Below are 287,417 nucleotides of genomic sequence, written 5' to 3' on the forward strand. Positions count from 1 at the left end.
GAGCATCTTGAGAGAGCGCTGCTGGAGCTAAGGAGGTTCTTCTCTCCACAGCCAAACTTCGGCAGGGGGCATCGGGACTCGAACGCTTCTGCCTGTAGCCTCACAGACGGGCAGGAACCGGCACGAAAGCGGATCGATTCCCGGGAGTTTGGCACAAGACTCCAGCGGCTCACGTTCAGACCCGTCGGGCCTCTTCGCCTTTCAAATGAGTTGCTTCCCCACTCCGCCCCGGACCAGTCCTCCGGACTTCAGCCGGCCTCGGTGTGGAGATTTCCATGATGGTCAATAAAACGTCTCCTGGCAGGAAGGGCTGAGAGGGTCAGTTAGAATTTTATTTCCCAAAGATAGCTCACTGCTGGCTGGTTTAAAGTGACCTCCGAGCCTAGAGAACAAACTGCAGGGTGGCCCAGCTGTGGTTTAGGAGAATCCCAGGAGAGGAGCAGATCCAGCTGTGCAAACATCTACTAGCTAGTCAGTTCACAGAAAATTTTAGGAACCGCAGTCCTCCCCCGTGCAGGGAATTACCTGGCATTTTTGAGCTCTTTGGAGGGTTGGGTTTTTTCTTTTTTTTAATGGTATTTAAGCGCTTACTATGTGCCAGGCACTGTACTAAGCTCTGGGGTAGATACAGGGTAGTCGTGTCGGATACAGTCTACGACCCACATGGAGCTCGCAGTCTTAATCTCCACTTAACGGATGAACCCGGAGAAGTGAAGGGGCTCGCCCACGGTCACGCGGCGGCCAGATGGCAGCGACAGACTTAGAACCCGGGCCCCCTGAGTAAAACCCAAGGTCTTCCAACCCAAGAAACGAATCTAAAAAATCACGAGCACCCGTTCACGCGCTTCGTCTCCCCCCTCGGCCCCCGACGTGGACCCGTTGAGATGTTATTGGTGACGCTGCAGTCGGGTCGCTGGTGGCTCCTGCAGCTGCAACAAAAACACTCAGTCCGTATCGCCCCCCTCCTCAAGAACCTCCGGTGGCTGCACCTATCCACCTCCGCTGCAAACAGAAACTCCTCTCCACTGACTTTAAAACCCCCGATCATCTCAACCCCCCACTCTACCCCCCACCAGTCTCCTACTACAGCCCGGCCTGCTCGCTCGGCTCCTCCAGCACCAGATTACTGTGCCCCATCTCGTCTCTCTCACGCCAACTCCTTTCCCATTTCTTCTCCCCAGCCTAGAGCTCCCTTCCCCTCCACATACACCAGACCACCACTCTCTCCACCTTCAAAGCATCATTAAGGTCACATCTCCCCTAAAGGGCCTCTTTTCCCCGGCTTGCTCTCTCTTCTCTGTCTCCCTTCTCCGCACCTCAATTCCGCGACCTTTGGACACTCGATATTCTCCCCGACCCCAGAGCACTTCTGTACGTATCTTTAAATTACATATTAAAAATTATTTATTCATATTAACGACTCGCCCCCTCTAGACTGTGAGCTCGTGTGGGCAGGGACTGTGTCTGTTATATTGCTGTATTGTACCGTCCCGGGCAGGGAACGTGTCTGCTAATTCTGTTGTACTCTCCCAAGCGCTTAGTACAGTGCTCTGCATATAGTGAGCAGTCAATAAATATGGTCGATTGATTCCGCTGCAGGCAGAGTTTGACTCTTCAGCAAAATGTTCTCCAACCAAACCGCTAACCCCAGGGTCTCATCTAGTTTTTTTCTACCTGCTTCTGACATCTCCATCCACCTTCCCTGCCCCACCGCCCCCCTCCTCACTTTTAGCGAGACAAACCCGTCACTTTTCCTTTCCCCATCACGATACCAGGAGAAGCAGCCTGGCCTCGTGGATAGAGCACGGGCCTGGGAGTCAGAAGGACCTGGATTCTAATCCAGCCCCGCCACTAGTCTGCTGTATGACCTTAGGCGAGTCACTTCACTTCTCTGGGCCTCAGTTACCTCATCTGTCAAACGGGGTTTGAGAGTGGGAGCTCTACGAGAGACAAGGGCCGTCTAACCTGATTAGCTTGTATCTATCTACCCCAGCACTCGGTACAGTGCCTGGCACGTAGTTAAGTGCTCAAAAAATACCATTTAAAAAAAAAATCCCAGCATCCTTACTTTGGGCACGAGGAGGAGGCGAGGAGTACTTTGGGGTCTGGAAGCGGAACAGCCCAAAAACCACTCTCTGTCTTCTTTGGGATTCATTTTGCAAGGATGGTGAAGGCAAGGAGCCTGAAAGCTGCGGCTCTGCACACCACAAACGCTCAAATACGGATTGATTGATGGATTGACTTAACTGTTTGAGCCAGGGTCGCATTTGGTTGCGCGGTGGCCCCGGTCGGGGCTGACTTCTGACAGTAGGCGAGGGGGAGAAGCGGGAGCTCGGATTGGAGTGTCGGCTGTGCGTCTGGTTGGGAAGAAGCGAAGGGCCGTTCGGTTTGGTTTGCGTGAGCTGCAGCTGTTTTTAAAGCAGCCAGTGGGGCTTCGCTGCTTCTGCGATCATTGTGCGAAAGCATCAGAGTCTGAAATCAAACGGAAGAACAAAGCCGGATTTGTTTATTGAGCAAACTGAGCTGGAAGCATCAGATCCAGAGCTGCAAAACAACACGGCACATTCATTAGTGTCCCTGCAGAGAAGGCACAGGCCGGCCTCCCATCTCCTCTCCTTTTCAAGCGAGCGCGTGTCCCCGGAACAGACCGAGAAGCAGCACGGTCTAGCGGATAGACCGTGGGCCTGGGAGTCAGAAGGACCGTGCCGGCTCTGCCATCTGTCTGCTGGGTGACCTTGGGCAAGTCGCTTCACTTCGCTGGGCCTCGGTTCCCTCATCTGTAAAATGGGGATTAAGACCAACCCAATTTGCTTGTATCCACCCCAGCGCTTAGTTCAGTGCCGGGCACAGAGTAAGCGCTTAACAGTACCATAATTGTCATTATTATTTGGGCACGTCATGTGTGAGGTGTCAGGGCAAGGTCTAAGAGACATCTTGAGAAGCAGCGTGGCTCAGTGGAAAGAGCCCGGGCTTGGGAGTCAGAGGTCATGAGTTCGAATCCCGGCTCTGCCACTTGTCTGCTGTGTGACTTTGGGCAAGTCACTTAACTTCTCTGTGCCTCAGTTACCTCATCCGTAAAATGGGGATTAACTGTGAGCCTCACGTGGGACAACCCGATTACCGTGTAGCTCCCCCAGCGCTTAGAACGGTGCTCTGCACACAGTAAGCGTTTAACAAATATCAACATTATTACCTTGGAGGCAAGAGGAAATGTGAGAGACCAGAGAATGAGAAAGTTCGGTATTGGAGAGAGATTTTGGAATCATCACTGTTGAGATGGCAGGTGAATCCGTGGGAGCAAATGAGTTCTCCAGGAGTGAGTGGAGAGGGAAATTAGATGGGGACCCAGATCTGAGCCTTGAGGGATTCCCACAATTAGGGGGTGAGAGGCAGAGAAGGAGCCCAGGAAAGAGACTGGGAATGAGCAGTCAGGAGAGGAAGTGTCAGTGAAGTCAAGGTTGGATAGCGTTTCCAGGAGGAGGAGGTGATCGACAGTGTCCAAGGCAGCCGAGAGGTCAGGGAGGATTAGGATGGAGTAGAGGCTGTTGGATTTGGCAAGAAGGAGATCACCGGTGACCTTAGAGAGAGCGGTTTCTGTGGAGTGAAGGGGGCAGAAGCCAAACTGCAGGGGGACAAGGAGAGAATTGGAGAAACGGAGGCAGCGGGTGTAACGACTCGCTCAGGAGTTTGGAAAGGCATGATAGGAGGGTGGTGGGGCGATAACTGGAGAGTGTCATGGGGCCAGGGGTTGTGTGTTTGGGTAGGGGGTGCTTTGCAAATATGCTCTGTGCGTCTTCAGCACCACGACAGACATAGAGAAGCAGCATGGCTCAGCGGAAAGAGCCCGGGCTTGGGAGTCAGAGGTTGTGGGTTTTAATCCTAGCTGTGCCGTTTATCAACTGTGTGCCTTTGGGCACATCACTTGACTTCTCTGTGCCTCAGTCCCTCATCTGGAAAATGGGGATGAAGACTCTGAGCTCCAAGGGGGACAACTTGATGACCTTGTATCTACCCCAGCACTTAGAACAGGGCTTGGCACAGAGTAAGCGCTTAACAAATACCAGCATGAACTGTGTGACTGTGGGCAAGTCACTTCACTTCTCTGTGCCTCAGTTCCCTCATCTGTAAAACGGGGATTAACTGTGAGCCTCACGTGGGACGACCCGATTCCCCTGTGTCTACCCCAGCGCTTAGAACAGTGCTCGGCACATAGTAAGCGCTTAACAAATACCAACATTATTACTATATTGAGGATCTGGAGCCAGACGAGACTGATGAAAACACCTGTGACTTGATAGCCATGCTTCCGACCTACATTGCCGATTCCATTCCCTCCCTTTTACTCCTCCCGGGGCTTTCCTTGCAGGATCCCCAGAGGGCAGAGCTGGGCGACCACACTTACCACCCCTGTTGGGGAAGGGGAGCCTAGGGCCGGGAACTTCAGGAGGGAGACAGCGGACCGTGAAGCAGCCTGAGGGCACGAAATGAAAATCTGCGGCATCGCGTTGAAAGCTGAGCAAAATGTAGGTCAGCTGAATGTAATTAACTAAACTGGAAGGGAGCCAGAGCCTGAGGATTAAATACCCTCACTGTCGGAGACGAGCCCGGGATCTTAATCAGCACCCAGAGCTGGGGCTTCTGCTCCCATCTCTGAGGGTCGGGAGGGTTATGGGAGTTCATTCATTCAATAGTATTTATCGAGCGCTTAACTATGTGCAGAGCACTGTACTAAGCGCTTGGAATGGACAATTCGGAGTCTCGTGTGACCTGCGCCAATCCCCAGGCCGGGGAATGAAGTGATATGGCCCCTTCCCGCAAGGGGCTTATACTCTAATGAAGACCAGCAAAAAAGACATTGATGGAAGAACTCAAAAATGCGTAATTGGAATAGCCAGATATGCAAGAGTGCTGAGGGAGGGTGGGTATATAAATAATAATAATAACGTTGGTATTTGTTAAGTGCTTACTATGTGCGGGGCACTGTTCTAAGCGCTGGGGTAGATACAGGATAATCAGGTTGTCCCACGTGAGGCTCCCAGTTAATCCCCATTTTCCAGATGAGGTCACTGAGGCACAGACATCTATTTATGTAGAAGCAGCTTGGCTCTGGGGATAGAGCACAGGCCTGAGAGTCAGAGGATCTGGGTTTTAATCCTAGCTCTCACACGTGTGTCCTGTGTGAATTTGGGCACATTGCTTCAATATGCCTCAGTTACCTCATCTGGAAAATGGGGATTGTGACTGTGAGCCCCACGTGGGACAGGGACTTGTCCAACCCGATTTGCTTGTATCCACCCAGCGCTTACTTAGAACGGTGCCCGGCACAGAGTAAGCGCGTAACGAATACCACAATTACGTATCTATTAGTGTTACAGTTGGCTCATGCATGAGCTGAGAAGCAGCACTGTCTAGCGGATAGAGCACGAGCCTGGGAGTTAGAAGGATCTGGGTTCCGATCCAGGCTCTGCCACTCGTCTGCCGGGTGGCCTTGGGCATGTCACTTCTCTGTCTCTCAGTCACCTCATACGTAAAATGGGGATTAGTTCAGTGCCTGTTACAAAGCACTTAACAGATATAATCTTTATTATCTTCTAGACTGTAAGCCCGATGTTGGGCAGGGATGGTCTCGATCTGTTGCCTAATTATACTTTCCAAGCGCTTAGTACAGTGCTCTGCACCCAGTAAGTGCTCAATAAATACGACTGAATGAATCTAGCTTTCCCTGACAACCCACTTTCCAGGATCTACCTACCACAGCTTGTATCTTCCCCGGAGCAAACCTGAGTCCCCCCCGGCGCTCCCCGCACCAGACCCTGACCCTTCCTGAGTGCGGAGGGTGCGGGCCCAGCTTAGCCGATAATAATAATAATAATGTTGGTATTTGTTAAGCGCTTACTATGTGCAGAGCACTGTTCTAAGCGCTGGGGGAGATACAGGGTCATCAGGTTGTCCCACATGAGGCTCACAGACTTAATCCCATTTTACAGATGAGGGAACTGAGGCACAGAGAAGTGAAGTGACTTGCCCACAGTCACACAGCTGACAAGTGGCAGAGCCAGAATTCGAACCCATGACCTCTGACTCTCCAGCCCGGGCTCTTTCCACTGAGCCACGCTGCTTCTCTACCTTCTGGTTTTCAGCCCAAGGCTTGCGGGGTCCTACCCCACCTAACCTGTGGAGCCCCAGGGGAAACAATGCCAATTTGTTTCTAGGCTCGAGAGCATTGAGGAACAATTCGCCTTTTCAAATTGACGTAGGCTTAGCTTTCCTGAGAGCCTGGGAGAGCTGAAAGGAGAAAAAGGCATTTGGTTCACCATCTTATCGAGCGAACGTGAGACGTCAGGGTGTAAAGCAAAAAATACCCTGGGCGGGGCGGGGGGAGGACTCACCCAAATAGAGCTTCCTCCAGAACGTAGTATCGATGCAGTCTCTTGCTGTGAGCCTAGAAAACAACTCTCACAAGGTCTCTTTCAAGCGAGACTGTCAGTATAGAGAAGCACTGTGCACTAGTGGAGGGAGTAGAGGCCTGGGAGTCAGAAGGATCTGGGTTCGAATCCCAGCTCCACCACTTGACAGTCTCAGTCGATGGTATTTATTGAGCATTTACAGTGTGCAGAGCACTGTACTACGTGCTTGGGAGAGTATAAGAGAGACATTGCCTGCCCACGAGATTACAGTCTTAGAGGAAGTAGTCTGCTGTTGTGTGACCTTGGCCAAGTCACTTCACTTCTTTTTGCCTCAGTTACCTCATTTGTAAAATGGGGATTAAGACCGTAAACCCCATGTGGGACATGGACTACAGCCAACCAAGATCATCTCATATTTACCCTAGTGCTTAGTACAGTGCCTGGCACAGAGTGAGCACTTCACAAGTACCGTAAAAAACGTTCAATTCATTCAGGAGTCTATTATTCAGTCTGGGGATTAGTCGTACCTTTCCTTCTTTGTCTTTCCTCTCTCCTTCCTGGGCCCATTTGCCTGCTTGTTAGTGTTTGGGTGGCTGACGGTTATTGGAGTGGGGGTGACAGGCAAGTTGCTGATATAAAGAGGTATTCAAAGTGTAGGTATGGGAGGCAGGAATATGGGGCGGGGCAGTTAGTTACTGGCCATAGCACAGCAATAAATAAAACATACAGAGGATGGGATTACGACACTTAGAGGTATAAAGGAGGACCACGAGAAGAACGGATAATCCTATAATCCCCAAGAAAAGTATTGAAAATGAGGGCACATCTCCAGAACACCCCGGTCCATACAGAGTGATGTCGGAGGTAATGAAGCAAAGGTGGGGAGAGGAGCCTGTGGAGGGGCAAAGGAGGCAAATAATCTGCTCTACAGGTAACATTCAATCGTATTTATTGAGTGTTCACTGTGTGCAGAGCACTGTACTAACAGCCCACTGATCTGGGCATGAGTACGGTGTGAGCCAGTAAACTGTTATCTCTTCTTGGATTGGTAAAATTCAACTAGGCCAAGGAGTGCCTTTTTCCCTTTTTTTTGGGGGGGGTGGGGGAGTCCTCTTACAATGCTTAATACAGTGCTCTGTAAACCATAAGCACTCAGCTTGATGGATTAAAGAAACCAGAGGTGGCTCTCAGCAAAGTTAGCGCCTCCATTAGTGGGTTTTCCCTGGCCAGCAGCACTTTCAAACATCTGGGAGGGCAAGAGGAAAGAAGAGGAGATTGAAAGTAATGGCTAAAATGGGATTGGGGAATTACCTGAGAATTTCATTTCTTTCTCCCCGTCTCTCGGAGGGCCTAGAAAATATATAAGATTGGCTGTAGCAATAATTCACTCACTCTCCCCAGAGAGAGCGATTACCCAAAACAATATCAAAAATGGGAAATGGATGCGTAATAGATGTTAACTGTTCCCTTGGCGGAGGGGAGAAGGGTATCACCAAAGCCAAATGGAACAATTTCCCCCCACTTTCCCCATTCCTGTAAAAGCCACTGAGGCTAAGTCAACCCACATCTTACAGCACTTGGGTCATCTCAAAAAATACATCTCTCGCACACACACACTCCATCTCTCTCTCGCTCTCTCAAACTAACTGCACAGTTACATTTCCTAGATCAACAGTGTTTCAGTTTGGGGGGGATTTTTTTTTGTGGGACAAAGACGACGTGCTCATTTCTTCTAAGGTTCCAAGCTTTCAAATAAACCTGCACGAGGAGTTAGTTTTTTTTGTTTGTTTGTTTATTTAGTGATTTCACTTGGTTACATGGTCGATGTTCACTTTCAAATGGAAGCACTTGGTTCGGTTGAATTCCACCTCCAGAAATGAATGGGCTCACCAGGACTTGTACAATGGCGATGAGTCACATCATTGAAACGCCGTCAAAGTCTAGAGTTAGTGCTCAGCACACACAGACACATGGTTGAAAATAAAAAAAAGTACTCGATATTGTTATGTTAAAATAGAATCTGGCTTACTTTAAACTGATACTTTCAGCATGGGAGGCGAAGATTCAACAAGCGTAAAACCAAAATAACCATTTGGAAAAATACTCAGCATTAACACAACTTTTCCCATTATTGGTGAGTCTGTTTTTTTCTCTATTTACAAATGTTAATGAAAAGCATTACAGATCCCTGGTTGGGGAAGGGAAAGGGGGGACAGTGGTGAGTCTCGCTTTACAACGTTAAAGACTGAGCGAACTTACGTTTCAAGATGAGAACGATTTAAAAACATTCAAGGAAAAATCCCTTCACAGTTATCAATGCCATTCCACTTTCCCCTCCAAAAAAATCCAGGAGAAATTCTGGATTCTACCTCTCAATAGATGGCAACCTCTTTTCGTTTTCAAGCGTTAGAAGACGGGCTATCCCCAAGGTGGCTATCTCTAGGAACTCCAACAGTGGTGGAGAGGAAAGCGATGGGATAAGAAAGGAAGTCACAATGATGTGGCGCCATTAATGACTACCCAGCTTTATCAGGATGCAAATAATTAAACAACGTTTACGGGTTCTCCGAGTAAGACTCTAACACTCCCACCACTGTCTTCGATCCAATATTTCCCAGCTAACACTCCTTCCACCTCGCTGTGTGGGAACCCAGAAACTACCATTTCACAAAGGCCGACAATAATATACTGTCCGCCTAGATTAAAACCTGTAAAAACGAAACATTTTTATTTTTTGTTTGGCCGTAGCTGGCAGAGAGGAAGGAGGAGGGGTGGGGCGGGGGACGCAGAATCTGAGTGAGGGACCAGCAGTGCTTCATCAGATACTTAAAAGAATAAATTACTGCAGCTTAAAAAATATCTTTCTGTATGCCAAAAAACAAAACCCCAAAAAACAAAACACTTCTAGTTGTGTGCGATAAGAAAGTGGCAGCAAACCTTTCTTTACCCTGTTCCGAGACCCTAAAAGCTCATCTACGAAGGCTAGTCTGTGTGATTAGAGGATTGGAAAATGGTCCTGATTTGGAATGAGTCTAAAAAGTGGAACACATAGACGTTAGCAGCAACGACAAGATGAGAATGTTTGGCAGTGGAATGGATAGTGAGGCAACCTCCCCCACCCCCCTCCCCGCCCCTGGGAGAATTTGGTCGTCGCTTGGACGGGCCTGGGAGCGCCAGTCTAGTCTGGCAGTTGGAGATCCTGGTGATGAATGTCAACGTCATTTTGGTCAGCCAGTCTGCCTTCTCCTATCATGAATACATTTTCTCTCTCTCTCATTTTTTTTCCATCTCAACCCCAGTATGAACAACTCTAGAAATGAATTTCTCTTGCCTCGGTGGCCTTGTTGCACCTCCTGTCTTGTGGTTTTGGGGTTGGGTGGGGGGGCCTGGGGTGAAATGTCAGGTGTTCGAACCTCACCCCCAACTTGGGGGGAACAGGGGAGGCTACGGGAGCGAGTGCACAGAAAGAGGGAGACTATACGGAAGGGAAGAAAACTCTCCTCGTTTAACATGTCCCTTTCTTCCCTAGTCCTGTTGATCACCTCTCACCTGTTGATTTGAATACTTCGATCCCTTCCCCTATAAAATGACCCTATCGACCACTCCTGATTCGGTTCCGAGCCTCCCTTGCCAATAGCCACTCCTTATCTGACGGAGAATAACCTCCAACCTTTTCGATCCTCGAAGAGGGTGAGTGGAAAGAGCCTTCTGATCAGGTTACGGAGAAGGCGTTCTGACTACCTTGGACCCAAGCAAAGCTGGGGCGAATATCATTGTCCTTGAACTTATTCTAACGGGCGAGAGCTCTGAACTGCTCTTCCCCGCTGTTCTCCCCTCCACTCAGTTGGCCCGGGGCCCCCAAAGAGCTACTGGGACCGAAAATGAAATACCTCTGAAGTAGACTGTCTGCTGCTAACCCTCGTATGGTCTGAAGATCCCGAAGAGAAGAACGAGGCTTTAAACACGGGGAGAACTGCACGCGAAAAAGCTATGATGAAGTGATTGTGGACAAAGTTCAGAGAGGCCACAGTGGCTATTTCTGCTCTCCTGGTCACGAGATCAGTAGAGAAACCAGCATGACCACAGAACACTTGTTCCTTTAAAGATGCTGGTGGGGAGCGGATGCTAACTGAAGAGCCCCAGCAAACGCAGAGCACTCGATTTCCTCTGACATGCAACTCAACACCTCAGAACACATCCGAAGCTGTAAGTCAGCAGGCGGCGGAAGCAACGACGGACCGTCAAGTCACTCGACTTTCAGAAAGGTGGGAACAGGCGGGGCGGACATGCGGACCGAATCGAGATTTCAAAATCAGACATCAGGGGCACGGAAAAGCCGGCTTCGGACCGACGAGTGCCCCTGTGGGCGAGGAAGCAAAGCGCGCAGAAATGAGCTGTCAGGCTGGAGAAACCTAGAGAGGCCAGTGTTGGTGAGACATCTGAGTTCCAGCCACAGAAAGGGCAAAAAAAATTCCGATGAACGGGGATGATCTTTTGTCGGGTAGGCAGTACTGACTGTCGATTCCTGTGGAGATAAATAAAAAGAAACCGGAGCGTTCGGTCCAGCCCACGCATGTCCTGGCTCTCCATTTCTAGATTTCTGTAGTCTTCACATGAGACTGACTACAGAATTATCCCGAAAGGCACATTTCGAAGTGAGGTTGGATCAGGGCATTCATGGTAGGTGGGCCAAAGGCCCCGGAAAGGCTAAAAAAGTCAGCTGGCACCTACTCAGGCACCCCTGGTGCTGACTGGTGAGTTGGTGGGGATGGGACGGGGGGACCCTGTGGGAAGAGGGGTGTGGGGAAGGGCGGGACGACACAGCTCACCCGGGCGGAGGCCGGCCTGACAGAACCAAGAGAATGGTCTATGAGTTAGTTTGGGCGACGAATAGCATGCCGTAAGGAAGAGCAAGCAGCTGAATAACGTGGGGGTGACATTTCGGCTTGAGATCAAGTGCTAACTCTAAACCAGACCCAGAAGTCCGTTTTCCTGGGTGGGTTTCAGCGGCCTTTGGAGACAAGCGGGCCGTTTGTGTCTTCCTCCTCCTGTGACCGCTCCACCCCGAGGCTCTGGACCAGCTCGCCTCCGTTAGGAATCTACAACACAGAGAGAGAGAGAGAAACTCCATGTCAGAGAGAGAGCGCGAGGAGGGGAGGGGAAGGGGGGCAGCAGGTCTAAGAAATGGCAGAGGGGATGGAGTCAGACAGACCAGGGGCTTGGGAGGGGGCAGTCTGTTATTTCTGGGATGTCACAAGGAACCATCACTGTTCCCTCCTGTCGGTGCCAGGGCATTTGCAAACCAGGCTTAAAGGGACATCTGACCATAGCCAGAAAAAGCAGTTTTATCTGGACCACTCTTTTTCAAAATCCCACTTCCCTCTTCATAGGCAGGGGAAATATAGAGTGATCAGCAGTTTTTGAACCACCAAAAGGTAAAAAAGAGTTGAAGTTCCTCCCCACTAGATTTCCACTCATCTGTGAAACGTCACCAGAGTACAGCTTCCCTCCCGCCCCCCCCGCCCCTTCTCTGTCAGATGACGTGGGGGGTGTAATGCTCAACTTTATGCAGCAATAAAACAGTGATGGTTCTTCATTCTAAGGGACACAAGAAAGAAGCCATAGAAACAGACTTTCGAATTTCCTAATCACACATCTGTTAAGGGAAAATTAGAAAGTCTTCATTTAAAGAAAAGCAATCAGATTTTAATAAGCCTTTTGACAAAGAATTTCCCAGTGCTGCGGGGGACAGTAATGAGCACTTGAATTAAACAAAACAATTCACTCAGATAGGTGAAAATCACTTAAACACAAGAATGAGAAAATATAATGTTTATTAGAGGCAGATATAGGGGTATAGCTAAGAGATCATACCAGGCAGAGGGAATTGTCTCCTTTTAGAATCAGAGCAGAAAGAATAATCACGTTGGCCATATTCAAACAAAACTTACTCAGAACGAAAGTGTCTATAATAAAGTCATATCTGAAGCAGCCAGCAGGAAACATAGCTACCAATGTAACAGTCCTTGTGGCTTATTTAGTAGTTAAAAAACAAAAAGTCCATTAGGCAGTAAAATAACAGTGCAGTAAACAGATTAAAAAAAGAAAAAACTGAAATTCAAGGAATTTTAAAGTTTTTAAATCGCAGTATATACAAATATTTTATTTCTGTGACAAACTATGGACATATTTAACAAGCATCTGCAAAGTCACAACCCAGTTGATAGTTACTGTATTCTGTATATTTTGGCAAGCATTAAATAATCACATTTTGTTACTAGATAAAAAAAAGTGCTTCAGCATTGTTAAAAACCAACCACCCTCCCCTCGGGTGTGGGCATGGTTAAGAAATACACAGCACCCAAAATGTGGTCAGATTTACGGAGCCGCTAGGAGGGTTTAACAGAGATTTATAAATCAGGTGCAGGCAAAGGAGGTTATACCAAGGGCGGCATCATTAACTTGGAGTGCCACGTTTGTTTCAAGAAATAAATCTTCAGAATCCAGTTCTACATTGGTTCTTTTTACAAATCTCAGCACAGACAATTTCAAATGGAATTTCTAAAAAAAGAGTGTGTTTTGGGTCGAGCTGGAATTACTGTGACTACTGGCTATAAATACTGGCTATACAGACTTTTGACTAAAGGGCCATTCTAAGATACTAGTTTTATCCAGAAGCTTAAGAGGTAAATATACTTAGCAACTTGCACAGACTTAACAGTATTAGTTATACATGACAAATCAGCTGAAAAAATGGATTATTTTCATTTATTTGAGCCACATGAAGTGAAAATGGGATTACTGCCGACAAGCGTATTTCTCTGTGGTGCAAAACCTCAGTGGCATTTGTACATTTTTTCAATTCAGTGGATCATTTATATGGTTCACACAGGGATAGAGGGAATTGAAAGTAACAAAATTTCTTTCACTGAGAAGTCAGTATTAGCTACATTTATATCTTCTTGGTACATTTGGAGATGTGCATTTTCAAATAATCACAACAGCAATTCTGTAGGACAAAAGCATTGCCCTTTGAAAACCTTGATTACTTTCTGAAGTTATTGGCAAAAACCCACAAGCAAGAGAGTCTCGACTTCTTCTGAGATTCTCTCATAATGCTGTCTCCCATTTTAATTGCATACATTTTCCTTGTGCTTTCAACTCTGACCAGTGGATAGAACGCTTATGGGACGGTCAAAAAGTCTTTTCTTAGGTTTTCTCACTGCAAGTGGATTTTACTGATTTGGGCTTAAGGTCGGCGCCTTCCACTCCTAAACAAAATGGGGGAACATTAAGATACTTAAAACAATGAGACTTTTTGTTACACTCATCTGGTTGAAGAGTGAGTTGGTTGCAATTCTAGGAGAAGAACGGAAGCAAATCCTCTATTGCCACTCGGGTCAAAACCAGCCACATCAACTTTAGTTCATTAAAAGTCTATTTTTAAAAAATTCAAGACAAACGCTTAAAAATTCAGGCAATGGTAGCGATACAGGAATATTACTGGGTGACTCCTGGCCTACGATTTTAGACTCCTCATAATCAAAAATCAAACACGTTTTGAAGTCAAGAGCCAGGTAATTAAGTGACGGAATTAGCTCTGTCTTGAAATCTCTGGGGTGAGAGGCCTTACATGAAGCCTAAGCTGTCCCGTGACCAAGGGGCTCCCCGGCTTTCCAAACACAAAGAGAAAAGAAGGGGTGGAGGGGAAAAGTTTCCTCTGCTAGTTATCGCTAAGTGTTTCTTTATGAAATCGGCTCCAGGGAGAGCTGTGACCTGTGACACGAACGGACACGTATGACTCGACCCGATGAGGAACGGGCATTTCTTCCTTGACAGTATGCCAGGCACTGGTGTGTCATTTTAAAGATCAATTAAAAAAAAAACAATTCAAACTACTACAGAGATCCCTCTCAAGGCCCGCTTTAGCAGATGCTGCAGTGCTGCCATCAGATAACAGCGTGTCTTATTGGACACCACTGAAGTCCAGACTGTAGACCTCTCCCCGCCTCAGACCAGCATAAACTTACTACCAATCCTCCTGTCATGGGCCCAGGACACCTGATGCTACCCTTTCTGGTAACCCCCTGTGCAAATGTTCAAAAGGCTTCTTCCCTGGCTAATAATGAAAACAAAAGATTGCTAACAGAGTTAACAGAAACAGAGTTTGTTTCTTCTGTTTTTCTCCCCCACTCCCCCCGCCCACAAAAGACTAGCTGGAGAGCTGGACTTAATTCACCTAAAGCTAAGTGCTGGTTTTCAGGTTGTTAAAAGGGGTTCTCTCGGTTTTATTTATTTACTTTTTAGCATTGCAATGTAGAACTTTTTCAAATGGGCCCCAGAGCAAGAATAAAATGGAGCGTTACAGTAATGGGAAAAGGGCGCACAACTGGAATACCAGCCAGAGTGTGAAAAGAAAAAGAGTTACCAAATGCACCGAAAGACACAATTTTCAGAATATGAGCATTTTCTTGATTGCACTGGATGACAACGCACGTAACAGTTTGCTTTTAACTCCAACTCACTGAAAAGCTACCCAACGTAACTAGGGGGCTGACATTGGCCTCGGGAGAAAAGAGATGATTCAGGGAAGGGGCTTCCATAAAAACTCATCCTGCACCCTCGTTGCTTTGTTTGTGCCTAACTACGTGGAAATGATTAAGAGGAAATATTTTGACAGTCAGAATGTAACACGTTTGCTAGCAGCAAAAGGTACAGAAAGAAAACCATTTTTTCTCCCATCTCAAACCGGGGTCGGGGGGAGTTACGTGGAGGGGATTGACCGGACTTCTTGTGGAGAACCCAACCTCAAGGTAGAGAAACTCACTTTCAGTGAATCTGACCAATCAAAACTCAGTTGTACAATGCAGGAGAACAGAGTCCATTATGTAACAAAATGAGATGGCATACACTGAGGCATTACTCAGTCCTTAGAAAGGTTGTCTCTGCAACAAAAAGTCACAGCTGAGGAAAGAAGCCGTCCAAGTTAAAATTTTAAAAAAAAGCGCGCCAAAATATTAAATATAAGTCATAGCACCTTTGGCATTTTTGTCCAAATAGACTTCGACATAGGAAGTTGGAACATAACCTTCCTCCTCTTCATTTCTTCGAATCCGTGTCCACCCATCACCTTTGTCCTCTTCTATAACGTACAGCGTTTCTCCTTCCGCAACCGAAATTGTTCCTTCATTCTGACCTGAAAAATCAATCCAACAGGATTTTAGGCGTTTACAGGCGTGTGAGGTTGCAGAACAAGCTGAAGACATATGGATCGATACACAAGATGAAATGCCAACACAAAGCACCCCGTCAGAAATGACAGTCATTTTATGAGGGACACGAGGCGTTAAGTTTGTTCAAAAGAAACAGGAAAGATTAAAGAGGCTGGAATGAGAGGACAAAGTATGAAACCAACGAGAAAACGACGAGAAAGGGTTTGACTAGTTCGAAAGGAAGTTCCGATTTCACCCTCAGAAAGGAGATTCTAGTACAGGAGGCACGAGAGTGAGAGCAAATGTCGAGGGGAAGAGCTACCTTCAAACGTATAAAGAGCTTTGCAAGTCCCTATGGTAGGAAGTGGTTCTTCGTCATCAAACTCATCGTCGAAATCCGTTGCCATCACTTTCATTTCATTCTCCTGACTCTGCTCCTCTGTGTAACTGCCATCTGGGCTGCTCAAGAAAGGAAAATATACAGCAACTATAGCAACCAGCCTCGATAAAGACCTAAGTAGAGGAGCGTGGCCTAGTGGAAAGGGCGTGGGACTATGAATCAGAAGTCCTGGGTTCTAATTCCAACTCTGCCACTTGCCTGATCTGTGACCTTGCACGAGTCACTTAACTTTTCTGGGCTTCAGTTCCCCCATCTGTAAAATGAGGGTTCAATACACGTTTTCCCTCCTACTGAAACTGGGAGCCCCCTATTCATTCATTCGTAGTTCCTGACCGTTTACTGTACAAAATCTGATCTGATTATTTGCATCTACCCCAGTGCTTGGCACAAAGCAAGCAATAAACAAACACCACAGGTGTTGATCCACCTGCTTCTCCTATCCCACCTTGAAAACAGCATCAGCCTCCTCGTTGTTCTCCCCTCTTCCTGTCCCCAATCCAGTCTATACTTCCCTCTGCTGCCAGGGTCATTTTTCTACAAAGCCATTCAGTCCACATTTCCCCATGCCTCAAGAGCCTCCGGTGGTTGCCCATCCACCTCTGCATCAACCAGAAACTCCTTACCACTGGCTTTAAAGCATTCAATCACCATGCCCCCTCCTATCTTACCTCACCGATTGCCTACAACCCAGTCTGCTCACTTCACTCCTCTGAAGTCAACCTACTCACGGTACCTCAAACTCATCTATCTCTAACTCCCTCCCCCTTCAACTCCAACAGACCATCCCCTTCCCCATCTTCAAAGTCTTATTAAAATCACATCTCCAAGAGGCCTTCCCCAATTAAGCCCTCATTTCCTCTACCCTATCTCCCTTCTGCTTGGTCCCTGCATTCGGATCTGTACTCTTTAGCCACTTAAAGTCACCCCACCCTCAGCCCCACAGCACTTACATATCCGTAATTTCTTTGAATGTCTGTCTCCCCCTTCTAGTCTGTGAGCTCCTTGTGGGCCGGGAACGTGTCCACCGACTCTGTTCTATTGTACTCTCCGAAACGCTTGGTACAGTGTTCTCCCTACAGTAAGTGCTCAATAAATATGATTGATTGAATAATTATAGCTATCTGCATGACTTTATCAAGAACAGAATAGTCATCTCCTTAAGCTGCTCAGACTATTCCATTTTCAATTCTAAAATTGAATAGGGCAGAAATCATCTCTAGCCCATCTCGACAGAGATTCTAGTTTCCTGACGAGCGTTTCCCATTCTCACTTCACTTTCCCAGGCGTCATACATCACTGCAATACGAAGTGGCTCTTCTGGCCTGGTATCGCAGAGCTCACCGAAGGGGCAACCGGGAAGATGGAAATGAACTGTTCTCTACAGATACTGTACCTCTCCCGGTCTTGTGCGCAGTTATTGACGGTCGATGCGTTCTGGGTTTCATACAATCCACTCTGTCGTCGGACCTGTTCGTTGCGTGCTGGTAGCCTCCCTTCCACTTCGGCCAACCAGGCCTAGAAACATAAAGCAGTCATTGGGGCACTTTACTAAAAACTTCAGTGGGTCAAATCGCAGCAGCTGCCTGTACCATATATATTGAAGCTAGATATAATATCAGGACTGCCAAATGTAGCCTATTAGTGTTTACGTGACATTTGACTGCTCTCTAGCTAGATGTGGCTTAGGAGCTGAAGAGTGGGGAAGAGGGAAGGGCGGTGGGAGATGGGGGGGGGGGGCGGGGGGGGGGGAGTAAAAAAAAAAAAACTTTGAATACTCTCTTCTTACTAAATTGCATATATGTGCCCAGGGACTGTTGTTAAGATCCTATATTTCAAATTCAATCACTCAGTGCATTCAATCAATGAGAAGCAGCATGGCCTAGTAGATAGAACACAGGCCTGGGAGTCAGGAGGACCTGGGTTCTAATCCTGGTGCCTCCACTTGTCTGCTGTGTGACCTTGGGCAGGTCACAACTAAGCCCCACTTTTCCTCATCTCCCACTCCCTTCCGTGTCACCCTGACTTGGTCCCTTTGCTCTTCCCCCACTCCCAGCCCCACAGCACTTAGGTACATGTCTGTAAGTTTATTTATTTGTATTGGTGTCTGTCTCCCCCACGGTAGACTGCATTTCTGCTGTGGGCAGGGAATGTGACTGTTTACTGTAGTATTATACTCTCCCAAGCTCTCAGTACACTTCTCTGTGCACAGTAAGTGCTCAATAAATACGACTGAATGAACTTAACTTCCCTGTGCCTGTAATTACCTCATCTGTTAAAGAGGGATTAATACTGTGAGGTCTTTGTGGGACAGGGACTGTGTTCAACCCAATTATCTTGAATCTATACCAGCGCTCAGTACTGTGCCGGGCACATAGCAAGTACTTAAATACCATTTAAAAAAATCAGTGCTTATATATGAAGAGAGCTGTGTGACTGTGGACAAGTCACTTAACTTCTCGGTGCCTCAGTTTCCTCATCTGTAAAATGGGGATTGACTGTGAGCTTCACGTGGGACAACGTGATTACCCTGAATCTCTCCCAGTGTTTAGAAAAGTGCTCTGCACATAGTAAGCGCTTAACAAATACCAATATTATTATTATTATTAAGAGAAGTGGAAAAATATACATTATTCACCTTCCCCTATCCACCCCCATACAATGCAGGGCTCTATGTGTGCAAAAGACCTGAAGGTAAGGATAGCACACGTGAGCTCCCCCTGCCCGCTCTGAAGCAGCCGTTCAAGAAGACATTTTGAGAGGTTGGTATAACCACGTTTCTGGTTAACAGATCGGTGAGTACTGGAAATCAAAACTGAATGTATTAACTTCAGCAGCATCTGAAATGGAGGGAGCAACAGGGGAGGATCAAGCATATAGCACAAAGAAATGAAGACAGAGAATGTGGTTTTCTCTGGGGAAAGGGAGAGATGAAAGCTCCTTCAGGGGGAAAGGGAGAGATGAAAGCTCCTTCAGGGCTGAGATCACATCTTCTACTGCTGAATGCTCCTCCGGTAACCAGGACGGTACTCTGTGCACAGTAAACGGCACCAAACACTGTCTTAGGGACAGCTAAGACGACCGGGGAAGGGGGGGAAGGAAATAAGTGTGGGCGGCCTTTCTTTGCCTCATCCCATGCTCCCACGCTCTGAGAATTAAGGACGTTATATCAGATCCTTTCTCTGGGCTTGCCCACAAGGGTTCAGCAGAATGCACAGGGTGTGGCATGGGCAGGGCTGAGAATGATTTAAGATCAGATGGCAACTGGGGATCAGTTGTGGTCTCTATCTGTCCCACGGCCCGGCGCTCTGCTTCGCCTAGCTAGCAGGGACAGTGCTCTCCAGGGCATGCTCACCTAGGCACAGAGTGGGGTAGGAGACAATTAGACATTATGTAGACTTTTCACTTTCCCTTCCTCTCCCGGGGCCTCCTTTCCAAGCTCTCAAATGGCAACTTCTGGCCCCTCTCCCCAAGGCAAACTGACCAGCGGGCAGGAGCAAAAGGGACTAAGGAGGAATGGGGAAGGGGAAAGAAAGAGAGGCAGAGAAACAGGGTGCGGGGGGAGAGAAGTGGGAGGCCGGAGGTGGGGCAGGGAGAGGAAAAGGGAAGGAAAGGAAGATGGTTGGGGGAAATGAGGAAGGAAAGCAGCTTGGCCTAGTGGATAGAGCACAGGCCTGGAGTCAGAAGGAACTGGGTTCTAATCCTGACTACAACCATAGGCAAATAACTTCATTTCTCTGGGCCTCAGTTACCTCATCTGGAAAATGGTGATTAAGACTGTCAGCCCTATGTGGGACAAGGACTGTGTCCCACCTGATTATCTTGTATCTACCCCAGTGGCTGGCACATAGTAAGTGCTTTACAAATCCCATGATGAAAAAAAGGGAAAAGTCTAAAGGATCTCCTTTTCTCCTTCCCTCAACTCCTTTCCCTTTCTTCTCTGCACCTTTGCAGCTGGACAGGTGCACGTTTGAAAAACAGGGTGGGGAGGGGGAAACCAAGAGTTCACAAGGTGGGGAGGAGAAGGGGCACCCGACAAATCTGCCAAAAAAATCATTCTTCCCCCCTTCAAAGCCCTACTGAAGATGCACCTCCTCCAAGAGGCCTTCTCATTCATTCGTTCAGTAGTATTAACTGAGTGCTTACTATGTGCAGAGCACTGTACTAAGCGCTTGGAATTTACAATTCAGCAACAGATAGAGACAATCCCTGCCCAATAACGGGTTCACAGTCTAATCGGGGAGACTAAGCTCTGCTTTTCCTCAGCTCCTCCTCCCTCCCACGTCACCACGACTCGGTCCCTTTGCTCTGCCCCCTCTCCCCGCCTCACAGCACTTATTTATAATTATATTTATTTATATTGACGCCTGTCTCCCCACCTCTAGACTGCGAGCCTGCTGCAGGCAGCGATTGTCTCTTTTTATTCCTGCGTTATACTTTTCAAGCACTTAGTACAGTGCTCTGCACACAGTAAGCACTCAATAAATATGATTGTATGAAAGAACGAATGAATGCAAGGATGGGGGAACCTGAGAGCCAGGGCCCAGAGAGGGGGCGGTGGAAGCAGCAGGTGGTTTCCTGTGGTTGCCTCCCTGGGGAGGGCAGGAAGCCCCATCGTTGACGCTCCTGACCGAGAGCCGCTGCCCCCGCTATTTGGCCAGTGAGGGCACAGCCCCCGCCCCAACCCTTCCGGGAAACGGAGCTAAATTTTCTGCCGCCGCCCCGACGATCCCAGCCACTGTCCGTGCCCCTGGCGTGGTGGCTGCCAGGTTTCACTTCAGACAGTGGAATCCTTTCACGGGCTTAACGGATGTGGCCAATTTTAGGCTCTTAAGGATGGTTGGCCACCATAGGCGGGGCCTTGCATGAGTGGCGATTCTACCCTCGGGGGGGCTGCTGCTCTCCCCTGCTCTGACACTGCCTCAGTGCAGCTTAGGTTGATCGGCTGTCCTGGGAAGGCCCGGAGGAACCGAAGGCCGGAACCCCGTTGCCCAGGCAGTCCCCTACTGTTTGACGCGGCATCCCTAAATTCAAACGAAACCTGAGGAAAGGGAGGGTGGGAGGGGACGCCGAAAAGCTGAAATATTAAAAAAAAAAAATGAAAATAATGGAGAACATCTCTAATGTTCTAAAGAGAAACTTAGCCACTCGAACCCTCTGAGAATTTAGTGTTATTCATTTCTACGTGCTGTCTCTTTGGTTACAGACCTATGACTCTCCATTCTCTGCAATCGAACTTCTGTCGAATTAACATTTTAGTACTATGCTGTTTAAAATATGCTTAATCATCCAGGCATTGAAATTCTCTTAAAACATTTATAGATTACATTCGCAACTGCATTCTCTACTGATGTTTCCCCACAACGTATATTTGCTTTAGCCAGCGTTTTTGAAAGATAATAATGAGCTTCCATTGATTTTTTTTTTTCATTCCACTTTTGGAGACCACCAAGACAGGTGCATTTGGAAACTCCTCAGGTTCGGCTACTTGGGCACATCCATTCTCACTACCGTTTGTTCATCATGAAAGGGATTGCCAGAAAGAGGGCAGAGGTAATGTGAAATGCTTTTAAACTACTACTGTTCAAATTCAGGAGCTTCTCAAATAGGAGGCCATCTTAAAAGCGACCGGATTAAAGCCACGGGGTATCAAATAAATACGACTGATTGAGGGTAATACCCAACAACGTATTTCTTTTCCATACCATAACTCATTTTACCCATTAATGGCCACGCCCATTTCTAATCTTATTTGTCATATGCTGCTTGAATCACTTTTGCCATTTCCATGATTAGGCGGACTTCATAACTCAAATCTCCTTTGGGAGCTCAGAGATGTTTCAGCTGTTTATGAATCGGGCTTTTCATACCTCAAATTTCTGGATCTCGAGTCTCAGTTTTTCAATATTGTGTCCTACTTCTGCTAATTTGTGGTCCAAGCTGGTTGGGTCTCCCATCTGTGGATTCTTTAAGTAGACATCTTTCATTTTTGTTATTGCATCTCTGTAAAAAATAAACCAAAACAAAAACCAAAAGAAGGAGAGGAATATTCAGGAAATGTTACTGCAGTTCCTCCTCACTACGAACTCCAACAATTGCAGAAGTCTTGGGATGGAAGTGTGGGTGGGGGAAACTGTTCATATTTTAGAATAATCACATTGATGCACTGGTTTTCGGAATATACGGTTCTCTCTAGTCTTCTTAGGAAAACTTGTTGCTCTGTGATATCTGAATTTTGGGGGATCTGTAAGGTTTTTTCTCCTCACAGGTCACTCGGAAATATATCAATCAGGCCCTCCATTCTGAGATCAATTGCAAAGGAGACAGCAGCCAAAGATGTCAGTGGTTTCATTCCAAAATAAAACACCGCTTCTATAGCCTTTTCTTAATGGTATCTGTTAAACTCTTACTAGGTACTGTACTAAGCGCTGGGATAGGTAATCAGGTTGGACACAGTCCATGTCTCATGTGGGGCTCACAGTCTTAATCCCCATTTTACAGATAAGGTAGCCGAGGCCCACAGAACTGAAGTGATTTGCCCAAGGTCCCACAGCAGACATGTACGGATTAGAACCCAGGTCCTCCGATTCTCAGGGTTGTGCTCTTTCCCCTAGGCCTTGCAGCCTCTCTCTTGGGCCCACGAGGCGGCACAATTGTACTTTCCAAGTGCTTAGTACAGTGCTCTGCACACAGTAAACGCTCAGTAAATACTACGATGAATAACTAAAATTATTTGCTTTGGAAAATTTGTTTTTCATTCCAACTGTAAAGAATGGAACTTTATTCAGGTGGTTTGGGTAGGTGACCGTTGGACAGAAAAAGGACTTGAAGCTATGTGTCCATTTACTTTAGTAACATTTCTTGAAATCTTGTTGTCGAGCAATGCCACAGTAAGTTGGTTGCCAAATCCATGGAGACCTTTGATGGCCTTTTGGGAGGATAGTTCTAAAGACTAAAGGTTTCCCCTTGAGCAATCATCTGTGGGCTGGATGGCTTACTGTTTTCCGCCATAAGATCTTTCCCACCCAGTCAGAACTGCCACCGAGGACAGAGGAAATGAAGCAAATGGTTACTGAGCCGCAAGGGGAAAAGGCCTTTTCAATTAGGCAGGAATTTCATTTGATTTCTTTTATCGCTAGCAGTGACTGTGGCTTTTAATTAAAAGTTGACCTTCATTCTGTAGTCCGAGTTGGAAGTGATTCTCATTTGAGGAACTTCCATATAATTCAGGATGGTGAAAATTTCTCACCTTTCACGTCGCATGAGGATAGATTGAGAAAGGGAAAAGACGGACAGGAGGTGGATCTGTTATGTTCGTGTCACTCTCCTTGGGGTATTATTTCATGTACTAAAGTCGGGATTATTTCCAGTGTGGAACTGATCACACGTGGCTTATCTATTTCACAAAGACATAACTTCAGTCAATCGGTCAATTGTATTTATCGAGCGTTTACTGTGGGCAGAGAGCTGTACTAAGCACTTGGCAGAGTACAATATAACAATAAAACAGTCGGTAGACACGTTCCCCTGCCCACAACAAGCTCACAATCTAGAAGCGACTTCACAAAGACTACAAACTGCAAATTAATCTATATCTATTCTTTTTTTGAAAAGGAGATAAGGGGTAGAAGCATTATGGTGGGCATTAAGGTTTTTTTTAGCATTGCAGTAGGTTAAGGTTGTTGATGTAATCTGTTCCATATGAGACTTCAAATAGACTACAAACTGCAAATAGGGACTTTTATCACACTCTTAGAAGTGAACTTTTTCAAAAATGTCAAATGATTACAACCTGCCCTCATTTCAGTCTGGTAAAACACTGCATTCAGAGTGACCTACTGCTGAATTTAAAATGTTCTGGGGGATAGGAGGAAAAAAAGAAAGGGTATGTCTTTGGCTGTGTGTACAGACCAAGATCACGGGTGAACCCTAACCTCAGCTTTGTTGTACTTCTAAACCATATGCAATCTTAAAACTATATTCTGAAAAATAGAAGAGTTGTTGCTCTATTTGGACAAACTTCCAATAATGTAGTAAATTTAAATTATGAATGGAGAGATGAAACTGCAAACACCAGCAATAAGAACAGGTAGATTTTTTAAAAAGGCAATTATCAGGCTTATCAATTCAAAAGAGTAAATGTCTCCAAATCATGAAAGAGGAAGAACAAGCGGTTTTGATCAATATAGGAAATGAAAGTGGAGACCGAAACTGAAATCCAAATTGCAATTATTTAAAATCTTAGGCACTTTTTTAGGGTAAGTTGTGTGTGTCCTTATCCTCACTATTCAAATCAAAAGAGCAAGTTGTACAGAACTCAAAGCTCCCTAGAAGTGAGTACGGCTGACTTAAGTTTAAACTCGTCCCTCAAAGGTGATGCTAATTTGCTTTCAGCAGGGCTCTCTACACATCTGATGTAATTAAGTGGTTAGCCTAAAGAAGCATGGAGTTATAGATATTAATTTACTTCCTCGCAATGTCACCCCCAACCCTACCCGGCCAGAAAGACCCCGAGAAAACTGATTATCCGATAGAGCACGATAGAGCAGTAAGTGTTCAATAAATATGATGAAAGAAAGGACAACTACAGGTCTTTATATTCCAGTGAAAGGTTGGCGATTCCTGGCCTCGCAAGCAAGCCTCAGAAGACAGTGGTTGGTTCTCTTCCCAGATATTCCTACAAAATATGTAGATCATCCACAAAGCTCTATAGGAGCTGTGGAAGCCTCTCGCCCAATTCCAGATGAAAAATTTTGATGAGAGAATTTTAAAAAAGGAATCTGCCCATCCCTTTTAATTTCTAGTCCAGATGGCAAATGGTGAATCCTCTGTCTTGCCGAAACCTCTTACAGTAAAATCACTCCTTTCAAAACGATGAGGTAAACTAAACTTAAATCTCATTGGCTGGTGGTTTTGGTCTACTGTACCTCTGATCCATTTCCTTTTGAATGTCTTTATTTAATTCGTCAACTTTCTGCTGTAGTTTTTTCCTTCTCTGCTCTGGTGGAAGATTGCTGAAGTCCTCTGGTCCGGCTCCCTACAGGCAGGACAATCCAAATGAGATTCTCAAGAATTTAGATGTAGTCCTTGAAAAAAGTCACCCCACAAAGGGCCCGGAGGAGACAATCCCCCCCGAAACATGTTAACAATAGTGAATACCTTTTAGTCAAAATCAACTTTTCTTCCCTTGTCCCCAGTGAAGGTACTAAACAAAAACATGCAGTCTAGCATTTTGTTTTCCATTTTAAGGCTAACCCACAACTCTGTAAAGACAGCTGTACTGATTTGGAAAAGTACACATTCAGGAAGTTGAAAGAGCAAGAAACACTCCTCACTTTGGTTAATGTCAGATAATCAACTGAAAATAAAATAGACACTTTGAGCCTTTTGACAGCAACCAGCTTATTGAAAAAAAAAAATCAATGCCTGATGGAACAGCAAGATGTGAAACGGGTCTAAGTGTGCTTAATATTAAACAACCCCTCCCGAAATGAATAAACCAAATGCTTCATATCCCCAGCCTAAAATTCAGTTTATTTCCAGATGTCAGAATGGACCTACCTATTTTCTTCTGTTCTGCTGGGGTCAGTTCTACAGCTAGCTTTCCATCTGAGGATGGTAATGGATTCCACCTACTGTCTTGGCTTGGAAGAGTGTTCAGCTCAACAATATACATATTTACCGGTACCAGTCCAGTCATAAAAGTAACTCATTAAGGAGCATCTCAAATCACTCTCCATTTCCCCACGAAGTGTTAGCCGATAGTAATGCTCTTCTGGCTCACGCTGGCTCCTTCCTTTTAAAGCAGGTCATAAAATTTTCACACCCATTTTGTATGGGCTTCAGTGCTGAAGATGAACATCATGCAACTTATGAAATCAGACCTCGCCTGTTTTCATTCTACCTGAAAGTCTGCAATCACGTTCCTGTTTCAAAACAATTCTGGTTCTACCTTTTCTGATAGGAAGAGTGAATGGCCTAGTGGAAAAAAAAAATCCCAGGACTTCACATCCAGTAGAGCCTGTCTTCTGTTCCTGGAACTGCCCAGAGACCCCCATGGAGCTTAGATAAGCGGCATGGCGTAGTAGAAAAAGCCCGGCCCTGGGAGTCGGAGGACCTGGGTTCTAATCCTAGGTCTGCATCTTGTCTGCTGTATGACCTTGGGCAAGTCACTTATTTCTTTGTGTCTCAGTTTTCTCAACTGTAAAATGGAGATTCAGTAGCTGTTTTCCCGCCTACTAAAACTACAAGAGGCAGGTGGGACAGGGATTGTGTCCAAATTGATAATCTTGGATCTGCCTTAGCCCTTAGAACAATGGACACATAGTGAACAGTTAACAAATACCAATTAAACAAAAACAAAAGAAACCCTGAGTTGGAGACCTGGGTTCTGGACCTGGCTCTGCTCCTTGCCTGCTTTGTGACTCTGGGCAAGTCCATTAACCTTTGTGCCTTGGTTTCCCTATCTGTAAAATGGGAATGAAACACCTGTTCTCCCTAAGACCGTATGGCCCATGGTACAGGAACTGTGTTCAATCTGATCATTCTAGACCGGTGCTTAGTTCATAGTAAGCAAACTTAAATATCCTCAAGTTTGGATTTAAAAATAAAAAATCGGGTCCGAAGCTCCATGTGAAGCTGAAGATAGCTGGGTTGTACTCAGACCATTTAATTGTGAAAGTAAAAACATAAGATGGGATAAGGAAGGAGATTTATGCACAAGATTTGGGCTTAAAAGTCTTAGGGCAGGAGAGGGAAGAGGGACTCATGCTTATGTAAATTCATGACAAAGTTCAATGGCTAAGTAGCTTAGACCAGGCTTGTGACTGAAGTGGCGGGACTGATTATGTTAAATTGCTCAGCGCCTTGCTCAGAAGTGTACGGTTCAGCAAATAGTTCGCTCCAGAAGCTCTGCCCGGGTCTTTCCGGTTGAAGACTGGCAGTGTTTTCAAAGATGACAAATTCTTCTCCCTCCCACCTACTATATCAACGCAGCAAAGACTTGGATTGTTTATCAGAGACAGTTATGCCCTAGTCAGGAATTTCTGATCAATTAGCACTCATCCTGCCCCGCCTCCTAAGGAGTGGAAAACAGGCTGGATAAAGTGCCATACTCGTGGGGGAATTCTGGAAGGGAGCAGCTGGGCGGTGGGGTGCCGGGGAGGGATCCAGTTTTGGAGAGACACCGGCCTTTTTTCTTTCCAGAACCCAATGACTGGATTCCTCCCCAGCTGAGCAAAGGCCAGAGAGAGGATGTCTCACCATTCCCCCTTCCCCCATCACCTCCCTAACCCCAAATGCCCATGTCCACTTCCTGAAGTGTCTCTGAGGCCCCATGTGATTTCACTGAGTCTTTGGAATCATTTTCTTTTTAAAGCCTGTTTTCCTGAATGGCTTTCACTTTCTAGACTAGGTGTCTGTGTAGTTTTTTCTGTTTGTGTTTTAACGGTATTTGTTTAGTATGTGTCAAACTGTTTAAAGGACTGGGGTAGAAACAAGTTAATCAGATTGGACACAGTCCTTGTCCTGCATGGGGCTCACAGTCTAAGTGGAAGAAGGGCCAAATCTCAATTTTTCATTCAAACTCATCAACTTTTGAAATATAAAGATAAAAGGAACCTGATGCTATTTTAACTATTTAAAGACAAACAGAATTATAATGCATTTTCTGGAATTCTACACAATTATTACATTGCATTACAAAAATGCAAGACATTGTGAAATGCATTCTAAAAACACAGGAAATGAAACTAATCTTCTTAACAGAAAAATATTAGTCTGAGTTCATTTATATTTTCTTTTCTATTTTTCAGACTCCCTGCAGTCTTGAATAAAAGATAAGCTCCTAATGTTTTATTTCCTCCATCAAAACATTACACTTTGAGCCAAAGGAGAAATATTATCTTTTCAAGTTGACTTCTCTTGAGGAAGATCACCATACTTTCGAGCAAATGATCACTAATAAGGCTGGAGAGGCTAAAATAAGTGCCTGGAACGTGCTATTGTACACGTCATTCTACAGAAGGTGACCGATAGAATGAACTCTATGGATTTTACAACTATCTATGCCAAATTCAAATTCCTCGATGATATCCTATGTGCAAAGCAAAAGGGTGGCTAAAAATATTTAAATGGACCAGAGAATCAAATGTTATTTTCTGAGGCTTCTGCAAGTCCTTTACTTATGCCATGAAAGCACAGTGGAGAAGGTGATGGTCTTTCACTTCAGAATAACAAACTGAACTCTTGGTAAAAGAGCATTATCTCTTGGTGTGCTGCTCTGTTATGCAAATGTTACTATGGCCTAATTGTCAGCACTCACTTTATAACCTTAATTCTTTACAGGACTGGAACCGGGTCTCTTTCAAGAGATCCTTATGCTAAAAACTGTTCTAAGGAACTCTTCTGAGATGCTGCTATCACTTTTAGGAAAGAGCAAGGGGAGTAGTTTGCATCTGTCTAGCTGCACCTTTTAAAAGGTCCTTTTAAAAGGACCGTGAGCACACAACAACCCAAAGAAGTCTTGATTGCTCACAGGTTATTCTATCGCCTCAAACTACAGCCCAGGAAGCCTTATTCAAATCAACGGAGAAGCAGCATGGCTCAGTGGAAAGAGCACGGGCTGGGGAGTCAGAGGTCATGAGTTCAAATCCCGGCTCTGGCACTTGTCAGCTGTGCGACTGTGGGCAAGTCACTTAACTTCTCTGTGCCTCAGTTACCTCATCTGTAAAATGGGGATTAACTGTGAGCCTCACGTGGCACAACCTGATTACCCTGTATCTACTCCAGTGCTTAAAACAGTGCTCGGCACATAGTAAGCGCTTAACAAATACCAATATTATTATTATCACTATTGTGGCACCAGTATAACGATCCACCGTATCAATGGGGGTGAAATGTCATCGTGGTAAAATGATCTGCCAGTTGAAGCAATCGCGTAATAAAGCCATTAGTCAATGACAACCGCTCAGCTGGAGAAAAATCAAATGAACCCCCGGAATTTGAGTGACCCCTCTAATATGGATATGAACAACGAGGCTCAAACTCCTGGTAATTTTCAGTGATGGAAAAAACTTAATAAAGAGAGAAAAGATGCTCGGGAGGAAGAGGTATAATGGCTGGTGATGAGTAATGGTGGGATGAAGGACGTTTTAAGGTCCTATCTAACCAACTGATGGAGAATCCCCAGCTTTAGCCCTCCCAAACTGACACTGCTAATGAGTTAAATTTCCCAAAGCTTGTCCGAACTACCAGATTTGTTTGAAGTCAAGGGGACACCTTAGGCTTCATTGTGATTCTCTTAATTGAACAGGATATTCCTGTTCCTTCAGACATCAGTCAGTTGAGGGAGCTACACTAACATGGGACTAGAAAGTAGTCAAGGGCTACAGAGACTAAATGCATCTTCAAGGCAAATGTTATGCCTCGATTTTATTTTTAGTCTTTCCTTTTTTGACATTTCACTGAAAATATGTCTACCACTGTAGCAGCGTACTTTCCCAAGTGCTTCGTACAATGCTCTGCACACAGTAAGCACTCACCAAATACGTGAAGATTTTTTTTTATTTCAAGATGAGTCCAGCTGATAGGTGCAAAGATTCACACTGCACATTCTTTTAAATGAAGAAAAAAAGGAAGTTATCCTCATTAGTGAAAGATTGATTTTGCTTTAGTACAGGTAGTAATTAGTTGTTGGATAAACTAGTTAGGGCTGTCAAACGAAGGTAAAAAAATGGTGATGAGCACCAGTGATCATGGGAAAGTGTATGCATTTCAGTTGGGCAAAAGGCTCTTGTCTCTTCCCAGATTTCTGCAATCCACTGAAACCAGCCATGCAAAAGGGAGGTAACCGCACACCACAGACAAGCTGCACTGAAGAGAGGGAGGTGGGGAGGGGGGAGAGGAAGAGGGGCTGCCGCAGGAAGGAGGGAGGTCATCCACCATCTTCACGCTTCTCTGTGGCTTGCGCATAGTAGTAAACGCTCAGGAAATACCATCGATTGACTGATCGATTGCATGATCAACGAACTGCATGGTAGCAGCCCCCCTTCTGCACTTCCCTCCCACTGCCAACTTCTGCTTGGACGAGAGCTGGTCGGGCTAGTGACAGAAGCAGTAGGCTGATTCGTTTGTATTTTATTTGTGAGGTTCTCAGAAATTAGTCTTACCTCTTTTGTGTGCAGATATATATGTACATATATATACACACACATATATAAGCATTTGTTTGTGCACCCATATCTATATAATGCATGATCAGTTGATCAGTTTATTGCAATTTTAGAGCCCAGGTGAAAAATTTAACTGAATTAGGAGTTGAGTTAATCTTTTAGTCATTTAAAGAGACGGAATTATGATCACCTCAATTAGACTCCGCACTTGCGTATTCAAATATATCTAATAAAGAAACATTGCACAAAACCACACATAAGAAGCACGTACTGAACAATTAATTTCAGAGATATGTTGCACAGGGCATGACACACATGAAACACACACAGAGAAATTGTGATTAGACACAGGATATACATGCTGTAATGATGCTTACCAGCTTGAGAGAAAGCTTCATGTAAAAATTGAAGGGGGAACAGGGTAAAAAAGAGAAAAAAAAAACAACAACAAATCAGTAGAAGAGGAACTTTCCAGTTCCACGGATATAATACAACAGATACATTCACCTTACTGTCTGCATGGGAAAATGATTTGTAGCAGATCTGTGCAAAAGTTCACAAGATGGGCCAACCCCTACCAAAACGATCCTTTCTATACCTGCCAGGTTGTCAGGCACAGTGAAAAAGAAAATGTTGCTGCGCTTTGCAATCGGGTTGTGATAGTGTTGGTCCAAATGTTTCCCAAGAGCAGTCTAGGATGGTTTACCATCAGTGGTTAGCTATCAGTTGCTAAACCAACAATATCCGTTGGTATTCATCATATTATTCCAAGTGCTTTGCAGACTACTGTGAAATGTTTGCATCGACCACAGCTCAGAAAGGTAGCTACTTTGGAAGATGGCAACTCTTTTACCAGTGATAGGGACAGTCAAGGAAGGAAGTTGTGCCTCCGATGGAGAGGGAAGAAAAAAATAAGTAGAGAGAACACAGAACATTTCTCAAAGACACAAACGCAATACCCTAAAAATCAATGAATGTGCCACAAATTAGCATAGCCCGGGACAGTACTAAATAAAAATATTTTCTGAAGTGAGAAACAATAAATAAAGCATTATTCCGGAACAGAGGGACGGCCTTTTCTGAGAGGAAACCTATACCCCTTTTTATCTCTTGAACTTTTTTTTTTTTTAAACTTAAAGGCTAACCAGATCCAACCCTGACTTCAGAATACCAAATCGCTAGTATGATGATCAGGAAATGTTGTTACTGGTAGGAGACGAATGGCTAATTGCCCTGGCATGTCAAGCAGCTGCTAGAGGAATGTCTGCTGGGTCGCTATAGGTCTTTAGGCCATTCTGACAATTACCTCGCCACAGTGGTAACTACTAGTTACCCAAATATAAACTTTTAAATGCTGTATTATAAATTATTTACAAAAATGTCTGTCTCCCCCTCTAGACAGCAAGCTCGTTGTGGGCAGGGAACATGTCTCTTGTGCTGCATTGTACGCTCCCAGGTGTTTAGTACAGTGTTCTGCATATAGTAAGCATGCTCAATAAATTCTATTGACTGATTCATCCTGGCAGAAGGTCTGCAGGAGTAATGAGAGTCAGGAAGGTCGCAAGCAGTGAGCACTGCCAATTGTTAAAATGAAGCCTGCCTCCCCAAAATGGAGCCCCGAAAGGGCCTTGCCACCCACCTCTCTCCCCCGTTCCCAAATAGGAATACTTCATTCCTGGATAACACAGGCATTCCACGTTCAATGGACTCACGGGGATTGGAAGCTGGCTGTGGAATTACTTGGTAAATATCGATCATCTTAATTAAAATTCCTTTCACAGTAATTTCATAGCAATTCCTTTCACAGTAATATGTAGTGCTATGCGGGGCAACGGGAGAAATAGAAACATCGTGTTCTCCCTGCTTAAGGAGACAGATTCTTAAGTGGGAAATACTTTCTAAAGTCAATTTTTAATGTTGATTGGAGATTTACAGAAGTTTAAGTTTGGGTTCCTTGATATTCTGCTGGAAACCCCTCAGATGATTCACAAGATATCAATAATATACCTTTCCAGTCAGTAGAATGATGAAGATTTTTAAATAATTGATTTACTCAAGCCATCTCTACATTTCATGCCAGACTACATTTTGAATTTTCAGCTTCCACCTGAACATGAGAAAATTCACTACTAAAATATCTGAATATATCTTTCCAATCAATATTTTACAGCCAGGTAGTTTTTTTATTACCGCTTCAGTAATAGATATTAACCTTTACTTTAAAAACTATGTGGGATTATCTTCCCATCTCTGAATAATTGCTTTGAAGATAAAAAAAATCAGGACAAAAAATGATCAGAATACAGTTCTGAATGACACCTAAGAAATCTAAAATTATAGCATGAATACAGTATGAAATATATGAATATTAATGGCTGCCTAAATATTGCCTTAGGAGCGATAACCCCCATTAAAATGAAAATAAGACAATCAAGGAAATTCTCCTTACTCTTAAATCGTTTGGTAAGAAAAACAGGAAAATATTTGAAAGGAATAGCGGTAATCGTGTTGCAAAAGTTCTCATCTAGGCAGCTAAAATTTACAGCTTTAGCATTCCTGTGAACTTTCGCATAGATACTTTCAACACAAGTTGAATTCTTCATACAAATATATACAGACAACACTTATGGTGCAGAACATAAAATTTTTCAAATATTTACCTACAAAGCACTCTGTAATGCACAAATGTATGCTACATGCGCTCCAATCTAATCACTACTAAATCTGTAGGCTAAATTGTCACCAAAGAATCAACATTAAAGACTCCTCGTTTGCTGGAAATTCAGCAAATATTTAGGCATCAGTCACTAGAAATCCTTAAATATATGGCACTAGACAGAATCCTAATACCAAAAAAGGAGTTTAGTTGCATTACCACAATAAAGTACTTCTAAAACAAAGCTGAGGGTCTTCACATACAAACACATCTCCGAAAAATAATCAAATCTGGATTTTAAAGGCAAATTCTAATTTTCTGTTTGGGAATGTGAATTAGTCATTTAATAAAGATTTCATTGGCTTAGGCTAAGTTAAAGTCATTTAAAATGAGCTCTTTGAAGTTGTGAAACTGCTAATTGAATATCTTTTTTTTTCCTTAGAATCACCTAGGAGAACTTAAAAAAAAAATTAGCAGTGGCATTTCTAGAAATTTGAAGAACCACAAAGCTGACCACGACCTAGCCTAGCAGGCAACAATGAAGAGCCTTTGGAGCCACAAGCATCAATAACACATGAAGGAACATGAAGCCAGCAAGTCCATGTGTTATTGGACAGTCACAGACGCTAACCTCATGTACAAAAGATGGGGGAATGGAAATGAACTGATTTTTAAAAAAAATTAAAAGGAAATTTATTTCTGTTGCCCCAATCAAAGCTTTGTTGGATTTTCAGTTTCTTGATGCTTTATGTACAAATCATTGCTTCGGAAAATATCACGATGCAACCGTGGTTAGAGTTATTTTAGGATATGGAGAACAAAGCAGGTTAAAAAAAACAAACACTCAAACAAGAACTCTTCTATTGATATCTGTCTCGTTCTGCTGTAAAACTCTGCAATCAAAGTAATGCAGTACTTAGAGATATGTTCAAGAGTCCTGGAACCATCAGAAAAACTCTCAAGTACTGTAAACTAAGTCAATTGCACTTGTTAGATGGGATTTCACTTAAGAATTTCCCTCAATCACAGGAGGAATAGATTAGTACTGACAATTAAAAATTCTTGGGGACTTTCAAAAAGGGTCCTTGCTTCCTACACGAGGTGGTTAATTCTCTCTGGTTTAAAGGCCACAGGGTTTTAGTGCTCAAGCTCAATTCTGTTTTCAGACAAACTTCATTTGAAAGTCACCTTCCGGAGAACTGCCCAACATGGTGAACACTGGGGACTGTTACTCACTTCATGGCCTTGTTCCCTTTTCCAAGAAAGGTCCCAGGGGAGGGGAAACCCCTTGTATTTGCCCTATTCTTGAGGAACTACGGCCCCTCCCCGCCTCCACTTCCTCAGGCAGGTGAAGCTGGGCTGCAGCTGATGTCTCAAGTTCTCGAGGCTGGAATCCGTGCCTCGTTTCTCCTCGTTTTGCGGCATTAAATTTGGGTTCCCCGGGAGTTGTTTTGTAAATGGGGTTAGTGACTGTGCAAGGACTGTATGGCCTGGTCACCACACGCCAACTTACAAAATATTCCCTAGCCTCAAAGGCACAGGTGGGTTTCCCTATCGTCCTCTTCATGAGTTCTTTGTGAACATAGAAAGACTGAGGCTGCCAATGAATCCGTGAGAAAAAAAAAACACACTTGTTAAAGGGGAACAAGTGAAAAACTAAGAGGATACCTAATGGGGTTAGTTCTATAATAAAAGTAACAGTGGACTTTTAATTCTTGGTGCACATATGGCAGGGATCTTCTCTGTCTAGAGAATTCTACGATGAGGTGAAATAAAATCACATGATGTAGTCAGAGAAGCCACTTCTTCAACCTAGAAAAATAAATTTTAATTTATAACAGGTCAGGGTGCAATTTATAGATGACGATAATGAAAAAAGAGCTTGTGGCTAAAACAGCGGTATTTTTCACTCGATTTGGCACATCACACTGATGAAGGGACTGTATTTGCAACTGTACAAGTGGTTCACTGATGAAAACGGTACATGTGTCACAGGGATGAAGAGGGATGCCCAGGAAAACACAATAGTCTTGCACAATGGAAATTCAACTGCATTATAATCAAGCCCAAAAACATTCACGAGGAAAGAAACCACAAAAATTCCAGTATCCTGTTTACTCAAGTATCTGAGGAGGGAAAATTAGTTGCTGTGCGGTTTTAGAGGAAAATAAGCAATAGGAAAGCCAGGTTTTCTGACATTCTCACCCGAAATTTTCCTATTCTCATAAAGAATTTCTTCCCAACTAATTGGATGGAAACATAATTAGGAAAAGAGTACAGACAAAAACTCCAGCAAAAATATAAGCAAGTATGAAAGTATGAACAAATGTTCTATTTAAAGAACACTGTGTGGTTAGTTCTTTTATTTATTTTTTTCATATAGCTTGGGGCTATTAAAACTTATGTCCCCAACATCAGTGGTCAATGAAACCTTCCCAACTGAGTATACTAGCCTTGTTTCTGCTAGTTCTGCCCTTGTATAGGCTGCTTCCTCTCAATGCTTAAGGTGTCAAAAAAAATCAAATCAAACTTTGCTGTTGGTGTTTGATGCTACTGGGGTATTTACTGTTTATTCATTTCTCTATGGTACATACCCTAGTCCAGCAAATAAAGCCAAATAATGTAAAATTGACATTCATTATTATGCAAATAAAATACAGATTTTCTATACAGGTAATTAAGCTATTTTCCCCCAAGGCAGCACTTTTTTAAGATTTATTATGGATTCTTAAAAAGAATCTTTAGATATAGGGAAAAAATGATGGAAAACATTAAAAAACTAATCCCTTTTAATTACTTAACCAGAGATTTAGCCCCTCCATACTTCATTAAAGACTGATGATTACAAGTCCTCCCGAAGGCCAGCAGAATTTGCAGGCTTGATAGGGAAAGATAAGAGTTGTAAGTAGACAAATGGAATAGAATAGAATATTTTCAAAGTAGCTCAATGGCATTCTAAAAATTGAACGCAGAGAGAGTACAGTTAGCGTGAATATACCAGGCATATGTTCAGTGGGAAGCTTTTGTAAACAGCATTCATTTATTTAAGCACAAGTGCTTACAGACTCATAGTTAGTTGGTGGGTTATCAGCTGTTTGATGACAAACAGACTGAGCTACAGTAGGGTGGAGAAGGTCGGAGAACCATGAAATTTAATCAGCACGGAATAAAATGTCCTTAGGTAGGTGTAACCCAGAGGATTAATCATCTTTTGAAACAGGTATCTACCTCAAGTACTAACACTAGTTCAGTCCCTATTTTGGAGTTCACTGAAACTGGAAAATTTCTAAGTATCAACTTCCTCATCTGAAGTAATGTGTTTCCAAGATTGGTCACAATCTCCCACAGAGTCTCAAATTGCCCAGAAGTGGAACTGTATTTGCTACCAATCGCTTCAAAATTTTCAGGAGCAAAAGACTGTGAATAAATTTGTGGAATTTTCCATTTGTCACTGCCTGGCCTAGTGGATAGATCCAGGGCCTAGGAGTCAGAAGGTCCTGGGTTCTTAATCCCGGCTCCACCATTTGTCTGTGTGACCTTGGGCTAGTCACTTCACTTCTCTGTGCCTCGGTTTCCTCATCTGTGCACTGGTGATTGAGACTCTGAACCTCATGTAGGACAGTTTCTGGATTCCACCTGATTTGTCTGTCTCCACCCCAGCGTTTAGTACAGTGCCTGGCAAATCATCAGCTCTTAATAAATAATAATGTTGGTATTTGTTAAGTGCTCACTGCTCTAAGCGCTGGGGTAGATACAGGGGAATGAGGTTGTCCTACGTGAGGGTCACAGTCTTCATCCCCATTTTACAGATGAGGGAACTGAGGCACAGAGAAGTGAAGTGACTTGCCCAAAGTCACACAGCTGACAAGGGGCAGAGTCAGAACAACATATCAGTACCAACCCAGTTATTTGTAGCTACCTTTTCGATCTTGTCTCTAAGCATGCTATTTCTGGTTGGTGCCTGATGATTCCAGGACAACCCTGGCCAATTGTGACCTGTCCCCATCATAGCTTCCACAAGCAGATCTTTTTGGTTTCTTCTCTCACCAGGAGGAGGAAAAGGATACTTGGCTTTAGCTGGGAAGCACAAGGCCTGATCTGGACAAGGCCCACTCTTGCATAACTCAGGCTCCCATGACTGTGCCGGGCTTGGAAGAATATCTTCTCCGGTGGGGTACCTGCCTACTGAGCAACGGCGCGAGGAGAGAGTCAGAGTCCCCAAACTAATATGAGCCAGCCTTCTACCCCGAGTCAGTTGATCAGAAAATGACTGGCAGGCATGTGACATCCCAAGCCAAGAGATTCCCAGATCGACCCATGAATCACCGCTGTGCGGCCTAATAGCTCACAGGCCATCTTTCAGTGTGAATTGGTGTGCCAGGTTAAGAGGCAGTGCCTGGGAGAACTAGTAGTCGGCCAATATTTCTTCAGTGCCCTCTCCCGGGGAACTATACCGATGATTCATATTTTGCCCGTAGCCCACCAGAACGCCTAGAGGTCAGTCTCCAATCTAGGGGAGATCTCACTTTCAAGAGAAGACTTTCCCAGTTCTCTTAATGAGGTCATGAAAGATACTCAGAAATTATGTGAAGTTGAGACATATCTTGCCGAATATTTCTCCTTGATTCATAGGCCTCCTCACTCCTTGGTGATCTGACTGGTGATTGGAGAAGCAGCGTGGCTTTGTGGCAAGAGTACGGGCTTGGGAGTCAGAGGACATGGTTTCTAATCCCGGCTCCATTTGTCTGTTGTGTGACCTTGGGCAAGCCGCTTAACTTCTCTGTGCCTCAGTTACCTCATCTGTAAAATGGAGATTAAGACTGTGCGCCCCATGTGGGACAACCTGATTACCTTGTATCTACCCCAGCGCTTAGAACAGTGCTTGGCACATCGTAGGCTCTTAACAAATATCGTAATTATTATCTGATAGTATACAGATGACCTTCGTATTCGAAGACCTGACCGAGGGTGACAGTAACCTATGCTTGTATTTGTGACTAAAAAGGGCAACTGTGGGACTTGAAGTCCTGGTTTCACTGTGTACACTAAATGACTATCCATTGTTGTGTTGTGTTTAGGGTTGGCAGCCACCTGGCACTTTCTCTTTCTCCTAGGTAAGGTAGTAGTAGATACAGCACAGGCCCCAGAGTCACAAGCTCAAGGGTTCTAATGCAGGCTTTGCCACTTGTCAGCTGTGTAGCCTTGGGCAAATCACTTCACTTTTCTGTGCCTCAGTTACCTCATGCCTCGGTTACCTCATCGGTAAAATGGGGATTAAGACTGTGAGGCCTGCGTGAGATGGGGACTGTATCCAATCTGATTTGCTTGTATGCACCCCAGTGCTGAGTACAGTGCCTGGCACATAGTAAGCACTTAACTAATACCATAATCATTATTATTATCCTTTAGCAAACATTCTGTTTCAAAAGGCCCACGCCTTTCTTGATAGCAGTACCCCATGCGGGTCTGTCCTCAGCAGCTGTCTCTCAGTTTTGGGCAGGGATAGAGAATTGTCTGAGGCTTTGTTTTACTATGTCCTTATAACACCCCTCGTCCTCCCTACTTTCAGTTTCCCAATCTCAGCTCTCCATACAAGAATGGTCTGGGAACCCTGCTGTTGCACATTCTCCTCAAGTGTCCCACTCAGCGTAGCTGGGTGATCATAGCTTCACCGCTAAGAGACCAGCCACGTTCCAGAACTTTATTGTTCGTGACCTTGTTTGCCATTTGATATTATGACCTGTAAATGATGCCGATGGAACTGCTCAAGGAGGCACGTGTGCCATCTGAGTAGGGCCCAGGCTCATTGCTCTAAAGAAGGTCGGACAACATTACAGCTGTGTAGACCTTGAGTTTGGTCTGCCCCCGCCCTCTTCTTGACAGTTTCCCAAAGGATGGGCTAGCCTCCTTGATTCCTTTTTCCACCTTCTTGTCTATCACTGTGTCATTGATCTGTGTACTGCTTAGGTAACAGAATTCTGTGAGTGCTTCGTTTTGTGCTGCCAGTGCATTTGTTGTTTGCTGTTTGGTTTCCCTGGTGAAGGCGACATCATCTTAGTTTTATTTAGACTTACTGTCGGCCCGAAACGCCCGGCTGATCCGTTGAAAACTGATTACGCTGCACACTGATAGATGGTACTTAATGCTCCAAAATGTGCACCGTTTGAGGTAACTAAGTAAAGTTGACCGGTCTAAATGCCCACAGTAGTACCTCTTGCTCCCCTTTTTTCAGAAAAGTTCTTTCCTAGTCATCAAAAATCTTACCGTTTTTTCATATAAATTCTGAAAGGAATGCAAATTATTCTAATGGTCTTTTACAATTCCTTAAATATCCTATCATCTGAACCCTCTGATTCTAACATATCCATCTTATGTGCTCTAGAAGGCATTTTTCCCCATCTCTTTTATTCTCCCATCCTATCTCTACACACCATGGATTCTAATTATCAGATCGACATTCACCATTTTTGGAGAAAACTGCAATTCAGAAAGCGAAAGGCACGACAATTCCTTCCCAATCATAAAGCAGTTCAAATATGAATGTGATTTTGTGGTTTCCCTGTTCACTGTGGGGTTTTTCACTACAGTACAATTGACTTCATATTCACATTGCTTAAAAAAAAACCAAAAACCCACGGTAAAACATTATGAATTCATTCACAAACAAAACAAGTTGCGCTGAACGGAACGTGCAACAAAAAACGCAAGAGAGACAGGTATCCAGAGCAGAACTTACCCCGCGCTTTAGGCTCCTGAAGCAGTGGATTTTGGGTTTGGAGGTCATGAACTCGTTGAAGCGGTGGGAGAGGGGTTCCTTTTGCTGCTTGGGAGACTGGGGGCCGTTGGGAACAGCAGAGGGTGAGGCAGAGGCAGGGGGAGGAGGAGGGGGCTGATGGGGGGATGTTAAAAGGGACATAAGCTACGTATAAGAGATGGAGCAGTGATAGAATAAAAATCAGAAATAAAAAGATAAAACACAAAACAAAAATAAGGATCAAACGATATTTGAAATCCAAAGCAATTAAAACAAACAATTAAATATTTAGGCCATGACCCAAAAGAAAACATATTTAGATTTTGTGTTAAAAGAAGAAAGTGATGAAAATGGGAGTTTTAGTAAGTACCGCAACAAAAGCATAAGAAATATTTGACCAGAAGCTCATGCAGACTTTCACATGCAAACTACAACCCCCAGAATTATTCCCAGTCCTACAGATAGACCAGATTGGTAATCATTACTCAGGTACCTGAATTTAAATGGATCAATTGGGAGAAGATGTTCCTTGGCATAAAAGGGATTGTTCTATTATTTTAGAGGAGAGCAGACTTTAATTCCTATCTGCTTTTTAAGGTTCTTTTTTTTTTTCTATGTAGACTCCAGCTAGTCTAAATTTAAAGCAGTAACATTACCTTGATCATATTTTATTACCCCAGGTTAATGTTGCCATGCACCTAAAGGTCACTTTACCAAAATAAAAAGAAAGAACGGTCATGGAGATGAAAATTACTATGAGTTCAAAACTGAGTAAGTGGTAAGGCTTCAATTAGATACATTGTCAATGTTCTGAAGAAAATGTGCCCAATCTCTACCCCAACTTAATTTCATAACCAGCAAAGAGAAGTTTAGAAAATTTGGCAGGGTTACAATAGTGAAAGTGGTGTGAAGCTGACCAAAAGTAATCAGTTTGTTAGTAAGCATGCCGTAAGGTGAGCACAATACTTTCATCTGATTTATAAACAAATGACCATGGCAAAAACACAACCACCAAAAGTAAATCAAAAGCAACACAATTTAGAAATGAAGACATTTAAAAATAAACAGAAAAAGTTGAAAACAGCACATCTGCTTTTGCATTCTGAAACTAAAGGTTGGAAAAATCTTAGTTGTCAGGAATACAAAAAGTCAGAAGTTCTGATCTGTACAACTCCACTTCGACTGAATTGGAACCTGAATGTCAGTACCTTATTTTTTTTGATGAATGGCCACAATTTGCCCTTCGCTTTGCCACCGAATTTGAGTTCCGATTTACCATCACCTCTGGAATTTGAAAGGCTGGTCTCGGACACGGTGCGCTTCATTGGCTGTGTGAAATCCTCAAATTCAATGTCTCCAGGAGGCTCAAACCCTGATTTATAGGCTTCTATTACCAACTGCGAATCCTAAAAGGACACAAATAAAAAACAGACTTAAAATGCAAACAGGTGAAGTCAACCATTACACATCGAATGTGGTGCTGGTAAAGCCGAACCTTATTTCCATCGTATTTTCAACAGATTCATACTAATCTGCCAGGAGAAACCATACTCATGCCTGTATTCCACTACTTCCTCACCCAAGTCCTTTAGGACCCTTGGGTGGGTGCTCTCTTGTCCTGTGATTATTTTCAGAAGTTTAGCTAATTGATCCAGTTCCTCCAATCTGTGTCCAACAAATATCGATTTGGGGGTTAGAACTTAATATCTGCCTCAGTAAAGATCGAACTAAAGAATTTATTGCATCTCAGCATTTTCTTTTTACAATTCTCATTTGGCACTATAACAAGTGTCCCTGCTGATTCCTTAGCCAGCTATCATGATTTTGGTAGACTGCAAAGCTCCTTTTGGGCACGGACCGTTTCTACCAAGGCTGTCGGACTGTACTCACCCAAGTGCTTAGTCAGTGCTCTGCACACAGTAAGCGCTCAAAAAATACGACTGATTGAAGAACGCTTTATTATCAGCATCAGCACCCTTTGCAAGTTGCTCTTCAAACTTCAAAAGAGAAGCATCATTGGGAGAGCACTACCAGCTTTGCCACTTGCCCGCTGTGTGACCTTGAAAAAGTCACTTCACTTCCCTGTGCCTCGATACCCTCATCTGGAAAATGGGGATTAAGACTACGTGGGACATGGAATGTGTCCAACCCTATTAGCTTGTATCTACCCTGGTGTTGAGTACAGTGCCTGGCATATAGTAAGCACTTAACAAATACCACAAATACCACAATTACAATACAACAGAGTTAGTACACACCTTTTCTGCTTACAAGAAGCTTGCAGTTTAGAAGGGGAAACAGACATAAATATAAATAAAAAATTTACGGCTATGTACATTAAGTCCTGTGGGTCTGAGGGTGGAGTGAATACCAAATGCCCTGAGGGTGTGGATCCGAGTACACAGAGGACATATGATGGAGAGGGAAACAGGGAAAAGAGTGCATAATCAGGGGAGGCCTCTTGGAGGAAATGTGACCTTAATAAAGTTTGCAAGATGGAGAGAATGGTGGCCTGGCATAGTTGGATGGGGAGGGAGTCCCAGGCCAGAGAGGGGATGTAGGAAAAAGGTAGGTGGCGAGATAGATGAGATTGAAGCACAAGTGTGCAAGCTAGCACTAGAGGAGCAGAGTGTGCAGTGTAGGCTGTAGAGGGAAATCAGAGAGGTAAGGTAGGAAGGGGCAAACTGATTGAGTGCTTTAAAGCCAGTGGCAAGGAGTTTCTGTTGGCCGCAGAGGTGAATGGGCAACCACTGGAGGTTCTCGAGGAGTAGGGAGATGTAGACTGAACTTTTTTTTTTGGAAAAATGAGCAGGCAGCAGAGTGAAGTATGGGCCGGAGTGGGGAGAGACAAGAGGAAGAGAAGTCAGCAAGGAGGCAGATACAGCAGTCGAGGTGGGATGGGATATGTGCTAGGATCAGCAAAACAGCAATTTGGATGGAATGGAAAGGGTGGATTTTCACAGTGTTGCAAAGGTAGAGCTGACAGGATTTGGTGACAGACTGGTGGCCCCTGCAAGAATATGTTTCTTCAAGTAGTGATCCTACTGAGAGTGACTCTCCTCTTATCATGGGTCATGGGTTCGAATCCCAGCTCTACCGCTTGTCAGCTGTGTGACTTTGGACAACTCACTTAACTTCTCTGTGCCTCAGTTACCTCATCTGTAAAATGGGGATTAAGACTGTGAGCCTCATGTGGGACAATCTGATTACCCTGTATACCCCAGCGATTAGAACAGTGCTCTGCACATAGTAAGCGCTTAACAAATACCAACATTATTATTATTATTATCCTCTTATCACGACTAAATAGCATATATTACCTTTCTTTGGGGACTCTAGGACTAGCTGTTCCGAAAACGTTTTATTTTTATTTTTAAATGGTACTTGTTAAGCAGTGTACTAAGTGCTGGGGTAGACAGAATATAATCAGTTTGGACCTGGTCCCTATCACAGTCTCCATAAGAGGGAGTAGGATTTAATCCCCATTTTACAGTTGAGGTTACTGAGGCCCAGAGAAGTGAAATAACTTGCCCAAGGGTCACCTAGCAGACTCTCCCAAGCGCTTAGTACAGCGCTCTGCACATAGTTAGTGCTTAATTAATACAATTGATCGGTTAAGGCGGCAGAGCTGGTATTAGAACCCAGGGCCTCAGATTCCAAAGTTCGTGCTCTTTCCGCTAGGCAACGCTGCTTCCCTAGTTACAAATGACTGTACAAACAGCAGGCTCATACTTATAACCTATTTACCTTTCATGGTAGAGTCCACTTATATCAACAAACATATTCCTCATAGCAATAAACAAAAAAATTGAATTACAGTCTACAAACAGTTCGTTTTCTACTGCATAACCTCAGTATGGAAAATTCTAATGAGTGAACTCACTGTTCTGCACAAGTTTCCTGGGTTCTGATAATAATTGGCAATGAATAGTTAGAACCTAAAAGAGATCGATTTTTATTAATATGAGGTTCAAACCACAGTTGAAACATTTTTCTACTGCTTACCTATTTTTGACATAATTTTATTGCTTTGGGATAAGCATAACAGCAAATGCTAAGGAAAAATAAGGACAGAAATCCTAAATACTTCGCTTTAAAAAAGGGCAGAACCTGTGCTCCACACCGGTAAAAGATAATCACGCGAGGAACTAATATATCTGTAACCAACTGATATCTCCAAACTACAGCGTTTGGGCCCATACACGTTTATTGAAATGTCAATACAGCTCTCGCTGGCAACATAAAACCAAATCAACTAACCCCTCCCTAACTCTCTCAGGCAAAAGTAAAACATTTTCAGTAAATATTGCTTAGGAACTATATTAACAGAGAGCTTATTTTTTCCAAAAGGGAAAACGGTGCAGTTTTAAAGCTGTGGAGGAGGTCGAATTCCTTTCAGGTTTTGGAGAGAGGTTTCCTGGTCATTGTAGCAGGGAGCCTTTCGAACCTTGGCGGAGTTGCATCCTAGAGGCATCTGGGAGCAGGTGCCAAGAGCCATTAATGGCGAATCCCTTTATTCATCTATAAGTACAAAGTCTGGTGTAAATGAGGCTTGATGGAGGACCCCTCCCCCTCTAGACTGTAAGCTTGGAAGGTATCTGTTTATTGTTATAATGTTATAATAATAATAATAATAATGTTGGTATTTGTTAAGCGCTTACTATGTACAGAGCACTGTTCTAAGCGCTGGGGTAGATACAGGGTACTCGGGTTGTCCCACGTGAGGCTAACAGTTAATCCCCATTTTACAGATGAGGTAACTGAGGCACAGAGAAGCAAAGTGACTTGTCCAAAGTCACAGCTGACAAGTAGCAGATCTGGGATTCAAACCCATGACCTCTGACTTCCAAGCCCGGGCTCTTTCCACTAAGCCACGTTGCTTCTCTAGTACTCTCCCAAGTGCTTACTGCAGTGCATAGTAAGCACTCAATAAATACGACTGACTGACTGACAGAGCAAAGATCACTTCTGAATTTCAATAATTGCAATGCCCAACTTTCATTCATTCATTCAATAGTATTTATTGAGCGCTTACTATGTGCAGAGCACTGTACTAAGCGCTTGGGATGAACAAGTCGGCAACAGATAGAGACCGCTGCTCTGGGCTGAGTTCTAGTCTAGTCACACTCTAGACTGTGAGTCTTTGTGGGCAGGAATGTGTTATATGGTACGCTCCCAAGTGCTTAGTACAGTGCTTTGCACACAATAAACATTCAATAAATACGACAATGAATGGTCAACGTGGCCTACTGGATAGAGCACAGGCCCGGGAGTCAAAAGAACCTGGGTTCTAATCCTGGCTCCGCCACTTGTCCACTTCGCCACTTTAGGTAAGTCACAACTTCTCTGTCCCTCGGTGACCTCATCTGCAAAATGGGGACTAAGACTGCGAGCCCCACGTGGGACAACCTGATAACGCTGTATCTAACCCAGCGCTGAGAACAGTCCTTGGCACATAGTAAGCACTTAACAAATACTATCATCATTATTATTATCAGCGGCGAAGATTTCTGACCGAAGAACGACCTCTGGCATCCGGCAGAGATGGCAGGCTTAACGGGAATCCAGAAAGAGAGCTAAGGTGGGCAATAAGAATGACAGAAGCTATCGAGGCAACTGGCTTGCCGGTCACGGTAAGAAGGTACGGTATTGACCCCGGGGGAAGCAGCACGGCATAGTGGATAGAGCCTGGGCCTGGGAGTCAGAAGTTCATGGGTTCTAATCCCGGCTCTGCCACTTTTCTGCTAGGTGACTACGGGCAAGTCACTTCACTTCTCTGTATCTCAGTTCCCTCGTGTGTAAAATGGGGAATAAGACTGTGAACCCCACATGGGACAGGGCTGTGTCCAACCTGATTTGCTTGTATCCACCCCAGCTCTTAGTACAGTGCTGGGGATATAGTAAACTCTTAAATACCACAATTACCAGCACTTTAAATACAGTACCTGGCACACACAGTAAGCAACAAATACCACAATATTATTATCATTATTATTATGCTGTGGTCACGTGTCGTAAATGGGTCCTGAACACACGAACTCATACAAAAAGCATTTTGCACGCACTTTGCATTCTGCTACACCCCCTACCACCACCCGACTCGCTCGTTGCACTCTTCAAACTACTAGCAGTAAATCGATTCCTTCATGCTGAAGTCTCTGGACCAAGGTTCGTACATTGTTCTTGATGGGAGACTCCGTCACTTGGAACTATTTCAAGTCTTGAATTCCTAACCAGGTCATCTCTGCAAATCAATTATTAAGTGGCCCAAAAGTGTTCTAGTAAAAACTTTGTATTTAACTTTTAATGAACCCACATATACCTTCTGAGACCCAGTGCTGCATGACTAGCTCTTTATTGGTTCCAGAAACATGTTTCCTAAATGGGAAGTTGCAAAAATTGATTTAAAAAAACACCAAATATTTTAATGACCTTATTCAAAAATTCTAGTTTTAATATTTTATCCTTATTGGAATACATGCTTGTAGAAAGTATTTCTACACATATATGGGTAAACAATCTAGAGCGAAGGAAAAATCTCATCTTGTTACAGCTATGTGAAAACTAATGTATTTCTACACATTTTTTAGTTTATCAAACAGCACTTTCCAAATTTTATGAGCCACAGTGCAATTCTGTAAGCCAACTCCACATGGGGAAATATATATCCATAGACTGGAATACTATGCTGTAATGTTAATTCAGAAGAGTTGTAATCTTAAATCAATTCTAAAGCAACCATCCTATCCCTTTTTTTAATTATTGGTATTTGTTAGGTGCTTACTATGTGTCAGGCTTTGTACTAGGCATGGGAACAAGATACAAGCTAATCAGGTTGGACACCGTCCATGTCCTACATGGGGCTCAAAGATGAGATAACTGAGGCACAGAGAAATTAAGTGACTTGCCCAAGGTCACACAGGAGACAAGTGGCAGATCCAGGATTAGAACCCAGGTCCCTTCTGGTTCCAAGGCCCGCGCTCTATCTGCTAAGCAACACTGCTTCTCCTACTGATGACTGATGAATTGCAAAGGAAGAGTGAGAAAAGGAAATGAAGAGAGGTGTGGAGAAATAAAAGTCCAAAGGCAAAGAGATCAGACTAATAATCCAGGCATATGGGAAGAAATCGAGGGTGGCAGGAGAGAGGAAGATGAAGAAAAATTCAGGACAAGAAAAGAAAAACTGGCAGAGAAAGGAGAAGATCTAGAACTAGAAAACCAAAGTAGAGCTCTGACATTTCTGCTACTTATTATTATGGGAAATAGGGCATCGAGTTAGCTGGGGAAAAGCATTTACTTGGAATTATGCAATATTCTGCATAAGCAAATACTGGCCTAACACAATTTTACTCTATAAAGAACAATTACTTCAGTCCCAGTAATCTGCTTTTGAGACACTATAAGCAAATGTGAGAAAGAGAGGCCCAGAGAAAGGAGGGAAACCAGGTTTGCTTTAGATGCGGCATTATGTCCTATGCTATTAGTAATATCTGCAAATTTTTATTTGTGGAAAAAGTTCAGATTTTTCCTTTTTTTCTAAAGAGCAAATATAGCAGAAAACAAAAAAATATGGAAATAAATTAGGCATGGATGTTGAAAAGTAGGTTGTGTATTATTTTGAGAAGGGCATTCTTTTCTGGGTCCTTATTTTCCCATGAAAAAAATAATGGTAATTGTAGTGATAATGGTACTTAAATGCTTACTATATGCCAAGCACTACGCGCTTAAGTAGTTCAAGATAAACAGGTCCTTCATGGGGCTAATAACCTCAATAGGAGGCAGAACAGGTATTGATACCCGGTTTTATTTTTTGTAAATGAGGGAACTGAGGCACAGAGAAGTGACTTGCCCAAGGTCACACAGCATTCAGAGATAGAGTCAGGATTAGAACCCAGGTGCTTTGACTACGAGGCACATGCTCTTTCCAGTATGCCACAATGCTTCTCGTGTACACTCTTTATCTATACCCAGTTTTTTTCCTCCCTTCATAAGAAAATAAAGTTGAAGAACAGTTGACTGTGAACTTGGGGACAGTGTTATTAAGATGTCTTAGTATTAGTTCCAGAGTCTGGACCTGGGGGCCTGTAAACAACTGATGACGGCAGAGGAAAAGCAGTGCTTTAAAAAAAAACCCAAAAAAACCTCCCTCCTCTCTACTTATCTTTTCCTAGCCTGTGTGTTCCCTTTCCTGCTTTTTCTCTCATTTCCCATTAACTGAGGCATGAAAGCTCTGGAGTGCAGCTCTTCAAAAGTCTCCAAGCTCGGCTAAAATCCATTTTGTGTGGACTAAGAAAGGGCACGCATCTTTCAGGGGTTCAAAGATATTTAGACATATGCTCAGGATAATGTTAGCTCATATTAGATAATGTGTTTATGCAGCATTGGCTTACTGCATAAAAGAACCAATATTTATGGCACTGTTGGATATGGAAGTTAATTTCATAACTGTGTATTACAGCTTAATAGCTCTTATCAGAATACACCTATCAAAGCATAACAAAAAGTTGAACAGGTTTTTTAAGAAAAAAATTGCAGTCTGTACTTTGTATGCAACAATATAACTAGGTACTTCAGGAGAAAAAAATGGATTCAAAACACATTTATAAAAAACCTTCCATCTAACTTGGAGTCGAGATTCTTGGTGACCTAGGTCCTTCTTACTGTTTCACTCTATAGAAGTACCATTTTTTGGAAATGAGTTTGGAAAGGAACTGAAAGAAAACACTCAACCAGTCCATAGTTAACTTGAGCAAACGGCTCTAAAAGAAAATGAATTTATGAGACGGAGACTATGATGAATGGAATGTTGAGATTACTTAGTTTGGTTAGAACTCGAGTGAATAGTTTTACTTAAGAGAAAGCAGGAGCTTCCTTTTCCCGCAAGTGCAGGTTTAGGAAATGGCTTGGACCATTCATCCTGCAAATCTATTTACATTATCAGCAGTTTTCAAGTTGCTCCAGGTCTGCCCGGCCTGACCTGCACAGAATCATTTCTGACTCTTATTTCAGGACAGATAAAAGCAGGAATGGACTAACAACCGACTGGAGAAGAAGAAGACTGGCAAAATAGTTTTCAATTTCACGGCTCTCAGAGTACATAATAATGATTACTATGTTTATCGTTATATTGTACTCTCTCAAGCGCTTGGTACAGTGCTTTGCACACAGTAAGTGTTCAATAAATATGACTAAATGAACGATAATAATAATGACTGTGCCATTTATTCAGCACTAATTATCGGCCAAGAACTGTACTAACTTCTGGGGAAGCTACAAGATAATTGAGTTGGGGCTCATAGACAAGTAGAATGGAGACTGTAAGCTCCTCCTCCAGTCTAAGTTTGTGTGGGCAGGGAACGTGCCTGCCAACTCTGTTGTTCTGTACTCTCCCAAGCGCTTAGTAGAGTGCTCTGCACATAGTAGCTTTCAATAAATACCACTAATGATAACGATGACTCCCCATTTTACAGATGACGAAACTGAAGGAAAGACAAGCGAAGGGACTTGTCCAAGGTCACCTAACAGGGAAGTGTTGAAGCCAGGATTAGAACCCAGGGCCTCTGACTCCCAGAACTGTGCTCTTTCCATTAGGCTATGCTGCTTGCTTCTCAAAAAAATCAGGAATTTCAAAAGGATGAAGACACTCTTTGACCTTCTTGTACGCCCCTAGGAGGCACGACTATAGACCTCTGGAAAATTGCAATGTTGCAGTTGGATTTGCTTTCCAGAACTAGACAAACTGGCAGCTGCTGATTTGTTGGGGATAGTGGGCCCCACTCTGTGTTTACAAATTAGTATATTTATTTTACAGGAAAAAATGGTCTTGAAGATACACAGATGGTATCTGTGAAGATACACAGAAGCTACCAGGGGAGGCAGAGATTTGAATGCTAATGTGAAACATTAATATTAAATACAGGGTGCTTATTGTAACAACTCACTCCATAAAGTTCACTTCATGGTCTTCGGTTTGGCATCAATTTCTCCTCATGGATCATTTTACACCTAAGAAAAGCAGTGTGGCTTACTGGAAAAGGCATGGACCCGAAAGTCCGAGGATCTGTTTTCTAATATTGGCTCTGCCGCCTGCCAGCTGTTTTACCTTGGGCAAATCACTTAACTTCTCTGTGCCTCAGATCTCTCTTCTGCAAAATGGGAATTCAGAAACTTGTTCTCCCTCCTACTTAGACTGTGAGCCCCAGGTGGGACCTGTTTATCTGGTATGTTCTCCAGTGTTAACTACAGTGCTGGGCACATAGTAAGCACTTTACAAAAATCACCATGGCCAGTGGATAAAGCAGAGGCCTGGGAGTCAGAAGGTCTTAATCCCGGCTCAGTCAGTTATCTGCTGTGTGACCTTAGGCAAGTCACTTCACTTCACTGTGCTTCAGTTACCTTATCTATAAATGGGGATTAAGACTATGAGCCCCATTTGGGGCAGGGACTGGGTCCAACCTGATTAGCTTAGAACAGTGCCTGGCACATAGTAAGCGCTTAACAGATACTATTAAAAAATATTATGTCCTTTTTTAAAAGATGGTATTTGTTAAGTGCTTACTATGTGTCTCACACTGTTCTAAGCACTGAGGTGCATACAAGTAAATTAAGCTGGACACAGCTTCTGTTAAGCTTAGAGCTCTAAGTAGGAGGGAGAAAAGGAGAACTGAGACATGGAGAAGTTAAATGACTGGTCCGAGGTCACCCAGAAAGCATTTGGCAGAGCCGGGACTAGAACCCAGGTCCTCTGACTACCAGACCCGTGATCTTGCGACTAGGCCATGCTGCTTCTTTTGACCGTTTTTCATAATGCCACAAATAACAACACAGGAAAGTCATATAGTAAAACCTCTCTGCCTGAAAGTCATTTGAAGGCAAATAAAGAAGGCAGAAAAGATTGATGGCATATAAACACTACTGACCACCAAGTCATGAGTGTCTCTGAATGATTAACTGGACTGTCTGGCTGAGCAGAAAGTGATGCTCAGCCCTAGCACCCCTTCATTGATGTGGCCTGATCCAGGAGACCTTCCCAGACCAAGCCCTCATTTCCTCTTCTCCCACTCCCTTCTGCTTCGTCCTTGCACTAGCACCTTTATCCAACCCCCACCCCACCCCTAGCCCCATTACATTTATGCATATATCTGTAATTTAATTTACTTATATTAAGGTCTGTTTTCCCCTCTAGACTGTAAACTCCTTGTGGACAGAGAACGTGTCTACCACTTATTTTACATTGTACTCTCCCAGGTGCTTAGTCCAGTGCTCTATACACAACAAGTGCTCAATAAATGAGATTGATTTATCCCTCTGTACCATTCTGGCTGTCTTTGCCCTTTACAGGATGCTTAAATGGAATAATAATAATTGCCATTTTAGTGCTTACTGTGTACGAAGCACTGAACTAATTACTGGGGTACATTTGAGTTAATCAGCTCAGACAGTCTCTGCCCCACGTGGGGCTCACAATCTAAGTAAGAGGAAGAACAGGTACTGGATTCCATTTTACAGATGAGCACACTGAGGCATAGAGAAGCTGAGTGACTTGTCCAAGGTCACCAAGCAGGTAACTGGAGGAGTAGGGATTAAAACCCAGGTCCTCTGATTCCCAGGCTCCTATTCTTTCCACTAGGTCACTCTACTTCCTGCTGCCTTTCCTCTTTGGGAATTGGCCTCTCCACATTGTGAGGAAATATTTACTTGCCCTTGTCAATTTGTAACAGTCAGGCAAAAGGGGTCTTTAATTTCTGTGAGTTTCCCCACTTCTCTCTTAAGTCTAGCCCTCCTCTAGTTATACTACTGCATAGGAACATTGTGCCTAGGAAAATGGAACGCTCTTTTAACCCCAGTGCTTCCACCAAGCCATTCCCGTCATCCACGGAGGACCTCCTAGCATTTTAATTCCTAGCAATATGGATCAGCAGGGTAGAGATCCTGCTGCTTATTGCAAACACTATTTACAAGGTTATCAGAACCCAATAATTAGCACAACAACAAAAAATAACTGGGTTTTAATAAATTACTCATAGACATAAGTCCTTATTATTTGAATTAATCCCTAAAAACACAACTAGAAGCCACTAAGTAATTCAGGTAAAGAAATATGGACCATTTAATGAAGGCACACTTTGACATGGGATGATGAGGATGATAATTATAATAAATAATAATAATACTTGTGCTATTTAAGTGCTTACGATGTGCAGAGCACTTTGTCAAGCACTGAGGTAGATAAAAGATAATCAGACCAGGCAGAGTCCAAGTCTAACCAAGGGGCTCACAGCCCTTATCACAGGCCTGTGCCCTACTAGACCATGCTGCTTCTCCAAAAGAATGTGATATTTGAACTAAAAATAGAAGAAACTGATTCTTATGCACACTAAACACGTACTAAATCCCTCATAAGACAATATTTGTTTATAAGGGTATATATATTGTTTTGCAACCAAAAAATAAATGTCAGTAATGTAATAAGTACTTACATTTTTCTTATCAATTGACTCGGCTGCATTTACTATTCCATCCAGACATTTCCCAATGATAGGTATCACCTGGCGGTCCACCTCTGCATACGTTTTCATTGACTCTCCTATTCTCACTATCCTCCTCTCCTCCATCTCTTGGATTTTCTGAAAGATTGCATTTTGAGTTTGATTAGAATTTGGATTATTTTAGTATTTTAAGGAAGCATTTTCTCCACTGGGGTTAGTCATACTGCTTGTAACTTTTACAGAAGGAAAAACAAAAGGCCACCACAGATAAGCCCGTAGAAACAGAAAGTACATGTTTTACAAAGGTGTTATTAGCTATTCAATGTGTTGTCTAAACATAATTTCCATACCCCTGAAGAGGCGTCTCTCATATTCTCTCTAGATTTAAGGAAGACCCCAAACATCAAACTTCAGGCATCAAACTAAAGGCTTTTCTTGGATTCTTCCCCCCCCCCCCCCCCCGCCCCCCCCGCTTTCCCTGACCTGGATCAGGGAGCTCTGAAAGCTAAATGGAGGGTTTGTGGCAATTAACTGAGTAGGGATAAGTGATTGAGTCCTACTCCACCCGATGAAACACAGCCTATATGATTAGAGGGTCTCATTTAGGGTGGTGGCATTTTTTGTAAGCATACTAAGAAACAGAGTTTGGCTATTTCTGTTGTACCGTATTTGAACACAAGAAACTTCCAAAAAGGGACCAAGTTTGCAGATAAGACTGCTAATTTCCAGGAACATCCCTGCCCAACTTCCAGCAACAAAAAGTTAAACAATTAAAGGAAGGGGCTGGCTGATAAAGCTTTGCTGAAGTCTCATCTTCCAGTTACGGTCACAGACAGCAAGCACCCTAAAAGCTGCAAATCATTGCTAGCAGTTACAAACAGAAATGTTGCTGTAACCCCTAAAATACAGTATTACTAGCCATACAAAAGGGAATATTTACACCCTCAAAGACCAAAAATGGAAACAAGTAAATGGCCAGTCAGTGTCAGGCCTGGGGATTCTGTAAAGTTCTAAAGGAGCATTTAAATGTTGGATATAAAAAAATAAACAGGACAATAGAGCTAAATCATCCTAATCCAAGCCCTCAGATGGATAAGAAACTCTTGAGAGCAAATAGAAAAATCTCTTACCTGAAAGATGTTTGGTATCTGAGTCCGATAATGCTCTTGCTGTTCATGATTAAACTTCTGAAGGGTCAATGAGTAGTCTCCTTTGCTTTCCTCTGCCATTTGATGCCTTAATTGAGCTTGCTGTCGTGCCTTTAAAAAAAAACACCAAAAAGCAAAACTCCATCATTACAAGTATGGACGATACGAAGCAGTGATAATAATGGTATTTATTAATCTTTATTAATCGCTTACTTTGTGAAGAGCGCACGCTAGGTGCTGGGGAAAAAATATCCAACTGAAAATTAGACACAGACCCTGGTCTTTGAAGGGGCTCACAAACTAAGAAAGAAGTTTAAGCTTCATTCATGCATCTAGTTCAGCCTGTTTTAAAGAGTCCAACCTGTTCACTATTTGTTCTGTTGGAGTCTTGTACAAATGGCCACCTCCCTGCTCTAGGTGCTTGACATGTCCTAGCTCGAATACTCTATCCGCCTCAATCGATGCAATTGCACTGAGAGCCTGCCGTGTGCAGAGCACTGACCTAAGTACCTGGAAGTATACAAAAGATTTAGATTTTGCATTACTTTCCCACATTTGCCTTTGCAAGCTCATAGTGAACTTCTGTTTCTAACAATTTTCAGACTTGAGCGTTCCTTTTCCTTTTTTGTAATTTATTTTCTGTCTCCCGGATAGACTGTAAGATCACTGTGGGCAATTGTCATATGTCCTACTTCTATTGTGCTCTCCCATGTGCCCAATAGAGTAGGCACACAGTACTACTACTACTACTAATAATGGCAACATTTCTTAAGTGCTTAATATGTGGGGTAGATACAAGCTAATTAGGTCCCACATGGGGCTCACAGTATAAGAGGGCCAACAGGAATTAAATCCCTGTTTTAGAGAATCAGGCACAGAGAAGTTAAGTGAGTAGCCCAAGGTCACAGAGCAGACAAATGGCAGGGTCGACATTAGACCCTAGGTCCTCTGACTCCCAGGCCCGTGCTCTTTCCACTAGGCCATTATTTTTGATTGAAAGATCATCTCTGTACTCATCTACTATAATTGACTGAAACTCCATGGGGCAACTGTCTAGAACTTTGAAAAACCTGAAAATAAAATGAACAGATTCGACATACTTCTTAATGGCACAAACATTAGCAGGCTTCTTTTCAAACTGGATATGAACGGGGGCCACAGTAATACGACTTTCGTTACATTGCAGCACAATAGCACTAGAAAAAGTTGGTTGTCTTACAGTCCCGCTAGACCATAAGCTTGTGGTAGGCAGAGAACATGTCTATCAACTCTGTCGTTCTCTATGCTCCCAAGTGCTTAGAATGGTGCTCTGCACACAGTAAGTGCTCAATAAATACCGATGACTGAGTTTCTCACCTCAATGTCTTGGGGCCCTGCATGATCAAAAGTTTCCGGGGGCTCTTTACACCTTCCTCGCCGGGCCTCCACCCTGACTGGACTTTGAGAACTAAACTGTGAACCTCCCTGCTGGTCAGGAGCAGGGAAGAGAAGTTTTGCTTTATCCATTTGGCCCCAGACCTGCTTTCATTAGATTTTCTCCATGTGGAAACAAGACCCAAACCAAACCAAAAAAAAAAATGTTTTTTTCTTCTCACATACAGTCATGTTCATTGTGTCCTTCTACAGCCAACATTTCCCTGGTTTAATCCTACCTTTTGAGCTACTTTTCTATGGTTTTTTTGTTTTCCCTCTCCATGCCTACTTGCACTTAATTACAAGCCAGTCCAAAAGAATAATGGTTGTCAATCACATCGACAGTCCCTGGATTTTCTAGTACTCTCATTGCAGGAATGTTCCCACCCTCAACGCAGCTGTCAAAAATAGCATGGTGACTTGGAGTAGCGTCATACATCTGCTGCAATTTGTGTGTATATCATCCTAGATAGCTCATTTGAGACACCTCTGAGTAAGGCGAAAGGCAATTATAATTCCTATTTTTAGATGAGGAAAGTATGGCTCAGGCATTAAGACACTTGCCAAAGGGAGCAGTGTCTGCCAGTAAAACACTTATTTACCACCATCGTTGATTTCCTCTAAGAACTCTTTTTTAGTTCCTTTTACCTTCCATCTGCAAAACTGTGGTTGCCCTACTTGTTGTGTCCCGCTGATATCATCTATGAGCAATTTTTACATTTCATCTGCTCTTTGGGCTTCTGCCTGAAACCCTGCACACTTCGCCAAAGACTAATTCTCACATCTTTGGCCCATTTTACTCAAAACATTCTGGCAAAAGCCCCCCAGTACTATTTGCAACTGATTTCTAACTTCCTTCTGTACACCTGTAGTAATACTATAGAAACTTCCCAAACCCATTTCTCCATTTATAGAAATTTTTTTTTTCTCAGGGCTTTCAGACATCTGTTTCTCTGCCAGTATCAATTTGTCCTTGTCTACCATCTGTTTATTTTAGCTCTCACCTTCGCTTTCTGCGCTGACCTGTTAGCTCCCTTCCAGCCCATATGTTTGGCTTCCTCTTCTGGCTTCAGCTACCATTTTTTTTAAAAAAAAAAACTAAAACCTCTCCCTCACATATCTATACTTTCCAACACACACACTGTGATGCCTTCTGTTTAGATGCTGCTTATCCCATCTCCGTTTGCTCCAAGGGGTCCCCCTTCAGTATCAGTTTTGAAGGCACCTTGTCTAACTGCAAAGTTGAAAATATTTCTGAGCGCCTTCCGGGGAAGTATTGACCTTAATCCTTCAGCACAACATAGCTCTAAATTAGCCTAGAAAAAATAAATTCTTCTTTTTCTGTTTTTAAATACAAAATGATGCTTCTTTTTAATGTTACAGGTCTTAATTCATTTCTGAGAATTCTGTAGACTATTTTCCTTTATTTCTTGGACCTGGATATTTTGAATAACAGAGGCAAACCTGATCACCGTGCACTACCCAAGCACAAAGTACTTTCCTAACAATAAATCTAGGCAAACCAAATAATGAAACACGCTACTTGCTTTGGCTGGAAAAACTGCCAGGTTTCATAACTTTCCCTTGGATATAAACTGCTCTAAATACTCATCCTTTCATTCATTCAATCATCTTTATTGAGCACTTATTGTGTGCAAAGCACTATACTATGAGCTTGGGAAAGTACAATATAAGAATATTTTAATATTTACAGTATTTCAAGACCCAACTATCCCCTAATGCCTTTCTCCCCCCACCCCACCCCAGTTTGGCTGTTTGCTTTTTAATCTCCATTAGGCTATATGAGTTTCATCATATGCTTATAGTATTTTCATACAGTAATTCAGAATCTCAATGAGAAATTATAACTCTGAAATGCACTTAGAGCAGAGTAGGGAGTAAAGCATAAACCATGTCAATATCCCTAGTGGGTGCTAGATAAATATCTTTACTATTAGAAAAGTTTGGTAGGTGGAAGAAAAAACAAAATGTCTCTTTGAGGAAACAGCCCTGTAAGAATATGGGCACCTGACTCTCTATTGCAGTTTCCTAGTTGGAAACCTAGGAAATCTACCTTCCTAAAAACTGTAGGATCTAAATTTTTGAACATTATTCAATTTGAAGCTGAAATATTCTCGTAAATATAATAAAACACACAAAAATACTACGCTTCATATAGTAAGCTGGATAAGGTTTTTAGGAGAACAGAATTGCTGGTGTTCTCCCTGCCTGGGATCCAGTGGATGTAGATCAATATCCACTTGTGAATCCCATTCAAAACTAGCCAAGCAGTGTGGCCTGATGGAAAGGGCAGGGGCCTGGGAGTCAGAAGGAACTGGGTTCTAATCCCAGCTCTGCCGCTTGTCTGCTGTGTGACTTTGGGCAAATCACTTCACTTCCCTGTGCCTCAATTACCTCTTCTGCAAAATGGGGATTAAGACTCTGAGCCCCACGTGGGACATGGACTACATCCAACTGGATTAGTTTGTATCTACGCCAGTGTTTAGGGTACAGTGCCAAGCACTAGTAAGCACTTAACAAATCCCATAAATAAAAAAAACCTGCCATCTCAGTACAACAGTCCTTTGTGGGAGAGACATGTGAAAGCATTGTTTTGGTTATCACAATCACAGATGCAAAGAAAACATCTCCAAATCCCCAGGTGACTCACCGCAAAAATGACTCTGATAAGATCTTATAGAATTTTAAAAGACTAATGGATCACTAGAGTTTACTACAGTTCTTTTGGGGTTGAGTGAAAGCTACTCTGCTACTATTCCTGCTTCTTGACTTTTTATGTACATCAAGCAGTCTGAAAACTATTTTCTCCTTCCTTAGATGTGCAGCCTGCAATAATAAAAACAATGTCTCGTTCCTTCATTTCGACTTCACAGATCCTCCCGGTGATCCCATTCTGCGATTCAAATACACTCTCATCTTTCATGACACCTTTGGAGACCAATGGATTGTACGGGATGATTATTTATAAAATTAGTGAGATCCGCAGGCCTTTCGATCAGAATCCAAACTTATCTCGACTGGCTACCGGACTCTGAAGCTGCAACAGCCGTTAGATATCTTAGGTACTTTTGGCGATGGTGCTGGATAGTGAAAGACTACCGGGGGAATCTAGTGATCAAGGGATGGAGTTGCCCAGTGAGCAAAAGAGCCTTGTGTTGTACTCTTCCAAATGCTCAGTACAGTGCTCCGCACAAGGTAAGCGTTCATTAAATACGATGGAGTTAATCAGGGCATGGAGTGCAACAAATAAGTGGGTGGAAGTGCTTCTTGGGGACTGGGAATAATAATAATAATGGTATTTGTAAAGCGCTTACTACGTGCCAAGCACTGTTCTAAGCGCTGGGGGGATGCACGGTAATCAGGTTATCCCTCGTGGGGCTCACAGTCTTAAGCCCCATTTTACAGATGAGAGAACTGAGGCACAGAGAAGATAAGGGACTTGACCAAAGTCACACAGCTGACAACTGGCGGAGCCGATATTAGATCCCATGACCTCTGACTCCCAAGCCCCTGCTCTTTTCACTGAGCCATGCTGCTTCTCTGCTCTCTCCATTGCATTGTGCTCTCTCCGGCTTCAAAGTCTTAGTGAGGGCCCATCTCCTCCAAGAGGTCTTCCCTGACTAGGCCCTCCTTTCCTCCTCTCCCACTCCCTTCTGCGTCACCCTGACTTGCTCCTCATTCTTTCATCCCCCTTCCCAGCCCCACAGCACTTATGTACATGTCTGTAATTTTTTTTTTTTTTACATTAATGTCCATCTCCCCCTCCAGACTGTAAACTTGTTGTAGGCAGGGAATGTGTCTGTTTATTGTTGTATTGCATTCTCCAAAGCACTTAACTCAGTGTTTTGCACACAGTAAGCAGTCAATATATACTACTGACTGACTGCTCTGCACATAGTAAGTGCTCAATAAATATCATTGATTGAGTGCAGCCCATAGTTCTAAGCCCATAGGTTCTCTACAGGGCCCACTTACAACCAAAGTGGCCAGAGCACTTTACTGTTATAGTGTGCTCTTCCAAGCACTTAGTACAGTCCTCTGCATACAGTAAGCGCTCAGTAAATACAACTGAATGAATGAATGAATGAATGGATACTGACGTTGCACTAGAATGTCTTAACCCACAGGCAGCCACTACCAGAGCAGTCTTCATCTCCCATGTTAGCTGTTTGGTGGAAAGCCTTAGGTGGCCTTTGGTCATGGAAAGGGCAGGGGCCTGGGAGTCAGAAGGACCTGGGTTCTAATCCTGTCTTTGCCAATTACTTGCTGTGTGACCTTGGACAAGTCACTTAGCTACTCTGTGCCTCCGTTTCCTCATCTGGAAATCTGTACCAGCTGAATGACACTGGGCAAGTCACTTCACTTCTCCATGCTCAGTTACCTCATCTGTAAAATGGGGATGATGACTGTGAGCCCTATGCGGGACGGGGACAAATAGTGACATTGTTATTACAGTACCACCCGAGCACTTCCTATGCGGCAAAGCTCTGGTCGAAACACTGGGATATGACTAATTGGATCACACACGGTCCTAGTTCTATCATCTGGGGCTCATAATTTTGTGGGGAGAGCGGGCATCTTATCCCATTTTATAGAGGATGCCACCAAGGCTTAGAGCGGTTAAGTGACAAGCCCAAGTTTGCAAAACAGATCAATGCCAGAGTTAGGATAAGAAACAGGGCATTCTAATTCTCCAGCCTCTCTGTACATAGGTTTTCTTTTGTGTGGGGGTGGGGGGGTGGGGACGAGATTGGGTTTTTTCTTTTTTAATTCATAAGGACTAAAGGATTTGGTAATTTGGGGAGTTGGGGTTTTTATATTCTTAGCTGTATAGAAAGAAATTTGGGAAATACAAGATAGGTTGGCGGAATAGAGGAAGGGGACCCGTACAGAGCTAGAAGAAGCTTCAGGGTGAAGCAGGTGGACAGAAGAAGGGGAGAAATAGAACAAGGAGGGCCAGCATGAAGACAACAGCCAAAATGTAGGCTCTCTAAGCACCCGAGGAACCCAGCCCTCAGCCAGAGATGATGAAGAGAAATCTGGAGTTCTGGTGTATTTGCAAATAAAATGCACAATCTAAATTCTCAGATTATCCATACACAGGAGTAGGCAAATCCACCTAAAAGGGGAAATTCTTCTGGTACAGTCGTGGATGAGGGGCTCTTAGGTCATTTTTGGAACCCTAGATGTAGTTCTGGTCAGTGTATAGCTGGGATGGGAGCATGCCCTGGAAAAAGCAGAGATGATGGCAGTAAAGTCACTTGGGCAAGACTTTTAACTTCTCTGTGCCTCAGTTCCCTCATTTGTAAAATGGAGATTAAGACTTTGAGCCCTGAATGGGACATGGACTGTGCCCAACCTCACTGTCTTGGATCTACCCCAGCGCTTAGCACCTTGTCAGGTACATGGTAAGCACTTAAACAACACCATTAAAAAAAAAAAAAGACACACATTTCAATTTGAAATGTTTTTTGAAATGCTTTTCCATTTCAGTCTGATTACTGCACAAGCTAACATTAGGTAATCCCGACATCCAACCATTGCAGCGGATGGTAGAATGTGGAAATCTGCCTTTCACTTGTTCCTTACTCTCACAATACCTGGCTCCCATGTTCAGGGCCAGAACATAGCCAAAGCTGTACTTCAACGAGCTAGAGAGGTGACACTAACTGTACCCGAGAAGCAGCAAGGCTTAGTGGCTAAAGCATGGGCCTGGGAGTCAGAAGGTCATGGGTTCTAATCCCAGATCTGCCACATGTCTGCTGTGTGACCCTGGGCAAGTCACTTCACTTCTCAACGTCTCAGTTATCTGTAAAATGGGGACTGAGACTGTGAGCCCCATGTGGGAGAGGGACCATGTCCTAAATGATTTGCTTCTCTCCATTGATATGCTTGTACCTATCCCAGCGCTTAGTACATAGTAAGAGCTTAACAAATAACACAAAATAAAAAATACAATAAAATAAATAATAAAAATACTTCTATTGTAACTGCAAATGCTCCCCCTTATACTCAAGTGTGCTAGATAAGGATGGAAAGGGTATCATAGCTTCCACAGCCACTCGGAGAACAAGGGAGGAGATAAACAAAGTCTGCAGGAACTAAATGGGAACTGGAAGCACTCTCAGAAACTGGTTAGGGGAGTAATACCCACTGTTTCCTATATTCTGATATTTTTGGCGATTATGCTCTAGGTTGTGTTTCACGTATTCATGATTTCCATCTTTTTGCATGGTATTTGTTAAGCATTTATTAGGTCTGAAGCATTGTACTACAGGTGGGGATAGGTACAGATTTCCAGATGAGGAAACTGAGGCACAGAGTAGCTAAGTGACTTGTCCAAGGTCACACAGCAAGTAATTGGCAAAGGCAGGATTAGAACCCAGGTCCTCCCACTCCCAGGCTAGTGCTCTTTCCACTTGGCTATTCTGTTTCTTTGATCTTTCCTTCTAGTTCAACAGTGCTCTACCTAATTTTCACTAATTCATCTTAAATTCCTAACAAGAATTTGGTGCTTGAGGTGAGAGATGGGGCAGTAGGATGGGGAAACTTATGGGGCCCAACTGAGTGTTTGTAGATAACGCCAGATGGGCTTTTTGGCCAACTTCCCAAAAGAATCTTATGTTTCCATTACATGCTGTTCCCTTGGAAGAACTTGAGATAAAACTACAGGCATGAGGATATTTCCTCAATCCTAATCTTCCCAAAAATAGTCAGAGACACCAGAGACATTAGTTTTTAGCTGATTAAAAAAACAAACTTTCACATTAGCCATTTATCAAAGTGGAAAAAAGTTGTTAGAATGATTTTATAGTCATCAAGTGAAGCTAGCCCTTCTAGTAGTATCCAGTTACAATTTAGTATTATCAGCAAATGGATATTTCATTTCCTGTTGCACAGAAGGCTCTATAAGATAGTCATGCGAGTAGTCTGTAAAACTGTTAGCTGTCAATTTGCAATGAAATGGCATCAATTTTGAAAAGCTCCATCTTCCACAGATATAAATGTTTTGGAGATGGCACCTTGGCTCCTCCATTCTCAGAGAACATTTGGCTTGATTTTCACTTATTAAGTGGCCAATTTTGAAATAAAGAAGCTCCAGGGAGAGAAAGAGAGAGAGACATTAAGGAACTGAAATGCAAATGCAGTACATTTGCAAAGTTCCACTCCTGTTAATTAGGAGTGGAATTGCTCTGACCATGCAGCTTCATGGCTTCACTCACCTAATCCACTGAAAATATCCCAAAGACAATGCTAATGGAAAACTCTTACTTGAGGTCTAAGTCACAAAGAAGTAGCATGGCCCCATGACAAGAGCATGGGCCTCAGAGTCTGCTGTGTGACTGTGGGCACGTCACTTAACTTCTCTGTGCCTCAGTTACTTCAGCTGTAAAATGGGGATTCAAGACTGAAAACCCTATGTGGGACAGGGACTGGCCCCAACCTGATTAGCTTGTCTCTATCCCGGGACTAGGTACGGCGACTGGAACATAGTAAGCGTTTAACAAATGCCAGTAAAAAAGTTGCCGTGACAATTGAGAAGTTGTGTCTACCTTCTTTGATTTAATAATAACAATAATAATAATAATGTTGGTATTTGTTAAGCGCTTACTATGTGCAGTGCACTGTTCTAAGCGCTGGGGTAGATACAGGGTAATCAGGTTGTCCCACGTGAGGCTCACAGTTAATCCCCATTTTACAGATGAGGTAACAGGCACAGAGAAGTGAAGTGACTTGCCCACAGTCACACAGCTGACAAGTGGCAGAGCCGGGATTCGAACCCATGATCTCTGACTCCCAAGCCCAGGCTCTTTCCACTGAGCCACGCTGCTTCTCACTGAGCCATGCTGCTTTACTACGATGGGAAAGGGAACAAAAACATCACTGAATAAAATGAAAAATAAAAGGAAGATTCAGAACTGTCAAGGTAGTCAAGGTATTTTGCAGGGTTAAAATAGTTTATTACATTGAGTAGCAGCAATTTATCAATTCTTGAAAGAAAAACATGAGTAATATGAAAATAATTCTCAAATAGACATTTATCCCACGGATCCAATTCTATTTGTAATCTTCAAAGGAGGTGATATTCTCAAGATGACTTTTTTTAAAATAGCTGCTTGTTCTGAGGCAAATTTACTTAAAATATGATCTGTTCAAACTTATCAAGCACATTGCTGTTTAACATTTTTGAGACGATGGCATCCCAAATAATGATCTAACCAAGGTATAATAAGGTTTTTTTTCTTTCAAATATATGAGCAAAGGACTCAATGGTAGAAGAGCTTTATTTGGGGGGGCTATGAGGAAATTAAAGTGTTATCTGTAATTTCCAGTTTTTGGGCTGTAATTTTACCAATGAGCTCTATTAGCAATTTATTATTTAGCTTTCCCCAGTGGAATTCATTTGAAAAAGTGAGTACAAAACTTTTCTGAGTACAAAACTTTTCTGCACACAGTTTACAGTAATTACTTTAAGACTCAAATTCCTTCAAAATAGGAATAGTAGCTTGAGTCCTCTATCAAGTATAAAAGATATACTAATACAGGTCTAATTATCCCTAATTGTGAAGGAGGGCAAAGTGAATAATTATAATAATGATGATGATGATGATGATGATGATATTTAAGTGCTTACAATCTGTTAGGGCAGACACAAGATAATCAGGTCAGATACAGCCCCTGTTTCACGTGGGGCTCACAGATCTAAATAAGAGGAAGAACAGGTACTGAATCTCCATTTTATAGATGAAAAAACTGAAGCCCAGAGAAGTTAAATGACTTGTCCAAGGTCATACAAAAGGCAAGTAGCAGAGTGGGCATTAGAATTCACAACCTCTAACTTCCAGGCCCATCCTCTTTCCACTAGCTTACAAGTAAAGCACTGTTGCAAGGATGCTTCAGGTACTTAGCATTATTACATTCGAGTTTCCATTACCTCTGCCCCAACCGATCCTACTAATTTTTTCTTCAACAATCAACAAAATGCTCATCTCTCCCAGAACATAAGTTACAAAATAGAAACTGCCTTCTGATATTCAGCCCAGGCACAAGGAGAAGTGAAAAAAAGCCACAGAGATATGACTTTACAGGATGTGGATAAACAATAGCATAAAGTGTCCTTCCCGGGGGTGGGTGCTTTGGTTTTAAAGTTGAATCAAAGCTTAACAAAATTATGTCCGTAAAAGTCTAAATTCATGGTCAAAAGATTTAGTCCAGCTTTAGATTTCTAAAGAGCAAAGATGTGTTGCAAACTCATTTGATTTTTCTCTCCAACTATAAATGAAAAGCCCTATTTCTGATTCAAAGATTGTAACTTAGACACGAAAAAATAATTTCCTGCTTTCTGGCTAACCGCTTCCTCTTTAAAACGTGGCTAGCTTAAAATTCCACTCTAAGTGCCTCTTTACAGAATTAGCAAAACAGTTATGTCATAAAAATATGAAAAAGTGTGATGAGTACGAAGCTGTCTAAAAAAGTCAACTTAATGAAGTGTTCGCAAACATAAAAAACTAATACAACGATCCCAAACATGAACTAGAGCTGAAATATTTATGTGCAAAGAGGGAGCTTCCTCAAAAGGGGAGAAAACATAACTACTCAACAGGCTTTAGTTACAGCAGCAGCACACTCATTTCCCTTCCAGGCACCATCAACTGCTGGGGAGTCAAACAAATGGGGCGAACACTTTAGATTCAATTACCTTTGTAAGAATTGAAAAACTACAATCATACTGTCTATAAGGGAAACAGAATGGACTAAAAGATGAAGTACGGGCCTGGAAGCCGTCAGACCTAAGTTCTGATTCCGGTCCTGTCGTTTGCCTGCTCTGTGACCTTGGGCAATTACTTAACTTCCCTGTGCCTCGGTTTCCTCAACTGCAAAATGAGGATTTGGGAACTGTTCTCCCTCCTACTTGACTGTGAGCCCCATGTGGGATAGGAACTGCAACTAGCTGGATAAACTTCTATCTATCCCAGTGCTTAGAACTGTGCTTGACACATGGTAAGCACTTAACGAATACCATAAAAAAAAATTCACCATCTGACTACAGTGCTTAACACTATGAACAGTGCTCTCTGCAAACAGCAAGAGCTCAATAAATGCCAATGACTGATTATGCATATCTCTGTTTGAGTCTTCCCCTAAATATCACTGGGTGAAGAGCCTGATACGATAATCTATTACAAAATCCAGTGGTAGGACCCCGGATGGAGGGAGAGACGACGTGTGTCTGGAAGGTCCTCAGCAGAGGAGCAGTGTGACCTAGTGGGTAGAGGAAGGGCCTGGGAGTCAGAAGGAGCTGGCTCTAATCCCAGCTCTGCCATTTGTCTCCTGCATGGCCTTGGGCAAATCACTTCACTTCTCTGTAACCCAGTTAGCTCATCTGTAAAATACGGATTAAGACTGTGCGGCCCATGTGGGCCATAGGCCGTGTCCAACCTGATTAGCTTGTCTCTATCCCAGAGCTTAGTACAGTTCCTAGAACATAGTAAGCACTTAAATACCATTAAAACAAAAGCCATCCACTGAAGGTTTATTTTCAGCAGCTCTGATTCCTGGCAGTATCCTAGTGAACTACCTTCTTAATGAGCAGATGAGACTTACACCTTCCTCCAATCAATGAATGAGTCTATGTTTATTTCCTCACGTTTGATTGAAAGTTCTTTAAGGGAGGTGCTCATGTCTTTATCTCCATTGTAATGTTCCAGAGAAGGTGCTCAAACACCTTCTTGATTAAGGGGTGGTACGTTGTAGGACAAAAAAAATCTACCTATGGCCCCATTTGCCAAATGGGACTCTATGCAAATCACTGAGTGTTTGGAGATGGTGGCAAGTTAAATCAATATTTTAAAAGTGACAGGGATGGTGAAACAAATATTTTAATTTTTGCATCTATGAAACTTGAACCCCAATTAGAAGCAGCGTGGCTTAGTGGAAAGAGCCCGGGCTTGGGAGTCAGAGGTTGTGGTTTCTAATTCCGGCTCCACCACTTATCAGATGTGTGACTTTGGGCAAGTCACTTAACTTCGCTGTGCCTCAGTTACCTCATCTGTAAAATGGGGATTAAGACTGTGAGCCCTACATGGGACAACCTCATTACCTTGTGTCTACGACAGCACTTATAATAGTGTTTGGCACATAGTAAGACCTTAATAAATACAAGTATTATTATTAATTAGAAAAACCATTTCCTTAACTAAAAATAAATTCAGTCTGTATACTGGAGGGACTTTGCCAAATTCCAGAAATGAGAACACCTCTCATAATCCCATCGGAACCCTGGGGGAGGTCAATTTACAGAATCACCCTAGATGCGAATGAAGTCAAATTGTCTGTTTCCTGACAAACAAGTTGTGAGACGGAAATCCTGAAAGCAAAAGAATCGCCAAGAGGCAAGTGAAACCAGAGCTGCGGAACGAAAAGAAGGGAAGAGATTGATACTGTAATTTCAAAAATGTAACAAGTTATTAACAATTTCTCCAGCTCTCTGCAACCCCCAACTGCAATCCTTACTAAACAATATCCTATTTTGCGCTTCGAAGTTATGTAACAGCAAGAGAAAGTCACAAGGCAAGGGTGAAGAAGAGAAAGGGTATTATTCACAGCCCGATTTGATGAATCCGTTTAGTAGATGCATTTAGAAAACACTGTTCTCTCTGTTCGGCAATATTATTTCACATTCCATTCATTTTGATAACCTTTTTCCTCCAACTGCCATGCTAGCGAACACTATGCTAGACCAAATAGGTACTGCTTTTTTTCCTAGACTACCCTGCACAGCTCTGCAATCCACAAAACAAGAATTAGCAGAAAAGCTTGGTTTCAAATTCAGAGGGGAATTGAAAATATGTAACTTACAGTAGGCGAGTTTACCAACAGGATAGTAATTATTATGTAGCAATGAGAGAAAGAATTGCAGTGACACAGGACCTGATCTTGACAGGTTTCCTAAGGAACTATTTTTATACGCTTTATAGTAATCCATATTGAAGTGGAATTGCATCTAAGAACTGAGCGGAGTCTACAACCATATTCACTTGCATAATTCCAGGTCAAACCTTCAAAGAAGTTTCGTGTTGTCAGATGGCAACGTCAGAGCCAAAGCAGTATGATTTAAAATCCTTTCAAAGAGTCCTGACTGAAAGGCTGAATTGGAGGGAAAGAAAAGTGTTCTTTGGCCATGAGCATTTGGGGAGAAATGTGGCTTCTCTGCCAATAGTGCCAATCGTCCTGTGGGAGGGGCAGAGCTTTCCTTAAAGGACACGAGGAAGACGGGTCTCACTTTATCTGGGGTGCTGGCTTGGGCTCTGGATCTTGCTACTGCTCCCCCAGAACCCAGCCAGAAGCAGAGTTCCACAGGGTGAGGTATTTCTCTCTGCTCGAGCACTTCCTGAGGTAATAAGAAAGCTAAAGTTAGCTAATTTGGGGTTGTTTTACGCTAAAGCCCATTCCACTCATTACCTCCAAACAAAGCCTTAGGGTGCCCAGGCAACCAAACTCATGGTGAGTGCCTTTGGATAATCAGCCAATCAAGCTATGCATTCCTATTTTTAAACCTCAGTGGTTTCAAATATCCTGTAAACTTTCATCTTTGTATTATCTGTTGATATTCTTTCCAATATATAAGATTAAATCTTGATTTTGCCTGATGTTCTCTTTGGGAATCTGGGTTGGCCATGATTTCTAAGACTGTCGTGGAACTATCACTAATAATCATTATTCTAATAATAATAATGGTATTGCCAGGGACTGTACTAAGCGATGGGGTGGATACAAGCAAATCGAGTTCGACACAGTCCCTTTCCCTGTAGGGTTCACAGTCTCAATCCCCATTTTACAGATGAGGTAACTGAGGCCCAGACAAGTGAAGTGACTTGGCCAAGGTCCCACAGCAAACAAGTGACGGAGACAGCATTAGAAGCTATGACCTTCTGACTCCCAGGCCTGTGCTCTATCCACTACATCACGCTGCTTCTCTGCCCACCAAGATCAGGGCAGGAATTCCTAATCCGATATTTGCTATGGATTGCTTCGAATATGGAATGGTCGATTTTAGTTCTAGCCTGGTATTATATAAACGGGCCCCAATCTCAATCTCATAAAACAATAGCTCCCTTAATTCATCCCTCAGCCCGACGGCACTTATGCATATATCCGGGATTTATGTATTTCTATTAATGTCCGTCTCTCTCTCCCTACACTGTAAGCCCGTGTGGGCAGGGATCATGTCTAATAACTATGTTACATAGTGAACTCTCTCCTAAGAGCTTAGTACAGTGCTCTGCACACAGTGAGTGCTCAATATACAAATACAATTAATATGCATCCGTACCCACTTTGCGTCTAGAAGACTGAACTCCAGAAGTGCATGACCAAATTTTCGCCCAAATTTGGTCAGTGAGAAACAATGTTTAGACTGTATACATATTTTTGTGGGTATATAAGTAGTTGCCAAACTCTTAGTCACCCAAGAGGGGGAGATCATTTTTTTCTGAAGGTTAACTGTCAAATGAGAATTCAACAGTTAATTGACTTAAACACGTTATTATGAATCACAGAGTGACCTTCTCTGTAATGTAGGACCCAGCCACCCACTAACTTGCATGATCAAAAACAAAAACACACAAATTATTTTTAGTAATCTAAAACCAGAAATGCTCTATATCTGCATTTTTCAGACTAGAGAACAGTGTCAGGAATACCTATTGAGAATACAAATGATTTAGAAAAGCCTCTTCTCTTTTTATTCCTCTGTCTCCTCAATATATTTTCTCAAATTATTGTAACTTTTTAGTTGATATATTTTAAAAATATGTTGAATACTTCTTAGTGCAAAAATCTCAATCTTGCCAGTCAAGGACTATTAAAATTTCTATTAAAACCTCTCAATTCAGGATGTACTCTCCCAAAAGCTGAGTACAGTGCTTTGCACGTAGTAAGCGCCCAATAAATACGACTGAATGAATAAATATACAAGCCATCTGCCTCTTTCTAACTCCAACAAATTCACACTGAAGTCTAGCCTGGGTAGCTTTTGGGCATTAAATGTTTAAATGGTATATTTACAGACAGGTAGGAATATTTTTACATCGTGTGTGAATAACTTGACCCTGTTAATGAAAAACTAGAGACATTAAATAACCCCATTAACAAAAATAGATTGTGAACTGTTAATGAAAAACTAGAGACATTAAATAACCCTATTAACCAAAATACAATCTGAACCTTATTTAATCATTTTAGAGCAGCTGTGCTTATGTCTGAAGGTACTGCCGCACTAAGCAATAACCTAATTCTTCACTTACAATAAATAAGGGTACAAATACAGGTCCAATTAATCAGACCTCATCCGTGTGGGAAGGATATAGGGGAGCAAATCAGCCGGAATGAAAAAATTTACAAATCACTTCTAAAAGGCTCAGCGATTGCTCTGTGTATACTGATATTCAACCCCAAATTTCCAATTAGAGACACGGAGCTGAAGGCCGTGACAAAATTCTACTACCCAGGCAGGACATTTATTAATAATGCAGTGATAGGAAAGAAAATAGGAAAGAGAATCAAGAATCCCAGCATATCCTTTGGGAGGCTGTCGAATAGTGTGGCGGCACCAGGCTATTAAGCTCCAGATCAAACTAAAGGTCTACATAGCTTTAGTGTTGTCCAACCCTATGGCTATAAGACCTGGACCAAATAGGCTCCACATTTGAATCTTTAAGCAGTCCCACAAGCTTCACTTGCGGGCCATATTCCATATTGAATGACAAGATAATCAGTGGCATTTACTCAGTGCTTATTGGGTGCAGAGCACTGTAGTAAGCGCTTCGGAGAGTACAAGATGCTTCCCTTCCCAACTCTGCTATATTGTACTGTCCCAAGTGCTCAGTAGAGTGCTGTGCACACGGTGAACGTTCAATAAATCCCACTCACTGATTGACTGCTCACAATGAGCAGAGTCTTGAAGGGGTGACAGACGTTAATATAAATGATTTAGAACACATAACGTATGGATACATATATCAGTGATCGAGATCACGAACAATGAAGTTCTGGAACGTAACCGGTTTCTAGAATAAGAGTGATTTTGGGTGAGATTCGGGAGAAGACCTAGTGACCACAGGAAACCCTAAGAGCTGCTCTGTGGAGAGCTGAAACTGGAAACTCAAGCAAGGAAGCATTTTAAGGACAGGATAAAACAAGGCCTGCTAGAGAAGCAGCATGGCGGAGTGGATAGAGCACAGACCTGGGAGTCAGATGGTCATGGGGTCTAATCCCAGATCCGCCACTTGTCTGCTGTGTGACCTTCGGCAAGCCACTTCACTTCTCTGGGCCTCAGTTACCTCATCTGTAAACATCTGAGACAGTGAGCCCCATGTGGGATAGGGACTGTGACCAGCTTGAATTCACCCCAGCGCTTAGTACCATGCCTGGCACATAGTAAGCGCTTCACAAATATCATCATCATCCTTACATACCACTAGTGTAGATGACTTAAAATCCACAGCGCTAAAATCTTTTCACCCCGCGGCGGGGGGAAAACGTTTCGTAAAATACAATTGGTTCTCCAAATGGTTCACTAATCGTATCTGGTCATATACCAAGCAAATCAGTCTCCCACAGGGCTATGCAGAAGTGGGGGAGAAAGTCTTTCTATTTTCCATGCAATGGACATGCAATTCTTAGGAGCACACATCTTGGAGCATCCTATATGGAACTGAGGATCTCAATCAATCGTATTTATTGAGCGCTTACTGTGCGCACAGCACTTGGGAGGGTACAAAACAACAGAGGAGGTCAACACATTCTCTGTCCACAGTGAGCTTACAGTCTAGAGGGGCAGACAGACATTGATATAAATACATAAATTACAGATATGTACACAAGTTCTGTGGGGCTGAGGGAGGGGAGAAGAACGGGAGCAAATCAGGGTGACGGAGAAAGAAGTGGGATCTGGCTGCTGGTACCGAAAATTCTTGCGAGGAGACACTTGTTCCTCTCTCTAACCACAGTTTCCTTATATGTCTTCGGCAGTGGCCAGATAAGCTGCCAGCTCCTAAATGGCACCTCTCTGCTTGAGCCTGGAGAAAACTTGATTCAACTGTCCACCGTGGTTAGGGTGCCTTCCCCTCAAAACTCATCAACGGCCCTTGTTTCTGTGGTGTCCTTGAAACTCTAATGGAAAATTCAGCTCAACAATACCAAGAGATGGATTTTAGACCCAGGCCATAAAGTGCCCTTTCTCTAACTCAACCAGAAAGTGTAACTTCGGGAAGAGTCATTTTGGGAGACTCTGTCTGGGCTGCTGGGCTCCAGGGCTGATGTGGGGAAAAGATGAAATGAAAGAGAGTATCGCTTTGACTATACCTTTTCAACATCTGCTTTTGTAACGTTAATGTCAGCATCCATTTTCTCAAAATACTGCTGCGCTCTGTCGGCTTCTTTGCAATCCCGCTCAAATCGCCGTTTACTCTACAGTTTTAAAAAGGGAGAAAGCCACGTTTATCCAAAATGAAGTCACCAGAGGTTGACACGAAGGAGAAGTGCCATTTAAAATCGACCTTAAAACACCAATCACTAACCTGGTGTTTGCTAATTAAAGTTATATGCTTATGGAAAAGCCTCACCTAAAAATGATAAATATGTCCACTATGAGCAGAAAAAAAAAAACATCTGGCAATTTCCTAGTATTTATTCCGATCTTTGAATATTTTAATACAGAATATTTTAATATTTATTTTTATTGCTGTTTAGAAAACAAAATATATGTTGTGCTCCCTTATCTTTCCAGTCTTGTTCTAAGCTCATTTAGTCAATGACTTTTGTAACAGATTGCATTAGAAGAATTAACCAATATATCACTTCTTCTAAAGTTTTTACTTACTGATTCAAGGTGCTTCCAACAAGTTTCAATGTGCTGCTGTGCCTTGCGACCATCATGGAAATGCTGGAGGAAGAGGGGGTGGAAAAACAGAAATTGACTTTCTCTTCTATTAATAACAATAATAATGCTAAGAATGATGATAAAAATAATAAAAGTATAATAGCATTTACTATATGCCAAGCACTGTGTGATACCTTGGGCTGGAAACAAGTTAATCAAGTCAACCCAGTCCCTGTCCTACACAGCTACAGCTGAGGTTCCTTCAATATCAACCATTCTTCCACCCAAATATCTTGCAATTCAAATTTCAGAATTCAGACACAAACACACACACACAATTAAACAAGGATTACGAGTTTTATAAAGGCTTATTTGGTATTTTATTTTACCAATACTATTTATTTTATCAAGTATTTTCTCTCTCCCTGAAACTTTTTGGCGGTTTATTTTTTCACCCCCCAACTCCTCAACTGCATGCGTAATCCATTTCATACCCCTGTACTTTCATGTGAGTTCAACTCCAGTGTTACAAATATTTTTATCTGCCTAAATAAGACAACGCACCTGCCTAAATGATATGTACTTGAGGGCCAAGAATAATATTTTCCTTGTACTTCCAGAAATGAGCTCTGGGAACATGAAAAAAATGTAGTGTTTGTGCTTTGGGATCAGCTGGCAGAGTTTGGTTTGATCTCTAAGTTCCCACAAGGATATCACTCATCTGTACGTTTATTTTTTTTTAATTTCATTTGTTAAGCACGGAACGAAGCGCTGGGGTTGATACCAGCTCATCAGATTGGACCCAATCCATGTCCCACAAGGGGCTCACTGCCTTAATCCCTATTTTACAGATGAAGGAACTGAGGCAGAGAGAAGTGAAGTGACTTGCCCAAGGTCTCATAGCAGACAAGTGGCAGATCTGGGATTACAACCCATGACCTTCTGACTCCCTGACCCGTGCTCTAGCCACTAGGCAATACTGTTTATCTATGTTTTAGACTGAATCCTGGGATTCATGAAAAAGATTTTTCTCCCACCCAGCCGGTCTTGGTGGAATCATCCAAATCATCCATCTTCAGAGAAATTTGGTATTTTTAAGTAGGCCAATATTAATAACAGAGCTAGTTGTCAAGTCAGTAAACTACTTTAAAAGGTGGTATAAGATTGCAGAATGAGTGAAGACGTGGACTAGCAACTATCGAAACCAAATGTCTTTAAATATTTTGAAGCCACTCCTTCAAAGCTCTGGAAAGAGCACAAAATGTTCAACATCCTCTTGGTTATACTGTACAGATGGATCCATAATGGGGATTGTTTTCTGTCCCTCCCACCATGAATCGTAGAGTGGGAAGTGGCAGGAAAGAGAGGGAAGCGAGAACGGCACCCCTGACTCAAAAAGTTCCTATCCCTCTGCTCAAGGGTGAAGACACGCTAGGCTGGGTTTATGTGGTAAGCAGGGCTTGGAACAACCAGTCCTTCTGAACACCACGGCTCTTGCCATGAAGACTGGAAGCCTGCTAGGTCAGAATTTAATGTAATGCACCCAAGTCTTTGTGGTGAGGGCCAGGCAAAGTCTGGACTAGCTTCTGACTCCCCACTCTGGCATGACACCTGGACCAGCTAAATGTAGAGGTGAGGCCGAGGTGAAAATTTTCCAGGCTAAGCCACACGAAGCACTTTTTGGCTTCTTCGTTCACCAGAGCCAGAGGTTGATTCCGAGTTGACTGTAATTCTGAAGTTCCCAAAATGACTGAACATACTGTGTTTTAATCAGAATTTTTTGCTAATGAAAAAGGCCCAAAGTGGACAAAACGTTCTGAAATTACCATGTTAGATTCTCCATTCCCATTCCATTTGTGCTTTCACTTACATTGTTTATCCCCATCTCCTGAAACTAAGTGGGCTTACCTCGTTACTTATGTTTTGCGTATGATTCAGTTTTTTATCAAAAGCCATGAAAGACCCAAAAATCTATCACCACCACATTCATTGATTTTAATCTCAGAGGAAACAGCATAAAACCCCAGTTTGAGGATGCTAAAATATAAATCTTACCAAGAGAACGCTGCTTGTTGGCTATTGCGATTTGCCCTTCTCTACAGTTCTATAACAAACGACTAGCCAGAAGATAAATTATTTGGAAAAATGCTTTCAGACTAGAGTGTCTGCTCTACAGAAAAGAGGGGAAAAAAGGAGTCAGAATGTCAGCGATGCTTTGAAGATCTATGAACAGGCCGAATCACATGGCAATATTCCTACCTTTTCAGAACACACTAATGTGCCGCAGTCAAGCCATAAAAGGCAAGGCAGCTGGAAAGGCTGGCAGTGAGTGCTACAGCTCTGAAGTTCTCCTCAGTTTCCATTAACTCTGATGACACTCATGCCGTGACCTTTACCCTCCACTGAATTACTAGGAAAAATTTATTCACTCAAGTGTGACACTTAAGAGCATATCCCTGCAATAAATCATTTTTTAAAAAATTCAACATGAAAAATATTTCATTTTGATTCCCTCCAGTCTGTTTTAATTTGGGAGCTTCCTAATGAGGCAAGGAGAATTTTCCCATTCGGATCACCCTTTGGATCTTATTCCCCAGCTGGAGTCACACATGATGAGAGGACAATGAAAAGCACCGCAATTTAACAGTGCTTGCCCGTTTATTTTTACTCTTTGAAGAAACAAATCAGGTATTCTGAAAAACTAGAATCTTGAGAAATTCAGCTCATGGGGGCTGCAAAGCAAATTTTTTAGCTTAAGGAAAAATAATGCTGTCTCCAGCCAGAGCCCTGTGTGACAGAAGCCCCTTAACAATAGCATAGACCCAGGAGACTATAAGCTCACTGTGGGCAGGGAACGTGTCTACCAATGTTGAGAAGCAGAGTGGCCTAGTTGATAGCGCATGGGCCCGGGAATCAGAAGTACCTGGGTTCTAATCTCAGCTCCACCACTTGTCTGCTGTGTGACCTTAGCCATGTCATTTCACATCTCTGTGCCTCAATTACCACATCTGGAAAATCAGCTTAAAGATTGTGAGACCCATATAGGACCTGGACTGGGTCCCCCTTGATTAGTTGGTATCTACCCCAGCACTTAGTACAGTGCCTGGCACATAGTAACTGCTTACCAAATACCACTTAGAAAACAAAAAAAGCTCTGTTATATTGAACTTTCCCAAGCACAGAGTACAATGGTCTGCACACGGTAAGGGCTCAATAAATACGAGTGATTGATTACGGCATAAAGCTGCACCCTAAAGACCCCCTGCACCCTAAAACCTGTCTTCAGGACAGTTCAAGATCTGAGAAGGTTGCAACTGCTTTTTCATCAGAGACTTTGCCTGGAGATGAGAGGCGTGTCAGTCTTCCACCAACCCCATTCAGCTATTTTATTTTACATTTTCTAGAATTTGAAATTTTGTTTTTCACTTCTATTTTCCTACTTGCCTGTTTTTTCCCCATTTAGATTGTGAGCCCTGGGTGGGGCAGTGACCTGTCTAAGTTGTTGAATTTTGTAAATGCTTTAAGTCACTGGGCAGGGATTGACTCTGCTGCCGAACTGTACATTCCAAGCGCTTAGTACAGCATTCTGCACATAGCAAGCGCTCATAAATACTAATAAATGAAGTACTGTTACCACTACTACTAAATATTTATTCGTTCTTTCTTCTCTGCTTTTAATACAAAATTGAAGTTTTGGATCGGAATACACTTAGTCTTTACACACCAAGGAATTTGGTGGTCGTCTCCTTTAGAATTAAACAGATTTTTTTCAGTTACATGGGGACTGAAAAGCTGATCTAAGCTTAAACTTTAAATGCTGCAAATTATTTCAATATTGGGTCTTCAACATTGAGAACTGTTCCATTTTTTCCACATTCATTGTTCCGTTCTTTGAAAGAATAGACCTTTGCTGTACTTAGAGAGCTCAGAATTGATGTAAACAACCCAGATGCACCTTATTTTAATTTTCTCTGCCAGTTGCATCTTGATTACTTCTCTTTGCTTTGTCAATGTTAATAGAATAGAAAACAAAACTACAGAGCACATCCCCAGGCACTGTGGATGAGAGAAATACATACCCCAAAGAAAGAGCTCCGTTAGAAATGTAATAAAGGATAAATTCACAAGTTGTTTTTTAAGCAGTGACATAAAATGATGAGCATTTCATCGATCAAATCTGCCAACCTTCAGATTTGCTAACAGAATCCCAATCTTCTGGAGTTTCCACCGACTCTCCGGTGGTGAAATAGGCACTTGGGGAAGAGCATTAACTCTTTCGGATTGCTTGGAAATTGTTCAGTGCATAAATGCCCTTCCATATCAACATGAAAATCATTTGATTCTCCTCCTTCCACTCCTCCCCAGTTTCATAAACCAGCTCCTCTTCCCCACACCTCACTGCCTAACTCTTGGTGTTCCACAGCCTCTGTTCTGGATATCCTACTCTTCTTGCTTTATGTTCACGCTCTGGAGGAACTTAATGTCCATCCAATGGCTTCGGCTTGTTACCTCCCAAATCTACCACCTTAGGGTGACTTCTCTGCCACAGTTCAACTTCATATTTCCCCTTGCCTCCAAGACACTTCCATTTGGATTCCCTGCAGGCACTTCAAACTCATTATGCCCCAAACTGAACTTCTCACCTTCTAAACTATTTCTTCTCCAATCTTACCCAAATCTGTCAACAGCACCACAATCCTCTCTGTCAGAAGCCCACAACTTGATTTTCACCCTTGACTCCTTGCTGTACTTCTCCTTTCACACTCTATTACCAAAACTTGTTGGTTTGTCCTTCCAAATATGCCTCTTCTCCATCCAAACAGCCACTACCCTTTTTCAAGCTCTTACCATATTACCAACTATCAAATCAGCCTCCTTACTTGTCTCTCATCCTCTTCCCCCTTATCAAACAATCAACAGTATTTATTGAGTGCTTACTATGTGCAGAGTACTGTACTAAGCACTTGGGAAAGTACAATATAAACAGAGTTGGTAGACACGTTCCCTGCCGCAACGAGACAGACATCAATATAAATAAATTATGGATAAGTATGTAAGTTCTGTGTGGCTGAGGGTGGTGTGAATACAGGGAGCAAATTAAAATGCAAAGGTGATGCAGAAGGGAGTGGGAGAAGAGGAAATGTGGGCTTAATCAGGGAAGGCCTCTTGGAAGAGATGTGTTTTCATCCTACAGTTTGTGTTGCTGTCCGGATCACCTTCCAGAAACACTGCTTGGCACATGTCTTTCCCCTCCTCAAAAAAACTCTTTACATTAACAAAATCTCCTTCCGTTAGCTTGACCACTTGTCCTCCCCTCATATATTCTGGCCTCTTATTCCACTACACCCCAGTTTGTACTCTTCACTCCTCCTAAGCTCACCTTCTAACTGCTCAGCTATCCTTTCCTTGCCCTACCTTGCACCCATTTCCCCCAGCCTGGAACTCCCTCCCTCTCCTCAATTCACCAGACCAAGGTCATCCCCATCTTGAAAGCCCTCCTAAAATCAAATCTCCTCTAGGATGTTTGAACATCAAAAGCTGTACCAACACGAGAGCTGCCCATAATACTTGCTAATCTCCGCCCAACCTCAACACTTAACTTCGATAAATATATTCAATTAGGTATGGGGAGTCTTCAACTTGAGATATTTTGAGTTGAGATCAATGGCACTTCTAAATTTTCACTATTTCAACATTATGACACTAGGGGACAAATGGGGAAACAATTTTAAAAGCTGCAAAGGAATGAAGGGGTGCAGAAGGAAAGGTTTAAAGAGAGTGGGTGGAGTAGGAGAAGTCGGAGGCAGTGAGGGAAATTCTGATTGCCAACGTTAGGAAGCAGCATGGCATAGTGGAGAGAGCATGGGTCTAGGAGTCAGGATCAGGGGTTCTAATCCCATCTCTACCACTTGTCTGCTGTGTGGCCTTGGGTAAATCACTTCACTTCTCTGGGCCTTAGTTACTTCATCTGTAAAATGGAGATTAAGACCGTGAGCACTTAGAGGACACAGACTATATCCAACCAGATTTGCTTTTATCCACCCCAGCACTTAGCATGGACACTAAAATGAATTACTGGTGAAGGAAGGGACTGAGTATAAGAGTATGGGCAGGCGTGCTGTAGGAGTGTGGGTGGGATGAGCATCTGAGTATGCAGGTGGCTACTCTAACAAGAAACCGATCTGATTCGATAGAAATACATTAATGTAGCTATAAGGCTCATTAACTGATTAAGCACAATTCGGGTTTTATCCAACCTTGGTTCAAGAAGAAACCCCTCATTCATAACATTATCCCTATAAATAATCCAATTCTGATTTCCTGGGTCTCGAATTGAAATGCACTTTTCAGGAACCAAGTGTTCCACAAAATTGACGGCTGCCCTTTTCAATTACTTACTCGGATCTCTCATAAAAATACATTCGTACTGCTACTTTTTTTTATGGTATTTGTTAAGTGCTTACCATATGCCAGGCATTGTAGTACATGCAGGGACAGATGAAAGATAATTGGTTTGAACACAATCCCTGTCCCACATTAGTCAATCTCCATTTTACAGAGGAGGTACCTGAGGCACAGAGAAGTGAAATGACTTGCCCAAGGACTTGCTAAGCAGCGGAGCAGGAATTAGAACCCACATCCTCTAACTCCCAGGTCCATCAGTGGAAAAGAGCCTGGGCTTGGGAGTCAGTGGTCATGAGTTCGACTCCCAGCTCTGCCACTTGTCAGCTGTGTGACTGTGGACAAGTCACTTCACTTCTCTGTGCCTCAGTTCCCTCATCTGTAAAATGGGGATTAACTGTGAGCCTCACGTGGGACAACCTGATTACCCAGTATCTACCCCAGCGCTTAGAACAGTGCTCTGCACATAGTAAGCACTTAACAAATGCCAACATTATTATTATTTTCAATAAGTCATGCTGTTCCTCTTATCCTTAATCTTTTTTATACCTACTCTTTGTAGAAAATTTTTGTCTGTCTCCCTCAGATAGCAAACTCCGTGAGAACCCCTTTCTATACTTGGCCCAGCACTCATTACAGTGCTCTGCACCAGTGCAACAGTTGCTCATATATAATAGCACTGTTTGATTTCACTATGGATCCTCCAAAAATGTCCAGTTTAATACCAAGAAGTAAACTATGGAATCAGAAGTATGTCTTCCATACTTCCTGAGTGGCAACAGCATATTAGAAAAATAATATTCTATATAATTTGACTGCAGCTGACTTATTTTTAATGGAATTTAAGCGCTTACTATGTGCCTGGTACTGTACTAAGCGCCGGGGCAGATACAAGCTAATCGGGTTGGACCAAGCCCCTGTCCCACACAGGGCTCACAGTCTTAATCCCCTTATTGCAGATGAGGTGACTGAGGCACAGAGAAGTGAAGTGACTTGCCCAGGGTCACACAGACGAATGGCAGAACAGGAATTAGCACCCAGGTCCTTCTGACTCCCGGGCCCACGCTCTAGCCACTAGGCCATGCTGCTTCTCTAACAAATTTTAACTTTTAATGTAAATGTTAGAGGAAAAAACTCATCAAGGGAAGTGGATTGATTCATATAGGAATAGAACACAATTAAAGGAAACTCTGGAATGTTTTCTGTTCTGACAAAAGCAGCGACTTCTAGTGAGCATATTTTTCTAACATTTACTGAAATAACAGTCTTTAAAAATAAATTTCCATGGTATTGAAAAAGGCTATCCTTTTTTCTAATCTACTACATTTAATTTCAGAATTTATTTTACAGATAAGCAAAGTGAAGTTTTAAGGTGCAATGCTCAAGGGTACGTATTGCAATTAAGCAATTGAATACAAAATCTCTAAATTGTAAACACGGTAATCATAAAAGAAATCAACGGTTTAGATAATTCCCACTTGCGTATTCTTTTCCAGTGTAACTGCTCCTGCTTGACAGATAATATTACAACCAATGTCTCCCATTCTCTAAAGATTTGATATTTTGGTGTATTCAGCGCATCAAAATATAGTTGTAAAAATCACACAGGGCTGAACAGAATCTGAAGTTACTCTTCTTAACAGTTTTTGTTTTTAATTCCAAGCCATTCACTGTTTAAGCAATTGATGAATAGGGAAAATTGGTTTTCCCTTCAGGGTGTGAACGTTTAAACTTTTCCTTGATCTGGTTTCATCTTATTTTTGAAAGGGAGTGTCGGATTATGGGCAGGAAGTTGTAGTTGGCATGACTGGCGGGTAACATATTCAATCATGTGTAGTAGAGAAGTTAACCAGCAGAGTTTGGTCCTTTCTTCCCATCTGTCTTTAGAGATGTCAATGCTCCGCTAACATACACAAGCAAAGTGAGCTCAATGAATGATAACAACACTTCTGGGGGAAAATTTAGTAGGGAAAAAAAGAAACCCCACGGAAAAATATTTGAATTAATTAATGGGCTTTTAAAAGTTAATTTTAATTAAGGGATCTTAATTAAAATATTTTTCCATGGGGTTTCTTTTCTTCCTACTGAATTTTCCCACACAAGTGTAATTATCATTTACTGAGCTCACTTTGCTTGTGTGCATTAGCTGAGCACTGACATCTCTAGAGATAGATGGGACCTTAATTAAAATAATTTCAAAGAAACCCTGGGGTTTCTTTTTCTCCTGTTGAATATAGCAAATTTCCGGGGGAAATTTTTATAGGACTATAGGATGTAGTAACCGACAGCATTTGATAAGAGAAGGAGCATGGCATTGTGGATAGAGCCCAAGCCAGCGAGAAGGAACGTCACGAGTTCTGATCCCGGCTCCACCACTTTGCTGTGTGACCTTGGGCAAGTCATTCCACTGGGCCTCAGTTACCTCATCTGTAAAATGGGGATTGAGACTGTGAGCCCCATGTGGGGCAGTGTCCAACACTATTTGCTTGCATCTACCCCAGCACTTAGTACAGTGTCTGGCACATAATAAGCACTTAACTAATACCACAAATATGATTATGTCACATAAATTGAACAATTAGGAGAATAAAAAAACTTAGAATAAAGTGGCATAAAGGTAACGGGACTTCGGCTCTTGACAAGCTATCTTTTATTTAAACATATCAGAAAAGCACAAATAACAAAGTGTAACATTTTCTCCACAGTGCCCTCTGAAAAAGAATAATTTCCTAGTGTTTGGAACATGATACTAAGTTAAGGTAGACTGTGATATCCCTCTAGATTATGAGCTTCCTGTAGACAGTGAGCTCATCTCAGTGACTGAGCAAGAATGTGTCTGTTGTTACAGTGTAGTGTCCCAAGCACTTAGTACAGTGCTTTGCACCCAGTAAGCACTCAATAAATACGATCGAATGAATGGACTGTCCTGACCCGAGCCCTTAATACAGTTCTCTGCACAGAATATCTATCTTATCTTATGCTGTCGAGTCGTCTCCGACCCATAGCGACGCCATGAATGCATCTCTCCCAAAACGCCTCACCTCCAACTGCAATCGTTCCGGTAGTGTATCCGTAGAGTTTTCTTGCTAAGAATACGGAAGTGGTATACCATTCCCTCCTTCTGCGCAGTAAACCTGAGTCTCTGCCCTCGATTCTCTCCCTTGCTGCTGCTGCCCAGCACCGGTGAGTTTTGACTTGTAGCAGATTGCCTTCCACTCGCTAGCCACTCACTGCCCAAGCTAGGAGGGCTCAATAAATACCACTGACTGGCTGATTAAGAGTGCTAGTCTGATTCAATCACTCACACGTCCTCATGTTCCACCTCATCTTAAAAGAATTCCCAGCCTTAATGTCTTTCACAGTTAAAGGAAACTTCGGGAAGGACAGCAGAACAAATCAAAACGGCATCGTGAATGATTTAAGAAATGCTGAAATGACCCATAGGCAAAGGACACTGCTTCTCCTTGAAGAACAACCCCTCGGTAAACGCTCTCTCACATTTCTTGTACCCACCCCAGAGATTAGAACAGTGCCTGGCGCATACCACAATTATTATTATTTCTCCTAGGGAGCTCTTTCTCTTCCAGTCAAACTGGGCAGGAGCTGGACTAGAAATAGCACCAGTTTCTTCGGCCATGTATCCTTTTCCCAGCACTTGCATAATTCTCCTTGTAAGGAAATGTTTGCCTGTCCACCTTCGTGTTCTTAGTTATGGCTTGAGCTGTGTCTGCCTTCTTCAATTTTGAAATCCACTCTACTTAATGTTCCAGGTGGGCATGCCTATTATCACTTTCCCAACTTGGACAACTTGATCTATGGGGTGAGTCGGTAAAAGCCGTGCACTCCGAGACTCTAAGACCGGCAAAGAGGAGGAGGAAATACTGGAACCTAAGCATCCGCTATGCAGAAACAGTCCGGGCACACTGCTCTACTTTAGGATTTCATCAGGTTCTTCAACTTCACTTAAAATAACGTTCTCCTTCATTTGATACCTCAGCTTTAAGGAATCATCTTAAAAGGGGTGAGGCTCACAATAGCTCTTCCTTTCTACCCAACAGTTCGGCACTGACTGTAATAGAGAATATTCTGTAAGGCATTTGTGACCGAGCAGCGGGTTGGGTCTAAGGAATTCAGTACTTGAATGTTTGAAAGACTTTTCCCCACCCCTCTTCTCCGACTCGTTTAGTGAGGCAGCCCGAACTGCAACCTTCTCACTAAAGGCATACTTGAAATGAAGCTTGTTTTCCTTCCGGCCCATTACTTTTCTTAATGGAAGGGAGAAAAAAACATACTAAGATTCTTAATGTTAAGGCTTTAGCCTGCTGCTATAGACATTCATTAATAGTGAAATAGGATTGAGAGTGTGCCTTTTTTTTTTTTTTTGTCCAGAGCCATCTTTCTCCATTCAACACCAAACAGCTGTTGAGAGCCACCTCTTATCCTCAGGCAAGTCCAGGCACTTCTGCTAGCTCTATTTATGATAGCAGAATTTCCTAAGCTTTGACCGTGCTTTATTTTCTCTTTTCCCAACACTGTTGTTATTCCTTTCAAAATACACTGCCTCCTTTTCCACCACATTTACAGAAGTACCTGTCCGGGCACATGCGCTTACAGAAAGAGAAAGCAGCACTGCCATTTGAATTGAAGTTGCCATTCCGGGTCAGGAGTCAAGGAAGGATGAAGGAGGTTTGATGTGCTTTCCTAGAAGCAAGCTCTTAGATTGGCGAATATCACACTGGTTATAGATGCTACTTTCATTCATTCATTCCATCGCATTTACTGAGCGCTTACTGAGTGCAAAGCACTGTACTAAGCACTTGGGACAGTACGACTTTGAAACCAAAAGCTCTCCCCTCACGGGTGTACAATACTAGTTCATTCAATTGTATTTACTGAGCATTTGCTGTGTGCAGAGCACTGTACTAAGTGCTTGGGAGAGTACAATACAACAATCAACAGACATATTCCCTGCCCACAAAGAGTTTACAATCCAGAGGCAAGGAGACAGACTAGTTAATCTGGCCCATGTCCCACACCCCCATAACTGAACAGAGGTAGATGAACAGGGCATGTTCATGACTGGCCACAGTAATCAAAGTGTTGGTGATTTTTAATCTCTTGTGCTGGAGGGGCTCATAGCATTTGCGTCCACCCCTCTCATATGCTTCCTCTAGACTATAAACTTGCTGTGGGCAGGGAACATGTCTACTAACTCTGTTATATTGTACTCTGCACACAGTAAGAGCTCAATAAATACCCTGATTGACTGATTATCCTGGTTGTTTGTTGCTTAATATAACATCATTCTAATACGAGGTTTCCAATGACTAGGTTTACTTCCAAGATACACTTAAAATAAAGGAGAATTTTCTTTAGAAGGACTGCCGTCACAAAGTGATGATTTAGCCTCTAATGCTCAGTGAACAGACGGTGTATCTCAAACTCTCAAATTACGGTCTCATGCTTTCATATGGGAGAGGCGATTTGAGGCTTAAAATATTACCACTTGTGATTATATGCTCAGTATGTTGGCACTATGAAGAAGTACTATTGAGCCCAATTCTCCCATTTGTAGGGCAGGTATCTGAAAATCTTTTCATGCAGAAAAGTTAAAAGGGCTAAATGTTGGAAAAGACACAGTCCCTGGGCCACATGAGGCTCACGGTCTAAGAGGGAGAGTGTCCTATTTCCATTTAACTGATAAGGGAACTGAAGCACAGAGAGATGAAATGACTTGCCCAAGACCACCTAATCGGTCAATGGCAGACCTCAAGTCTCCTAACTTCCAGACCGGTGGTCTTTCCACTAGGCTGTGCTATCCCATGAAGAAGGAATGTGACTGCTGCTCAGTGGCAAAAACCTTATTATTAGTTCCCCGCCACGCCCCTATTTAAATCAGACAAACTGAACACAAGATATTTTTAATCTAGCAAAATGACTTCTCACACGAGAGCTACAGCCAATGAAATTTAAACTAATAATAATAATAGTATTTGTTAAATGCTTACGATGAGCCAAGCACTGTGTTAAGGGCTGAGGTAGATACAACAGCATGGCTCAGTGGAAAGAGTCCGGGCTTGGGAGTCAGAGGTCATGGGTTCAAACCCAGCTCTGCCACTTGGCAGCTGTGTCACTGTGGGCAAGTCACTTCACTTCTCTGTGCCTCAGTTCCCTCATCTGTAAAACGGGGATTAAGATTGTGAGCCTCACGTGGGACAACCTGATTACCCTGTATCTACCCCAGTGCTTAGAACAGTGCTCTGCACATAGTAAGCGCTTAACAAATACCACTATTATCATTATTATTATTATTCAAGGTAATCAGGTTGTCCCACGAAGGGCTAACAGTCTTAATCCCATTTTACATATGAGGTAACAGATATGAGAAAGATAGCGCAAAAGATTTTTTTAAATATTAATGTAACAGTCTTTATGATACTTTAGTACATAATAAGCAGTAAGAATCCTCAGTTACATTGCTCTCAAACTGTAGAAACCCTAGAAACTGTAACTAGCATTATGCTATGATCACCACTACTGAAGAACAGCTTGGAGCTCTGAAAATATTTTTGGTGACATTTTACTATAACCAGAATGGCCTAGAGTGAGGACCTCACTCTAATAAGCAAAAATGAATGTGCTATTGCAGTGTATGGCACTGTGATCAACTTGAGCTACAACAACCACTTACGTTAAGTACGTTTTTGAAACCTCACAAGCTCATTTACATCGAGGAACTGTATTGCCTCCATTTCCGCTTCCATTAAAACAGATTAGGCTCCAGTCCATCTCAGGAATGTTGAATAGATCGGTGGAGGGTTTGTTTTTGGACCAGGCATTGGATATAAGGTATATCTATTTCTGTTGTGTTGTGCTCTCCCAAATGCTTAGTACAGTGCTCTGCACACAGTAAGCGTTCAATAAACACAAGCGCTTAGTATGGTGCTCTGCACACAGTAAGCGCTCAATAAATACGATTGAATGAATGAATACCATTGGGTAATTCAATATCTAGATATGCTTTGTTTGGACTTTCCTCATGACACTAGGCCCAATTCACAGCCACAATTTGTTCTATTACATTGCAAAACTAAAAACTGCAATCCCATTCACTATTGCTGAAAAGAGTGATCATTAAAAGGGCTTTAGAACCCACAGAACAGGAAAATTTAAAATGAATTAATGTAATGGGGGGTTGAGCTCTGGGCAACCTTTTGGTGCTCTCAGAAAATGTTAAACACAGTGGTTATCTGAGAGATCTGGGGAATGCTTTCTGTGCAGTTTTTCTCATATTAAGTGCTTGGGAGAGTACAATTACAAGAGAGTTAGCAGACACGTTCCCTACGAACAAGGAGCTTACAGTATAGATGGGGGAGATGTAAGGTGCAACATCCAGAACCATTAGGTTGGCAATTAACACACGGTGCCGCCCGTACTCTGTCACCAAAACTGGAGACCAAACTCTGGCCCTCCATCCTCAAATCTGACAGACAGCTACTCTCCCCAGCTTCAAAGCCTTATTGAAGGCATGTCTCCTTCAGGAGGCCTTCCCTGATTTAGCGCCCCACCTCCCCACCCTTTTCTCTTCTCCCACTCCCTTCTGCATCACCCTTATTTTCTCCCTCTGTTCTTCCCCCATCCCAGCCCCACAGCACGTATGTACATATCTGTAATTTTTTTGGGTTACATTAATGTCTGTCTCCTCCCGACTAGACTCTAAGATCGTTGTGACCAGGGAATGTGTGTTTATTGTTATATTGTACTCGGTGCTCTGCACGCGTAAGTGCTCAATAAATACAACTGAATGAATCAATCAACAGTCTGACCCTGGTAATGGCCCTTCTCACGTTCATTCAAATTAAAATTGTCTTTTCCCCTACTACAGCAAAATCTAGGACACCGATTACCTGTGAATAATGAACAGCAGTGTCCAACTTTAATGTATTAACCAAAGCTATTTTCAGTAGCTCTAATTTTAGGGAAACCATAACTAACATTATTGAACACTGATATCTCAGAGAAGAAAAGTAATTCCTTACTGTATCTCATACCATCATTTTCTTATACGTCGTTATGGATTGAAAATAGAGTATTTTTATTTATTTTCTCCAATATCATTGCTCATCGATTCCACGAGCTATAAACAGAAGTTTAATGTTTTGCCGAAAATACATTCGCCTTAAGTGGCATTTATGTGACAAAATTGAGGGCGTTCCTTCCTTATTGAATGCCCTGTTCAATTCATATTTCATAATAATCTTGGCATGGCCTGGCATCCAGCTCATTGGCACAAGGTCACGCAAGGCTACCTCTTAACTATCAGCTTTCTTAATTATTATTTACTTTCGTCGTTAAGCCCTTATTCTGTGCCAAATTCTGTATTAAGTTCTGGGAAAGATAGAATCACAATAATTCAGCCATGGTCCCTGGCCCTAGGGGGTTCACGGCTCATGCTCTTTGCTCCTCCCCAGCAAGTCGACCAATTGAGTCCAATTAAGAGTCCACTCTTAATTGCCTCGCCCCTAATCCACTCCCTCCAATCCCTCTACCTGGAATGCCCTTCCTTCGGTTTTGCCAAACATCACCCCTCCCCTCCTTCACAGCTCTCCGCCACGTGACGCCACCTTGCCTATCAGCTCCCCGCACCCTCTACTTCCACCCCGCCTCACTGATTGAATTAATCCTACATGTGGCGACAAGAACCACCTGCTGTATTCCAGGGACAAGCCCATAACGATAGAGCATTGGCCTAGGAGATAACTGAATCATGAATTCCCCTAACAGAAGCCACGCGTCTCTGGGTTCGCTAACCTAAACTTAATGATCAATTCTACCAATACGCCACAAACTCAAGTGAGATTTACTAATCGCTAATTCCCAGAATGCCTCCGACGATGCTGCATTTCAATTTCAAATGGGAATTGGACTGCTGCCCACAGACCATCGGAGTGCACTGCAACCGAGAAAGGTGTGGTTCTCTCAGAATAAAAACTCTGAAAAGAGGCAGAGGCAAAACTGGAAACGCGGGTGGACGCAGCAAATGACAAACATAACCGCACAATTAATCATATTTACTGAGCGCTGTGTGCAGAGCACTGTGCTCAGCACTTGGGAGAGAACGTTATAACGGAGTTGGCAGACATGGGACGAATTCCGTAAGGACAGAGCAGCCTGGACTGAGTTCCTCCCACAATACCGGCCTCTTCATTGACACACGCTCGGGAGAAAGAGCCCGGGCTTGGGAGTCAGAGGTCGTGGGTTCTAATCCCGGCTTTGCCGCTTGCCAGCTGTGTGACTTTGGGCAAGGCACTTAACTTCTCTGGGCCTCAGTTACCTCATCTGTAAAATGGGGATTAAAACTGTGAGCCCCACGTGAGACAACCTGATCACCTTGTATCCCCCTAGCGCTCAGAACAGTGCTATGCACATAGTAAGCGCTTAACAAATACCAACATTTATTTATTTTTTTAATCACTACATTGTTTTCAAGCACAAAGGAAATTTGTGCCTGTATGTTCACACACGCATAGTCCCCAGAAACGTCTCTGGAACCCTCTTGATAGAATGAAGCTACATTGCCAGTCTCCCAGGACAGGGGCCACGTGTCAAGGTAAGTTACACGTTGTTGCTATGAGTTCCACTCCTTCTCTCTGAATTCCTTCAGAGCTTTCTGGCAGATGACATCATGTCCCTGGGATCTGAGTCTATCTAATGGATCAGTGTGAGCTAAAACATCCTGAGTGGTCACCACAATATGACCCAGGACCTGTCCGCTACTGAAAACAATTTGGGCATGACTGACTAGCATCTTCCTTCAGAATTCAATGATCTCCTGGGTGACCTCGGGCAAGTCACGTCACTTCTCTGTGTCCCGGTTACCTCATCCGTAAAATGGGGATTGAGACTGTGAGCCCCATGTGGGGCAAAGACTGTGTCGAACTGGATTTGCTTGTATCCACCCAGGCATTTAGTACAGTGCCTGGCACATAGTAAGTGCTTAACAAATACTGTAATTATTATTATTATTTCCTGATTCCTCCTTTCCATCCCTGAGTTATTCAATTATTATTAGTCCCCACAGATTGCCTAATAGAATTCAGGCTTTTGATATGTTTGAAAGAATCTATTGTCATTTGCATTGACACCCCTGGCAAGATGCTCTTTTTTCTCTTTCTTTAAATTGTACTTATTAAGCACTACGTGTCAGGCACTGTACTAAGTGCTGGGGTAGATACAAGCTAATTAGATTGGATACAGTCCCCACAGAGAGCTCACAGTCTTCATCCCCTTTTTACAGATGAGGTAATTGAGGCCCAGAGAAGTGAAGTGACTGGCCCAAGGTCACCCAGTGGATAAATGACAGAGCTGGGATTAGAAACCAGATCCACTGCTCGCTTCTCTTCAAACTCTGTTTTGGCCTGGCTAATTCCCGGTTTGCCCTTGACTTGCCACTATATCCGGGCTTTCCTTATCTCACTTGGGTGAGCGGTCCATTTTATAAGGGAGGTCTTTTTTCACCCGATGGCTTTTCTCACCCGTTTTAGCCATGTCTGCCATTTTTCTATGGCACACATGCCTAAAACACAAGATAGTGTTTTTAAACTGTCTCTAGAAAAGTAGATCACTTTTTTTCCCTTTTTCTTCCACTTTTAACTTCATCCTAAACAAGTCCTCAATGGTTAATAATTTCCTTTTCAAAAGTCAAATATCCCTGTATTGCTATTGGGTTTTTTGCCTCTATTCTGGAATTAGAACCCTCAGGCTTGTTATCTGTAATTTATTATATCTGCAATTTATTTGTATTAATGTGTCTCCCCCCTTTAGACTTTTAGGTCGTTGTGGGCAGGGGATGCATCCGTATAGCTCAAGCACTTAGTACAGTGCTCTGCACCCAGTGAGTGCTCAATAAATATAATTGACTGGATGAATGAATTAAAACAGCGCTCAATAAGTATGATTCAATGAATTAATTAAAGCCCATGGTATTTCAGTCACTTGTTCCAGAAAAGTCAGTCAACCATACTGATTGAGCATTTATTTTGTGCTGAGCACTAAACTAAGCACTTGGGAGAGTACAATATAACAAACACATTCCCCGCCCCAATGAGTTTATAGTCTAGAAGGGTAAATACAATTCAATCAGACCAGAGAGTTTCTGTCCCACCTGGGGTTCACTCTCTAAGGGGAAGAGAGAAGTCATTTGTCCTAAGCAAAACCCTTAATTCCTTTTCTGATTCTGATGACTTGATCAGCTAAACTAGGTGAGGCTAATTGAAGTCTCCCAGTATTACTACCTGTCCTCATTTTAGGGTTTCCTCAATCGACTCAAGCAATTTACATCAATATCGAGGTCAAAATGGGGCACCCAGAGAACAATTATGTTGTAGACTGCTGCCTGTCACCTGGTGGTTCAGCCAAAGTCCTGACTCTACCTATCCCTGAAAAAGACCCACCCGAAAGGATCCACTCCCACAATTTTCCATCCTCAAATAATATATAGGTCGATGGTCTAGGGGAGGAGGACGCAGAACAATCAGGGCGGTCATCTTACCTCTCCTTCTGTAATTGGCGGGTGCTTCCACTTTTGAGGACTTTCTGGTCCCTGCTGCTTCTTTAGCTCTGATTTTAGTTCAGACATGCTCACTGATGTTCATTTTCCTCATCTGTGCCCTATCCCCCTTGTTCCCCAGAAGCCAGAAGATGAGACAGACGGTATATGACATATAGAATTTTACACCTCTTCAGGAAAGGAGACTCCACAGTCTCCCTCTGACCAATTCCGGCAAGATCTTCCATCTAAAATAAAATCCCTTCTTCTGCAATTTACGTCAGACAAAACTCTCGGGGTGGGGAGAAAATTAACAGAATAAAAACACGGGAAGAAACACGCCACACGACGCTAACTGGGAGAAGAAATATAAAGCCTTCTCTTTGCAGAGGCAAATTCAGACCCCTTTCTGTAGGCAAAGTCTGCGCGACAACAGTCGTGAGAAGCAGGGTGGTCTAGTGGATGGATCACAGGCCTGGGAGTCAAAAGGACCTAGGTTCTAATCCCAGCCTCACCACCTTGGTTAAGTCATTTAACTTTTCTGTGCCTCAGTTCCCTTGTCGGTAAAATGAGGATTAAGACTGTGAGCGCCATGTGGGCCAGGACTGTGTCCAACCTGATTAGCTTCTATCTACCCCAGGGCTTAGTACAGTGCCTAGCACATAGTAAGCGCTTAACGAATACCATTTAAACCGTCCCCCAACAAAACAGAAGTCGAGGCTCATATAGATATTTGAGGCTGACAGCCACATCCTCTTACCATTGACCAATAAGCAACTCTAGATCCTGGATTTCTACTTTGAGTCTTGCTTTCTAGTAACAGCGGAGATGGGACTTTTTCGGCTCAAACCTCCACAGGAAGTAGCATTAATAATAATAATAATTTCAACACACACACAAACCTGGGTTCCAACTAGTTAGTAGAAATACAGCTTGGACTTTGACCCAGGCAGGGGTGTCAATCTCATCCCGGTGCTGGCCCTCCATAGGGCCATTTGGGCTATCAGGGTACCATCTTTGCACATGTGCCCACGTGTAAACTGTGGCAAATTACAGGTCTCTCTCAGATAAACCGAGATGCAAGTGCGAGATTACACCTCTCCCTATAGTCAAGGAAAACACTCAGAAATCGCTTCCCTCCTCTCGAACCAGCACAACAGAAAGATGAAGGTCTACACTGCTCTGTGCCTCAGTTATCTCATCTGTAAAACGGGGATTAAGACTGTAAACACCACGTGGGACAACCTGATTACCTTGTATCTACCCCAATGCTTAGAACTGTGCTTGTCAAATAGTAAGCGCTTAACAAATATCATAATTATTATCATTTCTCTGTGGCCTCAGTTGGGGTGAGGTGACAATTTCAGGCTGATCAAAATTCTGTGGGGTAGGTGCCCTCCTTCAGGCAAAATCTTGGTAGCATTACCGAGTAATTAGGGTGGATTATCATTTCAAAGATTCTAGGGCTCTTACTAAACATGCTCCTAACAATTACGGAAGCAAAAATTAACTGCTTATGTGTGACTGTGATACTTCAAGGGGTAACCTAACTCACAGCTTTTGACCCAAGGTAGTATTCGGTCCGTGAAGTTATTTCTGTAGAAGCCCCGGGGCCTAGTAGAGAGACCTCGGGCCTGGTGGCTTAGTGGAAAGAGCCCGGGCTTGGGAGTGGGTCTTAGGTTCTAATCCCAGCTCTGCCACTTGTCAGCTCTGTGACTTTGGGCAAGTCACTTCACTTTTCCATGCTCAATTACCTCATCTTTAAAATGAGGATTAAGACTTGTGAGCCCCACATGGGACAACCTGATTTCCTTGTATCTACCCCTGCGCTTGGAGCAGTGCTTCACAAAGTAAGAGCTTAACAAATACCATCAATGTTATTATTATTATTATCCCAGCTCTGCCAGTTGTTAGCTGGGTGACCTCGAGCAAGTCACATAACCTTTCTGTGACTCAGTTTCTTCAAACTGCAAAAGAGGGATTCTATAGCTGTTCTCCCTCCTACTTAGACTGTGAGCCCCATCTGGGACAGGGACTGTGACTAACTTGTATCTGCCCCAGCACTTAAAACAGTGTGTTTGACACACAGTAAGCGCTTAACAAATATCATTAGGAAAAATAAAATACCGGGGAAAGCAATAAAGGAAATTGAGAGTGGTGGTGGAAGCCAGATGGGGTGGAACTCAACTCTGATATTAGAAAAGGTCCCCAAATGGTTCTTCTGGAGCAAGGGTGACTGAGGGGGGTGGTACCATCCACATGGGGCCAGGAAGTGCTTAGTACAGTGCCCGGCACACAGGAAACACTCAATAAATATGATTAAATATATGAATACATATGATTGAATGAAGGGGCTGTCGTATTGTGGCATTTGTTAAGCACCTACTATGTGCCAGGCACTGTACTAAGCACCCAGGGGGTGACAGAATACAAGCAAATCAGATTGGACACAGTCCCTGTCCCACATGAGAATCCCAGTCTCAATCCCCATTTTACATATGAGGTAACTGAGGCCCAGAGCAGTGAGGTGACTTGCCCAAGGTCACCCAGCGGACAAGTGGTGGAGCTGGAATTAGAACCCATGACCTTCTGACTCATAAGCCCGTGTTCTATCCACTAGGCCCTGCCGCCGCCCAACCCCACTCCAGCCCCTCCTCTCTGCTGTTTCTGCAGCGGCCGGTCCGCTGCAGCCCAGCTTCTCCCCGGAGGCCACAGGCTGCGTGGCCAGTGTCTTCAGTGGCTGGAAGACAGCGGGTTTACTCACCAATGTGGCCACTGCTCTCGCCTCTGGCGTTGGGGTTAGAAATCTGTTTTCTACTTTCAGCCCTGAGATACCCAAAGTTAAAGGAAACTGCTACTTCAGGAGTCAGTTTTTTGGTACGGTTTCAAGTGGCTTCAAGGATTCTGAGAGTAGCCCTCCATTCAAACAGGAGGCTGAAAGGCACTGAAAAACTAGGGAAAACTCCCCTTTCAAGTGTCTCCAACATGTCAGCGGAGTTAAAAAAAAAAAATACAATACGCCTTTCCCAAGAACGTAGCCTAGGACTGATAGTTTTGATTCTTCCAAGGAGCAGGGGAGGAACCCAGAGTTGTCACCTGTTAACCCAGTTTTAAAACTGGATCAATCAATGGTATTCACTGCAGCGTGGCTCAGTGGAAAGAGCCCGGGCTTGGGAGTCAGAGGTCATGGGTTCAAAGCCCGGCTCAGCCGCTTGTCAGCTGTGTGACTTTGGGCAAGTCACTTAACATCTCTGTGCCTCAGTTCCCTCATCTGTAAAATGGGGATTAAGACTGTGAGCCCCATGTGGGACCACCTGATCACCTTGTATCCTCTCCAGTGCTTAGAACAGTGCTTTGCACGTAGTAAGCGCTTAACAAATACCATCATTTATTCACTGAGAGCTTACTGTGTGCAAACCACTGTACTAAATGCTTGGGAGAGTACAATAGAAGAATGTCGGTAGGTGCAATCCCTGCCTACAAGAAGCTTACGGTCTAGACGGGGAAACAGAAATTAGAATAAATTACAGATGCGTACATAAGTGCCGTGGGGCTGAGGGAGGGGTGAATAAAGGGTGCAAATCCAGTACAAGGGACGCAGAAGGGAGCGGGAGAAAAGGAAATGAGGACTTAGTCTTGGAAGGCCTCTTAGAGGAGAGATGCTTTTAATACAGCTTTGAAGGTGGGGAGAGTGATCGTCTGTCATATATGCAGCGGGAGGGCGTTCCAGGCCAGAGGCAGGACGTAGGCGAGAGATCAGCAGCAAGATACCCAAGATGGAGGTACAGCGAGTAGTTGGCATTACAGAAGTGAAGTGTGTGGGCTGGGTAGTAATAGCACAGCAGCAATCTAGGGTAGGAGGAGGCGAGGTGAATGAGTGCTTTAAACGAAATGGAGACAATGACAGGTTACCTAGGTTTTTGTCCTACGACTGAACTTTTCACACCCCATATGACTGCACCTAAATGTGCTCAATAAAGTATTTAGGAAATAGAGTACACAGATACGCTTGTGCTATGGAAATGTTCCCTGAAATTTCCATTCGTTGCATTAAGTTCTGCAACTTCGTGCAACGTTCTTATACGGTAAATAAACTTATGACTAAAATGACTACTTTTCGCTTCACAGAGGGCTCTCAGAGCTAAGGTCAATAACCTTCGAGCACTTTTAAGGTCTAGAAAGAAAGCATTCTACAAGATTACCATTCTGAGATGGCTTGGTGGACAACAAAATCACTTCCCCAACTACATATCCTCCTTTACAGTCCCATGTCCACTGCTTCTGCCAACTCAGTCCCTCTCTCTCCTTACTCATTATTCTCATGCTGTTGATTGTGTGCTCGTTATGGGTCAAGAACTGGACTAAGCCCAGGGATTGATGCACTCATCCATCACACTCAATCAGTGGTATTTATTGAGGGTTTACTCTGCACAGAGTATTGTACTGAGCACTTGGGAGAGTACAATACAATAGAATTAGCAGACACGTTCCCTGCCCGTAACGAGCTTACAGTCTAGAAAGGGAGACTCACCCCCGTTCCTTACTCTCTGGGTCCCATCCGCTGATTTTTCCAACCTCTCTCTTTCCAGTTATCTATTTCTGAGCTGTATAATCCAGGCTTGTGGCGGCAGGAATTGTGGAGGGTCCGGAATAACTGGGTTTGGCCATATTTGCATATAAAAGCTCCGGAGTCAGCTGGTCTGTCAGCACGCCTGAGGGTGAGCAGATGCAGAGATGCTGGCCAGCAGGTTGTGCAAAAGGTACTAGGAAGTGAGTACAATTGACTCTGCAACCCAATCCACAGGCTGCATGCAAGGTAAAGGTACGCACTGAGCTCCACAAGTGCAAGGAACTGTATTAAGCGTTTAGGTGGTGAAGTTCACAACCATGGAGCCAGTGGCAAGAGAAGACAGGACAGAAGAGCAACTGACAGGACAGGAGATGCAAAGCAATGCAGGAGAATCAAGGCAAGGGCGACCAGAAAGCTGGGATTGGTGTATTCATCGGTAGGAGTGATCGGGAGTTACCAGTGGAATATCGGGGCAGTTGTGAAACTGGATGAGATGTCCAGAGGTCTGGTGGAGTTTAACGTATTCTCCCAAGCGCTTATAACAGGGTTTTGCACACAGTAAGAGCTCAATAAATACAACTGAATGAATGAATGAACACTATTCCAGGTGAGAACTAGTGAAAAGTGAAGAATAGTTGAATAACCAATGGAGGGACTGTACCTCTATGGGAATCCTTTATTTTTTCTGTAACTGGTATTCATTTTGTGCTTACTAGGCACTGTACTAGGTACTGGGGTAGATAAAAGCAAACCAGGCTGGACACAGTCCCTGTCCCACATAGGACTCACAGTCTTAATCCCCATTTTGTAGATGAGGTAACTGAGGCCCAGAGAAGTGAAGTAACTTGCCCATGACCACACAGCAGACACATGGCAGAGCCAGGATTAAACCCAGGTCCTCTGACTCCCAGGTCCTTGCTCTTTCCCCTAGGCCACGCTGCTTCTATCTTATCCTGTCTATGCATGATCTATATAGTTTTGTAAGATATTACTAGGCATACATGTCTTTAAAATTTATCCTTGGAATTTGTGCAATCTTATATATCCCACAGGGAAACAGATGCAATGTTTCATTTAATAAAGGCAAAGCTGAAATCACGGAGAATAAAACCAAAGAGTCTATGATGTTACTACTAAATGGGAAGAAATAAAGCCTCTGAATGCAAGTCTGTCCAAGCTTATGTTGACTATTCTAGACTGTGAGCCCGTTGTTGGGCAAGGACTGTCTCTATGTGTTGCTGAATTGTACTTTCAAGCGCTCAGTACAGTGCTCACACAGTACATGCTCAGTAAATACGATTGAATGAATGAATGACTATAGTTTCCAGAACAATCATATATCATCACTCAAATCATGGCATGGCTCTTGCTGAGGATCTGGCTACCTTTGAGAAAATTATGCTAAAAAGAGATTAATTAGAATAGGAAAATCATATTCACACACAAAGCACAGGTGCAGAAACTGATTCACCCGACAGGGATGGAAGTAAAAATCTCAGCAGAGCAAGAGGAGGACAAGACCTGTGGCTACTACGGGCAGAGGTACACTGTTTTTCTGCTGTCAGCTATGCTGAGGTCCATGCCATTTTAGAGGACTCAAAATGCAGTTGACCTGGAGTCACTCACACTATCAGGGCCCATCCAGCAGCAAGTGGACCACAAATACCGTTAAGGTGCAGTTAGGTGGTTGGGCAGCAAGCAAATAATAATTCGGGAGGCAATACGTATGGAATGAGAGTGAACGTGAAGCCATTTGTGCTTACATCCAACCCTACTCAGGATATTGGCAGTTTGAACCAGGGTGATATGCCCGCCATTTGCCAGGAATCCTGCCCTGAGACCTATAATTACGGTCTTCTATTCCTTCCCCAGAGATTGGTCCCATTCAGCATTCTTTCTTTTATCCAATCTGACCCCGATGAAAGCATCTGTGCTTTATTTTAAACCTCATGATTCCTTTAAACTACCTCCTTTCCACCTACAATTTTGTTTTAAATGACCTCACTTTAGTGAATGCTGTTTTGCAGGAGGCATTGTGTCAGGTTGCGTAGTTTCCAATTCCCACAGCTCAGTGCTTTGACCGGAACACGTAGCCAGATTTCTAAAGAAGGGTTCTTGCTTCTCCAGATGGTTTGAGATTCCATCCAGGGAATTAATAATAGAATAGCTGGATAATCCAGAGAATTAATAGAGTATATGGATAATACCCACAGCCTTGGCTCCCACACTTGTTGATCTCCGTGGAGCAAGATGGATCTTGGGGGATGAGTTCTGAGGGTTGGCGGTTTGGCTTACATATTTCCCCATAGAATCTGGAGTTCTGAGTTTCAGAAGCTAAATCATTAAGCTCCTTCAGTACTTAGTTCTTTAGAAAACAAAGAACGGCCATATTGGATCAGGCCAACGGCCCATTCATTGGCCCATTCTGCCTCCAACAGTAGAACTAAGATGGTTTTGGCAGAAAAATGTAATAGTTACCCTCCTTACCTACATATCAATCAATCAATGATACTTAGTGAGCATTTACTATGTGCAGAACACTGTTCTAAGCACTTGGGAGAGAATGAGATAATTCGCAGACATGTTTCCTGCCCATATCCCTGATTAGGGAGGTTCCTTAATACAAATGACTCTCCTCCCTTCAAAGCCTTATTAAAGACATATCTCCTCTAAGAGGCCTTCCCTGATTAAGCCCTCCTTTCCTCTTCTCCCACTCCTTTCTGCGTCACCCTAACTTGCAACCTTTATTCATCCCCCCTCCCAGCCCCACAGCACTTTTGTATATATCTGAAATTTATTTATTCATATTAATGTCTGCCTCCCCCTCTATACTGTAAGTTCGTTGTGGGCAGGGAATGTGTCTGTTTACTGTTATATTGTACTCTCCCAAGCACTTAGTACAGTGCTTTGCACACAGTAAGCACTCAATAAATATGAATGAATGACTCTTGCTTTCCACCTCAACCCATTAAGATCCTTTCACCCATCAATTTATTAAAATCACACTTGGGACTTTAATAAACCTATGTCATCAAAGGGTTGCCTCCCTCCTCCCCCCCGTTATCCATGAACTGCACAGAGATAAATAAAGAGGGATTCTGGGCCAGAATTAATATTAACAATATCTAGAGTGCTTTTTCTTCAACAAAACCCAAGAGACGTCATATACTTCACAGCCCCACCACTCCAGGACAGAGCTGCCAAACTCTGCTGGTTCCAAGAGAAAAACTGTCCTTTTCCCAAAGCCCAGGACTTTGCAATAACCCCCTCTTTCGCTCCACCACAGGAGAGAAAAGATGGAGCCACAGACCGATTATTATTTAGAACATTAAGAAGGATATGACTGAGGCTGTGACAGCTAAGACTCTTGGACTCAGAGTGACAAGGAGCCTGAATCTCTGATCCTCTAGCCACAGCACTCAATCAATTGCACTTATTGAGCACTTAATGTGTCCAGGGCACTGTACTAAGTGCTTGGGAGAGTACATTATAACAGTTGGTAGATACATTCTCTACCTACAAGGAGCTTACAGACTAAAGGGGGAGACAGGCACTGATATCAAAAAAAATTATGGCTATAGATATAAGTGTAGCGGTCCTGAAGGACTGTTGAATAAAGGGTGAGAAATCCAAATGCAAGGGAGATGCAAAAGGGAAAGGGAGGAGAGGAAATGAGGGCCTAGTTGGGGAAGGCCTAGATTATGCTTTGAAGGTGGGGAGAGTGATATCTGTCAGATACGAAAAGGGAGGGTGTTCCAGGCCAGAGGAAGGACGTGGGCGACGTCGGTGGCGGGGATTTCTTTGTGTGGGTGTGATAATCATTGTCTGGCCTTTTAGACTGTTTTTCTGTTTTCGTTGCTTTGTCTTTCTTTATGCACCTACCCACCCCCTTATTTTTAGATTGTGAGCCAGGAGTCCAGCAAGGAAAGAGCAGTGGCCTAGGAGTCATAAGACCTGGGTTCTAATACTGAATCCGCCACCTGTCTGCTGTACGATCCTGGGTGAGTCACTTAACTTCTCTGTGCCTAAGTCCCCTCATCTGTAAAATGGGGACTCGAAAACCTGTTCTCCCTCTTTCCTAGACTGTGAGCCCCATGTGGGACAGGGACCGAGTCCGAACTGATTACTTTGTATGTATCCCAGTGCTTACCACAGAGGTTGGCACCTAGTAAGCACTTATCTACCACAATTATTACTAGTTCTCAAATTATTATTAGTTTTTCCCCAGCACTTTTACAGTATATTGCCCACATTTAATAAATACTATTATTACCATGCCTATAAGAAGCAGGGTGGCCTAGTGGAAACTGCATGGGCCTGGGAGGCAGAGGACCTGGGTCCTAACTTCTGCTCCATCGCTTGTATGCTGTATGACCTTAGGCAAGTAACTTCTCTGTGCCTCAGTTACCTCATCTGTAACACGGGGATTAATACTGTGCCCCCCAAGTGAGACGAGGATTGTGTTCGACTTGATTAGCTTGTATCTATCTATCAGTGCCTGGCACATAGTAAGCAATTTACAAATACCATTTAAAAAAATTGTAGTTTCCTATTTACAGGGAATGAAACTGAGGCACAGAGCAGGTGACCCGTCTAAGGAAAAACAGCTAGGTAGGACTAGACTATAAGCAGGATGTGGGCAGGGAATGTGTCTGTTTATTGTTATATTGTACTCTCCCAAGCGCTTAGTAGAGTGTTCTGCACACAGTGAGCACTCAATAAATATGATTGAATGAATGACTCCGTCCATTGCTCTTTCTTGCACCTCCTTCCCCATCCCTTAAACTCTTGCCTTGTCTTATGCCTTCAAGTCATCTCCGACCCATAGCGACATCACGGACACATCTCTCCCAGAACGACCCACCCCATCTGCAATCCTTCTGGTTGTGGATCCACGGAGTTTTCTTGGTCCAAATAGGGAAGCGGCTTACCCAGTCCTCCTTCTGCTCAGTCAGCTTGAGTCTCCACCCTCGACCCTCTCCCATGTCGCTGCTGCCCAGCACAGGTGACTTTTGGCTTGTAGCAGATTGCCTTCCACTCACTAGCCACTGCCCAAGCTAGGGATGGAATGGGTAGGCCTCTGCTTGACTCACCCACCCTTAGTCAAGACTGGTAAAGTACTAGAAACTCTCCAGGTGCCACCCTGACAGGGTCTTACACTCTTGACCCTTCTCTAAGCTTTTCTTGCTTCCACACCCATCCGATGAGAGACCTCTTGCCTAGTTGTAAACTCCATGGGGCAGGGGCTGTGTCTGCCAACTCTGCTGCACTGTCCTCCCCCAAGGGCCTAGAACACTCTTCTGCAAACAGTAAGTGCTCAGTAAATACCACTGATTGATTAAGCCCAACTTTGTATTCCATCAGCCACATCATTACTAATAAGAATGAAGTTTTCTTTTTACCGATTTCCTCTCCTGTTTCAGTTCTTGGACATAACGTGCTAACTCCAAGGTAATCTGTGAAGTCATATTCTCTGAAATAACTTCATGCTGCCCAGCATAATCATTCATTTCATTCAATGTGGACAGGAAAGCTTTACATGATGTATACCTGTAAAGTACAGAACATATGTATTACTTCATCTGTTCAAAAGAGCATACTCCGCTTTCTCCAATCAAGGTACCCATCTATTCTGACATTCAGCCTTTCTGGACCAAATGGGATACTATGGTAATTAAATCAAGCTCATTTGTAACAATTCCCCAAAAGGGATTCAAACAATTCATTACATATAGCATTCTCACAAAAATAGCTTGTAATTTAATTAGTTGCATATTACTATGCTCTCACATTTCTTTCTGCTTAATTAGTTTGGCATTTGACTTTCCCCGATATAAGAACTCAGAAAAATACCAGAGTATATACACACACTGTTCTCCACTAACTGCAGAACTTTCATTTGGAAAGTTTACTACTTTTATCTTGTTCATTTTATGGAATCTTAGTTTTACAAAACAACCCAATACAAACAGCTGACAGTATTTCCCAAGGGACAAACCTAGGAAGGGAGTCCATGATCTGTGAATCTTTATTTCAAATGATGTCAAAGATCACTTGGCAAAACTATCTCTTATGAATTGTTCACAGTAGGTCTCTTTCAACATTAAGATAATCTTGAATATTAGAATTAAAGGGAAACTCTTTCTAGGATTCTAATACTTTATTAACTAATATGTTAACTGACACTTATGATTTGAGAATGCTGTCAAATGAATATATACATTTTTTTCTCCTTCCCATCATAATTTGTTTAGGGACAACACCAGATAAAGAATTATAATAAACATACTTGTACTCTTCCTCTTCCTTGGAGTTCTTTTTAGGTTGGTATTTCTTTGAAAGATTCCTAAAATTAAAAAAAGAGAGATTTCACCAAAAATGGAAAGGATCTTCTTTTAATTACGGATTTGAGAACCAAAACAATTAGAAACGCTTTTGTATTTTGTTAGCCTCTCAGAAGCTGAAACTAATTTACTATTCTATCTTATATACTGGAAATGAAGTAAGAAATGCATACAAATATTGCCTGTCTCATTCAAAGATAACACCATGAAGAAAAAAATTTCCAGTTCATGAGTTCATTGAAACACACTGTTAGACACTTGGAACACTTCAGCTCATCATTCCCCCTCTGACCTTAGCTCACTGCTTTCCTACCACAACCCTGTCCGTACACTTGGCTCCTCTAATGCCAACCTACTCGCTGTACCTCGATCTCATCTACCTCGCCGCCGACCTCTCGCCCACATCCTGCTTCTGGCCTGGAGCACCCACCTTCTTCATATCTCAATATATTTGAGGCCCTCGCTGCCTACGGTGCTCTGGTGGAGCTGAGGGGAGCTATGAACACTGATGCCTGCGGGCCTGGTGAAGATCGCCAATGACATCCGCTTCCTATAGTCAGGCCCAGGCTTGGGGCTCAGGGAGCTGGTCCTGCCTGAGGACTAGCCTGGCACAGCATTATGCCAGGTAGAGAGCGGGCTCAAGGCCCATGGGCAGCCTCTCTTCCCCTCCGCCATGTTGGTTCTTCCATACTTGCCCCATTAGGCTCATTGTAGGCAGGGAATGTATCTGTTTGGTGTTGTATTGTACTCTCCCTAGTGCTGAATACAGTGCTTTTGCACACACAGTAAGCGCTCAATAAATTCGACTGACAGACCACCGCTCTCCCTATCTTCAAAGCCTCACCCGAGAGGCCTTCCCCAACTAAGCCCTCAACTCTCCTACTCCCTCTCCCTTCTGCATCACCCTTGCAGTTGAATTTGCCACCCTTTATTCACCCCTCCCTCAGCCCCACCGCGCTCGTGTACATAACACTAATTTACTTCTTTATATTACCCTCTGTCTCCCCGGCTAGACTGCAAGCTCACTGTGGGCAGAGAACGTGTCTACCAACCCTGGTGTATCGTACTCCCCCAAGAGCTTAGTATACTGCTCTAAGCACTCAATAAATATGATAAATTGATCAGTGCTCATAGTTTGCAGCTATGACAGTTTCTCACGAGGAATAGCCTCCCGCTAACTCTCAGTCGGACACAATTCAGTGTTTACTAAATCTGAAAACTCATTTAAAAAGAAAAGGAAAAAATTCCCAATGCCGGGGTATATTTCAAGACCACATGTCATGAAAAATAGCTAGAAATATCCCACAGATACATTTCCATTCCATCCAAATACACTTGGATTCAAACTGGAAGTTTACTGTGGACCGGGAATGTGTCTTCCAACTGTGGTGTATTGTACTTTCCCAAGCGTTTAGTACAGTGCTCTGCACACAGGGAGTCCTCAATAAATCCCACGGATTCAAAAAGAATCTTCTGACCTGCAAGTTTTACCAGTCCGGCAACTTGTTACTAGCCTATCCACGCTTGCCAGGGTCACACCTTGCTTTCTGACCAATCCACATATCATCGAGCAACAGGCTGGCCTACAGATAGATAATCATGGTCTAAGTAGTTCCCCTTCAGTCATAATTTTGCATAAAAACGTAACTATTAAAAGGGAAGTGGAGGTTATTAAATGAATATTAGATCTACCAGGTGACTTTACGTAAGCCCTGGATACGTGCTCATTGTCCTGGTTACTGAGAATTATTGGGGAACCTTACTGCATTACAAGGCTTCATTTATACAAAGAGAAACTGCCGCAAACTGACTGACTAATTTCCCACAATAAATCTTTCCAACCTACAAGGGTCTTGACATTCATTTCCTTATTTACTCTACAGTTAATTTTACCATTTCCTCTTTTGCAATGGAAGCTTTTTCACTTAAGCGATAATGAAATGTTTTTCACCCCAAAATACTGAAACGGAGAGCAAATATAATACATTTTGTCCTAGGAAATTATGACAGAAGAACTTCGCTGAAAAGATCATTTGTAAATGAAAGGATACGCAGTTTGCATATATTTTACTATCATTCTTTAAGTATACATACATTACACATACCTATATATCTATATTGGTACATATACAAATACACACACATCCAGGGCATAGAACAGTGCTTGGCACATAGTAAGTGCTTAAATACCATAATTATTATAAATACTTACTTCTATACCTATATATACCTACATAAAAACAGAGATGCAGCATGACCTAGTGGTTGGAACATGGGCCTGGGAGTAAGAAGGACTTTAGTTCTTATCCCAGTTCCACCATATGTCTGCTGTGTGACCTTAGGCAAGTCACTTCATTTCTCTGGGCCTCAGTTACCTGACCTATAAAATGGGGATTAAGAGTGTGAGCCCCATGTGGGACAGGGACCGGGACTGTGTCCAACCTGACCGACTTGTACCTACCCCAGTACTTAAAACAGTGCTTGGCACATAGTAAGTGCTTAACAAGTACCATAATTATTATATATGTGTGTGTGTGTGTGTGTGTACATATACATGTATGTGTGTATGTATATATGAAGAAGCAGCATGGGCTAGTGGATAGAGCACGGGCCTGGAAGTCAGAAGGTCATGGGTTTTAATCCCTGCTCCGCCACTTGTGACCTTGGCCTAATCACTTAATTTCTTTATGCTTCAGTTCCCTCATCTGTAAAATGGGGGTTAAGACTGTGAGCTCTCTGTGGGACAGGGACTGTGTTCAACCCGATTATCTTGTATCTACCCCAACGCTTAGAACAGTGCCTGGCACATAGTAAAGTGCTTACCAAATACCAAAACTATTAATTAATATTATGTGTATATTATGTGTATATTATATATCTATAAAGAGGGAGGGGGGTGGGGGTGTGTGGAAAGAGTCATTCCACAATGATTAGTCCTATTTTTGGACCATGGGAAGACCAGGTCTGGGTTCTAGTCCAGGTTCTGAAAGCAGAGAAATGTCTGCAGGGGTTATAATATCAGTGGTGAGGGTCTCTGACCCAGGAGGCTTCATAAATGAGACAGGCCCAGCAAGAATCCCGAAAAAAGCCTGGAAGTGGGGCAATGAAGACCCCAACAGCTACCAAGGCAGTTACCTGTTGGATTAGGGTACACAGCTTTAATGGCATTCTACAATCACTTTGGCTGTACCAGTGCTTAGTACTCTGCACACAGTAAGCGCTCAACAGATACCATTAATGATGATGGATCCTGGATAAACAGACCTTCGAATGGGCTTCCCTACCACTCAGAACAGTGCTCTGCACAGGAGATGCTCAATCAGTACCACTGATTGATTTGCAAAGGCCTGCAGCCCTGTTAACTTATTCCTGCCTCCATCTCTGGACTGTAAGCTCCTTGTGGACAGGGAACCTGTCTACCAACTCTCTTAAGGTACACCCAACCTCGATTGACAAAGATAAGAGTGCAAATGGGACTGTCCAAATCACTATCATCAGTGCCTCCATGGAAGTACTTGGTCCCGAAGACTCAAATCTTCTTGATGGAAAATTTCGTCATCACCTCACAGAGGTTATCCGTCAAGCTCCAGAACTCAACATAATTCAGTAAGCACGTGAGCTCTGAATTCCACTTGATGACTACGAAAGATAATGCAGGCACCCGCCACGATAGAACCGCACTGTGATCCTTGAAAACGTGGATGTATCATGAATGGCTGAATTGTCGGGTACATTCTCCCATACGCTTACATGTTATAAACTGGAATCTGTACCAGAACCTCTGGAAAAATATGACATTTCAGTATGTGCAATTTTCCGTTAACATTAAACATCGTCAAACTATTACTTATTCGCACAAAGCAATTCAAAGCATAAAATCGCAACATTAATTACATAAGGAGTTGTGATGTGATCATTAGCCTTTGCGGGCGACTGCAAAAATAAGAAGGGGGTGTGGGAGCTTGTTTGTATTGCTCCCATGAGGGAAGGAATCACGGGACAGGTGCTACGTATTTTGCCATATATGAATAACTCAATAAGTGAAAAGGAGCATGGTTTAGTGGAAAGAGCTTGGGCCTGGGAGTCAGAGTACCTGGGTTCTAATCATGGCTCGGCCAAAATCTTGCTGGGTGACTTTGGGCAAGCCACTTAACGTCTCTGTGCCTCAGTTCTCCTGCTCTCCCTCCTACGTAGACTGTGAGCCCCATGTAGGTCAGGGATTGTGTCCAGCCTAATTCACTTGTATCTACCCCAACCCGCCCAACAGGGTTGGACACATAATTAGTGCTAAGCAAATACCCTAAAAAGCTTGCTCTATAGACTGTTACTGGCTTTGCAACAAGTGAAAAATGTAGCGCTTAGAACAGTGCTTGGCACATAGTATGTGTTTAACAAATACTATCATTATTATTATTACCCAATTTATGTTAAGCAATAGCCTTTTTGGCATAAAACACTTTGCAATCCTTCTGAACATCTCCACCCACCTACGAATACTATCAACATCTTCTTCTTTTTCCATTTTTACTTCATCTGCTTTCTTGAAAATTGATGCAAGGCTTTTTAATTCAAAAATCTTAGCTGGTGAGAGAATTAAGATTCTAGCCTTGGCTGCCGTCATGTCAACCCCCTCCTCCACCATCCAGGAACAGGATATCACTGCTTAACTGAAAGCAGCCCAGAATTGGGGTGAGGTAGGAGGGCAGATATTTTAGTTGGACTTAGCAACCTTTTCTATCGCATGAGTCTGTGGAGTCTTCGTGAGTCTGTTCTGCTTTTGGACAGAGCAGAGAAGCCGGCTTCCAGTTTATGTATGGGGAGGAGTGGAAATAGTAGGGAGGGAATTGAATTTTCTGCAGTGGTTGGATGTCATGTCCATCAATGCTATTAATTGAGCACTTACTCCATGCAGAGCACTGTGTTAGCATTGGAGAGAGAATAATAGGGTAAGTACACCGAATCTCTGCACTCAGAGTTTACAGTTCTGTTGGATAGAGACACTAAAATAACTTATGGGTAAGGGAAACCACTGAGTATAAAAATATGTTTCAATTTTGCCAAGAAAGCAGGTGGCAAGGTCATCGGGTGAGGGGGAGGTGGAGGCACGGGTAGAAGTCAAGTCTGTGAATCCCTAAACTACAACTTGCTGTGGCTTGCTAAACTTTCAGGTGACCTCCTTTAATTGTAATAGACCAGTTAAACCAACGCTTCCTCTGATTGATTTCCCCCAGGTAGGACCTGAATGGTGGACACCTCTGCCAGTCTATCTGCTTAGTGACAACTTCCAGATCGGACACGGTAATGGTGGATGGAGACGGAGAGGGCGGCGATGGACACGTCCTCTGACTGGTAGAGACATCAGCCAGGGAGGCTCTGGAGACAAGGCCCAGGTGAGCAGAAGGTCCCACTCTATCTCCCCAGCCTCTTGGACATCAGGCCGATGGCGAAGCTTAAAATACTTGGGAAAGCACTCAATCAATGGTATTTGAGTGCTTGCTATGTTCAGAGCACTGTAATAAGCGCTTGGGAGAGTACAATATCGAAAGCGTTGAGTGGGTCAGGTTCTGTGACCTCATTGTGGACAATATTTGAGCATTTTGCCAAACAGCAGGATCACCGTCCATAAAGGCACATTTCCTTCATGAAATCGGAGCCAGCACATGAGCGGAAGAAACAAATCATGGAGTTGATCCACGATCGCGGGCTGGTGGTCCGAGATCAACAGAGGGACAGAGGTACAAGGGGGGTGAGGTCATTCATTCATTCATTCAATAGTATTTATTGAGCGCTTACTATGTGCAGAGCACTGTACTAAGCGCTTGGGATGAACAAGTTGGCAACAGATAGAGACAGTCCCTGCCGTTTGACGGGCTTACAGTCTCAGAAGACAGTGGGGCGTTGAAGCCGGGGATTTCTGATGAAAGAGGGGAGGTTCAGTGGGATGAGATCAAATGGGGGGACAATGGTCTAGGATAGATGGATGGGGTGGCCAAAAGACCAAAGGTCTCTGTGAGGGGACAGGGCAGTGTTGTTGAAGGTAGGTGAGGAGGCTGTGGTCAGCGAGTCGGATTTCAGAGTTAGTGAGGTTAGGCTGGGCTTCATCGGCAATCCGTGTATAATGCCTCTCTGGATTTTACTTAACACAGTCCTTCTGAACTGGAGTATTTATACTATAAAAGCTGGCAGTGCGAGACTGTGGTTTTCGGCAAAACTGGTCAGGAAAACGTTAAGTTGCTGCTTGCCAAAATCTAGTCATAAATCTGTTTAAACCAATGTTCATTAAATGCTTTTGCTCCTTTGATTGTGCTTATATCAGCGATCAAACAGCCCCAGGCAGATAAGCCATGTGCTAACGTAGGTCAAGGGCCAAAGATAAATAGCCAGCAACTCTACTTGAAGGCCTTGTACAAGGAGGGCTAAGAGAGTCAGAGGCATTGAGAGAAATGTGAACCACATTCGAACACACCGTTCCTTCGATATCACTGACATCCTCGATGTTAGCATCTGCTGATCTTGTCAGGGTTCCTTCCCCCAAACACACCTTAGAGGTGTTTCTCCTTCTTTACAGGCTGAGGCCTGCACAGAAGGAAGATAACTAGGTGTGAAATTAACTCGATTTTAACAAGAAATATATGCTGATTTTGTGGCTGAAAATGGCCCTAGACTTAGGAGTCTCCTTCTTCGGTGATGACAAAATTGATATCTACACTTCTGGAGAATCATTCTATAAAATATTTGAATGTCTTTTCCTTACTGAGCCCATTTCTCTCCCCTGACAAAGAGGAGGAGGAGAGTCTGTTGCAAGCCTTAAAGTTAACACTGAACTATTCTGTTCTGTAGGAAACCAATTATCCAAACTAACCGGAGCCAGAGCTAGTTCCTGTAATTGGTAGTTGAGCTAACTGAAGAAAATTGCACTGAGAGGTGGGCTCTAGGCTGGCTTCAGGTGGTATGCGAGGTCAAGCAATGGCTTCAGGGAGAAAGGTCACCCCACACCATGTGGGGTGGGGAAGGGACAGCAGTCAGCATGGTTACAAATGACAAGTTCCAGCCCGATTTGGAAGTGGGACCTGGAGCCAGGGGAGGGGAAGTGAAAAGCAGTGTGGCTTTATGGATAGAGCATAGGCCTGGGACTCAGAAGGACCTGGGTTCTAATCCTGGCTCCGCCACGTGTCTGCTGTGTGACCTTGGGCAAGTCACTTCACTTCTCTGGGCCTCAGTTACCTCACCTGAAAAATGGGGAAAAAGTGTGAGCCCCATGTGGGACAGGGACTGTGTCCAACCTGATTAACTTCTATCTATCCCAGCACTTAGAACAGTGCTTGACACATAGTAAGTGCTTAACAAGTACCATAATAATAATCACTATTATTAATATTAAGTTTGTGAGCAGGTCTTAGGTCCCTCTGGACAAATGCTCTTAGCTGGGAGTTTCATTCACTCCATCATATTTACTGAGCACTTATGATGCACAGACAATGTACTGAGCGATTGGGAGAGTATGATACAACAATAAACAGACACCTTCCCCGCCCACAAGGAGCTTACAGTCTAAGTCTACTGTTCAAACAGGCTCCTACATGGAGACATATAGAATGCTCCCTCTGCACCATGGGGACATCATAAAGAATGAATGTATCCACAAATTAACATGATGATATGTACCAGGAGCAGCAGATTTTTCTCTCCCCCAGGCAGCCAAATGTCAGAAACAGGGACACTTTGGACATCCAATTTAACTCAGTTATCAGAACTTTTTTTTTTAATCGACAATAGCTTTGATTTGGCTCCCAAGTCAGTTTGGATAATGGAGTTCAAATAAATGGCTTTCAACGGTAATAGCTTAAACACTTAAGAAGTTATTATGCACCTTTAAATGCCACTGCAATCTTATGGGAATATCTGAATGTATTGTCTTCAAAAGCGTTTTTCCCCTCAAATGAAAAAAAAAATTGCAATTACCTAATAAGGAAGTTCAAAAAATAGCTCCGTTACCCTTATTTAATGCCACATATTTTAAATTATTTTTACAATAGGTACATTTTCTGTCCCTGAGCATACAAATCACCTTTATAATACTGCTATGAAGGAAAATGATCAACTTTTGGCCCAAATTAGGCACCAACCTGAAGTAAGAAGTGCGCACATATTTTAGAGAAATCCAACACTCTGGTGGCTCGTAGAAATACTCCCGCTCCCACTTTGCTTTTACTACCTTGTTAGTCCGTCCACCTCATTAGGGGTGTTTCCAGGCCCTAGGCCTATATTTCCGACCCCTTGCTGCTCAGGAAAAATTCCAGAATTCAGTTAGCCTGACTGACAGCAGGGTGGAGGGAGAAGCATAGAAACTCCACATCCCTGAGCACCACCTGTTAATCTCATGAAAGCTTGTGTCAGAGGTAGGCACGTACAAGAATGCAATCTCACATGGTAGAGACAAACTACAACTTGCACTGCCTCAGCAGAACACTTTCAAGTCCTTGCTTAAATCACAACAAAAAGTTAAAAGGAAAAAAAACCCAAAAACAAAAACTAATATCAGGCTCTCTGTTAGGTGGCTTGTGTGTGTCACGAGTGTTTAAAACATGAAGTTTTTCCACCTGCTACTAGATTACTCTGTATTTGAATGGCTTTCTCCATTCATTGGCTCTCCGAAAAATCACAGAAACATTAGGTTAATAATGCTTGGCCTTTTAAATCAAATGTAATTTGGTGGGGGAATAAAATCCTGAGCTCAGGGATCATTCTTTCATTCATTCATCCGATCATATTTATTGAGCACTTACTCTGTACAGAGAATGGCATTAAGCACTTGGGAGAGTACAATACAGTAATAAACAGTCACATTCCCTGCCCACATCGGATTTACAGTCTACAGTGGGAGAGACAGACATCAATACAAATATATACAATTACAGATATGTACATAAGGGCTGTGGGGCTGGCAAGGGCTTCTTGGCCTGCCTAAAGAAAGCCTAAAAGAGAACATAGTGCCCCAAGACAGGTGTTTGTTTTTTTAAATTATCCTAAGGTTCCAGTTAAAAGAACAAAAAATGATCCTCTATCTTACTATTTAACTCTTTACTTTTTCAGCAGTCTTTGCTAATTCTATGTGTTGTTCATCACTAAAGAACAATTACCAGCTGCTGTGACGCTTTCAAGTAAAATCACCCAATACTTTAGCAGTAAAGAGGGCTTGGAGTGGGGCAGTAGAGAAGAAGAGGGGCTTACTACGGGCATGAATGAGAGGTTGGAGCCGAGAGGAAGGGAGAGGAGGGAAGAAAAGTGAAGCGAAGACTGCACAACAGAGCATAAATAAAGGATTTCATTTGAGATAAAGTCATAAGAAACTGTTAAGAATTCCACCCTTTCAAAATGCAAGAAGTCTGCCAAATCCTGCCAATACTTTGCTTTCAGGCAGTGATTGCCAATCAATGAACCACAGCATAATTGTGTGAATTGAGACTCCAAGAAAAGCAGCATGGCGCAGTGGATAGAGCACAGGCCTGGAGTCTGAAGGTCATAGGTTCTAATCCCGATTCTGCCTCTTGTCTGCTGTGACCCTAGGCAAGTCACTTAGCTTCTCTGTACCTCTGTTACCTCACCTGTAAAATGGGGATTGAGACTCTGAGCCCCACATGGGACGGGGACTGTGTCCAACTTGATTTGCTTGTATCCAACCCAGAGCTTAGTACAGTGTCTGGCACATAGTGAAAGCTTAAATACCATTGTTATTATTGTGTATTTTTACAAAAATTGTGAGGGTTTTGAAAAACCCGGCCTCTGCGGGGAAGCTACATAAACCTGAGGTGGCACACTATCTACTCCCTGAGTCTTGGCCTCACACCTCAAGAGTTTCCAGACATAAAGGCATTTATGTTTAAAGAAGTGAAGGTGCCCAGAGAAGGGGGATGGATTTATTCAATCGTATTTACTGAGTGCTTTCTGTGTGCAGAGCACTGTACTAAGCGCTTGGGAAAGTACACTACAACAATAAACAGGCACCTTTCCTGCCCACAATGAGCCTACAGTCTAGAGGACATTCCCATGTTAACTGAGCCAAAAATACGGTGGTAGTAAGAGGAAAAATTTGACTTATTTTCCATGAAGTTATTATGCAGCCTTCAAAACAACTGGATTTCTGTCAGTCAATTAATTGTATCTACTGAGAGCTTGTATCCTAAGCGGTTGGGAGAGTACAACAGAATCAGCAGACACGTTCCTGTCCATGACAAACAAGAGTGTTGAGATGATGCTTTCTGACCAAATCTAGCAGAGCAAATATTTTTAAATTGACAGATATCATGTGCTGCATTAGAAAACAATGGCCATCGAACCCTGGAAATCAATACAACTGAACATGTGACACCAACGATGCTAGTGATATGCAATTTTCTTCCTCTTGTCACACAGGGAAAATGCCTCAACATTATCCTTAAGTTACAGGCAACAGTGATTTCAGCTGGCATCTTAATCTTTTATTTCTTACATTCATGTCTCATAGTCTTTGGGGAGATAGTCTTGCCCATAAAAAATTTAAGGTCAGACAAGTGCTCTCATATGCATAGTATGTTCCATTGTGATTTTTACAGCAACTACTTCATTTTGCTTATAAATCTCCTCTCAGGATCCCATAGTGTAGTGCATTATGAAATACAGGTGTTTTTATAAAAACAACACAAAACCACAGCATACAATTAGTTTATGACAACAAAACGGTTTTATATTCCGTAATAGAAAATCTGCAGAAACAGAACAACAATATGGTATTGATGCCTGTCTATTTGTTTTGTTTTGTTGTCTGTCTCCACCCTTCTAGACTGTGAGCCCGTTGTTGGGTATGGATTGTCTCTATCTGTTGCTGAATTGTACTTTTCAAGAGCTTAGTACAGTGCTCTGCACACAGTAAGTGCTCATTAAATATGACTGAATGAATATGACACAAACAAGCTTTAAGTGTTTACCACATACTTCGTAAAGTTTTTATATTTGGATACAAATTTATCATTAACAAAAACAAATGTCCTTTGAATGTGATGCTTTTGAGAAATATTTTGTTCCAATATTCTGCAGAGGCAAACTAACTTTCCTCTCTTCAGAATAAGATTCTTGGTATGGAAACGTCATTAAATTACATAAAGGAGAAAATAATCACGGAGTTTTGCAAATATAAACACAGTCATAAGCAATTTAAACATCCTTTTTCTTCAAGGTCATTATGCAGCAGATTATTTACAACTCTCCATTAAAGGGATCAACTTACCTAAGTTGTTTTGCATAGCTGATTTCGATCTCTGTCCTTTCTTTTACAAATTTGATGTATTTCTCTAGAATATCAATTCCCCACTGTGTGTGTTTTTCCAAATTGTCAAATTGATCCTGTTGAAAACCAAAGAGATAGTTTACAGTCTTGTTCTGTGGCTGAATAGAACTTAAAATAATCTCTCCCTGTAAACATCACTATATAGACAGTATTACTAATATTTTCCAGGATTATAGTTGGCATTTCTTCTGTAGCAGCTCTAATGTAACCAAATTGAGTTCGTTATCTGTTTAGGGCACTGAACTGTTAGTTAACTTTTAGAGTAACATCAAAAAGTCCTTCATACTGAGTGTTGTAGTGCAAAGAAAGATCGTAACTGTATCAAACCATTTAAAGACAATATCACATCCAATTTCACAGACAACCCCAACTCTTATTTATAACTCACTTCCAACTCTGGATATTGAGGTAAGAAGAAAAACTTAGTTTTCATTAAACAATTAGTTACCACTTGGGAAACAGCTCTTACGTGACACAAGGAGAGTCTGTCTCAAAGTCAGTAACATCAAAACTCAGTTACACTAATGAATATTTCACTTTGAAAATCCCTAATGCCAGTCAAATTTATTCCATCTTTAATATTACTCTCACCAAATCGACCATGTGTTTTCAATAAAGCCATCTGCATTCATGAGAATTCTGCAGGCTAATAGTGATTTACAAGATACTACGGAAGATAAACTAATACCAGAGGTCTGATGAGATAGTATGTCCTTAAAATACAAGCTTTTAACTCAGCTATAAAGAACGACTTCAAAAATATTTATCTTTTTAAAAGTTAACTCTATATTGGCAGACCCATTTCTCTCAAATGAATTTCTCAAGGAGGAGAAAATTTGGTAATTTTTCATGCAAAACCAAGAAAAATGATTCTGCTTATTCACTTAATTTAAAAAAATTATAAATCCTTTTAAAAGAAGCCTTGTTTGTGAGTTTATGTCCATAAAGTTGTTTGCTCTTAACACCTTCGTTACTCCTGATTTGGGAATATTCTGGGATATCAGTTAGAAAAAGACATAGGCCATATGAAAATTATCACCAAATTTTTCACTGGTATAAGAATGAAAACATTCCTTAAAAATCCACCAAATGAGAACTATCACTACTTATACATGTTCATTTGAGACAACAGTGCAGTGGTAAAGTTTTAAAATAGTTGAGGACTGATGAATACTGATTTCAAAATTGCTGACTACAATTTAATTTTCACTTATTCAAGTACACCTTCTACAAAAACGCTCTTTAGCATGAATATTGCTTTTTGACTAATAAAAGTTCTTTCTAAAGCACAAAGAAGGGTTGGGGGAGTCCAGTGGATATCAAAACAAATGAAAACTGACACAAACAATCCACACTACTGTGTACTCTTGTTTTACCACGCTTTCCAATACTTGTTTTCTTTTCATTCATTCATTCATTCAATCGTATTTATTGTGTGCTTACTATGTGCAGAGCACTGTACTAAGCACTTGGAATGTACAATTCGGCAACAGATAGAGACAATCCCTGCCCAACAACAGGCTCACAGTCTCCCGGGGAGGCGTTTTCAAAAAACGTATTTTTTTTTAAAGGCTAAAGAAAAATTGCCCTTGATAGTTTACCTTTCGGCAGCTGCAATACAAGCCCATCATTCACTCATCAGGTCTAATCACTAAGGTCCAGTGCATTCTACAGTTTTTGCTCTCAAGCTATTCAGGGTGCCTCATGAATTCGGCAAGTTTTCATTTTAGGTAAAACTAGTTGACACCAGTAAATAATACCCAGAAAGCCACTTCCTTTCATTTGTAGAAAATTCAAAAAAAAAAACCCAAAACCCAACGGAAGTTCTCTTTCGGTCTTCAATTTGAATACCTTACTAAAACAACATTAAATACAATTTTTTTAAAAAACTCTCTAACATGCCAGTTTGGGGCAGTTTTTGCTACCCTGTTACGCTGTAATAAATAGCCAATTCCAAGGAAAAGAGGGCACCTTTTGTGTTCTATTCATACTGGTTTCCCCCAGTGATCTAGTTCCATCCCGGTAGTAAAACAGATAGGCAGGAAGCCCATTTACTTTAGCAGAGCTTAATGAGCACTCCCCCTAGAAGAATGCTCTAAATGGTATCCTAGCTGCCTGAAACAAGGAATAAACCCCAATTACTACCAGGAAATGACTGAGGCATCACTTAATTAATGACCAGCTTTCAACAGTAGCCCTATGCCTGTATACTTGGTGTCAAAAGCTCTACCAGGAGGATCAGAAGGGTGGAGATTCATCCTGAATCTAAATCTGACACACCGCTTCCATGTTACAGTTTAATAAATGTCAGTGTTTTTATCCTGATTACAACAGGACCTGGAAACTTAGAAATCAAATGATAACCCAGGGGCAATAATTCTCCTCAAACTCCAAAACAAACATTTTATGAGGCCCTGCTTTAACTGCCAAAGACTGTGTATGACCCTATAATAAGCGCGTAGTAAGCACTTAAATACAACAATAATAATAATAATAAGCAAAAATCCACCCCGCTTTTCAGGATCACTGTTCACTGGGGTTTTATTTTCACAGACTGAAACACCAAACAAATTTATACACACGCACCATCAAACTTGAAAAGAGAATTTTAATGACTTTCAACTGATTACCCGGAAAAGAAAAAAAATGCTTTGTTTTGAAAATATAAATAAGTCCAGATACAGAAAAGCCTGATACTTACCCGCTGTCTCTGGAATTTAGCTCTGTAAATTAGTCTGGTCGGCTCTACGGGTTCACTGAACAAGGATAGTTTGGGGAGGCAGGCGCCCATCATGCAATTCAGTAAATAAGGGGTAAAAGGCTGCAATGCTGCTGACAGAAAAATTACTACAAAAAACGAGATAACGGTTTGAGAAGAAAAAGCAGATGGCTGTCAGTAACTCTGCTCTAAGACGAGAATGGCTCTAATTTGTTGAACTTTATGGGCTGCCTTAGACGAGTTGAAAAACACGAAGTTCACTTAACGTGGCTCTCAACAAGAAGTTAGAGTTCAAATAAATCCTAATTGCACTTTTAGACTACTTTTCTGATCAGCTGCCCGTAAAAACATATTTCAAAATAAGATCGCCATAGAGAAAGTTTAGAAGCATAATGACAGGAGAGAGAATACCTTATCTGAGATTTAAGATGCGCTAGGCTACAGATGTGGCAGAGACATACAGAATGCAGAGAATGACACAGAATGCAAAGGGCTACAAAGTCTACCCTTCTTACAACAATGATGAAATTGTGCTAAAGGGCAATGAGGAGGCTGGGTATTGGATGTGCACTGACAGGGTGGAGAAAGTGACAATAAAGCGTCTTGTGAAGTCAAGGGAGCCTAAACATGGGAGGCAATTTGGAACAGCATCTTGAAGGAATGGAGAATACGGATCTCCAAAGATTAACGTTATCTTCAAAAACTAAAAGGCAAGGGAAAAAAAGCCTGACAAGGCAGCGACACTTTGGCTATACTTGTGTACAGATTTCATCTGGAGAAGGAGTTATAATAAGTTGACCTATACCAGCGGAGAAGATCGAGTATGTATGACACATTTCTCAGTACTTCTGGCACTTTGGTAATTTTCCATTCCTTTTTTATGTCCCTTAATCTACATTAAAAATGGACTCAATCATGCTGACAGTAGCAAGTAAGAATTAGATTTTCAAAGAAGTATATTTTTGAAATCTATCACTTAGAAAACATTCAACTTTAAAACCGGTGACAAAAAGTTTATTAGTTGAACAGCTCTGGGTGGATTTTTGATGTGGTTTCACAGAATGAATGTCTCATAAAACACCATAAAAATGTAAAATTATGTTCAGAAGCAGACAGATTCGACAACGGTTTATAAGGGACTGAATCAACCGTAATGAATGGCAAGAATGCTAGTCACAAAACACACCCACCCGGCCAGAGTACAGAAAATATACTGTGAAAAACCATGTCGGTCTATGTCACGGAAGCTTTATTCGAGAGTCCGCCTCAGTACAGTCCTTTGGCTTAAGTTTTGTTGAGACCTGAACGTGTAAGTGGAAATGTTTATTTCCTGATTCCTGTACACAAACATTTAGGCACAAAACACTGCCTGAGCCTAAATTTGTATACTTTTCCTACCCTGCCTAATCAGCAGAATCAAAGTTGAAACTGATTCCCTCCTCCAGCTGCCTTGCATTCCTCAAAACTTTGGAGAATCATGCCTCAGTCATCCCACACCAATCTCTGATGGTGTTTCCTCCCCCGGAGAACACATTTGTCCAACACAAGAGAAGGAAGAAGGGGGAAAAGAGAAAAAAAAGTGGAGAAACATGACTACCAGGATCTGCTTAAAGCTCTGACGGTTCTGGCTACCGGAAGCCCAGGGAACTTCACCCTCTCTTGGTCTTAATAATAATAATCATAATAATGATGGTATTTGTGAAGCGCTTACTATGTGCCAAGCACTGTTCCCTTAAGGCACTTGTCCTAAGAGTTCTAAAAGAAGCGGTGAGGCTTAGTGGATAGAGCACAGGCCCGGGAGTCAGGACCTGGGTTCTAATTCCGGCTCTGCCACTTGTCTGCTATGCGACATTGGGCAAGTCACTTCACTTCTCTGTGCCTCAGTTGCCTCATCTGGAAAATGGGGATTAAGACTGTGAGCCCTCTATGGGACAGGGACTGTGTCCAACCCAAGTACCTTGCATCTACCCCAGCACTTAGCACATGCCCAGCGCATAGTAAGCCCTTAAATACAATTATTATTATTATTATTATTATTATTATGTGCTCTCCAGCCTCCACTCAAGGCTACCAAAGCTACTTTTAGCCTGGCAGAGGCTGTGGTAGAGGTAGAAGAGGAGAGAAGAAATGGTATTTGTGTTGCCAGGGTGGTTTTCCTGTCAGCTGTCAGCCTCCCAGATTACCTCGATCTTGTATGTCCCTTTGTCGACTCCCTCCCAAATGTCCCCTGCCTCTGGTCTGGAACACCTTCCCTCTTCATATCAGAAAAATGACCGGTTTCCCCACCTTCAAAGCCATATTGAACGCACAACCCCTCCAAGAGGCTTTCCCTGATGACGTCCTCTTTTGCTCTAATCTGCTCCCTTCTATGTTGCCCTTGCACTTTAAGTTGCTCCCTTTATTCACCCCTTCCTCAGTCCCACAGCACTTATGTTCATACCCATAATTTATTTATTTATATTAATGTCTGTCTCCTCCTCTAGAATGTAAAGCTCTCTGTGGGTAGGGAATGTGTCTACCAACTCTGTTATATTGTACTCCCCCAAGGGCTGTGCTCTCCGCACACAGTAAGCGCTCAATAAATAGGATTGTTTGACGGATGGATAGGAGACCTCTCCCTGACTGCCAAAGACGGCTGTAAATATGCTGGGTCAGGGGTGGTTGTTTTGCAATTCCCATCCTTAAGGCGCTGAGGAAAAGACCACTGGGGCAAAGGTGTCAATAAATAAAGTCACTATCAGAATCTAATGAAAAAAACTATGATGGAAATAGCAAAATACTACAATCAACTTTTTTCCTGTTGGGTTTTAATAGCTCCTGTGTTAAACATGCAAGGAGACAGTATTCTCTCCTGTTACTAATTCATTCAATTGTATTGAGTGCTTCCTGTGTACAAAGCACTGTACTAAGCTGCAATCTCACGTTTACTCTTGCTTCTTTGGCTTCTCCCAGTGGAGATGCTGGCATCAAAATCAACATGGCTAAAAATGTACTCATCCTTCCTCCTAGACCCGCTTCACCTCCTAACTTTCTCTTTCAATACCACCCCCTCCTCTGTCCTAAAAGCCCTCGACCTTGGTGTCACCTTTGAACACTTGTCATTTTTCATCCCCTCTCGTTCAGTCTACAGTTGAATCTTTGGTTCTTACCTCGTATTCCCCAGATCTCCCTCCCAACCACTTCCTTTCCAGCCAAACAGTGACAACCTCGGCCCAGGGAAGATTCATTTTACCATGGCTATGGAACTGAATCAGCTCCTCTCTGATCTAGCAGCATGGCCTAGGGGATAGAGCACAGGTCAGGGAGTCAGAAGGACGTGGGTTCTAATCCTCGCTCTGCCACTTGCCTGCTTTGTGACCTTAGGCAAGTCACTTCACTTCTCTGTGCTTCAGCTCCCTCATCTGTCAAATGGGGATTAAGACGGTGAGCCCCATGTGGGAGAGGGACTGTTCTGCCTGATTAGCTTGTACCCCAATGCTTAGAACAGTACTTGACACACAGTAAGCGCTTAAGAAATACCATCATTCCGAGCCCCCATTCTCTCTCTTCTTCAGCTTATACTACATGCTGCTGCTCGAGTCATCCAGCGCTTAAAACAGTGCTTTGCACATAGTAAGCTCTTAACAAATACCATCATTATTATTTTCTTAAAATGACATTTCGCACACATCTTCCCACCTCTAAACCTCCAATGGCTAACCCATTTCCGTTTACCTAAGCAAAAGCTCATCGCCACTGCCTTTAAGGCTCTCCGCCAGTCTCCTTCATCTTGCACATTGGCTGTCTTCACCCACAAACACACTCCACCTCAAGCTTTTCACTCACAACTCACTTAACTATCCCTCGCTCTTGGCTCTCCCACTTCTGATCCCTCGCTCGAGTCATTTTCCTTGCCCGGCATTCCCTTCGGGTAAGCGGGGGACCGAATTGACCAGGAGCCTGGTATTCTGCTCCTCTATTCACAGCTGCCTACTGAACTTTACTTTTATTTTCTATATTGTGCCTCTGCCCTTGTCTCATATTGTTTTCATGTTTTATTGTTTCACTGCTAACGATGTGACTGTCTCCAGTCCTTTCCCCCACCTTTATGTGAGACCCTTAAGGGAGGCTTTATGTCTCAAACCCACTTTCATACTGTCTCCTAATGCTCTTACAGTGCTCTGTGCACAGTAAGTGATTAATACTACGATTACTACCCCTCAAATATATTAGGCCACAGGTCTCTCAACTCTAGACTGTAAGCTCATTGTGGGCAGGGAATTTGCTTATTGTTACATTGTACCCTCCCAAGCGATTAGTACAGTACTCTGCACACAGTAAGCGCTCAATAAATACGACTGACTTGAAAATCCTTCCAAAACGTTATCTCCTCCATGAAGTCTTCCCCAATTAATTTCCCGTCTACCCCAGATCACCTCAATCCAATAGACATTTTTTAATACATGAAATTTTACATCCATTCACTGGAATTGTGAGTCTGTCCACTGACAGATTAGTGCTATAGATCATCTTTCATAAGCTATTTATTTCCATTTATTTATTCACTTATTTCCAACATCTGTACTCCTGCTACTCCTGAGTGCATCTGTCTCTCCAATTAGATTGTAAACTCCTTGAAGCTAGCATTCATGTTATATCTAAAATGTGCATCAAAAACATACATTAGAGCAGAACTGAGTTTATGCAATCCAGAATCTTATTTTATGGAGGGGGAACACCCGCTTCTCAAAACATCGACAAGTTGGCACTCGTAGAATCGGTGTAACAAGGAATGTTTGCATGTATATACACTCATGACACCAGTCGAGATGATGCTGCTAGATTTCCAAACCTCTTCCTCAGCCTTAAGGTAGCATTCAGCATTTTGTGTTTCATTGTGCTGTGGCAACTTTACAGGATTTAATTCAGTAAAATACAAAAGGGTGAAGCAGAAGTCTGCAGCTTAGGACTTTGAGGCCATATGTGTGTCTTCTTCCAACCAAGGTGGCTCTCGGGCCAGGAAGTGGTGACAAGACATTTAAAACTGCTGCACAGCTCACAGTGCACCATCATCACTTTCTACCTGAAAGTTGCAGCAGACGATTCAAGACCACTCGGCTTCAATCAATCAATCAATGGTATTTCCTGAGCACTTCCTATGTGCTGAGCACTGTACTAAGTACTTGGGAGAGAACAGTACAACAGCGTTAGCAGATCCATTCCCTGCTCAGAACAAGCTTACACTCTTCATGGGTTCTAATCCCAGCTCTGCCACTTGTCTGCTTTGAGGCCTTGGGCCAGTCACTTCACTTCTCTGGGTTTCAATTACCTCATCTGCAAAATGGGGAGACTGGGAGCCCCACATGGGATGGACTGTGTACAACCCGATTTACTTGTACTCACCCCAGAGCTCCGATTTACTTGTATCCACTCCAGCGCTCAGTACAGTGCCTGGCACATACTCAAGCGCTTAACAAATACCATAATTATTATAATGATTATTACCACCAGGCCCATCATTGCTAGGGTTGGGAGAAAAGGATTTGGGGACCCAGCAGTCGACAGCCTGCCCAGAGCCCTCTGACAGGTGGGGGTGGGGCCAATCCCCAAAAGACCACAGATCCTGTCCCCTTCGGCAGCGTGGTCTACAGGGAAACAGCGTGGTCGAGTGGGAAGAGCACAGGATCGGGAATCAGAAGGACCTGGGTTCTAACTCCTGCTCCGCCATGAGTCTACTGTGTGACCTTGGGCGAGTACCTTCTCTGTTCTTCGATTACCTCATCTGTAAAGTGTGGATTAAGACCGTGAGCCTCATGTGGGACAAGGACTATAAAATGGCATAGCTCTGGACACCGGGTGGGAAGGGGAAGACACAGTAAGATCCATTCACTCCCAAGCAGGCACTGTACTAGGGTGGGTGGGGAATACAGTATTTAAAACCATGGATTCGCAATAAAGTAAGCAATCCCCTCACCCACTACTTCCCATTTACTCAACTTTTCCAAGGGAAAAAGTTAAAGAGTTTTCCCATAATATGAGGCTCAGCAAGAACATAACACTTGTTCTGGGCCCTGTACAAGTCAAGGAAATTATACTCATGGCAATCAAATCAAAAATCCAGTGAACTATTCCAGTAAAGCAATCAATCTAGTGGCACTACTTTGGTGGTTTATGCTCTGGTAAGTAAATGAACACCTTTTGGCTGTGGAAGCAATAAACAATCCACGAACCTCAGTAGCCCTAAATTGGCTTAATATCAATTTCCCCAAAATAGCAATAAAATTAACAAAGAAGGTCAACTCGGTTGAATAGTGGGATACTAGTATTAGAGCTGCAAGAAAGAATCTCATAAGGTAAACTCTAGGTTAAGTAGAAAAAAAAATTGTGATGCACTTAACATTAAGGGAAATAAGACTTTGACCTTGCATGGACTCAAATATACCTTCAGCTTTATCTTTCACCTCAAGAACTTGGAATTTTTTTTCGGATTGCTTAGTCCAGCTGTTTTTAAGATCACCTTTTGTTATTTTCCTTTCCCCTTTTCCCCAAAGAATAACAATTGCATGATTAAGACCTCTACAGATATGTCCAAATTTTAACTTTGAAATTGGTTACAAACCATGTTGTCTGTATAACCAAGCCTGTACTCTCAAAAATAAACATTAATCTTTATATATGGGGACTTGAAAGAAAAACTTCACATTCAAAATGTAGATAGGCTTAAGGTTGTTCAAAGCAAGCACTTAATGGCTGTAAATTTCTCAATGGATACTACATTTGCCTGTAGTGATGATTTAAACCAATAGCTTTCATTTATAATATCAGTTCTATTGAACATTTAGTTAATAACCACGAAAAATAAACTGAAAACTCAATTTCAAGTCAGATTCACTTTTCATTCAAAGCTAAAATTTCCATGTTTTCTTTCCACAATAGGGAAGACCAATATACAAATGGAGCTGGACCCAAATGAAACACCCCTTGTGCATGTCCACGTACCAATATCTCCGATGAAATTTTTTTGATAGTCATGCTGAGTGACAGAGGTAGGAGAGTTTAAAAAGTAAGAGGATGATTGAGTGCATTAAAACTACATTGCTTTAAGCCAATTAAGGTTCTAAAACCAGACCCCTTTAAAGCATCAGACAATGCATGACACTACTTTTTTTGTTAATATAAGGAGCTTTATAATGCTTCACTTTAAAGCCACGATCATTTAAATGCTAATTATCTTAACCCTCATCAATCGGTGTGGCTTAACAGAAAGAGCTGAGGCCTAGGATTCAGAGGACCTGGGTTCTGATCCTGGCTCCACTACTTGCCTGTTGTGTGACTTTAGGCAAGGCACTTAACTTCTCTCTGTCTCTGTTCGGTCATCTGCAAAATGGGGATTCCATACCTGTTCTCCCTTCTACTTAGACCGTGAGTCCCATGTGGGGCCTGATGATCTTGTATCTATCACATCACTTAGTACAGTGCTCTGCATCTAATAAGTCCTTAATGAATACCACTATTATTATTATTATTGTCAATCACTTAGAATTTCAATGTTGTTGACATTTTGGACCTACAGCCACACTCACTTTTAATGTATTTTACATTGAAACAACAAGCCTACCTGCTCCCCCAAACAATGGCAAATGGTAGATTTCCTGTCAATCGATAGTATTTACTGAATGCTTACTATGTGCACAGCACTGTACTCAGCACTGGAAAGATGATGGATACCATCCTTGCCCTCAAGAAGCTTAAAATCTAATGGGGGAGTCAGACAATAAACTTCACAGAGGGAAAGCTGCAGAGCTAAGCTTATGTACACAAGGGTTAGGGGTGGGGTGAGTATCTAAGTGCTTTCAGGGGTTCAGACCCAAGGGCGTAGGTGAGACAGAAAGGAGAGCGAATAGGGTGGGAAAATGAAGAATTAGTCAGGGAAGGCTTCTTGGACGAGATAGGATTTTAGTAAGGCCCTGAAGATGGGGAGAGGAGCGATGTCTGTCGGATATGAAGCGGAGGGAGTTCCAGGACAGAGGAAGTTAGTGGATGAGGGGTCAGCAGCAAGATAATAGAGATGGCGGTATAGTGAGTAGGATGGTTTTAGAGAAGCCAAGTGGGTGGGCTGGGCAGTGAGGTAAGGTAGGAGAGGGAAGATGACAGAGTGCTTAAAGCCGACAGTAAAGAGTTTCTGTTTGACTCCACTGTCCTGAAACTTAAAATAATGCCCTAGAGGGTACCTTACTCTCTTCCTCCTCTCAAATTTAAATAGTTAATAATTTTGGACTTGTTTCATTTTTTAAAAACCATGCATTTGTATGGATTTTCACTATATTTTATTCGATGGACTCTTTTACATTATCTTTATGCTTATTTATTCATTCATTCATTCAAATTTATTGAGCGCTTACTGTTTGCAGAGCACTGTACTAAACTCTTGGGAGAGTACAATACAACAATAATATGACATTCCCCGCCCACAATGAGCTTAGAGTCTAGAGGGATGAGCTTACAGTCTAGAGTCTACAGTTTATTAGCCTGGCTGCCTAATGAGCAATCAGAAGGTTACAATGAAAAGAAATATGTAATAGATGATAAGCATGTCCCCAGAAAGGTGCAAGAGACTTGGACAAAATCAAAGGACAAAAAACAAAGTTTCTCATTTTCAAATCCATTTTCCACAGAACACAAACACACACAGTAGCTAGTTACTTTCAAATATAAGCTACATTCATTGAGAATTAGAACACTGCATTATTATTATTGTTAGTAAGTGCCGTCGAGTCATTTCCGATTCATAGCGACTCCATGGATATGCTTTCTCCAGATCGTCCTGTTGGTATTTGTTAAACGCTTATTATGTGCCGAGCACTCTTCTAAGCGCTGGGGTAGACACAGGGGAATCAGGTTGTCCCACGTGGGGCTCACAGTCTTAATCCCCATTTTACAGATGAAGTAACTGAGGCACCGAGAAGTTAAGTGACTTGCCCAAAGTCACACAGCTGACAAGTGGCAGCGCCAGGATTCAAACCCATGACCTCTGACTCCAAAGCCCGTGCTCTTTACACTGAGCCATGCTGCTTCATAATCTGCAACCTTTCTACTAATGGCTCTTGCGCTATCATTGTTCATTCAATAGTATTTATTGAGGGCTTACTATGTGCAGAGCACTGTATTAAGTGCTTAGAATGTACAATTTGGTAGCAGATAGAGACAATCCCTGCCCAATGACGGGCTCACAGTCTATGGTTTCTACCCATCTAGCTGCTACATAATTTACATAACCAAATGAGCCCCCTGTGTCGCTTCTACCCTATGTAGATGTCCAAAGCAAATTTCTGTCTCGCCATAAAGCTTTCCTTGCAAGGATTACACACACAAAAATAAACAACCCAAAAAGAGGTGTTTAAATTATCACTTTCTGTTTTAACTGAGTAGTAAGGAATCCTTTTTAAAGGACAGCCAGACTTCTTTAAAGAAATCCCAGGAAATGCCACAAACTTAAGTAGGAGAACATAAATAGATCCATGGTACTTCCTGAGTACTTACTGTATTCAAATGAGTTTAACAATATAGTGCTACCACCTCCTACATTTTGATGAAATTAAAAATTGTGTTTAAATCAAATGAGAAAATTCTTATTGTCCTTTGGGTCTACAACCTTCATCCTCTCCCACTGCCCTATCTCTGACCCCAATCCATCTCTTACCTCTACTATCAAAGACTCTCTGTGATTACGGCACCCCCCTATTCTTAGGACCCTAAGATAGTTTCCCATTGTAGGACTAAGATCTTTATCATTGGCTTCAAAATCCTGTAAACCTTTTAGGGGCAGGGAACCATGCCTGCTAATTCTGTTGTTTTGTACTCTCCCAGGTGCTTAGTACAGTGCTCTGCACATAGTGAGCACTCAATAAATACCACTGATTGATTGACTGACAAGAACATATCAGACCATGTTCAATCCATCGATCAATTGTATTTATTGAGTGTTTATTGTGTGCAGAGCATGAGCCTGGGAATATGAAGGACCCAGGTTCTAATCCCAGCCCCGCCACTTGTCTGCTGTGTGACCTTGGGCAAGTCACTTCACTTCTCTGTGCCTCAGTCCCCTCATTTGTAAAATGAGGATTAATACTGTGAGCCCTGTGTAGAACATGGACTGTGTCCAACCTGATTACCTTGTATCTACCCTAGCGCTTAGAACAGTGCCTGGGACATAGTAAGCACCTAAATACCACAAACCCCCCCCCCCCAAAAAAAGCTTAAAGTCAAGGAGGAGACTAATATTAATATGAATAAATTACACTTAAGTGGGGTGGAGATGATGGCGGGTGAATAAAGGGTGTAAATCCAAGCGCAAGGGCAAAACAGAAAGAAGCGGAAGAAGAGGAAATGAAGGTTTAGTCGAGGAAGACCTCTTGGAGGAGGTGTACGTTTGAAAGTGAGAAGAGTGATCATCTGTCGGATATGGAGGGCGAGAGAGTTCCATACCAGAGACAGGATGCGGGCGAGGGGTAAGTAGTGGGATAGATGAGATCAAGGGACAGTGAGTAGGTTGGCATTAAAGGAGCAAAGCGTGGGGGCTGGGTTGTAGTATGAAGTCAGAAAGGAAAACTAGGAGGGGGCAAGGTAATGGAGTCCTTTAAAGCCAACGGTAAGGATTTTCTATTTGATACAGAGGTGGATGGGCAACCACTGGAGGGTCTTGAGTGGGGAAATATGGACTGAACAGTTTTGTCCATAAAAGATCCAGGCAGCAGAGTAAAGTATGAACTGAAGTGGGGAGAGACAGGAGGCAGGGAGGTCAGGCAAGGAGACTGATGCAGTAGTCAAGGCGGGATAGGATAAGTGCTTGGATTAACATGGGAGCAGTTGGGACAGAGAGAAAGGGGCAGATTTTAGCAATGCGAAGGTTAAACCGACAGGATTTGGTGACAGAGTGAATACGTGGGTTGAATGAGAGAGAGGAGTCAAGGATAATGCCAAGGCTACGGGCTTGTGAGAAAGGGGACATGGTAGTGCTGTCTAAAGTGATGGAAAAGTCAGGAGGAAGGCAGGATTTGGATGGGAAGAGTTCTTTTCTTTCACATATTACTCCCACCCTCTCCCCAGCCAATTTATTCAATGTCCTTTCTGATGAAAATACCACTCCAATTAGGGGTGTTATAAAAGAAAACTATAGTACAGGGAATCCTACGGAATGAAGAAAGAACAGAATGAACCCAAAGCCAGCGTGCCCTAGTACACAGAACACAGGCCTGGGAGTCAGAAGGACTGGGTTCCAATTCCAGCTCTGCCACTTGCCTGCTGGGTGACCTTGGGCAAGTCATTTTACTTCTCTGTGCCTCAGTTACCTCATCTTTAAAATGGGGATTAAGACTGTATCCAACTTGATGAGCTTGCATCTTTCCCAGCACCTAGTACACTGCCTGAAGCATAGTAAGTACTTAATAAGTACTATTTAATAAGAAAAAAAAAACTGCCCTTGTGGCCAGGTCTCACACTGACCGTGATAGGAAATTGTTTAACTTCTTTTCTCTACCAATCCCTGGGGATTGTGTTGCTCCAGTGACAACCAGATTCCCAAACCCAGGGGGTAAAAATTGCCAGAGACACCATAGGAAGGGATTGCCAGGCTTGGAGGTGAAGAGCTTCATAATATGGTACTAAAGAAAGGGGCCAAAATCAGTGGACTCAGACAAGCCTAGTAACTCAGATGGCACAAAGGTATGGCTAAGAATCTCAGGATATCCTTCCACGTTGCAAGAAGTTGAGAATTATACATCAAATTTGGGGTGAGGAGAGCAATCAAGCTCAGATGGTTTAAAATTTCAACATTTTGCAACTTTCCTTTTGATGTTGCCAGAGAATGTGTGATTGGTGTGCTTAGCTATGTACTATTCTTTTGCAGTTTGCTTTCTGTTACTCTTCTACAATTCCTAACGCTATTTTTATTCTGTTAATTCAAAACCATCCCTACTTAAAAGGATATGAATTTAAGAAATAAACAAATTTAGCAGCAATTTCAAAGGAAACACATGATCCTTGGCTACATCTTTTGAACTGCTGTAAATTATTTCCAGCTCCATTTTTCCTCAACTTTGTGAGCTCCTATTTCATATGCCAGCTGTTAAAAACATTATCCTCAACAAACAGCCTAGCCATATTACCACTCTCCTCCAGGCCAAACTTGATTATTTTAAAACACAAATACAGCTCTTTCAAATAATAAAAACAAACCCCATAGTGCTGCTAGTCATACAAAGGATTTCTTTGTGGGAGTTAACAAATCTGTATTGTAAAATTTGGGGATGCCTTCAAACAACAGATAAGTTGTAAAAATCTAAAAATCATGAAATAAAGGACAAGTCAACCGAAGATTCTTCAATAAAAATCACTGAAAACAGCTTTTCAAGTAGCAATGATACTACGGGTGGTTAGCAATTTAAAAGTAGGCCACTGCGGATTCTTTTACCTTAATAACTATGAATTTCCAATCAAATAATGGTATGAAGAAGAGCTAACTGCTATAAAAAAAGTTGTCCGGTATAATTTACATTTACTTGCCAGGTTTTATATAGTAAAATCTCAATTATTCTGGGGATGATTATTTAAATTCACAAATATTTTGGCCCTTTGCAGCTTCCACAGCTTCCTCTTATTGTTCACTTTTAGTAATAGTAGTATTTCTTGAACTACAGCACACTGTACTAAGGCACTTGAGAAGTACAAAATTAAGTGATTATTTCCCTTCCCACAAGGAATGAAGACCGAAATGGGGTAAACAAACATCAAATTATTTACCATTAGAGTGGTCAATTATTCATTTAGTCGTGTTTCATTCCATTGTCTTTACGGAGCACTTACCGTGTGTAGAGCGCTATGCCAAACGCTTGGGAGAGTACATGGTAACAATAAATAGACACATTCCCTTCCCACAGCGAGCTTAGAGTCTAGAGACGAGCATACAGTCTAGTGGTCGAAATAATTGATGGTTTACACCCTTTCACGTGAGCGCAAAGTAAAGTCTGAATAAATTGATAAGTTCCAGAGTTGACTGAAAGGATGATGTGCCTCAGAGTGCTGTGAAATCAATTGGGGAAAGCGTGTTGGAGGAGGCGGGATTTTTGGAAGGCCTCCCCACACCCCGCTGGGATCCATCTGATGTGGAGAGGGAGTTCTAAGCTGAGGAAACAGTGAGACTGAGGAGAAGCTGGCAGGAGAGCCGAGAATGAGATACAGTTAGGCGGTTGGCATGGGAACAAGAAAGACGGCAAGTTGTGGGATAGTAGGGGAAGGGAACAGATAGGTAAAGTAGGGCCAGATGGTGGAGAGCCTTGAAGCGGATTGTGAGGGGTTTTTGTTTGATGCAGAGAGACATGGGAAGCCAGGGTCGGTTTGGAGGAGAGGAAAAACGTGAACTGAGTATTGCTTCGGGACGATTGTTTATTCCTGTGGCCAGTGGGACTTCCCCTATGGAAGAGGGGAAGAAAGGGAGAGGAGGTGAAATGCAAATGTAAACTACAATGTAGGAGTTAACTTTCTTGTCAATTAGTAAAGTTTGGCAGGAATAAGTGGCTTCATTGAAGCTTGAAGATTGCCTGTAAACCGGAATCTGTTATCCAGATCCCACAAAAAAAAATAAAAAATTGCCAGGTGGTGGTACATTTGTGATAAAATCAAGGAAAGCTCTCTGAACAGGGAAAGGGATAGCTTCCTTCTAATATTTTCCTAAGTTTATTGTTTTTCTCCCAATTTGAGCAAAGGAGAAATATACGTAAAGAAATGCGGATATAAAATGGGCCGGGGGAGATCATGACTGTGCAGAAGGAAAATTTGGAGGATTATACATGAAAATTCGTATGAATTTGCCAAAACTAAATTTTATAATCCCTTCTCAGGGTCGCATCTGGAGAGTTTTCAGTACGCTACCAGTCTTGACTACAGGAGGGAGAGTCACGCAGAGGCATATCCATTCCATGAAGCAGCATGGCATAGTGGATAGAGCATAGCCCTGGGAGTTAGAAGGTCATGGGTTCTAATCCCAGCTCTGCTGTGTGATTTTGGGCAAGTTGCTTCACTTTTTTGTGCCTCAGTTACCTAATCTGTAAAATGGGGATTGAGACTGTGAGCCCCACATGGGACAAGGATTGTATAGAACGCAATTTGCTCGAATCTGCCCCATTGCTTAATACAGTGCCTGGCACATAGGAAGCGCTTAACACATTTCATTATTATTACTATTATTATTCCTAATTTGGGCAGTGGCTAGTGAGTGGAAGGCAATCTGCTAAAAGTCAAAACTCACCTGTGCTGGGGAGTAGCGGCACAGGAGAGAGTCGAGGGCAGAGACTCAAGGTGACCACGCGGAAGGAGGCAATGGTAAACCACTTCCGGATTTTGACCAAGAAAACCCTATGGATTCACTACCAGAACGATTGTAGATGGATGTGGGGTGTTCTGGGAAAGACGTTCTCGACGTCGCTAAGTGTTGGAGACAACGCGACAGCATAAAACAACAACAACATATTTTACAAAGTGGAAATTCCATGCAAGCATTATTTGGGAAATTAAGACTAGATTAATATTCCAACTATAGCTCACCATGATACAGTCCTATTGTCTATTACAACACGGCTCTAAAATCAAGTCAAAGCTGGATTTAAGATGATGTCCCTCTCCCAAAGTGAATGTCCTCATAGTAATTTTACATAGCAAATGAAATTCTCTCATTTATCATCTCTCCTGAAAAATTCATTCACTCACGCTACAACTCATACACACATAGATACAATGGTTTATATACCGCTATATACAAATCAATCAGCATCATCACAATTTTGAAGCCTCAGCCACACAGCACAAGTTTCCCCCAAGATGTCTGCTACTCTAACCGAGAGCCCAAAGCCAAACAGAGGCTTTGAAGCTGAGCAGAGGAAGTGGAATCTTTGAGTGCCGGACAGTCATTCCTTAAGTACTAATTTTTAAAGTGACAAGAATTAAAAATAAACTTCCCCTCAGAATCCCCCACCCGCCTAGTAAAGGGATCATCTTATACTCACACTGATGATTTTTGTTATAAATGGCAAGCTATTTCTCAGTGTCTTTTGTTGATTCTTCTTCTGCCTCCCATTCTCTAACTGCCCAAGGCCCCTTCGATTCTCCAGCTACTTTCATTCCCTTGGAGAAGTCATTCTATCCCCTGGCATGGTACAATGGCTACAGCATGGGTCTGGGAGTAAGAAGGTCATGGGTTCTAATCCCGGCTCCACCACTCGCCTGCTGTGTGGGCCTTGGGCAAATCATTTCACTTCTCTGTGCCTCAGTTACCTCATTTGTAAAATGGGGAATGAGACTGTGAGACCCACGTGGGACAGGGACTGTGTCCAAACTGATTTGCTTCTATCCATCCCAGCACTTAGTACAGTGCCTGGCACATCATAAGCGCTTAACAAATACCATACAATTATTATGATTATTATTCTACTATGCTACCTCTTCAGCCCTGACCCATCTCCTCCTCTGCAGTCTCGGGACATCTCCTCTTTGATGTCAATCCATTAATGGTCCCAATGACACCTCAAGCTTGACATGCCCAAAAAAGAATTCCTCATCTTCCCACCCAAATCGTTTTCCCCCATGACTTTCATAACACTGTAGAAACCACCATCACTCTCCCTGTCCCACAAGCAATTAACCTTAACGTTATCCTTGACTCACCTCTCATTCAACCCACATACTCACTCTGTCATGAAGCCCTGTAGGTTCAACCTTCACAACATCTCTAGAATCTACCTTTTCCTCTCCATCTTAACTGTTACCAAAGTGACTTGAACATCACCTTGACTACTGCATTCACCTCCTCACTTATTTCCCTTCCTTTCTCTCCCTCCCCGCTCCACTCAATCGGCTCCCTCCTTATTCCAAGTGTTATGGGAATTGGTATCTATTCTAGGTATCCACACCCTGAATGATTCTGCAAACTAGTCTTCGCTATTGACCTACGCTACCTCTCCAACCCTGACCTCTCTCCTCCTCTGCAGTCTTCCTCCCCTCATTTAGGGGAGCATTACATTTTCTAGAGGATTTTTTTTCCCTTACAGTTTTGCAGGTTATTTGATCACCTGTTATTTTTACTTCCTGTTCAGATAAGTCATTCAGTCAATTTATCAGAGGGCAGTTTAAAAATCCCCCGATTTCACCCTTGTTTTGGTAGATTCTCTAATTAATCATATTAATTGAGCACTTACTGTGTGCAGAGCACAGCATGAAACACTTGGGAGAGTACAATATAACAGATTAGTAGAAGTTTGCCTTTCCCCCAAGGACCTTAGTTTAGAGTCTACAGGAGGAGCTGACAGTCTCATCTGTAACACCTCCTACTCATTTCACTTAACCCGATCAGGTTGTCTGTGAAGTTCAGCCCCATTTCTATATCTACATTAAGTATGGAATTTCTATCCATAGTCATATGTCTTTTGTCTAATATTTTTTGTCAGTTTATGTTATTCCTCTTCTTTCTTCTGGACTTCTATCATCCTCTTCGAAATACATTTGTTCGGAATCACAAAAAAGAGCTGTATACCTGAAGTCATCATTTCACTTGCACCGTTTCTGGGCAAAAATCTTAGTTAGATTTTTTTTTTAATATATCTCAAACAATTTATTTGGCTTCTTTAGTTTGGTGCATTGAAAATTTGACTCCAAATATTGTGAAACTTTACTGTGGACAAAAATCACAACTCAAGCTTTTCTCAGTTCTAAATGTCAATCCAACAATTCAAGAAGTGATCAAGTAAACATATTTGTATGAAACTCTGTGCATAAAAGAGACACAGAGCTATTGTTTAAGCAGCAATTACGAATAATTTAATCTGAGGCAAATTAGCGGGCATCAATTAGCTCCATGTTATACAACTAGTCTTTTATTCTGGGGTACAATTTGCAGAGAAAGCATGTCCTAGAGAGAACAACTGTTCTGTGACAATAATGACTTCCCTTTAAGTGATATCTAATGGCCAAGTAATATTTAATAAGGAGTCTCTTCCATTTATAAAAAGTTATTATTATTTTAAGAGAGCCAAATGGTACTTTAAGCATGATTATACCAACAAGAGATGTCCAATAGCATGTGCAATTGACCAGTCTTAACTGACCAGGGCAGTAAAAATCTGACCCAACCTAATCTACAGTTTAAAATTCTCTCTAATCTCTACCATCCAGTGGCATCTCCAGTTTCACTAAACACGGCTTTGGCAATGAGGTTAAAATGGTCCTCTTTTGGGCACATGGAAGGATTGTCCAAAAACATTCTGATTTGAAAAGGAATCTGGCAGCAGGCTATTTTTGCTCATATCTCTCCATCCACCCATGAAAGGATGATCAAAGAAAAACTTTATCAGCCAGCAATTTGCTAATGAACACAAAATCATAAATTCAGATTTAGAAGATCACCAACAGGATTACTGAATGGTTCCAGAAATCATAACAATGAATATCCGTGGGTGATCACCACCATGCCCATGAAGAATATTACAGGACTACATTGTGGCTATTTTGCTTTCATGGTTATAAAAATCAGTAAAAACAATTCAAAATAAGATAACCAGCCACACTGGCTGCTGTATCTTTAACAGCAGTCTGTCACTTGAATTCCAATTTGGCAGCAATTGAAAAGAAAATCTACTCCTGCCTGTCTCTTTTGATTAGTAGCCAGCAAAAGCAAAATATCTAGTTTTGTGTGGGGGAGTGTGTGAATGTGTGGTTTTAACACCCAAATTTAAAACTCTTGTGTTTTGGTGAAATCCAGATTTTTTTTGCCTAAATAACCATTTGGATATAATCACAGGAAAATCAAAATTCAAAATACCATAACTCTCATAGTTTGAAAGATTTAAAATGTACACCAATATTTTATCAAGTTTCCTTGCATGATGACTAAAAGGGAAACCTGCTAACAGTTGGAAGTCTCCCACAAAACAGTACTATCATTAATCCAATATCTTTGACAATAAAACACAAGTATATTCCCATATGTTATTATTTAGAGTGTTGAATATCAAACATGCATTTTTATTTCATCATTATACAATCAATCTTCTCTCAATTTAGCATCTGACTTCTGGGAAAAGTAGAGAGTATCCCGCATTGCTATGAAATAAAATTAAAGTTTTTACAATACTTGCAAATTAATGTGCTATACCATTTCACAGGATGTGCAATTTCATTCAAATCTAAGGCTTGTTTTATACTTCACATGTGTTATCAGATTCAATAGAGGTTGAGGCTAAACAGAACTCTGAAAAGCTGCCAGTTTCTCATATGGCAAGCAGCTTTTGTTTTTTTATTCAATACTGAGACAAAAGAACATCATTTTTAAACAGTTAATAGCCTGTGTGTACCTGATGTGACTGAATACTGCATTTACATTTATGAATATCCAACTTGAATATCCATGCTAAAAAGAGGAATGTCAAATCTAAATGATTTAGCCAATTATTTAGTTACTATATCCAAGTTTCTGTTATGTGGGAAGAAAGGGAGGAAAATAGAAGAACTTTAAACATGTGGTGTTTTTATCACTGACTAAATTAAGACTAATTATACATTAAAATCCTGTTAGATTTCATTTCCTCATCTAAGTACAATAATTAAAGTCAAAAGTGATTTTTAGTAACCTACACTATAATCACATCAAGGGAGCATAGTAGAACCGGGAGGAAGCTCATTGCAAAAATGCCTCTTTTCTGTTTCTGCTCATATTTTTATCCTACATACATTATTTCTTCTTTGAAGATGGCTTGCTAAATACTGTGTAGTTCTATAAAATACATCAGCGTAACAAACATATCCTATACTACAAACCACTACTCCACAGCGAGTCATTGTCTCAGTCAGACTACGATTTGATAGTTCACACAACACCTCTGGGGTACTCAAGATCAACAGTCCGAACCATCCTTTTAAAGGGAACAGTCAATCTTCTTGGAAACTTCACCATACATTTGACAAAGTTCTCCAAATGGTATAATGCCTACCTGTTGTCATTCATTCATTCAATCGTATTTATTGAGCACTTACTGAGTGCAGACCACTTTACTAAGTGCTTGGGAGAGCATAATATAACAATAAAGAGAAACATTCCTTGCCCACAACGAGCTTACTCTTGTCCTTTTCCTCCTCTTAGAATATTAATTATGGTATTTGTTAAGCGCTTACTCTGTGCCAAGCACTGTTCAGCACCACAGGGACAGGACCATTAAAACTATTACAGTAATTACAGATTCTTACTACACGCTCTTGCAGACCTTGAGTTTTTGATCCTAACTTGCTGACTTTAACAGTACCTTTTTCTTGGCTGTTGGAAAGGTGCATAACATTGGTGGATCATCCAACGGGAAATCCTAAATTCTGATTACATAACTGAGGCTGTCCTGTGGGACTTTAGCAGTATAAACAGAGAAGCACTGATTTCCCCAAACAGGTAAATAGATATTGTAACACCCGCTACCCTTCTACTTTGCAAGTGGACATTCAAACACACTCACTAAAGGCAGCACTGTATTTTAAATAATTGAAAACTGACCATTCGGAACCTAAGTATAAGCGGGAAAAGTAACCTGTAATAGGCAGGAACCAGACTTATTTGACAATTAAATGATTGCCCAATATAATGCTCAGGTAAATTTTGCAGGAGGTTGGTCATCTACATGTAGATGTTTTTGCATGCCCACAAGCCAAAACAAAGTAATTTACATTTAAATCTTCCAGTCATGAATATAAATTCGTGGTTACTTAGCACCAAAAACCAAAATATGAGAACAACAGATCTTTTGTTTTAATGTCCCCAAGACAGTAAACAATGAAACAAATGCCCAATGCTCTCTTTATATAAAAAAACCCCTCATATTATTAAATTTGGAAGTTCTCTCAGTTTATGCCAGGATCTTGTCTAACATTTAACCGTATAAAAATGTATCTCTTCACAACTCTAAATCTAAAACTTTAGGACTAGAGCTGAGCATGCATATGTTGCTTAATTATATTTTTCCAGCAATATATTCTTAGATTTAAATGTAATCTGCTGTTTCTTTGTCTTGAGCTTTTCAAGCGTTAATCTCTTTAAACGCAGATCTACAATGTAATTTCACACACGTCCCAATTTTTCATTAGTTTTTCCGGTTTTTGATGAAATGCAAAACAAATTACTTCTAACAAATCTCCCTTCCAGGGATGCAAACTTTCTATTTTGAGCAACCGAGCCAACTTGGGGTAGAGTGCTGCAGAGGCAGAAACAACGCAGGGCGTAGAAAGGTGTGGAAAGCCGGGGAGGGGAGGGAGGAGAAGGGAGAAAGAGGAACTGGGGGAAAAAAAGAAGAGAAAAGAAGCTAGGAAAACAAAAAGTCAATGGTATTTATTGCAGGTTTACTATGTTTAGGGTATTGTACTAAGCGATTGGAAGAGCACAATATAGCAGAGTTGGTAGATAACGTTCTCTGTCCACAAGGAAAATGGGAAGAGAGAAGTGGAAAAGGGAAGGGAGTGGACAGGAAGAGAAAACAGTTCTTATCTTCTACTTCTGAGTCATTTCCGCTGGACATACTTGACAAGCAGCAAGAGCAGTTACAGTGCTGACCAAAGAAATGGGAAGCAATGTGGCCTAGTGGAAAGAGCACGGGACTGGGAGACAAGCACTTATGTACATATCTGTATTATTTACTTATATTAATGTTTATCTCCCCCTCTAGACCGCAAACTCGTTGTGGGCAGGGGACATGCCTACCAACTCTATCATAGTGTGCTCTCCCGTGTGCTCAACACAATGCTCCACACACAGTAAGCGCTCAATACCATTGATTGTTTGAAGACCTGGGTTCTAAATCTGGCTCTCCCCTCTGACTGCTGGGCGACCTGGGGCTAATCACCTAACTTCTCTGGGCCTCAGTTTCCTTATCTGTAAAATGAGGATTCAACACCTGTTCTCCCTCTCCTTTACACTATAAACTCCACGTAGCCTAAATCCTGGGTGTGACCTGATTATCTTGTGTCTACCCCAGGGCTTAGTAGTGTTTGGCACATAGTGAGCACTCAACAAAAACTTTCTGTTTGTAAATACTATTTATTACCCTATTTTTTGTTAATAGGGTGAATATCTCCATGATTCTGTTTATCTTGATGATGCTGTCTTGTTTTGTTTTGTTCTGCTTTGCTTTGCTATCTGTCTCCCCCGTTTAGACTACGAGCTCGTCATTGGGCAGGGATTGTCTCTATCTGATGTCAAATTGTACATTCCAAGTGCTTAGCACAGTGCTCTGCACATAGTAAGCACTCAATAAATACTATTGAATGAATAAATAACAAATGTCCTAATTAAGAATGTACTCAAAGTCTACTCCAAATATAGAGTCCTGTAGTCAGTTTCCATCCACGAGGAAAGGTACTGGGACAGACAAAACTCAAGCATTATTTTTTCCAATCTTGACATGTTTGAGAGTGGTATGGGACACAGGCCTTCCAACTGGTCATCTTGAATCATAATAATAATAATAATAGAGATAATGGTATTTGTTAAGCACTTAGTATGTGCCAGGCACTATACTAAGCACAGAAGTGGATACAAGCAAATGGGGCTGGACACAGTCCCTGTCTCTCGTGGAGCTCACAGTCTCCATCCCCATTCTACAGATGAGGTAACTGAGGCACAGAGAAGTTAAGTGACCTGCCCAAGGTCACAGAGCAGACAAGTGGTAGAGCCAGGATCAGAACCCGTGACCTCCTGATTCCCAGGCCCATGCTCTATCTATGCTGCTTCTCTAGAAAGGCCTAATGAAAGGCCTCTCTGCAATAACCTTTTACTTGGATGTCTTTTCCAAGAAAATCATGCTATTCCCCTTAATGTCTTTAATCTGTTAGAGGAAGACAAAAACTGAGCTCTTGTTCATAGTTTTGACATGGTCTTCAAAGGCTAAGTTCTTTCAGAGGATTTAGGGAAAACATTTATGGGCATTTCCGGAGCCCCATGGAGTTCACAATACTCCTCTTTCAAAAGAGGCAGAGCGCAAAGAATAACTTCCTTTCCTTAAACCCAGGTCCCTGTTAGACCACCAGGAATTCATTTGATTAAGCTTAGAGCTGGTCAGATGTGACTAAGTGTACAGCTATGCAGGTCTGTCTTTTCTCCAGCTTGCCAGGACAATGATTAGTTTAGGAAATATTCAAGTGGACTTGCAGGCTGCCAAATTTATGTGCCACCTAATTGAAGACTTCCTGATTGAGGATCCCCTCATTGCTGACACCGTGATCAACTGTCAGTATGTCTTCATATTTCAATTCCGGCACCTTTAATTTACGCCTCTGTTGGGAAGTTCAATGTTCTTTCCACCAGATCGGAGTCCTAAAATCTTCAATTTTACTCTAGATATCTATTTATATCCTCTTATTTGCTCATTTATGGAAGTCAGCTGGCCCTACTTATAATCAAATAACCAAGAAATTAAAGAAAGCTGGGGTTGACCCTTTCAGAATTAGTTTAAGGGTGGAAGGGAGAGGGAGACAGGGGATGTTATTTTCCTCTTTGGACTAAGTATCTTCTGCAGTATAATGTGCTGTCAACTCTTCCTCTACCAAAAGTCTGTCGTTGAAAAGAAGGTTTTCCAACACATTTGCATTTCTCCTTGAATTATCAATGAACTACTCTAAGGAGCAAAGGAAAGGCAGCTCTTAAAATCTTTTACTCATAATTTATCCATCAATAGATGATAGTTACTGAACACTTACTGTGTGCTGATAACTACTGATTTTTGGAAAGTACAATACAACTGAATTGGTGTGTTTAGAGAGCAGTAGTTTTAACTCAACCACTGGTATTTGTTGAGTGCTTACTATATGCAAGGCACTCTACTAAGCGCTTGGGAGAGTACAGTTAATTGAATGAATGTGCAACACTAGAGTTGGTAGTCATGTTCCCTGCCCACAAGGAACAAACAGTCTAGTTGGGGAGACAGACATTAATATAAAATTATAGATTTGTAGCTATGGATATTAGTGCTGTGGGGCTGAGGGTGAAGTGAATACCAAGAGCCCAAAGGGTAGCAATCTAGGGGCATAGACAATACAGAAGGGAGAGGGGAAAGAGGGCTTAAGTTTCTTGGAGGAGATGTGACCTTAATAAGGCTTTAAAGTGGAGAGATTGGTTGTCCTGTGTACGTGGAGAGAGAAGGAGTTCCAGACCAGAGGGAGGATGTGGTGGAGAGATAAACAAGACTGAGGCACAGTAAGCAAGCTAGCTCTAGAGGAGCGAAGTGTGTAGGCTGTGCTGTAATAGGAAATCAGGGAAATAAGGTAGGAGGGGGCAAGGTGATTGAGTGTTTTAAAGCTGATGCTAAGGAGTTTCTGTTTCCTGTGGAGGTGGATGAGCAACCACTGGCAGTTCTTGAGGAGTGGGGAAACGTGGACTGAATGTTTTCACGGAAAAAATGATCGAGGCAGCAGAAAGAAATATGGACTGGAGTGGGAAGAGACAGGCGATGTCAGTATGGAAGCTGATGTAGCAATCAGGGTGGAATATATGATAAGGGCTTAGATCAGCATAGTAGCATTTTGGATGGAGAGGGAAGATTTTTCACTTGAATTCTCTCTTTAGGATCTTGAAATTTTTGCCTAGGGCAACACACCTTAGTAAGTCAATCTTCATAGGGTTCCTAAACAACTTGAGAAATACGTTTCATGTACTACGTTTAGGTCAAAATTCTCAAAAACCTCCAATGGATACACATTCCTCTCTACATTAAGGAGAAACACCTGACCCATCATGACTGTCTTAAGGCACTCCATCAGCATTCTCCTTACCTATGGCTAAGGATGGCTTCTAATTCCCAAACATGCATCCTTTTTCCCCCAAGAACAGAACAGTGCTTTGCGCCCTACAGGCCCTTACTATTACTAATTGAAATAGGTGCTCAATAAATACTATTGACTGATAACTTATCATTCATCATAAATGGCCTCTATTAAGCTCCTGAGTTCAAAGTACCAGACTAGGTAGTTAGGAGTCTACAATGGAATCATTGCCCTAGAGAGGAGTTTACAATCAAACGGGGTGGACTGACAAAAATATTTACAAACAGAGGGAGGAAGAACCAGAAAGTACAGGAAGTAAACCTTCGCATCAGTGACAGCTGAATAAATAATTGAATACACAAATAAATACCCGGAATAAAAATATACAGATAAGCACTGAGGAGAGGAGTGATTAAAAATATACAGATACATAAGTATTGAGGAGAGGAGTGAAATTTTTAAGGGCTAAAGGTGGTGCTGGGTTGATGTGATGGGTTTTTGAATCAAGGAAGATTTCTCAGGGGGTAGGATTTTAAGAGAGAGCTTTGAAGTGGGAAAGAGACAAGGGTCTGCAGGGTTTCGTAGGGGAGGGAGTTCCTGGGCAGGGGAACAGCATGAGGGAGGGATCGGGGACCAGTGAGTCAAGAGCAGGGTCCAGTTAAAAGGTGATCTTGGTGAGAATTATGTGTAGGTGTTAAGGAATATGGGATGGAGAGAACTGATATGTAGGATGGAGAAAAGTGGTAAAGAGGCTTATCAATAATAATAATAATAGTGATATCTGTTAAAAACTTACTACGTGCCAGGCACTGTACGAAGCGCAGGGGAGGATGCAAGCAAATTGGGTTGGACCCAGGCCCTGACCCACATGGGGCGCACAGTCAATACTCATTTTACAGAAGAGGTTACCGAAGCACGGAAAGCTAAGTGCCTTAACCAAGGTCATAGAGCAGACAGGTGGCAGAGCTGGGATAAGAACCCAGATCCTATGGACACCCAGGCCCGTGCTCTATCCACTAGGTCATGCTGCTTCCCCATTGACCTTGAAGCCAATGTTCAGGATTTTCCACTTCATGGGGGAAATGGATTATATTATCAGCTGAGTTCCAGATTTTTGAAAACTACACTAATCCTGAACAAAATCAATGGTATTTATTGGTTGCCCATCCACTTCTGCATCAGGGACACATTCCTTAACATATATCAGCTTCAGAGCACTCCATCCGCTTTCCCCCTCCCACAACCCAACCTGCACACTTAGCTCCTCGTATGCCAACCTACTCACTGTACCTCAAACTCATCTACCTCATCACTGTCCCCTCTCCCACATCCTCCCTCCAAGAGGCCTTCCCCTACTTAAACCCTCCTTCACCTTCCTCTGTGGCCTCGGCACTGAGTTCTCTACCCTTTACACACTTTTCACCCCACTCTCAGCCCCACAGCGATGGGTAATCTATTTTACACTCTCCCCTTCTAGACTGTAAGTTCCTTATTGGCAGGGAATCTACCAGCTCTGCTGTATTGTCCTCTTCCAAGCACCTACTACAATGCCCTGCACTCAGAGAGTGCTCAATAAATACCACTGATCAAGGCCTAAGTGAATCAGGGCTAGAGCAGGCAAAAGCCAGCATTTAGGTCACTTGCAAATGAGTCATTTTAAAATTGACATTTCATTGCCTGCTGATCCTTGGGCTTGTTTGTGAATTACTTCCCAAACATTATCTGAAGGTTCTGGGGTTCTCAAACAAAGCTGAGCGTTGGACATCATCAGTTTTGAGGGCCTACCACAGGCTGAACTTTGAACCATGAGCTTCGAGGTGCCACAGAAAAAGTACAATGTTTTACATTTACTTTGGGAAATAAGGACTGACTTTAATTTGCTTAATTAAATGTGTATTTGTTCATCAGCACTTAGAACAGTGCTTGCACTGAGTAAGCACTTAAATACCAGAATTATTATAAATAAGTGTGTAACAATCATGTTTGCTGGTCACTGTATTCCTTAACTTGAAACTCTAATACCATTAACTTCACATTTTAGGTGAAGATAAAGCAGTGGCTTTTGGGGCCCTGGAGAATTATGGAAAAATGATTCATTTGTGAATAAATGGCCAGATCAAATGTTCCCAAGAAAATCCTCAGTTCTGGATATATATTTGTTACCAAACACAGTCTTGTTATAGGAATTTGGACTTTCATTACCATTTTTTAATTAATATCAGGACCTCCCCTTTGGAATTTCACTCTTGAAATATTTAGGCATCCTCAAAGGAAATTACACAAAGGATGAGATTTTTTTTTGAATTCTACAAAATTTATCCCTCTTTCCACCTCCAAAATCATGTTTTGTAATGAGGATCAAATGCCCAAATGTAATTTTTAAAAAATTTTTAAAAGTCAACCATGACAGATTTAGAATGGCTTCATAGTCAATTCATCCCTCTTGGCAATGAAAATGTTAAGATCAATCTTATAAAATCTTAAGATAAATGCTAGGATAAAGCATGTGGGATTAATTGGTTTAAAAAAAAACCCTACTATGGTCAATAGGAACAACATGTGTTTTGGAATGTGATAGCTGGAAGATTGGTTATTTTTCAATGAGTCAGTTTTTTGGGTTTTTTTTTTTTCTGGGGAATTTCCTTTCTCCCCAGGCAGTAAAGAACCTGGAGTTTCTTTGGGTAATTGCCACTTGCAGTCATAAGTTGCTTTTCTTATTTTCAGCATTATTTTTGCTCCAACAAAAAGTCCCCACCTCAAAACATACAAAAAATAAAGACCTCTGTCATTTTTGGACATTCATTCATTCAATCTATTTATTGAGCACTTACTGAGTGCAGTGCACTATACTAAGTGCTTGGAAAGTACAATTCAGCAACAAAGAGAGACAATCCCTGCCCACAACAGGCTCACAGTCTAGAAGGGGGGAGACAAGACATCAACTGCAGATACAATTCCCCAGAAATTTGTTCAAAGAAACAAAATCCAGCAGTGGCAAATGCAATAATAATGAAAAGGGAGTCTCAGAGAGCAAACATCTGGGAAATTATTTCCATTGTTATAAAATTAGCGAGTCAAAAACTAACCATTCAACTACAGATGATGGAATCAGCAAACTGGCAGATGTTCACCACAATAGTGTCCGGCATTGTCAACCTAACCAAGAATATTTTAAAATTATGCGTGTGTGCGCTAAATTTCTAATTATCCAACAAAACTTTTTTGTTCATCAAAGCCATTCATTTTTATCCATGAAAACAACACTACTGTTCTCAGAACATTAGGTCTTCAAAGTCCCCATTCCTACACACTGACGGCAATCTGCAAAAACAAAAGAATTCTTAGTAGGCCACTCCCTTTCCAAACTAAAATAATTTCATCTTAATGTTTCCCCTGAGGCAAATACCTAAGCAAACTGAAGAGTCTGCTTCTGTGTCTAAAAGGTCAATAATCTATGGCTGTCTCCACCTAAGGGAGGCAGTTTCAAAACCATGAATGCCTGGTTTCCAGAATAAGGTCTAATGGAAATGATTACCAAACTGAAGGGTTCAGAATCCTAATGTTAATTTCCTTGTGCCGGGAAATTAAACAAATTAGAACCTAAGCTTTGCATCCTTATCTATATATTGATGTATGTTTACTTGTTTTGATGTCCGTCTCCCACTTCTAGACTGTAAGCCCAGTGTGGGCAGGGATTGGCTCTCTTTGTTGCTGAATTGTACTTTCCAAGCTCTTAGTACACTGTCTGCACCAAGTAAGTGCTCAATAAATACGATTGAATGAAAGGAGGAAAATTGTATTCATTAACTATTTCACAGCTATAAAGGTCATGAACATCACCTAGTACATCCGGGTCTATTAATACAGGATTGAATTCTTGTAAAAGAAGAGACACAGCACAGTGTAGTGGATAGAGCATGGGCCTGGGAGTCAGAAAGTCATGTGTTCTAATCCCAGCTCTGCCATTTGGCTGCTGTGTGACCTCGGGCAAGTCACTTCACTTCCCTGGGCCCGTTATCTCATCTGTTAAATAGGGATTGAGATTGTGAGCCCAGTGTGGGACAGGAACTGTGTTCCACCCAATTTGCTTGAATCTACCCCAGCTCTTAGGATAGTGCCTCGCACACAGTAAGTGCTTAAATACCATTATCATTATTATTAGTAAAACTCAACATTAAGAAAGACCTGCATTCAAATGTTGCATAGGTGAGTACAAACCATTTTTCCTGTCACTGCAGTGCATCATCCTTCTTGTTGACCTCCCAGCCTCCTGTTTCTCCCCACTCCAGTCCTTACTTCACTCTGCTGCCTGGATCATTTTTCTACAAAAACATTCAGGACATCTCCTCACTCCTCAAAAACTCCAGTGGTTGCCCATCCACATCGGCATCAATCAAAAACTCCTCACCATTAGCTTTAAAGCACTCCACCACCTTGCCCCCTCCTACCTCACCTCACTTCTCTCCTTCTACAACCCAGATCATGCACTTCACTCCTCTAGTGTTAACCTTCTCACTGTACCTCAATCTCACCTGTCTCGCTGCTAACCCCTAGCCCACGTCCTGACTTTGACCTGGAAGGCCTTCCCTCTTCAAATCCGACAATTACTCTCCCGGCCTTCAAAGCCATACTGAAGGCACATCTCCTCCAAGAGGCCTTCCCAAACTAAGCCCCACTTTTCCTCATCTCCCACTCCTTTCTGTGTCACCCTGACTTGCTCCCTTTGCTTTTCCCCCATCCCAGTCCCACAGCACTTATGTACCTATCTGTAAATTTATTTATTTGTACTGATGTCTGTCTTCCAGTCACTTTGCTTCTCTGGGCCTCCATTCCCTCATCTGTAAAATGGTAATTGAAAGTGAGTCCCATGTGGGAGAGGGACTGAGTCCAACCCCATTTGCTTATATCCACCCCAGGGCTTAGTACCGTGCCTGGCATATAGTAAGCACTTAAATACCATAATTATTATTATTATTAGACTGTAAGCTCATTGTGAGCAGGGAATGTGACCATTTATTGTTATATTGTACTCTCCCAAGCACTTTGTACAGTGCTCTGCGTATAGTAAGCGCTCAATAAATACAACTAAATGAATGAATCCAAACAGGCTGACCTTGTCAGATGACTGACTGTTTCCTAATTCCTTAACAAATGTTCAAGCCGAAACACGTAGTGGTTCAACTAAATGGTGCTACCTTCCCTGAACCACTCAAATTCCTGGTAAACAATGGTGGTGATGATAATACCTAAAATGCAAAAATACCAGCGCAAAATTCCCAGTCGGAGAACTTCAAGAATCTTAACTTTTATCTGACAAACATGGGGAGGCAATAGGTGGCTGTTGTGCTAATTTCTAGTATAGGTTTGGACCATGATCATATCAGGTAAACAAGAGATATTCAAGAATGGAACCATTACCCTTAGGGATAGCTGCTTGGGAAGAGCAAGCAGACACTGTCCAAACTCTACACTCATTCAATCATATTTGTTCAGTGCTTATTGTGCACAGAGCACTGTATTAAGCATTTGGGAGAGTATAATACAACAATAAGCAGACACATTCCCTACTCTCAATGGGCTTATGGTCTAGAGGGGGAGATAGGCATTAATATAAGGAAATAAATAAATTACAGGACTGTACATAAGTACTGTGGTGCTGGGAAGGGGGATGAATAAAGGGAGAAAGTCATGGTGATCAAAAGGGAGTGGGAGAAGAGAAAAGTAGGGTTTAGTCGGGGAAGGCCTCTTGGAGCTGTGCTTTCAATAAGGCTTTGAAGTGGGGGAGAGTAATTAGTAATTCTAAGTTTGGAGGGTATTTATGAATACAGTATTATCAATCTGACTGGAAAGAGACATTTAAAGTATTAATAAGAAGTTATATTAAGCACTTGAGAAATACAATCAGTGGCATTTATTGAGTGACTACTGTGTGCATAACACCATATTAAGCACTTGGGAGAGGACACTTTATGCCTCTAACACCAACCTACTTTCTGTACATTCATCTTATCTATCCTGGCATACATGATATATAGACACATGTTAGATACCTCACATGGGTCTCGCAGTTTAAGTAGGAGGGAGAATAGGTATTGAATCCCCATTCTGTACAGTAAAGTGACTTCCTCAAGGTCACAAAGCAGGTAAGTGGTGGAGCCGGAATTAGAAACCATATCAGACAGTGCATCATTCTCCCCACCTTCAAAACCCTCCAAAATCACATGTCTGCCAAAAAGCTTTCCCTGACTAAACCTTCATTTCCTCTACCTGACCTCCCCTCTAGTTTGCTTAGGCACTTAGGTGTGTACCCTTTAAGTACTTTGATATTCACCCCAGTCCTCCTGCTCTTTTGTACCTACCTGTACACGCTAGGAGGGAGGGAAGGTCTCCTGGAGGAGATACCATTTTAGTAGGGCTTTGAAAAAGAGGAGAAAATGGTGGTGGCCATCGGATATGAAGCACAACGCAAGTATGACACAGAGAAGTAATATTCTTTGCTCACCAGAAGCTGACATCCTAAGGTGGGAGAAAGACAAGACTATTCACATGCAGAGTAATCCAAGTAAACAACTAAGGTACAAATGAATAAATAAGTACAGGAGTGCGGAGTTGATTGGTGAGACTGCACAAATCCCCAGTGGTTGCTCATCCACCTCCTCATCAAGAGAAACTCCTTACCATCAGCTTCAAAGCACTCAATCACCTTGCCCCCTTTCCTTACCGACTGGCTACAACCCAGCACGTTCACCTCGCTCCTCTAACACCAACCTACTCACTGTACCTCGTTCTCGTCTGTCTCGCCGCTAAACCCCATCCCCACATCCTGCCTCTGGCCTGAACGTCCTCCCTCTTCATATCTGACATACCATCACCTTTCCCCATCTTCAAAGCCTTATTAAAATCACATCTTCTCCAAAAGACCTTCCCCAATTAAGTCTCATTTTCCTCATTTCCTCTATTCTCTCTCTATTTCTCATTGCCCTAGCACTTGTATTCTCACCCTTTATTCACCCCACCCTCAACTCCACAGCACTTACGTACATATCTGAAATGTATTTATATTAAATGCCGTTCTCCCCCTTTAGACTATAAGCTTTTTGTGGGCAGGGAATGTGCCTACCAACTCTGTTGTATTTTCCCAAATGGTATAGCATTTTGCCCACAGTAAGCAGTCGAATATGACTGATTGACTGAAGGGGAGGGAATCAAGAAAGGTTTGTTGGAGGGGATTTTATGAGGGCTTTGAGAGCTGCGTGTGTTGGATTTTCAGGATACGAGGAGCTCTGGGTCAGGAAAACAATGTGAGTGAGGGGACGGAAGCAAGAGAGGAGAAAGTGAGGTACAGAGAGTGAGTTTGGGCGGAGTAGGTGAGGACTGCATATATGTAAAGTAGGGTGAGGTGGTGAAGAGCCTTGAAGCAGACTGTGAGTTTATTTTGCTTGACATATAGGGGCCCTGGATACCAGAGAAAAATTTTTGAGAAATGGAGAAATGCATGTCAAATGACATTTCAATAAAATGATCCATGCAGCAGCACGCAATATAAAAATGAAGTGGGGAGAGGCTGGAAACAGGGAGACCAGCGAGGAGACTGGTGCGAAAATCTAGCAGCATTGTGAACAGAGTGAGGAACAGTGTGGCAGCTGTGTGAGTGAAGAGGAAGGTGGCAGAGGAAGAAGAGACTCGGAGATGTTATGCTGACTGAACGTGAGAAATGAAGCTAGTAAGGTGTAAAGTATTGACACCACTTTTGTGGGCTTCTAAGAGAGGGAGGATGGTGATGTTATTAATGGTGATGGGAAAATACAGAAGGGAATTTAAGGGAGAAGAGGGGTAATTCCATTTTAGGCATATTGTGTTTGAGGTGCAGGGGATACCTTGAGGGCAAGAGGAGATGTGGGATTTTAGGTTAGATGAGAGGTCGGGGCTAATAGGTTTGGGAGTCGTTGCGGTGATGACAGCTGAGCTACCTGAGAGAGTGACTCTGAAGGGCAAAAAGAAGGGACCCAGAACCGACCCTTGCAGAACACCCACAGAAAAAGGGCGAGGGGTAGAAAGGGGGGCTGGTGACTGAAACTGAGGAGTCAGAAAGGTAGAAGAATCAGGTTAATAATAATTATTGTACTTGTTTCTATATGCCAAGCACTGTTCTAAGCACTGGAATAGATACAAGCTAATCAGGTCGGACACAGTCCCTGTGTCACATGAGGCTCACATTCTTTTACAGATGAGGAAACTGAGGCCCAGGGAAGTGACTTGCCAAGGTTAAACAGCAGACAGCAGACATGTGGAGGAGCCAGGAAGAGAACCCAGGTCCTTCGACTCCCAAGCCAGTCCCCTATCTGCTAAGCCAGGCTGCTTCTCGTCTCGGCAAAACTGAGGCCTGATGGCGGTCCAGGGAGGAGGGAGTGGTCCAGGGTCAAAAGCATCCATCAGGAATCCTGCTGATCAATCAATCATATTTACAGGATGCTTAGTGCATGCAGAGCATTATTCTAAGCACCTGGAAGAGTACAAAATAATATTCCCTGCCCACAGTGAGCTGACAGTCTGCAGGGGGAGACAGACACTTATATGGGGCTGAGGGAGGGGTGAATAAAGGAAGCATATGGGGGAGAGGCAGAAGGAATGCCTTCCTACCGCATCTCCCAGGACCCCTGATCCTGAAGTGATGCAAGTATGCAGGGCTGTGGGGGTTTAAGCTGCAGCAGCAGCACACCTCAGCCTCTCTCTCCACCAAACAGGAGAGTGAATCCACCAGAAACAATGCCTCTTTCCCATTGCCACATCCAGGGCCCTCGGCGTCCCCCTGGCCGGATCACCATGCCGTCTCCCTGGAAACCCGCTCCGACTCGCCTCATCACCAAGGAACCTCCAACCCAAGCTGCCTTACACCACCCCAGCAGGGAAAAAGGAAAACAGCCACAGCAGGGCGGCTCCACATGGAGCGTGGCTCTGCCGCCTGTCTGCTGTGTGACCTTGGACCAGTCACTTGACTAGGCCTCAGTTCCCTCATCTGTAAAATGGGGATTAAGATTGTGAGCTCCATGTGAGACAGGGACCGTGTCCAACCTGATTAGCTTGTGACTATCCCAGGGTTTAGGATACTCTATGGCACACAGCAAGCGCTTACAAATACCATTTAAATAAAAAGGCTGTGGCGGCTGCTGTAACAGAAACTGTGACTGCAGTTGTGACTGTTGGATTCTGAACTGTGAGGAGCCTTGTATTCTGCTCCTCTAGCCAAGAACCCTACAGACTTTTGCTTTTATTTTGGATATTCCTCCATGTCTATATTTTATCCTACTATTTTCTTGCATCTCGACTTCTGTGTCTCTCACCAGCCCCCCTCCCCTGCTGCTATGTTTTGAAATCGTGAGTAGGGAACATATCTAATCCCACTTGCTCCAGGGTTTAGTACAGTACACTGCAGAGAGTAAGTGTTTAGTAAATACCATTACCACTAAAAGCAGCTCAGAGGTCCCAGAGATTAGAATGGGCTAGAGCCCTCTGGTCTTGGCTTCAAAGAGTTCATTGGAGATCTTAGAGAATGCAGTCTCTGAAATGAAGGGGTCAAAAACCTGTCCGTAAACATAAACAATACAATAATAAGCTCGTTGTGGGTGGGGGCAATGGGTCTGCTAATGTGGTTGTATTGCGCTCTCCCAAGTGCTTAGTACAGTGCTCTGCACATAGTACGTATAATTGATTGATCGATAATATTCACGAAAATGCTTTTGGCTAAAAAGATAAGACCATCAAAGATGCCCATTTATTCCCAATGTTAGAGTAGGTGAGCAAATTTAAATAAACAGTATGATAAGGAGTTTGATCAGTTAAAGTCCACAACATGATTTCAAAAGCCATGTGAGGGTCTTCACAAATATGCCAAGTTCTTGTTATAGAGGAACTAATCACAAATCAACTTCTTAATAGAACTCGGAATATGACTGCCATTTGTTTAAACTGAAATCATGTCAGAATTAGGTCTGTTGCACTTAAAACTCTTGCACTGCCTATTGCGGTCTTATTTTCCTCTTTTTTACACTTGAAAGTCATATGATTCTATATTTAGACCAAATGCTTTGATACCTCTCAAATGTGATCTAGGTGTTAATTTAAAAAGTGATAACCTTTTTAAAAAAATCCAGCAACCGTTTTCACAGAATAGGAGTTAAATCTCTTCCAGGAGTACATCACACATATGCAACTAAAAAATGCAAATAACAGGGAGCTTAATCAATCCAAACCCAAGCAGATGAACATGATATTTATAAATTGTGTGAGGACTTGGCTGGACAGATTCCACATAACCAAAAGATAATAATAATAATCATCATGGCATTTGTTAAGGGCCTACTATGTGCCAAGCACTGTTCTAAGCACTGAGGTAGATACAAGGTAAGCAGGTTGCCTCACATGGGGCTCACAGTCTTAATCTCCATTTTACAAATGAGGTAACTGAGGCACAGAGAATCTAAGTGACTTGTCCCAAGTCACACAGCTGACAAGTGGCAGAGCCGGGACTAGAACCCACAACCTCTGACTCCCAAGCCTGGGCTCTAGATGCCACCAGTTTCTTGCAAGGGCTCTTTGCTCTGCTAAACTTTTTATTTTTCCTAAAACAGTAAAAAGGGATAAAATGAAGAGTTCTTCCAAGGGGGGTGGGGGGAATCAATCCAAGTATACAACTCCAAAAAAAATAAATCATTTCATGTTTGTCAGAGGCAAGTACTTAACTCACTATCAGTCTAAAATTGCAAGTGTTTTATTTGTATTTATACTTAGGATCATACGTGTACTGGCAAATCTTTCACAGAAAGGGTCAATGGGGTAGCTCCAAGTGACAGTTCTCCAAGCTTCACGGGGTCCAGAACTGTCAATTGATGGCTCCTGGTTTGAGACACTTTCCCAAGTGTTTAGTACAATCCTCTGCACATAGTAAGCGCTCAATAAATACGACTGACTGAATGAATCTTTTTAGAAATAAGAAATAAAGGTGAGATTTAAATGTTAACATTCATTCGATGGACACAACAATATCAGTCACTCACTAAGTAAGGGAGGTGGGGCAGAAGAGAGCTCTTGTTCAAGATTCTAGTCCTATAAGGGAAATTCTTACCCAAGGAACAAGTTTTTTCAGCCTCTACAGGATAATAATAGTTTATACTGATGTACCACCTTTCATCCAAGGACCTCAAAATACTTCAAAAGGAAGAACTTATATTTACCTTCACTTTTCCTCTCTGTACAGATAAGCATCATTATCAAGATTTTTATAGACCGAGGCCCCCAGAGGAGCCCAATGTCTTGCAAGTGAATGTCAGAACAGGGACTTGAGTCCAGATCTGACTACTCCTCTGGTTCTTAAGCCAGTGGTTGCCATGGATTCCTTCTGCACTTCAAAAACCCCCTCTCTATTTCTGCCCCTAAATTTCCCCTTTCATTATAATCAACCCATGGTATTTATTGAACACTTACTATGTGCAAAGCACTAAACTAAGCACTTGAGAGAGTACATTACAACAGAGTTAGCCGACATATCCCGGGTCTATAACCAACTCACAGCCTAGAGGGGGAGACAGACATTAATATGAATCGATAAGTACCCAGAAGTCGACGATTCCATTACTTTGGTAAATAACCCCAGCCCAACCCCGGTTCTTGGTCCTGAAGTCTTAGGACAGAGACTCAACCATCATTCCTGAGAGGAGATGAAATAGGAGATGAATTCTAAATTAGATCTTGACTAACCATTTTTCTGTGAGTGCAATTCAGAAGTAAAAGTGATTACAAACTGGTCAGCATCACCAGGGACCTGCCTAGAGTGAGCACGGACATTGGCTCTACTTTCCTCTCCCAAAAAGTCGAAGGAGAAAATCTACCTTGGGGTCAAGTCAATCAATCATTTGTATTTACTGAACACTTATTAAGAAGTCTCCAGCCCACTTTCATTTTTTCCAAATAGTGGAGAGCATCATGTTGAGAGACAAAAATGGGAGGGCTTAAGATGAAAGTTAATACAATGTCCACTGAACACTGCTACTGACTTCTCCTGGATTGCGACTTAACTCTCTGCTCTCCTTGTTAACAACTTAATCCCTACCCTGTCATCATCTTCTCCCACTACCTAGATCTACCTCAAGTTCTCCATAACTCCAATAAATCCAAACCTATAATTTTTTTTCCCAAGTTTATTCACTCTTTGTTGTTGCTGCTGAATGCTGTGGTTTTGTCTGTAGCTGCATGTTATGAGTTCATGTCTTTCATCTATGTTTGCTTAATCTTTTATGACTGCATTTGAAACACATTTTGTACTATGCCCAACACAGTTCTTTAAAACCCAGTAGGTGTTTTCTAAATGTTTAGGGGTGGCAAATTTGCTTTAATAAGAACAGTTTTTAAAGAGAGCAGAGAATAGTGTAAGCTTATTTGTGGTCTTCAGAGAGTTCTGTGAATAAATTCAAAGGTAGTGTATTTGTTCAATTTACTAAAACATGGATACTGGCCCAATCTTTGGTCAATTTAGTAATCCAATTGTTTTGCAAGAGCCCATTCTGCAGAGGATATTTTTTGCTTTCTGATATTTTTTCCCCCTCAGTTGTCCTTTCATTTTCAGGTTTTGAATATATTATCCAATGAAAACTAGACTCCAGACTGTAAGCTCCTTGTGGGCAGGTAACATGTCTACCAACTCTGTTAGACTGTACTCTCCTAAGTGCTTAGACTGGTCCTCTGAACACGCTAAGTGTTCAAGAAATTAAATGGAGGTGAGAGATTTCCAGGGAGTTACAGTTTGGGTCAGGCTGCTTAAAGAACACTTTAAGGACAATCTGGGCTAAATTGGCCAACATAACCTCTCATTAAAAGCTGATATGATGAGCACACCAAGCTGATAAACAGCTCATCTCTGATAAGGCAGGGGTTGCAATCTTGAAGAACTCTGTTGAGGAAAAAACAAAACACTTCTGGCAGGTTCGATGCCACGTGCACAACCAGATGTGCTATGAGGGGAAATGCTCCTTAATGGCCCAAAAATGTCACCCCAAAATGACTAATGAAAACACATGCCACTGGAGAGCTGATTGTGCTACTGGAAATGCTTGTACGCGTCCTTTATCGGCTCAAGCAAAAACTTAAAATTATTTAAGACTGCATTACCATCTTAATTTTTAAAGAAGGTATGTTTCCCCCTTATTCTCTCCATTAAATATCCACTTGCCTTAAACTAGCCTACATTTTCTGACAAACATTATTGATTGATTGAATATTACCTCTGGGGTCCCAATTCTAATATTAATTCTGTCCAAATATGTGAAATATACATGAACTGGCAGGCAACATGTAAGTGAAAAAAAGATTCAACCTTCCTTCTCTGATTAGAGAGAGAAATCAGTGTTAAGCCGTCTTCCAACTTCATCCACCTGTTTCAGGAGAAGCTGAATCATCGCACTTTAAAACCAAAACATCAAAAAATTACTCTCAAAAGTGTGTGGACTTTAAAATAGACCATTCACAACATTTGGTGAAACTGCATTCTGAGAAGTACCAATAGTTACTCGGGAAAACTTCTCTCTGAATTTTTTAGGAACTTTGACCAGAAACGCAACCTTTCGAGGATCCCCTTGCCACCGAAGAAAGCCTCCGGAGGGGGGTGGTCCATTAGGGTCCAATTTTCAGCCAGGATGGCAAGAAGGACCACCCACAGCAGCCGTGAGAAGTGGCGGAGAGCCTGTACAGAACACCTAGTGCAACCAGAAACTCCAAGAAAGGCCAGTGAAAATGGGGCCATCATCATCATTTTGGGGTGATGGCAGTGGCTGGCAAACGCAGAGGGGCCACTGGGGATTCCTAATATTAATATGAACTTGACATCGCATGTTACGCCAGATGCACTGTGCAGAATGATTTCATCTCATGGGATACTAAGTAGAAGTACACTGAGCTTGCCTTCCCTTGAGCTACTCCTAACCATTTCCGATCATTCTGAATCAAAGTTTGGAGGCTCCTATTGCCTCCAAATTCCACAGAGATGATTTCCCCTGGCCCCCTATGGAAAAAAATGGCCAAAATTATTATGCTTTGGAAGCAGAATTTTCAGATGCCACCAAAAACTTGATTTAAATGAGTACAGAAGTTACAGAAATATTTAGTCAGTGTAACAAGGTCTAGTTACTTTAGTGTTGTGAGACAATCAACATTTCCGGCCTATGTGGCGGTTCCTTTGTCCTCTCATTTCTTCTTTAAAAATACAAGATGAAACTTAAAAGAAAAACAGCAGCTCAGCCAGTTGAATGATGTGGCAGCTCTCTCTCTAATGCTGCCAGATTTTCTTTTGCAGTAGAAATGAAGAAAAGTTTTGGCTACATGCCCCTTAATGAACAAAACACTTATAAAATCCTATTATATCTAGGTCAGGACCACAGTGGTCATATTTTTCCTTGTTCTTTTTCACTGAAGATGCATGCTAATTCAATTTGCTTATTTTTTATGTTTATATTATTTTAGAAGTTCAGAATTTAGTGCATGAACTTCTATCTCTGAATGGAAAAAAGAAAATCACCAAGTTAACAGTCACTGAAAAGTCATAGGACTCATTAAAACTGGCAAAGAATAAGTCGTTTCACCAGAAAATGTGAGAATTTCTACATACAGACCATTCCAAGAAGTAAGGGCACAACACACACCAAATTGATAGTAAATATCCAGTTCTGCAGTACCTAATGTTCATTCAACTCCCTTCGGCACAAAAGCAAGCCTAAATCATTTGAAAAAATCTCTATTTTAGAGATCTGCTTCAAAGATAGCACACTCTTTAAACAGTGTAAATTCAACAAATGCCAAAGAAACCAAACAGTATTTCATAATCGTTCACTTCTTCCAAATTATAAAAATTGCTTCTGAAGCAATGTGGTTGTAATCCACAGAGCAATTATAATGCACGTCCCCTCAAAACTCCATTGATTAATAACTGGGGTGTGGGTTGATGGCCTAAATTTAAACCTCTCCTCCAAATGAATAGGATTAATGAAATTGGGAAAATGAGAAAGACCCAATCCACTTACTGAAATAGTCACTTGTGGGGCGTAGGAGTAAGAAAGAGACCCAGCCGTTTGATAGGTCGGTAATTTCATGACTCCAAAAAGGCGTTTCTGCTCTACTTGTGACTCGCCCGAAAAGACTACTCATGTGGGAATAAGTCAATGAAAGTATGTGTCATGATTTTAAAATGTCTCGGCGAGAGGTTCGGAGGGAAACTACAACTAATAGGAGCTACAATTCATCAGATTAGTAGATCCCAACATGCTTAAGTGCTCGAAAAAGGAGCATTTATTTCTCATGTTGATTATGAAGAATGCCTCAAAAAAAGAAATCCACTGAGCGCAATTGAAATTACAGTTTAAAAAATTTACCTAGTTTAACCAAATGCAAGGATTAGAAACAACCTCTTCAATTTCTAAAAAATGGAAGAGTTTAATTGATCATACTTTTCTGCCTGTAACCCCAATGGGTTTTTCTATTACGAAGACATTCGCAAAACACGAAGCATGATGAAAAAGAAAATGGCAAGACGCAGCACTTTACAAAAATAACAGAATCATTATGATTTACCTCATCCGATCTGTTGCCAAATCCTGCCGGTTCTTCACAACATTCCCCGGCTCCGCCCCTTCCTCTCCACCCAAACAGCTATCACCCTGGTACAAACTCTGGTCAAAAACACAGCTAGGTAATAATAATGACTGTGGCATTTGTTAAATGCTTACTATTTGCCAGGCACTGCACTAACCACTGGGTAGATACAAGCAAATTAGGTTGGATACAGTCCCTGCCCCACATAAGGCTCGCAGTCTTAATCCTCATTTTACAGGGAACTGAGAGCTCCAGAGAAGTTGTGACTTGCCCAAGGTCACACAGCAGACAAGTGGCAGAGCCAGGATTAGAACCCAGGTCTTTCTGACTCCAGGGCCCGTGCTCTATCCACTAAGCCACGCTGCTTCTAAGATCAGTTCCTTTGCTTGCTGCCTCCAGCCTCTCTCTAGTTCTCACGGTTAGACGGCAGAGTGTGGCATTATTTAGCAGACATCAATCAATGGTATTTCCACTCCTCAAAACCTCCCTGTGGCTTTCTGTGTCTACACGGCAAGCAAAAGCTCCTCGCGTTCATCTTCACGGCTCTCCGCCAACTTAGATATCTGCCTTCACCTTTTACTCCAACTTGCTCTAATAGTGACAATAGTATTTATTAACCAATGTTCTCTTCGTTAGCCTCCAACTAGCCTTCTAGCTGTCCTCTCCTGTTTCCGACTTTTCGCTCATAACGTTGCCCTGGCTTTGAATCACCTTCCTCCCCAAAGCAGACTGGCCTCAGTTCTCCCCATGTCCTATTCAAGTCCTAACTGAAATTCTACCTCCTCCAACAAGCCTTCCCAGATTAATCCCCAGCACCGCAAGTCAAGAAAACCTATCAGCCACCTCTAGGATTTATGTATTTTTTAAACCTCTCCTCGACGTCTTTGTATATGTTCAATTGTACATTCCCTTATTTCGATTTCTCTATCTGTAAACAATTTACACCCGCTGTCCCTTTTAGAGTATAAGCTCCTTGTAGCAGAGAATTTGTCAGTTTTTTCCTCTAGACTGTGAACTCGTGAGCAGGGAACATAGCTACCAACTCTGTTATATTGTACTCTTCCAAACTCTTAGAGTGCAGCGCTCTGCACACAGTAAGCGCTCACACAATTCGGGTTTAGTCTAGTAAACTGCATCCAGTGGGAGTTGAATGAATACTATTACTCCTACTGAGCCAATTCCAGTTGCAGCATCTGAATAATATGAATCCAACACTTTCACTTTCAACCTTTTTTTCCCCTAAATGTTGTTCATCAACTCTAAAGATCCAGCTGGTAAGATTATATATACATATATAACTAGGGCCAGAAAAAAAAGCATTTCCTGCTTAAGAGATCAAGTTTCTAAGCGATGACACCTACATCTTAGAATCTGAAAAAAACAATAAGTGATGAGTGCAATTCATTTTTACTGAGGAGTACACGGTTTAAGGACCAAAATAAAAGGCATATTTTTAAATTTGGGTGGTGTTTATGAAACATACCCATGAGTAACAAAGGAGGAAATACTGTTAGCTGAAGCTAGGAAGTGGTGATACTTGAACAATCAATGAAGCAAGCCTATTGCACCATCGTCAAATAAGTATTCTTTACCGAAACTGTGTATGGTTTTTAAATGTATAGGGTACATATATGCATCTATTAACATTATTAAAGAGGCCTTTTTAATAGATTTTATTCATTACAAACATCGCTTAAGAACAACCACCTAAAACTTTTCCATAGCTCTGTGATGTTAACACATACCAAAAAAATCAATTGATTGATTTTTCTGCTCCAAAGTCTAAAGAGGTAGTAATTTAGCTATGGTAAATATAGCTAAATATGGTAAACATGGCCTGCAGCAACCTAATGCCCAAATCATAAAGATTTTTTCATGGACAGATTCTGCATTAATGTACTCAATTAAAAAAAAAATTGTTTCATGGTATCTGTTAAGTGCTTACTATGTGCCAGGCACTATAGTAGATGCACTGGAGTACTGGAGTAGATACAGGCTAATCAAGTTGGACACAGTACACGTCCTACATGGGGCTCACAGTCTTCATACCTATTTTACAGATGAAGTAACTGAAGCACAGAGAAGTGACTTACCCAAGGTCACACAGCCGAATGGTGGCCGACCTGGGATTATTTTGCCCTATCCAATCTGGATGAACTACTGTAAAATTCCCTGAATTCTCCTGGAATATACTATTGTTCTTACCCGGTGCCACGGCACTTGAATAAACTATCATTGATTGTCCAGCCTACTCACTTCTCTTCCTTCTCTAGCCTGTCAGCCATTTCACTGACTATTTCAAGGTCCACTCGAAGGGAGAGGTGGACAAGGAGGGAGGAACCCAATCGTTTTTCTCAATCCGGGCAGCTTCGTTTAAGGGATTAGTGGGAGATGTTGAAACCATTTACTAAAATTAGGTTTATGGATTTGCCTGGTGATTTTATTTGTCCCCAATTTCCCTGCCCTCCAAGGGCATCCCATTCCCCTCCAATCCAATCAAAAGATCCCAACCCCCAGCTTCATGGCAGCTCCACCAGCCCTCTCCCTGTCCTCTTTGACAGTTACTCCCCAGCCTATGCTCTTCATCTCTCCCAAGCGAACCAACTCATGGTGCCTTGCTCTCCCCCTCACGCTTTCTCCCTGACCAGAATTCTCCGCCACTTCAAATCCACCACCCCAAACCTCTGGGCATCTTCAAAGCCCACCTGAAATCTCTCTTCCTCTGGGCGGCTTTCCTCAATTAATTCATTTTCTCCTCGCCAAGTGACAGTCTCCCAACTATCATCCCAGAACTTCTGCACTCCTCAGCACTTAGTATTAATAATACTTATAATAGCAATAATGGCATTGGTTAAGAGCTTATTATGCATCAAGAACTGTGTGAAGCACTAAGGTAGATACAAGATAATCAGGTTGGACACAGTCCTTGTCCCATGCCGGGCTCACCGTCTAACTAGGAGAGATAACAGGTCTTGAGTCCTTATTTTAGAGATAAGGAAACTGAGGCACAGAGAAGCTAAGTGACTTGCCCAAGGTCACACAACAGGCAAGTGATGAGCCAGGATTAGAGCCTGGCTCCATCTTGAGCACTTATGTTATTCACTCTACTATTTAAAGCACGTACTCATTCACCTACCACTTGGGAACTTAATTGACACCCTTGCCGCTCAGGAAGATCTGTTTATTTATTTTGACCACTCAAATTGTAAATATGTTTACATTTGTCTCCCTCATTGGAATGTAAGTTCCCTCGGGCAGGTAATGTGTCATGGCATTAGTCTGTACTTCCCATGTGCTCAGTTCAGTGCACTATACCAAATGGATGCTCAATAAATCCTACTACTATTACAGCGACTACCTACCTACCTCTCCACTATCCTCCTCTCCTATCTGTAAATAATTTTGTGACTTCCTATCCTGTTGAATAGTAAACTCTTTTAGGGCAACAATTGGGCTTTACCTCTACTGTACTATTCTAAAGTACAATCCTTTGCCCAAAATAAGGTCAATAAATATTGACTGGATCAATCGTATTTCTCGAGCGCTTCTTGCGTGCAGAGAACTGTACTAAGCCCTTGAGAGAATAGAATATAACAGAGTCAGTAGACACATTCCCAGCCCACAATGAGCTCACAGTCTAGCAGGGGAGACAGACATTAATATAAACTACGGATATGTACATAAGTGCAGAGGGAGGGGTGAATAAAGGGAGCGCATCAGAGCGAGGTAGAAGGGAGTTGGAGAAAAGGAAATGAGCGCTTAGTAAGGGAAGGCCTCTCGGAGAAGATGTGCCTTCCATCAGGCGCTGAAGGTGGAGAGAGTAATTGTCTGTCGGACGTGAGGAGGGAGGAGGTTCCAGGCCAGAGGCAGGACGTGGGCGAGGTCGGCGGCGAGATAGATGAGATCGAGGTAGGTTGGCATCAGAGGAGTGAGGTGCGTGGGCTGGGTTGTAATAGGAGAACAGTGAGGTAAGATAGGAGGGGGCAAGGCGATTGAGTGCTTTAAAGCCCATGGTAAGCTTTAAGCTTTGACCAAGCTTTGACGCGAAGGTGGATGGGCCACCACCGGAGATTCTTGAGGAGCGGGGACACGTGGACTGAACGTTTTTGTAGGAAAATGATCCGGACAGCAGAGTGAAGTATAGACTGGAGCAGGGAGAGACAGGAGGCAGGCAGGTCAGCAAGGAGGCTGATCCAAAAATACATGATACATACATTCATAATTGATTAAAGTCTTGTATTCTAATTTTAAAGGAGAACTTGGCTTTTAAAATCAATCTTGAAAGAGTCCCCTGTCTGCTTACCAAGGTGAATAAAAATGTGACAAAAAAGGTTAATTTTTTAATGGTATTTGTTAAACGCTTCCTATGTGCCAGGCACTGTATTAAGAACTGGGGTAGACACAAGCTATTCAGGTTAGATACGGTCCTTGTCCCACATAAGGCTCAAAATCTTAATCCATATTTTACAGATGAGGTAACTGAGGCCCAGAGAAGTCAAGTGACTCGCCCAAGGTCACCCAGTAGACATAAAGTGGAGCCGGGATTCAAACCCAGGCCCTTCCGACTCCCAGGTCCGTGCTCAATGCACTAGGCCATGCAGCTTCTCTTTTGTTCACTTCATTACCTTTGTTGCATCTCACAAAAAAAATTGCTTTTTAGGAGGATACATTTTCAGAGATGGCACTTCCACTGGAGCAGCACGGACTCACCCAAAGGCCACGGAAAGGTCTCCTGGCATTAACTCTAAGGCGGCTCTTGACGTACCTGAACTCGACCTCAGCCTTGGCTCAGGTCAGCCTGCAAGTTCTACAGGTCCCGGATCCACGGGGCCAACCCAAACCTACCCCCGTCCAGGGTTTGGACTGGATTTGGATTCAATTTCCGACCTCCTCCCCACTCCTGCCCTCTTTCCTTCGAGGTCACTCCTGGCTGGAGCCCAGCATAATGACGGCCGAGACGTTGCTGCACACGCAAAGTGCTATCCCCTATGGGATGGGTTATGTCAGTCGATTACTTCTAGAATCAGTCGTAGGAATTTCAATCCCAGGACTACTCAATCAAAGACATTTATTGTGCCGGAGTGCTTTCTCCTGAACTACAAGCCAGAAGGCCCTAGGTTCTAATCCCGGCTCTGCCGTTTGTCTGCTGTGTGACTTTGGGCAAGTTACTTAATTTCTCTGTACCTCAGTTTACTCATCCGCAAAAATGAGGATTAAGAGGGTCAGCACAGTCTGTGGGACATAGACTGTGTCCATCCTGATTATCTTGTATCTTCCCCAGCGCTTAGAAAGTACTTGAATACAAAAAAAAAGAAAAACCAACTAAAAATAAACACACACACGCAAAACTAAGTACTTGTTTCAATATAACAACAGCGAGACCATGTCCCCTGCCCTCGAGGAGTCAACAGTGGGGGAGTCAGACACGAGAATTATTTACCAAAAGTGAAAATCAGGAGGTACAAGTATAAAGCACTAAGCAGTAAAAAAAAAAAATTAAAACTGAATAAATATTTGAATGGACAGGTCAACATATAAATTTATTTACATATGCTCAATATATCAGTATATATTTTATACTGTCCCTCTCTTTTTTCCTTCTATTCTCATCTATGCCAGGGTCTACAAAATACTTGTTTCACTACTGCACACTTCTGTACTCTTTACAAAGCCTCTAACTAATGGTACTCTGAACACCAGAAAATTTTGTTGTAAAATTGGGTATCGAAGAACCATCTACAGAAAATTCATATTTACTCTCGCACCTTCGACTCGATCCTATTTTCCCCGACAGTCATCATTTACGATTATTATACAAGCCAAAAATGCTGGGCTACTCAGATGCGTGTGATGATCCGATGTGTATTCCTTAAGCTATTCAGATGTGTGTGATGATCAGAACTATACATAAACATATATTTTGAGGTCGCACTGTATTTTAAGGCCATATGGTGAAACTTCATTAAACCATCTCGTTTTCTATTTACAGTAAAATACACAGTTTCAAAATCGACCCATCTAAAAGCTATGTCAAATCAAGTTTCCCTTTACGTGTTATTTCATCTTTAACAAAGTGATCAATTCAAAGAATACCAAGTAGGTTTTAAATGTTTACGGGAAATTCACACATCCAAAAATATCCCTGCAGAGAACTATGCTGTGACAAGCATCTTGTTCAATATTAACAACTACAATATTTGGGGAATCCCAGTGATGACCGATGACAATATAACCTGCTCCCAACCTAACTTCTGACAATCCAAGCCACAATTCTGGGCATTTTTTTCTTTCTCAAGAGCAGTTCTGCCAAGTTTGTTTTTCAACACCCTATCATTAAGTCATTACATACATTCATTCACCATCCCAAAGCCACCATTCAAAGAAAACCCTCAATCACGGTTTTCCACCATCTGTCAAAGAGAATATATACCCCAAGTCCTTGACCACCAATGCCTGTGATCTTTCAGTTTACCGTTGTGATTGTATTCAACTGGCTAGTTCCCATATTCCAAAATCGTGGCCAACGACCAGAAAAGAGCCTGTTGAGCCCTTCCGCTGGATTATTGACCGTGGTTTAGCAGAAGGAGCCCGGGTTTAGGAGTCAGAGGTGGTGGGTTCTAATCCCGGGCTCTGCCACTTGTCAGCTGCGTGACTTTGGGCAAGTCACTTCACTTCTCTGGGCCTCAGTTATCTCATCTGTAAAAGGGGGATTAAGACGGTGAGCCCCGCATGGGACAACCTGATTACCCTGCATCTACCCCAACGCTTAGAACAGTGCTGGGCACGTAGTAAGCGCTTAGCAAGTACCATCATTATTATTATTATTTCTAGTTGATCATGGGCTGATGTAGCTCTTCCAAGCCAATCGGAAGACACGCCGCTTCGGATGCTCACTAGATGGTTAGCTCCTTGAGGGCAGGCCTCAGTGTCTACCAACTTGTCCGTACACTCCCAAGTGCTCAGTACAGTTCTCGCCACAAAGTGGGCGTTCACTAAATATCACTGATTGACTGATACCCAAAATTGAGGCTTTCCTCCCTCCACCCCACCCCACAGTGCTTAGTGTAAAAGGAAACTGCTTTATTTACTTTCTGCCATTCCCCTCCCCACAACTATATCCCCTTTTATAAAATTCACCGAATTTCCCCACCCAACTAAACGCCCACACACTAGAGGACCGCAGAAACTTCTCCGTTACTCCTCCCTCCATCTCCTTTTCAGAGCCCTCCTTCAACAAGTGAAAGGATATGTAAGATTAATTCGTACAAATAAACGTTGTGTTCATTTTTTCCCCAAAGATTTTTTTTTAATACTAAAATATTTTAATATTTTTTTAACAGTACATCGCGCCGAATCAATGCCACAACTAATTAACGTACGAGGAAAAAAAACCACAAAAGAGATCATCGAGTCATTTCAAATGCCCGAGTCTCATAGCTGCAGCAAACCCGAAAACATCAGTGACCGGCAGGACAAGTTTTTATTAAACCTTGCTAAATTTTCCTCCTTTCAGGCAACTACCGCCTAGGCGTTTTCGATCGCAGCGCTGTCATGTCTTGGGTTCAGGAAAGGTTATGTAAAACCATTAGACCAAAACAATTTAATTGAAAAAAGGGAGGATGCCCTTGGTTTCTGTAACCTTATTTTACCCTGATGTGGAGACTCCTTCGCCCCACCCCAAAACAATCACCTCTCCCTCCCACCTTTCTTATCCCTCCGATGGCATCTTAAAAGGTTTTTAAGGGATAATTTGCATCACACTGGGAAACATCCTACGTTCATTTACTTTTCTCTTGCCACAGAGATCCCGCCCAGCCTCCCAGACATTTCATTGACCTTCCTCTCCCTCCACAACCCTCCTTTCCCACTGCTCAAATGAACAGGAATCATTTTGCAGAACATGAGCCATGAGACCCTCTTCTTTCCCCCAAACCCAGCTTTCTCTCCCCAAGATGAGCAGTTTCCTTGTCCTCCCATAGTCTCTCTGTGCAGTGAGGCCCCGGGCCCAAAGATAATGATAATTAACAATGGTATTTGTTAAGCCCTTATTATGTGCCAGGCACTGCTCTAAGCGCTGGGAGGGATCCAAACAAATGAGGTGGACCCCACTCCCCGTCCCACGTGGGGCTCAAGGTCTCGATCCCCATTTTACAGATGGAGGGAACTGAGGCCCAGAGAAGTGAAGTGACTTGGCCAAGGTCACCCAGCAGACCAGTAGGGGAGCTGGGATGAGCACTCCGGTCTCCCAGGCCTTTGCTCGGCTCGTGGTGGGCAGGGAACGTGTTGGATGTTCCACTGTCCTTTCCCGGGCGCTTAGTACAGTGATCCGCACCCGATAAGGGCTCCCTTAATAGGATTGATAATTGGCAGAGCTGGCAGTGCCCCCCACCCAAGCTTGCCCCTTCTAAAAGGCCTCCCCCCATTCAAAACCATGCCACCTTTTCCTTCTAGGTCCATCTTTCTCCAGGGGGTGCCAAGGTACCCCCAAATCTTTCCCCCCCGCGCCAAACCATGCCACCTTTTCCTTCGAGATCCATCTTTCTCCAGGGGGTGCCAAGGTACCCCCAAATCTTTCCCACCAGCCCCATTGCCCTTCCTTGGATTCCCTCCATCCAGACCCCCCTTCCTCCCCTTCCATCCCCCCTCCAGGTCCTCCAAAGCCCCCAGACCTGCCCAGGGAGCCCCCTTTGGCGACCACCCGAGAGCCCCCCCGCCCCAAACCCAGGCCCCCTCCCCTCCAGCCAACCCTCCCCCAGCCTGCACCCCCTTCCCTGGGGTCAGGACCTGTCCCAGCCTCCACGGCCCAGACAGGGGCTGAGCAAAAGGGGGGGGATCCTAACGAAGACCCCCAACCCCATCCAGCCTGGGGCAGGGGGGCCAGTCCTCCCAACCCTACCCACTCCACCCAGACTGGGGCAGGGGGGGCCAGTCCCCCTACCCCAACCCACCCCAACTAACCTGGGGCAGGGGGGCCAGTCCCCCTACTCCAATCCACCCCAACCAGCCTGGGGCAGGGGTGCCATCCTCCACCGCAACCCACCCCAACCAGCCAGAGGCAGGGGTGCCAGTCCCCCTACCCCAACCCAACCCACCCAGCCAGGGGCGGGGTTGCCAGTCCCCCTACCCGAATCCACCCCAACCAGCCTGGGGCAGGGGTGCCAGTTCCCCTACCCCAATCCACCCCACCCAGGCTGGGGCAGGGGTGCCAGTCCCCCCCAACCCTACAAGCCAGGGGCAGGGGTACCAGTCCCCCTACCCCAATCCACCCCAACCAGCCTGGGGCAGGAGTGCAAGTCCCCCTACCCCAATCCACCCCAACCAGCCTGGGGCAGGGATGCCAGTCCCCCTACCCCAATCCACCCCACCCAGGCTGGGGCAGGGGTTCCAGTCCTCCCACCCCCATCCACCCCACCCAACCTGGGGCAGGGATGCCAGTCCCCCCTACCCCACCCCAACCAGCCAGGGGCAGGGATGCCAGTCCCCCCACCCCACCTGCGCCAGCGGTGCCAGTCCCCCCCCCATCTGAGCCTGCTTCCCCCCAAATGGACAAACCCTCCAGAGCCCCCTCTTCCTGGCATCCAGCCGGGCACTCACCCACAGCTCGGTGCCCCAGCTCATGGTGCAGAGAGCGGGGTGGGCAGCTCCGGCCAGCTGGACTCTCTGCCCCGCTTGGTGCCAAGCCCAGGGGCAGGGGGGGAGGGTGGAGGTGCGGCCAAGCCGGAGCAGGAGGAACAGGAACAGGAGCAGCAGCGGCAGCTCCCCCAGCAAAATGGCCAGGACGGGCCGCAGCGGCTGCTGCTGCTGCTGCTGCTGCCGGGGCACGGGGGGGGGCGGGGCCGCCAGGAGGGAGGAGGGGATTGACAGCTCCCGCGGGCGCGCGCACGCACACGACGTGCGCGCCCCCCGCCGGGCCCCGGCCGCGCGCCTCTGAGAGGACAGGCCTGCGCCAACCACCATCATGGTGGGCCTAGTGAGGCGCTGCCTTTGTGCACAACACTGTTCTAAGCGCTGGGGGAGAGACGGGGGACTCAGGGGGTCCCACGGGAGGCCCCCACGCTTCATCCCCATTTGACACATGAGGGAACTGAGGCCCAGAGAATAATAATAATAATGTTGTAATTTGTTAAGCCCTTACTCTGTGCAGAGCACTGTTCTAAGCGCTGGGGGAGACACAGGGGACTCAGGGGGTCCCACGGGAGGCCCCCACGCTTCATCCCCATTTGACACATGAGGGAACGGAGGCCCAGAGAATAATAATAATAATAATGTTGGCATTTGTTAAGCGCTTACTCTGTGCAGAGCACTGTTCTAAGCGCTGGGGGAGACACAGGGGACTCAGGGGGTCCCACGGGAGGCCCCCACGCTTCATCCCCATTTGACACATGAGGGAACGGAGGCCCAGAGAATAAGAATAATAATAATGTTGGCATTTGTTAAGCGCTTACTCTGTGCAGAGCACTGTTCTAAGCGCTGGGGGAGACACAGGGGACTCAGGGGGTCCCACGGGAGGCCCCCACGCTTCATCCCCATTTGACACATGAGGGAACGGAGGCCCAGAGAATAATAATAATAATGTTGGCATTTGTTAAGCGCTTACTCTGTGCAGAGCACTGTTCTAAGTGCTGGGGGAGAGACAGGGTGATCAGAGGGTCCCACGGGAGGCTCCCAGCCTTGATCCCCATTTGAAAGATGAGGGAACTGAGGCCCAGAGAAGAAGAAGAAGAAGAATGATCGGATTTGTTAAGCGCTTACTAGGTGCAGAGCACTGTTCTAAGCGCTGGGGGAGAGATAGGGGCATCAGGGGGTCCCACAGGAGGCTCCCAGGCTTCATCGCCTTTTGACAGATGAGGGAACTGAGGCACACAGAAGAATAAGAATAATGATGGCATTTGTTAAGCGCTTACTAGGTGCAGAGCACTGTTCTAAGCGCTGGGGGAGAGATAGGGGCATCAGGGGGTCCCACAGGAGGCTCCCAGGCTTCATCGCCTTTTGCCAGATGAGGGAACTGAGGCACACAGAAGAATAAGAATAATGATGGCATTTGTTAAGCGCTTACTAGGTGCAGAGCACTGTTCTAAGCGCCGGGGGTGACACAGGGTAATCAGGTGGTCCCATGTGAGACTCACAGCCTTCATCCCCATTTGACAGAGGAGGGAACTGAGGCCCAGAGAATAATAATAATGATGGCATTTGTTAAGCGCTTACTAGGTGCAGAGCACTGTTCTAAGCGCTGGGGGAGATACAAGGTAATCAGGTGGTCCCACGGGAGGCTCCCAGACTTCATCCCTATTTTACAAATGAGGTAACTGAGGCCCAGAGAAGTGAAGTGACTTGCCCACAGTCATACAGCTGACAAGTGGCAGAGCTGGAATTCAAACTCATGACCTCTGACTCCCAAGCCCGGGCTCTTTCCACTGAGTCACGCTGCTTCTGTCTTATTACTAGAACTAAGAATGATGGGATTCCTTAAGCACTACTATGTGCCAAGCACTGTTCTATGTAACAAGCACTGTTCTAAGCACTGGGGATAATCAACATACTGATGATGGTATTCCTTAAGCGCTTACTATGTGCCAAGCACTGTTCTAAGCACTGGGGATAATCAACATATTGATGATGGTGTTCCTTAAGCGCTTACTACGTGCCAAGCACTGTTCTAAGCACTGGGGGTAATCAACATACTGATGATGGTGTTCCTTAAGCACTTACTACGTGCCAAGCACTGTTCTATGTAACAAGCACTGTTCTAAGCACTGGGGGTAATCATTCAATAGTATTTATTGAGCGCTTACTATGTGCAGAGCACTGTACTAAGCGCTTGGAATGAACAAGTCGGCAACAGATAGAGACAGTCCCTGCCGTTTGACGGGCTCACGGTCTAATCGGGGGAGACGGACAGACGAGAACGATGGCGATAAATAGAGTCAAGGGGAAGAACATCTCGTAAAAACAATGGCAACTAAATAGAATCGAGGCGATGTACATTTCATTAACAAAATCAACATACTGATGATGGTATTCCGTAAGTGCTTACTATGTGCCAAGCACGGTTCTAAGCACTGGGAGTAATCATCATACTAATGATGGGATTCCTTAAGCACTTACTCTGTGCCAAGCACTGGAGGTAATCAGCATACTGATGATGGTATTCCTTAAGCACTTACTCTGTGCCAAGCACTAAGCACTGGGGGTAATCTGCATACTAATGATGGTATTTCTTAAGCGCTTACTATGTGCCAAGCACTGTTCCAAGCACTGGGGTAATCATCATGCTAATGATGGTATTTCTTAAGTACTTACTATATGTCAGCGTGGCTCAGTGGAAAGAGCATGGGCTTTGGAGTCAGAGATCATGGGTTCGAATCCCTGCTCTACCACTTGTCAGCTGTGTGACCTTGGGCAAGTCACTTAACTTCTCTGTGCCTCCGTTACCTCATCTGTCAAATGGGGATGAAGACTGTGAGCCCCACGTGGGACAAGCTGATTCCTTTGTGTCTACCCCAGCACTTAGAACAGTGCTCTGTACATAGTAAGCACTTAACAAATACCAACATTATTATTATGTCAAGCACTGTTCCAAGTGCTGGGAGGGATACAAGGTGATCAGGTTGTCCCACGTGGGGCTAGGCTTCATCCCCATTTTACAGATGACCCACCTGAGGCCCAGAGAAGTGAAGTGACTTGCCCGAAGTCACACAGCAGACAAGTGGCGGAGCTGGGATTAGAACCCATGACCTTCTGAGGCCCAGAGAAGTGAAGAGATTTGCCCGAAGTCACACAGCAGACAAGTGGTGGAGCTGGGATTAGAACCCGTGACCTTCTGAGGCCTAGAGAAGTGAATAGACTTGCCCAAAGTCACACAGCAGACGAGTGGGATTCATTCATTCAATCATATTTATTGAGCTCTTGCAGTGTGCACAATGTCCAATATAGCAATAGAGACATTCCCTTCCCACAGCGGGCTCCCAGTCTAGTCCAAGAGCTGGATTATAACCCATGACCTTCTGAGGCCCAGAGAAGTGAAGTGACTTGCCCAAGATCACAGAGCAGACAAGGGGCAGAGCCGGGATTAGAATGTGAGCCCGTCGTTGGGCAGGGATTGTCTCTACCTGTTGCCGAATTGTACATTTCAAGCGCTTAGTACAGTGTTCTGCTCATAGTAAGCGCTCAATAAATACTATTGAATGAATGAATGAATCCATGACCTTCTGAGGCCCAGAGAAGTGCAGTGACTTGCCCAAGGTCACAGAGCAGACAAGTGGCAGGGCAAGGATTAGACTGTGAGCCCGTCATGGGGCAGGGATTGTCTCTGTTGCCGAATTGTAAATTCCAAGCGCTTAGTACAGTGCTCTGCACATAGTAAGTGCTCAATAAATACTATTGAATGAATGAATGAATCCATGACCTTCTGAGGCCCAGAGAAGTGAAGTGACTTGCACAAGATCACAGAACAGACAAGTGGTAGAGCAGGGATAAGAATTTGAGCCCATCATTGGGCAGGAATTGTCTCTATCTGTTGCCGAATTGTCCATTCCAAGCGCTTAGTACAGTGCTCTGCACCTAGTAAACGCTCAATAAATACGATCGAGTGAATCCATGACCTTCTGACTCCCAGGCCCGTGCTCTATCCATTCCACCGTGCTGACTTTAACCGGAAGGCCCTAAGTCAGCAGTGTGACTTTGGGCAAATCACTTAACTTCTCTGTGCGTCAGTTACCCCATCTGTAAAATGGGGATAAAGACCGGGAGCCCCACGGGAGCCCCCCAGAAGACCCCTTCAGCCCAAGAAGAGCTGCGAAATAAGCACGTAAACAGGTTATTCCTTGTTATTAGTAACGACACTCTGCTTTCAAGAATAACAACTCTGCCCTCGATAATATTGGGCACCTATTATTAATGATATATTCCGCGGGCGCTTCAGGTGACTGCATTTAACGACTCCTCTTCCCTCGTAGGCCTCAACAACCATAGTTTACCTTTAATCACAGCTTCCAGTCAGCCCGGAGTCCCTCTTGCTCGTAAGTCTCTCGACCAGTTTATCAAAGTAACTCGGGCCTGGGAGATAGGCGTTATTGGTTTTATTATCCCCCGTCATCGTTTTACAGATGGGGAAATGGAAAATATAGCCATTAAGCGGCTCTGCTGATTATACGGCATGCCAGCTGCTAGCGCCGTAGCTGGGTGTGGAGTCTAATCGACCTATTTCTAATGGGTGCCAGCTTTTCATTTTAGGGAGGGAGGGCCTTGAGGAAGGGTGAGGCTTCTAAGGGGCTGGGTTTTTGGGGGGGCGGAACCCCCTTTTCATTCAATAGTATTTATTGAGCCTTTACTATGTGCAAAGCACTGTACTAAGTGCTTGGAATGTACAATAATAATGATAATGTTGGTATTTGTTAAGTGCTTACTATGTGCAGAGCACTGTTCTAAGCGCTGGGGTAGATACAGGGTCATCAGGTTGTCCCACGTGAGGCTCACAGTCTTAATGTCCATTTTACAGACGAGGTCACTGAGGCACAGAGAAGTAAAGTGACTTGCCCACAGTCACACAGCTGAGAAGTGGCAGAGCTGGGATTCGAACCCACGACCTCTGACTCCCAAGCCCGGGCTCTTTCCACTAAGCCACGCTGCTTCTCTGATGGTAACAGATAGAGACAGTCCCTGCCCTTCGACGGGCTTACAGTCTAATTGGGGGAGACAGAGAGACAAGAACAATGGCAATAAATAGAATCAAGGGGAAGAACATCTTATTAAAACAATAGCAAATAAATAGAATCAAGGTGATGTGCATTTCACTAACAAAATAAATAGGGTAATGAAGATATATACCCTTTTCCTCCCCCAACTGGCCCCAGAAACCAGGAGGGGAAGAGAACCCCAGAATCCAGGGGCCTTCAGACAAGCTTTTGACCTCACTCTCGCTGGAAGTATGGCAAGGGGATGGAGAAGGTTCTCCCTGCTCCAATCAAAGATATTTATTCATTCATTTAATAGTATTCATTGAGCCCTTACTATGTGCAGAGCACTGGACTAAGCACTTGGAATGGACAATTCGGCAACAGATGGAGACAATCCCTGCCTGAACACTTAGGGTGTGCAGAGCATTGTCCTAAATGCTTGGGAGACCATTCAATAGTATTTATTGAGCGTTTACTATGTGCAGAGCACTGGACTAAGCGCTTGGAATGAACAAGTCGGCAACAGATAGAGACGGTCCCTGCCGTGTGACGGGCTTACAATACCAAAGAGTCGACAGACCCGTCCCCTGCCCACAAGAAGCGAACGGTCTTGATGGGAAGACAGGCATCAAAGTGAATTACAGAGACGTACCTAAGTGCCGCGGGGTGGAGAGTGAGGTGCGTAAGTGGCGTGGCTCAGTGGAAAGAGCCGGGGCTTGGGAGTCAGAGGTCATGGGTTCAAAGACCGGCTCAGCCACTTCTCAGCTGTGTGACTTTGGGCAAATCACTTCACTTCTCTGTGCCTCAGTTACCCCATCTGTAAAATGGGTTCTAATCCCAGCTCTGCCACTTGTCTGCTGTGTGACCTTGGGCAACTCAAATCGCTTTTCTGAACCTCAGTTCCCTCATCTGTAAAATGGGGATTACTTTTTACTTGCCCATGTGAGACTGTGAGCCCCAGGTAGGATGGGGACGGTGTCCAACCTTTCATTCATTCAAGCGTATTTATTGAGTGCTTACCGTGTGCAAAGCGCTGTACTAACTTGCATCTATCTCAGTGCTTGACCCATAATAATAATAATAATAATAATAATGTTGGTGTTTGCCAAGCGCTTACTATGTGCAGAGCACTGTTCTAAGCACTGGGGTAGATGCAGGGTAATCAGGTTGTCCCACGTGAGGCTCACAGTTAATCCCCATTTTACAGATGAGGTAACTGAGGCACAGAAGTGACTTGCCCACAGTCACAGCTGATAAGTGGTAGAGCTGGGATTCTAACCCATGACCTCTGACTCCCAAGCCCATGCTCTTTCCACTGAGCCACGCTGCTGTTACCTGGGCAGGGCTGCACCCCCACACCCTGGATTGTGTGAGTGTGTTTGTGTGTGGTATCTGGTAAGCGCTTATTATATGCCAGGCAGTGCTGGGGAAGAGACATGCTAATCGAGTTGGGCACAGCCTACGTCTGATATGAGCCTCACGGTCTGAATCCCCGTTTTACAGATGAAGAAACTGAGGCCCAGAGAAGGGAAGTGATTTGCCCAGCTCCAGCTGGAACCACACAGACGGCAGCATATACCAAGAGAGACGGCAACGGTAAATCCGACTCCTACCCCACCATCCCGTCCTCCTCTTTCTTTCTTTCCTTCTCTCCTTTACCACTGTTCCCCACTTTTTTCCATTTCCCTGCTCTCCTTCCTCCCAATCAATAATAACATTAAGTTGCCTTTCCTACTCATCTCCTACCACGGCCCAACCCACACCCTCGATTCTATTTATCGTGATTAAGTTGTCTTGTTTTTGTCCATCTGTCTCCCCCATTAGACTGTAAGCTCATCAGTGGGCAGGGATGGTCTCTATCTGTTGCCGAATGGTCCATTCCAAGCGCTTAGTCCAGTGCTCTGCACGTAGTAAGCGCTCAATAAATACTATTGAATGAATGAATGAACTTCTAAAGCCAACCTTGTGAGAAGCAGCGTGGCCTAGTGGATAGAGCCCGAGCCTGGGAGTCAGAAGGACCTGGCTTCAAGTCCCGGCGCCGCCACGTGTCTGCTGCGTGACCTTGAGCAAGTCACTTCACCTTTCTGTGCCCCAGTTACCTCATCTGTAAAATGGGGATTAAGACTGTGAGACCCATGCGGGATACGTATGAAGATACTGATCTTGTATCTACCCCGGTGCTTAATAAAGTGTCTGGCACATAGTAAGCATTTAACAAATACCATTAAAATAAAGAAAAGAATAGGCATTATCTATTCTGTGGCTGGCAGGGGGATCACCTCTAAAGTGGCCAGAAAAATAAATAAATAGTGGCATTTGTTAAGCATTTACTACGTGTTAAGCACTGTTGACCCTGTAAGTGTTATGGTGGATAGAAGCAAATCAGGTTGGACAGAGTTCCTGTCCCACACAGGGCTCACAGTCTTTATCCCCATTTTTATTTTTATTTTTTACAGATGAGGCAACTGAGGCACAGAGAAGGGTTTAGTCAGGGAAGGCCTCTTGGAGGGGAGGTGCCTTCAATAAGGCTTTGAAGGTGGGGAGAGTAATTGCCTGTCAGATATGAAGAGGGAGGGCGTTCCAGGCCAGAGGCAGGACGTGGAGTGAGAGGTGGGTGGTGAGATAGACGGAATCGAGGAACAGGGAGTAGGTTGGCATTAGAGGAGTGAAGTGCGTGGGCTGGGTTATGGTAGGAGAGTAGCGGAATTGTACATTTCAAGCACTTAGTACAGTGCTCTGCACATAGTACGTGCTCAATAAATACTGTTGAATGAATGAGGGGGCGAGGTGATTGAGTGATTTAAAGCAGATGGTTAAGAGTTTCTGTTTGATGCAGAGGTAGATGGGCAACTGCTGGAGGTTCTTGAGAAGAAAATGTGGACTGAACGTTTTTGTAATAATAATAATAATGATGTTGGTATTTGTTAAGCATTTACTATGTGCAGAGCACTGGGTTAAGCGCTGGGGTAGATACAGGGTCATCAGGTCGTCTCACGTGAGGCTCACAGTTAATCCCCATTTTACAAATGAGGTAACTGAGGCACAAAGTTAAGTGTCTTGCCCACGGTCACACAGCTGACAAGCGGCAGAGTTGGGAGTCAAACCCCTGACCTCTGACTCCAAAGCCCAGGCTCTTTCCATTGAGCCACACTGCTTCCCCTAGAAAAATGATCCGGGCGGCAGAGTGAAGTATGGACCAGAGTGGGGAAAGACAGGTGGCAGGGAGATCAGCAAGGAGGCTGATACAGTAATCAAGGGGGGATAGGTAGATATAATCTCTTCCCACACAGAGTTTACAGAGAGGGAACTTTACCTCATCATCACTAGATGAGGTACAATTCTGTTTTTGTTTGCTTTATGGTATCTGTTAAGTGCTTACGATGCACTGTCCACCAGGCCATGGTACTAAACGCTGGGGTAGATACAAAGATCATCAGGTTAGGCACGGTCCCCGTCCCGCACGGGCCTCACAGTATTAATCCCCACTTTACAGATGAGGTAACTGAGGCACAGAGAAGTTAATAAGAGAAATTAAGTACAGAGAAGTTAAGTTGCCCACGGTCACACAGCAGACAAAAAGGTGGAGTTGGAATTAAAGCCAGGTCCTCCGACTCCCGGCCCATGCTCTTTCCACTAGGCGACACTGCTAATAATCATAATAATATTTGTTTAGCACTTACTACGTGCCAGGCACTGTACTTGGTGCTGCGATGGATCGAGCAAATTAGGCTGGACCCAATCCCTGTCCCACATGAGGCTCACAGTCTCAGTCCCCACTTTACAGATGAGGTAACTGAGGCACAAAGGAGTGAAGTGAGTTACCAAAGGTCACACAGCAGACAAGTGGCAGAAGGAGGATTAGAACCCAGGACCTTCTGACTCCTGGGCCCTTGCTTTATCCAGTAGGCCATGCCGCTTCTCACCAGATGATAGCCCTACCTTTAACAGCCTCCACAGAAAGTGTGGCACTGAAAAAATTTATAGCTAAATCTCCAAGCCCACTTTCTATGTTGGGTGGTAAATGATAAATGTAACCTGTCTGATCTGGTTTGTCTGTCTTCAGCTGCGACCTTCCTTGAACAAGCAAAGAGCCCAAGTGAAATGGAGGACTGAGCCATTATCCAGTTAAATAACCCCTGGCGACAGCCCAAACTGATTATGAAAACCCCAAAGTGAGTATTTGGCCTGGGTGATCAATTAGAGTTCAGTTCTACCCTGCACTTGGGATGAGCAGACTGAGGTAAGTCTTTCTTCAAATACTGAAAATGCACCATGAAGGAAACAAGCCATTAAAAGCAAAAAAAAGCAACAACAAAGCGTTATCTGTTTTTTAAATGTTTCTTTTCAAATGATTTTCCTTTAACAATTATTCCGTGGTATCGTTGCTCTTGGAAGATATTAAAGCCAACGAACATACGGTATTCAGGAAACCCAGCTACTTTTTAAACCACGGAAACCAGACCGAGGTAAGTCTTTCTTCAAGTACTGAAAGTGCACCATGAAGGAAACAAACCATTAAAAGCAAAAAAAAAACCAAAGGCGTATCTGTTTTTTAATGTTTCTTTTCAAATGATTATCCTTTAGCAATTATCCCGTGGTATCGTTGCTCTTGGAGGATATTAAAGCCAACGAACAGACGGTACTCAGGAAACCCAGCCACTTTTTAAACCCCGGAAACCAAGCTGAGCAAGGGGGTTAGCGGGGAGGGTTGGATAACGTTCCCACAGCGAAAGCTTGAAGAAGGAAAATAAATGCAGGTTTTCTGACTAACCCTTGCACTGTTGAACATTCATTCATTAATTCAATAGTATTTATTGAGCGCTTACTATGTGCAGAGAGCGTGGCTCAGTGGAAAGAGCCTGGGCTTCTGAGTCAGAGGTCATGGGTTCGACTCCCAAGCTCTGCCACTTGTCAGCTGTGTGACTGTGGGCAAGTCACTTAACTTCTCTGGGCCTCAGTTCCCTCATCTGTAAAATGGGGATTAACTGTGAGCCTCACGTGGGACAACCTGATTCCCCTGTGTCTACCCCAGCGCTTAGAACAGTGCTCTGCACATAGTAAGCGCTTCACAAATACCAACATTATCATTATTATTACTAAGCACTTGGAATGTACAAATCGGCAACAGATAACATCCTTCACGTTATCTAACATGTTATGAACGTCTACATCCGTCACTTACATTACTACCAAGACTTAAATACCGTCTCAGGCAAACACGATGATCTAATCCTTTCTGACTTTCTGGAAATGCCACCTCAACAAGAGTGACTGATTGGCACAATTAAGAAATACTCGTAAGGTGAAACGTCAACCTGGTGTAAAAGGGGAAAAAAAAACTCCCCATCAGCTGAAACTGAGAGAGGCCGGCCACATGAGTCAGAAATCTTTTCAGATGAGTCAGTCATGAATTAAATATCACCAAACACAACACCTGAGTTTTCTATTTCTGTTAAGGGTGTCAATTATAATAATAATAATGTTGGTATTTGTTAAGCACTTACTATGTGCAGAGCACTGTTCTAAGCGCTGGGGTAGACACAGGGGAATCAGGCTGTCCCATGTGGGGCTCACAGTCTTCATCCCCATTTTACAGATGAGGGAACTGAGGCACAGAGAAGTGAAGTGACTTGCCCACAGTCACACAGCTGACAAGTGGCAGAGCTGGGATTCGAACTCATGACCTCTGACTCCCAAGCCCAGGCTCTTTCCACTGAGCCACGCTACCAAAGCATCAGTTGTCTTCTCCATCCAATTCACCGGGTTTTGACTTAAATATAGTAGTGCAAGGTCAGGGATGTCGGGAAATTTCTGAATTGTGCTTAAGATCATTATGGGAAGGGAACATATCAGCTAATTCTGTTGCATTGTACTCTCCCAAGCGCTTATTCATTCAGTTGTATTTATTGAGCGCTTACTGTGTGCAAAGCACTGTACTAAGTGCTTAATAATAATAATCGTGGTACTTAAGTGCTTATTTTGTGCCAGGCACTGTACTAAGCGCTGGGGTGGATACAAGCAAATTGGGTTGGACACAGTCAAATGTCTCACATGGAGTTCCCAGTCTTTATCCCCATTTTACATTTGAGGTAACTGAAGCACAGAGAAGTGGCTTGCCCAAGGCCACCTAGCAGAGAAGTGGCAGAGTCGGGATTAGAACCCATGACTTGCTGACTCCCAGGCCCGTGTTCTATCCACTAGGCCATGCTGATCCCTCTAGTAAGTAAATGCCACTGATTGATCAGGTCATTCTTGAAGAAACAAGTTGAAATCTCAAGCGTCGTAATAGACAAGAGGTAGCAAGTACTGAATTCAGATTTCTCAACTTTCTTTAGGAACTAACGAGGAGCAGACTCATCTGGGCCGAGGTCTACGGGTCGACAGCTTCTAGCAAGTGATTCCAAATACATTCCCGGCAGGAATTCACATTCCTGAATTCAGGTAGACTCTGGAAAGGTCAGGTTATGTCAGGTTATCCATGTACCTATCCGGGCCCTTTGATATCGCGTAGAGGCCGAGAGTTTTCCAAAGAAATTTTCTTCACATATTTTAATCACACTAGGATGTCATTTGCTCTGCAATAGGAGACATCGAGAAGCTTATAATAGAATGATTTTTGTAATAATGATACTTGTTTTGTTTTGCTGTCTGTCTCCCCATTTTAGACTGTGAGCCCATCGTTGGGCAGGGATGGTCTCTATCTATTGCCGAACTGTACATTCCAAGCGCTTAGGACAGTGCTCTGCACACAGTAAGCGCTCAATAAATACGATTGAATGAATGAATTTAAGTGCTTACTATGTGCCGGGCACTGCTCTAAGCGGCGGAGTAGATGCAAGATAATTGGGTTGGAAAGAGTCCCTGTAATAATAATAATGTTGGTATTTGTTAAGCGCTTACTATGTGCCGAGCACTGTTCTAAGCGCTGGGGTAGACATAGGGGAATCAGGTTGTCCCACGTGGGGCTCACAGTCTTAATCCCCATTTTACAGGTGAGGGAACTGAGGCACAGAGAAGTGAAGTGACTTGCCCACAGTCACACAGCCGACAAGTGGCAGAGCTGGGATTTGAACTCATGAGCCCTGACTCCAAAGCCCTGACTCCAAAGCCCATGCTCTTTCCACTGAGCCACGCTGGGGCTCACAGTCTTAATCTCCATTTTACAGATGAGGGAACTGAGGCACAGAGAAGTGAAGTGACTTGCGCAGGGTCAAACAGCAGATAAATGGCCATGGCGGCGGGACTAGAACCCATGACCTTGTAGATAAAGGCAGGCAAATTCAGTGATGAATGCAGTCCGTAATGCACCTTCCGCTCTTAACTGCTTCCAAAACTTCCCAGGCCTTTTGTTCATCTCCCATGGGAAGATGATTTTGTTTTTTAAAGTGCTAAATGTCTATACTCTATATGTCTATATTGGGAAGCAGCGTGGCTCAGTGGAAAGAGCCCGGGCTTGGGAGTCAGAGGTCATGGGTTCGAATCCTGGCTCTGCCACTTGTCAGCTGGGTGACTGTGGGCAAGTCACTTCACTTCTCCTTGCCTCAGTTCCCTCATCAGGAAAATGGAGATGAAGACTGTGAGCCTCGCGTGGGACAACCTGATTACCCTGTGTCTACCCCAGCGCTTAGAACAGAGCTCTGCACATAGTAAGCGCTTAAATACCAACATTATTATTATTATTATTATTACATTCAAAAGTCTGCCTTTCTGCCTCCCCCTGTGGACTGTAAACTCGTTATGGACGGGGAACGTATCCGCTAATTCTGTTGTACGCTTTCAGGCTCTGAGGAGAGTGCTCTCTGCCCAGTAAGCGCTCAATAAATACCACGGATTGATTGATCTGGGAGAAAAAGCCGTTCAGCGTGAAGTCTGAAGTCTGAGGCAGCGATGACAGCTAGTGGTGACTCAAAGTTGTTCATTGATGAGGTCATCCTAATGAATTTCTCAGGCTTTGGGGGGGTTTTCAACATAGTTTCCATCCCCTTTCAGCGTGCATCCCCCCATCTGTTTAGCGTTGGAAGTTCTGTGTTTACTTTATGGGGAAGTAGAAAGAGCAGCCAAGTGGAAAAAGCTGGGAGGAAGCTCCCAGAGAGAAGCGACTCCAACTGTGCCCGATACCCTGGTAAAGTAGGAACAGCTGGCAGGCTGAATTATTCCAAAGCTCAAGCCAGAGGTAAAAAGGGGGAAAGACCAAAGAAAAACCCAATCCGTAGAGGGGAAATAACCGAAACTCTAAGCTCGTTATCGGGCAGGGAGCGTGTCCGCAAATTCCGTCATATTAGATTCTCCCAAGTGCTTAGTTCAGTGCTCTGCACATAGTAAGCACTCAATAAAGAGTGCTCTTAGAACAGTATCTAGCTTAGTACTTTTAGTTCTAAGAGAAGCAGCATGATGTAGTAGCTAGAGCACGGGCCTAGGAGTCAGAAGGTCATGGGTTCTAATCCTGACTCTGCCACTTGTCTGCTTTCTGACCTTGGGCGAGTCACCTCCCGTCGTTGGGTAAAGATGATCTCTATCTGTTGTCGAACTGTACTTTCCAAGCGCTCGGTAAAGTGCTCTGCACACAGTAAGCGATCAGTATGTACGATTGAATGAACTTCCCTTCTCCGTGCCTCAGTTTTCTCATCTGTAAAATGGGGATTGAGACTGTGAGCCCCACCGGGGACAAGGGACTGTGTCCAACCCGATTTGCTTGTAACCGCCCCAGCGTTTAGAACAGTGCTTGGCCCATAAGAATAATAATTACGGTACTCAAGTGCTTACTATGTGCCAAGCACTGTTCTGAACGCTGAGGTAGATTCGAGGCAATTGGGTTGGACACAGTCCCTGTCCCACACAGGGCTCACACTCTTAATCCTCATTTTACGGGTCGAGGTAACTGAGGCCCAGGGAAGTTAAGTGACTTGCCCAAGGTCACACAGCAGGCATCGGCAGAGCTCGCATTAAAACCCAGGTCCTAGTGAGCACTTAATCAACACCACAATTATTATTATTATATACCGATGACTGATTGATTGACTGCAACATGCGGCTCAGTGAGTAATGTAAAATGCCACCAAGACTGAAGAAAGAATTCACAGTTAAGTAAGGGAAGCGTGAGGTGTGTCAGGGAGTGTTTGCCGTTCTGGGTGTCCGTGACTGGGCAGGATTGGGAAGTTTATGCCCTGATCCTCCCTCCCAAAATGGGAAAGAGAAACAGGCCAGGCGGGCGGTCTCTTTCCCACGCCCTAGGAACCGATTGAGGCGAGAAGCCGTAGCCTCAGAGGAGATAGCTCGTCTTCCTAGCCGGAGGGAGAAACCTTCATCTGTGGAGTGTTGTCCGTATGCCTGTACGTGCGCCACCGCTTCCTGGGAAAATGGAAAACGAGGCTGGAAAAAACCCAGAAGACGAACAAAACAAAAACCGACCTCTAGCTGGACAAATGTATTTTATAAAACATGTAAATTTAAACGTTAAAAATTGCAGAAGATGCATTTTACCGTCCGGAGAGCCTTGGACAAACTCGTCTGAGAATTACTCCTTTCTAGAATCGTGATGCATGATCCCGTTAATGAGTGCAGAGCACTTTGGAAATATAAATGGCTGGAAGGATGCCAAGTATTATTATTGGTTCTTCACACCGCACTCTTGACTCTGCTTCGGCATTCCGCTACTGGCGACGGTTTTCACTGGAGGCTGCCAAGGAAAGAGAAAAAGAAAACTACCATGCACTTGACTAGCAGTGTGAAGCTATAAAGTAAATCAGAAAATTCCTTTCCAACCCCTCTGGGCTTTTAGTCAATACCTTGAAGCCCAAGGATTAATGTTCCTTTGAAAATGTTGCCCCGGTGAAGCTAGCCTAACTTGTTCTGTTACTGAAGGTTTCTGTTGTTATTCAGTTATTATGGTCATGCAAATCACCTTTTCCTGAACCCTTCCAAACCACATACCTCCAAACGAGTTTCTGAAGAAGCAAAACTTCGTGGTGTGTAACAGACATCTGCATTAAAAATTTTTCCCTTTCAAAACTACAGTAAGGATGACAACCTTTACTACAGCAATAGGATTTTTTGGGCACGGTATTTTTGACGTGCTCGCTGTGTATCAAGCGTTGTACTAAGCGCTGGGGTAGATACGAGGTTGGACCCAGTCCGTGTCCCGCATGGGGACTCACGGTCCGAACCTCCATTTTACAGATGAGGTAACTTGAGTCACCGAAAAGTGAAGTGACCTGCTCAAGGTCACAAGGGAGGCAAGCGGCGGAGTCAGAATTACCACCCAGCTCCTTCTGACTCCCAGGCCCGTGTTCTCTCCACTGGGCCACACTGCTTCTCAGGGTTGATTGGAGCATTCAGCTGTAGTTTTATCTAAGAAGTCCTCATCGAGCGTCCGCTCATTCTGAGCACACTGAAAAGTCCACCTCCTCCAACACGTCTTCCCCGATAAGCCCCTCGCTCCCCAGGATCTACCTGCCCTTTTTACCGTGGCTCTTTTCACTAGGCCTCGGGAAGCGTTCACTCATTCATTCAATCGTATATATTGAGCGCTTACTAGGTGCAGAGCACTGGACTCAGCGCTTGGAATGGACAATTTGGCAACAGAAACAATCCCTGCCCCATAACGGGCTGCCGGTCTCAACGGGGGACACAGACAGCAAAGCCAAACAAAGCAATACAAAAAGAGCACAGGCTTGGGAGTCCGAGGAGATGGGTTCTCATCCTGGTTTTGCCACTTGACTGCTGTGTGACTTTGGGCGACTTGCTAAACTTCTCTGGGGCCTCAGTTTTCTCCTCTGCGAATTGGGGATTAAATGCCTGTTTTCCCTCCCCAGGACTGGGACCTCCACGTGGGACAGGGACTGTCTCCCAACAGGTTATCTTCAATCAATCGGTGATATTTATCGAGTACTCACTGTGTGTGTGCAGAGCACTGGACTAAGCACTTGTGTATATCTCTCTATTTTATATCTATCCCGGTGCCGTACTGCTTAGTACAGTGTTTGACATATATTCATTCATTCAATAGTATTTATTAAGCGTTTACTATGTGTTGAGCACTGTACTAAGCGTTTGGAATGTACAATTTGGCAACAGATAGAGACGATCCCTGCCCGGTGACGGGCTCACGGTCTAATCGGGGGAGACAGACGGACAAAAAACAAGGCAGTCACGATAAATAGAATCAAAGGGATGGACACCTCATTAACAAAATCAATAGGGTAATAAAAATCTATACAAATGAGCAGAGTGCTGAGGGGAGGGGAAGGGAGAGGGGGAGGAGCAGAGGGAAAGGGGGCTTAGCTGAGGGGAGGTGAAGGGGGGAGCAGAGAGGGAGCAGAGGGAGCAGAGGGAAAAGGGGAAGCTCAGTCTGGGAAGGCCTCCCGGAGGAAGTGAGCTTTCAAAGAGCTCCCATTCCTGCCCGCAACGAACTCACAGTCTAGAGGGGATTTTAAGAGCTTATATAGTTAACTCCTGAGAAGCAGCATAGTCTAGTGGGCAGAGCTCGGGGGTGGGAGTCAGAGAATCTGGGTTCTAGTCCCAGCTCTGCCACTCGTCTGCTGTGTGACCTTGGGCAATTCACTTTACTTCTCTGTCCCTCAGTTACCTCATCTGTAAAATGGGGAGTAAGACCGTGAGCCCCACGTGGGACAAGGACTCTGTCCAACCTGATTTGTTTGTATCTACCCCAGCGCTTAGTACGGTGCCTGGCGCATAGTAAGCGCTTAACAAATCCCCTAGAAAACAAAACAAACGATAATGATAACATAATAATAATAATCCCATAACAATAAGAATAATTTTAGCCCTTATGTTTTTATTCCCTTCCTCGGGATTTACGTGAAGATGTTCATTCAGTTTCATATCCAGTGATTTATTCTGTTCACTCTGAAATACTTTTAAGTCTTCTTCCCTCGTTAAAGTATAAACTCCCTGAAGGCTGGAAATTTGAGGCTTGTTTAGTACTTCCCAAGTGCTTAGGACTATGCACTGTACCAGTGGAATGCTATTACCAGCCCAACTATTTAACCTAGCTCTTCTCAAATCTAAATAACCTATAATACCAAAATAATTGTTTTAGATTTATAGCTTCCAGGTCCTTGATAAGATCACTTGGATTAGAGATTAACGAAGGTTAATAGGTGCTTACTCTGAGCTCAGCATGGGGCAGAATGCGGCTGTTCAGAAACACTAGATTTTGACTCGGGTCCTTTCCCTCACAGGCCTCGGAATCTCAGTGAATCTAATGAAAGCTTAGCACAGTGCTCTGCACATAGTAAATGCTCAATAGATACCACCGGCGGGCAGAGCGCTAGACGGGCCCAAAGAACTACAGTGGATTTCAAACCCTGTTGCTTTCATTTCCTTTAAGAACCAAGGATGCGTCGCGAGGTTGTATGACCTGCCCAGGATTACTCAATGTATTAGAAGCAGAAGAGGGAAGAAATCCGGAAACCTAACCTCCAGCCCCGAATAAAAACTTTTGAGCAAAAACAAAATTACCTTCCAACATTGCAGTATTTCCATTTTTCATCATCAAATAATATCGAAGTGACTACGTCTACGTAGCCTGTCTTTATTTGCCCGTTACAGTAATTGGAAAATAGAGGCTTAAAGTATCCAACTTTTATCAGTTTTCTTAGGGACATTAAAAAATTGTAAAGAAATATAAAAAAAAGCAGGCTGTATTCCTGATGCCTCTTTCCTATTAAAATGATTTCATTCATTCGATCATATTCATTGAAGAGTTCCTGTGTGCAAAGCACTGTGCTAAGCGCTTGGGAGAGTACAATATAACAATCAACAGACACATTCCTGCCCACCACGAACTCACAGACTAGTAGGAATTTTAATTTTCAGAGGGAGGGTAACCTCTTCAGCATTCCTCTTCAGTAACTATTGCATTTTCCCCAAATCCACCGGTGAAGAGTTAGTTTCTACTATTGTTTTTCAATCCCTGATCGTTCTGGGAACATTGCAAGTTCCCGCAAGACCTTAGAAAACCACTCCGTAGATGAATAGGTTGATTTAGCCAGAGCCGGGAGCTTTAATATGCCAGAGGAACATTCTCCTGGTCTTCTCCCTCTGTCCATCTAAAATGATATTAATTGCCGCTGCCCCGCTGCATAAGCGCCGGTCCAGGCTTCGGCCCCACCGGCCAGTGATTCGTTTATCAAATTACCCCTCTAAAATTGCAATCCAAAAGAGGAAAAACTAGAGACGCAAGGACACCACGATCGAGGGAGGAAAAGAAATCCTTGCAACAATAGTTAAGTCAACTTCATCACACCTCACTTCCCTTTCCAGAAACCAGTAAAACCACTTAAATTACTTCATCTGGGTGACCTGTTTGGGGGATTCTGTCTTGTCCGCTTGCCAGTCAAAAGGATAATAGGGTCACCATGGAGGTGCTTGTTGAAGAGGCAGCACACCCCTTAAAAAAAAACCTACCCCCCAAAATCCTGTGGGCTAAAGCAACCCCAAATCCACGGGACACTAAACGTTACATCTTTGCCCCTATCTTTAAACGATATACTTAAATTCATTTTTTTATTAGTGTCTGTCTCACCCTCTAGACTGTAAGATCGTTGTGGGCAAGGAGCATCTGCTAAATCCGTCCTATTGTAGGTAGTAAGCGCTCAGTGATTAGCATCGATTGACGGGTGGATCGATTTTTGTTTTCGTCAGCCCCAGGTGACCTCAGATTTGGATCGGCGGATCTAAAAATGTGTTCTACTAAAGCCACCTCACTTTATTTTAGAAGACTCCTCCTCTCTCCTTCCCCGCCTCTCTCTCTTTCAGAGACGCCAAGTTTGTTATTGGGGTGGGTATCCGGGCTTTCGATAAATCACCAAAAGCCTCACCCCTGCCCTTTGCACCGAGGGCTAGGTCGCATGGGCGAGTGACTACAGTATCTGTCGCCTCGTCGGTCTATTTGTACCCGAGCTTCTCCCTCCCTTCCCCTGCAAGGTTCCTTGAGACCTTCCAAAATCCTGAGAGAGACAAGTAATTCTTCCTTGAAGCAGCGTGGCTCAGTGGAAAGAGCATGGGCTTTGGAGTTCAGAGTGCATGGGTTCGAATCCTGGCTCAGCCACTTGTCAGCTGTGTGACTTTGGGCGAGTCACTTCACTTCTCGGTGCCTCAGTTACCTCATCTGTAAAATGGGGATTAAGACTGTGAGCCCCACGGGGAACAACCTGATTCCCCTGTGTCTACCCCAGCGCTTAGAACGGTGCTCGGCACATAGTAAGCACTTAACAAATACCAACATTATTATTATTATTATTCCTCCAGTGTTGCTCGGGACACATCTCTGCACTACGCGGAAACCTCCAGGAGCTTCCTAATTCACCTCTGTACCAAACGGAAACTTCTTTTCTTAGATTTCAAAGGTCTCCTTCAAGCTTTCTCCACTTTACAAGCCGGCGGACTCCTCCTCGGCCCTTAGAACGGTGCCCAGCACTTAGAACAGTGCTTGGCGCGTAGTAAGCGCTTCACAAATACCGTCATTATTACTATGATCTGAGCGTAAGCTCGTTGTGGATGGGGAGTGTGTCCGTTTGTTGTTATACTGTCCTCTCCCAAGCGCTTAGAACAGTGCTCTGCACATGGTAAGCGCTCAATCAATAGAGTGGAAAGAGCCCGGGCTTGAGAGTCAGAGGTCATGCGTTCGAATCCCGGCTCTGCCACTTGTCAGCTGGGTGACTGTGGGCAAGTCACTTCACTTCTCTGGGCCTCAGTTGCCTCACCTATAAAATGGGGATGAAGACCGGGAGCCTCACGTGGGACCACCTGATGACCCTGTATCTCCCCCAGTGCTTTGAACAGTGCTCTGCACATAGTAAGCGCTTAACAAATACCAACAGTAATACAAATGAGTGAATGAATGACTACATTATATGGATCGATTGATTGCCAAGCACTGTAGGAAGCACTGGAGTAGATGCAAGATAATTAGGTTGAACACGGCGCGCGGGGGGCTCACGGTCTTAATCCCCGTTTTCCAGATGAGGCAGCGGCGGCACTGATGAGAATTGTCCCGCCCACGTTGACTTGCCCAAGGTCACACAGCAGGCAAGCGGTGATGCCGGGATTAGAACCCGGGTTCTTCTGACTCCCAGGCCCGGGTTCTCTCCGCTAGTCCACAGCTGCGTCTCGCAGGTTTTCATCTCTCCTGGATGGCGGGAATCCCGTCTTCTCTTTTGTACTTTCCCAAAGGCTCGGCGCCGTCCCCTGTGGGTGGATGACGCTCAAAAAGCTCTGCCACTTGTCAGCCGTGGCACTGCGGGCAAGTCACTTCACTTCTCTGGGCCTCTGTTGCCTCATCTGTAAAATGGGGATGAAGACCGTGAGCCCCACGTGGGACAACCTAATTACCCTGTATCTCCTCCAGCGCTTAGAACAGTGCTTTGCACATAGTAAGCACTTAACAAATACCAACATTATTATTAAAAAGTGCTACCGACCGATTGGCAGGAAACGGGTCTGTGGTTCCCTTTTACTTTTCGACTTTACTGAATACAGCACTCAGTAAGTTCCACGACTGCTGCTATCTATGCCTCCTTACCTGGAACCTTTTCCTGTCCCCATCCTCCCGCCGGGCTCCGGGGAAGTTTTCATTCATTCATTCAATAGCATTTATTGACCGCTGACTATGTGCAGAGCACTGTACTAAGCGCTGGGAATGGACAGCGTGGCTCAGTGGAAAGAGCATGGGCTTTGGAGTCAGGGCTCATGAGTTCGAATCCCAGCTCTGCCACTTGTCGGCGTGTGACCGTGGGCGAGTCACTTAACTTCTCTGTGCCTCAGTTCCCTCATCTGTAAAATGGGGATTAAGACTGTGAGCCCCATGTGGGACAACCTGATTCCCCTATGTCTACCCCAGCGCTTAGAACAGTGCTCGGCACATAGTAAGCGCTTCACAAATACCAACATTATTATTATTATCACCAGATAGACAGTCCCTGCCCACTGACGGGCTCACAGTCTAATCGGGGGAGACAGACGGACAAAAACAATAGCAATAAATAGAATCAAGGGGATGAACGTCTCATTAACAAAATAAATAGGGTAATAAATAATATATACAAATGAGCAGACCAGCACGGTGCTGAGGGGAGGGGAAGGGAGACGGGGAGGAGCGGAGGGAAAGGGGGAGGAAAAGGGGGCTTAGCTGAGGGGAGGTGATGTGGGGGTAGAGGAGGAGCAGAGGGAAAAGGGGAAGCTCAGTCCGGGAAGGCCTCCTGGAGGAGGTGAGCTCTCAGGAGGGCTTTGAAGAGGGGAAGAGAGTGAGTTTGGCGGAGGTGAGGAGGGACCGCGGGAGGACTTGCCTGGGACACTCTTCCCAGACCGGGCACGTGCTCGCAGGAGGTTTATTTGCAGTGGTTTTCTGCCCCCAAAGTATTTCAAACCCCCCAGGGAGGGGTGGGACAGGCAGAGAAGCAAAGCGGCCTCGTGGGTAGGTGTCAGCAGCGTGGCTCAGTGGAAGGAGCCCGGGCTTGGGAGTCAGAGGTCATGGGTTCGAATCCCGGCGCTGCCACCTGTCAGCTGGGTGACCGTGGGCAAGTCACTTCACTTCCTCTGTGCCTCTCTGGAAAATGGGGATTAACTGTGAGCCTCACGTGGGACAACCTGATTCCCTGTAACCTCCCCCAGCGCTTAGAACAGTGCTCTGCACATAGGAAGCGCTTAACAAATACCAACATTATTATTATTATTATGACCTCTGACTCCCAAGCCCGGGCTCTTTCCACTGAGCCACGCTGCTTCTCTTTCTATCAGTGTCCGTCTCCCCCTCTAGACTGTGAGCTCGTTTTGGGCAGGGAATCCAAGTGCTTAGTACAGTGCTCTGCACATAGTAAGCGCTCAATAAATAGAATTGAGTGAATGAATGTCTGATATTGTATCGGACTCTCCCAGGTGCTTAGTACAGTGCTTTTTCCCCCCTCTCTAGACTGTGAGCACAATGTGGGCAGGGAATGTGCCTGATCTCGTGTTGAATTATGTTGTATCGAGAAGCAGCGCGGCTCAGCGGAAAGAGGCCGGGCTGGGAAGTCAGAGGTCGTGGGTTTGAATCCTGGCTCCGCCGCTTGTCAGCTGTGTGACTTTGGGCAAGTCACTTCACTTCTCTGGGTCTCAGTGACCTCAGCTGGAAAATGGGGATGAAGACTGTGAGCCTCATGCGGAACAACCTCATCACCTTGTATCCTCCCCAGTGCTTAGAACAGTGCTTGGCACATAGTAAGCGCTTAACAAATGCCATCATCATTATTATTATTATTCTCTGCCATCATTATTATTATTATTATTCTCTGGGCCTCAGTGACCTCATCTGTAAAATGGGAATGAAGACTGTGAGCCCCACGTGGGGCAACCTCATTATCTTGTATCTATCCCAGTGCTTGGCACATAGTAAGCGCTTACCACATACCATCATTATTCTTATTATACTCTCCCAAGCACTTAGTACAGTACTTTGCACACAGCAAGCATCAGCGCTTAATACAGTGCCTGGCAAATAGTAAGCATTTAATAATAATACTACTAATGTTGGTATTTGTTAAGCACCTACTACGTGCCAAGCACTGTTCTAAGCACTGGGGGAGATACAAGATAATCAGGTTGTCCCACGTGGGGCTCCCAGTCTTAATCCCCATTTTGCAGATGAGGTCACTGAGGCCCAGAGAAGTGAAGTGACTTGCCCAGTCACCCAGCTGATAACTGACGGAGTCAGGATTAGAATCCAAGACCTCAGACTCCCAAGCCCAGGCTACTTCCACTAAGCCACATTGCTCCTCAGAAGCAGCGTGGCGCAGTGGAAAGAGCATGGGCTTTGGAGTCAGGGCTCATGAGTTCGAATCCCAGCTCTGCCACTTGTCAGCTGTGTGACTGTGGGCAAGTCACTTCACTTCTCTGGGCCTCAGTTCCCTCATCTGGCAAATGGGGATTAAGACTGTGAGCCCCACGTGGGAACAACCTGATTCCCCTGTGTCTCCCCCAGCGCTTAGAACGGTGCTCGGCACCTAGTAAGCGCTTAACAAATACCAACATTATTATTATTATTCCTCCTCCTCCTCATTCATTCATTCATTCATTCATTCATTCATTCATTCATTCATTCATTCATTCATTCATTCATATTTATTGAGAGCTAACTGTGTGCAGAGCACTGTCCTAAGCGCTTGGAAAGTACAATTAGAGAAGCAGCGTGGCTCAGCGGAGCGAGCCCGGGCTTGGGATTCAGAGGTCATGAGTTCGAATCCCAGCTCTGCCACTTGTCAGCTTGGGTGACTGTGGGCAAGTCACTTCACTTCTCTGAGCCTCAGTGACCACACCTGTAAAATGGGGATTAACTGTGAGCCTCCCGTGGGACAACCTGATGACCCTGTATCTCCCCCAGCGCTTAGAACAGTGCTCTGCACATAATAAGTGCTTAACAAATACCAACATTATTATTATTAATAATAATAAATACTATTTTTAAAAAATTAGCCAATTCAGCCACTTTAACTTATCATCTCCCACATTTGCTCCACCCTTCCCAGAGGATTAGAGGGTGGGGAATCAAGTGTTCTATCCCTACCGCACCCGCCCAAACCCTAAGTAGAATGCTCTGCTCGCAGTAGGTGTTCAATAAGTGCTCTGAATTGACCTATCTACCCATGGATTCTCCCCACCATTAGTGCTCTCCCACCTCTTCTCCCTCAAACCAAATCCTCCCCCTCCTTTGAACTCTTTTAAAAGACATGCCTCCTCCCTGAGGTTTTCCCAGATTACACGGCGCATTCTTTACAGTCGGAGAAGCCGCGGATAAAACGGCGGTATTTGTCAAGGAGAGGCAGCATAGCTCAGTGGAGAGAGCCCGGGCTTGGGAGTCAGGGGTCATGGGTTCGAATGGTGACTCTGCCACTTGTCAGCTGTGTGACTGTGGGCAAGTCACCTCACTTCTCTGTGCCTCGGTTACCTCATCTGGAAAATGGGGATGAAGACGGTGAGCCTCATCTGATGACCCTGTATCTCCCCCAGCGCTTAGAAGAGTGCTCTGCACATAGTAAGCGCTTAACAAATACCAACATTATTATTATTAGTATTACAATTTGGCAACCGATAGAGACCCATCCCAGCCCAACGACGGGCTCACAGTCTAAAAGGGGGAGAGAGACAACAAAGAAAGCCAGTAGTCAGGCGTCAATACCATCAAGATAAATAGAATCATAGGTTGTATTTATTGAGCGCTGACTGGGTGCGGAGCACTGTACTAAGCGCTTGGAATGGACAATTGGGCACCAGATAGAGACCGTCGCCGGGCTCATGCTCTAAGCGGGGGAGTCGGACAAGAAAAATGAACAAGTAGGCGTCAATATCATCAAGATCAATATCGTCAAGATCAATAGAATCCTAGATCGTATTTATTGAGCTCTAACTGGTTGCAGAGCGCTGTCCTAAGCGCTTGGAGTGGACATTTCATTCATTCATCCATGCAGTCGTATTTACTGAGTAATGACTGTGTGCAGAGCACTGTACTAAGCGCTTAGATTGGGGAACAGATAGGGACCATCCCGGCCCACCGGCGGGCTCCCAGTCTAAGAGGGGGAGACAGACAACAAAAGAAAACAAGTAGTCAGGCGTCGATACCATCAAGATCAATAGAATCACAGATCGTATTTATTGAACGCTGATAATAATAATGTGGGCATTTGTTAAGCGCTCACTATGTGCCGAGCACTGTTCTAAGCGCTGGGGCAGATTCAGGGTCATCAGGTGGTCCCACGTGAGGCTCACAGACTTCATCCCCATTTTACAGATGAGGGAACTGAGGCACCGAGAAGCGAAGTGACTTGCCCACGGTCACCCAGCTGACCAGTGGCAGAGGTGGGATTCGAACCCATGGCCTCTGACTCCCAAGCCCGGCCTCTTTCCACTGAGCCACGCTGATTGGGTGCAGAGCGCTGTCCTAAGCGCTTGGAATGGACAATTCATTCATTCAATCGTATTTATTGAGCGCTGACTGGGTGCAGAGTGCTGTCCTAAGCGCTTGGAATGGACGATTCATTCATTCATCCATGCAGTTGTATTTATTGAGCGTTGATTGTGTGCAGAGCACTGGGCGAAGCGCTTGGAAAGTGCACCTGGGCAACAGAGAGAGACCATCCCTGCCCAACAAGGGGTTCATGGTCTAGAAGGGGGAAGACAGACAACAAAAGAAAACAAAACAGGTAATAATAATAATAATGTTGGTATTTGTTAAGCGCTTACTATGTGCAGAGCACCGTTCTAAGCGCTGGGGGAGAGACGGGGGCATCAGGGGGTCCCACGGGAGGGTCCCAGTTAATCCCCATTTTCCAGATGAGGTCACTTGAGGCCCAGAGAAGTGAAGTGCCTTGCTCACAGTCACCCAGCTGACAAGTGGCAGAGTCGGAATTCGAACCCACGACCTTTGACTCCCAAGGTCAGGCTCTTTCCACTGAGCAACGCTGCTTCCTTAAGTCAGGCATAAGGGAGTCAGGCGTCAATACCAACCAGATAAATGGAGTCATAGATCGTATTTATTGAGCACTAATTGGGGTGCAGAGCGCTGCCCTAAGCGCTCGGAATGGACAATTCCTTCATTCATGCAGTCGTATTTATCGAGTGCTGACTAATAATAATCATGTTGGTATTTGTTAAGCGCTTACTATGTGCCGAGCACTGTTCTAAGCGCTGGGGGAGAGACGGGGGCATCAGGTGGTCCCACGCGAGGCTCACAGTTAATCCCCATTTTACAGATGAGGTCACTGAGGCCCAGAGAAGTGAAGCAGCGTGGCTCAGTGGAAAAGAGCCTGGGCTTCGGAGTCAGAGGTCATGAGTTCGACTCCCTACTCTGCCACTTGTCAGCTGTGTGACTGTGGGCAAGTCACTTCACTTCTCTGGGGCTCAGTTCCCTCATCTGGCAAATGGGGATTAACGGTGAGCCTCACGTGGGACGACCCGATGACCCTGTATCTCCCCCAGCGCTTAGAACAGTGCTCGGCACATAGTAAGCGCTTAACAAATACCAACAGTATTATTATTATTAAGTGACTTGCCCCCAGTCACACAGCTGACAAGTGGCAGAGCCGGGATTCGAACTCACGACCTCTGACTCCCAAGCCCGGGCTCTTTCCACTGAGCCACGCTCCTTTCTCTAGGTGCAGAGCACTGTCCTAAGCGCTTGGAAAGGACAATTGAGCGCCAGAGAGAGACCATCCCTGCCCACCAACGGGCTCACGGTCTGGGCACTTCCCTTCACTTCTCTGTGCCTCAGTGAGCTCATCTGTCAAATGGGGATGAAGACCGTGAGCCCCACGTGGGACAACCTGATGACCCCGTGTCTCCCCCAGCGCCTAGAACAGTGCTCTGCACAGAGTAAGCGCTTAACAAAACATTATAGAAGGGGGGAGAGAGAGATGGCAGAAGAAAAGACAGGCCCATCATCATTAGAGATGCAGCGTGGCTCAGTGGAAAGAGCCTGGGCTCGGGAGTCGGAGGGCATGGGTTCGAATCCCGCCACTTGTCAGCTGGGTGACCGTGGGCAAGTCGCTTCCCTTCTCTGGGCCTCAGTGACCTCATCTGTAAAATGGGGATGAAGCCAGTGAGCCCCACGTGGGACCACCTGATGCCCCCGTCTCTCCCCCAGCGCTTAGAACGGTGCTCGGCACATAGTAAGCGCTTAACAAATACCATCATCATCATCATTATTATTAAAAATCCCGGCTCTGCCGCTTGTCAGCAAAGCTAGTCACTTTGCTTCTCTGGGCCTCAGGGATCTCATCTGGAAAATGGGCATGAAGCCTGTGAGCCCCACGTGGGACCGCCTGATCACTAGCGCTTAGAACCGCGCTCGGCACCTAATAAGCGCTTAACGAATGCCATTCTGTATTTTATTTTCCACCCCCATTTTCCAGAGGAGGTGACTGAGGCCCAGAGCAGTGAAGTGACTGGCCCCCAGTCCGCCAGCTGACAAGGGGCGGAGCCGAGATTCGAACCCCCGACCTGGGACTCCCCAGCCGGGGCTCTTGCCACTGAGCCCCGCTGGCTGCTTGTATCCCTCCCTCCAGCGCTTAGAACAGTGCTGGGCATAAAAGGAAGCGCTTAAGAAATAGCAACGTTGTTAGGAGGAGGGAAGAGGGGAGGGAGGGGAAGGAGGGCAAAGGGGGGGAGGAGGGAGGGGGGAGGGGAGGAGGGAGGGGGGAGGAGGGCAAAGGGGGGGAGGAGGGAGGGGGGAAGGGGAGGAGGGAGGGGGAAGGGGAGGAGGGAAGGGGAAGGAGGGCAAAGGGGGGGAGGAGGGAGGGGAAGGGGAGGAGGGAGGGGGAAGGAGGGCAAAGGGGGAGGAGGGAGGGGGAAGGGGAGGAGGGAGGGGGAAGGAGGGCAAAGGGGGAGGAGGGAGGGGGAAGGGGAGGAGGGAGGGGGGAAGGAGGGCAAAGGGGGGGAGGAGGGAGGGGGGAAGGGGAGGAGGGAGGGGGGAAGGAGGGCAAAGGGGGGGAGGAGGGAGGGGGGAAGGGGAGGAGGAGGAGGGAGGGAAGGGAGGGGAAGAAGGGCAAAGGGGGGAGGGAAGAGGTGGGGGAAGAGGGAGGGAGGGAAGGAGGGAGGAGGAGGAGGAAGGGAGGGGAGAGGAGGGAGAGGAAGAGGGAAGAGGAAGGAAGGGGGAAGAGGGAAGAGAAAGGGGGAGGGGGAAGAGGAGGGAGGGAGGGAGGGAGGGGAAGAGGGGAGGAAGGAAGAGAGGAGGGAGGGAGAGGGAAAAGGGGAGAAGGGAAGAGGGGAGGAGGGAGGGAGAGGGGAGAGAAGGAGGAGGGGGGGAAGGGGGAGGGGGGAGGGGGGAGAGAGGGAGGAGGAAGAGGGGAGGAGAGGGAGGGGGAAGAGGGAGGGGGTGGAAGGAGGGGAGAGAGAAAGGGGGAGGGGGGAGGAGGGAAGGGGAGGAAGGGAAAAGGAGGGAGGGAAGCGGGGTGGGGGATTGGGGGGTGGGAGGAGGGAGGGGGAGAGGGGGAGGAGGGAAGGGGAGGAGGGAGGGAAAACAGGGAGGGGGTGGGAGGAGGGAGAGGGAAAGGGGGAGGGGGGGAGGAGGGAGGAGGGAACCGGGAGGCGGTAGGACCCTGCGGGCCCCGGGCTGTCGGGCGGGGAGGGGAGGGGGCGGGGGAAGTCTCGCGAGAGCGCGTGGCCTTTGCCCCCGGAAGCGTTGGTGTCCGGGGCCCGGGATCCCGGGGTCCCGGGGGTCGGGGGCGGAGGGAAGCCCAAGATGTCCGGCGGCGCGCTGGCGGTGCGGGGCTCCGGGGCGGCTCCGGGGCCGCTGCTGCTCCTCCTGCCGCTGCTGCTCCCGCCCCGCGCCCGCGCCCGCATGCACCACCTCCTCCTCAAGGTACCGGGGGGAGGGGGAAGGGGGGGGGGGTCGCGCCCTAACCGCCGCGACCCCCCGCTCTGGGCGTCGGGGTGGTCGTGCCATTCCTTCGTCCCTTACTGGGTGCCGAGCCCAAGATCTTCGAAGCGCCGGGCTCAGCGGCAGCGTCACCAGGCCGGGCTTTAAAGCGCTTCGTCTGGGCCAAACCCTGCTCTAAGCGCTGCGCTCGGCATCGTCATCCCCGGCTTATCCCTTAGCCGCTCAGTCGGTCAGAGGTCATGGGTTCCAATCCCGGCTCTGCCCCTTGTCAGCTGGGTGACCGGGGGCAAGTCACGTCACTGCTCGGGGCCTCAGTTCCCTCCTCTGTCAAATGGGGATGCAGACCGGGAGCCCCACGTGGGACCCCCTAATAATGTTGGTGTTTGTTAAGCGCTTACTGTGTGCAGAGCACCGTTCTAAGCGCTGGGGTAGACACAGGGGAATCAGGCTGTCCCACGTGGGGCTCACAGTCTTCATCCCCATTTTACAGAGGAGGGAACTGAGGCCCAGAGAAGTGAAGTGACTTGCCCACGGTCACACAGCTGACAAGTGGCAGAGCTGGGATTCGAACTCATGAGCCCTGACTCCAAAGCCCATGCTCTTTCTCCCCCAGCGCTTAGAACAGTGCTCGGCACCGAGTCAGCGCTTCACAAATACCAACGTTGTTATTACTCTGTGCCAAGCCCTGCTCTAATAATAATAATAATGTTGGTATTTGTGAAGCGCTTACTCGGTGCCGAGCACTGTTCTAAGCGCTGGGGTAGACATAGGGGAATTAGGTTGTCCCACGTGGGGCTCACAGTCTTCATCCCCATTTTACAGAGGAGGGAACTGAGGCTCTAAGCATTGAGGTCATCAGCGTCATCATCACCAGGTTATCCCTTAACCGCTTACTCGGTGCCAAGCCCTGCTCTAAGCGCTGCGCTCATCAGCATCGTCGTCACCAGGTTATCCCTTAACCGCTTACTCGGTGCCAAGCGCTGCGCTCATCAGCATCGTCATCACCAGGTTATCCCTTAACCGCTTACTCGGTGCCAAGCCCTGCTCTAAACGCTGCGCTCATCAGCATCGTCACCAGGTTATCCCTTAACCGCTTCCTCGGTGCCAAACTCTGCTCTAAGCGCTGCGCTCATCAGCGGCACCATCACCAGGCCGGGCCTTAACCCCTTACTCGGTGCCAAACTCTGCTCTATGCGCTGGGCTCGGCATCGTCATCACCAGGTTATCCCTTAACCGCTTACTCGGTGCCAAGCCCTGCTCTAAGCGCTGCGCTCATCAGCGGCACCATCACCAGGTCGGGCCTGAACCGCTGACTCTGTGCCAAGCCCTGCTCTAAGCGTTGGGCTCGGCAGCAGCATCACCAGGCCAGGCTTTAAAGCGCTTAGTCTGTGCCCAACCCTGCTCTAAGCGTTGGGCTCGGCATCATCATCACCAGGTTATCCCTTAACCGCTTCCTCTGTGCCCAACCCTGCTCTAAGCGCTGCGCTCAGCGGCACCATCATCACCAGGCCAGGCCTTAACCCCTTACTCTGTGCCAAGCCCTGCTCTAAGCGCTGGGCTCGGCATCATCATCCCCAGGTTATCCCTTAACCGCTTACTCGGTGCCCAGCCCTCTTCTAAGCGCTGGGGTCGTCGTCGTCATCATCCCCAGGCCGTTCCTCAACCGCTGACCGTGGGTCAAGCCCTGCTCTAAGCGCTGGGGTCGTCAGTGGCATCGCCAGGCCGTGTCTTAAGCGCTTACTCTGTGCCAAGCCCTCTTCTGAGCGCTGGGGTCGTCACCGCCAGGCCCTTCCTCAACTGCTCACTCTGTGCCAAAGCCCTGTTCTAAACCCTGGGGTCACGAGCGCCTCTGTAAAACGGGGATGAAGACTGTGAGCCTCATGTGGGACCACCTGATCGCCTTCCGTCTCCCCCAGCGCTTAGAACGGTGCTCAGCGCCTAGTAAACGCTCAACAAATACCAATGCTGGTATTGTTATTAAGCGCTTAGTATGTGTCAAGCCCCGTTGTAAACGCTGGGGTAATCAACAGCATAATGATGGCATCTCTTAACTCGCTTACAAGGCACCTGGGGTAGGGGGTTCATTCATTCATTCATTCAATAGTATTTATTGAGCGCTTACTATGTGCAGAGCACTGGACTAAGCGCTTGGAATGAGCGAGTCGGCAACAGATAGAGACGGTCCCTGCCGTCGGACGGGCTCACGGTCTGATCGGGGGAGACGGACGGACGAGAACGATGGCGATGAATAGAGTCGAGGGGAAGAGCATCTCGTTAAGACTGTGAGCCTCACGTGGGACAACCTGATCACATTGTACCCACCCCAGCGCTTAGAACAGTGCTCGGCACATAGTAAGCGCTTAACACCTGCCAACATTATTATCATTAAGCACTTATTGTGTGCTAAGCGCTGTTCTTCTAATGGCTGGGGCAGTCATCCTCATGATGATGGCATTCGTTAAGCGCTTACTATGTGCTAAGCACCGTTCTAAGCGCCCGGGGGGAGATACAGGGCCATCAGGTGGTCCCACGTGGGGCGCACGCTCTTCGTCCCCATTTGACAGATGAGGTCACTGAGGCCCAGAGAAGCCACGTGACTTGCCCAAGGCCACCCAGCAGGTACGTGGCGGAGCTGGGATTAGAATTCGTGACCTCGGACTCCCAAGCCCGTTTAGACCCGCGAGCCCGTCGTTGGGCGGGGATGGTCTCTATCTGTTGCCGAATGGTCCGTTCCAAGCGCTTAGTACGGTGCTCTGCACATAGTAAGCGCTCAGTAAATACCAGTGAACGCATCGTGGCTCAGTGGAAAGAGCCCGGGCTTGGGAGTCGGAGGACCTGGGTTCGAATCCCGATGCTGCCACTTGTCAGCTGTGTGACTGCGGGCAAATCACTTCTCCGGGCCTCAGTTCCCTCATCTGTAAAATGGGGATGAAGACCGCGAGCCTCACGGGGGACGACCTGATGACCCTGTCTCTCCCCCAGCGCTTAGAACGGCGCTCTGCACAGAGTAAGCGCTTAACAAATACCAACATTATTATGAGAGCCCGGGCTCTTGCCACTGAGCCGTGCTGCTTCTCTCCCCAGCTGCTTTACTAAGTAATGATTATGATGGCCTTTGCTTAGCGCTATGTGCCAAGCACTGTGGTAAGCGCTGAGAAGGACATGGGGCAGGGACCCAGCCCCATTGCCTTGCATCCACCCCAGCGCCTGGCACATAGTAAGCGCTTAAGAAATACCATTTTGATTGCTATTATTATTTAGTAGGCGCTTGGGGAGAGAAGTAGCGTGGCTCAGCGGCAGTTGCCCGGGCTTGGGAGTCAGAAGGGACCTGGGTTCTGATCCCGGCTCCGCCACTTGTCAGCTGGGTGACTTCGGGCAAGTCACTTCACTTCTCTGGGCCTCAGTGACCTCATCTGTAAAAGGGGATGAAGACTGGGACCCCTACGTGGGACAACCTCATTACCTTGTATCTCCCCCCCCCCCCCCCCCCCGCCCCCGAGCGCTTAGAACGGTGCTTGGCATTCATTCATTCAGTCGTGTTTATTGTGTGCTTCAATTATATGTATTGAGCGCTTACTGTGGGCAGAGCACTGTGCTAAGCGCTTGGAAGGTACAATTCGGCAACAGAGAGAGACCATCCCTGCCCACCAACGGGCTCACGGTCTAGAAGGGGGGAGACAGACAACAAAACAAGTAGAAAGGCATCAATAGTAAGCGCTTAATAAATACCATCTGGGTTCGAATCCCAGCTCTGCCACTTGTCAGCTGTGTGACTTTGGGCAAGTCACTTGACTTGTCGGGGCCTCAGTGACCTCATCTGTAAAATGGGGATGAAGGCCGGGAGCCCCACGTGGGACCACCTGATTCCCCTTTGTCTACCCCAGCGCTTAGAACAGGGCTCGGCACATAGTAGGCGCTTAACAAATACCAACCTTATTATTATTATCATTACCATCGTTATTAATAGGGTTATCGATCAGTCCTCCCCTCCCCATCGCCCCCACTCCCTCCCTCCGCTCTACCCCCCTCCCCGCGGCATTTGGGTATATAATGATGCTATTTGTTAAGCGCTTACTCTGTGCCAAGCACTGTTCTCGGCGCTGGGATAGATACAGGCCTGTCGGGTGGTCCCCCTTGTGGGGCTCTCAGTCTCCCTCCCCATTAAGAGAAGCAGCGTGGCTCAGTGGAAAGAGCCCGGGCTGGGGAGTCAGAGGTCATGGGTTCGAATCCCGGCTCTGCCACTTGTCAGCCGGGTGACCGGGGGCGAGTCGCTTCACTTCTCTGGGCCTCAGTGACCTCATCTGGAAAAGGGGGATGAAGACTGGGGGCCCCACGTGGGACAACCTGATGACCGTATATCTCCCCCAGTGCTGAGAACGGTGCTGGGCACGTAGTAAGCGCTTGACAGATGCTGTCATCGTCATTATTAAAGGCCCAAAGGGATGGCAGCCTCCCGCTTTTCCCTGTGGTAGTCAATCAGTAGTATTTATTGAGCGCTTGCTGAGCGCAGAGCAAAGCAGCGTGGCTTAGTGGCAAGAGCACGGGCTTGGGAGTCAGAGGTCGTGGGTTCTAATCCCGGACCCGTCGCTTTCATTCATTCACTGAGCCTTATCGAGCGCTTTTTGGGTTCGGGGCACTGTGCTAAGCGCCTGGAAAGGACGATTCAGCAATAAAGAGAGACAAGCCCCCGCCCACAGCGGGCTCACAGTCTAGAAGGGGGGGAGACAGACAGCAAAACAAGTCGACAGGCATCAATAGCATCAGTAGAAATAAATGAAATTATAGGTAGATAAACAGCAAAACAAGTAAACAGGGATTAATGGAAATAAATAGAATTACAGATACGGACATATATACACAAGTGCTGTGGGTCGGCTTTCCGCTGTGCGACCGTGGCCAAGCCGCTTGACTTCTCGGAACCTCAGTTACCCCATCTGTAAGACGGGGATGAAGAGCGGGAGCCGCACGTGGGACCGCCTGCTGACCTGGAGTCCACCCCAGTGCTTGGCACATAGTAGGCGCTTCACAGATGCCATTATTATTACTGAGCGCTTGGGAAAGGACAGTACAACAATAAACGGTGACATTCGCTGACAGTGTGGCAGACGCTCTGCTAAGCACTGGGGGCACATACAAGCTAATCAGGGTTTGTAAAAGCGATATCTGTTAAGCGCTGCGTGGCCAGGACTGTACTCAGCGCCGGAGTAGATGCAAGCTCATCAGACTTTTTTCTTGGTATTTGGTAAGCGCTCTCTGGGAGGTACTGTACTACTACTACTACTAATGTCGGTATTTGTTAAGCGCTTACTATGTGCAGAGCACTGTTGTAAGCGCTGGGGTAGATATAGGGTCATCAGCTTGTCCCAGGTGGGGCTCAGAGTCTTCATCCCCATTTTACAGATGAGAGAACTGAGGCACAGAGAAGTGAAGTGACTTGTCCAAGGTCACACAGCAGACAAGTGGCAGAGCCGGGACATCCTGATGCCCCCGTATCTCCCCCAGCGCTTACAACAGTGTTCTGCACATAGGAAGCGCTTAACAAATACCAACATGATTATTATTATTACCCCTACCGTCTTTCTGCTCACCCCTTCCAGCGAGGTGGTCATGATTTGGGGTGGCCTGTGGCCACCCCCATCTTGACCGCTTGCCTGCTTGGCGATGAAAGTTTCGTAGCCCTCAGAAATGCACGGTGCAGGATTCGAACATATCAAGAAAATTAAAATTCTCTTTCTCTACTTGTTTTTTTGTCCGTCTCCCCCCTTCTAGGCGGTGAGCCTGTTGTTGGGTAGGGATTGTCTCCGTTACCAATTGTCCTTTCCAAGCGCTTAGGACAGAGCTCTGCACAGAGTAGGCGCCCCATAAATAGGATTGAATGGATGAATTAAAAACCAGCTTTAAAATTGCTTCTATGATTGGAGGGCCTGCGTCTTACTCCCTCTCTGCTTCGGCTTTCGGGGTGAAAAACATAAGCAGCGTGGGATAGTGGGCAGAGCACGGGCCCCGGAGTCGGAAGGATCTGGGTTCTAATCCCAACTCCGCCACTTGTCTGCTGGGTGACATTGGGCAAGTCATTTCACTGGGATTGTGGGCAAGTCACTTCACTGTGCCTCAGTTCCCTCATCTGTCAAATGGGGCTGAAGACTGTGAGCCTCATGTGGGACAACCTGATTCCCCTGTATCTCCCCGAGTGCTTAGAACAGTGCTCTGCACATAGTAAGCGCTTAACAAATACCAACATTATTATTATTATTTTCTGTGGCTCAGTTACCTCATCTGTAAAATGGATTGACTGTGAGCCCTGTGTGGGACAGAGCAGTCAATAAATAGGGATTGTCTCTATCCGTTGCCGAATTGTACTTTCCAAGCGCTTAGGACAGCGCTCTGCCCACAGTAAGCGCTCAATAAATACGACTGGATGAGTGAATGAAATATGATTAATTGACTGGCCGAAGTTATTAGCTTGTCTCTACCCCAGGGCTTGGTATAGTGCCTGGCAAATAGTAAGTGCTTAACAAATGCCACTTTTTTTTCTGAAAAAAAGACCCTCATGTAAACTTTTAAAATACTGCTATACTAGAACCGGGGGCAGGAATCGTGAGCATATCCACGATCAGTTAATCAAGAATCGGGCAAGTGAGAAAATCAAAAATGGACTCAAATCGGTGACACTTTGGGTTTCTCGAGTTACCCAGTGGCCAGTTCCCGTAGATCTTTGGTTTACCTTTGTGTACCATTTGTTTTCACTCTGTGATCTCCCTGCTACTGTACAAATATTATTTGTACTAAATAGTACTGCTCATGGTGTGCGTTTTTAAGCTAATACAGAGTTTGAAGTGTCCAGCCTTTAAATAAGGGTCACGCTTCTGAAGATCACCTGTTTTCCTTAGGAAGACAGTTGTTCAACCTCAACTGCTTATGGAGAAATTTATTTCCCACCAAATCAAGCATTTCCATTTTCTTGTATCCCAAGTGCGTAACACGAGGCGTGGCACATAGTGTTTAATACGTGCATGCAGAATAGTAATTATAAATATGTTGATGCTTTATTTCAAAGAGGAGATTTTTACCTTGGGAGTTTAGACCTTCTGAAGGTTGATTTTAAGTCAAACGATATCATTTTGATATTGGTTCCCATTTTAAGCTTCCTTAGAGCATATTGAAAAGATGTAATCGTAACTCAATAACAGAATCAGGATTTGTCTTCTTCCCTTAATGCTGATAAACTCTTGGCGGTATTTTTTAAGCAATGTAAATAATAATAATGTTGGTATTCGTTAAGCGCGTCCTGTGTGCCAAGCGCTGTTCTAAGCGCCGGGGTAGATACAAGGTAATCAGGTGGTCCCACGCAGGGCTCGCCGTCTTCATCCCCATTTTACAGATGAGGTAACTGAGGCACAGAGAAGTTAAGTGACTCGCCCCAGGTCACCCAGCTGACAAGCGGCGGAGCCGGGATTAGAACCCCCGACCTCCGACCAGAGATGTCATTGCATGATTTCCGTTCATATTTCTGTAAAAGCAAACACATTCCTAAGTGTTGACCTAAGGAAATAAAAATACTCTAGACTGAGTCATCCGGAAGCATACCTCTTTATCAGAGGATTGTTTTTATGTTCGAAGTAGTGGTGAAGGGACAGAAGAGATTGGATCGTTGTATTGAAATTCATAAATCAGATCAGGATGGTGACATCAGAATTTTTCATGGATCATTCCTTTTTGGTACAGTGGCATTGGGGACAACCTTGACTAAGTCATTTTTTAGTATTTGGTACCTCAGCCTTGCTCTGCCGTGTGAAAACATCTCTTTTCAACAGTGTTTAAAAGAGCGGTTTAAAACAGCGGTCGTATTCCTCTTCGCATTCTGATGTCCATTTACCATCTGACATTTTTAAGGAAAATAGCCGTTTTACTCATCTGATGTTTCTCTGCTTCTGATCTGCAGACTAAAATATTTCTAGTAAAGATTAAATATAGGATAGTGATTTATTTAGTTCTTTTGAGATCCTCGAGGTGTGAGCCTTGTATGTAATTTCGTGCAGGCAGCATTAAAGAAGGCAGGCAAAAAAAGCCTTGAGTTCTTCAAAAGAATGCTGCTACAAAAAGTGAAAGATGGCCATTTTAGTAGCATTTAATTGGAATTTTGGCATATGTTAAGGTGAGTTTAGCAGGAAGTGAATTTTAAACTTTGTGATTATTTTAACTAATGATTTTTAATTATTCAAAGCAGATACATATTAAGCTGTTCCTCCCCTGAAGGCTTATGCACAAGCTTTGAGACGTTCTTTTTTCCGATCCCCAGGTGCCCTCCGCCCCTTCCCGCGCTTACTGGTCTTATAGAAAATGCAGGTTAAATAGTAACTCCCCCAAATAGTGCTATATGCCATAAAATAGTAGAACATATTTGCAGTTTGATGACAATTCTTACTTTGCCCTGGTGTTAGGCTTGGGATTGTGGACCAGTGTGAATTTTTCCAGGCAGTGATAGAGCAAGAAACACCTAAAAAAGCAAGCGTTAATACCATTCTCAAAGAATAGTCTTTCCTCAGATTCCCCCCAGGAGGCAAGGAGAGGCGTGGTAATTTTGATTTTTCGAACGAAAACCCTGCCACGTACCCACCCTGGGAAGAAAACGTTACCTTGATGACTTGCGGACATCTGGGTCCCCTTGTCCTTGTCCGTGTTTCTGCCTTTGATCCTGCGACATCTGGAAGCTCTCAATCAATCGGTCCTATGTATTGATCGCCTACTGTGTGCAGAGCAGCGTGGCTTAGTGGGTAGAGTATGGGCCTGGGAGTCAGAAGGACCTGGGTTCTAATTCCGGCTCCGCTACATCTTAACTGTGAGATGTCGGGCAAGTCGCTTCTGGGCCTCTGTTAGCTCACCTGTAAAATGGGGATAAAGAGTGTGAGCCCCATGTGGGGCAGGGACTCTGTCCAACCTGATTAACTTGTATCTACCCCAGTGCTTAATGCTTGGCACGTAGTAAGTGCTTAACAAGTACCAAAATTATTACTATTATTATTTGGTAAGCGTTTGGGAGAGTACAATATATTCATTCAGTCGTCTTTATTGGGAACCTACTGTGTGCAGAGCACCGTATTAAAGTCTGATGGACAACAGAGATGATCCCTACCCAACAACCGGCTCACAGTCTGGAAGATAACAGATAACAATATAAGGGAGTCATCAATCAGTCGTATTTCTTAAGTGCTTATTGTGGGCAGATCACTGAACTAAGCGCTGGGAAGAGTACAATGCAACAACAAATAGACACATTCCCTGCCCACAGTGAGCTTCCAGTCTAGAGGATGAGCTTCCAGTCTGTTCCTTTCTCACAAGGAGCCTGCAGTCTAGAGGGGGAGGCAGATATTAGTCTAAATAAATAAATTACCATCTCCCCCAGGACCAGTTGTTCTGCTCTTGATTCCCCCAGCAGCCCTGATGCCTTTAGGCATCTTGCTTCTGCTCTGCTGCTTCTCCCCCTCTTGCTTCTGCCCTTCCTTTTCCTTACTAACCGGTCATCACCTCAGATAATAATAATAATGTTGGTGTTTGTTAAGCGCTTACTATGTGCAGAGCACTGTTCTAAGCGCTGGGGTAGATACAGGGTCATCAGGTTGCCCCACGAGAGGCTCCCAGTCTTCATCGCCATTTTACAGATGAGGTAACCGAGGCCCAGAGAAGTGAAGTGACTTGCCAACGGTCACACAGCTGACAAGTGGCAGAGCCAGGATTCGAACCCATGACCTCTGACCCCCCCCCAGCCCGGGCTCTTTCCACTGAGCCAGGCTGCTTCTCTAGATACAAGGTAATCAAGTTGTCCCCCGTGAGGCTCACAGTCTTCATCCCCATTTTACAGATGAGGGAACTGAGGCAAAGAGAAGTGAAGTGACTTGCCCAAAGTCACACAGCTGACAAGTGGCAGAGCCGGGATTAGAACCCTTGACCTCTGACTCCCACACCCGGGTTCGTTCCACTGAGCCACGCTGCTTCTGAGAGCTATCTCTGAGCTAATCGGAGTACTTGATGGTGACCCAGAGTCAACCTCTTTGATTTATTTTTTTTTAACTATGTACTTTACATACAGTAGTTGTAATAATTGTATTATTTTAAGCATCTTCTGTTTTCAAAGCGCTCTATTAAATCCGCTGGAAAAATGCACGCGTGAGAATTCAAACAGTCTTTGGTCCCCAAGAGACTCAAAGTCTAAGACTAAAAGCCGGGGGGACCGGTAGCAGATACAAGGACGAGGAAACGATAAATACACCAAAGCAGCATAAAGATTAAGGACAAAGATAAAATGCAAAAAAACTCAAAGAAGAGTAAGGTTCCATGGTTAAAGGAATGGACTTTCAGGCTCCATGAGGGAGGCAGACGTTGAAATGAATTCTGCCTATGTACATCAGTGCCGGGGGGCTGTGGGGGGCGAGGCGGAAGGGAGCGGGAAAAGAGGAAAGGAGTGTTTAGTCAGGGAAGGCCTCTTGGAGGAGGTGGGCCTTCAATATGGCATTGAAGGTGGGGAGAGTCATCGTCTGTCAGATAAGAAAAGGGAGGGCATTCCAGGTCAGAGGCAGGACGTCGTTCTCGTCTGTCCGTCTCCCCCGATTAGACCGTAAGCCCGTCAAACGGCAGGGACCGTCTCTATCCGTTGCCGACTTGTTCATTCCAAGCGCTTAGTCCAGTGCTCCGCACATAGTAAGCGCTCAATAAATACTACTGAATGAATGAAAGGACGTGGTGCACAGTACGTGTACTAGGCGCATCATAAGAACTCGATAAATGCCGTCGGTCGATAGCTGAGGAAACACTGTAGTGCTCACCTTGGGCCCGACGCTCCGCGTGGGTGTGCGCCCATTGTGTTGCAGGTGGTCAAGTGAATAATGTTGGAAGAGATGGTCCGCTGCTGCATTTATCCAAAACGTGCAGGGAACGGGGTCGCCAGCCCTTCGTTTGGAGTCTGGGGGTAGGTTTTCCCAGGACGGGAGGAAGAGGTGCGGGCCGAGGAGGGAGGAGAGGTGAGGAGGAGCGAAAGGTTTAAATGGAAGAGCTCCTCCGGCGCGAGTCCTCGCTGGCACAAGCGGCTCCCCTGGTATCCTCAGCGTGACTCGGTGGAAAGAGCCCGAGTTCAGGAGTCCGGGGGTCATGGGCTCTAATCCCGGCTCCGCCACCTGTCCGCTGTGTGACAGTGGGCAAGTCGCTTCACTTCTCGGTGCCTCGGTGACCTCATCTGCCAAAGGGGGATTAAAACTGTGAGCCCCACGTGGGACCACCTGGTCGCCTTGTATCCCCGCGGCGCTTAGAACGGTGCTCGGCGCAGAGTAAGCGCTTAACAAATACCACCGTTATTATTATCCTTGTGAGTAGGAGCCGTGCGCCGTCTTTGGCTAGCGCCCGGGCCTGGGAGTCAGAAGGACCTGGGTTCTAATCCCAGCTCTGCCACTTGCCTGCCGTGTGACCTTGGGCAAGTCACTTCACTTCTCTGGGCCTAAATTAATCCAATAGAGGTGAAGACCGTGAGCCCCGTGTGGGACGGGGTCCGCCTCCAACCCGATTAACCTGTATCATCTCCAGCGCTTGGAACAGTGCTTGGCAGATAGCGCTTACCGAGTACCATAATTATTATAATTATTATCCCAGATCCCTGCCACTGGATTAGGTGGGGGCGGGGTGAGGCTACCCCCTCAGTCGATCGGTCGTTTTAACTGAGCGCTTACTATGGGCCGAGCACCCGTGCTAAGCGCTCGGGAGAGTACGATTCGGCAGAATTAGCGGACACGTTCCCTGCCCGTACGGAGTTTACAGTCCCCTGGGGGTCCTGGAGCCTGGGGAAGGAGGGATTCCACTTCCACCCAGGATCAGGAACGCAGAGCTTAGAACAGTGCCTAAGTACACAGTGAGCGCTTAAATACCGTCGTCCTCATCATCACGGCCGTGGCCCGGTTATCGTTTTCCTCCTGTCGATGTGGGCGAGGTGAAACAGCCCTCTTGGATCTTGGCGTGGTCTCTTTCTGGCCCCGTGGGGTGGGGTGAGCTGGCATGTGGTCGTCCACCCCTGCCCATGTCTTTGCCCCTGCAGTGTCAGTCCCACAGGGGTGATACCCCCTTTTTACCCCAGTGGGGTGAGCGCCTGTGAGAGGGAAAACGGGCATCGAGGCAGAGCTAGAGATGTGCTTGTGTGTTTCAGTCAGTCGGTGGTATTTACTGAGTGCTTTGTGAGCGCAGAGCACTGTTCTATTCCCTTGGGAGATTACGGTGTTGTGGAGTTGGGAGACCCAATCCTTGCCCCTTGAGTTTACAGATCTAAGGGGGAGTGAAGTAAATCCAGATGAGGAAACGGCAGGATGGAAGGCTGAGGATGCGCCTGGAGGGGAGGGCTAAGGATGGAGGTAGAGCTCGAGATTCAGAGGCGACACGGGAGGGAGAACCGGGAGGGGAAATGAGCCCTTTGCCGGCGATTTGTAGTATGATTTGTAGTATGATTTTTAGTATGATACAAACGGGGAGGGAGTTCCAGGCCAGAGGCGGGACTTGGGCGAAAGGTCGGTGGCGAGATAGACCGGATCAAGGTGCAGTGAGCAGGTTGGCATTAGAGGAACGAAGTGGGCGGACTGGGTGGCAGTAGGAGATACGAAGGGGAGGGATGATCCTTTCCAGCCGTGTGCGTTTATGTGTGTTTGTGTCTGTGCGCTGGCATGTCCACAGGTTTCTGTCACTTGCTAGAAAACAATTCAGAGGTCATAAAAGGCGGGGCACAGTCAGCCAGGGGACAACAGGTGAGCTCTTTTAGTGTCTTAGGCAGAGCGTACTCTTTTAAGACCTCTAAATTGTCTATCTGGTGGCACCAAACCAGCTGTTTGTTAGTATTCCGTCTTCACAGATTATTTTTAGTTACTGTAAATAGCTTGAGTGCAATAGATTTCCTCACTGGGTTGGGCTAGTGCTTGTATATGAGTAGAAAAGAGTACATAGCTCTCTATAAATATGCTATAGATTTATTTATAAAGAGCAAGTACTGTTCCTCTTCTATTTTTCTGCTTTGGTTGAGAATAAAAAAAAATCACACTCTTATTCCGGAGTAAGGCAGCTTAAACTATTTGGAGTTATTTTGATTCTTTGGAAAGTACCACTACTCCATTACCTGATAATACGTTCGAACTACCTAGAAATAAAGCCGCAAACATCTACTTGAAACGATTTGTTGGTTTGCAAGCTTTTAGCATTTCTGATCTTGGTGCCCTTATTCAATTCATCTACTTTATATATTACGGCTAAAGGGGCCAAGGTCTATCAAAAGGGTGGTGCGAAACAGAGGATCGGGTGTTGGGTGAACTTCTTAGCGAAAGGGTCATAGAGAACCCTCTTCTCCAATGCTTTGGTTTTGGTTATCTTGGCTCTTCTGTTTTTTCTTTGTGAATTTGCAGTGATGCAGTTCTCCCTCCAGTTCCTTTGTAACCTCCTTTTTTTAATTTTTGAACCAAAAAAAAAAAAAACCAAGCCCAGGAAAGTCCAGTGGGAATGGCCGCCCTAGCCTGCAGGCATTTTCTTCATTCATCTCCCCTCCTTTGCTGAGTATCTGAATCTTCAGCAGGTCAAAACTGATGCGCAGGAATACCTCAGCGTGGGTATTTTCAAATGGAAGAAAAATAATGACTTCATTTTGTAAGTTTTCCTTTGTCAAAGACCTGTTAATACAAGTTCGTGGCTTTTCGAAAACACTTTACTCACTGATGATAATAATAATGGTGGTATTTGTTAAGCGCTTACTATGTGCAAAGCACTGTTCTAAGCGCATATTCATATTCACCCAGTTCTACAACGCAGGGATTGCATATTTGCACAGCACTGTATTAAGGAAAGGTCTTGCTGATGTATCACGCCTTTTGCCATGCACGCAAGCTGTTTCTTTCATTATCACAATATGTGGTAACCACATAATCTCATGCTGTTGGAGAAACATTCCCCAAATCCCTAACAGAAGTGTAGTCAAAATGCCTGGTGAAACAAGCATTCTGGCAGAACGGAGAGAAGACAGCTTTCAAAACCGATTTATGCCAATAACAGATGGCCAGTCGATCGTCCAGTTGATCTGTCAGTCACATTTATTTGAAACAGCGTGGCTCAGTGGAAAGAGCCCGGGCTTGGGAGCCACAGGTCATGGGTTCGAATTCCGGCTCCGCCACTTGTCAGCTGTGTGACTGTGGGCAAGTCACTTCACTTCTCTGTGCCTCAGTGACCTCAACTCTAAAATGGGAATTAAGACTGTGAGCCCCACGTGGGACAACCTGATTACCCTGTATCTACCCCAGTGCTTGGAACAGTGCTCTGCACATAGTAAGCGCTTAACAAATACCAACATTATTATTATTACTTTTTTACGTCATTTAAGTGCCACGTGCCGGGCACTGTACTAAACGCTGAGTAGATCCAAGGGATTCTGGTTGGACATAGTCCCTGTCCCTCATGGGGCTCACAGTCTTAATCCTCATTTGACAGATGGGATAGCCGAGGCACAGAGAAGTGAAGCGACTTGCCCAAGTTCACACAGCAGACAAGTGGCGGGGCCGGGATTAGAAGCCAGTCCTTCTGACTCCCAGGCCCGTGCTCTATCCATTAGACCACGCTGCTTCTCACTTAGTGTTTGCAGAACGCTTTGCAAAACATTTGGAAGAGTTCAGTGTAACCAAGGTGGTAGACACTTTACCTGCCCAGAGCGAGATTACAGACTAGAGGGGGAGATAAACATTAACAGAAATAAATTACGCGTACTTACATAAATGCTACGGGGCGGAGGGACGGGTGGATAAAGGGTACAACTCCAAGCTCGAGGGTGATGCAGAAGGGAGAGAGAGAAGAGGAACTGAAGCTTAATCGGGCAAGGACTCTTGGAGAAGATGTGCTTTAAATAAGGCTTTGACGGTGAGGAGAGTGATCATCTATCCTCTCCTCACCGTCAAAGCCTTATTTATATGAAGAATATATGAAGAAGTAGGGTGTTCCAGGCCAGAGGCCGGATGTGGGCGAGAGGTTGGCGCCCGATAGACAAGATCGAGGTACAGTGAGTAGGTTGGCATTAGAGAGGCGAAGTATGCAGGCTGGCATCTAGTAGGAAAATTGTAGTTGTCGATTGAGTTACGAATTAGTGGGCGGCTTTATCATTCATTCCACTCATCCGTCAACAACCGTTCTTTCCGGTGTGGTTCCCTCTTGCCTTTTAAAAGCCTATCCTCATCGTCAATCGTATTTATTGAGGGCTTACTGTGTGCAGAGCACTGTACTAAGACTGGGGAGAGAGTGCACTATAACAGAGTTGGTAGACCCGTTCCCTGCCCACAACAAGTTTACAGTCTAGAGGATGAGGGATGATGGCTTATAAATGTGTCCTTGCATACGTCTGCTCTCAGCCACTAGCGTTTTGTGCCACTAACCTCCCCTGTTAGGTTGTAAATTCCTTGAGGGCGGAGATCACGCCTCCTAATTCTATTTTACTCTCAAGTGTTTAGTACAGCCTCAGTAGGTGCTCAGTAAATACTGTTACTTGCCGAGGATCTCAAATCCCCTTTCGTGACTACTGTATAAATGTGATAGTCTTCCTCTGTAGCGCATGAACATTTCGTCGAGGCCCATGTTACCTCTTCACCTACTTTTTACACCCAACTGTGTCTTTCGAAGTCGTAGAGGCGCATCCTACGAAAGAGGCAAAGCCAGCCTGATGTATCGTCTTCATCCCCCGCCGTCGGTTTTTCGTTCATTCATTCAATAGTATTTATTGAGCGCTTACTATGTGCAGAGCACTGGACTAAGCGCTTGGAATGGACAGTTCGGCAACAGATAGAGACAGTCCCCGCCCACTGACGGGGTTACAGTCAGCTCACCCCCTCCTAGCTCGCTTTGCTGATTTTGTACTATAATCCAATCCGTGCGCTTCGTTCTTCCAATGCCCGCTCGCTCACTGCACCTCCATCTCATCTATCGCGCCGGCAACCCCTTGCCCGCATCCTCTCTCTGGCCCACATCCTCTCCCTTCACATACAACAGTCCACCACCCTCGACCTTCAGTCATGTTTATTGAGCCCTTCCTGTGTGCTGGGCACCGTACTAACGGAATTGGTGGACACGTACCCTGCCCGCAACGAGCTTACAGACATTAATAAATTACGGATGCGGACTTTAAGTGCCGTGGGGCAGAGAGGGGTGAATAAAAGGAGCCGATCCACATGCAGAGGCAGTGCGAGGGCGAGAGGGAGATGGGACGAGGGCTTTGACGGGGAAGGCCTCTTGGAGGAGGTGTCCTTTTGATAAGGATTTGAAGGTGGGGAGAGCGATCGTCCGTCGGACGGGAAGAGAGAGGGTGTTCCAGGCCAGGGGCAGGGCGTGGGCGAGAGGTTGGCGGCGAGATAGATGAGATGGAGGTACAGCGAGAAGGGTGGCATTAGGGGAGCAGAGTGGGCATTCATTTGATAGTATGTATTGAGCGCTTACTATGTGCAGAGCACTGTACTAAGCGCTTAGAATGTACAATTCGGCAACGGATAGAGACCATCCCTCCCCAACAACAGGCTCACGGTCTAATCGGGGGAGACGGACAAAAACAGGACATCATCACGGTAAATAGAATCGAGGGGATGTACGCCTCATTAAAAAAATAAATAGGGTAATAAAAATATATACAAATGAGCACAATGCTGAGGGGAGGGGAAGGGAGAGGAGGAGGAGCAGAGGGAAAGGGGGCTTAGCTGAGGGGAGGTGAAGTGGGTTAAGAGGGCATGTTGGGTTGTAGTAGGAAATCCGTGAGGTAAGGTAAGAGGGGGGCAAGGAGATGGAGTGCTTAAAGGCCAGTGGTGAGTTTCTGTTCGATGTGGAGGTGGATGGGCACCCCGCCTCCCAACCTTATTATAATTCCATCTCCATGAGAGCTGCCCCGATAACTTAATAATAATAATGTCGGTATTTGTTAAGCGCTTACTATGAGCAGAGCACTCTTCTAAGCGCTGGGGGAGTTACAGGGTAATCAGGTCGTCCCACGTGAGGCTCACAGTCTTAATCCCCATTTTACAGATGAGGGAACTGAGGGCCAGAGAAGTGAAGTGACTTGCCCACAGTCACCCAGCTGACAAGTGGCAGAGCGGGATTCGAACCCATGACCTCTTACTCCCTAGCCCATGCTCCTTCCACTGAGCCACGCTGCTTCTCCCCTTTCCCCTTTTCATTCCCCCTTATGCATCACCTGCGCACTTGGATCTGAACCCTTTAAACACTTGATATTCTCCCCCACCCTCAGCCCTATAACACTCCCGGTACGTATCTGTCGTTTATTTTAATATCTGCCTCCCCTCTAGACTGTGAGCTCATTGTGGGCAGGGACCATTCCTGCTGACTCTACCGTATTGGACTCTTCCAAGCACCTAGTACAGTTCTCTGCACACAGGAAGTGCTCAATAAATATACTTTTATGGTGTTGGTTAATGTTTACTGTGTGCCAGTCAGCCTGCTAAGCACTGGAGGTAGATACAAGCTAATCAGGCTGGACACAGTCCATGTCCCTCAAAGAAGTCACAGTCTTAATCCCCATTTTACGGTTTACGTAATTGAGGCACGGGGGAAGTGAAGTGACTTGCCCAAGGTCACACAGCAGATAGGTGGTGGCTGCTTTTGGCCAAGGATTAAGACATTTATAAAAAAAACCTGTTTTTTGAAGATCCTATAAGGACTGGAAAGGTTTGGCGTAAGATGTTGATAGCAGACTACTCTGTCATCCTGATGACTGTTTATCTCCCCCAGCGCTTAGAACAGTGCTGTACACATAGTAAGCGCTTAACAAATACCAACATCGATTAGACTGTAAGCCCGTCAAATAGCAGGGACTGTCTCTATCTGTTGCCGACTTGTTCATTCCAAGCGCTTAGTACAGTGCTCTGCACATAGTAAGCGCTCAATAAATACTATTGAATGAATGAATATTATTATTATTATACGGGCAAATCGGGTTGGACACAATTCCTGTCCCATGTGGGGCTCACAGTCTCCATCTCCATTTTATAGATGAGGTAACTGAGGCACAGAGAAGCTAAGTGATTTGCCCAAGGCCACACAGCAAACAAGTGGCGGAACTGGGATTAGAACCCATGACCTCCTGACTCCCAAGCCCGTGCTGCATCCCATTTGCCGTGTTGCTTCTAGACCGTAAGGTGTAGTCTGTAAACTCTAGACTGTGAGCTTGTTGTGGACAGGGAATGTGTTTATTGTTGTACTGTCCCAAGTGCTTAGCACAGTGCTCTGCGCCCAGCAAATACAATGGAATGAATGAATAAGTGCTAAGGTTGGGTGTAAATACAGAAGTCCCAGGAGCGTCTTTTAGGTTGAAACAACTTGGGGTGATGGGGAAGGCTTCCTGGAAAGGGTGGGCTTTTAGGAGGGCTTTGTTTGGTTATGAGCTGTGGGTGTTGCTCATGCCTAATAATCTTGGGGTCTCACCTAAGAATTTTCTGCAGAGTTCTTCTGCCTTCCCTTCTGACACTAGAGCAGTTTCTCATTTCTATCTCTTCCTGCGAGCTCTACCACAGAGATACAGCAGTTTCCTCTTTTTTAATCTGATGAAGCATTTCTGCGTCGAATGCTAGTCTGATTTTTCCCGTCTCTCCATCCCCGTGTATGCCCGTTTCTTAAAGCGCAACCACCATTTGGGACTTGAAGCCTGCAGAACTCTAGGGTGGTTCACCACATTTTCAAGGGTCAGACCGATCTGCAGCCAGGGAAATAAGTGGTGGAAGGGAAGGTTGTGGATGGCTGCCAGAGTGTGCCGGAATTCAGGAATAAGTAAACTTATTTATCTTCAGTAAAGCTGTAGGTATTGGCTTTCCAGCCAGGATCTGGCTTGTTTACCAGTCTGGGCATTGAACTAAAAACTCCCTTTCTCTGGGATTCAAAAATGAACTTTCTGTTTCCCGTTTTGTCACTTGTTAATTCCATTAACTGAAGCGGAAAGCTGTACCTCTTTACTCTTCCTGCACTAAGTTATTCGTCTGACCCCTAAAAAACCAAAATAACACAGTCCCATCATTTAATGTTTTACAGTGAAATGGCTCTAAATGGCGTTTATTTCAGGTTATTTTTGGAGAACACTCTGTTAGGAAGATTTGTTCTTGGGATCTTATTTTCTGAGAGCTGTGTTTTCCATCCGTGACCACTTAATATCTTTCCATCACCTGATACCATTTATTGAGCAACTGTGACCAGGATCAAGTGCTGGCCAGGACGCAATAGTCGTCAACCCTGCCTTCCAGGAGTTCGCAGTCTAGTTGGGGGGAGGGAGAGAGGCAGACACATGAATTTATTAATGGGGAGGTAATAGTAGTTGTATCAGATAGGTACCTCAAAGCACTGTAAGTGTTACGCGGGGTTGTGTGTACTTAAGTATTTTGATGGCAGGGAAGGGCTGAAATGGCATTTGGAAGACGTGTAAAGCGGGGAGGGTAGGGCTTAGCTGAGGAAGGTCGCTTGAAGGAGATGTGACCTCAGAAGGGTTTGCTTGCAGACATTATTTGTGTGGCACAAAATCCCTTTTATTGCAGTGAAACTGGGGGAAAATGCAAACATTTCCACTATGCCTGAAATACCCAAACATTCGTCTGGTCTCGCCGTGCCTTCGTTTCCTCTCCCTTTTTCCTCCCATCTTTACTCTGTTTCAGTTTGAATCACAAAAGCAGTGTGGTCTAGTATGAAGGGTGTGGGCCTAGGAGTTCTTTTTAATCCTGGCTCTGCCATGTGCCTTCTGTTTGCCTTGGGCAAACCACTTTTCTATGCTTCAGTGTCCTCAGCTGCACAAGGAAGGCTCCAAAACCTCTCTCTTCTCTCTCCTGTTTAAACTGTGAGCCCCATGTGGGACAGAGACTGTGCCCCACTTGATTAACTGGTGTTTGTCTCTGCCGGGTCATCGAATAGTACTTAACACATTATAGGCACTTGACAGATACCATAAATAGTAAACAAAATAATAGAGTTGGAAGAGGCCTTTGAAAATCATCAGGTCCAGGCCCCTGCCTCAAGGCTGGTGAACACATTAGCCATCCAGACAAATGACTGCCTATCTTTCCTGAAGTATTTCAGGCATGGAAATTTTACAGGCAGTTACCTATCTTGGTAGCTCAATCTGGTATTTTGTCACAGAGTCTAAAAATTCTCTTTTATGCCTAGCTGAAATTGCTCTTGCTTAATTTAAACCCGTTTCTTCGGTGGCTACTTAAGTTACAGGCTATAATTTTTCACATTCCTTCCTTAAGCATCATGTTTTGTGTTGTAAAACACCATTCATTGATAACTATAATGCATTCGTCATTCAGTTGTATTTATTGAGCGCTTGCAGTGCAGAGCACTGCACTGAGTGCTTGAGAGAGTGCAATATAACAGTAAACAGACTCATTCTCTGCCCACAATGAGCTTACAGTGCAGAGTAGGGGAGACAGTCATTAGTATAAATACATAAATCACAGATATGTACGTTAGTGCTTTGGGGCTGGGAGGGGAGATGAATAAAGAGAGCAAGTCAGGGCGATGCAGAGCAGATTGGGAGAAGAGGAAAGGAGGGGGCTCAGTCAGGGAGGGCCTCTCGGAGGAGATGTGCCTTCGGTAGGGCTTTGAATGGCCAGGGGAGAGTAATTGTCTGTTAGATTTGAGGAGGGAGGATGTACCAGGCCAGAGGGAGGATGTGGGCGAGGGGTCGGCGGTGAGATGGATGAGCTAGAGGTACAGTGGAGAGGTTAGCAATTGAGGAGCGAAGTGTGTGGGCTGGGTTGTAGAAGGAGAGAAGCGAGATGAGTTAGGAGGGGGCAAGGTGGTTGAGTGCTTTAAAGCCAATGGTGAAGAATTATTCTTTGATGCAGAGGTGGATGGGCAACCACTGGAGGTTTTTGAGGGTGTGCTGAACGTTTTTGTAGAAAGTGATCCGGGCGGCAGAGTGAAGTCTGGACTGGAGTGCAGAGAGGCAAGAGGCTGGGAGGTCTGCAAGGAGGTGGATACAGTAATCCGGGCAGGATAGTTGTGCCTAAGTTTTTTATCATTTTAATTATAGAAATAGTTGTACCTAAGTTTTTTTATTATAATTATAGAATTAATTTAATTTAATTGTGAAAAATCTACATTCAAAGAAATGTTAACCCATTGTTCCTCTTGATATTGGCCATCTCTGTTTTTTCTAATAAGCCCACTTCTTTTAAAATTAAGGACAGTTTGTCTTGTAATCATCGTGTCCAATGCCACGTGCCTGTGCACAGATCATTTCATTGGATGCTGGGGTATTCTGTATCTACCGAGGCTTATATTTTTGGTCAGTATTAATCGTGGTATTTAAGTGCTTATCACGTGCCAGGCACTATTCTAAGCACTAGGGTGGACACAAGCAGATGGGGTTGGCCTCAGTCCCTGTCCCATGAGGGGCTCATGGTCTCTATCCCCATTTTACAGATGAGGGAACTGACCTTTTTTTTTTTTTTTTGAGGGGGATATTATTTACGTGCTTACTTTGTTCTCCTATGAATCGATGCGTTATCACGGCAGGAGAATTTGCATACGCTGATGAAGCTTAGAGCTGTGCCGTGTAGGGCAACGCTTAATCAACGGTCTAAGCCGAAGCGTCAAAGTCGATTCGCTTGTGCTGGGCGTCAGCGGCATGGGAAAGAGTCAAAGGCGGTTGATCAGGTGATCAAAATGTTGATCAAAGACAAGAGCGGAGACCCAAGTTTTCAGGGCACGGAAGAAGGCATTGGTAAACCACGTCCGTATCTTTACCAAGAAAACTCCATGGAGATGCATACTAGAATGACTTAATGACAGAAGATGGGGTGTTCTGAAGAGGGTGGGCCTTTAGAGTCGCTATGGGTCGGAAACAACCTGACGGCATTTGGAAAAAAAAAATGTGCCAGGCACTGTACTAAGCACTGGGGGATATATAAATGGAGAAGCAGCATGGCTCAGTGGCAAGGGCCCTGGCTTGGGAGTCAGAGGTCATGGGTTCTAATACCGGCTCCACCGCTCGCCAGCTATGTGACTTTGGGCAGATCACTTCACTTCTCTGTGCCTCAGTTCCCTCATCTGTAAAATGGGGATTAAAACTATGAATCCCACGTGGGACAACCTGATCACCTTATATCCCCCCCCCCCGGCACTTAGAATAGTGCTTTGCACATAGTAAGTGCTTAACAAATACGACCATCATTATTATTATTATTACAATTGAATCCGGATGAACACAGTCCACATCCCACGTGGGTATCTCCGTCTAAATTCCCCCAGTTTACAGGTGAGGTAATCGAGGCACAGAGAAGTGAAATGACTTGCCCAAGGTCACACACCAAGCAATTGGCAGAGCTGGGACTAGAACCCAGGTCCTTCCGACTCCCGGACCCATGCTCTATCCACTAGCCCGTGCTACTTTCTCAGTGCCCAGCATTACATTTACTAAGGGTTCCTTACTAGAGAATGCACAGTACATAGTTCATTCCTGCCGACTCCCTTTCAGACGTGGATTGACTTTTCTTATCAGCCAGACATTAACGGGAGACTGGGATTCTGAGTACTTCCTCACTAAGGTATCAAGTGTTTAGAAAATTTACCCAAGTAAGGCATTCCTCAAATTATGTTTTCCCCCAGGACTCAACAAATTGAGGGATTTGGATTATTCATCAAAGATGATCAATCAAACAGACTGTAGGAAAAAAGCAACTCCATCAAACCCAGTGAAGGAGAAAGAGAAGTGCCTTGTACTCAGTTCCTTCATTAATCAGTGTACGCTCAGGAATAAGGGATTGGAAGGTGCCTGGAAAATAGTGGTGATTTGTGGGGGGTTTTTATATTGCCATTACTTGGGAGCTGAATTTATCATTTGGATCTGAAACTAAAACTGGTTACCACTTTTAGCTCTAGAAAATGAAAGTTCACAATCCTAATTTTAGCACTCTTTCGGTTATCTCCTCTTTTGAAGGAGAAGCAGCGTGGCTCAGTGGAAAGAGCACGGGCTTTGGAGCCAGAGGTCATGGGTTCGAATCCCAGCTCTGCCACTTGTCAGCTGTGTGACTGTGGGCAAGTCACTGAACTTCTGCGCCTCAGTTACCTCATCTGTAAAATGGGGATTAAGACTGTGAGCCCCACGTGGGACAACCTGATTCCCCTGTGTCTACCCCAGCGCTTAGAACAGTGCTGTGCACATAGTAAGCGCTTAACAAATACCAACATTATTATTCATTCGATCGTGTTTATTGCGTGCTTACTGTGTGCAAAGCACCGTACTAAGTGTCTGGTCATCGACAATCCAAAGATTTACCCACCTCTCTCCCAAGTGGGAAAACCGCTCTGTACGCTGAATTGAGAATCGCATGGGCTTTTATGAAAAAGCAATGTGGCGCTCTCGGACAGTCGAACCGAACCAGGTAGGGGGGCTGGATTCAGTTGAAGTATCTGAGAAAATCGGTGCCACTTTTTCAGAAGAGCCCAAATGATTCCAGATTCAACCGGGAAGCTACAGAGTCGAAATGTATATTTTGGATGTGTGTGAGTGAGAGAGACGCGCACACCCCACACACTCCCCTCCCCCTAAGGTAAGAACCGTATCAGATCAAACAGTGGGGCAGATCAATACACCCAGTTCTCCTGTAATATGGAGGCTGCATTCTTGGAGAACCTGGTACTAAAAGAAATTCGCATTAGAGGACTCATCTTGTGCCTTTATATGTGCAGCAACCATTTCATCCGACACTGCTTCGTGATGTATCCAGAGGCACGGAAGACTATTCCCTAGTTTTGTGAGTGCTCTAGCCAGAAGGGGTAGAAAAAAAGTCAGGTTTCTGCAGAACCGAGAGTATGTTTCGTTACGGAAGAGCGTGGCCTAGTGGAAAAAGGGTGGGCCCGGGAATCCGAAGTCCCGGGTTCTAATCCTGGCTCTGCCACGTGCTTTCTGGTGGGTGACCTGGGCCTCGTATTCCTCACACCTGTGAAGTGGAGATTCAGTATTTGTTCTCCTTCCTAACTTAGACTATGAGCCCCATGTAGGGCAGGGATTGGGTCCAACCTGATTTAGTTGTATCTACCCCAGTGCTTAGAACAATGCATGGCACAGAATAAGTACTTAAATACAATAATAATAATCACATAAATTTTTCTTTTTATCATTTTGAAATGTCGAATTTGGGAGGGGGGAAATCACCCTAAAACCAGGTTGGGATATTTCCTCGAAAATATGAAGGACTCTAGTTCATTATGATTCGGGTGAAAACCGAAAGGAAACCGTCAAATGAAATTCTCCATCCGATTCGGTTTTCTGCCGTGCGGAAATGGCAGTAATCTTCATAAAGAAATAAGGGATTTTTCCATCTTCCCGACGCTTAGGTGATTTCCATGAGATGGACGTTGTTTCCCGAGCCACTGAGCCATCCTAGGCTTCAGGTGAAACCGATCATCTCATAGCTGTTCACAATTTCCTTTCTAGGATGATGTGAGGCAGAAAGTTCATCTCAACACCTTTGGATTCTTCAAGGATGGATTCATGTCGGTCAACGTCAGCAGCCTTTCAGTGAGGAACGAAGAGTCTGTTGGCAAGGACAGTGTAAGTAGGTGGGGCTGAGGTCTGAAATGTTTCTCACTCGTGTCCCATTTGAATGAAATGCAAGGGTAAAATCTGGAGGCATTAAAGTCAAAACAGATGTTGGTGCCCATCGTGAATTCCTGCTTAAGTAACAGGTGGAGTTATTCTTGAATGTATTTTAGAATATGTGCTGTGGAAGTCACAACGATGAATACCTTACCTAATCTCTTTTCTTATGAAATTAATGTTTGAAACTCAGTGGGAAGTCATGGAAAGGGGAAGAAGGCCCCCAAATGATATTTTGGCTGGGCTTTTTTTTTTCTTCTTCCCACTTTGGGATTGTGGTTGGAATTAAAACAGCAAGTGACTGCCTGACTCCGTGGAAGGAGCAGAATGTCACATGAGGAGGAAATCTGGAGCCAAGTGCGGCCCATCCTGGTCTGTCTCCTCTTATGCCTATCTTGGCCCCAGGTCAGCAGAGGCACAGAAGAAGTGCTCAGCATTGAGCTAGAAGGAAGATGCTTCCCGGGAAATGCTTGCAACCCCTTCCCCCCCCCCCCCTTGCCATTCCTCCTGCCATTCCCAATCCCCTCTCTCCTCCCCAGCCTGAAGTGGAAAGCCGTACGTTCCAGGGGGGTGTTCAAAGCTTGATTCACACCCCAGCTTGACTTGGGGTTTAGATGACCCAATCCCGTCCCGGGGACTCAGGCCATCTGTGATCTCAGGACTGTCCCCAGCCTGGGAGACCCTCCCCATCGGACCCTTTCCACCCTTGAGGAAGCTGGTTGGAAGACGAGGGAGGGGTCACCGCCTAGAGCAGTGGTGCAGTTCTTTTTCACTTTTAATGGGACTTGTTAAGCACTTACTATGTACCAGGTACTTTTCTAAGCGCCGAGATAGATACAGGCCGGACACAGTCCCTGCCCTCACAGTCTTAACCCTCATTTTACAGATGAGGTAACTGAGGCCCAGAGAAGTGAAGCGGCTTGCCCAAGGTCACACCACAGACAAGTAGCGGAGCCGGGACTAGAACCCAGGTCCTTTTGTGGTCTAACCACTAGGCATACTGCTTCTCCAGTAGGCGTTGGAGCAAAAACGTGCTGAGCCAGAATAACCTAGTACCAGAGAAGAATGCCGCTCACAGTGGCTTTGGCTATCGTATCCTACAGCTCCTGGAATTCAGTGGTAGGACTTGATCCTACAGCTCCATCTTAAGCCAGTTTTGGTAGATCTTGGGCCACTGCTTGAATTTCGGGCATGTTGCTGCCTTTGTGCACTTGAACCTGGTCTTTAAACAGGCTTCTGGACACCAGTAGCCCAAGGAAATGCCGTAGGAGCTCCCGTAGTCTTCGAAAGAGAACTGGTGCTGAAGTCCCTGAATCAGTTTTACCCTAGCGGGTTGGAACTCTACCAAGAAGAACTGGGTCTTTGGCCTATTCTGCCCTTAGAAGTTCAGTGACATTAATCTCAATACAGTTTCTTAAAGTATATGCCTATAAAATTTGCTGTTTTTCTCCCCCTGAGAAAAAGGTCAGTTGTCACGTTACAGATGCTCGAAGAGCTCATTCATTTCTCGTAGAGGATGTATGTGGGAAGTTATATTTCTTTTGTTTAGAGAGAAGACCGCTTTCAAATGTTTATTATTATTGTATTTGTTAAGCGCTTACTATGGGCCAAGCACTGTTCTAAGCACTGGGGTAGATACAAGTTAATCAGGTTGGACACAGTCCCTATCCCTCATGGGGCTCACACTCTGAATCCCCATTTTATAGATGAGGTCACTGAGGCCCAGTGAAGTGATTTGCCCAGGGTCACACAGCAGACATGTGGCGGATCTGGGATTAGAACTCAGGTTCTTCTGATTCCTCGGCCTGTGCTCTATCCACTAAGCCACACTTGATTCGTTGTGATGCTGAAAATGGAATTGGATGGAAGGGAGGGGACTGCAGGTGGATTCTATGGAGAGTGAGAAAGCAGGCTGAAGGGAAACGCACTTCAAAGGGAAAAGGTCGTAAATGGAACTGCCAGGGGGCAACTGAAGCTATGGCTTCAAGCTTCTGAGAGTTGGGCACGGGGAGCGGACCGGTGGCTTGGTTGCCCCAGCATAGCTTTGCCAAGGAAGCCCAGATTTTTGGGGGAACAGTTCTGATAACATCCAGACCTCTGGACCACAGATTTGGGAGCTCCCAGTGTTCAGGTTTCTAACAGTAGAGAAACATTAGAGAAGCAGTGTAGCTCAGTGGAAAGAGCCCGGGCTGGGGAGTCAGAGGTCATGGGTTTGTATCCTGGCTCTGCCACTTGTCAGCTGTGTGACTGTGGGCGAGTCACTTCACTTCTCTGTGCCTCAGTTCCCTCATCTGTCAAATGGGGATGAAGACTGTGAGCCTCACGTGGGACCACCTGATGACCCTGCGTCTCCCCCAGCGCTTAGAACAGTGCTCTGCACATAGTAAACGCTTAACAAATACCAACATTATTATTATTAACCCCCCAAACTACAAGTCCCAGGAGTATAGTCCCATAAGCCTAGCTCTGTCCCTGACCTTCCACCCTATGTCTTTTTCGCAATTGTGTCGGCCTAGACAGAGAGCCGCCCCAAGCCAATCCATTGTCCCAGGCCCTCCAGCCCAATTGGTCACTCTGGGGTAGGATTGGGGGTGGAGGAGGGCGAGAAGCAATATATCCACAATCTGCAGGAAGCGGCTGGGCCCCTGGACTGCCACTTGCTTCAAAACGGATTTCAATTTAAAGGTGGAACGAAACTCTAGCCCATTGGCTCTTTGGGGTGCATAACTGGCAGGGCTCCGTATGTTTTACATCCAAGTCCGGCTGTGCTCTTAGCAACAGCCTTCCCAGCTCCAGGCTGGAGTTGTTTTCCATGGTACCAAGGTTCTGACTGACTGGTAGATTTTTATTCCTCATTCTTTGCGTAGCTGGCCGATGTCAATGGTTTTCTTCCACCAGACCCACAGAGTTAAAAAAAAAAAATGATAAACCACTATCCACATCCTTTGCCTTGCCTTGTAGCTGGAGGGGTGTAGACTAAATTGTGAAAATCTAGAGGTCAGTATGGATTTTTATCTGTTTTTTTCCTCTCTTAGATTGGATTTAGCTTGGATCGGACAAAGAACGATGGATTCTCCTCTTATTTGGTAAGTTTTCAGAGCCAATTAAGAGTGACCCCCCTCAGTTAAGATCTGGGAACTAAGACACATTACTTGAAAAAGAGGGAGGAAATTAGGTGTGACTGTACAGGAAGTACTTGAAATTCTGAGGATATAAATTTCAAAGGTTTGAGTGGAGAAACAGTGTCCGAATTTGCATGTCGAATGTCAATTGTTCATATTCCAGGACTCACCGGAATCTAAGGATGTGCTTTTTACCTCTCCTTTCTCAGGATGAAGATATGGATTACTGTATCCTTAAAAGGAGTTTGAGCCCGTCGGCGTCCATTACTCTTTTAATCCTAGACTTTTCACAAAATACGTAAGTAACTCATGAAAAAATTCAATTTTGTTCTGAGACGGGGCGGGGGGCGGTGACATTTTCACAGCCGAATATATGTATATTTTAGTCATTATTGACTTCTCTAGCCCCTTGGATGAAGCGCTCTGTAATTGTTTCCTGCCCTTTTGCTAAAAGAAAGAAGAACATTTATTTTCATTCAGTTTTTTGAGTGATGGTCCCAACAAGATGGAATTCCAATGACTTTCTCTAGTAGTCTTTCCAAATTTAAATCTTGAATTAATATCATGTGTTCTATCTCCTGCCACTTCTCCTCCTTCTCCAGAAAATTTGGAAGTAGTATTGTAGAAGGAATAACTTTACAAAGCAATGTGTGAAACCAAATATTTGCTGCATTTAGAGAAGCAGCATGGCCTAGTGGCAAGATCACGGGCTTGGGAGTCAGAGGTCGTGGGTTCTAATCCTCTCTCTGCCACTTACTAGCCATGTGACTTTGGGCAAGTGTGCCTCGGTTACCTCATCTGTAAAATGGGGATTAAGTCTGTGAGCCCCATGTGGGACAAGCTGATTACCTTGAATCTACCCCAGCTCTTAAAACAGTGCTTGATACATAGTTAGTGCTTAACAAATATGATCATTATTATTATTAAGGTTGTTTTTGTTTTTCTTTTTCCATCGATTTGACTGAAGAGTAAAAATGAAGTCACCTCCAGAAGCTGGCACCCAGTTACCTAAAATTATCTTCACAAATGCAAAAGTTTATCAAGATCTCAGTGATCCCAAGGATCCCTTGGTGAATAATCAAACTCATGAAAAACAAGGTAAATCTGCTTCGTCCAAGCAGCCTCCCCCAGTATTGACTTTACGTATGGCAATTATGAGTGTAGCTCTGATAGATATGTACAGGTTGAAAGGTGGTGGTTGATTTTTGTTGTTGTTGTTGTTGTTAATAGTATTTGGTATTTGATAAGTGCTCACTCTGCGACAGGCACTGTATTAAGTGCTGGAGTAGATATAAGCTGATCAGGGTGGCCACAGTCCATGTCCCACATGGGGCTCACAGTCTTAATCCCCACTTTACAGAAGAGGTCACCGAGGCAGAGATAAGTGAAGTATCTTGCCTAAGGTCACACAGCAGACAAGTGGAGGAGCTAAGATTTGAACTCAGGTCCTTCTCACTTCGAGGCTTGTGCTCGATCAACTCGGCCACACCGCTTCTCAAATGCCAAAAGCTTACCTTCAAATGCCATCCTGGGCCTGGAATGACTTTCCCCTCTTAGACCTCTGCCAAGGAGTCACCCTCTCTGCCTTTGAAGACCCCTCAAAATACCTCTTTCACCCAGACTGCCTTGGTAAAGTGAAAGTCCACTGAGAGCATCCCGTCCTGTGGCCTAGTGGATAGAGTACGGGCTTGGGAGTCAGAGGGACCTGGGTTCCAATCCCGATTCTGCCACTTGTCTGCTGGGTGACCTCGGGCAAGTCACTTAACTTCTTTGTGCCTCAATTCCCTCGTCCATAAAATGGGGATTAAGACTGTGAATCCCATGTGGAACATGGACTGTGTCCAGCCTGATTTTCTTGTATCCACCCCAGTGCTTAGTATAGGGCCTGGCAAAGAGTAAACCCTTAACAAATACTATACTAATAACGATAGTAATGATATTATTATTCTCCCAACTCTGTGCAAGACACAACCTTAGATTCGTCTCAAAACTGGCTCATACAGTAAAGCTTCATCTGCAGTTTTTGTGTTCTTGGAAAACACCCTGTCTTGAGACAAAGAGAAATAGGGGGCCACGTTCACACGTTTTTCATAATTTTTTATGTGGCTAGTAGAAATACCTGTTTTTTGAACAGTTGAGTCTGTGTCTGAATAAATCTGTTTTCCCTTTGGCAGCAGTAGAGGAGAAAGGAAGGGAGCAGGGCCATGAGAAGTGTATAGTTATTTTAGAAACTGCATCTTGTTAAGAGAATTCCTACATTCCTGGAGAAGCATGTAGACCAAGTTTTATTGAAATCCTGATGGGTCTTTGCTTTATAGGAGAGTCTCTTATAAATATGTTACTGTCACAGTTTGGCTTTTATCTCTGTGTGCAATCACCTTGTCTCCTATCAGACATATCTAAATACACATAGCAATGTAATTGTTTTAGCATATCATTCCCAAAGAGTAGGGTTTGTTCCAACATGCCCTGAATTTCTCCTAGAACTGCCCTAAATACATGAGGGTTCTAATATTATTTGATGATTATTTTTACTTGTAGGTACCAACCGTTTTCAATGACTAGTTCTTGTCATTTCCCAAGCCCATATTTTCCACTTTTGCCTTCAAAAATTGTACAGTTATGGGCCTGAGGAGCTCAAAGTCCTGAAGGCAACTGACCTCATTCTTATTTTCTTGACCCCAGTCAGCATGACACAAACATTTGGAGTGGGGAAGGTGGCTTTTCCAATTTTTTTTTCCTCCTAAATTTAAAGTCTTGAGTTGGGGGTGGGTTTCCCCTTATGTAATAACCCCCTTTTTAGGCCCCTTCTGACCCTCATCAGAGTGGGCTAAAGTCTCAGGCTGGATTTACCGTTAGACCAATAAGGTGGGCGTGGAAGAGGGAAGGGAAAATTTGCAGGATAGCTAGTCCGTGGGGAAAAATCTCTTTCCCTCCTGCCCCCTTCCAGATTTGGGGAAGAACACAAACATGGAAAGCCACAGTTCCCCTATGAATTCCTCTCCCAGGGTTGATGGAATACCGCTTGCCTATATCAATTTTTCGTGGATCTAGTAATAATGCGAACTGAAATGTGCACCTGAGCTGATCCAGGCAGTAATGTGTCTAAAATCCTTCTGTGTCTCCAGATAGTGGGAGGTCCATGCGCAGTACAGAGGATTTACAGGTAAGAGATCTAACACGTGTGTTCAGGGTAAGGAAAAAGGGCAGAGGGAATGTTTTTAGAGGCAAATTTAAGAGGGTAGAAAGCGAGGGATAAAAAGTTGATTTTTTTTTTCTTTTTCACAACACGTGCACTTCATTTGCCTCTTCTTTGTTTTCCAGACCTCAGCAGAGCAAACCTATTCTGTTTATAGGAACAAAGGAGCCATTTCATTTCAGGTAGGAATTCTCTATTAAGCTGGGTCTAACTGCTGTATCAGTGGCATTGTAAGGTTTATCTCTGTTTTAAGAATGAAGTGCTCTGCACACAGTAATCGCTCAATAAATAAGATTGAATGAATGAAGTAAAGCTTTTCCTTCCTCTGGAGGAATGCTGCCTGAGACTTCTCCTGGCCTTGCCTCTTCCTATAGTCCCTTGGGTTGAATCAAGTGCCTTCCTTGCTCCTGGAGGAGAGCCTGTCTTCAGATCTTGAGAAGCAGCATGGCTCAGTGGAAAGAGCATGGGCTTTGGAGTCAGGGGTCATGAGTTCGAATCCCAGCTCTGCCACTTGTCAGCTGTGTGATTGTGGGCGAGTCACTTAACTTCTCTGTGACTCAGTTCCCTCATCTGTAAAATGGGGATGAAGACTGTGAGCCCCACGTGGGACAACCTGATTCCCCTGTGTCTACCCCAGCGCTTAGAACAGTGCTCTGCACATACTAAGCGCCTGACAAATACCAACATTATTATTATTATTATTTTAAAATCAGTGAGCCTGCTTTCTGTTGATGTAAAAGTTTTATTTGAAACTCCTTCCAAGAACAGTAGACATGATGCTTTTTTTACATTTCAGAGGCTGTGGCATCTGCTTGATAGGGTACTTCAGATAGAGAAGCACCGTGGCTTAGTGGCAAGAACCCGGGCTTGGGAGTCAGAGGTCGTGGGTTCTAATTCCAGCTCTGCCACTTGTCAGCTGTGTGACTTTGGGCAAGTCACTTCACTTCTTTGTGCCTCAGTTACCTCATCTGTAAAATTGGGATTAAGACTTCGAGCCCCAAGTGGGACAACCTCATGACCTTGTATCTACCCCAGCACTTAGAACAGTGCTTGACACAGAGCAAGCGCTTAACAAGTACTATCATCAGCAGCAGCAGCAGTACTGCAATCAGTCAGTCAGTCATTGGTTTTTATTGAGCACTCACTATGTGCAGAGCACTCTACTAGCATTTGGGAGAGTACAATACTCTCAACCTTCAAAGAACCAGTATTTAAATGTCATTACTTCCAAGGAGCTCACAAACCAATCAACTCATGTTTGCCTCCCCTTCACCTTGAGATTTTAGAGTAGTACTTGTTAATAATAATGTTGAGTATTTGTTAAGCACTTACTATGTGCAGAGCACTGTTCTAAGCGCTGGGAGAGATACAGGGTCATCTGTACACAGAGAAGTTAAGTGACTTGCCCACAGTCACACAGCTGACAAGTGGCAGAGCCGGGATTCAAACCCATGACATCTGACTCCCAAGCCCGGACTCTTTCCCCTGAGCCACGCTGCTTCTCTAATTATTGAAAGTTCATTTTTGACATTGTTATAAAATGTCTTTCTTACTTGGTATCCACTGATTGCTAGGTTTTCATCGATTTGTCTTGCACCGTGACTTTGGGATTTACATCTCAGCTGGAGCATTTGTCCTCCGTATTTTCCCGTAAGCATCGAAAGACAGCACTTTTTAGTTTTCTCAGGGCTACTCTGTGGCCAGTTTTGAAATCAGAGTAATCTTGATGAAGACTGTCAAGGCTTTCTTTTAAAAGCCCGCCTTGCAGGGTATTATTTAGAAAGGAAATTTTCTTTCAGTTGCGTCTTGGGAATAAGGGATTATGCTTAAATTACTGTTTGGTTACACATTAGCACTCTTAATGTTTTAGCTTGCAAAATTCTACCTTCATGATTTTAGCATTTAAAATTGTATTGTCTTCATTTTCAGTTTTCTTTCAATATCAGTACTGATGACCAAGAAGGCCTCTACAGTCTTTACTTCCACAAATGTCCTGAGAGGGACAAGCAGAAGAGTGACCAAAGGTTCCCTTTCAGCCTTGATGTAAGTGTTGTTTAATTGTGGATTGTCCTGAAGATATCCTGAAGTAGTGTAAAAGCCTGACGAGAATGATAATCGTGATAATTATGATACTTGTGAAGCAATTTACTATGTGCCAAGCACCGTTCTAAGCCCTGGGGTAGATACAGGTTAATCGGGTTGGATACAGGTTGGTGTCTCCCCCGCCCCCTCCCTTCACCTCCCCTAAGTTAAGCCCCCTTTCCCTCTGCTCCTCCCCCCTCCCTTCCCCTCAGCACTGTGCTCATTTGTATAGATTTTTATTCCCCTGTTTGTTTTGTTAATGAGATGTACATCCCCTTGATTCTATTCATTGCTATCAAGTTGTCTTGTTTTTGTCCGTATGTCTCCTCCGACTAGACTGTAAGCCCGTCAGTGGGCAGGGATTGTCTCTATCTGTTGCCGAATTGTACATTCCAGGTGCTTGGTACAGTGCTCTGCACATAGTAAACGCTCAATAAATACTATTAAATGAATGAATGAATACAGTCCCAGTCCCACCTGGGACTCCCACTCGTAGTCTCCATTTTACAGATGAAGTAACTGAGGCCCAGAGAAGGGAAGTGACTTGCCCGAGTTCACACAGCAGACACGTGGCGGAGCCGGGATCAGAACCCAGGTCCTTCCGACTCGCAGGCCCGCGCTCTATCCACTAAGCCACGCTGCTTCTCAGATACCAGATTGTATGCCAGATACCCTTAAGCAATAGCACCTTGGACATTTTACTGCATTGTCTTTGAAGATGGATTAAGGACTAATCTAATGATATTAATTGTGGTATTTCATTTATTCATTCAGTAGTATTTACTGAGTGCTTACTGTGTGCAGAGCACTGGACTAAGCGCCTGGAATATACAATTTGGCAACAGATAGAGACCATCTCTGCCCACTGACGGGCTTACAGTCTAATCGGGGGAGACAGACGGACAAAAACAAGGCAACTTACTGACGATGTATAGAATCGAGGGGAGGGATATATACCTCATTAACAAAATAAATAGGGTAATAATTTAAGTGCTGACTCTGTACCAAGCACTCTGCTACGCACTGAGGTAGAAACAAACTAATCAGTTCAGACATAGACCCTGTTTCAAGTGGGGCTCACCGACTAAATGGGAGGGAGGCCAGGCATTGAACCCCCATTTTACAGATGAGGAAAGTGAGGCCCAGAGAAGCTGCAACTTGCCCATCTTCTCATAGCCAGCAAGCGGCAGAGCTGGGATTAGAACCTAGGTTCCCGGGCGCCCAGGCCCATTCAACTCGGCCACGCTGCTTCCTGTGCATTTGGAGCATTTTAAACAGAAATCTCCATTGAGAGAATTAGGAAATAATTTTTAGACGCCGTGTACAGATCACAACGTGCCTCTTAAGACCGTCTTGGTGCCACTGACCGTTCTCATTTTGTGATACCATTTTGTGTATGGTATGGCGAGTTACCATACGGTCCCAGGCAGAGACCGTGAGTTCAGCAGGGCATTTCTTGTTTGTTGGCTTCAGATCGAGATCACTGAGAAGAATCCTGATAGTTACCTCTCAGCAGGCGAAATTCCTCTTCCCAAGCTATACGTTTCCATGGCTCTGTTCTTCTTCCTCTCTGGGACCATCTGGATTCACATTCTCCGCCAGCGCAGGTAAATCTGTTGCTTCCCTCAGGTCTTGAATGAAGGAGAATTTGATTGCGATGAGTTTCCTGGGTCTCGCGTGCTCCTTGAATCGGAAGCAGTTTCCGTCTCCAGGAGCATTCCCCTCGTTCTTGTGGCTCCCAAAGAAATTGCAGTAAGACGGAGGGATATCGTGCTCTCCTAAACGCTTATTACAGTAAGTACTTAATACTGCAAACAATAAGAGCTCGGTAAACCCCACTGATTGATTATACACAGGAGGGATGATTTGCCAGGGACTTGGACTCCTTTGTCATCACAGTGTAAAGTACCAGCAGGTGTCTTTCCTCTTGACATAATTACATAGCAGCCGATCCATCATACGTTCATATTTATTGAGCACTTACTGTGTGCAGAGCACTGTACTGAGTGCTTGGGAGAATACGATATAGCAGATTTGGCAGACATTTTCTCTGCCCACAAGGAGAGACGGTCTAGAGGGACGCAGATGCCAACAGTTGAATCCGAGGAATTTAAATCTCTTCTAAGAAGGCTACGATTCATTCATTCATTCAGTAGTATTTATTGAGTGCTTACTATGTGCAGAGCACTGTACTAAGTGATTGGAATGTACAAATGGGTAACAGATAGAGACAGTCCCTGCCCTTTGACGGGTTTACAGTCTAATCAGGGGAGACGGACAGACAAAAACAATGGCAATAAATAGAATCAAGGGGAAGAACATGTCATTAAAACAATAGCAAATAAATAGAATCAGGGTGATGTACATCTCACTAACAAAATAAACAGGGTAATGAAGATATATACGGTTGAGCGGACGAGTACAGTGCTGAGGGGGTGGGATGGGAGAGGGCGAGGAGCAGAGGGAAAGGGGAGAGAAGAGGGTTTATTTAGCTGCGGAGAGGTGAAGGGGGGGTAGAGGGAGCAGAGGGAAAAGGGGAGCTCAGTGTGGGAAGGCCTCTTGGAGGAGGTGAGCTTTAAATAGGGTTTTGAAGAGGGGAAGAGAATGAGTTTGGCGTAGGTGAGGAGGAAGGGCGTTCCGGGACCGCGGGAGGACGTGGCCCAGGGGTCGATGGCAGGATAGGCGAGAATGGGGGACGGCGAGGAGGTGGGCGGCGGAGGAGCGGAGCGTGCGGGGTGGGCGGTAGAAAGAGAGAAGGGAGGAGAGGTAGGAAGGGGCAAGGTGATGGAGAGCCTCGAAGCCTAGAGTGAGGAGTTTTTGTTTGGAGCGGAGGTTGATAGGCAACCACTGGAGGTGTTTAAGAAGGGGAGTGACATGCCCAGATCGTTTCTGCAGGAAGATGAGCCGGGCAGCGGAGTGAAGAATAGACTGGAGTGAGGAGAGACGGGAGGAAGGGAGATCGGAGAGAAGGCTGACACAGTAATCTAGCCGGGATATTACGAGAGCCTGCAGCAGTAAGAAAGCCGTTTGGGTGGAGAGGAAAGGGCGGATCTTGGCGATATTATAAAGGTGAGACCGGCAGGTTTTGATAACAGATTGGACGTGTGGGGAGAACGAGAGAGCCGAGTCAAAGATGACACTGAGGTTGCGTACGATAGGAGTTGCCATAGCGTTGGTCTTGCATTTGGGTACTGGGGTGGCTCTAATGAGGTGGTCTGGCTAGAGGTGATTTGATACAGATTAATGGAGATTACCTAGTAGTTTAGTATGTAGAGGTTCTATTTTGGGTTGTGTCAGCACCAGCTGAGATGGATTGTTTCCATCTGTTGAGGCAAAGAAGTGCTAGAGAAATAGTAGTAAATGGTATTTATTAAGCACTTGGTGCAGAGCACTGTACCCAGCACTGGGAAAGAGTACAGGTTCATTCATTCATTCAGTAGTATTTATTGAGCTCTTACTATGTGCACTATCCTAAGCACTTGGAATGGACAGTTGGGCAACAGATAGGGACTATCCCTGCCCATTGATGGGCTTTCAGTCTAATCGGGGGATTAGACTGTGGGAACTAGACACGGGTACTCTCCCTCCATGGGCTCCCACGGTCTATTAATGAAGCTGTGGGGGCATTCATTCATTCCTGCAGTCGCATTTATTGAGCGCCTACTGTGTGCAGAGCCCTGAACTAAGCGCTTGGGAAAGTACAATACAACAATAAGCAGGGAGGACTGGAGACGGAGCCGTCGTCCAGAGCAATGAAACACTAAAACATTAAAGCGGCATCATTCATTCATTCATTCATAGATATTGAGCGCTTACTGTGCAAGGCACTGTACTAAGCACTTGGGAGAGTACAGTGCAGCAACAGACCGACACATTTCCTGCCCACAACGAGCTCACAGTCATCAAGGATAAGGACAAAGGACAAGCATAGCTGTACATTACCGAAAATAGGAACAAGGATTCTTTTTTTAATTTTGAATGGGGACCTCCTTGTCTCAGTTGAAATCCGCTGAGATGAGTCAATAGATCAATGTCCGTCGATTGATTTTTTTTTTTTTTTAATACGAACCTCCGCTTGTCAGGTCTAATCCCCGGAGATTATTTCCCTGAAGCTCGAGGTGCAGTTTTATGTGTGCAGTAACTATTTAGTTCTGTTAGCTTCTCCCTAAAAATGCAGTGGAGAAGGTGGGGGCCACTTGTTTTTCGAGGCTACAAGCTAGGAACTTGATGAGTAAATGTTGCAGGTACTTAAAATGAGGGCTTTCCCCTCAAACAATTCAGCCTCCAAATACAGTTGTTAATGGCACATAGAGGCTGATTTTCTTCTCATTTTAAAAAGTCAATAAGTCTTCTTCACGCCCTTTCTACTTTTTGTTCCTCTTTTTGTTCCCATGGGTGTGCAGTCAAATTATTTGGAATCTTGTCCTTTGTATATATCCAGCGGTCCCTCTTGTGGTCCAGAATTTTGTAATCTGGTAATTCAACATTTTGCTACAATGTCTGCAGGTAGAGGTTATCAAGGAGGAATAAAATAGACGAAGGGAACTCTGTGGGCCTGGAATTTCCTTATTTAGGTTGCCATCAGTGTAGAGGTTTTGCACTGTAAATAAATCTTAATGCCATCTAATGGTGCCAGAGAGACTGGTCTGGCGTTAGTTATGTCCTTCCTTTGACCCTCACGGAGATGCTAAAATGAGACTGCTCTTCCAGTAGCCTAGCAAATCAGCATAGCCGTGGTTTCTCTGAGGGTAATGCTTAGTGCCTACCAATCTGTTATCTTGCTGTCTCCCATGTGCTTAATCCAGTTCTCTGCACACAGTAAGCACTCAATAAATATGACTGATTGACCGATAGTGGCTTATGCATAGTATTTCTGTTTCCATACAGGATTTAGTGGTTGCTGTTCAACTGTGACTAGAGCAGGGTGAGCAAACATACGTGACTCTAGGATTCTTTCAGATTCCGGCCACTATCAAAAAGTGCTCTGAGGGACGGCTCGGTTTTCCAATTTTCGTTCGATTCCTTTTTCTGTCTCTCAGGCATATGGAGCTTCCCGGACCTGAAGTTTTAGAGTGCTCCATGTATGGGAGTGAAAGTGGTTCCTTAATTTTTTTTTTCTTTCTTCTTGGCAGGAATGATGTTTTTAAGATTCACTGGTTGATGGCAGCCCTTCCTTTCACCAAGTCTTTGTCCTTGGTGTTCCACGCGGTATGTATGGTGTGCTTTATGAGTCGATTCTGCAACTGCGTACGCAGTCCTAGAGAACTGAAGAAATCATTTAAGAAATGACAAGCAGCAAATGATGAAAAATTGTATTTCTCATGAGGGACTGGGGCGGGGGAGGAGAGCGGGAGGGAGGGGAGTGTCTTGGGAGTAGTGAATGCCTCAAAAATTGTTCCTGTTCTGTAGCTTAGCATTTGCAAATCCCTTCTGGAGTACTGAGTTGGGTCATTCCCAGCGGTAATAGTGCCACCTTCTGAATTGCTCCGATTTCTAAACTTTTATTCCTATAACAAGCATGACAGAAACTATTCCACTAGTTTCATTTTCATATAATTATAGGCAAATAAATGCACATTTATATAGCGATTGGTATTTTCTGTGGAATCCAACAGACCATCGGTCTCGCCCCCGCCTCTTAAAACCGCAACTCCTCCAGGAGGTTTTCCCTGACAGTCTTCATTTACCCGTACTCGCCTTCCACTCTGCATCGCTTTTGCACTCGCGTTTGTACCCCTTAAGTATTCACCCCAGCCTCAGCCCCAAGGCACTTACGTACATATCCTTACACTCCATTTCCCTTATCAATCAGGCAATCAGTGGTATTTATTGAGCGCTTAATGCCTCAGCCATTTTTTTTATTGTCCGCCACCCCCTCTAATCTGTAAACTCCTTATGGGCAACCAACTCTATTTTAGTGTACTTTTCCAAGCACTTGAGTGCAGTTCACAGTAAGCACTCAATAAATACCAGTGATTGATCATCAAGTCAAAATTCTGTGTCTAAAAGAATTTTGTATATCAGAGCTGGGCTGAAAGCTGAATATTTTCCGACACACTGAACTTTATATCGTCCTTGAAAATTAAAGGATGGGGTTGAGCCATTAGACGTAAATCAGTACAGGTCGACATTTTGTGGACAGCTTTATGGTGGGACACGTTAATGAGAGTCCATTCAGAAGTGACTGTGGATACTCTGTTTTCAGATTGACTACCACTACATTTCGTCTCAGGGGTTTCCCATTGAAGGCTGGGCTGTAGTTTACTACATCACTCATTTGTAAGTATATTTCGTCTTGCTGAATGGGAAAAATTACTGTCTCAATCTCTTTATAATCCTAAAACTAATGAAAATTCAGGCATTTTAGGGCCTCCAAACCTTGATTACCTATGGAACTGCACCACTGATAAAGAGGCAATGTAAATTGAAATTATTGGTTAATCCAGAAACCCGATTCTAAACAGTTTGAATTTCTCCACTGACCATTTTATCAGAGCTTCTAATAAATGGCAACTTTAAATGATTGAAGTCTCATCTCCTTTTATGTCTCTAATCCACCTCTTTGGTGCTTAACGAGCAGTGGTGTTTCGTCAGGAAAATGAAGCCAAGTAAAGGAAATGGATAATCTCATCCACAAATTTAGGGTGACCAAGAATAGATTGTCTAAAATAGGTGGGCTTTTAAAAAATTTTTTAAAAAGTTTCATAACTAAACAAATATAACCATAATAACCGATATGTAGACCCAAACTATTTTGTAAATCGTGATGTTTTCCAAAAGAGCCTTTGTACTTCATCAGTAATTACCAACTATTTATTGACAATACTGTAAAGGTGACCCTGCCTGCTCAGAACTGGTTGGTGGTTGAAGCAATTCATGTTAACTTGGTTCTAAAGCAGTTTGATGCAGTCCAGTATACAGTTATGATCTAATTGTTGGCAGAAGTGGCAGGTTGGCCCTCACGCATGAACTGATGAAAGCAGGAAGTTATGAGCACTTTTTACTCCACCATTGCTAAGCGTTTGGCTTTGAAGTGGGAGCAGAAATATCCCTGAACTATCAGTAGAGGTGACTGGAAGGGATCATTTGGGGGAAGGAAGGAGGAAAGATGTCTGCCAGAAGTCAGCCAAAAATAGAGAGTCCATTGGGGCAGCGGGGAAAAGAGGTGCGGAGGGATTCGGACTACATAGAGCAAAGGGTGGAGGGCAGGGAGCAAAGCAGCGTGGCTTATTCGAGAAGCAGCGTGGCTTAGTGGAAGGAGCACAGGCTTGGGAGTCAGAGGTCATGGGTTCTAATCCCGACCCCGCCACTTGTCTGCTGTGTGACCTTGGGCAAGCCACTTAACTTTTCTGTGCCTGAGTTACCTCATCTGTTAAATGGGGATTAGGACTGTGAGCCCCACGTGGGACAACCTGATGACCTTGTATCTTCTCCAATGATTAGAACAGTGCTTGGCACATAGGAAGCGCTTAAGTGCTGTAATCAATTAAATTAAATTAAAAACCTGTCACTCTCGGGGCTCAACATTTCCTTTAGGTGCTCCTGGCTTTGATCCACTCAAGTCCACCGAAGTAAATGCACCCACCCTCGTGGTTGGTCGTACACCCGCCTTAACTTCTCCTACTGGAAGGTGGTGGTGTGCCAGGTGACTGTGAGCAATACCACCTGTGAGCCTTGGGGAGTTGCCCCGTGTCTGCCCCTGCCTCCTTGAAAGAGGATGTCAGCACAGTCCTGGAGGTCCACGGCAGTAAGGTAGGTTAGGTGGCCCCGGAAAAAGCTAGTTGCCCACAAGAGAGAAGGCTTTGGATTTGCCGATGTTTGTCCCTCTTTAAGAATCTCTTAAAATAAAGTTGCAAAATCTATCAGTGTTAAACGGGAGTCTAGTCAGATGGAGGGAAGTTGCTGTCCGTTGAATGCATTTCCTTTTCAGATTGAAAGGCGCGTTGCTGTTCATCACAATCGCACTAATCGGTACTGGCTGGGCTTTCATCAAACACATCCTTTCGGATAAAGACAAAAAGATCTTCATGATGGTTATTCCGCTGCAGGTGAGGGGAATCCTAGATTGTACCCCCAAAATCGCTACTGCCCCCAGACCTATATCTGGAGGTAAAGATTTGGCTTGCTGATCCCAGGCTCAACTTGGGTAAGAACTGAAAGGGGTATTTTGATTTTTACCTCGCAATTCTGACTGGTTTTAGATAAATTCTGAGAGAGCTGCCTCCTTGTGAAAGGCTTTTCTACTTGCCATGGCCTTATTTTCCACAGAATTCTGTGGATTCCCTAGTCTTCAATTACTCAGTTATTTATTGATGCTTACTGTGTGCAGAGCACTATGCAGAGTGTTTGGAAGAGTACAGTATAACAGTTGGTAAACACATTCCCTGCTCACCATCTAGATGGGGAGACAGATGTTAATCTATATTAATAGATTACGGATATATACCAGGAGTGCTGTGGAGATGAGGGAGGGGTGAGCAGATCAGGTTGATGCAGAAGGGAGTGGGAAAAGAGGAAATGAGGGCTCAGTCAGGGAAGGCCTCTTGGAGGACATGTGCCTTCAGAAACCCCCGGGCCGGCTGAAGCCAATGGATTGAATCCTCCGGGTATGATTTCAGAGCTGCCTCGGAAGTGGGAGGCATTTCTTCTGTTGGTATGGCACTCCGTATGGCAGAGTAAGGGCTCCTGTGATCCTCTGGGCGCGTGGATCGGTGGAAGTGAAATGAATTCGTTCAAACATATGGCAAGGTCACTTCGGGATTAGTCCATGTTTATATCCCAGAAGTCCACGATGCCGCTTAGAGGAGTTCCTTGTCCTGATTGTGCAAGCGGGCAAACAGGAAAGCAGAGTGAAATTCTAGACCTCTGGCCAGTTTTGCTTTTTTCTCCAGTCACAGAAATGATAGATTTGAGGCAGATTGGGTGGTGATGCAGGGGCTGTTAGGGGAGCGGAAGGGTGGGAAAAGAGACATGGGATTGAGAGATGAAAAATCTCCATTATGTTTGTGGTAGACCAAAAAAGTGTAATATCATATCAAGCGTTCAACTAATTATTGTCGAATCCATTATAAAGTGAGAAATTTCTTTTAGAGCTACTTAAGAGCACAAAAGATTTTAGGTTCCCAGTTGGTAGAGCTATTCTCAGCTGCTGATGGGAAGAGAGAGGTTTTTAGAGGTAGGCAAGGAGAGGATTTGAAACCATGGGCTTTCACTCCACACTAGTGGGTTATTTTGAGTGCGATTTACAGTAAAATGAAAAATACCACTTATCCCCATACTTTTAATAGCATCTTTTACCGTTGCCGTTAAAAATGAGTCAGGCAAAAAAAATAATCAGAGCAAATAAAATGACTGCTACAAAACTATAAAGCATTAAATTAAAATTTTTTGAGTACTTAGAAGAATGGAATCAAGCCAAAATTTATTTGTGGCATAACCTGTGAGCTTGTTGTGGGCAGGATATGTGTCCGATGTTATATTTTACTCGCCCAAGCATTTCGTACAGTGCTTTGCACACAGTAAGCTCTCAAATAAAATTGAGTGAATGAATGAATCTGTGCCCATAAAGTAATTTAATCCCTTTTCACTGCAAGAATTAGATGCCTCTTAGCTGGTAATGGCTTTTTTTTATGCTATTTGTTAGGAGCTGTGCCAGGAACTGTTCTAAGCGCTGTGGTAGATACAGGGTAATCAGGTTGGACACAGCCTCTGTCCCACATGGGAGCACATGGTCTTAACCCCTCTTTTACAGATGAGGTAACTGGGGCACAGAGAAGTGAAGCGACTTGCCCAAGATCACAAGCAGGCGAGTGGCAGAACCGGGCCTAGAATCAGGTCCTTCTGACTCCCAGGCCCACGCTCTTCTAGGCCACGCTGCTTCTTTTTATTTTCCGCTTGTGTCTCAGATACTAAGATTCGGGATCTACGGGCTAGAAAAGTGTCATTTCCCAAAAGCCAGAGGCCTAGACAAGCTGACGTGCCCCGTCGGGGAACAGGACTTAGAGATGCATGGTCTCCTTTGATGCCCTCTACACAGAATCGTGGCGGGGAGTTGGGTGAAGGAGGACCTGGAAACGCAGCGTCGGAGTGCCTTAGTTGCTCCGATCCTGCGTTTTTACCCGCTGAATTCTGGTCAGCCCTTTATCGTCTTCCACAGGTCCTGGCAAATGTGGCCTATATCATCATAGAATCAACAGAGGAAGGGACGACCGATTACGGGCTGTGGAAAGATTCCCTCTTTCTAGTGGATTTGCTCTGCTGCGGAGCCATCCTCTTCCCAGTGGTGTGGTAAGTAGTTTGAAATGACGCCAGGCATTTGCACGTAGCTTCTCTGGAAATCGTCAGCGTGGTCTAGACAGGCTTGTCTGTCGTAGTCAGTGCCAGAAATTGATTGGCATGAAAAAGCGGTGAGCGGGAACGTCTGGGTTTAAAGAGATCCAGTAGGTAGCAATCTCGTGCCAAGGAGGAGAAAGACAGAGGAAATGGATGCAGTAAAAATAAAAACCAGTCTCTTCATGTAGGGCATCTTGGCCATCCCTTGCCGTGCGTTGCTGTTTATTCAGAGAACAGTTATTGTTCTTATGACATTTGTTAAGCGGTTACTGAGTGTCAAGCACCGTTCTGAGCACTGGGGTACATACAAGTTAATCAGCTTCTTGGTGTCCTGGAAAAGGTAAATTAGCTATTAATTTCTCTTTATTTGCTTAGATTTAAAGCAGTTGAGTGTCATTTTCAGTCAGTAATTGAATCAGGAAGCATTAACTTGATCACGTTAAAAGCAAAACGAAGCGATGTGGGACTTCTACAATAAGTTGAGCAAAGAGCTACAGGAACTTCATGCAGCCCAAACAGTGATGCTTCAAGTTCATTTCTGTAAAATAGAGTCCTGCTTCCAATAAGCACCCTGGGCAGTTGAGTGATCTTTAGAACACTAATAATAGACTCTCCCTCTCCACCCCTCTTTTGGTCTCAGAGTCATTTGCTTTATAAATCAGCCTCCCCACCCCACCTCCCCAATTCTTCCCATGTGGCTCGCTAATGAAGTGTTTATTGAAGCCTCTGACAGGACTCTGATGTTGAAGCCTCCCACTGGAGGGGTAGGTAGCTGGCAGTGGCAAGAGGGGCATTTTCTGCCATTTGCTTCCTGTTCTTGCTACCCCGCCATGTGTAAACTCAACTTTCCTTCCCTTTTTACAGTTCTGTGAGTTGCTGAAAAATAAAATCACCAAATAGTAGAGAGCTGATGATATTAGTGCTAAGTTCAATTTTCCTTCCCTGCTTACAACATTGCAAGTTGCTGAAAAATAAAATCACCCAGTAGTAGGGAGATGACAGTATTAGTGACAAATCTGTTTTTCCCCTCACACTTTATTAATATTTGAAGGGCTCCCACATTATGCCGGGAATGATGGAAAAGATTTTATACCAATATCTGCCCAGCAATTCTGAGGGCCCAAGCTATGTGATTTAATTAGTAATGCCTGCTCATTTTGAGTTTAAAAGGCCATCATTAATCCTTAACATTTATACATGAACATTAACATACAGGTCTGTAATTTAAATTAATAACAATAATAATGTTGGTAGTTGTTAAGCGCTTACTATGTGCAGAGCACTGTTCTAAGCGCTGGGGTAGATATAGGGTAATCAGGTTGTCCCACGTGAGGCTCACAGTTAATCCCCATTTTACAGATGAGGTAACCGAGGCACAGAGAAGTGAAGTGACTTGCCCACAGTCACACAGCTGACAGGTGGCAGAGCCAGGATTCGAACCCATGACCTCTGACTCTCAAGCCCGGGCTCTTTATTGTCTGCTCCTCTTAGGCAGGGAACAGGTCAACCAACTGTTGTATTGTACTCTCCCAAGTGCTTAATAAAGTGCTCTGCACACAATAAGCGCTCAATAAGTACAGTTGAACGAATGAATGAATTAAATCCCATTCGATTGTTTGATTTCTGAGATGAGTTGAAATTTCAGCCAAATGTGGGTTCTCTTGGGTAACAGACTTGTTGGGAGGATGACGTATCTGCAGGGGAGCCCTGTTGCAGTTTGGAAATAATAATAATAATAATAGTAAAGGTGGAACTGCTAGTTCATTCAGTAGTATTTATTGAGCACTTATTATGTGCAGAGCACTGTACTAAGCGCTTGGAATGTACAAATCGGCAACAGATAGAGACAGTCCCTGCCCATTGACGGGCTTACAGTCTAATCAGCTAGTGTACTTATTATGTGCCAAGCGCTGTAGTAGATGAGTTTTTCAGCTTGGACTCAGTCCCGTCCTCTCGGGCTCTCAGTCTTTCTTATCTCAGTTTTACAGATGAGGAAATTGAGGGTCAGAAACATCAGTGTCACCTAGCAGGCCTGTGGCAGAACTGGAAACAGAAAGCGAAAGGAAAAGAAAAAGCAGCGGTACTTGTTAAGCCCTTACTGTGTGCCGAGCACTGTTCTAAATTCCGGCATAGAAACAGGTTAATCAGATTGGACACGGTCCCTGTCCCAAATAGGGCTCACACTCTTAATCCCCATTTTACAGATGAGGTAACTGAGGCACAGAAAAGTGAAGTGACTTGCCCGGGTGTCACACAACTGACATGTGGCAGAGCCAGGATTAGAACCCAGGTCCGAACTCGATCCACTAAGCCAGAACCCAGGTCTTCTGACTGCCAGGACCTCCATGCTCTTTCCCATCAGCGTGGCTCAGAGGAAAGAGCCCGGGTTTAGGAGTCATAGGTCATGGATTTGAATCCCGGCTCTGCCACTTGGCAAATGTGTGACTGTGGGCAAGTCACTTAACTTCTCTGTGCCTCAGTTACCTCATCTGTAAAATGGGGAGTAAGACTGTGAGCCTCATGTAGGACAACCTGATTACCCTGTATACCCCAGCACTTAGAACAGTGCTCTGCACATAATAAGCAGTTAACAAATACCAACATTATTATTATTAATAATCCCCCATTTTACAGGTGAGGTAACTGAGGCCCAGAGAAGGGAAATGACTTGCCCGGGGTCACACAACCGACATGTGGCAGAACCAGGATTAGAACGCAGGTCCGAACTCAGTCCACTAAACCAGAACCCAGGTCTTCTGACTGCCAGGACCTCCATGCTCTTTTCCATCAGCGTGGCTCAGTGGAAAGGGCCCGGGCTTGGGAGTCAGAGGTCGTGGCTTCTAATCCTGGCTCTGCCACCTGTCAGCTGGGTGACTTTGGGCCAGTCACTTGACTTCTCGGTGCCTCGATTCCCTCTGTAAAATGGGGATTAAGACTGTAGCCTCACGTGGGACAACCTGATAACCTCCAGCGCTTGGAACAGCGCTCGGCACATAGTAAGTGCTTAACAAATACCGACATTATTATTAGTACTATCAGGTCCTCATTCTTTCTGTGAAAAATAAGAACTAACGATCACCAAAGGGCAACTCACTGAGGGGGGTCCGCCTTTAGCGATGGCTGTCGGCTGGTTTTTGCCACCCCCTCTTTTCTGAAACTTGAAGCCTCTCTAGCCAGCAGATGGCATCTCTACCTAAGAAAACCACACCACTCTGCTCTGAGACTTCTTTCGCATCCAGTTTATAGAGAAAAGACTTGAAATTTGTTAGCCAGATCGTACTCAAAAAAAAAAAAAAATGTTTGTTTTTTTTAGGTCAATAAGACACTTACAAGAGGCCTCAGCAACAGATGGGAAAGGTAAGTTGTTTTTATTTTGAGGATGGTTTTATGGCTCTTCAGCTCGGATTTTTTTTTCTTCTTAATATTTATAATTGTTATTGAGTAGTGGGGGAAGAAACTGTTTGTTCCCAAACAGCGTCCTCCTTGAGGTGCTCTTGCAGTGACTGCCGTGGAGTCCGGCTCAGAGCTTGGCCTGGGAAGAAATAGGTGGTAAATATTCCAGGAGCAAGCCTTATGCGGGGGTCTGGGAAAGAAGATTCATTTAATTTTCACTTTCAAGTGTTACTTTTACCCTCATTCCACTGAATGCGCAGCATTAAATCTTGATTTGCATGGGGCACTCAGACAGGGACGTGCCCCTTTTTTGTGTCACTAAGGTACAGTAGCTTGATTTATTCACCCTTTATTCACCCCTCCCCCCATCAGCCCCCCAGCACGTAAGTAAATATTCCTAATTTATCTATTTACGTTAATGTCTGTCTCCCCCTTTAGACTGTAAGCTCGATGTGCGCGGGGAATGTGTCTCCGCCACTCCGTTATATTGTTCTCTCCCAAGCTGTACACACAGGAAACACTCAATAAATATGATTGATTGATTGACTTTGACTTAGATTTCTAGTGGATAAGTCTAAAACGGACCTTTCTTTTCTGCATCACGGCTAGTTTAACCAGTAACCAAAGTGGACGTGACCCTATTAATGAAAAATCACGACTTTCCCCTCCAGTTAAGGATCACGCTCTGATTTTTTTTTCCTCTTGTTTTCCGACCTGCGGTCAGGTGATGTGAATGCTACTTCTGCATTCCGGAGTTTTCCTGGCTCTGTTCTCTCCTCCTGCTTGCTTATCTTTCTCTGATTCCCCATTTGAGGAGAGCGTTCACATCTAACTTTCATCCCTCAAGGCACTTTGTGCAAAAGTCACTTTTTGGAACGGTCCCCCCCGTAGTTGTGACTCTTCCTACCATTAGTGACTAGCGGTCCTCGGCATGCCTAATGTGAGCAGCCTGTATCCACTTGTGAATGGTAAACAGTAATGCCAGTGAGCGTAATAGAATCGTGTGCTATCACGGAGATTAAAATTGCTACAGCAGATCTGCAGCTGAAGGAAGCACTGGGAAAAAAGGGCTGCGTTTAGTCGTGGCCTTAGGCAGCGCTACAGAGGATTCCTGGCAGTTGACGGGTTTTTCCACAAGATGACAGCATGGGGCCAGTTGAGCAGTGACAAAATTTGATATAACTACCAAGAGAGAAAAGACACTTAAGGCTAGCATGACACATTTTTATAGGCATGCTGTTGATGCCGATCTATTCGTTTTATCTTGTTGTCTGTCTCCCTTCTTCTAGACTGTGAGCCCGTTGTTGGGTAGGGATTGTCTGTATCTGCTGCCAAGCTGTACTTTCCAAACGCTTAGTACAGTGCTCTACCCACAGAGAGCGCTCAATAAATACAATTGAATGAGTGAATGAAATTTTTTTAAGCATCCCTCTCCATTAGTAGAGGTTTTAAACCACCTTGTTTTTTTGAGTTCCATAAGGAAAAGGCATCTTTATTTTCACCAGGTAAGAAAGCCTACAAGGTCTCGACGGAAATGAACGTTTGACTAATAATGCATTTTTAGCAATTGAAAACTCGAAATTTCCCCAAGATTGTATTTCCTCCTATCCTGAATATTTGGGAAGAGTTTCAAAAAAAATTTTTTTTTTTTTTAAATGGGATTTGTTAAGCACTTACTATGTGCTGGGCACTGTTCAAAGCACTGGGGTAGATACAAAGTAATCAGGTTGGGCCCAGTCCCTGTCCCAAATGGGGCTCACAGTCTTAATCCCCACTTTTCAGATCAGGAAACTGAGGCACAGAGAAGTTAAGTGACTTGCCCAAGGTCACACAGCAGACAAGTTGCAGAGCTGGGGTTAGAATCCAAGTTCATATGATTCCCAGGCCCGTGCTCAATCCACTAGGCCGTGCTGCTCCCCCTCCCCACTCCCAGTATCTTGACTTCCAGATATCACGAATAACTCTACTTCTCCCAGCTCAAATCACCTTCCGAATGAAACCCTAGGGAGTATTGCATAGTAATGAGGAAGTAGAGCACGCAAGAAGATTCACGATATAAAATACTCTTTTGGATGATGTAACAAAATGTAACAAAATAGAATTAAATATACCTTCGAAGAGGAGACACCTCTGCTGTTTCCGTGGCCAGCAGCTATCAGCCTGGAAGTATTCTGTCGGCCAGTCCCGTTCTAGAGGAAACTGGTAATCTAACAGGACCGGGTTGTGGTTTCTCCAGTTTCACCTCGACACGACTACAACCTGATCTTGCATCCCGATCCTTGCTGTGCCACCGAGTCGTCGTGTGACACTGGGCAATGACTCTGTTTCCTGCTTGAAGTTCACTACGTAAGAGGACCCGGCGGGGAATCACCTTTCTCATCGCAGTAAATGGAAATGCTGCCTTTTGAGGAGAATCTCCTTTCTGGGATGCGTTTGGGTTTCTTTTGTGCGTTTCCCAGTGGTGAACTAAAATGATTAACGTGGAAGGAGGTATCCATCGTGATTCTTATCCTTATGGCACATTCCACAAATGACTCTAGTTTTGGCTGCTCTCGTTGGGTTACAGTCTGGCGGCCGTTAGGTCCTCGGTCATGTAGACTCACTGCTGAGAGGCACGATCTGGAAGGAAAGTTGATTGAATTCCGCACAGACTGACCCAGCCCTGGTCCAACTGGGTATTTCTGGCCAGAATTTACTGGCTCTTATTACCACTGAGCTCGCTTCCCTTATTTTTCTCCCCCCCTCTTTCTCTTTCTCCTTCTTCCTCCTCCCTGCTCTCTCTTCCTCCTTCTCCTCTCCAATTTCATAATCACGTAGGACTGAATTGGGACTAAGCTCTATAAATTGAAAAAGCAGTTTCTCTGCCCCCGGTCATCCGTGGCTGTCCTTTCTGGAGTTGAAAAGATTAGGATCCTTTCAGGAAATATTTTGAAAATCTTAGCTGGTAGATGAAGTTCACAAACCTTAAAGCAGTTATAATTAGATAACCCTGAGGTGTGTGGATTGAGATTTTGGTTCCCCCCCCCCCCCAACTGTTGCGGTGTTCTGGAGATTGCTGCGGACCTCACAGTTGCTCAAGACTTAATCATTATGTACTATTCTCTGCACGGTGAAAAGCTTACATTAGGTAATAAGCCCTTGAGCCTTGCCTGGTCGTGATCGCTGTACAACTTAGAATAGAAATTCAGAAGAAAAGCCTCCCTGACCCTATTTTATTTTTTGCCACCGTCGGTGCTGCGGCACAAATGAACGATCCAGATGCTCTTAGCTATTTCTGCTGCCCATTAGATTCAGTGGTCACACACCAGGCAAGCGTGCTTTATTTCAGTTCGTCCACATAAGTGATCTCAGCGAGAAGATGCTTGGGGGAGAAAGGCAAGAGGTTTTTGTTCGTATTCAGGTCGTGGCTTTTCCTCCTAACCCTTATCGTCCACAGGCAGATGGGGCCAGTGTCTAATGAATTTTTATTTGCCAGCCAATCCTGTGGTCCCCTAGGCCAGTTGCATGTGTTTTCCTTCTGCCGCTGCAATGCGAAGAGGACCGTTTCTCAGCGTTCTGGTTGCTTCTGAGGGCTCTGCCCTGAAAAGAATGAAGCTAGGGCAAATGCAGTCTGTTCCCTTCCCTCCTATTGCTCCTCGTCCCTTCCCCTCTGTGAGGCGAGAGCCCCTTGGGAAGTTAGGATTTTTATTCTTTTTACGTTTTGATTCGCAGCTCTGCTCTAGGGCCTTCGTTAACCTAGTCCTGGCTCCTTTTCTTTGGATGACTCAGAGTGGTTTGGGCTTTTACCCTGGGTATCGCAAATAGTCCCGTGGTGCCCAGGGGCATACATTGCCACTCGCGCTGACATTTTTATGTCTCCCTGCCCTTCATTTGACCAAGATCTCCTTGCCTTTCGTCATTTATAATACCTCCACCATTTTCCAAATGGGAATAAATTAGCTTTCCGGATTCCTGATTTTGGAAGCTCTGAGGGCTCAAGAAACAGGTGTACATTCTAAACAAGCTTAAAGTTCAAGGACGAGAGTCTTACAAAGAAGAGACGGGAGGGCAGTTTGGGCTTAAAGGAAAAATGCATGGGATTTGAAGTAGAGAAATAATTTCTATCACCCATCCCCATATTTTTTAAAGAAGCTGCTTGGCCTACCGGAAAGGGTAATGGCCTGGGAGTCAGAGGACTTGGATTCTAATCCCAGATCCTCCACTTTACCGCTGTGTGACCATGGGCAAGTCACTTAACTTCTCTGTGCCTCAGTTCCCTCATCTGCAAAATGATTCAATACCAGTTACTCCTACTTAGACTGTAAGCCCCAAGAGGGACCTAATTATATCTACCCCAGTGCTTAGTTCAGTGCTTGGGACATAATAAGCACATAACAGATACCGTGATTATTATTATTATCTTTAGAGGCTTTGCTAATCAAAGGGCAGGGATTTGAGAGCCAGAAAACAAATCTGACTTTACAAATTCAGGGGCCATTTCATGATTTGAGATCTGAAGATCTTCAACAGTGATCTTCAAGCAGATTCCCTCCTCTCCAAGTTAAAAGGCCAAAGGAAAGCAATCCAGGTTTTAGTGTAGAGGCGTGCTGTGAAACTTGGTGCAATCTGGTCACGAATGGTTAGCTGTCTTCCTAAAGCACTGCAGCATGCTATAGTCAGCATTCGTAGTGAAGAAAATACACCATGACCACAGACTCACAGTCAATGTTCCCTATGTGCTGCTGTGCCGTTGGTTGAGGAGTAGAAACCTTATTATTTCAGGGGACTAGAAATCTACATGAAAGGAAGTGGAACCCTTGAAGAATGGGAGCGCAGGAGAAAGAGAATGGTTAAGGGAAAAAAAACAGAGAGAGGAAAAGCAAGAAATGCAAAATGCGAAGGGGGTGTTAGGTGATGAGGAGAGTGGTTAAGGGAAAAAAACAGGGAGAGAAGAAATACAAGAAAAGTAGAATGTGAAGAGGGGAAGGAGGGGAAGGAAGAATAATGATGATAGTATTTGTTAAGAGCTTACTATGTGTCTGGCAGTGTTCTAAGTACAAGCAAATCATGTTGGATACAGTCCATGTCCCACATGGGGGTCAGAGTCAAAATCCACATTTGACAGATGAGGGAACTGAGGTACAGAGAAGTTCAGTGACTTGTTTGAGGTCACAGAGCAGACAAATGGCAGAGCCGGGATTAGAACCCAGCTCATTCTGACTCCCGGACCTGTGCTCTATCCACTAGGCTACATTGCTTTTCTAAGGAGAAGAACAAAGACAAGAAGGAGACAGGGAGAGCAGAGTAAGAGGAAGCCCTCGCCAGCCTCCCCTGGCATGTACGTTCAGGTCCCGGCAGCACCGGCCCCGGTCGAACCGGCCCACCCGGCTTCGCGTCTCACCTGTGGCCACTGGGCAAGTTCCAGACCTGCTGGTGTGAAGCTTGTCCAGCCCCGGACCCGTACACCTGTGGCCTTCTGCATGACAGCAGTCACCAGACCCCTCTGGACCTGCAAATCCAGAGCAGTTTAGTCCTGGACCATTCGTTCATTCATTCAGTCGTATTTATTGAGCGCTTACTGTGTGGAGAGCGCTATTCTAAGCACTAAGTAGACTACGATACAACAGTAAACAGACTCCTTACCCACAACGAGCTTACAGTGTAGAGGTGGGGAGACAGACATTAATAGAAATAAATTACAGATCTGTGCATAAGTGCTTTGGGGCTGGGAGGGGGGAAGAACAAAGGGAGCAAGTCAGGGCAACGCAGAAGGGATTGGGAGAAGAGGAAAGGATGGCTTAAGGAAGTTCTCTTGGAGGAGATGAAAATAATCGGGCAGCAAAGTGAAATATGGACTGGAATGGGGAGAGACAGGAGGTCAGCAAGGGGGCCGATAGGATGAGTGATTTAATTAACGTGGTAGAAGTTTGGTTTGAGAGGAAAGGAAGGATTTTAGCGATGTGGTGAAGGTGAGACCGACAGGACCTAGTGACGGATTGAATATGTGGGTTGAATGACGAAGTGGGGTCAAGGATAACGCCAAGGTTACGGACTTATGAGACGGGAAGGGTGGTGGTGCTGTCTATAGTGATGGGAAAATCAGGAGGAGGACAGGGCTTGGGTGGGAAGATAAGGAGTTCTGTTTTAAGCATATTAAGCTTGAGGTAATGGGAGGACACAGAAGTAGAGATGTCTTGAAGGTAAGAGGAAATGCGAGACTGCAGAGAGGGAGTGAGATTTGGGCATCATCCACATAGAAGTGGTAGCTGGAGCTGGGAACGAAGGAGTTTTCCAAGGGAGTGGGTGTAGACGGAGAATAGAAGGGGACCCAGAACTGAACCATGAGGGACCTTCACAGTTAGGGGGTGGGAGGCAGAGGAGCCCGCGAAGGAGACTAAGAATGAGAGGCCAGAGAGGTAAGAGGAGAACCAGGAGAGGACCGTGTCAGTGAAGCCGAAGTTGGATGATCGTTTCTGGGAGATGGGGGTGGTCGACATTGTCAGAGGCAGCTGAGAGGTCCAGGAGAATGAGGACGGAGTAGAGACCGTTGGATTTGTCAAGAAGGAGACCAGTGGTGACCGTCGAGACTCCGTCCCACAGGGTGCTCCCAGTTTTAATCTCCATTTTGCAGATGAGAACTGGGGCCCAGAGAAGTGACTTGCCCAAGGTCACACAGCAGACAAATGGCGGGGCAGGAATTAGAACCCGGATCCTTCTGCCTCCCAGGCCTGTGCCTTTAAAAACAATGTGGCATTTAAAACTGCACAGGCCACAACGCCGACCCACACATCATTCCTCGAATAGGGTGCTCGGTTTTGTTCTCAAAACACTGTTTGCCCCTGAACTGATTTGAGGGAACTACATCGTGTCTCCTCGTCCTTAGGATGGAAATAAAAAGGCACTGAAGTGTGTGGCAGCTAAACTGAAACCTCAAATTGAAATCAAGGGCAGCGCTCGGTCTACTCTCCCAGCTTTGCAGAACTCTAAGACTGCTCTGTGACCCTGGGCAAGTCAGTCCTCTACCAGTCTCGGCTACGGGAGGGAGAGTCAAGCAGAGACATACCCATTCCATTCCTAGCTTGGGCAGTGGCTAGCGAGTGGCAGGCAACCAGTCAAAACTCACCTGTGCCGGGCAGCAGCGGCGCGGGAGAGGGTCGAGGGTGGAGACTCAAGTTGACTGAGCGGAAGGCGGTGATGCTAAATCGCCTCTGGATTTTGACCAAGAAAACTCTACGATCCGCTACCAGTATGATCGCAGATGGAGAGTGGGGTGTTCTGGGAGAGATGTGTCCATGGAGTTGCTAGGGTCGGAGATGACTCGATAGCATAAGACAAGACGAGACAATAACAACTTGCTTAAGTGGCAAAAAAGCATTGTTTGCTGTTGTAAGATAATTTCTTATTTGGGCCTTTGAATACCAAGACGTGTTTCCAGGTGCCTAAGATTTGCTGCCTTGCTAGTGTATGTTTGTCTGCAGTTGATGTACTTTCGCTCCAAGTAGCTGTTAAAACTCCCTCTTCTCACTCCGTTACATAAATAATCAGAGAAGGTCGGATTTACTCATCAAGAAAGTTTTGTCTGCTGCCATCTGGGCTGCCATGGAGCAGTGGGAAGTCTGTCCTTTTTCCATCTCCTAGTATGCTGCTGAATTTTAAATGTGTGGTGGACACTCGGAGAAAGCAAGGGGGAAAGAGAGAGAGAGGCTTACGGAGCTCTAAAGGGGCTCTTGGATTAGGCCCAGAATATCATTAAGGTGCAAGCTTCACTTTCGCTGGTAATATAGAGAAAAACTGACCAAAATATTAAGGTATAAAATGATTACAGCCCTTTAAGGTGAACCTTCCTCCAAAGATGACTTTGATGGAAGAAAAGTTTACTGAAGTAGAGGAATGAAATGGAGACCCTCTTCCACCAAATTGACAACAGAAATAACGTAAAGAACTAGAAAACTCTTCAGATGATTTTATGCCGACTTCATTCGGCATAATACATTCTTCAAAGAACACCCTCTCCCAGCAGTTTTTAAGTTGAAACAGATCAGAATCTCAGGCACAGCAAGAGTGATTCAGTTTTGCTTGCAATGAGGATGGAAGGCATTTTCCATATGTCTTAGTTTTGCCTTCCCCGGAACCCATAGGATTATTCATTCCATTTCACTCTTCCTCTGCTCCTTATATAGACCCCTGTAAAGTGGGCTGGAGGGAGGCTAGAGTGACTGGAACATGCCCTTTCAGTAATAGAACCAGGATTAGAACTCCAGAGCCACTGATTTCGAGGAAAGCCTGCTCTGCGGGCAAAGCTGACTCATTTCATTGTGAAGGGGGAAATTTTTCCCCTGGCCACCGATGCTGATTTGTGGCTTTGGTCCACATAAAATGTACCAAATGCCAGGTTTGATCAGCAAAAGGTCCTGACCATATTCTCGACCATATCCACATCATGCTCCTCTTCCCTGACACTGGAGTAAGGTCAGTCCGTCCGCCCATCGTGGTATTTATTGAGTGCTTACTTGATGTAGAGCACTGTTGTAAGCGCTTGGGAGAGTACAGTGCAGCGGAGTTGGTAGACACTTTGCCTACAAGGAGCTTTCAATCTAGAGGGGGAAACAGACATTAAAATAAATATATGACTGATAGGTACATAAGTCATATATGAGGACATGAGGAAGCAACGTGGCCTGGTGGAAAGATCCCGGGGCCCGGGAGTCAGAGGACCAGGGTTCTAATCCTAGCTCTGCCAGTTGCCGTGTGATCTTAACTTCTCTGTGCCTCAGTTTCCTCAACTGTAAAATAAGGATTCAGTACCCATTCCCTCTCAGACTGTGAACCCCATGCGGGACAGGGACTGCGTCCGACCTAATTAGTACGTAACTACCCCGGCTCTTAGGACGGTGTTTGACCCATAGTATGCCATTCTCCCCACCTTCAAAGTTTTATCAAAATCCCATCTCCTCCAAGAGGCCTTCCCCGATGAAGCCCTCTTTTCCCCATACTCTCTCACCTATGGACTTGGGCCTGTAACCTTTAAGCACTTGAAAATTGCACCACGCTAAGCCTCCCAGGACTTACGTACATATGTTACATATTTGTGTTAACGTCTGTCTCCCCCTCTAGACTATAAGTTCCTTGTGGGCAGAGAACGTCTACCAACTCTGCTGCATTGTACGCTCCCAAGCGCTTTCCAAATACCATTTAAAAAAAAAGGAATGTGGATTCTTTTCCCCCCTTTTGGCTATAAGTACCTTTGTGTCTGAGCACCGCATGAATCATGCGGTAATAACTCCTTAAAATAACTGTTTGATAATTCGCGGACAGTGGTAACTTGGCGGTTTGAGTCATGGTCATGTTTCACCGATTTCCCCGAGTTTGTGAATCCCTTCGTTCCTCAGTCACTGCCAGCAGTTAGACGTCAGAACAGAGAGGCAGGGCTGCCGTCTCCAACTGGGGAAGAAGGCTTTGTCGGCATGGGTTAGTTCCACAGGGAGGAAATGTCAGGCTTTTCGACTTAGGAGAGCAGCGGGGGTGCCGGGAATCGACCTCATGTAGAGGTGAATTTATTAATCGGCTCTCACTGTTAAAGCTGAGATCAGATAATGTATTGACCCTTTTAAGCAAGCTTGGCAGAAGTGGTGTAAATGGGCAAAAAAGTCTTGATTGTAAGCCTGTTGTAGGCAGGGAACATGTCTACTAACTCTGTTCGGTCAGTCAATCAGTTATATTTGAGTGTTTACTGCGTGCAGAGCACTGTACTAACCATTTGAGAGAGAACAATATGAGAGTTGGAAGTCATATTCCCTGCTCACAATGAGCAAGCGCTGAGTACAGTGCTCTACACCCAGAAAGCGCTCAGTAAGTGTGATAGAAGAAGCAGAGAAGCAGCGTGGCTCAGTGGAAAGAGCATGGGCTTGGGAGACAGAGGTCATGGGTTCTGATTCTGGCTCCACCACTTCTCAACTGGGTGACTTCGGGCAAGTCACTTCTCTGTGCCTTGGTGACCTCATCTGTAAAATGGGGATTAAGACTGTGAGGCCCACGTGGGACAACCTGATCACCTTGTATCCCCCCAGTGCTTAAAACAGTGCTTTGCACATAGTAAGTGCCTAACAAATACCATTATTATTTATTATTATTATAGATCCCTATACCCAAACCAAGATGAGCTGTTTCTGCTCTATGCATCCATGGGCCTTTATTCTAATTATGAAAATACATTTCCTGTTTACGCTTCTTTAGGTTACATTAACATTTGCCAAGCCTGTTGTGGGCAGGGAATGTGTCTGTTCATTATTAGATTGTACTCTCAGAAGCGCTTAGGACAGTGCTGTGCATGCAGTAAGCGTTCAATAAATACAACTGAATGAATCGCTTCTTGGGATATGAGAGAAGAATAACAAGGAGGTCGTTGTTGCTAAGCCACTCGGGTGCTTTTTAAAATTAGTCGATTAGACGATGCTTGTAATTTAGGAAAAATTACCATTTGGAAGTCAGGATTCCAGAGCTGATCGACTATTTCTTGGACTCATTGCATAACGGTAGTTAAATTTCCCAGGCAGGATAATTAGGTGTTAAAAGACGCTTAGTATTCCTCTCCCATCGGTGAGTTAACACTCTGATGATCTGCCTCTCCAATTTCGACTCTTCACGGGCAGATTGTAGGGACCTTTTTCAGAAGTGCCCTTGAGGGCGTAGCTAGGGCTCTGGATGTCCCAATGTACCATTGTTTCACTTCCCCAATCAGTCGATTACTGTTATTTATTGAGTGCTTACTCTCTGCAGAGCGCTGTACTATGTGCTTGGGAGAGTCAGTACAACAGAATTAGCAGACACATTTCCTACCCATAACCAGTTTACAGTCTAGAGGAAGAGAACTGACTTGAGCCTGTCTCCTCCGCTGGATTATAAGATCCTTAAGGGCGAGGACTGAATCTACCAACTCTATGGACTCTCCCAAGTTCTGGTACAGTGCTCTGCATACAGTAAGTGCTCAGTAAATACCACTGACTGATTGATTGGATGTTAAGCTAGTTGAACCAGCTATTTTTTTTTTTTTTTTTACTTTTTTTCTTTTTCCTTTCACTGTTTTTTTACTTCCAATATTTTCACACCGATACATGCTAAACTTAGTGCCAGTCTACATACCAGTTCCTTTTTAGCTCCCAGCGTCTAGCTTGTGCAGTTTATAACTAAAATGCAGAGAATATGTCACAGGACCCTTTTGCTCTGTAAGATCGCACGCATCAATCACTTGAAAAATTATTCCCAGTACTTGACTGGTACAGAGAAAAACCGAGGTATTGCTATTTTTTTCCTTAGGGAATCTGACAAAGCAAATGCGGCTTTTTTAGAAGCAAACCCTGATTTCTTCCCTAATTCGATTGTTAGTCTTTACAGCTCAACCCTTAGGGCAGCATGACTTCTCTGGTTGTGTTTATAGATCATAATCAAAGGCTGAATCTGGCCTATAATGTATTCACATAGAGCTTCGTGACCTCTTACTTTCAGAGGGTTTTGAGAATATCAGGAAAGGTGACGTACATCCTCAGGGTTGTAAGAAAGCCTTCTTTAGCGTGACATTTTAATGACAGTAATATGAAGCACTGAATCGGTTGGCAAGACTTTCATCATCTATTCTCGTCTCAGCCTCTGATGAGAGGAAGTCATTTAATCTCTCTCCTTTTAGTTCTACATGAGCAAGATGGGAATAATAATAATTACCCTTCAAAGGTTGGGAAGCTAAAGTAACTGGGTTGGGAAGCGCTTTGAGATCCCCAGATGAATTCTTCCTGTAAAGCCGGTCCTTAGAGAATCACAGATAGGTTATTTCACTTTTGCAAGTCAGACTGATTGCACTGGTCATTCCCTTAGGCACTTTCAATCCTGTAGGTAAATGTAAAGCATTTAAAACGGACTGGAATCAGTGCCGAACTAAACTCATCTTTAGACCGTGAGCTCGTCTCCAGACTATAAACTCATTGTGGGCAGGGAATGTGTCTGTTTATTGTTACGTTGTACTATCCCAAGTGCTTAGTACAGTGCTCTGCACACACTGGCGCTCAATAAATACTTCTGAGTGAATGCCCTCTGTTGCTTTCCAACAAAAGGAAAGAAGTCTGGTCTAGTGGAAAGAGCCCCATCCTGGAAGTCAGAGGACCTGGTTCTAATCCTGGCTCGGCCAGTTGTCCGCTGCGTGAGCTTGGGGAAGTCATTGACTTCTCGGAGCCTCGGTTCCTCTCTGTAAAATGGGGCTTAAAAATCCTACTCCAATTAATCTGTGGAGTATTTATTGAGGGCTTACTAGGTGCACTTACTGTACTGAGCAGTTGAGAGGGTACAATTCAGCCGAGTTCATTCATTCAATAGTATTTCATTCAATAGTATTTATTGAGCGTTTACTACGTGCAGAGCACTGTACTAAGCGCTTGGAATGCACAGTTCGGCAACAGATAGAGACAATCCCTGCCCATTGAGGGGCTTACAGTCTAATCGGGGGAGACGGACAAAAACAAGATAACTTAATCATGATAAATAGAATCAAGGGGATGGACACCTCATTAACAAAATAAATAGGGGAATAAAAATCTATACAAATGAGCACAGGACTGAGGGGAAGGGAGAGGGGGAGGAGCAAAGGGAAAGGGGAAAAGGGGCTTAGCTGAAGGGAGGTGAAGGGGGGAATAGAGAGGGAGCAGAGGGAAAAGGGGAAGTTCAGTCTGGGAAGGCCTCTTGGAGGAGGTGAGCTCTCAGTAGGGCTTTGAAGAGGGGAAGAGAGTTCACTCTCTGCTTCTTAGACTGAGACCCCATGTGGGACAGGGACCGTGTCCAGCCCGATTGCTGTATCAACCCCAGTGCTTAATACTCAAAGTACATGAAGTATAGAGGTGTCTACATTATTACCAAAAACAGAATAAGATTTAAGGTCTCAGAGCAGGGTGAAAGGTGACTGGGAATATGGGCAAGATGAATAGTGGTATTTGTTAAGCGCTTACTATGTGCAAAGCACTGTTCTAAGCGCTGGGGGATACAAGGTGATCAGGTAGTCCCAGGTGGGGCTTACAGTTTTAATCCCCATTTTACAGATGAGGTAACTGAGGCACAGAGAAGTCAAGTGACTTGCCCAAAGTCACACAGCTGGTTTGTCATGGCTTACTGCACCGTAAGACCATTTGTACAAGTGGCGAATACTCTTATAAAAATACAGTTATTGCCCTCTTTAGTCTTCCTAATCATGGCATTAGCCTTCGAACCACTTAATTTCTGGAAATCTGATTACCCCAAAAATTCCGAACCTCACTTCCAGGTAGGTATCCCTCCAACGCCTCAGTCATTCGGCCTGTTCTTGTAGAGACCATTAGTTGGTAACAGTGTGGAGAATAATATAGGATTATAGGGATTTCTCCTTCAGCTTGATTGCCCCTCATTAATCATCAGCCAGGAAAGGGGAAGCAATTCCTTCCCTCATCACCATTTGCCACGTGCTTAAAATGAACTAATAATTGAATGCTATTAAGCAACATTAATTTGTAACCCCCTGCTGTAAGATTTATAATGAATGAAAAGCTTACTAAACTGGGAGGGATTTAGGCTGCTCTGCAGTCATTAATAATTTATAGCAAGAGAGAGGAGGGAGAAAGAAGCGGGGAAGAGAGAGAAAGAAGGAGGGAGTGGGAGAGAGAAGCAGAAAGTTTGCTCAGTTGCCTTTGGGTATTGATGTGAGTAGGGCATAGCTAGCTAGAGAGGTAACCGGTGATGCATTTAAGGGCTTATGATATTTGCCGAAGGAATGAGAAGTTCAGAACTAAACCTGATGGAATTCCACAAAAGATAGAGGGGGGCTTAAGTGATGTCCTGACCCCACCTAGTGAAACTAGTGAGTGGGTCATCCAGTCAGTGGATCGATGTTGTCTTAGTAAGGACTGGGATTCCGTACGTGCAGGATCCAGGACCAGGTCCCCTTGCCAGCCCTTCGCATTCCTCTTCCCATCACAGTTGTGGTGGAATGTATTTCAGTGATCATCAGGGCACCATCCACGGGGCCAGGGAGCTGGGATGTATTATTTATTCAATTTTTTTTGTAAATAACAATGTTCATCAGCCCAGTGCTTGGCATTCTGGGAGAAATGACTGAGGAGATCTGTTTGTAAGATGCTTTCTGCAATTACTGTTTTTTTTTTCTCCCTCTAGCTGCTATTAACCTAGCAAAACTGAAACTCTTCAGACATTACTACGTCTTGGTGAGTACGCAAACTAGATCTGTAAGTGAGGGTGGGGTGTGAGGCGGAGTTGATACTTTCCCGATTTAATTGAAGAAAATGTATTTCATATTCTGACTAAGGGCGTTCCCTGCCTCTTGTGAGGACAGTATGAATATTTACAGTGGGGGATTATCCTGGAGAGGTTGAGAGGCCCTTAATTTTAACATCACAAATTGAGTTTCCTAGAAGTCATCAGGATCGTAAATCCTTCCTAAAAAGATTTAGTTCCAAACCCTTTGTCAGATAATAGGCAAAGGCTTTCTAAGACTGGACTGTTCATTCCTGAAAGAAATATTTTTTGCATCTTTCTGTCGCACCATCTGTGGCTGTGGCGTTGGCCTTAGCCTCAAGTAGCTCGTTCGTCTCGGCAAATAGTAGAGGTGTAAACAGCAGAGATGGAAGGGGCAGATGAACAGTTTTATCCTAGAAAAGATAAGGCAAGAAGAAAAACAGTCTTCCACTAGAGCAAGTAAAAGCTTTACAAGACGATCTGGTGGGCACGTGCAACATTTGTTTAGAGGGTGACTTGAGATTAGAGGGGAGGAGCACTGGGGCCTCAATGTCTCTAGCACCGAGCCGGGCCTGCCGTTGACTCTTTTACTTCCTCTTCGCCATGACGGGTCTCTCTGCCCATCTCCAGAACTCTGCTCAAGACCCATCTCCTCTAGGAGGTCTTCTTTTTGATCTCACCCAACTGAGAATGCGAATCATTCCAGTTCCCCCTCAGCATTTATTTACTTTCAATATTATATGTGTGTGGATGTACATAGATGTCCACATTTGTAAATATATTTATGCATACACACACACGATGATTACATTTGCTTTGTACTGCTGTCACTTAGGACTTTTTGTGTCTTTGTGTTAGGAATTTGGTTTATTTGAAGGGCACACCAAATTTCGGGTCATAATCATCATACATGATCTATGATGTACAAACATGAATTTAATTTAATCCTAAATGATAGAACTCCTTGGATTTTAATAGTTCAGTTTTACACAAGCTTTATTTTGATGAGGGTGTTTGTGAAGTGCTCTTGTGTGCCAAGCACTGGGTTAAGTGCTGGGGTAGATTCCCGATGATCGGAGTGGCACGGTCCCTGTCCCACAAGGAATGGGAAGGGAGATCAGATATGTTGCCCTCATTTTACCGGTGAGGAAACTGAGGCATAGAGAAGTGAAGTGGCTTGCTGAAAGTCACAGCCAGAACTAGAACCCCTCACTGCCAGTCGCATGCACTTTCCACTGGGTTGCTTTAACACCTAACATTTCATTCTAGCCATGCATGGAAGGGTCCACATATTATAGAGCACATAATCCCACTGTCATGACAGACATTAAGAGATCATCTGGTTTAGCCACCTGCTTCCCAGCAGGGGAATAACTGAATCAAGGATTTTCGAACACCTTTTTTATTTTATTTTTTTAGAAATGATATGTCTGTGGGTGTCAAGGTTTAACCTGAAGTTTTCCCCTTCCCTCTTCATCCCCCATACTCATGCGTGTCTGCCTGCCCCCCGCTCCCCCTTAAGCACCAGCGAATTCTTCTTATAGCTGGAGTGGAAGAAACAAAGCAGCAGTCAAAGCAGATGAGAAGAGCCAACCCCTTCTCTGTGTGCTCTAAGCAATGTCACAAACCCATGGACGATAGTGACCAGGGTAGCAACTGGAGCAATTACTGTTATCATTTGCTCCAGTGTTTCCTAGGCTTCTCCTTTTACCCCATAAGAAGGAGGCTCGGCAGTGACAAGACCTGCCGCAGCCTCTTCCACCATGGCTCGGATTAGCGGCCACTTGGTCTCGGCCCCAGCGGTAGAGTGGGGGAGAGGTCCACCTCTTCTCAGGCCCCAGAGCCACATGGCTGCTGCTTCTGCTTGTCCTGCTCTAGGGGGACAGAGGGTAACGAGTTAGAGGAGAGGAAAAAATGATATCATAATAAACACGGGCAAATAAATGCATAAACAGAGAGGTAGGCGAGTGCTAAGGTAGCTGGCTCACAAGTTGCCATGAGCGGGAAGGTGGAGAAATTTGGGCAGTGTCTATTGGAACACATGACATTTTAAGAGGGGTTTGAAGGGAGGGGAGGGATGCAGGTTGCAGATGTGAGTAGAGAAGGAAAGGTTGAGTCTCTGTTTCTTCTACCTTGCCTCATGGATCTGTTAGTATAACCCAGTCTGCACACTCCTTCCTCTAACACCAGCCTTCTCTCAATCAGTCGTATTTATTGAGCACTTACTGTGGGCGGGGCACCGTCTTAAGCCCTTGGAGAGTACAACACAACAGTATAACAGATACATTCCCCGCCCACAACGAGCTTACAGTCTAGAGGACGAGTTTACCATCTAGATCTCGTTCCTCGATCTCCTCTATCTTGCCGCTGACCCTTTGTCCACATCCCCCTTCATATCTGACAGTCTACCGCTCTTCCCCCCTTCAGAACCCTCCTAAAATCACATCTGCTTCAAGAGACCTTCCCCGATGAAACCATCATCTCCTCTTCCCAGCCTCCCCTCTGTGTCACCCGTGCACCTGGCTTTACTCCCCCTGAGCACTTGGGTAACTCAACCCAGCCCCACTCTTAATTCTGTGCATCTCCTAATGCTCTACAACTTTCCCTATCTCTAATTTACTTCAATGTCTGTCTTACACCATAGTCCATAAGATCCTTGGGGGCAGGGATCGAGTCTTCCCACTCGTACTTTCCCGAGTGCTTACGATGGTGCTGTGCACACAGTAAATGCTCAATAAATACCACTGATTGACTAGAGTTGGGAAAGTGCCCTACACCAGGTGGGCCCTCAAAAGCACTGTTGAATGAATGTTGAACGAAAGAATAAAATAATACAGCTCATTGGCAGACTTAGCATTCATGTAAGCCAGTAAGGAGAATTAAGCAATTTTAAGGAAAAGCTTAATATCTTCATTTTCTATTGCTTAGTTGCGTATCACAACTAAGAGTAGCTGAAAATGGTTCTCAGAGCTTGGTAGAGACCAGTTGAATCTTGAAGGGATGGGATAAAGTGATTCTGGAATTAAAACTACAAAAAGGGAAGAGTTTTGGCCCCTTAGCCACAGTATTGCTACCCCAACCATTTTATTATCTGGAGATAATGAGCAAATCCTTTGAAATGTAACTATTATAGAATCTATTCATTACATAATCATCTCACCCATGTTTAATAAATACATAATAAGCTTAAAGAGATAGCTTCAAGTGATTATCCCATGTTCTCTGAAGCTACTTTTAACAGCTAATGTTGGAAAGGGATCCTTGCCGTGAGTTGAGTGTTTTGTTTATTTTCCTCTCCCTCTCTCCACAGATCGTATGTTACATTTATTTCACACGAATCATTGCGATTCTTCTCAAGCTCGCCGTCCCGTTCCAGTGGAAATGGCTGTACCAGGTACTTAACTGGCAGGGGGAAGGTGTGTCTGATCACAGCGTAATTTCAAGTGATCCGGGGTAAAGGTGCCAAGATACATCCCTAGTCTGAACACACTGTCTTCTGGGTGATGAGAGTGACTGCTGAGACCTTCGGTGTCTGCTGATCTATAATTCAAGTCTCATGTTTGTCCAGGGAAGCTGCTGGATTATATGAGAAATCTCGAAGTAATTGCATTATCGATTTTCATTTTCAGTTGTAAAAGTCTGTGAATAGAAATGCCTTAGCCAAAAAAAAAAGCAGTTGGCCTTGTATAATTAAAGCCCAGAAGAGAGGTAGTGAAATAGGTTGTTGTTTTTCCCTGTGTAATGCTTATTGGCTTAGCTTGTTTTCCACCCATAATATCTTTTTTTTTAAGGTAAAATCCAATTGGTTTTGCAGGTAGCACCAGAAAAGCTTAACTGTTGAGGCTACCAAACAATTTAGAAGTGTCTGTTTCCTTTAAAGAGCATACCTCAAGATGCAAAAGGATGTTTGAATTTTCACTAATCCTTTAAAGGGAATAGGTAAAGAAAATGGTCAGAGCAAGTGTCCTGAAACTTCATCTCCCTAGACCCAGGCCTTGACTACTCTTTGACCGCCACCCCGGAGTCCTGTGAGGGTGGATGTGACCAAGGAGGATATCTCTAATCTCTTTATTTTTACCATGCAGCTCCTGGATGAAATGGCCACGCTGGTGTTCTTCGTCCTCACTGGGTATAAATTCCGCCCAGCGTCTGATAATCCATACCTGCAGTTGTCTCAGGAAGATGATGACTTGGAAATGGAAGCTGTGTAAGACTGGCTTTTTTTTTTTAATGGTATTTGTTAAGCGCTTTTTATGAGCCAGGCACTGTACTAAGTATGGGGGAAAAATGGATACAAGCAAATCGGGTTGGACACAGTCCATGTCCCACATAGGGCTCACATTCTTAATCCTCATTCTACAGATGAGGGAAGTGAGGCACAGAGAAATGAAGCGTCTTGCCCAAGATCACACGGCAGACAAGTGGCAGAGCCGGAATTAGAACCCAGGTCCTTCTGACTCCCAAACCCATGCTGTATCCACGAGACCACGCTGCTTCTCTCCTCCTCCCTTCCAACACCTTCCTAACTAGCTAACAGTAGCACTGCGTGAATTGGGCATACTCCCGTCCCCACATCTATGCTTTGGAGGTGGATTTCTGCTATATTTAGCAGAGAGAAATGTACATACAAGTCGTAGACTCTTTTATTTGGTTTGAAATGCCTGCCAAACACTGAACAGTCTGTTCAGGAAAAGAGGAATTGGTAATGCTGTACATCATTGATGCAACTAGGCCAGCAGCCCCCCTCCAACAAACAGCTTGTTGTAAAAAAAAAATAAAATAATTAATGAATTCCCTAGAATGCAGTCGGCATAACCGTGGTGGTTGGGGCTGCACACCTCAGTCTCCCTAGCCACCCCCGCCGCCCACTGTTGACTAGAACGTGCCTCGAAATTAGCCCGGAAATTTGATGATCAGAACCCTTCGTAAACCTGCTAGTCCCGCTGAGAACAGTCATTTGTCATCCTGTAGCTGTTGACTTTTATAATTAATTAATTTGGCAGTAACCACACCTGAGTGCCAAAATGAGCCCTATCTCACCTAGCAGGTGGCTCTCCCTGTTTTCCAGAAATGAACATTCAGGATGAATGAGAGGATGCTATGTCTGGGTTTAATCTTGGCGCGTGCTTAGGAGATTAACCAGAAGGCGACAACCCCTTTCCTTTCCATTTTACCTCAGAATTGAAACTCTTTTCCACTCGGCACACAGAAGACTTTCCGACTTGAGCAGTCTGTTGGGTTACAGGAGGAAGCATAGCCATCTGCTTGAGTTATGCTCCCTCTGACCCGGGAGTATTCAGATCATGCAGCACACGAAGGCTCTCTTCCATGCCTTACAGGGTGACCGACTGAACCGACAGGGAGGAAGAGAAGATTAGAAAGCAACAGGAAATGTTTTTGCAGAATTAGCGAAATCCTAGCAAGTGGCAGTCCTGTTGAGGCTGCACAAGCTAGAGTCAATTTAATAAGCTTAGCATCTGCAAGCCACCATGCCTAGGGAATGTCAATTAGACATCCCTGTGGTGATATGCAAAAGTCCTCATCTCTCTCTCTCTCTCGTAAACTAATAGCATTTCAAGTTTTAGCCTCAGCCAATCAACAGTATTTATCGAGCGCTTACTATGTGCAGAGCACTGTACTAAGCGCTTGGGAAGTATGATATGACAGAATCAAGGTAAATAAGAGCAGTAGGCCCTGAAGAGAGAACCGGAAGTTGGGGTTCGGGAATTTTATTCCACGTGCTTTGGACATCAGGACCGTCTTCTAATCTTCTAAGGTTTCCATCTGTATTCTTGTTAAAAGGAAGAGGGGTTGCTAATGAATCCATCCATCAGTGGTATTTATTGAGTTGGGTTCATGTCCCACGTGGGGCTCACAGTCTAATCCTCATTTAACAGATGAGGGAAGAGAGGCACAGAGAAGGGAAGTGACTTGCCTAAGGTCACAGAGCAGACAAGTGGCAGAGCTGGAATTAGAACCCAGGTCCTTTTGACTCCCAAGCCCGGAGGAAATTCAGGATTTCGGTGCATGTCCCACATGGGGCTCACGGTCTTAATCCTCATTTGATAGATGAGGGAAGAGAGGCACAGAGGAAGGGAAGTGACTTGTCTAAGGTCACCCAGCGGACAAGTGGCGGAGCCGGGATTAGAACTCAGGTTCTTCTGACTCCCAACCCGGGGAAAGTTCAGTGCAACAAGGTTGGTCGATGTGATCTCTGCCCACAAGGAGTTTATAGTCTACAGAGGGAGGCAGACATTAAAATCAGTTATGGGTTGGGGAAATAGTAGAGGATATGTACATAAGTGCAGTGGGGCGTGATGCTTAATATTTTGTAAATTGCTTTGTTATGAGCCCAGAAGGAGTATAGCAACGTTGCAGAGTTCATTCATCCGTTCAGTCATATTTATTGAACGCTTTCTGTGTGCAAAGCACTGTACTAAGTGCTTTGGAGAGTATACATTCCCTGCCCACAAAGAGCTTCCGGGGAGACCCCTCTTGCAGTCAGTCAAGCTTACACCCAGCCCCGGTCATCTGTTAAAAAGATCCTCTAGCCACCGACCAAACCAGAAAGCCTGTCCTTGTTCTCTGGGCTGTCGATTGTGTGTGGTGGTTTTCAGGGAGGTACCAAAAAGACTTTATTCGGTACAGTGTAGAATTCCCCAAGGTTGTGAGGATTAGAGATGAAAGAAGTTCCTCTGAAGTACCCTTTTGGATGGAAATTATTCTGTTGCAAAAATCCTATCAATTTATTTTATCAAATGAGGTAACAGGCCTGAAATATTGGCTCAGGTCGTCATTGTGCAATCCATATTCTCCTAGAGGTGATGAAAAAGGCTAATTGCTACTTTTCTGTGAAAAGGAAGCAGCCCAGAACTGTCATATCTCTCTCTGCTACATAGAAGAGCTCCATTCCTGGAAGTTGCTTTCTGAAAAATCTTCCAGAAATAACCCACACCAGAGGCATCAAATGCCCTTCCCCCCATCTTTTAGAGGCATCCGAACTCGGGAGGGGCGTCCTGTGGTTATTTGGAAGTGGGTTAATTCCCCCCCACCCCCCATCACTCTCACGCATGCGCTCTTTCTCCCCCCCGCCTCCCCCAAAGTCCCATCCATCAAAACTGGTTTAATCCAGCCCAGGGGTAGAACACCCACATATTCTGTGCTTGCTGTTGGGAAATTGTGCTCATAAACAGTGACTCTAATATTAGTGGGTTCTTGTTTGCTACCACCACCAAGGGACTAAAGTCAATTCCCAGTTGGAATTTTTGGATAACAAGATTTAGATTTAAAGACTGAATCTGTGCTAAAGAGTCATTCCTCGGACTCAGCGTCTGGGCCAGGTCAGTCCGTCACATGTATTTTTTGAGCACTTACCTGTGTGCTGAGAACGCTACTAAACACGTGGGAGAGAACAAAAGAACCACCAATTCCCTGCCCACAATGAGCTTTCAGTCTAGAGGGGGAGACAGACATTCATAGAAATAAATAAATTACAGATATATACATAAGTGCTGTGGGGCTGGGATGGGGGATGAATAAAGGCAAGTCAGGGCGATGCAGAAGGAAGTGGGAGAAGAGGGAAGGAACGTTTAGGGAAGATGTCTTGGAGGAGGGGCTTGTTGATCCTTTCATTCATTCAATGGTATTTATTGAGTGCTTACTCTGTGCAGAGCACTGTAGTAAGTGCTTGGAATGTACAATCCGGCAACAGATAGAGACAGTCCTTGCCCATTGACAGGCTTACAGTCTAATCCTTGTGTTGCTGCCCTTCGTGCTACGTACCTAAGCCCCCCTTCAATGGACGGGGGGTTCGGTCAGCTCCCTTCCAATCCCTCATTCAGAACAGTGCTAGCGATAATTCGTCCTTTGAGTGTTTTTAAGAGGGTTTGGTCCGTGGCATGTCTCTGAGAGCGTGACCCACTTAAGCAGCAAATACCTCCGTTGTGATAGCCCCGTGAGAGGAGGCAGAGATTTTCCTCCTTCATCCTGGCCACTGCCCCTAGCAGTTATGGTAATTACAACTATAGTACTTGTTAAGTGCTTCCTATGTGGCAGGCACTTTCTGGTATTTTTAAGCACTTAATACGTGGCAAGCATTTGCTGATATCTGTCAAGCGCTTACAGCGTCAAGTACTTTCGAAACGCTGGGGAAGATACAGGTAGATCAGGTCAGACATAGTCCCTGTCCAACACAGGGGCTCGTGGTCGAAGTAGGAGGGAGAACAGGCATTGAATTCCCATTTTACAGATGGGGTAATGAGGCACAGAGAAGCTAAGTGGCTTGCCCAAGGTCACGCAGTAAACGAGTGGCAGCGTTGAGATAAGAACCCAGAATCTCTGACTCCCAGGCCTGTGCTCTTTCCACTAGGCCACACTGCTTCCCTTAAAGAGTCATTTTAGGGCTTTATCACAGAGGTCAGGATGTCTCTCCAGAAAGAGTTAGGTTCTTCCCTTCCAGTTAGAGATTTTTTTTTTTCTATTGTTCCTTCCCGCTTTCTCCGCCTCCCCTATTCAAGTCCGCTGGCATTGTTTTCTTATTCTGAGAGCAGACTGAAAAATTGTACCTGGGTTTTGGACTTCATTGCCCTCTGTGCAACCACTAGCCAGGCAGGCTGTCTCGGTGCTGGCCTCGTTTCAAAAAACGTGGCATTTTCCCTGCAAGAATTTGGCATCCTGGAAAAAGTACAAGTAAACCGATTTTTCGGTCCCTCTCCATAGCGTCCCTTCATCGTCTCGCTCCCTGGGCTGAGGTTCGGAGAGGTTTCTAATTTCCAGTAATGGAAGCTGTCATATAAAAATTCAGCAAGTTGATAAGTATTGAATGCAATTTTAATTATCAAACTCAGTAGCCTCCAAATCAGTAATGCATATTCATGACGATCTGAATTAGTTCTGTCATCGAGTATCTTTAGGAGTGGGAAAGAAAATGTTCGGTGTGCTGGGGATGAAAAGTGGACTCGTTAGGTTCCTATTTCCAGTACTGTACGTCATTCTTCAGGCAGCTGTTGACCTGTTGCCACTTACCGATTTGATTTGTTGAGGGCGTGTTGAGAGAAGAACGTTTAGGGGAATTGAGGCAGGATGTAGTAATATATTAACTAGGCCTGGGCCTAGTCACATTTAGAATCCAGAGAACGTCGCTTATTCAGTTATCAAAAAATTTAAGTTAATTAACTATTGAGGCCTTAAGCTACATTGGACCGAGGCCCTTTGGAACCTTATGAGTTTCCAGCCCGAGAGTGAGGGTCATTATCGAGCGTCTCTTAACCCAATCACTTGCAAAGCTTTCTCTGTGATCTCCATAAATTTATTTTAGGGAGTTCCCTGCTGTTCAAATTCCTTCAGCTCTCTGGCCCCCATCAGCATTTGCTCCAAAACTAGGACACTTCAGAAGAGGCTGTTGAAGCAGAGAATGTGCGGACGCATCATATCCTGTGTCCTACTTGGAATCTTTTGGGTGGTAATGCAATACTGGCTTTTCTTCTCCCTCCTTGCAGCGGAAACTTGCAGGTTTCAGCTTCATGAAATCAGCTGCAGTATGCAAAAACTCAAATTAGGCCGAAAAAGGCTCACTCAGGCAGTTAAGCACTTTGAGCTGATCTGATTAGGATTTTCTGGGGAAAATCTGAGCAAGTTGGTTAGGATCATTTAAGCACCACTCCTCCCTCACCCCCCGCCCCCCCCCGGCCCTGCCAGTGCATGTTTGCTGCTTTGTTTAATTTGAAAAGAGCAAGTGAAAGCTAGAGTATTGTGGAGAAATAGCAGGGAAGAACCCAAAATTCAGGAACATTCAGAAAATTCAGTTTCATCTCATTCTGTATTTTCTCATTCAGTTTTATTTATTCAGCACTTAGTGTAAGCAAAGCACCATAATAAGCACTGGGGAGAGTACATTATAACAATAAACAGACACATTCCCTGCACGCTTTCTCAGAGAAAGCTAAATGGAACATCATTTCCAGGCCAAGACTGCAAAAGTGACCATTTTGGTCACGTGTTAATCTCATCTTCTTCAGTCTGTTTTTGCAGTTTGAATGTTTTTCCGTAACTTCAGGAGGGTCCTTCTAAAATTTCTGGATTGTTTTTAATTATATTACCATTCAGGTTTAAATAACTTTGGGGACAGGGAGAAAACTTTGGCTAAGCGCGAGAGAAAATGTATTCATTCATTTAGTGTGGATTAAAAGAAATGTTATGCCATTCGTAGTGTCAGCTGCCAGTAGCGAACTGAGGAAGGAGATTTGTTGGGTTTATTTTGGGTCTTTCTACCCACTGCTCTGCTGCTGTTCAGTTAAGGTTAGGACCTTTCCCTTTCAGTTTAAATTGAAAATACATTTATTAAAACTGCCCAGATTTGTCATGTTTCTTTCCATTTTTTTAATGAAATGTTAATGCAAGTTATAGAAATTTTAATTTTAATGAAAGTTATAGAAAAGATGAATGCTGCTACTTAGAAATCCTGGAAATGTTGGATGTCAGTGCTCAGCGCACAGTAAGCGCTCCATACATAGCATTGATTGACTAATGGAAATGTTAAGCGATGCCTGGTATATCGCTCTACTTTTAAAAAAATCCACCATTCACATGTTTTTTGGGGATCGTCAAAGTAAATTTTATCCAATTTCCCACCCTTTTCTGGGGTGGAGGAGTTAAACCTAATACATTCCTCATAAAAATATTAAGTCAAAGAATGAAGGGCTCTAGTTATGCTCTACAGTTCTAAACTATAGGAACTGAAGAAAATGCAGATTTTCTTAGTAGTCGAAAGGGAGAAAGTGGAAATTTTGACTCAGTTGTATTTAAGGCAGTAGGGAAATACAAATGATACAGTAGCCAGGGTGAAAAGCAAATTACACGATTGTTTTCCTTCTCCTCCTCCTATAAATGATTTCTTTAGCTCCAGGCCAAAGCATTACTCGTAGACATATAAATATTTATAATGACTGTTGCATCATTACTGCCTGAGAGGGAAAGTGATTGGCTGTGCTGGGCGATCCCTAAAGTGAGGTCAGGGGCTTGAATAAAACTCGTTAGCTTGATTGTTTTGCTTACCATGCAGGAAGCTCCTTCATGTCTGCGGTGGAACGTTTTAAGCCTTGGCATCTCTCTACGGTTGCATTAAAAGGATGCTCCCCGCCCTTCCCCCTCCTGGCCCACAGCCTCGGCTCATTGCGACCTGTGGAACCCCCGTTCCATTGGGGGCAAGCTTCCCTTCATCCTTGACTTGTTCCTGACCTAGTCACTGCTCCTCCTCGCCATCACTGACACCTGACTCTCCCAAGATGACACCGTGTCCCCTGTTCTTTTTGGGGGGCATGGGAGCTTGGGGAGGGACTCATCTTCTCCCATTTCCCAAAACTCAGTGGAAAAGGGGGGAAGTGGGGGCTTCTTTCTCGTTCCCCAGTATCGCTTTTGTTTATGCACCATCCCACCTCCCCCATCCCTCTCTTTCCCTTTCTTTAACTGCCCACTCCAGTTATTAGTCTGTAAACTAGACTGTAGACTTCTAGACTGTAAGCTTGCTGTGGGCAGGGAATGCGTCTTTTTATTGTTGTATTTTAATAATGATGATATTTGTTAAGCGCTTACAGTGTGATAGGCACCAAGCGCTTAGTACATGCTCTGCCCACAGTAAGTGCTCAATAAATACAATGGACTGACTGACCTGTCACCTACCATTCCCCAGGCCCCCTTCTCCAACTTTTGGAACCATTTTGATCCCCCTCTCATGTTCCTTCTTTCTTTCTCCATCCCTATATTGATCCTTGAAGACTTCAATATCCACGTGAATTTTCCTCAACATCCCTCTGCTGCCCTTCTCCTCTCACTCCTCAACTCCTGCTCCACCCCACATATGCTTGATCTCATCCCTGTTAGTCACTGCACCATCTCTACCCTCACCAACTCTGAAATTCCTCTCTCAGATCAGTCTCCTCACCTGTTCTTTCTCCCACTCACCCACCCCCCGCATATCTGTCCTTTTCCCTTACAGAAGCCTCTGATCTTTTGATCCCCTCCCATTTTCTGAAGTCACCAGGCCCCCTTTGGTCTCGATACCCAGACTGCTTTTTCTTGACACACAAATCTATGGCCTCAACACTACCCTCTCTACTGAACTCAACTCCCTCACTCCCCTGCCCCTCCACTGATTTCATGCCTCCAACCTGTAGCCCAGGATCCTCCCCACATTAGGTTTCCTTTGCTCTTGTGCATGAGCTGTGGAGCACTGCTAGCGGAAATCCAGACATGAAGCTGACCTTGTCCAACTGAATTTTAACCTCACCTGCTTTAATTCTGACCTCTCTTCCACCTAACATCATTATCTCTCCATCTTTATTGACTCCTATACCCATTGCCACGCCAGCTGTTCTTCAAAACCCCTACCCATCCCTTGCCCCTAATGACCTGGCCATGTACTGTATTGATAAAATTGAAACCCTAAAATCTCCCCAGCTCCTCTGCAGTCCCTTCTTTGACTCTCCTAGCAGTATCTCAAGAGATCTCTTGCCTCCTCTCAAAATCTACACCTTCCACCCATACCTCCTACCCCATTCCTTTGCTCCTTAATAAAAGACTCGTTCCTTCCCTTCTTCCCTTTCTGCTCTCAATCTTCAGCTCTCCATTTTCCAGCGTCTTCTTCCCCATTCCTGTCAAACTTCCTCACGCATCCTCGTTCCTAAAAAAAAAAAAAAAAAACCGTCAATTCCATGGCTCCATCTAGTTATCACTCCATCCTCTGCAAACTCCTTGAGCGAGTTGTCTGCACCCACTGCCTGCACTTCGCCTCCTCAGATTCTCTCTTAGACCACCTCCAATCTGTCTTCCACCCCCTTCACTAAACAGAACTGCCCTCTTTAAGGTCACCTTTAACCCTCTCCCTGCCAAATCCAACAGCCTCTTCTCCATCCTAGTCCTCCTAGATCTCTGAGCTGCCTTCGACTCCAGAGACCACCCCCTTCTCCTGGAAACATTATCTAACCTTGGCTTCATTGACACCAGCCTCTCCTGGTTCTCCTCCTCCTCTCTGCCTGTTCCTTCTCAGTCTCTTTCACAGGCTTCTCCTCTGCTTCCCACCCTCTAATGACTTGTGGGCGACTCTCAAGGCTCAGATTTGGCTTCCCTTCTGTTCTCCATTTGGACCCACTCCCTAGGAGAATTCATGTGGTCCCATGACTTCAATTACTATTTCTATCAGATGATTCCCAAATCTCCCCATCTCCTTTTCTGCAGTCTTGCAATCCCTCTTGCCTTCAAAGACAGCTTCTTGAATGACCCGCTGATACCTAAACTTAATGTGGTCAAAACAGAGCTCATCATCCTCCCACCCAAACCCTGTCCTCCCCTTGTCTTTCTCATCAGTATAGATAACACCACTATCCTCCCTGACTTCCAAGCTCATACCCTTGGTATTATCCTTGATTCATCTCTCTCATTCAAGGGACCTATTCAACTGTCACCACATCCTGTCAGATCAGCCTTCACGGTGTCGCTAAAATCTGCCCTTCCCTCTCCGTCAAAATTACTGCTATGTCAATCCAAGCACTTAATCGTATCCCCCCTCCTCAAAAACTTCCAATAGTTGCCCATCTACCTCTACATAATAATACTAATACTATTCATTAAGTCCTTACGATGCATCAAGTGCTCGGGTAGATGATCAGGTCGGACACAGTCCCCGTCCCACAAGAGGCTCGCAGTCTCAGTAGGAGGGAGAACAGGTATTGAATCCCCCTTTTACAGTTGAGGAAACTGAGGCACAGAGAAGTGAAGTGACTTGCCCAAGTTTACAGCAGGTAAATGGCAGAGTGGGGATTAGAATGACTTCAGGCGGGGCTGCAGCACAGTGGTCTCTGCCAGTGTTTTATCCATGTCAAACTCCTTAACTTGCACTTGGATTGTCTCCCTTTATCCACCCCTCCCTGAGCCCCATAGCACCGATGGACTTATTTGTAATTTTTTACATTTTTCTTGGTCCTTCTCCCCTGCTAGACTTTAAGCTCATTGTGGGTGGGAAATGTGTCTACCAACTCTGTTATATTGTCCTCTCCCAAGCCCTTAATTCAGTGCTGCATACTCATATTTGAGGAAAGGGCTCAATAATTGCGATTAATTGCTTACTGTCAATTTCAAGGCACTCAATCAACTCTCTCCATCCTTCCTTGGCGGACTGATCACCTACTTTAATCCAGCCAGCACACCACACTGCACTTCTCTGTCAGCCTACTCCCTGTACCTCAACCTCGTCATACCTCGCCACCACCAACCCCTTGCCCATGTCGTCCCTCTGACCTGGAACTCTCTCCCCCTTCACATTCCTCAGTCTCCTGCTCTCCCCCCATACCAGTACTTTAACTCAAGCATCCTGACAGCAGCTGCTGCTTTTTCCACTCATTCCACGTAGTGCCAGCTGGCCAGCCTTACCTGCACCTGACTTGATGATGCTATTTGTTAAGCGCTTACTATGTGTGGAGCTCCATTCTAATCACTGGGTTAGATACAGGGCAGTCAGGTTGGACACAGTCCCTGTCCCACATGGGGTTCTCTGTCTTTAATCCACATGTTACAGATGAGGGAACCGAGGCATAGTGAAGTGACTTGCCCGAGGACCCACAGCAGACAAGTGGCGGAGACGGGATTAGAACCCTTGTCCGTCTGACTCCCAGGCCCGGGCTGTAGACGCTAAGCCACGCTGCTGCTTCTTCAGCTCGCACCCTGACCCTCATTGCCCAGCCCAACCTGCATCCTTGCTGCAAGTGCTCGCGGTTCAGGTGAAGTGCACGTAGGCAAATCTCTACCTGGGTGGAATTAAACTTAGAACCGTAGGCCCAGAAGGATTATCTCCAGACGGCCTGCCTCCCGGCACAAGAGTACCTCAACCATCCTAGGCAAGTGGTCATGTCATCTCCTTGCAGAGCTGTAAGCCTCTCTTTTCATAAGGAGGCCAAGGCTACCATAGGACCGTCCATTGGGAAAATGCCTTCAAGACCAAAGCTTTGTGATGTCCAAAGGTCAGTCTGTAGGAACCCAGTTACTGTGCAGTGCGCTACATAATGTAAAAATGGAAATAATAGTAATAATAGTTGTGGTATTTAAGTATTTACTATGTGCCAAGCACTGTAGTAAGCGCTGGGGTAGATACAAGCAAATCAGGTTGGACACAGTCCCTGTCCCACATGGGGCTCACAGTCTCAATCCCCGTTTTACAGGTGAGGGAACTAAGTCAAAGAGAAGTGAAGCGACTTGCCCAGAGTCACCCACCAGACAAGTGGCAGAGCCAGAATTAGAACCCATGACCTTCTGACTCCCAGGCCTGTGCCGTATCCACTACGCAATGCTGCTTCCTTTGCCCTGCTCAAGGCCCAATGGCCTGTTTAGAAATCGGGAGCTTCCAGTCACTTAACTTCTCTTTGCCTCAGTTACTTCATCTGTAAAATGAAGAAGCAGCAGAAACAGCATGGCTCAGTGGAAAGAGCATGGGCTTTGGAGTCAGAGATCATGGGTTCGAATCCCGGCTCTGCCACCTGTCAGCAGTGTGACTTTGGGCAAGTCACTTCACTTCTCTGTGGCTCAGTTACCTCATCTGTAAAATGGGGATAAAGACTGTGAGCGCCACATGGGACAACCTGATTGCCTTGTGTCTACCCCAGCTCTAAGAACAGTGCTCTGCACATAGTAAGCGCTTAACAAATACTAACATAATAATAATAATAATAAAATGGGGATTAAGACTGTGAGCCCCACGTGGGTCTCTGCCCGATCCGATTTGCTCGTATCTACTACGGTACCTGGAATGTGGTACACGCTTAACAAATGCCACAATTATTAATTATTATTCCCTTGATGTCGGAGGGAAGAGCAGAAGTTAAGAAAGGGCTGGAAAACTGAAGGAAAGCTGCAGGAAAAAGCTGCAGATTGGTGGGGGTTTCGTCTAACTCCACATTTCTGTGTTTTAGGGTGACGACTTCAGGAGTTATGGAAAACATGAAGAAGGTCAAGAAGGTGACAAATGGATCTGTGGAGGCTCGCAGCGAGTGGGAGAGCACAGCATGATGGGATAGACCCTGGGATCGTCACTTTTCGGAGAAACTTTTAATTTATTAATAAGACTGTCTGTGAAAGGAAGCCGCTGCCACTTCCCAACATCGATGTCACAAAAAAATTATGGCTGGGAGCAAAATGTCACAGAAACCTAATTTCTTCCTCTTAATTCTAAGGAAAATGGATCTTTACGTGACCTCAACAAAATTTTAACTTGCTTGACTTGGAAATGCTGAGAGAGAGCAGGAGAGAGAAGAAGAGGGTGGGTTTTTTTGGTTCGGTTTTTAGTTTTTTATATAGGTCTGGGTGCTCTCATCTGGAAGCGGTTCTGTTCCTTGGTTTTGTGGTACAAACAGACTGTGTGAATGTTTGTGTGTGAGCGGGTGTGTGAATCAAAAGGGAAATGTACAGATTGGAAAATAGCAAAATAGGGACGATATGCTGGGATTGAACAAGTGAATGAAAGGGAGATGACTTTCAGTGACCCTACTATTTGGGGAGGAATTACCTTGGAAAAAGAAGGAATAAAGTTGAGTGTCTTGGGGCGTGATGCATGAGAATGAGTGAGATGACCTGGTGTTAAAAAACAAAATGGGCGCACCCATTCAGGCAGACGATAAAGTGGTTAAGAGCGTTTGCCCAGGGATCATCAGTCTCTCCTGGGGCTGCCCCCTCTTACCGTATGTGATCTTGAGCAAGCTGTCTCCGTCCTTCCCCGTTCACATCTGCACTCTGGGCTAAAGAGGCTTTCCGGCAGGTTGCGAGCCAAGTAGTGCTGTTCTTTTCCATTGCGCCGGGTAGTTGTGGGCCCCGGCTACCTGCCTTTCTGAGCATTTTGGGTTTTGCAGCTTTGTACGGATGAAAAGCGATCTCTTTTTTTATCCAGAAGGGGATCTGTTCTCAGCTCATACGAAGGCTGGGTATGTCTTGCCCGGCGAGACTTGGGAGCCGACCAAATGAATCCCCCGGAAGCGGTTTTCCCTCTCCCTTGCCGTCTTGTCTGCACAATTCAGCACTGTCCCCTTGCACACATCTCTTGGGGCAGTACTTCCTTTGTGGCAGGACCTTATCTTTTGCTCAGGGTTTGGGATATGCAATCTTCTGTCTGCCAGCCAGCAGTGGAATAAAGCTTACCATTGTAGTTGGATAAGAATACAGCTAATTAGAGCGGCAGAGGTACGTGGATCAGGGAGACAGCCACGGGGAAGGATGGATTCGGAGCCACCTTAAACGCAATCCACCAGCTTTTGCTGGCGGTGTTCAAGATACGGGAAAATGGGAGGAGATAGGATATAGGGAAGGAAACCAGATAATTGCCTGAGGTTCAAGTGGAAAAAATGCAGCTAAAAAAGAGATTTTTCCCACTCCCGGTTTCCAGGCAGTAGAGGTTTTCAGAGAGTAGGCAAGAGTGCTTGGAAAGACCAGGATTTCCTGATTTTGGGTGGGAGTGAATGACCAGCTGCCTGAAACTCACATTATTTTAAAAAACGGAGATTCATTTTTAAAATGGGGCAGTCAGGACTGAAGGAAGTAAGAGTTTTTTTATACCAAAGTGCTGGGCAACACTTGGGTGAGTTTCCTTTAATTCCCCGGTGGTTTCCCTACCGGTGACAAGGGACTGCAACACGGCCCTTCAGCCCAAAGACAGATGGTGAGGAAGAGCCAACCGTAACTTACTGAAGGGTATTTGGTTTCATGTCTTCAACTGCAGAGGCATGTCTACAGATTAGAAATCTGACTCGCTACGCAACTGCCATTGAACCAGAGCCTCTAGGGTGCAGCCTGGATCCTGATGAGCAGAAAATGAGGACCTCTGGGAGTACGTTTTCTTAGCTGAAGTTGACAGACAGGGGAGAACCGAATTCGGCTTGCAAAAGTCGCTGTGGAGAAGATTTGCATTTCCCTAAACAGCTTCCCACAATATTAGGCCTCGAAGAGCACATGTTTTGGTGCCATTGACAGTGTGAGAAGTCAGCGGTTAAGAAGTCATGCTTGCTTTCAATCCCTGCTGTCTCCTCTGTCTCAGTAGCTCACTGCTTTCTTAAGGTATTACCTCCATGAACTTGGAAACCTTTAGATGGAAAATAAGTGGAAGCACCTTACAGATTTAAATCTGCCTTGTCCTTTAGTAGACCACTGATGATCAGTGATCTGCGGCTATTCTAGGGAAAAGCACACATTTTCCCCGAGGTGGGAGACCCGGAAAAATGCCCCGAATTGTCAAACATACTGTGGCTGTCACACTTCTTCAGCTTCCACTCTGGGTAGAAAGGGGATACTTTTGACGGCGAGGCTCTTCTCCTTTCCCATAAGCGGCACGGCACCTGGAGTTTTAAGAGCATCCCATTATAGCCTCATCAGGGGAAAGCCTGCCTCTGATTTGCTTGTGTACCAGCACCAGAGTGCTAACCGGTGTCAAAGGAGAGGTCGACTTCCCGGAAAGAACTAAAATGGGCGAGTGTCACTCTTCTCCCATTCCTGAGGGGGACCTACGGAGGTTTTTGATATCTTTTTTTTTGAAAAGCAAAGCGATAGGTAGGTGTGAGCACACGTGTGCGCTTCCCCGATCACACTCGTGCGCTTCCCCGTGTTCTGGAAGAAACCGCAACATTACCGCTTTCTCTTGGCCGGAAACAGCACTTGGCCTCCCGCTGCATTTGTCAGCAACCTCAGCGCCTCGGATGTAATTAATGTGCTTACTCCGCTCTCCAGTTTCCCCGGGGACTCAGGGTTCTTAATTTTGCAGCCGAGGAATTGGATTAAGCGCTGGACAGACCCCCTGAGGAGCCTGAAGTGGGCAGATGAATAGTGTGGCTTTTTAAAATTTCTTTAAAAAAATTTTTTTTTTGAGTTCTTACTAGGCGGAGTCACAACAGTTCAAGCGAAACTGTTGTTTTTCAATCTTGAAATCTTTCGGTTGGCAGGAGTGGGCCGGATGGGTGGCGAAGGTGGGCCGTGTTAGTCTGAGAAAACTCAGCCAAGTAGGGAGAATAGGTTTAAAAGAATTTAAACTTGGGAGAAAAATGTTAATTTCCATCCTGTTCTTGGGTGTCCTTTCTCTCTCGTCTTCCTAAAAGCCGAGCTGCGTTCAGCTGTCTTCGTCACGGAGTGAATGGGGTCGATGAGTGCCCAGAGATGAATTGAAACTGAAACAGTGGCACCACTAGCTCCTCTGCCTGTTTGATGATTTGGGCTTCTCTGGATGGGTGGGAACTGTTATAACAGCAAGGTTTCAGTGTTTCAGAGGTGGCGGGAGTGGCAGAATGCAGCATTCGGAATCACGCTAATTATACTTGCTCTCTGCCACCCCTCTGCCCATTTCTGCCTCTACAAATTGGGATTAAATGCATTTCATGGACTGGAAGCTTTGCCTCTCGGGGGACATCTTAGGAAGCTCAGGCTCCTGTTCGACTCTGTAAGAATGTGACTACAGTCCTGTTTCTTGGGGTGGCGGGAGGCAGGGCGGACTGTCTTAACCCCTGCAGTTCAGAGGTGCTTTTCAGCTCCTCACTGCTCAAAACGTTATTAGCAATGCACTTTATGACTCTGGGGAATCGATATTGATGAATTGCCACTGAATACTCTTAGTTGTACACCCACTGCAGTTAAGAATTACTTCTTGGGTCACAGCCTTGGTAAACTTGGTTTCCTGCTGGAAATTATTTGATTACAACATCCAGATCTTGTTTCCGTGGCCCCTTAGACGGTCCGACCAAGGAAGACGTTTTGGGGGACCTTCGGATTTTAGATAGGGGTAGCGTGCAGCTTTATCAAACACGATTTCCCTCCTCGCGTGGCTGCGTAATCCACGGTAACGTTTACCGATATGATCTTTTCCGTAAGCCGTTCTATATTTCTCCCCCACCCCCTCCTATTGATTTGCCCTTTTCCTCGAGTTCCACATTGGCACAACCTGGGAGAGTGGTGTAAAGATTTTGGTGCATTGCAGCATTTTGTCTCAGTGCAACTGCATGAAAGATGTATTTCCTAAGCCACGAGAACTTTATATAGAGAGAGAGTGTAGTAATACCGTACATTATTTGTCTCGATCTACTTTTATGTAAAGCGCTTCCTAACACTAGCATTCAGACTTTGTTGCCGTTGATCAGTGGCGGTCCCTTTCTAGATGGATGAGTCCTACGACTAAAGGAAAGGGTAAAGTAGGTCGATCTTAAACGTTTTGGTTCACCCCTCCTTCCTCTTCCCCCACCAACCCATAAATTGTTCTGTTGTCAAAGAGAAAGTGATTCTGGGACACCGTGCCATCCTCTGTGTACGAGAAGACGTGTACCCCTTCATGCTCAGATGTGGGGGGAAGAGGCTTTTTTATCTCTAGCATCATCAATCCATTAAACTTCAGTGACAACGAACATCTTCATCCAATCTCTGTCTTTCTCCCCATTGTGACAGTCCCCGACTCTGTGTCTGCGATTCAGCGTGCTTCGAGCCCAACTACCATTCTGCTTGTGGGAGAATCTAATGTCTTTTGGGCTTTCGCTATATTAAAGTTAAGCCACCTCAACCGTATCGCATGTGAGTACGTCCACAAAATGATTACTTTGGAATATACCGAATGTTCTCCTCATGAATCTCTTTCTTACCTGTGATGTGTCCCCCACCCCACACCCAGCCTCCTGACCCGTGAGGTTTCGGCAGGGTGTGCCCTTCTTAAAGACACCGACTTGAGTTGCCGTGAATCCTTGTTGCCGCCTGAAGCGTCGTTATCGATCGCTGCGTGAGTCATTTTAGTAGCCATGCTGAAAGTTCTCAATGATCCCAGGGACCTCTCTCCTTAAAAGCAGTGCTGCTCCCATGCTGCCTTTGCTTGGTTCATTGGTGAAACGGGCTTACGTTTTCATATTGTTTAAGGGAGAGGCATGATGAGAAAATATCGGCCCGAGTTCCCCCTCTGAGAGATGAAGAGAAGGCACCCGGGGCAGAGTAAGGGGAGGGAGAGGCTGGTTATAGGGTGGAGAGTTGCACTTGAGCTGGATCGAGAACCCGTTGAAACAGAGAATCAGCCGTTGGGAGGTGGGAGGGAAGGTGGGTCTGGGGCCCTAGTTACCTGGTGGCTAAATAGCAACAAAATATTTAACGAATGCCGGTTTCAGTTTAGGAGTCTTCCCTCTGAAAAGAGAAGATTCCATAGCCAGAGGGCAGAAGAGGGACTCTGGAAACAGCAGGGTTGGACTACGGTGTCTGAGAGCTGTCACCTGGCGGATCCAGAGCTCTCTTCACTTGTGTATAACCTCTTGGCTTCTAAAGCAGCTTTAAGGCAGCTTGCGTACTGTAAGTTGGAATCGCTTAACAATATGACCTCTAAAGGACTCAAAAATACATTTAATCCAGGAGCAAGTTTCGATTTCTGGAGGCTTGCAGCCTTGTAAATACGACTTTACTTTTTCAAGCTAGGTTGGGATGAAATGGAATTTTCCATATTTTTTTTAACATCACTAAGCAGATCATCGAACAGTATTTATGAAAAGATATTGGGGTGAGGGAATACAAATCAGGATATCATATGTAATGGGTTGAAATGTGTAAAATAAAGATTCTTTGACTGGAATGCGTTTTTGGGACCTCACGTGGGCTTTGGGAAACTATTTTTCTCCTCGTTTCTTTGCCGCTTCGTATTTTACACCACCTACCCCCTTTCCTCCTGGAGGGTTTTTCTTTTCAGCCGATTAAATAAGGCACCTATCTCCCATTCCTCCCACCTGCTCCCACTGAAAACAGTGACACCCGCTAGAGAAGGTAAAACTCAGATCCAGAGCAATTAACCTCGGAGACACTTTTGATTTCAATTAGCTGAGGGGTTTTTTGGTGGGGGTTTTTTCTGTGAAAATTACAGTTCGAAATATCCCTCTACTTCTGCAAGAGAATTGCACCGATTCAGAAGTCTGGTATCAGGGCCTGCCACTGGGATTTAAAATACAGTGGCAGCCACATCCAGCTTGGTCAAGTTGCGACTCTTTTATCGAATATCCTCCAAGGGGTCTTCAGGGGTGAAAGCGAAAGACCACTCTTCCCAGAACGGGGAGCGGAGCGGAAGCGTTTGAGAGGACCGGGCCCTTTCAGTAAGGCCCACCGTGGCCGGGGTTGAGGGAATGAGGAGGAGAGGCGTTTTAAACCACGGCAGGGTCGGACCAAGCCGTCAGCGGCGTCCCGCATCCTCGGTTCTGGCCCCGGCTCTGCCACTTGATGCTGTATCGCCTTGGTCAAGCCTCCTTACTTCTCGGTGCCTCCGTATCCTCCTCTTGTCAACTGGGGAGAAGATAACCTCTTCTCCTTCCCTCTTAGGTGGTGCGTCTGCTCTGATTACCTAAAATCTACCTCAGATATCTACCTTTAACACGGAACTTGACGCATAGTGAGCACTTAATATGTTGAGCTCCACAGGTTCCCAAGTCCAGCCCCTCAACAACCTTAGCATTTATGTTGGCTTTGAATGCATATTTACCACAACATTAATTTATTCAGCACGTTTGTAACTTTCCGTACTCAGGAATGTGTTCTGTGCTTCTGTTGTATAGCCCGAGGGTATAGTACCTTGCTCCCACACTCATAAAGTGCTCAGTTAATACCATTTCTACTAGGATTGTCTCTCCTTCAAGTATTTGTCAGTGCTTTGTTTCTGTCAGTCTCTCCTTGACAGCAGGGATCATGTCTTTGAGTTGTGCTCTCCCAAGTGTCCCAGTGCCTGGCACATAGTAAGTGCTTAACAAATACCGTTATGATTATTATTATTAATAGATGTTCAATAAATACTAATGATTGATTGGCTGATTAAGGGATTCCATTGGAAAGGAGCCTAGCTTTGTGGGTCCATTTTGAAGGGAAGGGCCGGTCAAACTGATCCTAGGGAGAAAATTGCCAGGGAGAGAAGGGTGAAGAAACAGAAGAGGAGCATAAGAGTGTGGTCTAGTGATAGCACACGGACCTGGGAGTCAGAAGTACCTGGGTTCCAATTCTGGCTCTGCCATTTGTTGTGTGACCTTGAGCAAGTCACCTCACTGCTCTGGCCTCTGTTATCTCATCTGTAAAATGGGGATTAAGACTGCGAGCCCCATGTGGGGACATGGACCGTGTCCAACGTGATGAGCTTGTGTCTATCCCAGCTCTAAGTACAGGGCCTGGCACATAGTAAGCACTAAACGACTGCCATAAAAAAGATTCCCACCATACCAGATTTCCATTGTTTCCCTCCTTCCCACCCACAAAGCCTGATTTTATTTGTTTGTTTGTTATACTAACAGGCAGGAGGCAGAGGCCAGAGAGAACACCAAGGGAGCTGAGGTTTGTGGATGGCGGAATTTATTATCCCTCACGATGCCAGCTGGGATTATTCAAGTCCTCTCATCAATACCCTTCCCTTAATCCTTAAAACAGCAGGCAATCTGCTTCCTCTTTGTCACAGTACTTCTCATGGAGCTGTGTGCTATTTTTAGCAGAGGCAGGCAGGTTTTTCCCTTCCCAGAGAGTTCCTTTTGGCTCCGCGATGAGCTCTTAGACAGATTGGCTTTTGAGGCTTATCTGAAGTCTGTCTGCCTGCTGCGTGGAGAGGACAGCATCTCCCCCTCCCGACCGCTGTTCCGTCCTCGGGGTCCGGAGGGGTGCAGGGGAACGTCCAGTAACCTTTCCCTACCCTGAGCCCCGGGTTCTGGGAGACTGAGGACAGCTCTCAGCGCCCCTGGAGAAGCTTCGGCTGCCGCTCGGAAAAAGGGGTGAATAAGCAAATTGACTTGCTCCTAGGGTGTCTGTGGCAAGAGCTGACATCACCCCACCATCACAGGCTTCTGCACGTCTGGTGTCTACCGGCCTGCTTGCAGGGGCTTGCTGTCTGAACACCAGGGTGGCCTGGGGCTGTCAGTCAGTCGTATTTACCGAGCGCTTACTGTGTGCGGAGCACTGTACTAAGCGCTCGGGCTGGATACGCTATAACAGTAACACACACATTCCCTGCCCAGGAGCTTCCAGTCTAGGGGGGTGGCTTTGAATGACCTTGGGGCTCTGCGGGTCCTTCTCTGGGGAAACCCTGTAGCCAGGCTCTTATTTTTTCCAAAGCCCTTTCACATTTCTGATCTCATTTTGCCCTGTGAGAGAAGGAGAGGCAGGCAATCAATCAATCAAACAGTGGTATTTATTGAGAGCTTACTGTGTGCAGAGTACTGTACTAGGCACTTGGGAGAGTACGATGTAACAAACTTAGTCCAAAGGCATCATTCCCTCCATTATACAGATGAGGAAATGGGAACTCAGAGAGGTAAAGGGACTTGGCCAAGGTCAGAAAGCTGGAGCTACAACCCAGGCCCTCTGACTTCCCGATTTCCAGATCTGAATTCCAGATTCCAGGCCCCTGGACTTTCCACTGGGCTCTGCTGCCTCTTTACATGGGTCAAGTACTCCACTCTGAGGAAAGGCTGGCCTTGCCTCTCTCCATTCCCCTCTGGCACCAGGAGTCCTGGCTGCCCCTCTCTGGACCTCATGGCTCTTGGGATCCAAGGGTCGGACTGATCCTTTGGTGGATAGGGGTCGCACCTACCAACTCTCTTATGTTGCACTCTCCCAAGTGCTTAGTAATAATAATAATAATGTTGGTATTTGTTAAGCGCTTACCATGTGCAGAGCACTGTTCTAAGTGCTGGGGTAGACATAGGGGAATCAAGTTGTCCCACGTGGGGCTCACAGTTTTAATCCCCATTTTACAGATGAGGTAACTGAGGCACAGAGAAGTGAAGTGACTTGCCCACAGTCACACAGCTGACAAGCGGCAGAGCTGGGATTCATACTCATGACCCCTGACTCCAAAGCCCGTGCTCTTTCCACTGAGCCATGCTGCTGCACATAGTAAGTGCTCGATAAGCACTGTGGCGTAGTGATAATAATAATAATGTCGATATTTGTTAAGTGCTTACTATATGCAGAGCACTGTTGTCAGCGCTGGGGTAGATACAGGGGAATGAGGTTGTCCCACGTGAGGCTCACCGACTTAATCCCCATTTTACAGATGAGGTAACTGAGGCACCGAGAAGTTAAGTGACTTGCCCAAGGTCACACAGCTGCCAAGTGGCGGAGCCCAGGATGGATAGAACAAGGGCCTGGGAGTCAGAAGGACATGGATGCTAATCCCATCTCTGCCACTTAATAATAATAATAATAATGTTGGTATTTGTTAAGCGCTTACTATGTGCAGAGCACTCTTCTAAGTGCTGGGGGAGATACAGGGTAATCAGGTTGTCCCACATGAGGCTCACAGTTAATCCCCATTTTACAGATGAGGTCACTGAGGCACAGAGAAGTGAAGTGACTTGCCCCAGTCACACAGCTGACAAGTGGCAGAGCCGGGATTCAAACCCATGAGCTCTGATTCCCAAGCCCGGGCTCTCTCCACTGAGCCACGCTGCTTCTCTCTGCTGTGTGAACTTGGCCAAGTCATTTCACTTCTCCGGGCCTCAGTTAACTCATCTGTCAAAGGGGGATTGAGACTGTGAGCCCCATGTGGCACAGGGACTGCGCCCAGCCCCTCTTGCTTATATTCACCCCAGCGCTTAGCAGTGTTTGGCACATAGTAAGAGCTTAACAAATACTATTATTTTTATTAATAAATACTACTGTGACTGGAAGTAGCTTCAAGACTGACTGCCCCTCGCCTGGAGCCCCCAGGCTATGAGATGCAGTCCCCCTCTCTTCTCTGAGGGTGGAATCCACAAGAGCCCAACACCAACCAGTTCAAACCTTGTGAATGAGCATATTAATTAGTGCCTGGAGGTTTCATGAGCACGGTCTTAAAGATTTTCCTGAAATTTAATGAGAGAAATGAATACGGTATTAAGCCTGCAGCCGGGGCTGAGCCTCACCACCCCCGCCTCAGTCTCTGTCTTGTGGTTAGTACTTGGATTTCGTTGTCGTCGCTTGACGGTCGAATTAAATCATGAGTTCACAGAGGAAGGAGGGAGGATAGTGTGGTCCAAAAGAAAACGCACACGCGGCTGAGAGCATAGCAGAATTCTCCCGGCAGTCCCAAGGATGATGCGCTCTGTGCCTCAGTTTTCCTTTCTACAACAGGGTGAATAATCTCAGTTCCTCCCGTCCCACAAAGCAGTTGTGAAGACACAATGAAGTTGTAGCAGTGAAAGCATATTTTTTTAATAAATCAGGGTGTTCTGGCTAGTCTGGGAATACCTAGCAAGGGGCTGAATGCTCAAGGGGCTGGAGATGCTCCTTACCTACGTGTCAGTCAGTCAATTGTATTTATTGAGCATTTACTATGTGCAGAATGCTGTACTTGAGGGAGTACAATAAATAGACACATTCTGTGCCCACAGTAAGCTTAAATGTGTGCCCTGCTGGGGGACTGTTTCTGTCTGTTGCCGAATTATACTTTCCAAGCGCTTAGTACAATGCTCTGCGCACAGTAAGCGCTCAATAAATACGATTGAATGAATGATCCGCAGTCAGTACGCTCCTTGTGAGCAGCGAGTGTGATGATCAACTCTGTCCTATTGTACTTTCCCAAGTGCTAATAGGCTCTGCACACAGTAAGCGCTCAATAAATACCAGCAGTGTGCCTTAGTGGAAAGAGCATGGACTTGGGAGTCAGAGGATGTCGGTTCTAACCCCGCCTCCACCACTTGTCTGCTGTGTGACCTTGGGCAAGTCACTTAACTTCTCTGTGCCTCAGGTCCCTCATCTGTAAAATGGGGATTGAGACTGGGAGTCCCAAGTGGGACAGGGACTGTGTCCAAGCCGATTTGCTTGTATCTACCCTAGCACTTAGTACAGTGCTTGGCACATAGTAAATACTTAAATATCACAATTATTATTACTATTATTCCTATACATTACTCCCAGCACTCAGTACAGTGTCTGGCATGTAACAAGTGCTTAAAATGGGGATTAAAAGTGTGAGCCCCACGGGGGATAACCTGATTACCCTACTCTACCCCAGTGCTTGAAACAGTGTTTGGCACATAGTAAGCACTTAAATACCATAGTTATTATTATTACTATTAATTGATCGACATCCTTTTCTGTCCCCAAGAGAAATCACATCCCCCTACAGCACTTAACGTTCATATTCTTACACTCGGTCGTTTCCTCAACGTGTCAATTTTATTTAAGTAATTGATTTATTTTGTATTATTATCATTTGTCAAAGTGGGATACGATATGTGCTTGGATCAGTGTAGCAGCAGAATGGGTGGAGAGGAAATGGCAGATTTTAGCAACGTCATGAAGGTAAAGCCGACAGGATTTGGTGGCGGATTTGAATAAGTCAGAGAAGTTGAAGATAATGCCAAGGTTACGGGCTTACGAGACAGGGAGGGAAGACAACCGTCACGGGAAAGACAAACTGGCACCCTTGTAATAATAATAATGTTGGTATTTGTTAAGCGCTTACTATGTGCAGAGCACTGTTCTAAGCGCTGGGGTAGACACAGGGGAATCAGGTTGTCCCACGTGGGGCTCACAGTCTTAATCCCCATTTTACAGATGAGGGAACTGAGGCCCAGAGAAGTGAAGTGACTTGCCCACAGTCACACAGCTGACAAGTGGCAGAGCTGGGATTCGAACTCATGAGCCCTGACTCCAAAGCCCGTGCTCTTTCCACTGCGCCACGCTGCTTCTCCATACTTATCCATATGTCAATAGATGAATTTTCTTATTTCATTTATAATAATTGTGGCAGTATTTGTTAAGCACTTACTATGTGCCAAGCACTATTCCAAGCCCTGGAGTAGATACAAGGTAATCGGGTTGGACCCAGTCCCTGTCCCATATGGGGCTCACAGTCTTAAACCCCATTTTACAGATGAGGTAACTGAAGCAAAGAGAATTAAATAACTTTTATTCAATTTTTTCTTCTGAGCATTTACTGTGTGCAGAGCACTGTACTAAGCCTCGGGAGAGTCGTGTCTTATGCTGTCAAGTCGTCTCCGACCCGTAGCGACGCCCCAGATACATCTCTCCCAGGACGCCCCACCTCCACCTGTCATCGTTCTGGTAGTGGAGTTTTCTTGGTAAAAATACGGAAGTGGTTTTCTATTGCCGCCTTCTGCGCAGTAAACTTGAGCCTCCGCCCTCGGCTCTCTCCCGTGCCGGTGATGCCCAGCACAGGTGAGTTTTGACTGGTAGTAGATGGTCTGCCACTCTCTAGCCACTGGCCAAGCTAGGAGTGGAATTTTTAGGCCTCTGCTTAACTCTCCCTCCCATAGCCAAGACTGGTAGAGTACTGGAAACTCTCCAGGTGTGATCCTTAGGGGGGCTTGGGAGAGCTACTGAGCGCTTACTGTGTGCAGAGGACTGTACCGAGCGCTTGGGAGGGTATAATACAACAATCAACAGACACCTTCCCCTCCCACGACCAGCTTACGGTCCGGAGGAGTTTCTCGCCCGAGGTCGCGCAGCAGGCAAGTGGCGGAGGGGGATTAGAACCCAGGTCCTTCCGACTCCCAGGTTCGTGCTCTATCCACGAGGCCACGGTATTCGGCCCGGCAACGCCCCAACCCCGGTGGGCCCCACGGGTTTCCGGAGCTGTGAACGGGGCTGGTTTCATACAAGGCCCTACCTCCGCACCGCCAGTGAGGACGCGCTGATTCATCTCCACCTCCTCCACCTCCACCTCCTGAGAGGCAGGAGGGAAAAGAATGTTTCTCACCAAGTGGCCATTTCCCATGGCGGCGGTGGATGCACCAAAGCTGCCAAGAGCTGGTTAATTCAAAGCCCCGGCCCAGATGGAGACCTAATCTCCTTGATGGCTTTGTCAGTCTGTCACTGGGTAGAAAGAACACCCCAGCTTGTTAGTGATTTCCCAGCAATGGCTCACTGCAGTAGCCAGCAGAGTAGAAGAAAGAGAGCTTACCCCTCTTCCGGGGAAACTCAAGGGAGCTGTTGAAAGGAAGCCAAGTGCCCACGGGGGTTGAATTTTCTCTCTGACCGATTGTTCTGCATATTTCATTCATGCACAAATGCGATCCCGGGGTTTTATGTTTAATTAGAGTCCCCCACCACATCCCAACCCTTTCTACTATCCTACCTCAGATTTCATCAGCTGGGAAATTCATCTATTACCTCATGCAATTCCTCTGTGCTCACAAGGATCTTGAGAATCGGTTTGGGGGAGAACAAGTATCTCCCAACAGCTTGGGGACGGGTTCTTGGGTTCCCGGGGCCCCGGATTTGCAGGAGTTTAACCCAGAGAAGCAGCGTGGTGGAAAGAGCACGGGCTTGGGAGTCAGAGGTCGAGGGTTCTAATTCCGACTCCGCCACTTGTCTGCTGTGTGACCTTGGGAAAGTCACTTAACTTCTCTGTGCCTCAGTTACCTCATCTGAAAAATGGGGATTAAAAAATGTGAGCCCCATGTGGGACAATCTGACTACCCTGTATCTATCCCAGTGCTTAGAACAGTGCTCTGCACATAGTAAGCGCTTAACAAATGCCATTATTATTATTATTATTATTATTATTAAATACCCCCTTGTCCACGGGTCTAGAGTGAGTAATAATTTGGGTGAGAAGTAAAAGCATGTTAACTGAATTATGGAATTTATTAAGCACATTTTAAATGGCATTTGTTAAGCACTCGTTATAGGCCAGGCACTGTACTAAACGCTGGGGTAGATACAAGCTAATCAGAATGAACACAATCCAAGTCCCACTTGGGGCTCACAGGCTTAATCCCCATTTTACAGATGAGGTCACTGAGGCACAGAGACGTGGAGTGACTTGTCTGAGGTCATCTAGCGGACAAATGGCCGAGCTGGGATTAGAACCCAGATCCTTCTGACTCCTAGGTCCCTGCTCTATCCACTACGCCTCGCTGCCGGTTGTCAATCGATAGTATTTGTTGAGTGCTTACTCTACGCCAGCACTGTGCTAAGTCCTGGGGCAGGATGCCAGATAATTAGATAAGACACAGCCTCCGTCCTCACAGTCTAAGAGGTAGGGAGGGCAGATGAGGAAACCAAGGAACAGAGAGGTTAAGTGATTTACTCAAGATCACCCAGCAGGCCAAAAGCAGAGCTGGGCTAAGAGCCTGGGACTCCTGACTCCCAGTTCAGAGCCTGCCAGTCCTGATGGTGTCAGAAGAGTAGGCTGGTAAAGAGGTCTGATGGGCCGGTAAATGTTTGGGATTTATTTGCAAGGTAAATTGATTTTTCCAGGCCAACCCCCCAGAGCTAAGGCAAGCATCAGATCTGACAACTTCCAGGAGAAAATGGAACAATCCCAAATCCCCGTGGTGTCCCATTGACATGTTTGCAGCGACTCTTGGGTGCCCGGGGGACTGATGTGTTGCTGGGAAAATTACTCCCTGTGTTTTCTAACCTCGCTCCTTTAATGAGCCTGCTTGTAGAAGGTTGTCTGATAGAGGAGTGTGTATTTTTAAAGTCATTTTCTCAAGGGAATAAATCTTCAGAGGGTTCTTAAACCACATTTAAGGAATCAGTCAATCAATCGTTTTGATTGAGTGCTATGTGCAGAACACTGTACTAAGCTCCTCGTTTCTAATCCCGGCTCTGCAACTTGTCTGCTGTGTGACCTTGGGCAAGTCACTTCACTTCTGTGGGCCTGTTACCTCATCTGTAAAATGGGGATTAAGACTGGGAGCCCCATGTGGGACAGGGACTGTGTCCAACATGATTAGCTTGTACCTACCCCAGTGCTTAGAACAGTGCTTGACACATAATCAGCACTTAACAGATACTATCATTATTATTATTATTGGGACAGTACAAGGCAACAGAATTAGCCGACATCTTCCCCGTCCGTACGAGCTTACAGTGTAGAGAGGGAGAGGTATTATTCATATTAATATGAATAAAGGGATGGATACAGTACTCCCAATATGAACCGCCCCCTGTTCTTTATTTTTGCCTTGCTATTTATTCTAAACAGTCAAATATCATTCCAGGATTTTGCTCCGGATTGAGATGCCAATCCCAGCCCTGATCCTGTTGTTTTCCGTTTAGTACATCCACACTGGGATGTCTTCCGATCTCCATCTCTGAAGGGCTTTCGGAACAGGAGCGACACGTCCCATTTTCCTGGAGCATTCACGGAGGTGGGGGGATGGATTAAATGACTCCAGAGTCATCATCATCAGTTATCGATCGTATTTATTGAACGGTTACTACGTGTTAAGCTCCGAGCTGTCGGGATGGTTCGGTACAGTAGAGTAGGCAGATACATTCACTGCCCACCACGGCCTTACAGTCTAGAGAGGAGAGGCAGACAGTCAGGGTCTGTGTGTGTCCGTGTATCCATTTTCAATCACAAGAGTTTATTATCCCTTAGGCTGAAATCAGGAATTGCATCTGGCCAGTGGAGAGAGGAACGGAGGAGAGTTGGAAAATGCTGTGCTCGGCTACTTAAAGGAACTAAACGGGCACTGAAAATAGCAGCGTCACTTTTTCCCGGTGTTTGGAGTGTTCGGAGAGGACTCATTTCCTTAGCAAAACGGGCCACAGTTGCCCATGCTGAAAAATGTTCTTTGATTTGGGCTTTAAGACTGTAAGCCTGTCAGTGTCAGGGATGGTCTCTATCTGTTGCCGAATTGTACATTCCAAGTGCTTAGTACAGTGCTCTGCACATAGTAAGCGCTCAATAAATACTATTGAATGAATGAACCTACTGATTAGTCTCACCTGTGGGATCATAGGCTGGAGAAAGCACCACCTCTCTGGATGGGTAGGCAGGTGACTCGCCTGAGTGGGACTTCATTGATAAGAGCTGGTGGAGAAGGGGAATGAACCAGTAGGGTCTTGGGGCTGACTGGATATGAATCTTTCCTCCGAGGCTTGGGAAAAATCTGGGGGTGGGTTACTCCTTGTAGATGGAGGAGGGGCTTCGAAGGCTGAAAGTTCCCGCTTTTCCCCCTAGAGCTTAGAGCATTGCCGAAGGGGAAAGAGAGGTTGTATTTCCTGCAGGAGAGGTAAGTGCAGACATTTTGGGGATGACAAAAGCCTCTTGGTAAATAGGCTTATTTATTTATCTCCTAGAGCTACTCCATTCAATAGTAGCGAGGAATCATTAGGAAGCAGTGTGGCCTAGCGGACAGAGCATGGGCCTATGAGTCAGAAGGACCTGGGTTCTAATTCTGACTTTGCCAATTGCATGCTGAATGACTTTGGACAAGTTACTTAACTTTCCTGTGCTTCAGCTTCCCTAACTGTACACAGGGGATACCTGCTCTCCCTCTTACTTAGACTGTGAGCCCCAGAAGGGACAGAGACAGGCTGACCTAATTAATTTTTACCTATCCCAGTGCTTAAAATAGTGTTTAACACATAGTAAGCACTTAGCAAATACCATTCAAGAAAAAAAAAAAGAAAGACTACTGCTACCTGCAGTGTGGTCTATTTCATTCAATAGTATTTATTGAGCGCTTACTATGTGCAGAGCACTGTACTAAGTGCTTGGATTGTACAACTCGGCAACAGATAGAGACAATCCCTGCCCAATGACGGCTATTTGTATTTGTTTTCTGAGATGTTGGTCCACGTTGGACTTATATTTATGTGTGTTGGGTAAACTGAGTGTGGCTTTAACTTTCCTGGCCACTCTAGAGTTTGGGAGTGGGTAAGTCCTGGCAGCTGGGGAAAGGCACGTGAGTTAAAACATGACTGGTAAATCAGTCAGTTGGAGAAGCAGCGTGGCCCTAGTGCAAAGGTCAAAAGGACCTGGGTTCTAATCCCAGCTCCACCACTTGTCTGCTCTGTGATCTTGGGCAAGTTGCTTCACTTCTCTGGGCCTCAGTTCCCTCATCTGTAAAATGGAGATTAAGACTGAGCCCCATTTGGGACATTCATTGTGTTTAACCTGTGCTCAGTACAGTGTCTGGCATGTAACAAGCGCTTAACAAATACTCTTAAAAAAACAGAACAGGGATAAAACAGTTTAAGATCTAGGTGAAGGCCCCACTTGGAATAAAAAAATCTATCATTTATTGAACAGAGCCAGTTTAGGGGCTGATGATTGATTCAACTACATCTTTGAGTGGTCACTTAGACCTCAAGGCAAGCTATCTGTTAAAAGTAAAAGGTGGTGGGAGAAAGTATCTGGCCCTCTTTTTCAAAACCTCCAGGGAAGGATAGTCCACAGTTGCTCAATTAACAATCCAAGTCTCCTCCCCCCCCCCCCCCCCCCAGTTCAGGTCTAATTTAGAGTCCTCTAGCTACAGTTTAAGTTGCACGTGCAGTGGAGAGGGAGGAGAGAGCTGGTCCACTCAACCAATCCCATATACCCCCAGGTTGGGCAGTGCAAGATGGGGATTTAAACCAGGAGATGGGAGTTTGTTCTCAATCAATTATATTTAATTTATTGCGCACTTCAATGTGCAGAGCATTGTAATAAGCACTTGGGAGAGTACAATACAACAAAATTAGCAGACACGTCCCCTGTTCTTAACAGACTTTAAACTCCTACAAGGCAGGGATGGTAGTCATTGCTAGCTGGTGTCAGAAGTCAGAAGGTTGTGAGTTCTGATCTCGGCTCTTCCACTTGTCTGCTGTCTGACCTTGGGCAAGTCTCTTCACTCCTCTGGGCCTCAGTTCTCTCATCTGTAAAATGGGGATTGAGACTTGGGAGCCCCATGTGGGACAGGGATGGGATCCAACCTGATTTGCTTGTATCCACCCCAGCGCTTAGTACAATGCCTGGCACACAGTAAGTGCTTAAAAAAAGCCACAATAATTATTATTACTATTTTTTAAATTCTATTGCATTGTACTCTCTCAAGTTCTTAGTACAGTGCTCTGCATACAGTAAGAACTCAAATACCACAGATTGCTTGATTACTCTCCCAAGTGGTCAGTACAGTGCTCTGCACGCCGTAAGCACTCAAAAAATATCACTGATGGAATGGTGGGGGATAATAATAATAATGGTATTTGTTTAGCACTTACTATGTGTCAAGCACCATTCTAAGTGCTGGGGTAGATCCAAGCTAATCAGGTTGGGCATAGTCCCTGTCCCACAAGGGGCTCCCAGTCTTAATCCCCATTTTACAGATGAGAGAAATGAGGCACAGAGAAATGAAATGACTTGCCCAAGGTCACACAGCAGACAAGTGACAGAGCTGGGATTAGAACCCATGATCTTCCGACTCCCGGGGGATTTAGGCTCCAGGTGTGCAGCTGGGGGAGCCTTAGGAAAATTCCTTCTGCTTTGGTACAGACTGGAATGGTGGTAGAGCCTCTTCGAGAGTGATCGCCGCTTTGACTCAGGGACTCCTGTCCAAGCCCGGCCTATGAGGAAGAGGCATCCACCATCCTGGGATTCCGGCCGCCAACGCGGCTTATGCGTGCGTTCCCCGGATAGTTGATTAAATTGATTTTTTTCCTTCTCGAAGGATTCAGAGTCCAGGAGCTCGACCGTGGGTGGTGGAGACGAGCCGAGGGCTTGGAGGGGACACTGTAGTGGGGGAGGTAAGGTGGGG

The 287,417-nt window shown here is 44.7% G+C and overlaps 2 protein-coding genes across 19 annotated transcripts; one reads left to right on the forward strand and one right to left on the reverse strand.

The window, feature by feature from the left end:
- Positions 1-8,177: 8,177 nt before the first annotated feature.
- On the reverse strand, positions 8,178-163,718 carry FNBP1 (formin binding protein 1). Of its 18 annotated transcripts, XM_029063498.2 has the most exons (18): positions 114,438-114,801; positions 111,677-111,792; positions 100,359-100,415; positions 99,472-99,619; positions 71,550-71,612; positions 71,033-71,137; positions 53,216-53,344; positions 52,077-52,223; positions 40,806-41,003; positions 39,580-39,762; positions 30,565-30,579; positions 30,378-30,413; positions 24,944-25,053; positions 21,887-22,019; positions 17,413-17,534; positions 15,942-16,081; positions 15,445-15,603; positions 8,178-11,506 (listed from the first exon to the last, which is right to left on the reverse strand). In XM_029063498.2, exons 1-18 carry the CDS (start codon positions 114,528-114,530, stop codon positions 11,499-11,501), a joined length of 1,962 nt encoding a protein of 653 aa, XP_028919331.1. In that variant the 5' UTR covers positions 114,531-114,801; the 3' UTR covers positions 8,178-11,498. The 18 variants fall into 18 exon arrangements, with proteins under 18 accessions (XP_028919331.1, XP_028919329.1, XP_028919330.1 ...); XM_029063496.1 differs by lacking the exon at positions 8,178-11,506 and having other exon boundaries at positions 12,225-15,603; positions 114,438-114,804; XM_029063497.2 differs by lacking the exon at positions 8,178-11,506 and having other exon boundaries at positions 12,225-15,603; positions 15,942-16,078; positions 114,438-114,788.
- Positions 163,719-191,759: 28,041 nt separating this feature from the next.
- On the forward strand, positions 191,760-274,546 carry GPR107 (G protein-coupled receptor 107). Its single transcript, XM_029064207.2, has 18 exons — positions 191,760-191,921; positions 216,412-216,528; positions 219,609-219,659; positions 219,905-219,993; positions 220,663-220,793; positions 222,824-222,861; positions 223,020-223,076; positions 224,824-224,937; positions 226,450-226,583; positions 230,109-230,184; positions 231,182-231,255; positions 232,907-233,024; positions 235,133-235,263; positions 238,622-238,665; positions 252,862-252,911; positions 256,253-256,336; positions 257,028-257,149; positions 268,896-274,546. Exons 1-18 carry the CDS (start codon positions 191,802-191,804, stop codon positions 268,990-268,992), a joined length of 1,647 nt encoding a protein of 548 aa, XP_028920040.1. The 5' UTR covers positions 191,760-191,801; the 3' UTR covers positions 268,993-274,546.
- Positions 274,547-287,417: the final 12,871 nt, after the last annotated feature.

Source organism: Ornithorhynchus anatinus, chromosome 4, assembly GCF_004115215.2.
Source record: "Ornithorhynchus anatinus isolate Pmale09 chromosome 4, mOrnAna1.pri.v4, whole genome shotgun sequence".
Taxonomy (NCBI): domain Eukaryota; kingdom Metazoa; phylum Chordata; class Mammalia; order Monotremata; family Ornithorhynchidae; genus Ornithorhynchus; species Ornithorhynchus anatinus.

Coding starts and splice junctions, on each gene's coding strand:
- FNBP1 (XM_029063496.1), bottom strand. CDS start 114,530: ATGATGGGCGCCTGCCTCCCCAAACTATCCTTGTTCAGTGAACCCGTA. Junction 17,535..21,886: donor TCGAGATCCAGAAATTTGAG/GTATGAAAAGCC, acceptor TTATGTTTCTAG/GCCTGGTTGGCCGAAGTGGA. Junction 15,604..15,941: donor AGCTCTTTATACGTTTGAAG/GTAGCTCTTCCC, acceptor TTGATTTTTCAG/GTCAGAATGAAGGAACAATT.
- GPR107 (XM_029064207.2), top strand. CDS start 191,802: ATGTCCGGCGGCGCGCTGGCGGTGCGGGGCTCCGGGGCGGCTCCGGGG. Junction 216,529..219,608: donor AGTCTGTTGGCAAGGACAGT/GTAAGTAGGTGG, acceptor TTCCTCTCTTAG/ATTGGATTTAGCTTGGATCG. Junction 223,077..224,823: donor AAGGAGCCATTTCATTTCAG/GTAGGAATTCTC, acceptor CTTCATTTTCAG/TTTTCTTTCAATATCAGTAC.